The sequence below is a fragment of the Peromyscus leucopus genome, chromosome 22 (assembly GCF_004664715.2).
Source record: "Peromyscus leucopus breed LL Stock chromosome 22, UCI_PerLeu_2.1, whole genome shotgun sequence".
Lineage (NCBI taxonomy): Eukaryota > Metazoa > Chordata > Mammalia > Rodentia > Cricetidae > Peromyscus > Peromyscus leucopus.
The window spans coordinates 35,275,608-35,560,669 of NC_051081.1; the positions used below are offsets into that span (position 1 = coordinate 35,275,608).

General features: G+C 51.1%; 4 protein-coding genes, 1 long non-coding RNA gene and 1 other non-coding gene across 6 annotated transcripts; 3 read left to right on the top strand and 3 right to left on the bottom strand.

Annotated features, from left to right (window-relative positions):
• Nucleotides 1-707: 707 nt before the first annotated feature.
• Nucleotides 708-107,648, bottom strand: Otof (otoferlin). Its single transcript, XM_037198077.1, has 47 exons — nucleotides 107,446-107,648; nucleotides 87,055-87,113; nucleotides 68,687-68,775; nucleotides 62,088-62,187; nucleotides 60,323-60,501; nucleotides 46,544-46,617; nucleotides 45,127-45,253; nucleotides 44,655-44,709; nucleotides 38,589-38,720; nucleotides 28,543-28,605; nucleotides 27,922-28,006; nucleotides 24,401-24,560; nucleotides 22,972-23,158; nucleotides 22,631-22,817; nucleotides 20,503-20,726; nucleotides 19,983-20,091; nucleotides 18,959-19,139; nucleotides 18,734-18,854; nucleotides 18,149-18,249; nucleotides 17,953-18,043; nucleotides 17,707-17,823; nucleotides 17,266-17,418; nucleotides 16,773-16,962; nucleotides 16,525-16,649; nucleotides 15,753-15,887; nucleotides 15,108-15,269; nucleotides 14,815-14,934; nucleotides 13,601-13,762; nucleotides 13,316-13,478; nucleotides 12,662-12,792; nucleotides 11,529-11,558; nucleotides 11,071-11,205; nucleotides 10,624-10,690; nucleotides 9,069-9,199; nucleotides 8,829-8,963; nucleotides 8,473-8,610; nucleotides 8,039-8,166; nucleotides 7,748-7,918; nucleotides 7,040-7,200; nucleotides 6,240-6,382; nucleotides 5,854-5,942; nucleotides 4,257-4,355; nucleotides 3,884-4,125; nucleotides 3,087-3,265; nucleotides 2,869-2,969; nucleotides 2,251-2,457; nucleotides 708-919 (listed from the first exon to the last, which is right to left on the bottom strand). The coding sequence occupies exons 1-46, from the start codon at nucleotides 107,522-107,524 to the stop codon at nucleotides 2,277-2,279; spliced, it is 5,991 nt and encodes a 1,996-aa protein (XP_037053972.1). The 5' UTR covers nucleotides 107,525-107,648; the 3' UTR covers nucleotides 708-919; nucleotides 2,251-2,276.
• A 4,870-nt stretch (nucleotides 107,649-112,518) lies between these two features.
• Nucleotides 112,519-130,703, top strand: Fam166c (family with sequence similarity 166 member C). The gene is made up of 4 exons (XM_028875651.2): nucleotides 112,519-112,648; nucleotides 126,063-126,333; nucleotides 128,040-128,152; nucleotides 130,481-130,703. Exons 1-4 carry the CDS (start codon nucleotides 112,575-112,577, stop codon nucleotides 130,623-130,625), a joined length of 603 nt encoding a protein of 200 aa, XP_028731484.1. The 5' UTR covers nucleotides 112,519-112,574; the 3' UTR covers nucleotides 130,626-130,703.
• A 2,069-nt stretch (nucleotides 130,704-132,772) lies between these two features.
• On the bottom strand, nucleotides 132,773-192,984 carry Cib4 (calcium and integrin binding family member 4). The gene is made up of 7 exons (XM_028875653.2): nucleotides 191,687-192,984; nucleotides 191,197-191,231; nucleotides 180,457-180,553; nucleotides 145,239-145,380; nucleotides 135,669-135,778; nucleotides 134,825-134,913; nucleotides 132,773-132,959 (listed from the first exon to the last, which is right to left on the bottom strand). Exons 1-7 carry the CDS (start codon nucleotides 191,738-191,740, stop codon nucleotides 132,929-132,931), a joined length of 558 nt encoding a protein of 185 aa, XP_028731486.1. The 5' UTR covers nucleotides 191,741-192,984; the 3' UTR covers nucleotides 132,773-132,928.
• On the bottom strand, nucleotides 158,427-158,536 carry LOC114697503. The gene has a single exon (XR_003735189.1). It is a non-coding gene; the product is annotated as a U6 spliceosomal RNA (small nuclear RNA).
• LOC119086467 lies at nucleotides 192,343-194,393 on the top strand. Its single transcript, XR_005089751.1, has 2 exons — nucleotides 192,343-192,990; nucleotides 193,841-194,393. It is a non-coding gene; the product is annotated as an uncharacterized LOC119086467 (long non-coding RNA).
• Nucleotides 194,394-234,256: 39,863 nt separating this feature from the next.
• Kcnk3 (potassium two pore domain channel subfamily K member 3) lies at nucleotides 234,257-271,415 on the top strand. Its single transcript, XM_028874377.2, has 2 exons — nucleotides 234,257-234,707; nucleotides 268,066-271,415. The coding sequence occupies exons 1-2, from the start codon at nucleotides 234,425-234,427 to the stop codon at nucleotides 269,001-269,003; spliced, it is 1,221 nt and encodes a 406-aa protein (XP_028730210.1). The 5' UTR covers nucleotides 234,257-234,424; the 3' UTR covers nucleotides 269,004-271,415.
• The last annotated feature ends 13,647 nt before the right edge of the window (nucleotides 271,416-285,062 follow it).

Consider the following 285,062-nt stretch of genomic DNA (forward strand, 5'->3'; position numbering starts at 1 on the left):
AAAAACCCATCCTCCACTTCAGTCTCAGGGTTTGTTTTATTAAGAGAAAAATCACACTCAAGAAAGGCAAAGCAAGCAGCAGACTCGCGGAGGCAGAGGGGGAGCATTGGTAGTGTAGATTCCTGGCTGTGGCTGCCATCAGGCGCGACAGGGCTGCCTTCAGGGCGGCTAGGACACCGGGTTCGCGCCTGGAGCTTGCACACTGGCTCGCACACACCGGCCAGAGGAAGCACTGGGTAATGGGAAGCCTCAGGCTAAGCTGCAGCCGGTGGGAAGGAGGAGGAGCCAAGGGGGGAGCATGCGCAGGAGCAGCTGGCTACTTTGAAGAGAGGTGCGCGGCTCCTGGTGCTTCCCACTTGTGTTCCTACTTATCAAAGCTCTGAGCACTGCCCCCACGTTCCTTGGTTCATTTCACTGGAGCCTTAACCCAAGGGAGGGTTGGGCCGCTGTCACTCTTGGAGTCGGGCAGAGGAAGCACGACACCTTGGAAGGTGTCTGCTTTTGGACGCCACCGATGCCAGCTGTGCTCCAAACCCCAGGCAGGACTTGGGGCAAGACCAGGCAAGCGGCAGTTTGGGTGTGGGGTGGGGACGGCAGCCCAGCAAGCAGGTGTCTTGCTCAAGGCTGGCAGGGGTAGGAGGGGTCCTCAGGGAGTTGGGAGAGAGTCCAGGCGAGGGAAGGCAAATGCAGCATCCCCTGGAGGGAGGGCGGGGCGGGGTGGGCGGGGCAGGGGATGCTTCATGCCCCTAGGAGCTTCTTGACCATGTAGCCTGGGAGGCTGTAGAGGAAGAGGCCCAGCATCAGCAGCCCCAGCAAGGCCAGCACAATCTTGATGATCAGCCACTTGTACCGGGTGCAGATGAGGTACTTGATAGACTTGAGTGGGTTCAGGAACCAGACGAAGGCTGTGTCAGGCCGGCTAGGGTGGGGAGAAGGTGGGAGGGGCCTGTCAGACGGCAGACATGAGCCACCCACACAGGGCTCCTCTCTCTGTGCTTCTCCAGGCAGAGGGAGGGCTAGAGGCAGGGCGGAGCCCATAGCTAGTATCAGCCTGCCAGCTTTTAAGCTATGTCCTCTCTGTGAGGCCTCTGCAGCCCCCCCCCCCCTCCGCAGCTCTGCCCTGAGCCTAGGAGGCAGTTTTGTCAGGGTCCGCCCACCCAGTCTCAACCTGATTGCTTGCAGTCCAGAACTGACGTAGGGTACTTGGCATTGCAGGCCATGCATGGTGTTCTTGAGATCTTGTACTTAGCATTCCATCATGCAGGCTCCTGTCTCCCCATAGGCTCAGGAAATCAGAATGCTCAGCCTGCCTGCCTGCCTGCCTGCCTGCCTTCTTCCGGGACAAGGTCTCAGTTATCCTAGGCTAGCCTTGTACTATGTAGCCAGGGATGACTTTTGGCTTATCTGCCTGCCTCTACTGAGGGCTGGGATTACAGGCCTGCATCGCTGCCCGTGGTTTATGTATCGCTGGGCATTGAACCCAAGGCTTTCTGCATTACTGAGCAATCATTCCTACAGCTGAGCTACATCCCACCCCTCGCCCTCAGACTCCCCCTCTCTGATGAGCCAACAGAGAATGTCTACAGCAAGCATTCAAGCGGCTGGAGTGCCCTGCCCAACCCTTTCCTGCCTGCCCACCATCAGGGTGCCAACAGGCCCTGCCTTCTGCAGAGTTGCCTTGCCAAGGTCCCCTTGTCAACCTCTACAGTCCGCAACGTGTGCCACAAGACCAGCAGGCTCCATAAAATGTCACAGTATAAAACCAACGTGCTGGATATACGTGTGTGTGCCAGTGGGCACACCTGTGCACACGCATGGAGGCCAGAGGGGGCCACAGTGGGTCCTGCTGTATCACTCTCCTTAAGCGAGGGTCTCTCTGAACTTGGCAGCCAACAAGTCCCAGAAATCCTCCTGTGTTTGCCCCCAGCCGTGCTGGGGTTACAGGCCCAGGCACAGCCAGGTGATCTTGGTCAAGCTATTTCTCCTCTTGGGCCTCAATGATATAAAAATACAAAGTAGCCACTTGTGGCTCTGAGAATGGGATGAGGTTTCCCAAAGTTTGAAAGTTGCAATGCATGTTTATGTGGACGCCAGCGTGTGCTTGTGATCGATCGATCGTCTGTGCGTGCTTATGTGCATGAGTGTGCTTCTGTATGCGTGTGCACGGTGTGCACACATACGAACTTGTGTGCGTCGAGTGTGTCCCGCATGTTGACCAGCCCCTGTCCGGAGGCGGAAGGAGGAAGGTACCGGGTGCAGGAGGGCTCTGGCGGGGCTCAGGCCCCGAGGATCTTCTTGGCTAGGTAGCCAGGCAGAGAGTAGAGAAACAGAGCGAACAGCAGCAGGAAGAGGAGCAACAGCAGGAACTTGAGGAGCAGCCAGCGGTAGGTGTGCCACAGGAAGTAGCGGGCAGACTTGAGAGGGTTCAGGAACCAGATGAAGCTGGTGTCGGGCCGACTGGGGCGTTGGGGAAGAGCAGAGGAGCACAGAGAGAAGTCAGGGGCGGGAACGGGCTTGGCAAGAGGCCTCCGCTGAGGAAGCCCACCGGCACCAGGCTGGGGGTCTGACACCTGTTGGGCCACCGAATCTGGCCACCATTTGTCCTTGTCAAAAACTAGGAAGAACCGAGATCACTGCTGGACTGGGAGTTAGGGAGGGGGGTGCGTGGTCAGGGAGGCATTCTTTTGCAGCCAGCTCTTCCTTTGGTTCAGAGGTGGGAGGTAGACTTCAGGGTTGAAGGAAGGGGCTCCCCCTGTGATGTGGCCCAGGAGTCGGGACAAGAAGACTAGAAGGGTCTGGGTCCTCTTTTCTGCCCCCCTCCTCCCATGACGTAGTGTGTCCGGGAGTCTAGGCAGGTAAGACACTCACTTGGGTTTTTCTAGGGGGTCAGGTTCGTTGCGGGCCAGGCCCACCGGATTCTTCTCAGCCTCCTCTGCTGTTAGTAAGTGTAGCTCCGCCTCCACTTTGCCCTGAAGGAAAGGACAGAAGAGTTCCAGTGTCTAGGCCATGGTGCTAGACCCTCTGTATCCCAGCCTGGCCCAGCCTGGCCCGCGTAGGTCTACACCCGAGCAGGAAGCGGTACCCACCGTGAGCTCAAACTCATCATTCTCATTTCGGGCCAGGAGGGGCCACCAGCCTTTGACGCGCTTCTGTTTAAAGATGGAAACCAGGGGTACATCCACCTCCCCAGTGGCCATCTCCATGGTGCACTGCTTGGCTGTCTTCGCGCCCCTGGGGAACCGGTTCAGGTCCAGCTCAATGGCCCCTGCGGCAACATCAGAGTCAGTTTTGGGTGGGCGGGGACTGCCCTGCCTCCTTCCTTTCCACCCGAACTCCGTTGCCGGGGCTCTTAGCTTAGAGTGTCTCTAGGCACCAGCCACCTTCATCCCGACTGCTGTCCACCTACTGACCATGCTGTACCAAATCCAGGCTTGCAGATGCGGGTAGAGCTTGGTACCCTGAGGCCCAGGGAAATCTGCCTCCTTAGGGATCCTTGCTGGCTTCCACCAGTATTTATCCTGCCTCCCTAGTATACCCAGAGTTCCTGATTGCTCCAGTTATGGCCCTAAAAAGTAGCTGGGGCTGGGCAGTGGTGGCGCACGCCTTTAATCCCAGCACTTGGGAGGCAGAGGCAGGCCGATCTCTGAGTTTGAGGCCAGCCTGGTCTACAGAGCAAGATCCAGGACAGGCACCAAAACTACGCAGAGAAACCCTGTTTTGAAAAAAAACCAAAAACCAAACGAAAAGAAGTAACTGGGCAGATTCTTGGAGAGGCAAGATCCCTGTGTGCTATCTCTGACTCTGGGGACTAGGTGGAACTCCCCTCCCATGGACTCAGCCTGCCCACCCCTGCCCCTACGTTCTGGGCCCTAGGCCTCGGTACCCAGGAAGTCGTCAGCAGAGAAGTGGTCAGCATCCCAGATCTGTAGGGTGAGCCGAGCAGGGATCTTGTATTCCGTCTCATCCCAGGAGAACATTGACTCCTTCTTAGACATAACAATCTTCTCTTCAGCCGCCAGGTAGTCGAAGGGGAACAGGTATCTCCAGTTGAAGTTGCCCTCACCAGTGAGGGAGTGGTAGTGGACGTCTGTGTCCTGCTTGTCTTCCTGTTGGCCCTTCAGCCACCTGCTGGGAGTCACCTGCTCCAGTTCTGTGGCCACACCCCTGGGGCCTTACCCCACCCCAGAACCCCCTTATCCATCTCTCTCAGGAGCATGCCCAACTCAGCCTCTCCCAGGGCCATGACAGTCACCCACCCCCGCACGAAAATGTCACTGGACTTCTCTCCCGTGAAGAAATCGTCGTCCTCTAGGACCACCTCATCTGTGTTCCACACGATGACCCGCAGCTCATACCTGGACAGGAGCAGGGAGGCCCATCGGCAACCTGGGGTAGGGCTTGTCCCAGGTCCTGGGGCCAGATGGGGGGGGGGCTCTTGATATGTTGGCAAGAGAAGCCCTGAGGACTTGAGTAGGCTGGGAGGAGACTAGAAGGGGTTTCTGTCCAGTAGGGCCCTGGTGGCCTGGATCTCAGCCAAGCATAGGCTGAGACAGGGGAGAAGCCATCAGTCCGGAGCAGACACTTAAGCACTGTTGGGCAGTAAAGCTAGGGATGGGAAGTAGGGAGAGGTAGGGAGAGGTGTGTGGGCTCCTGGGGGCGGCTGCAGTGGATCAGGGGGCACAGGCTGTCTGTGCGTCTCTGGGAGGGCCAGGGCTTTGCCCTGTTTCTAAGAAATTCCTAGTTAAGCCCAGTGGCCTGAGGTGGAAGCCCATGGACTCTGGGTTCCTTTACGTCCTTGTCCTCAAAGAGGACTTCCCCTTTGCGTGTTTTACTTGTAATGAGGTCGTTACATTTCAACTGTCATGAGTGAGGCTGAGTCACCCACTTAAACATGGGTGGGAGGTGGCTCTCTGGAACGGCGTGACACTGGAGTCTCTGTCTGTTGGGCTGGGTTACCCCTTTGTGGTAAAGCCTGGAACAGCAGGCCGACAGGCACAGGCCTGGAAGGTTGTTCCCGGTGGGGCTGGCTGCACTATTTGCTGTGGCCGGAGCAAGACGGAAATACAGGCCCGACCCCTGGTTAAAGATCATCAAGGAACAAGGGCTAGGACTGTAACTCAGTGGTAGAGTATTTGCCTAGCTTGCATGAGGCCTTGGGTTCCATCCCCAGAGGTTCAATCCCCAGGATTGCCAGAGAAGAAAATCAAGGAAGAAATGAAAGATGGCCCCATCAGGGCTTGAAAACAAGAGAACAGACAGCTCTGTATGCCCAGACAGTTGGCCCCAAATCCAAGAACTGATGATGTCCAAGCTACAGTGACCATCCTGCCACCTTATTGGGGGACACTGAGTTCCAGGACCAAGACCACCTAGGGGAGGCAGGCGGCTTAGCTCCAGACGGGAGTCCCTTTCCACCCACCACCTCTGGCCTTTTCCAGGCATTCACTTTGTTTACAGTGTCTCAGTCACCTGGAAGAAAAGCTGATAAAATGCATTGATGGTGGTTCGGAACAGGCTCTGATGTGTGTCTCTAGGAACGCATATGGGAGAGAGCCGTGTGAGCGCAGGCAGGTGTGAGCAGAGGACATGTCTTTGTGAGGGGTCAGCATGTGCAGGGGGGTGCTGGGGTGTGGGTCATCTCATTCACTGTGGTCAGAGCAGGTATTGCCCCACCTAGAGCAGGCCCCAAGACTCATAGGTTGGTTTCTGTCTCCTCTAGAAGGACCTGGCCACACCTGAGGCCCTAGAGACAGTGACTGATGGAGGCTACTTTCCACCCTCGGGCAAGTCTAGGCTGTGGCGGGAAGTAGATGAGGTGGGGTCAGGGGGTAGTGCCCATCCCAGGCAACTCACTTCTTGGGTTTCCTGGGGGAGATGTCTAGAGGCGTCCCAGGGGCTGGCATGTCCATGGGGAACATATCCACCCACAGCTCCAGGCGACCCTGAGGAAGAGAGGGGTGTGGCAGATGTCTGAGTGACTTATTCTCTATTCTCTAGGCCTATCCAAAACTGCATGCCATTGGATGTCCTATAATGTCACCAATAGCCAGTGACAGCTTCTCGGGGAGCCAGCTCCCTGATGGGATTCTCAGAACACACACTTGCCATTCAAGTTGGCCTTGGTGGGGAGGCGTGTGGGAATACAGTGGGGACACAGGGAATCTCACGAGCCCCGTTTCTACCCTTACGATCCCAGGTTGAGGATCTCTAACCCCAGATCCCAGCCCTGTGCGCATCACCTGCTCGATGCCTGGCTTGTCAGGGTTGAGCAGCGGCCTGGTCTCCACGTGTTCCGGTACAAGGCGGCAGCCCACGCGGGGGATGTCCTCCCAGTGCCTCAGAGCAGACAGCGCCACGTGCTCATCTGTGGGCTTCTTCTGACCTGTGGGGACACAGCCTCTTCAGGACCGGGGGACCTGTGCTGGGGCCAGGAGCCTAGGAGCACAAAGCTCCGAGTCCTGACCTGTCAACCTCACCTACATCTTATTGCTAGGGAGACAGGTACAGAAGAGAAAGACCAAGGGTCCAGCTGCACCACAGAGCCCAGACAGACCTCCTATGAATTTGGCTTACCAGGCTTCGGGAAAGGAGTGGGGGGGGAGTAGGGGTGGGGTTTTGAGCCAGAGAGACCTAGGCCCACGCCATTACTCAGCCTCAGGAGAGATACATGACCTTGGGCAAGTCACCACACTGGAACTTGCTGGGTCTCAGTTTGCTTATTTGGAGAAGGGGACATTTTCCTGGCCCATGGGGATGAACGAGAGAGAGAGACAGACAGACAGACAGACAGACAGACGGACGGACGGACAGGTGAGAGACAGACGGCATTGTGTGAGTAAGTGTGGTACAGGAGAGGGTGTCAGGGCAGCGGCTGGGCAGAATAGAGAGAGCTCTGGAGTATGGAGCAGAGGGTCACCAGGACTCAGTTTAAGGACATTGTGCACTAGGTCTGGAAGTCCCCCGTGGAGAAGTGTGGCTCGCTGGTGGCCTCTGAAGCCCCTGAGGTGGGGGCCAGTCAGCCGCTTTCGACGCCCCTTACCATTCTCATCCTCTATCTCTGAAGGCCCCGTGAAGACACGGTTGGAGACCTTCACTCTCCCGTGGGGACCAAAGTGGGGGCCGTCCACCTTGCCTTCTTTGCAGAGACGAGTTAGGATCTGGCTGGGCTGCATGGGGTCCCTCCAGATATTGTAGCCGTGTCTGTGGGAGGAGACGCACAGGCGTGATGTCGGGTCATCCCAGGCGGCAGCTCTTTCTGGCCGGTTCTCTGCAGCTGGCCATTGCCTCCGTCAGCAACGGCCTCCTGGGGCTCCAGGACACTGGCGCTGCTGGAGGCTGACCCTTCTATCTTGTCTTTGGCCCTGACATCCACCACCCCATCATCCCTCAAGGACTCTTGTGAGGTATCAGATAGCCAGAGAGGGAAGGGACTTGACCAGGTCGCTCAGCCTGTAAATGGCAGAGGCCTTCCTAGATTCTCAGATGAATTACCCACTGTCCTGTGCCCTTCTGTCTCCGTTGTCCTGGAATCCCCTTCCTACCCTGTCTTGGAGTATTCAGGCCCAGTCCCTGAAGCTGTGCTCAGAGTTCGCAGGGTGAAGGCATCACCCAGAACAGAAATCCCAGCATGTTCACCTTCCCAAATTATCGCTCCCGAGCAGCAGACATCCTGCCCCCTTCCCCATTCCCTGCCCTCAGCCTGGTCCCCAGCCCCCTCCCAGTGACCAGTCCCGCTCTGTCCTCGCACATGGAATAGGTCTGCGCGATACCACAGGTGGCCCGGTGCTTGCTGTAGAAGCGGTTTTCCAAGTCAATCTTGGTTTCTCCGATGAGATCATCGGTGCCCACCAGATCCCAGTCATACACGGCCACGGTCAGCATGGACTCCATCGGGAAGGAGGCCTCGATGTCAAAGGACCTGCCAGGCAGGGTGGGGGGGTGGGGGGGGCGAGGAGGGGGGTTGCAGGTTGAGATTGGTTGACAGGTAGGGACGGGACTGGGGGCTACGGTGGGCAGAGAGGGTACCACAAGGCCTTACTTCCCAAAGACGGGGTTGAGCTGCTTGGAGATGTAGTTCTCCTTGTCCCGGATGTCAGTCTTGCCTAGCTTGATGGCGATATAGGGGTCAGCTTTGCCATTGATGTCAGCCGGATGCAGGTCTGTGGCCTGCACAGGGTAAGTGCTGCCTCAGTAGAATCTTGGGTACCCTCGCCCTGTTCCTGAGGGTCCCACGACGATGTTGAGAAGGGGGGGCAGGGGCGTCGGGTTGGAGACAGAAGTCTCACTGGGCGGCTCTAGGGAAGTTGCTGCTTCTTGTCCCTGGGACTGGACTTCCTCTCTAGAAAGATGAGGACTAGACCCCGCGGGTCCTTCTGATGTCTCGAAGCTACCTCAGTCCCTCCAGCAGGAGGCCCTTGGGCGGTGGCGGGGGGTGGGGAGGCTCCTAGGGAGGGGGTGTGAAGGGAGTCTTACCCGGACCACATAGACTCGGACCAGCACATTAATGGGATCATTGCTTGGGATGCCCTGGAACATTCCATAGGTGGGGTCATAGCCAGCTTCTCGAGATACGTCCTCTGGGAGTGGCACTTTGTACACACAGAGGGAACCCTGGAGCAAGGCGTGGGGGTGGGGGTGTAAGGCTGCAGCTTCCCCTGGAGAGGCCCAACTAGCCAATAGCTTAGGTCCACACCGTGGCAAGGCCTTAACCCCCAGTTGCTGGACCATGGAAGATGCAGGGGTTCTAGAGGGCAGTGGCAGAGATGTAGAGAAATGAGGTTGTGTGTGTGTGGGGGGGATCCACAACTGGGCCATGCTCCTTGCCTGACCTTGAACCGACCCACGATGCGTTCCTCCTCTGTGGGGCCGTCTTCGTCATCCCCCGTCTTGCCCCTCAAGAGGTTGAAGGTGTGTAGCCAGTCCTCAAAGTTGTCAAACTCTGACTCTAGCTCTTTGGGGTACACCTGGACAGGCCAGGGGGTCAGGCCTCGTGCCAGCAGCCTGCCCCATCTGCCCCCCTCACCCCCCTCTGCCCTGCACCCAGGCAGGATCTGCTCCCAGACATTCACCTTAAGCTCGTCGATCTTGGCTTTCTTCTTCTCAGGAGCCTCAGATCCCTGGCCAGGGCTCTGGTTTTTCTTCTTTTTCTCCTCCTTTGCAGCCCTGGACTTCTCCTTGCCCTTCATTGGCCCCTTCAGGCCTGGCCCAAAGTAGAAAAGGAGGCCCTAGTTAGGGCAGCGTGGTGTGGAACAGGCCAGAGCAGGCAGGCCTGAGATCAAGACCCAGCTTCACTACCTCTTCTCCATTTAACTTGGAGTCTTTCTCTCCCATTCTCTTGTTTTTTTTATGTTTGTTTTGTTTTTTGTTTTTGTTTGTTTTTGAGACAGGGTTTCTCTGTGTAGCCCTAGATGTCCTGGAACTCACTCTGTAGACCAGGCTAGCCTTGAACTCAGAGATCCCCCTGCCTCTGCCTCCTGAGTACTGGGATTAAAGGTGTGTGCCACCACTGCCTAACAACGTTACAGTCTCAATGCATTCCACGAGGAGATGCAGACAGCAGGTCATGCCTGGGATAGGGACACAGACTGTTGTCTGCTCTTGGCAAGGTGAGTGGAGAAGGAGTTGGATCTGGAGTCAGGGGCTTGTGTGTGGCCCTGTGCCTGCCCCTTTGTGTATATATATATATATGTCCTAGAACTCGCTTTGTAGACCAGGCTGGCCTCGAACTCACAGAGATCCACCTGCCTCTGCCTCCCGAGTGCTGGGATTAAAGGCGTGCGCCACCACATCTGGCATCGTTTTCTAGGTATATATTAACAAGGTTGCTGCCTATTAGCATTTCCCAAGCTGCATCCCGTGGGGTTCGGGGCATAAGTGCCATTGGCATGCTTAGAAGGAAAGAGGAAATCATTTATATAGCATCTTCCTTTGAAAAACTGATGATACCAGTGCTTGAGGGGATGGCTCGGAGGGTAAAAAATGCTTTGCAAGTGCGACGACCTAAGTGTGAACCCCGGGAATTCATGTAAAGGCTGGGTACACAGCACAAGTGTCTCTAAACCCAGAGCTTCTGTGGGGGAAATGGGAGGTAGAGCCTGGAGAATTCTTGGAAGCTCACAGGCCAGCTAGCCTGATGTACATAGAGGCAGGGAGAGCCCTGTTTCAAACCAGGTGGGAGGTGAGTGACAGCTGAGGTCATCCTCTGAGCTCCACATGCATGTTGGAGCTCACACACACACCTCCACACACACACCTGTGTAATCAATACTAACATAAAGGCTCTGAGAAATCTTGCACACAAAGGAACCTGCTCAAACCAGCATTTCCTAAACAGATCTGACCACAGAAACCCCTTTCTCCTCCAGAATAGCATTCCTGTTGTTCCATGGAAAAGATTACTGAAAACCATGGGTGACACCAGCGAGGAGGTCCCTTCCGGCTCAGATACTCTATGGTTTCTGGGTGTCTGCCTGCTGCTATGGTTGCTGAACTGATCAGAGTGGAAACCGCTGTAGAAGAGGTCCTTGGCTTGATCCTTGGAGCCCAGGCCAGAACCGGGAAGCAGCAGACATTGTTGTGGATGCAGGGATCCAGAGGTCTGGATGCCAGGGGTCCAGGGCTCACCCTCAGTGGTATCCATTTCTTCCTTCTCTTCCAAGTCAATTCCAGAGCCCTCATGTTGTCGAAGTTGCTGCTAAAACATGAAGAGGCATCTCTGACTCTCCACTTATTGTCCCGGAGGCCAATGGCATTTTCACCTTCTGTTGACGTGTGCATTCGGTCCCCAAGCCTGGGGCTGTTCATGGCACCCTATCTTTGACTCCCCACAGCATCTAGTATGATGTTTGGCTCATCATGCAGATGCCAGAGGTCTTTGTGGGACACATGGCTGACAAGAGGGGACTAAGCCAGGAAGGCAAACCATCTACCAGCCCAAAGAGGGAGGGTTCTGAAGGGAGACTCCAAGGAGCGGGTTCTTCGGGTTAGGGTAGGAGCTGGAGAGGTGGATGTGATTTCTAGGTGGGTCACCTGCTGCCCCGGTTCCTCCTTCCAGCCCAACCCAGGCCTCACCTCCTTCATGGTGTCGATGGAGGCAAAGTACTTGGACCACCAATCCAGCATGCTCTCATCCGGTTCCTCCTCCTCTGCCTCATCCGATGTGCCGCCTTTCTTTTTTTTCTTCTTCTTTTCCTTCTCCTCTTCAGCCTGGGGGTTGGCCAGGGCGACCGTCCCATAGGCTCTCCTGCTTTCCACCCTTTCCCGGGACCCTGAATGATCCCTTCCCACTCTGGCCATCTGATCCCCCATAGTACTGTGGGGCCACCAATGCCATGGAGGCAAGGCCTTGGGGAGGAGGATACCACGGCCCCACAAGAACCACAGCCTGCCACTGTGAGCCGCAGGTCAAGGCAGGGCTGGCACTCAGGAAAGGATGGCTAGGTCCATGAAGTTGGCCACCTTCTGACCTGGCACTGGTATCAGTGAACGGTTCTCTTGCCCTAGGGGCCTGGCACAGCTCCCACACTTACCACATCCACCTTGACCACAGCATCAGAAGTCTGTAGGGGGAAGGAACCAAGGAGACAGGACAGGATTAGCCACCAAAAACTGAAGGGGCAGGCCGTAGGCCAGCCCAGGAAGTGAGAAAAGTCAGGAGCCACGAGGGCACACACAGCAACCAATGCTTTCTCTTTGCTGGGAGTCCCCTGATCTTGAGCACAAGGCAAGCTTCACGTTCCCAAGAGCAGGCTGCCTGCTAAGGTGACCAAGGGCCTATTCAAGGCTACTTCCGCTGTTCCCTCTGGCTTGCGAGATCCCTGGCTGTCTGTACCTTGGAGTCATCTGGGGGCTTTTTATGAATCATGATGAGTCTGTATGGGGAAGGGGTGGTAAGCTGGACAGCAGAATATTCAAACCTGAGCACCTGGGCAGCAAGCTCTCCAGGCAGGCACCACCCAGAGCTCCAGGATCCACTGCCTTCTGCTGTCCTTTCTAGAGACCATTGGCAGCCCTGACTCTGCTCGCTGGCCAGGTCAGGGCAAGAGCAGTTTAGACCAGGCCTCAGAAGCTAGGGAATACCCCAGGCTGTGTGAATCGAGTGAGGTAGGGACCCAGGAGGCTGAAAATGGGCCGGGAGGGAGCCCCTTCATGGCTCAGAGCAGAGACTAGGCCTCAGGGAGGCTGGCTCCAGGCTGACCCATCCTGACCTCTCCTACAGGCCTTCCTCTGCTAGGTAGACACCCCTGGTCCTAAAGCCAGAGGAATAGCCCCCTCCCTGTGGAAATCTTTCCCTATCCCAGGCTCCCGGGGCATCACTTGGCATGGAAAATGGCCCCGTACAGGACACACCTCTCTCATAAGCAGTCCAATGCCCGGGGTGGGGTGGGGGGGGATCATGTCTGAAGTATGAAACACTGCGGGTCATCACCTCTGGTACTACTTCTCTTGTACATACCGTCTGTTCATACACACATGTGCGCACACATGTGTGCAATGCTCCCTTCCAGGCAGTGCCATGTGAATCAAGGTTGGCTCTTGACAACTACACTTGAGAGTTAAGTCAGGGTTGTGCTCTCTGGGCAGGTCTGCCTGGCTCTCCAATGTGCCAACTGGGCATGTGTGTCCCGGCCAGTAAAGGGGGTGGGGTGGCCGCTCGCCTTACCGCGTCCAGCTTCACCATGGTCTCCAGCTTCTTGACGGGCACCTCGGGCTCCATGCTCACTACAACCTCCCCTGTGGGGCGAGAAGTGGGGCCCCCATTGCACAGCATGTGGTAGCCCCGGAGAAGCCTGACTGGACAGAGAGACGACAGACAGACAGACAGACAACAGAGAAGGAGCAGAGTCACAGTGAGAAGCCGTAAGGTAGGAAGAACGGAGTACAGCAGATTCTGGAGCTTTCTCAGGGCAGAGGAGGGACAGGGTAGATATCAGAACAAGATGGGCGTGAGGAGGGGAAGTGATCTGGAGAGAAGGGTGGATCCTTGTGCATCCAGACAGGAGAACTGAGGTGAGGCCTGGAGGCGACGCCCGAGGGAAGGCCCGGGTCTCCTCCATCACATGGTAGAAGAGGTCATCTGTTCTCAGACATTTGAGGGCCTGCCCAGTACTGGCTGCGGGCCTCAGACTGAAGGGCGGGCCTGTGCAGCCTTCTCTGGCCCCAAGGATGCCTACCCACCCTGCCCCCGCCCACTAGGCTGCCACGCTGCCCCATAGAGGTGGCCTGGAGTCAACCCTGATGGATACGTGAGCCGCACTGTGAGATGGGGTCCTCCTAGGAGCTGAGTAGAGCCAGGCCCAGTCTTGAGGTGGCCTACCTGTGGTGTTCCAGTTGGGGGCTGAGCGGTCCGGGGGGCGGTAGATGAAGCGCCGCAGCGAGCTGACAGCATGGGAGCCCACCAGGGTGTATCGTCCAAAGGCCCGGCAGTCTACCACGCGGATGTTCAAGGGTGGGTGCAGTAGCTCATTCTCTGGGAGGTCCTGAGAGATGATGGTAACACGTTACCACCTCGGCCTCAGAGAAAGGGGCCGAGGAGGCTGGCTAAGGCAAGCCACACTGGTTGGACCTGGCCCTGCCCGGTTCCACCACCTCCCATACTCACCACTTCAAACCACTTGACCAGGGTGTTGAAATTGGGGTTCTTCTTGTAATTGTGGATCAGGGATGATTGTACCCCCTTCCCCGCACACTCGATGTCCACCCGTGGTCGGTCCACCTGGGCCAGGTTCACCCTCTTCAAGTCCCTCAGGCCCCAGAACAGCACCTGGGAGCAGTGAGGGGCGGGGAGGTGGCTTTGTGAAGGGAGCCAGTGGTGGCTGGGAAAGGCCACCTGAGAGAATCAGTAACAAGGTGGGAGGTGAGGAGAAGCTAGATTGCCATGGGCAGGGACAGTGCCAGGAGGCTGCGCGTGGTGAGTGTCCTCAGAGGACTGAGGTTATAGGGCCTTTGGGGTAAGGGTCGCTATGGAAACAGCCTGAGAAAGGCCCTGGGCACGGTGGTGTGTATCAGAGCCTGGGCTGGGGGCCTGTGCCGTGATGCTGGCTCCGGGGAGTGATCTTGGACAAGTACCCTCCACTCTTGAGCCCGCACTGTCCTTTTCTGAAACGGAGAATGTGGCTAGGGGACCAGGAGCTTGACGGCTCACATGGAATGTTCACTCAAGCTGCTTCATGGGGCAAAAGTCTCAAGGTGACTCGGACAAGGTCACAGGCAGGGCAGGGAGGTGCACAGCATCCTCACACACCTCTGTTGTGGAAATTACTTTAACTGTGTAAAGGTGCGTTACAGTTGTTTATGTTGTGGAATATTTAACTGTGTAAAGGTGTGTTACATTTGGTTATGCTGCATTTGTTTAACAATGTAAGGATGTGTGTTTAACGATGTAAAGATGTGTTGCATCTGTTTCACCTTGCCTGCCTAAGGCACCTGATTGGTCTAATAAAGAGCTGAACGGCCAATAGCTAGGCAGGAGAAAGGATAGGCGGGGCTGGTGGGCAGAGAGAATAAAATAGGCTAGAGAAGAATGAGGAGAGAAGAGGGAGAAGGAGGGAGGGGGAGATGGAGAGATGCCCGAGGGCCAGAAGCCAGGCAGCTACCACCATCCAGACACAAGAAGCATCGAAAGTAAGATCTACAGAAGGAAAGGAAGATAAAAAGCCTCAAGGCAAAAGGTAGATGAGAAACAGCTTAATTTAAGTTAAAAGAGCTAGCCAGAAATGTGCCTAAGCTAGGCCAGGCATCCATAACTAATAAGAAGTCTCCTCGTCACGATTTGGGAGCTGGTTGGTGGCCCAAAAGAAAAATCCTGGTACACACCTCCACTCGATACTTGCTGAGCACTGGCCGGATTCCCACAGGCACAGGCATGATGGGTCCTCGGTCCATGTCTACCGGGCCATTGATGGGTGGCAGGTCAGCCTTCCCTGATGGCCCAATCTGAGGAATGCAGTTATAAATCACAATGGCCGGCCAGGGAGAGGGGCCATATCCCCAATGAGTTGGTGTCATGAGATCAGAAAGGATAGGCAGGCCAGAGAGCCCAGGGGCCCCCGAGATCTTTCTCCCAGCCCTAGCTTTCAAGCCCCCCCTCCCCCCGCTCCGCCACCTACCTGCAGCAGCTCGAAGGCGGCCAGTAGGTCTCCGGCGGTGGCATTACCTCGGTAGATCTGGTAGTACTCAAGCTGGGGTGGGAAGCGAGGCGGGCAGTATGCTTCATCTGCCATCTTCACCAGGGGCTTGGCGAAGGTCCGGCCCATGAAGTCAGCTTTGCCCTAACACAACAAAACTCTATTGGGCACCCCAACAGAGTGAGTTGGCTTATAGGCAGAGTTAGGCCCGCTTGGAAAGGGTACTATCCAGACTGATCTTTCCGCCCTACCCTAGAACGTCCACGCGAGGCTGCTACAGAGCGTGATAAATCTAGGTAGGGATCAGAGCCCTGGAGTGGGCAGTGGGGTGGGACTGTGACTACAGGGCTCCCTGGTACATCTCTGGAAGACACCGGCCTCAGTGTGTTTATTCCAGAAGGTGGGAAACACCATGGTTTGCTCCCAGTCCCCGAGAGGCTCATGGTACTGGAAAAGGATCAGGTTGTGGGTGGGCAGGAGGCACCTGGAAAGCTTGGTCACCAGCCCGCTTCCCAACAAATCCAGCTAAGGAGCAGGGGCGGTACAGGGCTTTAGTGTGTGTGGGGGAGGGGAGGAAGGAGGGGGAGGGGACTGCTAGAGGTCCCTGGTGCCAGTGCCCCCCCTTACCATGGTGTCCTGGTCGTAGATCTCAATGACAATGATGGGGGGATCGTCGCGTAGCTCATGAGCTTCTCCGTACAGCTCCAGGTTGTCGAATACCAGCATCTGGTCCCAAGTGGGGCACAGTGTCTCATTCAGAACCTGCGTCGTGGAGAGAGGATGGAGGACAAATGGCAGACACCATTCGTCGTCGTGGGCGGCAGGGTACCCTGCAGGCAGGAGTGTTGGATTCTCCTACTTTCCCAGAAATCTGAAAGTCAAGGCATTCTAGGAAGTCTGTTCCTAGTACCCTACCAAAGTCATCTTGCTTTGTGGGCGGAGCCCTAGTCCAAGCCGGTGGCTTTTACTAGCCTAGCCGGTTACCTAAAGGGTTTCCCTCCGAGGATCTGGGGAAGTAGCAGACCAGTTGTACTGCCTCCTGGTGCTCCCACAGCCAGCACCCCTCCAGCGCCCCCTCCCCTCCAGAGCCCCTCCCCTCCAGAGCCCCTCTCCTCCAGCGCCCCTCCCCTCCAGCATCCCTTCCCCTTCAGAGCCCCTCCCCTCTAGAGCCCCCTCCCCTCCAGCGTCCCTCCCCTCCAGCGTCCCTCCCCTCCAGAGCCCCCTCCCCTCCAGAGCCCCTCCCCTCCAGCGCCCCCTCCCCTCCCCTCCAGCGTCCCTCCCCTCCAGAGCCCCTCCCCTCCAGAGCCCCTCCCCTCCAGCGCCCCCTCCTCTCCAGAGCCCCTCCCCTCCCCTCCAGCGCCCCCTCCTCTCCAGAGCCCCCTCCCCCTCAGGTCCTTACCTCGGTGCACTGGCTCTGGTTGATGAAGAAGACACGGGCGAAGGGATCAGAGAGGCCACTACTGTCAGCGGCAAAGAGGCTTCGGGCCTGATACATGTGGGCTCGGAGCTGGAAGGCCTGCTTCTCTGTGGGGAAGAGCGGGTTGAGCCAATGCCCTATGCCCCCCCCCGCCCTCCCCGCCGCCCCGTGGCCCTCTGGGGGTTCAAACTGGGAGAGTGGCCCACCCAGGACCAGGAGTCCTCACTCACTGGTGTAGACCAGGCTGATGGGTGGAAAGGAGTGCAGACCCAGGCCTTGGGCGGCCTTGACCTCCTCGAAGCCACAGGGCAGGCCACACAGGAAGTCCTTTCGCTGCTTACTGAGGCCCAGCCACAGGTAGAGCTCCAGCTTGGCCTGTACCGTCCAGCCTGCCGAGCCGAAGCCCCTCTTCCCTGGCAGCTAGGGGCAGGCTTGGGGTCACCAAGAGCCTGATAACTTCCCGGGCTCACAGGGTAAGGGGCGGGGGCGGGGGGGGGAGTGCCCGGGGTGAAGCCTCAGGCAGGGTTAGGCCAAGTTGGGCCTACCCCTTCACTGTACAGATGTAGGGGTGAAAGACTAAGAGGGTGGACAGATGGGGCCGGGTGGGCTCCGGACCTCTGAACACCTGCTAGTTAAGGGCTCTACCTCCTCCTCTTAGGCTTGCCAGACTCGGTGGAGCCTCCACAGGAACCCGCCTCACCCCACCCAAGTCCCCTGCAGCACCTTGAGGAAGAGGGTCTTGACTTTGGCACAGTCCTTGCCCCGTTCCTCTTCCACCATGGAGAAGAGCAGGTCTTTGGAGGGCACCCGGGCATAGGCGATGCGTTTGTTGTTGCTCATCATCCAGATGAACACATCTGGAATGCTGTGCTGGGGCTGCAGCAGAGAGAGAGCCAAGGGCACACGCCAGGGGGACCCGGCCTCAGTATATAATGGTGCCCTGAGCCTGATGCACCACACTCCGGAGAGCGGGAACCTGGCTGAGGAGAAGCTGGGGGGGGGGGGCTTGGAGGGGAAAGACCCTCATTCTTGGGTTTTCCTTTTGCTCCCACTGAACTTGCTCCATCTTGTCCAGAGTGGCTATCTGAGCAACGGGATCCGCCCAGGGTGTGGACTTTCTGGCCAGCCCTTTTCTAGGCTGCCCCTGTCCTCTCGGCCACCCACCTCGTCTGCCAGGAAGCGTAGCTTCTGTAGGAAGTTCTGGCACAGTCTCAGCTTGTCCCGGACAGTGTGCCGCTTCACCTGAGCCCTCAGGTTCTTGGCCTGTTGTCCCATGCTTTCCTGGTGGGAAGAGTGTGTAGGTGGGAGGCGGCACTCAGCATTCCGTGACAGCTTGAGCCGTGACATCAGGAACAGATGTCCCTGCTCATTGGCTTTCTTGATCCCGGGCGGGGTCCAGCAGTAACTCACCAGCTCCCTCATACAGGACTTGAGGCGCTCCCGGTCCAGCCTGGTGCGGGACGAGTGGCCCTGGTCCTTGTCCGAGAGGGAGAGGTAGCGGCTGTAGAGGGACCGGGGTGGGGAAGACCCAGGGCTTAGTCTCCTCTGCCCTGACCTGGCTGTAGGGCCCACTGTCTCACCCTGCCCTCTCCATCCACGCTCTCACTGGCAGCCACAGCTCAGTTCCTCTAGCACACCCCGCAGGCGGCGCTCCGGGTAGGACTTCTCCGTTTTGATCATCTCCTGCACGTCATTCAGACCTTCTTCCTGTGAACCCGGGTTTCAAGTGCACTCTGGGCCCCAGCCCTCCTCATCCCAGATGTCCGTCCCATTCACCCAGGAAAGAGGAACCTAGTAATGAGTGTGTGTGTGGGGCGTGGCGTTCCATATGTATTATGAAGGAGCCAAGTTCCCAGGGCCTGTTTTAGACATTAGGGACTCTTGGTTACTCATGGGTCCTCAGCTCCTCCAGGAAGAAGTATCCTGGGCTGGGACCATGGTGGGCTGAGCAGGACCCCGGGCTGGAGAGAGGCCCTGGGCAGACTTGAAGCATTCCCAGCTGCCTCTGAGAGCCCAGACCTAGAGGGTCAGACCCTTAGACTCTACTCCGGAGCTCTGGGATCCTGTTGCGGGGGGGGGTTCCCCTTTCTCTATTTCAAGACAGCCTCTGGATAGACAGCCTGTGTTTTATAGGTGAGGCCCTCACACATGCCCACAATTCCAGATCCCACCACCCCCGCCTGGCCCTGACCAGCTTATCGGCTATGTGGTCCATGATGTTGGCATTGTAGAGGCGGCGGCGCTGGTCAGGCCACCAGCTCTTGATGTAGATGCAGGGTTTGCGTTCCAGATAGGGCAGGTGAAAGTAGTTCCTGGTGTGGGATGCAAGGGGGGGGGGTCAGGGACGTTGCAGTCTAGGGCCCTGGGAGGTGAGGGCCAAGGCCGCCGCTGGAGGCCGGGTGAGCGACCAGCCCACCTGTCTGTGATCTGGGGCCGCATAGGTGGGGTGGAAGACACTGAGGCCAGGTCCCCCCCTTCGTCACCCTCATCGTCACTGGAGTTCTGGATCAGATCGACTTCTTCTTCATCCCCAGGCTCCTTCCTGGGCCGAGGCCGCGGGGGCCGTGACATGCCATCGACTTCATTGCCATAGTTTCCTAGACAAGGAGTGGCTTGTAAGAGGCCTACATCCCACCCTCCATCCAGTCCATGTATGTCTCTTGGAGAGGTAAAGGGCCCAGACACCATCCAGAGAAAGGTCCCATGTCACCCCTAAGGGAGAGCTCTGATGATAGCTGTGCCCAACTCAGAACATAGCCTGGATTTCTCCTCTCCTCTACTGTGGGGGGTCGGGGGAGTCCCCCTTCTTTCTTATAATGTTCTAGTCCCAGTCTGGATCTTTGGTGGAGTGATGGTTGACCTCTCTTATAGTCAAGTACACTTTCAAGAACCAGATAAGCTTCATGGGCATCTGAGGACAGTCGGGGAGACACATCAGCGTTGTCCACTGTCCTGGCTGGTTTTATGTGTCAACTTGACAGAAGCTAGAGCCATCAGAGGAAGGAGCCTCCGCTGACAAAATGCTACCTTGAGATCCAGCTGTAAGGCATTTTCTCATTTAGTGATCAATGGGGGAGGGCCCAGCTCATGGTGGGTGGGGCCATCCCTGGGCTGGTGGCCCTGGGTTCTATAAGAAGGCAGGCTGAGCAAGCCATGGGGAGCAAGCCAGTAAGCAGCACCCCTCCATGGCCTCTGCATCAGCTCCTGCCTCCAGGTTCCTGCCCTGTTTGAGTTCCTGTCCCGACTTGCTTCAGTAGGAACAGCAATGTGGCAGTGTAAGCCAAATAAACCCTTTCCTCACCAGCTTGCTTTATTATGGTCATGGCATTTTGTCACAGCAACAGAAACCCTAAGACACCCATTCTTTGTAGCCTAGGGCGTGGGGTCAACGGTGACAACCCCGAACCTGAAACCCTCCGCATGATCCCAGCAGCACTCACCAATGGTCACTTCAAAGGTAATTGGTTTGTCCCCGTTTTTCCGGTCAATCATCGAGGCTTCCAGGAAGGCTCCAAATAAAAAAAATTCTTCCATTCTTCCTGTGCAGCTCTGTGGGGGAGCAGTTAAAATAAATCTACATTGAGCTTTAGTGGGGTAACAGGCCTGGGTCAGGTTCCTAATGTCACAGAAAGGCTCTCGGCTGATAGTTGGGGTGTGTCCTATTCAGCTTTGGGGGGTAGGAAGTCTGGACTCAAGCCCCCAGCCTAGTTGTCCTTGAGAGGATGGCTAGCTCTGTAGACACAAGGATGCCCTGGGGGCACCCTCTTGGTTGTTGGCGGCTCTAACGGGATCTCTGGGTAGAGCACAGGCCAACAGTAAGTGAGGACTGAGGGCTTGCAAAAGGACCAGATGAGGGCCTCTGAGTTGACAGGCCAACAAGAGGGAAAAACCAGAACTCGGCTGGCCGGTTGAGGAGAGGACCCAGTGAGGGATCGTGCCGCAGCACAGGCTTGCCCTCACCTCCGAGACAGGCGTGGCCTGTTCCACCTGCACCTCCGTGGAGCTGGTGAGCTCTGGGTTGGAGGTGTCCAGGATCTCCACAGCCAGTCCCAGCATGAGGCGGGCGCGGAAGGACACACCCTCCCCCAGGCCCTCGTTCAGGTCCTGGTGTTCGTCCAGCAGTGTGTAGTTGCGTGTGGAGCCATACATGTTCACCCAGGCTGGGCCGAGCGTGGGCAGGAAGCCTGCGGCCGTGAAGGGAGGGAGAAAGACTCTGTCGCATCCAGGGCTCACTCAGGATGCAGGGATCTTTGTGGCCTGCTGGGTACTGAGCTCAAGGCTATTGGGTCCCAGGCAGGTATGGGGCAGCTTTCTTTTTCGTGCCTGTATAGTGTGCCTTCTGGTGTCTTATTCTCTGCAGGGGCCTTGGTGAGGCGTGTGGGAGAGAAAGCCAGACTCCTGTTTCCCACAGCTGTAGGCACCACTTTTGGACCAGGCGCCACTTCCTGCACGCCACAGCATGGATCCTGTTTTTGTTTCCTTTCTGGGTGTAGGATGTACACATATCCTGCCCCTCCTGCTTAGGAGACCTTCCCTCCTCTCTGTGTTCTCTTGGGTATTCACGGGCCCTCCGCTCCTTCAGGGAGAAGCACCCTGGGCTGTGATCATGGTGGGCTGAACAGGACCTGGGGCTGGAGAGCAGCCTCGTTCTCTGTCACCAGCTACTTCTCTCAGGCTTAGGATTTGTTGGGCCTCATCCGACAAATCTTGCCTTATGTGAATCTAATTCGTCCTTATGTCTTGTCTTTCCTTCCTCTTTCTTTTCTTTCTTTCTTTCTTTCTTTCTTTCTTTCTTTCTTTCTTTCTTTCTTTCTTTCTTTCTTTCTTTCTTTCTCTCTCTCTCTCTCTCTCTCTCTCTCTCTCTCTCTCTCTCTCTCTCTCCTTTTCTTTCTCTCTTTCTCCCCCCACCCTCAGAATCTGAATGTGGGCACACACCTTTAATCCTAGCAGGCAGATATCTGTTAAGTTCAAGGTCAGCCTGGTCTATACAAGACAAATGAACAAACAAAACGTGTGTGTGCATGTGTGTGTGCGTGCGTGCATGTATGATGTGTGTGTATGGATGCGCTGTGTGCACATGGAGGCCAGTCTCTGATGTCATTCCTCAAACACTGTTCTTTTTTCTTCTTCTTGTTTTTGAGACAGGGTTTCTCAATGACCTGGAACTTGACAAGTTGGCCAGGCTAGTTGGGATTCAGGGAGCTCCAGAGATCCACCCGTTTCTGCCTCCTCAGCGCTGGGGTTACAAGCACATGCCATCATGTCCTGCCTTTTTTTTTTTTTTTTTTTTTTTTTTTTTTTTTTTTTTTTAACAATAGATTCTGAGGCTTGAACTTAGATCCTCATGAACCATCTCCCCAGCTCTTATATTTAATTTTTTCTTTGTTTTGTAAACATGGCATTAAAGAATTGAGATACAATTCACTTATAAAATTTGGCATGTAAAGTGCACGTTTGGGTGGCTACAGTATGTTCAGTAGGTGGTGCACCCTTGGTCATGGTCTCTTCTACTCCTGCCCACCCTGAAGAAGCCCCGCATCTCTGAGCAGGTACTTCCGGCCACCTTCTGGGTTTCTCCTGCATGTGGAACTGCACTGTGGCCTTCTGTTTCCTCTGCCTGCTGTCCTGGTCATTTGACATCATGTCTGTCTCTCCAATTCCCCCAGGGGGCATGAGGAGGTACAAGAGTGGCATCTTGTCTCACTGTGTCCTTGTGCCTGGCATTGTTCCTGGATTCTGGGGTACGGTTTACCCCCACGGGTGTCGCTGTTCTCACCAGTTACCAGTGAAAACTCGGAGATTATATATGCAGAGCGCGTGCCCTGTAACGTGTGACGGTTCTTATTTTCATTTGGCCAGTGGGAAACAGGTGGAAAGGCAACATAGCTAATTGCTAAATCCAGTCAGCTCCGACCAGTCTTGAGTTAGTGCGTCCTTTCTTTCCTCCAGGGAGGAGCTACAGATAAGACCCTTAAAAGCTCTGTCTGGCTGAGGTCCGGGGGTGGTGTAAAGGGAAGGGACCTCATTCACTCTTCCCATCATGCCCCATTCTCACCTCCCCCCCATACATCCACGCTCTGCCGCTGACCTTTGTCCCCATCGTTGGAAATCTTGCGCAGGTCAATGAAGTGGGTGCCGATGGCCACGTCATTGACCTTGTCGGAGTCTCGGATCTGCACCTTCATGCGTTTGCAGAGTGGGGGGAACAGATCTGTAAAGACGACCTGCTCGTTCCACAGCGGCTCATAGCTGCTCTTCTGCACCGATGTTTTGCCCTGGTGAGACGAAGTCACGGCTAGTGTGTGCCGAGTTGGCGAATGCCTCCCCGGCTGGAGGTTCCCGACTTCTCCTGCTTTGCCTCTTCCTCCCACCCACCGCCTGTACTTGAAGCCCACCATCCCAATCCTCCGGCATTTCCGTCCTCGGTACCTTCTGGCCAGCGAAGAAGACTTGCACGTAGGGGTCTACCAGGTCCTTGTTCTCGCCGATGAAGGCCTTCTTCACGTTGGCCATGAGGCTTGTGTTCATCCGGGGCAGTCCCTCCGCTCGGTAAATTTTCACGTAGAACCGGGCCCACTGACGTTCCGCGGGCACGCCTTCGGGGAGCAGCAGGTTCCTGTGAGCACAGGCGGCACATCATATCCACCATGGGACCAGGCTTAGAGAATCCTCTTTGCATCTTAAGTCCTTAGCCCGAGAGCTATGCAAGGGGGTATGACAGGTAGAGAGGATGGGGGTCGGGGAGATGAGGGGTATGACAGGTGGAGAGGATGGGGGTCGGGGGAGATGAGGGGTATGACAGGTGGAGAGGATGGGGGTCGGGGAGATGAGGGGTATGACAGGTGGAGAGGATGGGGGTCGGGAGATGAGGGGTATGACAGGTGGAGAGGATGGGGGTCAGGGAGATGAGGGGTATGACAGGTGGAGAGGATGGGGGTCGGGGAGATGAGGGGTATGACAGGTGGAGAGGATGGGGGTCAGGGAGACCAGACAAGCAAGGGCATGCTTGCACATGTTTCTCTCTCTCTCTCTCTCTCTCTCTCTCTCTCTCACACACACACACACACACACACACACACACACCATCTTAGCAGCGATATCCCCCTGGGGCCTGGCATAATCTGTGAAGGACAGCTTTAGAGGGCCCAGACTCAGATTAAAGACACCAATTCATGGTGCCTATCCACTTTTAGGATTCTGGGAAAGGCTTCCCATCTCATCCAGATTCAGTTTCTTCCGCATTAAGGTGGCGATGCCATTAATAGCCGCTTCTCAGAAAAGCAACACATAGGCTACAGTGTGTGAGCACTCTGTAAACTGTTATAGAGGATACTCATCATGGCGTCAACTTTCAAATCTCTGTGCCACCTTTCTCCCTAAGACAAAAACCTCCTCGGAGCTGGTCTCCTCCCCCTGCCCATGGGAGACCAGGCTCACGGGCTCCCAGCACATTTTGAGAGTCCAGACAACGTCCTGAAGTATTTCTTAGCCACCATCTGCTGCCTGAGATTGGCACACTGCATGTCATCTTGCTGCTGTCCTGCGTACATGGCACTGGAACCCTTGGGCCCTGGCACTGGTAGAACCTCCTAGTTGCCAGCATCACTTGCTTCCAGCAGCTTTCTCCATTGGAAGTCTGGATGTCAAAGCACTGCCCTCTATTAACCCCAGCGGCCACACCGCTCTGGGCCCTGGAGGGGAGACTGGCAGGGGCGCGCGCGTGCGCGGGGGGGGGGGGGGATCATGGAAGAAAGGGGGTCATGGCAGGAACTCTGGGTTCAGGCCATTTCAGGAGTTTTTTTTTGGGGGGGGGAGGAGGGGTTGTGTGCAGGTCTCTAGGGAAGATGGGGGGCCTCACCCCTCAATGTCATCCTCGTCTGTCTCGTTGGCCTTGTGGGGTGTCTTGATGTTGTCTCCCTTGCCCACCACAGCGACATCACACTTGACGTAGCCCTTCAGGCCGGCAGAGATGTCATCGGGGTCCGAGAGGATGGCCCACTTGTGATGGAACTGGTGTTCTGCAGTGGTGAGGAGGGGTATCGCACCTGTCATCCCCATCCCAAGCCAGGCCATGGGACATGCCTGCTAGACCTTGCAAGTTCAAGGCTGCGGCAGCGGCGGGCCCAGGAGACTTGGGGCCACAGCTCTCCTTGCATCCACCCGATGAAGACAGAGGGCCTCTGTGGCTAGAGGATTGGGGAGCACCCCACCCAGGAGCATAGTTCAGGACTCCAAATGGCTTCCAAGTCCGTTTCTGAGTTTGCGGTCTCCCCCATGCTCCCTGCTACATACAGTTACTCCCACATAGCTGCCGGACAGGTTTTACTAAAATAGAGGCTCCTTATCCTGTTCCCCTTCCGGCCCTTCTGAGTTCTGCTGTGTCTTGAGGTGAAGCCCAAAGGTTTGGCAAGGGAGTCCTGATACTCTCTTCCTTCTTGGTTCCACCACCCCAGGGCTGTCCAGGCAAAGGGCTAATTGCTTCTTGAGCCCACATCCAGCCAGACTCGAGGCCGCCGTGTCTGTTCCAAATGTTCCCCCCCCCCGCCCCGCCCCGTTTAGCCGGAAAACTACTCATTTTGTCCAAGGGTCTCCTCTTCCATGCAGCCTCCTCTGACTACTTCAGAGGATGGGCTCTGACCCCTGGGTACTCTCAGGGCCCCGGGTCCATGTCCCCCACCTCACTGTACATCTATTCACTGCCTGTCTCCATGTTTAGACGGAAACAGAGATTAGTAGTGTGCCTCCCCCGTGTCCCCAGGACACAGGACAAGTGTCAACCAAGGAGGCATTTTAGGAAGATCTGCCTCAATCTTCCTAAAGATTGAGGTTGAGGAGGAAAGGCTATAAAAAGGCCCGCCGCTCTGGCCCTCTGTGACCACAACCCATCTCCGGCAGAGGGCAGCAGCGAGCAAGTTCCTGCACTTGTGTGGTCAGGCATGCCATGCCTCTGTGAGGGCACCAGGCTCAGAGGCAGACTCCGCAGGAGCAGCAAGTCTGGGAATGGGTTACCCTCATGGAAAAGCTGTGCTTTTCCCCAGGAAGGCCTATCTGCCACCCTGGTAGTTTTGAACTAGGGATTGAAGTTTGAAGAGTCTGTTTCCTTACAGTCAGACGGGAACAACGGCGTCTATACGGATCGGGAAGTTAGACCCGCCGGAATGTGTCTGGCCCAGTGTCTGAACCTACCAACCTCCTCTGTAACAGCAGCATTTCCTCAACCAGAACTCAGTCACCAGGGGTGCATATTAAGATCTCCACCGGAGGGCTGGAGAGATGGCTCAGCGGTTAAGAGCACTAACTGCTCTTCCAGAGGTCCTGAGTTCAATCCCCAGCACCCACATGGTGGCTCACAACCACCTGTAATGAGATCTGGTGCCCTCTTCTGTGTACATAATAAATAAATAAATCTTAAAAAAAAAAAAAAAAAAACCAAACCACAACCACCTGGCGGATCTCTGTGAGTTTGAGGCCAGCTTAGTCTTTGTCTGTCTCTGTCTCTCTCTTTTTGGATTTTAGAGACAGGGTTTCTCTGTGTAGCTTTGCCCCTTCCCTGGAACTCATTCTGTAGCCCAGGTTGGCCTCGAACTCACAGAGATCCGCCTGGCTCTGCCTCCCAAGTGCTGGGATTAAAGGCATGAGCCACCACTGCCTGGCTAGCCTGGTCTCCAAATCGAGTTCCAGGAAAGGAACAAAGCTACACAGAGAAACCCTGTCTCGAAAAACCAACAAAACAAAACACAACAAAACAAACAAACAAAAAAAAAAAAAACGAAAAAACTCCACCGGCTTTCCACCCTTTATCTTGGCTGAGGGCCTGCTGATGCTCAGCCTAGAGAAGAGGTCATCTCCAGAGATGCTGGCAGCAGGCACTCAAACCTGTGGACCATGGCTGGGCATGTTTCCTGGGAAGCAACATAGTCTTGACCTGGAGGCCCCAAGCCTGTGTGGGACAGTGGAGAGGCCTGGGTACCAGGAGATCAAGCACTCCCTCTTACATGGGGTAAGTCCCCTCATCACTTGGGGCCTGTCAACCTACCTTTCTTTCCACGAATCCCAGTTAGAGAACTTGCTATATAGCTAAGGATGACCTTGAACTTCTGATTCTCCAGCCTCTACCTCCCCAGGGCTGGAATTATAGTTGTGCGCCACCACGCCTGGTTTATATACTGCTGAGGATTTAACTCACCCCTTTGGGTATCTCAGGCAAGTACTCCATTAACTGACTTACACCCCCAGTCTACCTGTCTGCCGTCACAGGTAGCCAACTAGATGCTTGAAGGCCTCACACATCTGGAATGTGTTGATCTGTGCGTTCATGTGCGCAGTCTTAGATACTAGATTCACATTTCCTGATGTCAGCCACTGTCACAGTGGGCACCAGCTGAGTGTTATTAGGGCCACAAGAAAGAGCTGACTCTTCCACCTACTTGTTAGCATCACCTCCCAAGGCCCCCCCCCCCATTTCTTCTTGCTCATTGGCGTCTCTGTAAAGTGGGGAGGGATGTTAGTGTGTGTCTGTCTACTTTGTGAGGGTCAAATGTGACATGGTAGAATGAGATGGTATTGTCACCATCAGAGGGTTTCTTCTGAGCGGTTTTGTTTCAGGGACATGTTTCAACTTGGCCACGTAATGGCAAGCCTCCTAGACCATCACTTGAGGTGCCCTTGCCAACTCCACACGGTGCTGGCCACAGGTACCTGTGGGATGATGAATCAGACACAGCCCTTCCCACCATGGCTGTTCCTCAGGGGGCCTGGGTCCCTTGTAAAAAGTGTTTTCAGAGCCCAGAGTCCCCCAAAGTTGCTGTATTCCACTTGCCATCCACTGTCCCATTTAGATTGGACGGTGTGACTTTATGGGTGCCCTGAAACACATGCCCTGGTACCCCCTACCTAGCTGATTGGCTGGGTCAAACCCTGGCACATCTGTGAGCCTCAGACCTCTTAACTACCAGAAGGGGTGACAGGGATTTTGTAAGGATGGCAGGGTTGTTTTTTTTTTTTTCTGCTCAGCAGGTGCCAGCCAGAGGCAGTGGGTGGGCATGGCCCCTCCCAGGCCTCCCAGTGTCCTCGGTATAACTGTTCTCATAGGACACAAAAGTGATGCTCTCTCAGTGCCACACGTATTGAAGCTGCCTCTCTGTACCACTATTCCCAGATCCCTTGTCGCCATAATGACCAAGCAACTATCAGGGTACATATGGCCCATACATCCATGTGTAGAGTACACACCACTTCCCTGCCACCCCCATGGCTGTGTACTAATGGCCAGTGGTCTATGCTCCTTGATGGATGACCTAGGCACCAGTACAGCGGCAAGGACTCCATATGTTGCTTCTGGAAATGCATGCACCAGTCCATTCTCAGGGGGCTACTCACCAGGCTGTGAGTACACGGTCCCCACATCCATTTTGAAGGAGCCCACCAGGGTGCCGCTTCGAAGCAGGTTCTTAGAGTGGATCACCTTCCGGGTAGAACCACCAGCAGCCAGTCAGGCTGGGTGAGGAGAAGTCTTTGGGGGGGGGGGGCGGGGGGGACGGGGGCGGGGGCAGGGCCCACTAGTGATAGTGTTAACGCTGTCTTTCTCAGGACCCACGTTTCATAGTAAAGCGGGAAAGGTATTTGGCAGGGGCCAGGCTGGTTTGTTTATAAGAGCATCAGCCCCTCCCCCAACTGCTGTCATGTATGCGTGAGTAGGTTTTACGCTGTGGCGAGAGGGGGCCAGTATCCATTCCCTGCTACCCTTTGTCCAGGTGTGCGTCCAGCTGTGCGTCCAGGCACAGGACTGCTGTGTTATGAACAGCATGTTACGGGGGCATGTTTCATGTTATGAACCAGCTGAAGGGGGCAAGAGGGGGCCAATAGCCATTCCCATCTACCCTTTGTGCATCCAGCTGTGCATCCAGGCACAGGACTGCTGAGCTATGAACAGCATGTTACGGGGCTGGCTGTGCAGAGATCCACCGTAAGTCCCGCTGACGGCAGCTGCTCTCCACTCACCGAGATCTTGATGATCTTGTCAAACATGACGTCAGGAGAGACGTGGAAGTCGAAGACGAAATACTAGAGGGGAGGAAGGACCCAGAGTGAGGCCACTGCCGGCCCCTCCCTCCGAGCGGTGCCGGCCTGTATCCCACCATGTCCCCCATGAGTCGCAAAGCTCACACGAGCCACTGGGTTCTGAGAGTCTGAATGGGTGAGAAGTAGAGCCCCATCTCCTAGGTTGGGTCCTCTACTCCCAGGGGATGGAACAATCTACTTCTCAACGTGATCCTAGATTCAATTGCTGACAGGCTTGCCCAAAGACATTTGTAGATGATATCGTATGGGCTCGCACGCAATGTCGCCTGAAAAGAAAAAAATGAGTCACCAAGTGCTGGCATCTCGAATGATTGGTGATGACACTCAACCACTGGTGCTATGGTGTGGAAGTAAGTCTCTCGCCCCTCTGGATTCTCCGAGCTGTTTGAGGCTCAGGGTAAATTTCGATAAGAGTACCATCTTAGCACTTATATCTATACCTGACTTGTTTCGAGATGATCAGTCATATTCACTCATTTGATATCTATAGTCTGGCACTATGAAACAGACAGGCTCTCTATGGAATTTGCCAATAATGATGTAAAAAGTTTCTTTACTCAGCTTTGGCTTCTCCATTACTTAGTATGTCTTCACATTCACCAACAGTTCGTCTGTCTTGTTCTTTTTCCCTTTCGTGTGGCTGCTGTACACGTACAGCACGCTACGTGAGGTGTTAGAGATGATTAGTGGGTATATGGAGATAGCTCTGAAACTATGCCTTAACTTGTCTACAAAGTCTAGCATGAAGCGCAGGAGAGCTTCTGAATCCATTGCTATGGGTTTATCTGCTGTGACTCATTTGGTTCCCACTTATCATGACAACTTACAGATAATTAGACTACATATTCATGTTGCTTCCTTGCTAGAACCTAAGCTTTGTTAGCCTCCTAGGGTGCGCAAGTGCATTCACCTCCTTCTGTGTCCTCAGCACCTGAAAGATAAATGGCATCGGTATAGTATTAGATACAGATCTCAATGAATAGTATCAAATCTAAGCTAGTAATAAGGTCTGTAGGAAGATTCGCAACATGTAGGGAGAAGAACACTTGCGCATGAATGCCACTATCATTTTTCGAAGTACATGAGAGAGTGACTTTGGCGAGTAGGCGGATAATATGGTCAGCGGTGGGTTTTTGGTCACTGAGATAGGATGGTTGAAAGCACGAGACACTTGGCAGGAGATACAATTCAGTAGGAGGTTTTTCATCATCATTCAAGACTAGGCTGATGATCTAAGAGTAAATAGTGAAAAGAGCCTGATTATTATTCATCAGTCACATGCAGATGAGCGCACACAGGAGACGCGTAGTATGAATCATCTCGTCAATACATCTGAATTCTGAATACCTTAGACATAACTCTTTGATGAATAGAAGATAGAGACGAGTCGCTAATGGGGGTAATTGTCAGTCACTAATGCAGCCAGCTAGCAATGAGATGATGTAATAGCCGGAGGTCTGTTTGAGGCTACCGTAACTGTTGCTCGGCCCATCTCTGGCAGTGATAGATCTGACTACGGGTGACTCATCGGCCATACAGAGTGGCGCCCATATAGACTACCTTTGTAGCAGAAAGCTGGGTGTCGTGTTGGAGGAGCTGGATGGGAAGCGCGTGTCTCTTTACGAATCCTTCAGCTCCTAACCGGTTGGTTACCGCTGGCCACTGCAAATCTCATTGATAAGATGAAGTAGGTTAATACTACAAGCATAGGGTGTAGACTAGAGAGACACTAGGGGATCTTGTTGCTAGCCAGGCCTCTTGTGAGTAGGAGAGCAGCTTTGATGAACTTGTGGAGGAACCACAACTAGACAAGGTCAGGATATTGGGACCATGAGAACTTAGAGAGCCAGGCGGATCCGACTACTACTAGGAAAATATACCAAGCATTGCCTGAAAAGCCCGATAAGTCGGATTCATCGTCTGCTTCTATGACCACTCTCTAGAAAGACTAGAGTAGCGGCGTAGTAGTGACACAAGTGTAAGTATAAGGCTATGCAAGCACACGATCCGGTATAAGGAAGCTTGGGATAGAGGAGGAACATGTTTTCTCAGCACGAGCACCGTAGGAGATTCTAACTTGGATCGAGCTGTTCAGCTGAGAGCTGGAGCGACAATCTGGACAGTACCACTGTTACCTTCTGACAGTTAACGCAAGGACGGAGAGGCATGCGTAGAGTTGACAAGACCAGGACTTCATGGTATAGTACTAAGCTTGCCTGTCTTTCGTCCGGCAATGTTGCCAGTAGAGAGCCTGCTCTCATCTCCACATTTAACTTAGATGATTGTAGAACGACAGTTTTGTTTACCTGCTTCCCGGGAGACGATCTGATTCTACCGGAATGTCACTCCCAATACTTTAACAGTTGATTAAAGACGTTATGGATACCATGCGCAGAAAAAAATTCACTGGAATAAAAGACCCATAAACCAGGCTCAAGATCAAAGCCGGCCTAGCCTTTACGCAGAACTGGTGGCAAAAGGTTAGCCAGTACCTACACTTCTCCGCAGATCTCAGCCTTTCTTTGTCCGATAAGAAATAAGGTGAATGCTCAGTGAAGTGGAAGGAGGCAGGTGCTCAGTGCTAGAAGTGTGCAGATCCAATACTATAATGAACCTGATAGAATTCTAGTCTGACTTTGTTCACTGGTGTGGTTCCATGATTTCGGCTCGCTGCCCACTCACCCTTCACCTGGATGGGATGAACAGCCTCGTCTCTGTGGTGACCATACTGCATAGCCTTAGGGCTAATGGTATCATATAAAATGTGAATACGCTATTTGTTTCTTTGTTCTTTTTTTTCCTTATAAGTGTTTTTGCCTCTGTGTGTGTGTGTGTGTGTGTGTGTGTTGTGTGTGTGTGTGTGTGTGTGTGTGTCTGTCAACTGAGGAAGCCAGAGGGAGTCAGCATTTCCTGTGACCCTGTGAGCTCCTAGATGTGTTAGTGTAGTGGTTGACCCTTCCCTATTAGAAAAGGAATGGAGAATTGGACTTGGTCTCAGAAGAGAGGGGCTAGCACGGCACGTCAGTCATTACATCAGTGAGGGGGTAAGACATTCTCAGCCCTCCATGACATCTATTTACTTATCAGCGCATGTACTGAAAGCCCCTTGATATCTGTATGCTATAGTCTAGAGTATTACACCGGTCCTTCCATAAGTCTCGGTAATAGGTGTAGGTTGACTAATTTCGTATGACTTCTATACTACTGCACGCTCAGTTTTTAGCTTAATGTACTCAGTGCACAATTCATGCACATTGATGTAAGGTTTCTCGTTATTTTCTTTCGATTTTATTAACTTCTCATTAGCTCATTTATTCTCACCTGCTTCTGGTTTAATTAATTCCACCCTTACATATACAGCCGCAGTTCTTGTCTTTAAGAAACGTTTCTGTGTTCATGTGTGCTGTGTGTGTGTGTGTGTGTGTGGTGTTGTGTGTGTGTACGTGTGTACAAGGATTTGCATGCAGATGTTGGGAAAGAAGAAGAGGAGAGTAAACTATCACAGTTCTTTCGAAGAAAAATGCTGTTCATAAAAAAGAAAACGGTTGTCAGCTGTTGTACTTGGGTTCCTGAAGTCTGTATATACTCACTGGTGCCACACTGTACCTGCTGTCACTCGATGTCTGCCTGCATTAGTTGAGAGAACTGTACAAATACTCCTCTTCTCTGATGTCCTCACTGTGTGTGTATTCCCTGTGGGAAGTGAAAGCAGGTAGCCATCTGTCAGGAGAGCGTGTCCATATCCTAGCCAGTGTGTTTCCCAACCCTTGTCCTCCATGAGAGCAAAGCAGACAAGACAGAATAGTCGGTGCTCTGGAGAAGAGCTCAGTGGAGCGCAAAATGTCATAGCTCAACCACTTCTGCTGGTAGATGCCACCTAGATGCAGTGTCCTTGCACACTTAGAGAAAGAAGCTTTACTTATGACAACCTGAGGACAACCTACAGAGCTTGATCCATTCAAAACCTCCATAGCAAAATATCTTACACTGGTCAATTTACATTCAATAAAATGGTATGTATCATAAGGATTAGAAACCAAGACCAACATGTGAGAAGACTTGGTGTCTAAGAGAACTTGGCTCTCTGCTGTAAAATAGTTGTTGTATACTGTGGTTTCCCTCACGTGGAGGAAGGGAAAAGATCTCTGCCAGTCCTCTTCCAAAGGAGCTTCTCATTCACATGAAGATTGTGTTCTGTGACCCAGTCACCTCCCTTTGGCACCACCTTTTATATATCATCACCTTGAGACTTGGGTTTCAATATAGAAGCTTTAAGAGGACTCACATACACTGGCCATAGCAACAGTCTCAGCTCCAGATCTCCCATCAGACACAAATTGTTGTCACTTTGAGTATTGATTATTACATCTGTACTACTTTCATTTTTGTACTGTTTTAAGGCAAATATCATAGACTATTCATATACACAGTTACTCTTCATTGTCCACTTGATTGGCTTTGGAATCACACATGGAAACATATCATCTGGGGTCGGTGCTTGAGGGTGGTTGCAGAGAGTTTTAGCTGAGAATGGAAGACCCATCTTGAATGCAGATGGAACAATCTCATGGATGGGGTGCTGAAAACTAAAGTGAAAAGAAAGGAAGACTCCACTGAGCACCAGCATCCATCTCTGCATCCCACAGCAGATGGACTGTGAGCAGCTTGCTTCATAATCCTGCTACCTTGCCATGCTTTTCTCAGTAGTGATGGATTTTACCCTCAACCATTAGCCAAAATTAATCCTTGCTTCCTTAACATGCTTTCTGCAAGTATTGGTCACAACAATAAGTAACAATTCATGTATTACAAAATGTAAAAACCATTTTTAAAAAGTAATTTAAAAAAAGCCAAGCATAGTGGCACATGCCTTTAATCCAGCACTGTGGAGGCAGAGGCAGGACAGAGGCAAGTGGATCTCTGTAAGTTTCAGGCCCTTGGGGCTATATAGTGGACTGTTCTCAAAATGAATAAGATGTTATATACACAAATAATCGATGTTTTTATTAATGTTATCTAATGCTCTGCCTATATTCAATTTTCTGAAAACATCTCTTCAAATATTTCTTTTCCAGCTGGTTTTTTAAAATCAGGATCCAAAGAAGATTCTTTTAAGTAATACATTATACCCTTTAACTAAAATACAGGACTGTTAGCATATCTTAACTTATTATTTAGTGTAACTGAAGTTCTTTGAGCCTACTTCCATTGTCCAGAGCAGTAGCTACGCCAATGACTGAGATAGTCAAAGAAAAAGCCACTCATCTCACTAAAGGTTAATATCACTCGAAAGAAAAAAACAGGAAAGGAAAGCTATATGGATGCTGAAAAGTTACTGTCGTTATGACATAGGGGGTAGTGCTGGAGCTTGGGTATGGCCGTATATACATATACTAGAGGCGATTTGTTGGCATGTGGGAGTGTGTGGTTTTTTCGCAGTTCTTTTTAAAATTCAATGGCAGTTCTCGTTGTAGATGAATAGTTGTTTCGGAATTTATAAAAAGCTGCACATTCTCACTCTAAGGCTGTGCCAGTAGCCACAACGAGATGATAATAGGTGTGACACGATATGCTGCCAAGTTTGAAGGTTACTATGGAAGGGACGCAGATTGAATAGACTCTAGTGAGAACTTGAATAGGCAGAAGAACAGTAGCCGTCACTGAATGCAGCTACAGACTATGGTTTGAGACATTCATCTATTATCTCGTGAGGGCCGAGCAGAAAGAGCCCAAATGAGTATGGGTAGACCTCCTGTCTCTCACGTCACATACATTGCGCGCCATCAGGTTCCTGGTGGCTCCACGTAATGCCTTCGCACTTTCACCACACCTAAGCGTCTTTTTGTGTTCCTTCTCCTTCGCGTGAGGTGCTCCTCTTTTGATTGACAGGTGTCCTGTTTGACGTTTCAAGCGAACTCCAAATTCAGGCACAAGGTGTTCTAGATGGGCTTGATTTACTAATTGGCCGTGACGTGCATATCGGCTACTTGCCATAGGCTAGATGAGATGGACCACATGTGAGGCATCCTACTTTATGGGGGACTGGGAAGAGGAAGAGGGCTCTCTGTGTTAGTCATGGCTTTTCAACTTGCGGACTATGACCAGCAGGAGAAACGCTAGACATGATAAACTAATATCGATAATGTATGGCATATCCTTTAAAGAGATGGGCCTTGAAGGGATTCAGACGCACGGTTGGCACAGCTCCCATCATCTACTTAGTGAATGGAGGAGCCTCGGAGTTCGAAGCTGTCTCCGGTCAGAAGGTTGCTTCCAGAAGGCGGCGTTATGCAGCTTGGTTTCATAAGTAACAAGAATGACTTCACACATTTACCAAGTGGTAAGCGTGTTCTAATGACTGTGTAGGCTTCTAGAGACACTTGGACCTATCTCGACTTTTCTTAAAGTTGGGAAGGAAGGCACTTCCTGTCCTTGGGGTTAATTCTGAGGTGTCGCTGGTGTGCTACAACATTCTGCTCGTAAGCATTTATTTATAGAGTGCCACAAAATCAGAGATAGAATAGACACCCTACCAACTGCCGCACGAAGTAAATAGTGATTATGAAGGAAGAGTGCCATCAGAAAAAACGGGGCAATGATGCGTTATAATAGACTGAGTTTCCATGTCAGACCATTTGAACACAAACATAAATATCTGTAATTTAACATTAGAGGAAAAATTCATTGTGAACAAGGTTCCACCTCCTCCAAGGTTCCTATGGTACAAAGATGCTGCACTAGTATCTTTTTGGCTTGAGGTCACATTGAAAATTGAACAGAAATCATGACTTGTAAGTAATTAGCATGTCCTTTGCTTGCACACAGTTGTTTCTCTGGTGGTTCGCTATGTGGAAGTCAGGAAGCAACTAGGGGAGGTGTTGATCCATAGCGAGGTCTACACCACTAAGATGTATTGAGAGGGTTTGGAAGTTTGATGCTTAGTGAAGGAGTATTATTTGTGATGGGGTATGAGGGAATGCAAGAATGATACCAGCGAAAGCTACAAGATGACTTTGTGCATGTTGACATCGGACATAGATATTAGCGTAAAGAATAACGAATAGGTCGTACAAGACACTCAAGTTAGAAACATAAAATGTATAAGAGAAAGTGAGGCTTTGTGTTGGTCAGATGGTCTGCTGGGGGGTGTGTCTGGTTGTCAAGCAGAAAGTTTCTCCTACATGCCTGTCCAAATTCAGCAGACTGCGCCTCGATAAGTGGCGAAGTTGGCGAGAACTTATCATATTATAGGTGTATAAATGACAATCAACAGTCACTCAGAACGCTCTAACGCGGCTTATTACCCTTTCAACTTGGCTGCTTATTAACTTATTGAATACAACGCACTTAATTCTTATCTGTACTGTATTCAAGGGCCTCGACGAGGAGGTTGGTGACATTTTTCTTAGTGCACTCTAGCATTCTGTAATATGCATGTCGCCTCTGCATCATAGGATCATGACTGGCAACCCTGGAGCTCGTGGTAAGTTACCAGCTGAGCCTGGCTAGGAAATATCACAGTATTCTCGCGTGGCAGCTATGTATGTTATTGTCTGGGATTTGCTTAGCGATCTGCTAAGTCAGTTGAGGGTTCCTACCAGCCTCTGCTGTTCTAGTGGAGCTAAAGGAAGATTCCTGCTTCCTAGAGAACTTTCCAGAAGCAATGCATCCCCATGGCTAGAAGGGTATTTGTGGCGGTCTGGATGGAATAACCTCCATAGGTTCATAGGGAGTAGCATTATTTGAAAGAATTAGGGCATGTGGTCTTGTTGGAGTAGGGCGTGGTCTTGGAGGAAGTGTGTAGGCTTAGGGGTTTCAAAAGCCCAAGCCAGGCCCAGTCTCTCTCTCTCTCTCTCTCTCTCTCTCTCTCTCTCTCTCTCTCTCTCTCTCTCTCTCTTCCTTCTGACTGTTGATCCAGGTGTAGAACTCTCAGCTCCTTCTCCAGCACCATGTCTGCCTGCGATCCGTCATGCTTCCCGCCGCCATGATGATAGTGGACTAAACCTCTGAACTGTAAGCCATCCTCAATGAAATGTTTTCCTTTATAAGAGGTGCTATGTCTTGCTCACGGTGTCTCTTCACAGCAATAGAAACCCTACGATAGTGTTTTTCACTGAAGAGGAAAAGAAAGGAAAGAGACCATCCCTGGGGCTGCAAAGAGTCACAGCAACGTAGAGTAGAGAGGGGGGCTTAATTGAGGGTGAGTCTAATTCCCATGGGCATTTGCCAACACCTGCAAATATTTAGTTGCTACGGCTACGAGGCATTTTGTTATTGGCATTTTGTAGCCTCAGTACCCAGAACTTTCAATCCGGAATTTTCCACTCCAAAATATCCAAATGGCTGAGTTTAAGAAACCCTAGTTTAGAGGAAAGAGACAGGAACAAAGGCAGAGCTACTTGGCTTTGTGCAAAAGAGCACACCCATGACCAGGATGAGGCAGAAGATGAGCGGAGGGGAGGGGATGGTTTCTAGCTGTGGCCAGGAAGTGACATGTGAGGGTAGAAGCTGTGCTCTGGTCAGCCCGGAAGTTTCCATGCTGCCCCATGCACCATGGTCTGGCACTTAGCAAATGCTCCCTCATTTCCGTGAGGGTCCACTCAGCAGTGTTATGAGCCTTTCATGAACCTGCAGGTTCTGAGCCGGGAGAGCAATGAGGGAAACCTGCAGCCCCTCAACCACAAGGGGATAAAAACGTGAAAGAGCCACTACAGCTGAGGCACATTAGTGCTCACAGAGAAGGGCTGACCTCTGACTCGGAAGGCAGAGTGGACTGCCCGATGGCAAGGTCATTTGAGCTGGGTCCCTGCAGAGAGAATACGAGTTTGCTAGGGGCCCCGTAGAGCTGGGAAGCCACGTTGGGAGGAGCAAGCAAGTCGGCTGAAACGTGAGGTACGTGGGTCTGATGCAAGGTGAACCTCCAAGTCGGCCACACGCGGCTTCACCACGATCAAATAACCTGAGAGCCGCTGGGACTCCTCTCCATAGGCGTCATAGGAAAGTGGACCCTTATCGAGAGCGGAAGTTTTCCAGTCAGAAATGTCTCCTGGTGGAAGATCCGAGATGTCCAGCTTGGATATCCTGATTCCACCCAGGGCTGGAGGGCCCTTGAGCAGCGATGGCCTGCCCTGGTTGGGGAGGTTTCGGGGGCAGGGGAACACAAGCTTGGAACATTGTAACCCGTGGACACACATGAGTTTGGTCAAGCTTGAGCGGAAATGCGGAAGTGTTCCTGGGTCCCGCACTGTGCTGCTGGGGGGCCCACAGAGGCCCAAGGATACTCTCAGCTCTCCCCACACATGTCCGGGGCATGGATTTGAGCTAGCCTGGCACCCCTTGCTAACTAAAGTAGACAGACCCAGTGTTCCCTCCAAGACAGCGAGTCTGGGACACCCAGCTTCTAGACACTTGAAATGTGCTCAGGCATTAGGAGAAGGCCTGGCCACCTTCTCCAAACCCAATCACAATGGGGTCCCATCTGGAGTCAATGTGGGCTTTATTCCATCAACAGCTCCCTAGGGCTGTTGGGAAGGCTCTTCCTGACCTGAGGCCTCACTTATCTCCTCTGTAAGGTGGGGAGATCAAACTGTTAAGGCTCTGAGACTCATGAGTGTCCCTGCAGGTGCACTGGGCAACGGAATCCATGTATGATGGGTATCGATGTACCTATGGATGTAGGCGAGACATGGTACCTGGAAGGACTCATTCATGCTATCAGTGGTACCCTGGCTAGGCTGGTATGAGCTGCCCTACCCTCAGGTAGGAATGGTTGGCTTGTAGCCACAGCAGGGCTAGACATGGGTCCACATTGGGGGTACAGAGGGTATGGCACCGCATGCCAGTGTGCTGGGTTATAAGAGGGTGGGTCAAGACCTTGGGGCTGGTGGCTCTGTGCTTCCAACTCCCAGCTGTTCCTGTTCCCACGTCAGTACCTTTCCCACCTGGAGGCCATAGGGGTCACTGACCTCATTGTAGTAAGGGCAGTTTGTGGACTCCTTCATCGATGTGTATTTTTTCTCATCGCCCACTTCCACACACACCACAGGGTCCATGTTCAAGCCCACCAGCTGCCGGGCCTCGATCACTGTGATGCTGACCTGCAGAAGGAAGAGAGAGAGACAACATGAAGTACTGTAGGCATCTTAATAGAGTCGAGTCTTACCAGAGCATGGGATCAGGCAGCAGGACTAAGAATTTCAGGAGACAATCCAGCTTGCAGTCAGACCCCAGGCTCTGGGTTGACTATGGCCCCTGATTCACCATATTGGAATGTCTGTACTGAGAGAGGTGTGGGGGCTGGGTGGCCTCTGGGTCAGTGTTACAGAATTGCCTAAGGGAGAAGAATTGCCAAATCCTGGTGCCAGGTTATATTCCCGATCAATCAATCTCACCCATGTGGAAGAAAGGTCAGGCATCTAACCGTTTTCCTAAAGCCAGTCAGGCATGCCCAGCCCACCCCAGGCAGCCATGGACAGCCATGGACAGCCATGGACAGCCATGAATGCAAACAGCAAATTCTACTGAAACATTATAAACTTTTTTGTGTAACGTGATTGTTTCTTTATAAACTTAGGAGTTGACAACATTGTGTCACAAAGCTAAAAAGTTGTACCCACTAAAAGTTCCCGTTGATTCCTGGGCTCCAAGTTCTCCCTCGTGCCCTGGCTCTGGGGGGGGGGGGGAGGCCTGCCCCGCCGGTTTCCCACCCTCAGAAACAGGCCAAGCTGCTCAGCTCTCCCTGAACTTGCTTTGGGTCCTGTCCAGGGTTTCTTGTTTACACAGGAGACCTCTGACATACCCTGGGCTTTCTGAAAGCTGGCCCCTTCCCAATGTCCCCGCCCCTCCCCTGTGTCAAATTTCCTTGAGTGGCTGGGGCCTCACTTTCTGGCGTGGGTTAGAGTATGTGGTGTGCATTCTCTTGTGCCCTTCCGCAGCCTCTAACTCCCTGGGATCTTCTGTCCCGGGGAACCCTGGTGTAGCTGTCTGTTCTGTCAATAACTATTTAGGGGACACCTGCTGGGGCCAGGCACCGGTGAGGCTGGAATAAACGCCTACTCCTCAGGGATCTTACTATAAAGGAATACTGGCTTATAAATTTTAAACTAGTATATACATCATATTTTAGTTTAGAATATACATAAGAGATCCCTTATATCTTTGTATGCCCATACATATGAAGATATGCATAGCTAAAGGATGCATATAAAGATACATATATGTGAAAAGATGTATTTATATGTACCTATATAAAACTGAAAAAAGAGACATATATATGTATATATATATACATATACATATACACACACACACACAGAGAGAAAGGGTAGGGGATAGGAAAGGGAAGGAGAAGGGAGGGGAGAAGGTGGGAAGGGAGGGGAGAGAAGGGGAAGGGAGAGGAAGGAGTGTGATTTTTTTGATGCAACTGCTATTTTTTTCTGAGTCTTCACTTCAAGCCATTAGCTCCGGCCTTGGATTTGGGGGAGGCCAGTCCCCATTAGGGTTGCTATGGCAAAATAGAAACAGGTACAGATTTTGGGTGGCTGGTCTTGGCGCTGAGCCTCAACCTGACATATGGCCAGGAATGGATGCAGAGGACCCCGTGGGCTCACTGAACTGCATATTCTCAGCTCCAGGCTGAGACCCTAGCTAGAGAGGGTTAAATAAGATGACGCACACCTCAAAGCATCACAGTACTGAACACTCCATGAATGGAGAGCCAGCAGCTTAAGTGGCCTCTCAGACAGAAGGTACCTCTGATAGTGGCCATGTAGGTAGCATTGGTGGGATGCTTCAGATTGCTCCACGGGAGACTTGAACTTGCGTTTTAACTCAAAGCCTCGGGTCGCTGTCAGCATTTCCCCGCTAGCTAATTCGACTGTAAGAACAGCTGTTTGTGTCGCTCATCTGGGTCTCTGGCACTTTAGTTGTTATGCTTTTGAAGCAACTTCTAAATACGATTTTACTCAGGAGGATTATTTTCCGTTTTTAGATAAAAAGAATCCTTACTAAAATTACCATCCACTGTGTTCTTCAAGGTCTTATAAATAGCTCGAGGACCGAGAAAAATCCACACAGCAGAAACGATGCTAGGAAAATAGAAACCCTAACACCAATAAGACCACTGCCAAGAAAGTACAGAAATGCTGAAGGAATACTTGAACTATGTGAGCAGCCGCTTCTATTCTGGGGCTTGAGAGGCCAGAGGGGCTGAGGTTTGAAGGCTTTAGAATCCACGCTTGAAAGAGTTGCAACAGTTACCATTTCTTCAGGGAACCAAAGGAAACAAGGCTAATTAACTTAGCTCCAAGAAGTTGATGATGAAGCGACACTAAGAGTCCTTCTGGAATATTCCTTGCACAGTGGTGCATGGAGTTTTAACTTCCAGAAACCTTTTTATGCAAAAGGTTTAGAAATTCTATTAATCTACAGCTAGCACCCCCCCCCCCCCCCCCCCACTCCACCCTCCAAAGAAAAAGGTTTTCTGTAACTTAGGGCTGGAAAACAGACAAGTACGGTTTTGGCCAGATGTGCCAGCTGAGATTAACTGCCCCATTCCAAGAGGGTGGTTGGTTTTCATGTGTGTATGCCATCTTTTGTCCCCTCCTCTGTTTGGTCCCTTTCCCTGTTTGGGGATTCATTTTTCTGTATTCTGCAGCGGAGCTTAGCCAGCTGCAGTGACCCAGGTCAGAAACTGACAGTCAACAGGGCGGGTAAAGTTTGGAGGAGAGCAGAGGGTTGAAAGGAATGGAGATGGGGGAAGGGACATTACTGGATGAGGATGGTCCCAGGGGAAGCCTGGGGGTGTGAGATAGAGGTGAGGGGCCCGGTAGGGTATGGGGCAGATGGGAAGCCCACTCCCATAGCCTCCCCGATCTCTGCTTCAGTTTTGTGTGTGTGTGTGTGTGTGTGTGTGTGTGTGTGTGTGTGTGTGTGCCCGCGTGTGTAACACTTGCAGTGAAAAGCAACAATGTGGCCATCCTCTGTAGTTGTCAGGAGGGGATGGGCCACCCACTCATCAGAATGTTGAGAAAACCAAAACCATGATGCCAATGGGGGAAAAAAAAGAAGATGCAGGAAAGCAAAGAAACTTCTATTTCACACATAGCCTTTCCAGGAAAAACCAGGGAGCAAAGAGAACCACCGGGGGACCACGTGACCAGCTGGCGCCTTTGGCTACCCCACCATCTCCTGTTGAGGTAAGGGCTAGAGTTCCCAAGAGCCCTCTCCAAGCGATCGCAAGGAACAATGCTGGGTTGAGTTAAAAAAAAAAAAGTCTACTCAAACGTCCTGCAGGACCCCAAGAATAATGACCTGCATTGGGGACTTCCGTTCATGCATGCATCAAGAATGTCAGGGGAGGTTATAGAGGGAAGAGGTGACAGGGGTACCCTTTGTGTCCCCTGGTCTCCATGGCCAGAAGTATGCCATGACCAGGTAGGCAGATCACACTAGTGGTGACCGGGAGGCTGGAGTGGAGGGGCAATAGGAAGACATGGAGGCCAAGGGGAAGGGGAGGGGAGAAGTCCAGCAGAGGCTGGGGGCTTGGGGCTGGCCTGGGAGATGGAAGAGGCTGGAAACGGGAGAAGCCTGAGTGTCAGGAAGAGAGACCAGGGGACAGACTAGGCTCATGAGCATCTATGCTATGAGGACAGCTGCCCGCTCTACTGGGCAGAGTGCACACCCTGGGAGGTCATAGTGGTTTGTTGTCCTGGGTCGCTGTTCCAGCTCTGCCCTGGAAGCACTACCCCCATTGAGGCTTCCGGGAACTGTCATGCCTACGAGGTGGGGCCGAGATGGGAGCCCTTAAGACCTGAGATTTGGATGTGCGGGCTCTCTTGGTTCCTGGATCCTGGACACTGGAGGTAGACTGAGCAGAGTTCCCGAGAGAACACCGCCGGACTGCGCCACACCTTTCCTGGACCCTGTAACCTATCCCTTCATTTGTAAGTTACCCCACAAAATAAACCTCCCTTTTAACTACATGGAGTCACCTTAATACTTCCACCAATAGTTTGTCTCTTTTTAGACACTAATAATTAGGAAAGGATTTGGATGTTCCACCTGCCTAAATTATCCACGGTATACAGCACACTGGCGTCTCTTCCCACAGAGCTCCTTTATCCTTCACAATGGTTCTGACTCTCAGGATCCCACCTGGACCTGACTTCTGCCAGGTTCCCCTCTCATCTCTCCAGTGTAGTGTCCTCTGCTCTTACTGATTAATGGCAGCCAAGTTCCCCAGAGGAGAGAAGTCGCGGTGGGGTTTATATTGGGAGTAAAAATATTTTGCATTTGAATCCTCCTCACTCCCTCTCGCACAGTGGATAAATACATGCAGGTGAGCTGTGAATGGACCTGTCGGGAGACACACAGTGCTGCCGGGTGAAATGGGGTAACTGGTTCCACTCAGGTCTAAAAGACTTGGGAGGGAAAACTACCTGGCCTGGGACATAAAAGTCCCTGGCAAGAAGCAGCTTGGGAGGAAGAAGTAAGTGTTGAGCTAAGAGAGACCAGAAGGGGACACTCTCCAGAAGCCTCGCTACAGAGAACAAGGGGCTCTGACTGCTGTCACTCTGAACCCTGGCTCCAGCCTTGATTTACCCGGGACCCATGCCCCCTTAACTTTCTTGGTTCTAGTTCTTACTGTAAAAATGCAGTTTAAAAAAAATTACATTCAGATGGTTGTAAGAAGGGCACCATCTCCATGGAAACACACATTCAGCCCCTAGCACAGTACCTGGCTTAGAATAAGTCTTTATAATAATAAATTGTATGAACAACGAGTTCACATGCTTTTGCACAGCAGGACCCCGGCATGGTATCTCCGTGGATTTCCCTGATGCCAGCACACAGAAGCAAACCCCCCGGTTTCAGTCTCCCCGAGAAATCCACTAATGCCTCAGGACATCGTGATTCGGTTTTGATAGGTCAGGGGAGGCAACGTTCCCAAACCTCCAAGGGACTCTAAAGGCTTGAGGTTGTCTATAATTTCAGGGGAGCACCATGTGACATGCCACGTGGAGCTATTTTTTAAACACCAGAGAAAAACGGTTACTGGATAGAAACAAACCAAAGGAGGCATTAAGGGAGTCAAGGTGAATCCTTGGGAAACGTGACCGGGCATATGAAAAGTAGACGATGCCATTTAACCCTTTGTATTATTACCTGAGGGAGGTGAGGTGGGGTTGCCTATGCATAAGGGTAGTGAGCACGGGGCTTGGGAAATGGGCATCAAAAATAAGGCTGAACTCACATCAGTCTCTGACCTATAACTGGTCCTGTTACTTCTTAGGGGGGAGTCTGGAGTCACGGTGGGTCTCTGGGCCTGTCTTGAGAGATGCTTCCTCTTGCCTTTCTCCTCATTTTGTACATAAGGCCTAGGTGTTTCCAGCTTGTATGTATGTCTATTGTGAGCCATTCTGTTAAACTCTGTATCTCAGGCTGGGAGAAGAGCCAGGGTCTGGGCCTGCAAAGTGGAGGCCACTGAGGTCTGGGTTGGCAACCTCCCCCTCCCCCCCAATGACGCTTAGCCCATGTTCTGCCTGGGCTGTGGCTACACCCACACCCCTCCTGGTCAGGCCTTTTAAAATTTAGAATTAGAAACAAGTAACTACTAATCTAAGGAAGTATAAAGACACAGAAGTGGGGAAATCACTCCTATTCTTACTGTCTGGAGATAATTATTTCCAGCATTAAAATAAACTGGAACAACTTAAAAATATACCCACCATTCTCCAACAGCTCGTCCCTGAACTGTCTGAGCGAGTGTGTGTGTTTCTTTTGGTTTTTCCCAGGCTCCCCTTTCCTTGGAATCTTCAAGAAGCTTTGAGCAGTGCAGAGACCTCCAACTCTTCCTTGTGTTTGCACCTGCCTTGATACTTCTAAGAAAGCCAGGCAGAAGCCGGCTTTGAGAGTCAGCTTATGATGCTCTCTGAACCCCTGGTTATTACATGAGTCTACCATTCACACCTGGCAGGAACATCCCACTCCAGCAGAATCTGTAAGACCCAGACATCTGGGTGTCCACCCACCTGGTAATCCATGGGCCTCCCAGCACTGGGCTCCATTTTAATGTCTGGCTTAGACCTGAGGAGGAGAATGCACTGTCAGGGGTCTATGTGAGGGACGGAAAAGCCAGAGGGACAAGATTGTGGTCTTCAAACACTCAATTCTGCCAACAGAATTGGGGGTGGGGGTGGATGTCCTCATTGGCACTAACGAGAGGACTAAGCAGAGGCAGGAGGGACAGAGAGATGGCCACTGGGTGAACAGAGCCACATGTCAGCTCTATGTTTTCCCTCCACCCTCAGGGGCTTGAGGACTCTGCCTCTACAGGCTTGAAGACAGGCGAGAGGCCACCCAAGGACAGTAGGAAAGGACAGGGTTGGGAGAAGCTGCTCGTGGGCTCTGATTTCTCTGCCCCCAAATCTCAAGCCTGACAAGTCGGTCCTGCCTGGCAGGAAGGACTGTGGCAGGTGGGCTACAGGCCTCTATCCCACTCACCGCTTGTTGGAGACATTGCTGGTGAGAGCGGTGACAGAGGCCAGAGACACCGAGTCGGGATCCAGCCCGTCCCCCAGGCGAATGGCCAAGTGGTCCAGGTCCTCCATCTCCAGCACGGCTGGCTCATCTGGGGAAGAAGAAGGGTAAGTGGGTGGATGCAGGGCTAGGACGGTCTCCTAGGAAGGAGAATCAAATTCAGGCCCTTGCTTAGAATGCTTCTACCCATACAATTCTTGTTCTCTTATTTATTTGTTTGTCTATCTATCTATCTATCTGTCTATCTATCTATCTATCTATCTATCTATCTATCTATCTATCTATCTATCTATCTATCTATCTATCCCTACCTACCTATCTATCTATCATCTATCTATCTATCTATCTATCTATCTATCTATCTATCTATCTATCTATCTATCAAGGCAGAGTCTCACTATGTAGCCTGGGCTGGACCTCTCTGTAGACCAGGCTAGCTTCAAACTCACAGAGACCCAGATGCCTTTGCCTCCTGAGTCTCGGAATTGAAGATGCGCACGGCCATGCCAGGCTCTATCTAACATTACTTCTCACGATGTTTTCATTGTCATTATGTCTAGTCTTCTTACTTTCTTTTGTAATCTTATCCGAATGTAATTCTCTTATTCAAGTCCATTTTCCAAAGCTCCGAATATCCTTTGTGGAAGAAAGTAGAAAATACCCTGAGCTTACTACATCCATCTCAGGACCAGGGCTAACTGTTAACGGAGAGGGCTGCCCTCCTGGGTATGAATCCAGTGGGATGAAGTAATGATTTGGAAAAGCCATCATCCAGAGATGGTAGGTTTGGGGCTTGGCAGGCAGCTGTACCCGCTAAGAAGAGGGCAGCCGAGCCTGCTAAGGAAGAGAGTTCTAGGGCCAGTGGGACACACTGGAAAGCCTCGATGTTGGCGACACATAGCTCCCCTCTCCGCCCACGTACCCCCTATCGTCCACCCGTCCTTGTCTCCTCCCAAACAGCTGTCAGAGACCCTTCCAGCCTCCTTTCTTAGGAGGGACCAAGCACGAGGGTCACTACTATAGCTCTATAGGCCCAGTGCCCTCCCTCTAGAGACAAGCCTGGTGGCAGCTGCCCAGTGCAGCCTAGCATGTTTCCTTGCCACTCTCTAATTAAAAGTCTCTGGGCTCCTGTGAAGTTAAATACTCAATGTAGGGAGGAGCTGATTATCATCATATTCTGCCGCCCCCCCCCCGCAGAAGTTCTACATCCTATGCTTCCTTTTTCCAGGCCAGCCAATGGGAGTCCAAGTCCTGCCCAAATGGCTGTGGGAGTGGCCAATGGGAGGTGGGGAAGGAGGGCCCAGCCTAGGGCGGGTTTAAAAAAGATGATTGCCGTGGCTGATGGAGTTGTGTGAATGGTGGGCAGGGCCACGATGCCTACCTTGTCTTTGGGGCTCCTCTTTGTGGGAGCGAGTCTTGCCAAGTTTCATGGCCGAGAACACACTCCTTCCCGCTCTGTAAAAGGGGGACCACAGAGTGAGGTGGGGGTGGGGTGGGGAGAGATAATGCATGCAGGAAAAGCACAAACACACAAGAGAGAGTCCCCGGGGAACTCGGAGAAAAAGGAGATAGAAGCCCCGGGCCTAACCGACTTTTCCCAAGATACCTTCCAAATTAGGGGACAGGAGCCCTGGAAGACATAGAACACAGGACACTTCCTCCCTGGCACCTTCTTCCGGTTACTGAGGAGCAGGTGGGAATCCCAGCTGACCTGGGAAGTGGCCCGGACTGTGGCTGGGTCTTAAGCTTCCCAGCCTGACCTCAGTCTCCTCGGAGCTCTGAGATCTGCCAGGTTCCTAAGCGTTCTTCCTGTCCATGCACCCCAACTAGAGCTAACCGGGAAAGAGGCCAGGTGCCCAGAGACAGCATCAGAGCAGATAGAGAGGTCTGGGTGACTCGGAGGGACAGACTGAGGTTGAAGATAAGGTGGGAGCCATGGAAGCCAGCTATTCAGGTCTCAAGGGACTTTGGGATGCAGAATCTACTTTGTCTTATTCTATTCTCTGTCTCAGAATTTCTTTAGTTCCCAGGGAAAAAGGCCTTTCTCTGATCTTGATCCCCCGCCCCATGCCTTCCTACTGCCGACCACCACCTCTTACCCAGCCCCTAGAACCCATGGCAGACCCCAAGTTCCTACCTCTTCCTCTGGTGTGGTATGGCTGTGTGCCGAGGCAAAGGGCCTTGCAGTCAGTGAGGCTGAAGGAAGGGGTTAGGGGTCCCCACAGCCCTTCAGTGATGTCCCTGCAGCCGAGCCTGAGGTCCCCCGAGGCAGGAAAGACCGGGAGTAGGATCCGTGGGGGGTAAGTGTAGTATTCCATTACCCCATCCATATTGTATAAGAGGGACACCTGACTCCCCGCATTTCCCATTCTCCTCCTCCTGGGTGTGGCTGCCATGCTGCGGGCTCCCATGGGGGGTAGGCACAGTCGCATTCCTAACCTGCCTCCAGCAAAGCCCCCTGACACAGAGGCTTGGGAACGGTATCTAAGACCCCCAGATTTTTGCTCTACAGGCTCATACACTGTGAGGTTGGAGGAAACCTTTCTGTCTCTACGATGGCCTGGACACCTCGAACCCCCCCTCTACCTGGGATTGGGGGATCAGCCTCATCCCCAAAATCCGGCCCTATCTTAAATCCCGGACACAGAGGGAGCCATGTCTGTGTCCTGTGATGGATGGGTGGGCAGCGGCCATTCCTTTCATGTGTTTGTCAACTCATGGATGTGTTCGTTGATATGCTAGAAACAGATGAAAGGGGGGGGGGCAACCCTGATCTGTCCATTCCCCTGGGATTGTGGGTTTAGAAATGAAGGGAGGGACGCTATGGAGGAAAGCTGCTGTCTTTGGAGTTATGATCATTTAGCTCAAGTTATGGTCTTTGTTCCCTATTCTCTCAACTAGCAATCTCTCTCTCTCTCTCTCTCTCTCTCTCTCTCTCTCTCTCTCTCTCTCTCTCTCCCTCTCTCTCTCTTTTGTTATATGTGGTATGCATGTTCACCTCTGTGTGTGAATCACAGGGGTGCACATACATATGAGGCCAGAGGTTGATACTGGCTGTCTTTCTCAATTGCTCTCCACTTTACCGAGACAGGGTCTCTTGATGAACCTAGAGCTCAATGACCAGGCTAGTCTAGTTGGCCAGCTTGCTCCATGGGACTCCCTGTCTTCTCCTCTGGGGTGTTGGGATTGCAGGTGGGTTGCCAGGCATGACAAGCATATTGTCCACTGAGTTATATCCCTAGGTCCCTCAACTTCCAATGCCATTTCTGTCTTAACTATTGGCTCTAAGCACAAAATAGATATGAAGATGATCGAATTTCAAAGGGTATTTGCCGTGATCCAGGCTTAGCCTATCTGGGACTTTATTTCATTTCTAGATTTTGGTTTTGTTAAAAGTATTTAAGAAGCGCCGGGTGGCGGCGGCGGCGGCAGCGGCGGCGGCGGCGGCGGATGCCTTTAAACCCAGCACTCGGGAGGCAGAGCCAGGCAGACCTCTATGAGTTCGAGGCCAGCCTGGTCTCCAAAGTGAGTTCCAAGAAAGGTGCAAAGCTACACAGAGAAACCCTGTCTCAAAAAAAAAAAAAAAAAAAAAGTATTTAAGAAAAAATTTTAAATTACATTTATTTATTTACTTATTAATTTATTTAGAGAGAGTGTATGGAGACTTGCATGTTCCATGGCTCATGGGTGGAGGTCAGAGGACAACCTTCGGGCATTGACTCTCTTTTTCTACCGTGTGGGACCTAGATATGGAACCTAGGTCGTCAGTTCTGGTGGCCTCTTTTCCTCCTTAGATGTACCCCAACCCCGTCCCCCCATTTTTTTTAAACTTTGAGACAGGGTCTCATATAACCCAGGCTGGCTTGAAGTTTGCTGTATAGCCTAGGCTGGCCTTGAACTCCTGATCTTCCTGCCTCGGCCTCCCAGTGCTGGAATTAAAGGCGTACACCATCATACTCCACTGGTAGGAATTAAACCTGGGCCTTGAATGATGGGCAAGGACTCTATCACTGAGCTACATTAAAGGGAAGTAAATATCTCTCTCTCTCTCTCTCTCTCTCTCTCTCTCTCTCTCTGTCGCACACACGCACGCACGCACGCACACACGGACACACGCACTATATGAAGTGGCCAAAAAAGAGATCCAATTCTTGAATTCTTGAACAAGAATTGTGGGCCCGTGGCTTTCCTCATGTTTCCTCATCGTACCCAGCTAGCAATTGTGAAGGGCGTGCACAGGTATCTCTTCATTCAGCCAGGGGAGAGCTGCAGCACAGAGAGGAGAACATCATCCCAGTGTCCTGTAGTACGTGGAACAGTAGAGGCTGGAGCCTGAAGCTCATGACTCCCAGGCCTGCGGGAGTTCCACTGTCCTGGCTCCACTGCTGCTGTGGTCAGGACCTCTCTGAGCCTGAATCCCAAGGAACACTGGGGAAAGGCACCGGGACCACTGCAGCTGTGGCTTAGGGACCGGTGTCATTTGCAGAACGGGATGTCATTGAGAAAGAGTCCTCCATTCAAAAATGACCCAAGCCTCAACGCCTTTTGCAAGAGACTGTGATGAGTGTTAAGTTGCTGGTGACATGCCATCGAGCAGATCAGTGAGTTCATGAGAACTGGTGATTTGGAGGTGGGAAAGGGGTCATCCTGCCTGGCTCAGCCTGAAACACCCTGGGGGGCTCTCTCCCCAACAAGGGGCTTAAAGGGCAGGGTAGCTATTCCTAGAGTCTGAGTCTTGTGCCTGTGTGACCTACATGATGCCGTCACCATGGCAGCCTGCTCTAGCTAGAATCTCCCCACCCCAGGCGGGGTGGTGGTGGTGGGGGTGGTGGTTCTGAGATAGCAGCACTGAGTGCTATGTGGGTCAGAAGAGGTCCTGCTTACAGAAGCCAGCTGCTCTGCATCTGGGGCTGGAATCTGGGCGGCTGCCAGAAGCCCAGAAGGGCTGCATGACTTTCTAAAGCTGGTCCCATATAGCCACTTAAGTTCGAGACCCGGGGTTCTCTTAGACAGTTATGATCCTTTTAATTAAAGGGTCACTTTATTCTTTAGAATGCCCATTTTGGGGAGTAAAAATTGAGACTTTTAATGACCATACTTAAACCCAACCACCTCTACTTTACCCCGAAAAAAATTCAAAGGAGAAGACCTCCCTCCTAAGACTGCATCATGTGACCACTGAAGCAAGCAGGCTCACTGGCAGCACCACGTGCCTGGGGATGTCTCAAAATGGTGTGTTTGTTTCCTGATGGAAAGCTCAGATGTGCGCAACGATGGGCACCATCCCCACAGTTCTCGGTCCAGGCTCCACACCTCTGGTACCTTCTACACTGATTTTTAGTTGGTCTACAGTGTGGTCATTGCTACTACTACTGTACTTTGTGATTCCCCACTTGACACATCAGGAAATCACTATAGAAAAGGCCCTTTCTACTGTGCCGGTAAGGAAAGCAGCGCATGACTTCTCCAGGCAAAGGGCAAAGAAGGACAATTTAAAAAATAAAGTTAGTCCGGGTGGTGGTGGCGAACACCTTTAATCCCAGCACTCAGAAGGCAGAGGCAGGTGGATCTTTGTGAGTTCAAGGCCAGCCTGGTCTACAGAGCGAGTTCCACAACAGGCTCCAAAGCTACAGAGAAACCCTGTCTCAAAAAACAAAAAAACAAACAACAACAACAATAATAATAAAATAAAGTTAGGTTCATTAGGGCACTTTAAAAATTATCAACTTACACTGGAGACAGATTTTTAACTTGTGATTCAAGTTTCTCTTTTAGAAATTAAAATTCTGCATCTCTTCTAATGGGGTTCTGCAACCATAGAAGGTGGGATGGAGTGAGAAGCCGGCCCTGAAGCAAGCCGGTAGTCAGCTCTGTGAGGAGAAACCCTCAACCAAGTGAGTCTGTACTCATGGGCACAGTGTGCTTGAGAAATAAGAGAATGAGCGCCTTTTCCAAGGGACTCTTCCTAAATGACACCTCATTCTACAAATGACCCTGGCACCTGGGCCATATCCACGCCTGCAATCGCCTGGGCTGAGTGAAACCTATTAACAAAAAAATGAACAAACAATAGCGCAAAAAAAAAAAAAAGGGGGGGGGGCTGGTGAGCTGGCACAGTGGGTAAGAGAGCTTGCCACCAAGCCTGATGACCCGAGTTCAATCCCTCGGACCCACACAGTGGAGGGGGAGAACTGAGGACCACAGACTGTCCTCTGACTTCCATATGCACGCCGTGACAGGGGCACATGCACACATAAACAAACAAACAAATAAATGTAATGAAACAAAAACATCAACAAAACCCTGCATACACAAAAATACAAACAGACAGAAAAGCTTGACAATTGGGGAGGTGAGGATAGAGAATCAGTGGCTGGGTTCACCATGGTCAGAATGATATATCTAGACTGACAGTTCTCTAGAGAGAAGATTTTTAAATCGGCAGGTTCATTATAACCCCTTCCTTCATGTATCTAGCAATTCCCTCACCTTGTTCTGTGGCTCAACTCAGAAGTCTGCAACTGTGACTTTGCCATGTACACAGGACCCAAGGGTGGAAGCTATATATTCATTATGACCTGGGGACATTCAGTGAGGGAAATCGAGTGGCCTGAGTGCTTCATTGGTTTGCTCTATGGATTATTCTGGAAGCTGTGACTTAGAAGGGTGTGACTACAAATGAACTACAGACTGTAGCTCTTACCGTCCATCCAGGGCTTCTACTCCACAAGTACCTTCAGCTGGAAATGTCAAGGTTCATCCACTCATGTCTCAGGTAGTCAGGATACATGAACTATCCATGTATCCATGAGAGGCAGGGTCTATACTGTTTCTTTGCATTGTTTGTATGGCCAGATTTTCTCATCAGTCCTTGCTTGCACAGCCTCTAACTCAATATCAAGCTGGCCTTGAACTCCTAATCTTCCTGCTTCAGATGCTACCTGTCCCCACAGTGACAGGTAATTTTATAATTTTTTTTTTAAAGATTTACTTATTTATTATGTATACAGTGTTCTGCTTGCATGTATCCCTGCAGGCCAGAAGAGGGCACCAGATCTCATTACAGATGGTTGTGAGCCACCCTGTGGGTGCTGGAAATTGAACTCAGGACCTCTGGAAGAACAGCCAGTGTTCTTAACTTCTGAGCCATCTCTCCAGGCCCAAGGGAGTGGCACTATTAAGAGGTGTGGTGTGTCGTGTCGTGTCCGTGTCCCCCCCCCCCCCCCCCCCGCTCATGGCCTTGTGCTAGCTAGGCAAGCACTCTACCACTGAGTTAAATCCCCAACCTGTAATTTTATAATTTTAAAAGTGTTTTCAACTGGGTTGAATTTCAGTTTGTTTTGAATAGCTTCCTGTATGGGTGAAGACAGGCTGACTTAAATTTTTGTGTGTGTATGTATGTGTGAATTTATTAATTTATTATTTATTCTTTTAAAATTATTTTATGAGCATTGGTGTTTTGGCTGCATGTGGTTGCAGGGTGTGGCCAAAAGCACAAAAATCACAGAGAGCCAAAGAGAGGGTGTTGGATCCCTGCGAACTCGAGTTGCAATAGTTGTGAGCTGCCATGTGGGTGCTGGGAATTGAACCTAGGCCCTCTGGAAGAGCAGCCAGTGCTCTTAACCCTTGAGCTATCTATTTCTCCAGTCCTTAATTTATTTATTTACTTATTTATTTTTAGAGCTGGAGAATCAATCCCAGACCTCACACGGGCTGGGCAAGGACACTACTACTAAGTTACATGCCTGGCCCAGACCGATCCAGAGGGAATGTCAGACCCTCGACTGTTCCTCCTGACTCTAGAAACGCCTGGAATCTGGCTCCTCCTTTCTTTCTGGTTGCCAATTCTGTTGCAAAGTCCCAGCAAACAGTATCTCCAGAGTAGATTTCCCATCTTCCCATGGCAGCTATGCCCCAGTCCCACATGCTCCTGGAGAGCACGTTCCTTCTTTCCCGGGTCAAACCTTCCATTTCCTCTCACAGCTTACATCTGTTTCCTCTGATCTCCCTCCAGCACAAGGATAAACCAGCCGTCTTGGCAGCCCGGTTGTCAGAATCCGCAAGTTCTTCTCACAGCGTTCTTTTCTCGGGCTAAAGAGTTTCAATTTGCTTAATCGCATCCTAGAGATTCCATTCCCCATTCCGGTACACATTAAAATAATACTGCATCCGAGCTTATTTAATTTCATCCGGTAATGGGACAGCGGGAAACAAGACAGAGGAGGGCAAGGAGGCAGCGTGTCCTAGGGATCTGCCCTGTGTCTGCATTGTGAGGCCTGGCTACCCCAGTGGAGGGTGGAGGGGGTCTGGGGCCTGGTGATCTCAGAAAGAGCGCCCGAGGGAGAGAATGTAGGTGGCTTATGCCTCCTAGGGAAGCCACAGAGGAACATTTCAGTGGCCACAGAGAAACCTAGAGCCACGAGCCTTCTCACTAAGAAAGGTTCCCAGCTCAACGCCCCCATCACCTCTTACCCACACGAGGATTCGGATCCCTGGCTCTCTCTCTCTCACACACACTGCACCCTTCTCAGAAGCTCTCCATCTCTCTGTGTGGCACCCTCTCCCCCTACAGCATGCTGCGAATGTTGCCCTGGCGTTACGGTTATTATTCGTGCGGTTATTACAAGCATGACTAGAACTCAGTATGACTTGGGCAGCAGAGTGGACGAGGCTCCAAGTTCCCCAGGATCTTTACATAAGCAGACACATCCATGAGTTGCAGCTCAGACTGCTGTAGACACAACTGCAAACTGATGTTTAAAATATTGACTGGGACCACAGTTTTGAGCAAATCTCTTGGTGTCTCGAGTTCAGTTTGTATATGTGGGAACAAAGACTGCATCTCTGGGTTTGCAGATTCACCAGCGCATTTGAAGAACTAACTGGCTTCGAGTACAATCAGGGGCTCCCAACTTCCTGGGGCCACTGTGAACTCTGGGTAGGAAGTTAGATTTCTTGTTTGTGCCCAGCTCTGTCTTGTTCTCTGGAACTGACACTTGCCGCTATACACAAAGGTCAGAGGCTCCTTGTATTGCCCTGGAGACCTGAACTACTGTAATTTCTGTGACAACTTGAGTTTCCAGGTGACATTGTGGCTTTGGGGAACCTAGGAGCCTGTCGCCTTAGGCTGCCGATCTTTGTAGGCCCTTGTGGTCAGCCCATCAGACAGCCCTATGCCTTCCTGCTGTGGAATGCCTGTGATTGTGAGGGCCATAGAGAGTGGCAATCTCTCTTTGGCTCTCTGTGATTTTTGTGCTTTTGGCCACACCCTGCAACCACATGGTGCCCAGAGATTGTCTTCCTGGGACCTCCAAGGCTGTCTGTTCAACTGCCCAGTCCTGCCTAGACTGGAGGGCGGCTCCCCATGTTCCCCACACTTTAGCTATATCCTCCCTCGTCGGGATGCTTAAGGGCCTGATCTATAGGTACAGAGAGCTGGTCAGTGAAGTAGAGGAGGAACAAGACACTCAAAGGAGGGAGCGTCACCTCCAGGAACCCAGAGTGGAAAGCAAAGGTCCGGCCACTTCCCTGGCTCTGACCACCTTCTCCCGTTCTCTCCCCGGTAGTCTGGTGGAAAGACCTCCCTCACCCTGCACGTCCCCTGTTGCTCCACCAGGACAGCCCCTCCTAGGTCCTCTGGGCCCGTCCCTCCCCCCTGCAGCCCCATGGCAGAGTGCCAGCACCACTGGTTTGGCCCTGGCCTGGGACACCTACTTGTACTCATCATCTCTGCCTCTCTTGGTCTTCTCTCTGCCTTTGCTGAGCCGGGGCGAGACATGAGGAGACAAGGGGATTCCAATGAGAGGGTGTGGACCAGAGATGCTCACAGCCTTTGCCCCTGGCCCTGCTGACCCCCTGTCTTCCTCCCCAGGGGTTTCCCTATCCCACGGACCCCCGTCAGTCGTCGGTAGAGGAGTGCCATGGCCCCAGGCTCGGCCGATCTCCTCTATCCCAGGAGGGAGGTCTGGTGATTCCGGAGTGGGAGGGTCCCCAACATCTCTGCCTCCCTCCCTTCCTCCCTTGGTCCCCTCCGAGGACTGTGTAGTGGCCATGCTGTGGGGTGGTGTGCCCAGGGACACAGTGGGCAGAGCCTGTTTGAGAGGAGGGCCATATGGCTACAAGATGGGGCGTCGGGCCACTGAGAGGAAAGATGGGGGTGGGGTGGGGGAATGTGCCGTGACCTAGTCACCACTAAAGGGCTCGGGGCAGGAGAGACATGTTCCCGTCTTCTTTTAGAGAGGTTTCCAGAAACTGGAATGTTCCCTCAAAACCTCTCCAGTGCTGAGTGAATGAGAATGAAGAGAAGGAAGAGAATAAGCATTATGATCCACCCCCCCCCTTCTCACACACCCTCCTGGCTCAGACCTTGCCCAGGTGAGGCCGTACCCTGATACTCAGGCCTGGAAGCCTCCATACACACTCACAGCTGAAGTCCAGATTCAGCTGGCTAGCTTTTGTGTTAGGCAAGTACTTAGTCTATAATTCAAAGAGACCCACGATTGCCAGGTTTCTGGTTGCCCAGATCAGGCAGGACCACTGAGCAGAAAGGGAAAGAGATGGGGAGACTCTTTTTTTTTGCCCTGCTCCAGGCCAGCTCAGTTGATCTTAGGGCCATTGTTAGGAACCCCCAAGGGCTACAAGGGCCTGCTTCCATGGAGCAAGAGTTCCTGTGGGCTATTTGGGAACTACGACTCCATTCAAGATTTCTGGTTTTCATCCTCACATTTGTCTTAGGAGAGTTACCTTTTTCCCCCCCACCTCACTGGACAATCCAGGTTATGAGGGAAGGATTTTCTTTCTGTTTTCATTCTGTGACCCTGAGCAATATGTCAATCACTGCTATGGACTACAAAAGAGAGGTGTGTGGCCTGGGGTTGGTCAAGGGTCAACAGGTGTGTGGAACTGGTACTGAACGGTAACTGGGAACTGGGATGTTCTCTCTCTCTCTCTCTCTCCCTCTCTCCCCCAAGCTTTGTTCTGAAGTCAAGAGGTGTCCTATCTACTAGGATATAGGGAGACTTCTGCTTTCTCCCTTCCTTTTGTACTCCAGACCTCAAGGCTATCACAGGCCCGCACTCTGTGAGTGGACATAAAGGGAGGAAAAGGCTGTTTATGTGAAGAAAGAACCCCATCATGATTTTACTACATCCACTGCTGCTGCTGCACCCATCCTTAGAAATAATCGCGGCAAAGCCAGAGCTTAGCCCTTCAGCAGGCGCCCATGGGATGTAGCTGTCATCCCATGACAGGGGTCATCTTCACCGTCACCTGCTTCTTATGGGAAGTTGTAAAGGCTCAGGCTGCCCTCTGTCACTCAGCCAGCAAGCAGTGACCTCACCTGCCTGCATTGCCCTAGAACCTCCCCGGGAAGCTCCCGATAAGTCTGGGTTTCCTCCTAGCGCCCACACGGTACTTTTGGTTCTTCCTGCCGGTTGCATAAGTCCCACTTCTTAGCATTCTCTTCTGTGGGTGCTTTCAGCCTCATTGAACAATTCCTCGTCCTTAGCTGCGTCCCCACCGCTCCCTGAACTGAAAAAAGCATCCACAGATGAGAACAGTGCCCTCCTGGGACCACAAAGGCCTGCGGAGATCTAGGCACCAGGCCTCACTTGGTTACTCAGCCTTGGGCTGAGGGTAGGAGCCCTAACCTCACGTAGAGTGTCTGGATAGGACAGATAAGGATCACTTCACTCCTAAATCTCAGCATGGCTGACTGGCCCTCCAGCTCCTTGGTAGCCATGGTAGCACTGAATCCCAGCCTGGTGAAGGGAGGCAGGGAAGGGTTGCCTAGCTCTTTGGGGCCCATGAGAACCAACGAAGTAGCATCTGAGGATGAGGCAGTGTGTACTGCACCAGGCACACACTTCTGCACACCCCTAGTGCACACATGCCCCTCCTCAGAGCCCCTACTCTGGTGCCCACCTGGCCAGCTCCTCTCTGCTCCAGCCACAGGAAGCAGCTTCCTGGGTCTACAGATTTCCACTGGAGTGGAAGGATGCCCGTAGGCGGGACAAGAAGAAGGATGTCCATCACAAACTACCCCTAAAGGAATGACACGGTAATTACCTAGACATCCCCAGGGACACCAGAGGGGCCTGGGGAGCAGAAGGTGGGGTGTGTAGAAGCTGGTGAGGCTAGGAGACGTAGAGAAGATGAGATGGCCTCAGAGTACAGAAGATCTTGGGGGAAAGCGGAAGGCTGTATTGTATAGCCACACAACTGAAGCCAATGCTCCTTGGTAAGACGTGATTCCTAGAGACAGTTCAGCAGCAGAGGTTGATGTCTGGTGGCATGGAACTCCTTGGTACCATGCAGAGAATGTGTGTGCATGCAAATGTATGCAAGTGTGTGTGTGTGTGTGTGTGTGTGTGTGTGTGTGTGTACAAATACATGTTTTCAAACACCCCCCCCCCTCTGTCCTGAGACAGAGTTTGGAATATTGATTCTATGTTCTTGAGAGTGGAAATGCTCATGAAGTTAGTAATTCATTCCTTTCTCACAGCAGGGACATCGGTGTGTGTGTGTGTGTGTGTGTGTGTGTGTGTGTGTGTGTGTGTGTGTGTGGCGTGGGGTGGGTATTTCTGTTCTTGCTCAGGATAGCTGAACCTCCAGTGGGCAGCACTGGTGGGACGAGAACCAGATTGGAACAAAGCCCGGAGCAGGTCAGGTAGTGCTTAGAGGAGACACAGTTGGAGTCAAGGTAGCATGGAGTCTGGAGAGACAACGCTGGCTGAGAACCTGGTGGGCGGGGAAACTCAGACGGCATGTGATGGATCAGGGCCCAGGTGAGATTAAGACATGAATAGAGGGAGTCCTGCCGGCCCCAAGGCTAGGTCCAGAGGGGAGGGGAAGTTGGTAACATCCATTTCAAAGGTGATGTCACGCCTAGGCTGGCGGCTCCAGGTGGTAGCTGGGGAAACAGTGTGCCCTCACACGCTCCTTCATCCAGGGTGGTGGCACCCACTGAAAGCTAGGGGCTCTGGTGCCGCTGTTGTGCTTGCCTAATTCCCAGTCCCTAAGATGAAACCCTTCCTCCCACATCTTCTTCTGGCCTGGGAAAGGGTCCAGGGAGGTGGGGAGAGGAGAGAACCCCAGGATGCTGGGCAGTGAGGCTTCGGGTGGTCCTCTTAGCGCCACCTTCCTGGGCCAGGACTCTGGGGGTCTGAGAAGTACCCTTCGCATCTTGTTTTATCGGAGCCACATCATGCTGTCCATCCTCGGCTGCCTCTTTGGGGCAGGCGGCCCCTTAGCCACCAAGGACTCCTGAGGGGAACTGTTCATGGCTGCCCCTGAGTCTTCTGAGCCCCGCTGGAGGTCTGAAAGGAGTGGGGGGGTCAGTGTGTCTACTTTCTGAACTCATTTATTTGTTGCTGGCCCAGAGAAGGTTGCTGACCCAGAGAAGGAAGGATCAGAGTCACCCAGCTGATGAGGGCAGTCGGGGTCAACCTGATGGAGCTAGCTCTCCTGACGCAGATCACCATCCCCTTCTCTACGGTGGGTGGCCCTGCTTCTCAGAACTCCCCCTGAACCAGCTCTACACAGCTCTTTGTACTGGCTGACAGTGACAGGTGGTGGCCATTGAGTCAGGTCTCTTATGCACTATCCAGTCTCTGATTTTCCTCTTACATGTCTAAACCTGTTCCTGACATTTGGCACTGTCCAGGGTAAAGAACTTGCATTCAGCCCTTCTACGTGTAATACATGGCTCTTCATTGATAACCTCTGATATCCCTGTGGATCGTCAGGATGGTGGTTGGGACAGGGCTTGTGGCTATGGCTCCCATTTCACAGACGTGTAGATAGGGTGAGAGAAGTTACGGGACTTGCTGGCACTCAGGCTTGGGCTTTTTTGTGCTAAAGGACCTGCTATTTGTGTGGCGGGGGATGTGGCTGGCCTGAAGCATGCATGCAGTCCTGGGTGTTTATTTAAACTCGTGTTTGGGAGGTGAGCTGGTAATAGGAGGTGGTCGGACAGAAGCCCTTCAATTCCATTTCACTAACTGGGAGCCTGTGTGGTTTCCGTCACAGGCTGAATGTACCTCACCTGGGAAGGAAAGTGGGGGGAGAAGCTTGCAGGGACGTGGGGGACCCTTGTTCTCAAAACACACCCCAGACCTCTAGGCACAGGTCTCAAGCATCTTACATGCTGCTCTCAGCATCCTAGGTGTCTAGGGATATTTTGCTAGCTTCAATTTTTCCCCCTTTGAGATTTGAGTAACGTAATTGCCTTTTCTGTCTGGTAAAAGTACTACGTGTGGGGAGGTGAGGCCTGGCCAAAGCCCTCTGTCATTTGTAAGTGGCAGGGCATTTGTGAGACATGAATCTGAGACGCAGAAAAGCCTGGACAAATGGAGTGGCATTTGCTCCGCCCATGACCTTGGGCTAGAGGGCCCGAAGGAGACGATACTTCTTGCTGTTGTCTCTGACATCTTAAAAGGCAAAGGAGAGGGCTCATGAGGCCCCTTCTCCCTGTTTCCTGCCTCCTGGTGTGATCGAACTGCCAGGTGGATTCACTCCTGGTCAGATCAGAGAACGATGTCAGCTGTCTACTCGGTTCTGTATTCATGAGTGTATTTCCTCAATTTATCCTAATAAATTCCCTAATACTCCTTAAGCAGACTCCCGTGGATTTCTTGCTTTAGACAATTTTTTTTTTCTCAACAGAGGGTGGGCCAGATCCTGACCAGGACTGTTAGCCTCACTCTGGCAACAGAAGGCCTCTCTCTTAGTGATCTTTTCACTGGGCCAAAGAAGGGGTCAGGCTGCCTCTCAGTCTGGTTGGCACTGTTGGGTCTCAGACCAGAGAAGCCAAGGCCTCCCGTGTCTCCTTTTCCCACTTCTCTGATAAAGGCAGGAGCTCCAACCTTCCCCTTATGTTAGAACTCAGTCTCTCAGACCTTTGCTTCCCTCCGGCCGAAGCAGGCCTGGCCTCTCATTCTGACTAGAGCCTCCCGCATGCCCTTGGGTGGGGAGCTGGGTGAGAGATGGTGTGGACATCTTCCCAGCCCTTAAATATTTCTATAGCAACTCAGCCTCACACTCTGAGCCCAGCCAGGCCTGGAGGGCCTTCCAGAGCACCACCTTCCAGAGCGCCAGCTCCTGGTGCCCGCTTCCCAGGCCTTTTGGGGACAGGGAGCAGCCAGAGGGGTCCTCCTCTTACCTGCGAAAACTCTTCTCGCCGGGTGTTCTGGTGCTGGGCCGGGAGCCAGGTAGCAGTCCATCCGTCTCCTGGCTGTCCTTCTCCTCCTGAAGAGATTCATCTCCCAGGAAGTCTCCATCATCCCAGGAGCCCACGGAGCCATCTGCGGCCTGATACCGGACCTCCATGCTTAGGCTGGTCTGAAGGGGAGAGGGAGAGTGAGCAGCTGGGTTGACAGTAGCGGTCCCCTGGTACCTGGGGCAGCCGGGAGGCACACTCCCTCCCTATGAAGACTTCAGTTTGTAGATGGGGAAAAAAAGGATGAGTAAGACTGATACACGAGGTCCTCTTGTCCTTGGCCCTCCTCTTCCCAGGTGTCCCAAGTCAAGTGGCTGTCCTTGATCTCTAGGCCTAAGCCTGGGTGTGAGAGCTTTGGCTCCTCAGTATAGAACCATTCGGTGTCTCCCCCCATATAGGTCACTTCCTCATCCTCTGAACGTGTGTACAGGCACAAGGGGGGCCCCTTGGCAAAGTGATGAAACCAGTTGTGCCTGTCTTCTCAGAGAAGACCCCGTCCCGGGTGTCCCTCAGCCTGGTACAGTCAGCATTTCTTCCAATTCCTCTGACTCCGCCCCTGCCAGCTAGAGAAGGGGGTCTGGGGGAGTTGCCTTGGGCTTTTCTTCTGGAGGAAGTGGAGTGCCACCTCTGGGTCCAGATGCTACACAGAACCTGGGGGGAGGGACCATGTCTGGAAGGTACAGCCCTGATTGGCGTGGAGTAAAACTGAGGTGGGAGATTAAAGCTATTTATACACCATCCAGCAGTCTAAGCACTTTCTTTCTTTACATGCACTTTGACCCCTTAGAGCAATCCAGTGAGGCCAACATGCCTTTGTGCACTTTGCAGATGTTATATAGGCCTAAGCAAGAGTCATACCCAAGGGTCAGGCTCCTTACCCCCATGCCAGCTGCCTGTGAGTGGCTCCGGAGGAGCGTTGGGAGACAGAGCAGAGCCTGGGGGCTGGGCATCAAGGGCTCTCCCATCTCCTTTTGTTGGGACGGACATTGAAGGGTGGACTGGGTAAGACTAGTTCATGCATGCCCACTTGAGCAGAAAAATGAGATCCTGATCCTCGCTGGACCACTGGCCAGGGAGGAGCCACATCATGTACAATGGAGGCTACTGCCTTGAAAGAGTTAGCAAGGCTCAATCCAGCCATTGGATGATAAGAGGCACCCTGAATTCATTCCTGAGCTGGATCCAATGGAAAAAACATATCAGTGGGGAGGAGATGGCATCCTCCTTACCTTACCTAGTACTACCACTGTGGGAAAGACTGGGTATCCACATGGGATAGACCCAGCCATACTGCATACCGGGACTCCAGCACCAGCCTTCCTACCAAACGGCTCAGGCAGCGTCTCCCTGATGTCCTCCTGCTGCCTGCCTTGTCAATCATGGAGCATTCTCTAGACCAGTGGTTCTCATCCTGTGGGTTGTGATCCCTTTGGGGGGTGTTGAATGACTCACAGGACTTGCCTAACTAAGACCATCGGAAAACACAGATATTTGCATTATGATTCATAACTAGCAAAATTACAGTTATGAAGTAGCAACAAAATTTTATAGTCGGAGGTCACCACAGCATGAGGAACTGTATTAAAGGGTCGCAGCATGAAGAAGGTTGAGAAAGAATGCTCTAGACTATCTTCTGTGGTCTAGATATGCAGCAGGCCCTCAGGTGCCTGGGTAATGGGAGACTCCAAGGACTCCTTGGCATACCTACCTTGATGATAGCATTATTGTCATCAATCAGCGTATCAGTCACTTCGACACGGTTCTCCTCCACCACCTTCTGCAGCACCATGCGGAAGGTCCCGACTAGTCTGTGAATTACAGAGAGGACGTTACCAGAATGAGGAGCAAGGCTGATGTCAGTGTCTGGCTGGCAAGGAGACACGGGCAATTGTGAGGACCCCGGGCTGGGACTGGAGTAGCCGGGAAACCATGGCTGGCCTGGCCAGGACAGCATGTCTGTGAGGGTCCCTGACCCCTTACAAGTGTGGATGGTTGGATATATGTGGTCCGCTCCCCCTGGAAAACTTGGGAGAAGAAAGAACTCTAAATGATGTCCACAGATAGAGACAGGGAATTTAGCATTGGGATTGCAGCTGGTCCCCTGCAGTATGGAAGCTTCCAGAACCCATAATGGAAGGTGGTAGGGAGGCACCGAGACTCCTGATGATGATGGCAGTGCGTGCGTGTGCGTGTGCATGTGTGTGTGTGTAGACTGAACCCTAGGTCATGCTAGTTAAGGGAGCAACAGCCTCTGAACTACAGCCCAGCCTCGCAGCTACATAAGCACCCCTTCCCTCCACTTCCTGACTGGGGTAGAGGCCTCTACTCCGATCAACAGCAGTCCTCCATCCATCCCACATTTGCAACTGGAAAGCTCCTGGTGGGCAGGGGCTCCTGTGCCCTCAGAATCCCCTTGCATTGGCTGCACAGGAGGGACAAGCATACAGAATCGGGTGAGAGGCACAGTCTCGGCCTCGGAAAGTCAGCTCTGACGCTCGGGTGCTCTCTGCCCTGGGAAACTCAGCTGCGCTTTCTCGGTCTTGGTTTTCTCCTAAGCTAAGCTAATGATTTCAGCTTCACGAGTGTCACGCGCATCCCGAACACACACTCCCTCCGCCTTATGTTCCCGTCCTCGCTTGTGGAGCCTCACAGGGCAGTCCGCACGTTCTATGCCTAGCCTCCATTTGGTGTGTCCTGTACACCAGAGTCCCCCCCCCCCCGCGGTCTATTGCATTTATGAATGAGCAGCAGTGGGTGTCTGATAGATGCTGAGCTGGATCCCATCTCACCCTGAAGCTGGAAGGCTGTTGCTGGGAGGGGGGCGGCGGGGGTGGGGGTGGGGAACAGGGTGTCAGGAAGATGGCGTCAGGAAGATGCCCTCACGCGGTACTGACCTGGACCCACGGAGAAACACATGCCGTTTCTACAGAAGTGAAAAAAAGGGCATCAAGGCACACACAGTATGTGAAGCCCGGAAGGGATCTGGGGGACACGGGCTGCTGGGAATTTGCAGAGGAGGGAGGTGGGCAGGAAAGGGGACAGGGACATAACCAATGAATGACAGATATGAGTGAGATGAGTTATCAAATGAATTCTGACATAGGTTGGCTGCCTATAATATACTAAGGGCTATGGATTTTTTTTTTTAATTCTGGGGCTAGGGAGATGGGTTCAGTGAGTGGAATGTTTGTCTCTCAAACATGAGGGCCTTGAGTTTGGATCCCCAGTGTCTGTCTTTTAAAGAAACAGTCAGGAGCTGTGGTGCTAGTCTCTAATTCCAGCAATGAAGAGAGTGGAGATAGGTGAGTCCCTAGAGCTCATCTCTCTCTCTCTCTCTCTCTCTCTCTCTCTCTCTCTCTCTCTCTCTCTCTCTCTCTCTCACACACACACACACACACACACAGCGGGGGGGGCATACATTTGTATACCCATGTGCACATATACACGTGGTATGAATGTGTAGCCCAGGCTGGCCTCGAACTCGTGATCCTCCTGCCTCTGCCTCCTTCAGCAAATCCTACCAGCATGCGCCACCACAACCAGCGGAATGTATGTATGTACTCAGACACACACAGTCCCCCCAGCTGTGTGGAGCAAATGGTGGATTCAGCCATAAGAGGGATGAATATGATATGACCCGTTTGCCTCCTAAGCTCAGAGCCTCGGTGAGTTTCCCATCTCTTGGAGGGCAAACTGTCCACCACGCTAAGGCTGAACTGGGCTTTTAGATTCTTCCCAGAGAAGCTCGGTAGAAGAGCCTCGCTCCATCTCGGCTTCTCCTCAGCCTGCGGAGGAGGCACACGGAGGGCCCGAGTGCTGGGCTGGGACCCCGGAGATGCCAAGCCATTGCTGGGGAGTTTCAGTTCTCCCTTTATAAAGAGAAGGGGCAGGGCACTGAGCTTGGAGACATCACCGCGGTCAGCAGTGGACAAGAAATAGTACCCTGGCTTTGTGAAGGCCTCGACTGTTTCGGTTCTAAATCAGTGGCACAGTCTTGGAACCCCTGACTCCTCACAGACCCACGGTCACTGCCAACGTGTAGCACTTACCGAAATCCACAGTGCAAACGCTCACAGAACACCCAGTCTCAATACTCTAATGGTGTAGTCCCTAGAGGATCAGCAGGTCCTAGAGCACCTGCTGGCTGGCGGTGGTGGGAGGGAGGGCCCTGGACATGTGCACTTCCAAGCATCCGAGGGATGCTGTTGCTACTGTTTGGGGCAAACAGCATCTCTGCCCTACTCCGAGCCTTTCTGTCAGGCTCTTCAAATCACTGTCACCCCCCACTAAGCCCCACCAGGCAACTGCTGAGTGCTGGGACTTGGGCACATTTGTTCGCAATCTTAGATGCCCAAGAATAGTCAAGGAAGGTCCCTTGGTAGAATCTACCTGGGTGCTGCAATGTGACAAAATGCCCCCCAGGGGGCAGGAGGGAGCCATATTCCCCCCCACAGCTGTTCAGAGAGCCTCTGATGTCTTCTGGATTTCTTGTGCATTACAGTCTGAGACCCTAGGCTTGCGAGGAGAGCTTGGCCCGCACGAATCCCCGAAATGACCTCTCTGCCAGGTTGTCAAGCCTCTTCCGGACACAAGGGTGCCAGTGACATCAGTACTGTAATCTGTTGCCACCGCTAGCCCATTCATGCCTGCTGGCAACACGTAGCAAACCGACCTTCTGGCAACCCCCTCACCATTTCCTTACTTCCTGGGCCAAGCTCTGTGGACACGCAAACTGTCCTTCCCTAAGGGAGGAGGTCTAGACCGTGGACGAGTTCGGCCCTGGAGTCAGACAGATGTAACTTCACCTAGCAGTCCCTCAGGGGGATTCCAGCACCCGGCAGCTGCGTGATTCTGTCTAGTTCTGCAACCTCTGTAAGTCTTGGGATTTTTTTCCTTCTCCCAAAGGCATCGATGCCACCCAGTTCCCCGGATGCCGTTGGAAAGGTACAGCTCCACCATGCTGTAGCCCTCTGCCTCACTGGCTCTTCTCCCTGCTGTGGCCTGCCTTTGGAGGGTTCAGCCAGGGCTGGTCCTCTCTGTAAGCTGGGCTCTGGGAACAGATCCAGGTTGTTCCCGATCCTTCAAGTTCTGCCTAGAACCAGGGCCTGTTAGTGACTGGAGTGAGGTGGGGCTAGGACACTAGGAGCTTGCAATCTCAGAGAACTTGCCACACACCCAGAGAAGGGTGGTGGTGGTGGTGGTGGTGGTGGTGGTGGTGGTGGTGTGTATGTAACTAACAGCTCCCCTTTCCTCAAATAAATAATAACATAAATAAAACACAGAAATAATAACTTTTGAAATGGACTGTAAAGAATGTTCTGAACCTACACTCTGGGCCTCAGTTTCCCAGGCTGACTCCACATCCTTTATGCAGCCTGAGCAGCTCACCCATTAGAAAGAGGGACCCACAGAGGAGCCTGGGAGAATCCAGGACTCTCAGGTAGGTAGACAGTGGGGAGGTGGCAGCAGGTGCAGATGGGTCCACAGACTGACCACAACAGAGCGGCAATCGGGCACCAGAATCCTGTCAATAATTTATCACCTTCCCCTGGGAGCTGGTGTCAAATGCCCTGGGCTCAGTCCGGCTTCCACTGTACTCCTGGTTTCTGAATTATTCAGGACCTCTGGCATCCTTGGTGGAAGGAGCCGTTGCCCCTTAAAGTCCTGCTTAAAGAGGCTATGTGGGATGCATAACATCTCATCCTAGTGTCCTATTTTCATGGAAGCCCCAGGTTTCTTGGAGGAAACCCTGGTTCTGAACGGCCAAGCACACTTACAGACCTTATGGTCCCTGGCCAGGCGGTTTCCTCCTTTCCACCATATCTCTACTTCCTGGCAGCCCCTAACACCGCTGGGTAGAACCAGGTCGGCCTCTTCTGTGGCCCTAACTCTAAGGTGGGAAGCCCGGAGCCTCACTAAACTCCAGGTACCTTTCTCCCAAGTTGGCCTGCATTGGGATGGCCCTTGTCTCTTTTTCCATCCTAGGTCTTGGTCAACAGTGGCCTGGACAGTCTCTAAGTCCTCCTTCGCTAGGCCTGGGCACCATGTGACTTTCCTGCCTTCTCTTTGGTGGGGAGAAGGAGGGCACAGTTAGGTGAGGGGGTCACATTTTCTTGTCTCCCCTCTTCTTGGCATTTAAGAACACCTGAAATGAGCATTAATGTTTGGTAGATTCACTGTGTGGTTATCCATTGCTCCCTAAAATGTCTAAATCCTTTGATTTGTCTGTGGCAGGAGTCCTGATGGGAACTCTCTGTATTCCCATGTCTGCTCTGGAACCCTCCGCTGTAAACGATTCAGCAACCTCTCCCTCAGTTTCCTCCATCACATAATATGCTCTGGCTGCTGGGAGTGACAGAGGTTTAGAAGAGGAGGTAGAAGACATACGTCCTATCCTAGCTCTTCCAGAGTCTTCTCATATGACCTCCATGTGCCTCTGAGCCTCGGGTTCCCGTTCTGCACGGTAAAGGTGTTACTGCTGAGCTCCAAGGCTCCTGGGGGCTCTGACATCTGTAGACAGGCTCTGGGTAGAGTTATTTGGTACGCTCCCTGGATTCTGATTCTGTCTCTCCTCCATATTCACCCGGTCTGCATTGGGCCCTTCTCTTGTTCCTGCTTCTCCCAGTCTTATTAATCATAGGGGTATCTCACATCAGATATGGTCATGTTTTATCTTTGGGGGTCTCTAGTGGGATGCTTTTCCAAACGTTTTTATTGTGGTACTAGAGGAAGTTGACTGAGTGATGTGGTTGCCCTGGAGACAGAGGGAAGGCCTCTGTGCACTAAACGTATTTTCCATGATCCTGCCAGCAGGCCAGAAACCCCCTCTACAAGGGATCTGTTCAGCTCACTTCTTGCAGTGGTAGGCACTCACTACTTCCTGAGATAGCACAGATGTTGGAGAGTACCGGCTCTTCCAGCTGTTTGCTCTCCTAATAATGCAGCCTGTTCCTCATGTGTCTCTCCTCTTCACATGACAGACAACTTCTTGAGGACAGGGACTGTGCCTTGATCCCCCATTTTAGCAACCGTCATGACTCACACAGTGGAGGAGTAGGTGGGTAGGTGAATGGATGAGTGGATAAATGGGTGAATGGATGGATGGGTTGAATGGATGAATGAGATGAATGGATAGGCAGGATTCATAAATAGGTAGGATGCATGAATGGGATAGGATGAATGGATGAATGAAAAAATGGGTTATTGGATGAATAGAGAGGTTGGTGTGTAGCTAAATGACCCTAGGGCTTCCTCTTGAAGCTTGCATCTACTTGCCATAAGGAGAGCATTGGAGTCCTCACCCCAGACAACCACAGGTGTTGCCTATTAACCTTCTTTACAACTGATACCAGGAGCGTGGACTCCTTGGCCACCTTTTCGAGATTACATTCCTTCTAATGGGACCCAGGATTAGGTTAGCTTTCCTTGTCTACACCTCCTTCTCACTGCCTAGACACTTAGAGCCTTCACTGGACCAGCACTGCCACACCTGTTTGGACACCTGGCAGTTCAGCCGTGATCTCCTGTAGGTCACACAAGAGCAATGGATGTTTTACACCAGAGTGTCTCAGCTTACTTGTCTTTAGCCACCATTCTAGCACCTTCCAAAACCTGTGTGTCACCCACAGAACAGGAAGGGGGCTACTTCGATTGATCAGCTTGTAGGATAATGTTCATGTGGAAGATGCATTTCATTTACAGAACGGAAGCTCCACGAGGGCAGACACCTCTCTCTTTAGTATCTAGTTTAGTTCACGACATACAGTTTGCACTTCATAAATGTTTGTCGCGTGAATGAATGAACAGATCTGTCTCACTTCATTCCCACAGCTGTTTTGAGACAAGTTCTTATCTTTCTCACACATAAGGACGGTGACCTCAGAGGGGTTACTTATCCCACTCAGGGCCACATCTTGAATCACTGCCCAAGGGTCTGAGATCATATTTGCCTCCTACGCCACAGTGCTGAACAGCCTCTGGTAGATAGCTCCACCCTCAAGGCTGCAGGATGTAACAGCTATTCGGCTTTTAGCCTCTCTGATGGGCTGCATCCTCCAGTATGAGTGAGGAGGAGATTGAAGAGAGGGGCATGCGGCTTTAAAGGGGCAGGAGATTGAGGGCTGGATAGGAGAGTGAGCTGCCCTTGGTTGACAATGGTTGACAATAGCCAGGGTACTTTGAGGATCCCACAAAGGAGCAAGATAGGCAGCCCTTGGGCCTTTAAGGATGGGTTCAAAGAGCAGGGCTGTCTTGTAAGCCTGGAGGAGTCCAAGAATCAGGCCGGGCCCCAGCACATCCCTTACTTACTTGTTGCTGAAGACTTTGCTGTAGTTGAAAATCTGAATCTCCAACATTTCATTTCTGTCAATACTGCTGGCCACTGGCCACCGGAATGTCTGGGGAGAGAGGGACAGCTGTGACCTTGGGTGCAAATAGCAGGGAGGTGACGAGTAATGAGATGGGGCCTCCTAGCAGCCAGAGTGACCCCCTCACATGGTCCAGACTCCCCGGGGACAAAGCATCCACACTCCCACTCGGTTACCATAGCTGCCTCATATGGCGGGTATTGTTACCCACTCCTTTTTCAAAGATGGCGCTCAGAGAGGTCTGGCAGGCTGCCAAGGTCACAGGGTAAGTGGGAGGGGGACCCCAGGTCTAAGAAGGACTTCTGACCCTCAACTGCATGCTGCATCCACTGCCTCCCTGCAAGAGCTGAGAACAGTGGTGCAGCCAGGGCGTGGGTGGACTCCAGGGCAAACCCAGCCGGTGGGATGGGAGCTGGGTTCAGCATGAGCTGATCGGAGTCCCGACTTCCTAGCTCTCTCCTAAGTCGTTTGGACCAGTCCAGGCTGGCCATTCTCCCGTGGTGTGGTAGTATGTGCAATAGGGCCTCATTCTGAAGATCTTTCATGTTATGAGGGTTAGACCTATGTATAGTCTGTGCCCACCCTTACTGTTCCAGTCACACCCCTGGAGACGTCCCTACATCAATAATAAGGATGGATTAGAAATTCAGTGTTTTTTTTTTTTTTTTTTTTTTTTTTTTAGTGCCTTAAAAGTGGCAACCCACATAGGACTTAATGCAGCTCATAAAAGGAGTCATCCAAAGGGAAAGCCAATTATGGACGGAGCCAGGATCCCCCCAACCCCACCCCAGGCCCTGTCATCCTGTTCTCACCTAGCTCTCTTCACTTTTGGGACAATGAAGGCAACTGGGGAGGAAATAAAGAAGACAGAATTCCATCCTGTGTATAACATTTGTGGTACTCCCTAGAGAAAATGCTTGTAGCCACCACCTTCAAGAATGTGCAAGTTCCTAGGTACACATGCCTGACAGTGAGTTCTGCTCCCTGATCCCCAGAGACACTGCCCTCTGAGCAGGGAGAGATCTGGCATGTCTCTGTTGGTAGATCTGGAGTTTATCCTTTGTGGGCCAAGCTGGGCAAAGCCAACAAGAGGACACCCTCCAAAGGGCTGACCCCCTCAGTAACAGGAGAAAGGATGAGTTAGAGCCAGGGCTCAAGGTGTATTCCATGACACAGGCCACTCAGGTCCCTCCTAGATCCCACTGTACAGTGTCTGCGAGGCAGCCCATGTTTGTAGACACCACCTGCCGATGGCACCCGGAACAGGTCAGAACTCATCAGAAAAGATGGACACAATCGAGACAGAGGAAAAGGGCAGACTGAACCAGGTGCTGTCTGGAGTCTATAGCCTTCTGGGCTTGGTGTTTGCTTTGCATCCTCGGCTGGCCTCGACTTGAACATCCTCCTGCGTCCACCTTCCGAGTGCTGGGCTGTAGGCGTGCGCCATCCCATCTGTTTTATTTGGGGCTGGGGATTGAACCCACTGTCATGCATGCTAGGTGAGCACCTATCTACTGAGCTACACCTCCAGTGAGACTGGACTTAGGGTTAGTAAAGTGACCAGCAGGCTTCAAGGGCTGCTCAGAGCTGTTGAGACGTGATAACCGTGGATTCTGACAAACTAGATAGAAAGTAGTGACTTTAGCTTTAAATGTCCTCTGTGTTCCCCACCCACTTCAGACCAGTGGGCAGTTCAGGAATAAATAATAACAGTGATAGTAATAATTTTTTTTTGCTGTTTGCAGAAAGCTTTACATTTTGCAGGAGGCTGAAGTCTATATGTATATTAATTCATTTATTCTTTCCAACATCCCAGGAAGCTGATGTCTGCTCTGTTTCATGGATAGGGGAGCCACAGCTCTGAGCAGTGGGGTGAGGCAGAGTTCTGCTGATGGCTGAGTGGACCCCGCAGGATGGAGGCTTCTGAGAGCTGGGCCTGCAAGCCTCCCATTCCACAGTTGGAATTCCTTCTCCCAGACTGAGGACTTTAAGGACTGAGGCTTACAGGGCTATCCTGCTCAGTGTTACCCTGCTTCATGTCATCTCTTTTTAGGATTAGCCAGGTCCCAGGGAAATTGTGCTGGCTAGTTTTGTGTCAACTTGACACAAGCTAGAGTCATCTGAGAAGAGGGAACTTCAATTAAAACGCCTCCAGGTCCTGGGCTCGTTGCATGAGTTAGCTGTTTGAAACCTGGGACTTATGCAGGGACGCTTGGCTCAATCTGGGAGGAGGGGACTGGACCTGCCTGGACTGAGTCTATCAGGTCGATCCCAGTCCTCGGGGGAGACCTTGATCTGGAGGAGGTGGGAATGGGGGGAAGGGGAGGGGGGCAGGAAGGGAGAGAACAAGGGAATCTGTGGCTATTATGTAGAACTGAGTAGTATTGTAAAATAAATACAACAAAACAAAACAAACAAACAAAAATCAATAATAAAACAACAACAACAACAACAAAAACGCCTCCAGAAGATGGGGCTGTAGGCAGGCCTGTAAGTCATTTTCTCAATCAGTGATTGATGGGGGTGGGCCCGGTCTATGGTGGGTGGTGCTATCCCTGGGCTGGTGGTCCTGGGTTCTATAAGAAAGCAGGTTGAGCAAGCCACAAGGAGTAAGCCAATAAGCGGCACCCTCCATGGCCTCTGCAACAGCTCCTGCCTCATGGTGTTTTATAACAGGGATTGTAACTCTGACTTAGACAGAAGCCCTGATGTGAGCATGAGAGTGGGAAGGTCCAGAGGTTGGTGGGGCTCCTGGCAGCCCACAGCTTTGGCTCCTGCTCCCTGATGCCTGCGGCAGCTCAGCCCAGCTCAGCTCCGTGGAGTGTGTAGTTTTCTTAATGAAGTTGCTTAGATGAGACCACAGGGAAAGAAAGACGTTCCACAAGGCCCAGCTCATGAGCTGTGGACCAAGTACAGAGGGCCCACTGAGCCTAGGTTTCCTGGGATGCAGAAGGAAGGGTACTGGTTCCATGGGTGGACTGTGGTGGCTCCTGGCACTGATAAGTGAGAAGGAGCGGGAGAAACAGGTGGCCACCCTGGAAGTGGCCCCCTCGGAGAGGAAGGATTTTAGATGATGGAGGGGGTGATGAGCTGAGATGAGGGAACCACAGAGAGAAACCGCTGGCTTCTGCTTGTCCTCCGCTGGGGTGTAGTTCAGCGGGTCACCAGAGCCGACAGGACATAAAGGGCCACGTCTCTGTCTCTGCCTGTCTTGTCTGTCTGTCTGTCTGTCTGTCCCTCTCTCTATTTTTGCCTGTCCTTGTTTCTGGCTCTCCACCTGTCTGCTTTCCTTTGTCTTTCTCTGCTTCTGCCTCTCTATTTCTCTGTCTTTGTCTCTCTTCCTCACTGGTTCTCACTCCTTGTTGCCCATTAGCCTGATTTCTGGAAACTTTTTGAGCCCCCTTGCTGTGGGATAATGCTCTTATACATTATAAAGATTTGTTACTTCTGTTGGTTTAATAAAACGCTGATTGGCCAGTAGCCAGGGCAGGGGAAGTGTAGGCAGGGTGACCAGAGTAGGAGAATTCTGGGAAGAGGAAGGAGGGATGAGTCGCCAGCCAGATGCAGAAAAAGTAAGATGAGAATGTTGGACTGAGAAGAGGTACCAAGCCACATGGCTAACATAGACAAGAGTTATGGGTTAATTTAAGCATAAGAGCTAGTTAGTTATAAGCCTGAGCAATAGGCCAAGCAGTTTATAGTTAATATAAACCTCTATGTGTTTTTTGGGACTGAACAGTTGCGAGACCAGGTGAGACAAAAACTTCCATCTACATTTGGTGCCCACCATTGGTCATTGATCCACATAGACCTGAAAAGGCTTTAAAAAGGTTCTAAACACAGAAATGGAGCCACATTGGGCTTCCTAGTCTCACAGTCTCATGCCAGCAGCAGCAGCAGCGAGACAGATTCCCCAACAGCTGCCTGCAAGATGGAACTGGCCGCCAGCAGCCACGAGCTAAGGGGCATGGCAGTCTCCTGCAGTCTCTCCCAGAGGCCTTGGTACAGAGAGGATTCTCCCAGCTGCTGCCTGCAGGCTTGAGAGTACAGCCTCGGGCTTAAAAACACAGCTCATGCTCCTTAATGCTGCTTCCCAGAATTGGGGAGGTAAGCGTGACTCCTTGGTACCTGCACCATGTTGGAAAGCCTGAGTGGGGCAGAGCCAGCAGCCAAAGCCACGCTTCTATCCTAGTCACACAGTTTAGCAGTTTAAAAACTCTTCTGGTCCGAAAAGGATTACAGATATGCAATAAAGACAGATTCAGATGGAAACAAACCTCTAAACAGGTTACAGTGTTTATGTAGGCTTGGAGAAAAAAAGAGATAAAATCTTTAAAAAAAGAAATGGAGTAATAAAAAATGCAATAGACAATGTAAAAATGGAAAATACACAGAGAATCTGGATACTGTATATTATTGTGTCGTCTTTGGAAATTTTTTTTTAACTACAGAGAGATATTTGATTATGGGAGCTGCTAAGTTAAATCAGCATATATATTTTAAAGATGTCTTGTCTTCAAAATTTGGGTCTAAGGATATGTTGCTTGGGAAAAGAGGTTCTGCTTTTGTTTCCACAGAAGATGAGAACCTGTGGATCGCTTCCAGGCCGATATGGTTTGATCGACCAAGACTCCCTGAAAGGTCTCTGATGACAGCCCCGGCCCAGATGATTCAACATCTGGAACAGCTTCAAGGAAACTGGCTAAGGTGATACAGCCTCACAGACTACTACAGCCAAGTTTTAACTATAATTCTAAATTTTCTCAGGATCCCCAAAGATTACCAATGCCCCCAATCAGCAGGAAGTAGCCTAGAAAATTATGCCCACATTCCCCAAGAAGTGGATTATGGATGTTTCTTTGTTGGTTTGAAAAGCTAAACAAAGGAGATTAGATTTTGTTTTAAAAAGAAAAAAAAAGGGGGGGGGTGGGGAATGCTGTGGGATAATGCTCTTGTACACTGTAAAGATCTGTCACTCCTATTGGTTTAAAAAAAACGCTGATTGGCCAGTAGCCAGGCAGGAAGTGTAGGCTGGGTGACCAGACTAGAAGACTGGGAAAAGGAAAGGCAGAGATGGAGTCACCAGCCAGAGGCAGAGAGAGTAAGATGAGAATGTTGGACTGAGAAAAGGTACCAAGCCATGAGACTAAACAGAGAAGCCTGAGCAATAGGCCACACAATTTAATAATTAATATAAGTCTCTGTGTGTTTATTTGGGACTGAATGGCTGCAGAACCAAGTGGGGCAGAAACTTCCATCTACAGCCCCTGGTCCCCAGCTTTGATACTGACAGAGCTGGAACCTTAGGTGGGATCCAGGCCAGGCATGGCGCTTGCTTCACTCACCATGTGATGCCCTCTGACACATTGGGATGCAGTAAGGCCTAAGCAGATGCCAAGCAGATGTGGGTGCCATATTATTGGACTTTTCAACCTTCAGAACAGCAAACCAAACAAACTTCTATGCTTTAGAAATGACCTTGTCTTGGCTATTTTGTTATAGACACAGAAGACAGACTAAGACGGATATCTACCTCACAGGGCTGTTGCAGGAACCAAATGAAATCATGTGACACGTGGTAGGATGCGATATGGAAAGAGAACATAGAGCTGCAGAAACGAAAGCCATTATTTGTCCTGGCTTCTTTTTCTACTGTAGGGGCTCTTTGTACATGTTATAACCAATATGTCTCCCCGACCCTTTTCTGCCCTGTCTCTGCCTCTGCTTCCCTCACACTTCGTCTGCCTGGGCCTTTCCATGTCTCATGTCTCTTTTTCCGCTTGTTTTCACCCTGATTTCATTGTCCGTTGTCTCGTTTTGACCGTCATTTTTTTTTTTTAACCAGATGCTGTGATACACACATATGCCAAGAACACAGCCAGATAAGGTGGGAGAGTTCAGGAGTTGGGGGCTCCCAGGAGCCATCGCTCACCATACCCTCCCCGACCAGATGATGCTACTTAACTCCTGAAGTATCTGCCTGGGGGGAATTCTGAGAAGTTTCTATCACAGTAGTAATTTCCAGGGCACTCCTCTAGCAATAGGTGAGGCTCTATCAACATGGCCAAGATGCTCATCCCCTGAAAGGGTTGAGAGAGAAGTGTCCAAGGGCACACACTGATTTGTGGCTGAGGCAGGACTGACACTCTAGTCTCCAAGATTAGCTCAAGACTGACTCCCTGGCACTGGGCTGTCTCTTGAGTTTCAAGAGGTTGCCTGTGGTTCTGATTATCAGTCCAGGTTGTCAGCTGCGAAATCATTTATTTATGGAGTGGGGACCACCTCTCAGGCACCGGCAACCACTTGTCCCACAGTCTATAATTTAACCCCACCTCACAGATGAGGAAACTGAGGTTCAGGATTTGCCTAGCTTCACCAGCCATGGAGCTTGTTAACTAAGAGGTAGACTGACTATTCAGGTTCGACCCCTGGGGCTGAGGTTTAACAACTATGAGATCTTGGAGGAGTTACCTCACTTCCCAGTTCTCTTTTGTGTAGAGAGGAGGTTACACCACCTAACCTCGGCTCAGGTACAAGGCAAACACTGGGGAAGCTGTGACTTCACTGTTATCTAGGGGTGACTGTTACCTCTGTGGCTCCCAGTCCCCACGTCTCCTTTTTCTCTGTGAGTTCATCTCCTTAGTCACAAGATGGAGTCTGTGTTGCCTCTCCTTGTGTCTAGGCTGCCTGAAGGCTGCCTTTCACAATAGAAGGTGGCAGATGTGACGCTGAGTGGCACCTAGACCTGGAAGCTTCTGTTCTTCACTGTCCTAGACATCAGTGGCACATAAGAAGTCCAGGCCATCCGGCCGGAAGAGAGAGGCCCTGGAGGATGTGAGGCCCAGAGGAGGAGACAAAGGACCCAGATGGATGTAGTGACGCCATCACAGCCGCCCAGCAGGTGGCCAGCCTCAGAATCAGAAGCCACAGTAGACTGTGGATTCTGTCAGTCCCTGGGTGGGTTTGTTACACAGCAGTGGACAACCGTGACATTATCCCATGTTGCCTAGGGTTCTCCCTGTCAGGTCTATATGAAGATCATGTCACGTCAGCAGCAGGGCTGGGGTCCATGCCCCTGCCTCGGTATCCACACTCACTAGTTCTCTTGCTCCTCCTCTTCCCATTGGTTCGCAGAACGTCATGATGACCCTTCTCTGGGCGTTCAGAGCAGGAGCAGAGCTGAGGCATGTCAGGGTGTCTGTCTGGTTTGCTGGGTCTTCCCTGCACCCGTTACAGGATCTGGTACACAGCAGATACTCAGCAAACAATTCTCAAACAATAGGAGGGACTATATATAGCGCAGGTACCCATCAGGTGAGAGCAGGAGTGTGTTCTTTGGGGGCAACTATGAGGCTGGCCAGGCTTTTGGCATAGAGCCAGAACACAGGAAGTGTTCAGTTAATGGAGCCATTTATTATAAGTGTTGTTATGGTGCTGTTGTTCCAGGAGCTGGGCAAGACTTGGCTTCATGATGACAGACACTTCAGGGCTGCAGAGGCTTCTGGGGACATAGGGCACATCTCCAGCCTGGGCAGCACTAGCATACGTCTCTTCTTGTGGCCATCGAAGCTGAGAGTGGTGCCTTTTATTTCTGGAAGTGCCCAGAAAAAGTGGTTGCCTGGAGACTGGGCCAATAAAACCCAACTCACCATCTAATAACATCCTGCTCCATTCAATCCCAAACCCAGGACCCTGTCCCTGTTAGGGTAGCAGCTGAGCCAAACATTGCTACCTCAGATGTCACGCGTCATCACACACCATTCAGGGGCACAAGTTTGCTGAGCATCCTTCTGTGTACCAGATCTGTGAACAGCTGGCCTTACGTAGGATGCAGGGATGCAGGGATGCAGGAATGCATAGGTGTAGGGATGCAGTGGTGCAGGGGTGCAAGGATGCAGGGGTGCAGAAATGCAGGGGTGCAGGGTGTGGGGTGTGGGGTGTTTCCCAGGCCTGGGGATTTACCTAGATGGCTCTGAAGATAAACTGACCTGAAACAGTAGCATGCATGAGACTTTACAGGAGCTGGGGGTAGGGGAGTACTAGCAGTGGAGAGAGGAAAGATGATCTCCATCTGGAGGCGTCTTGGGAGCCCCTTGAGTGTCTAGTTGTGACCCAGTTCACCAGCTCCAGGCTTAGGCTAACCTGGCTACCAGTGGCCAGGGTGCAGTGTTCTGTGTCCTGTCAGTCTCAGGGACCTGGGACTCCACAGAGCTCCCTGTTATGTGTAGGAGGATGACCTGGATGATCCCCAGCTTGCTCACTGGCTGGGTGTGCAATGTCCTATCAGCAGGCTAGCATCCTCAAGGCGCAGCCCCACAAGCTGTAGGGGGAGGGGAGTTGAGAGTCGAGATTTTCCGTAAATATTTGGGGTATAATGGAAACAGTTCTGGGAGCTGAGAGATCTGGGTTCTAGTTCTACCCTTGTGTTTCTCTGCAAGTCTCGGGGAGCTCCTTCCCCCATAGACCCTCTCCTACAACTGTAAAATATCGAGGCTCGACTAACTGACCTCTAAGGCGCTTTCAAGTAATTTTATCTGTGCCTTGCCTAAGGCTTATCCTAAAGGCCAAGCTGGGGGCCTGTGCACACCACTAGCTCTGTTGAGCACCCCAGAGCTGGACACAGGCCTGCCTGCCGTAACAGGTGCAAGACTAGCAGATATCCTCTCCGCCCCCCCCTTTTTTTCTCATGTTTTCAGTGCTGTGTGTCAGACCAATGCTGAGAAGACAGTCACATCCCCGTCCCCTTGGAACTCGTAGCCCCTTCCAGATGTAAGCAGAAGTGGGCAGACTGTCTGACTCAGTCATTCCCAGCCTGAAGATGGTTCCATTACCTGAGCTCAGAGGGCCCACAGCTTTGTGTGTACTGAGCACCTGAGGGCAGGGCGGAATTGTTTATCTCCCTTGCAAGTCACCCCGGGGCCCTGGAATCAGACAGACTAGCGTTTAAATCCTGGCATGGCTTCTTGTGACCTGGGACGATGGCCTCTCAGCCAGTTACACTGAGTGGACGCGCAGGCAAAGCTTTCTCCGCTTAGCATTGTTGAAGCAGTGTGGTTACTTGGGGGTGGGAGGGCCCACACAGTGCCCGTGTTAAAGCCAAACCGGGCTGGGATTGAGACAGACTCGGTGTACCCCCCACCCCCCGCCCTGCTCCCCCCACCACTGCCTCCTGCCTTAGTTTCTTCAGAGCTACCAGCTCAATGAGGGATCTCGGGTTCCAGCCCCTAGGAAAGGGGACACCTCCGGGCTCTGTTTCCATTGCTGTTGGAGGAGCATTGTTTTCTTTCCGGTTACCTCCTGTCCACTCAGGTTGCTCAGTCCAAAGAAGTTCATCTACCTGTGTCTGAATCAAGCAGGGGCCCCTCCCTTGCTTGGGTTCCTTACCCTAGTAGAAGCACGTTTACCTTTTTGCCTAACAGGGGAGTGGTTTCATTGTCTTGGCCTTGTGAACCGGCTTACAAGGCAGCGTGCAAGGAAGACCCCCTGTTGTTTATGGAAGAGTCCAAGACCCAGAGACACTGTCTCATGAGGGGTTAGAGGCCAAGCCTCCTGACTCCCAGGCTCCCTAAGCTATGGATCACTCTCTCTCTCTCTCTCTCTCTCTCTCTCTCTCTCTCTCTCTCTCTCTCTCTCTCTCTCTCTAAGCCAGTTCTGGAAGGCCTTAGGCAGAACATTAGGACACAGGAGATAGATCTTTTGCAAATCCACAAGGGTTTCTTTCCCAGGCTTGTTCAGGGACCTCTGGATGGTTCGATCAGGGATAGCCAGAGGAATGTAGGCCTTGTCTACCTGGGGCAGGAATGTATCTCCATGATCTCTTTGGGGGTCGGGGAGTTGCCTCTCCTGCCTTGGGGTATGCTCATGAGGAGTAGCCAGGCTAATGGGCCACTTATTAGAGGGAGGAGAGGGAGGCTGGCTCACTTGGACAAGCCAGCCAGAGTCTGGAAGCATTTGTCCGGCTTTTTATTGCTGCACCCAGGGAGGTCCTCAAATCTTGTGTTGGTGGTGTCCACTTAGAATCCTGGCTTGGCCTCTTCTATTCTGTAACTTTGTAAGGGACATTCTCTGGGCCTGGGTGTCATCATCTATGGGTTAATATGGGGACTAGACAGAAGGGGATGGCTGAGAGACTATTGTACCCCCCCTGCCCTCACACACACAGCTACCAGTGGGTCTCCATTCTGTGATAACCAGGAACTTTCTGGTCAGCACCCCCACCCCCAAAGGCCAGGGAGCATATGAGCAAGCTTCTCTCCATCTGGTGGTGGCTCTTGGATCCTGTCAGTGTCTGCCATAGCTCCCTGGCTGCTGCCTCTTCCCTGTGGTCCCTGGACACTGCCAGAGGCAGCCCAATGTTAAGTTCCTGTATGGAATATCCTTGTCCTTCCCACTAGCTCAGACACCCTTCTGACACTCAGAATATGCCCCTTGTAGATGTCTGGTGGCATCGAGGACATCCTTTACCTGATCCGTGTTGGGCTGCTCTGGAAAGAGGATGGACATGGTGATTAACTTTGAATGTCGTGCATTATCTGTGGCTCAGGTGTCCCGGGGGCAGTGCATGGAAAGGGGTGGCATTGTCCTTGGAAGGGGCATCAGGTTGCTCACTGCCTGGGATCTGGGCCAATAGGGCCCCTAGAAATCTTGGAAGGGGGTAGTTAGATGCTTGCTATAGGCCAGGCAAGGCAGGCCCGTGAGGAAGTGATCTGGAGCCCCTGACTGAAGAGAGGAGGTGGGAAGGGAGCCAGCAGGCTGTGCAGTGGGGCTAGGCTGCAGCCTCACGATAGCTTTGTATGCCCCAGGGTCTCTGTGTCACAGCTGCCCCTCATTTTGCTCATTGTCTCCCAGAGAGACGGCAGATCCATCTCCAGCATGATTTGACAAATGGGCCACTGAGGCTAAGCTGGAGTTGAAAGCCACACAGGGAGGAGACAGAGAAAGCAAGAAGAGACCCCTCCCTCCCCACAGTATTGGTGATGAGTCCAGCTGTCCGAGGGGCAGAGGGACACGCCCAGTGGGTGAGCAATGGACTTGGGGCTCTGGGTCCAAACTCTCAGCTGTACCATACCTGGGCCAAAGGCATTGGCCCGGGAGGAGGAAAAGTAACTGGTTTGGGTGGCCCCTCAGCCTGATGGTTCATTTGGACCTCAAGTCTGCCATGAAGGTCCTTCTCGGGACAAATGAAGTCAGACGTGAGAGACAGACATGAGGAAAAAGGAGATGCTGTTCTGGTGTGTGTGTGTGTGTGTGTGTGTGTGTGTGTGTGTGTGTGTGTGTGTGTGTGACTGAGCTTTTGGTTTAGGCCAAGATGGTGACTCAGACTGTTGGTTCTCACCTCCGAAGTCAACTCTGGAGAACTACCGTAGCAGGAGGGAAAGATGGATTCCAAGCAGACAGACAAAAAGGACACAGACACCTGAATATATCTCGGGCTGTTTAAGCTGGTGGCCATCAGAGGAGGCTGCCAGTGTGGGGTCAGAGGGGAGGGGAGGAGCCGGGCAAGAATGAGACCTAAGGCTGAGGAACAGTTTGCCATGGCCATCTGTATCTCTGATAAAACTGTGACAAGAGCCTTGCTGAGGTGGGCAATAATGCGAGTAGAGAGGCCAGCAGCTCATGCCTCTTGTTGGATGTCAGAGTGACTGCCATTGGCGTTTCTCCTCAGAGGTTCCAGGAGGAAGCCCGGACTCCAGGGAGGGGTCCGAACATTTCTGTGCCCACTTCTTTCAGCCCAAAGTACCTCTCTCTCAACCGGCCCAAACCCAGTGTGGCCCATACAGGGACCTTGCCCAGAGGGAAGCAAAGGCACTTGGGTAGTGCACCTCCTGTGGAAAAAAGACAGCTCACTGACTTCGCACAGTGCGTGGACCCTCTAGAAATGAATTAGCAATCTGGAGGGAAGACGAGGAACCGTAACAGAGAACAGACAGTGTGCTCTGAGGACCCACTGCAAGCGTCTCCTCCAGAGACAGCGAAAAGGGATCAATTCAAACAAGGGGAAAGCCCAGGATGTGGCAACTGACGCTTCAGGTTGCAGAAGAGAGAACAATATTTTTAATAAGGAATTGGGGAAGAGGATGGAAGTGTTTTTTAAAATAGTAAACAAAGGTGGAAAAGGTGTAGATTTGTAAAGGCTCACAAAACCCTGCAACATGGGAGCCACTAAGGGAAATCTACAACCAGACCCATCATAATAAAATTGAAGAATGACCAGGACACCGGGCTGGTGAGAGGGCTCAGTGGATAACGGGGCTTGCAGTCGAGACTGGTGACTGGTGGTCTTCAAACCCACACAGAAGGAGGGAGGAGCTGGCCCTCACGCGTCACTCCCGGAGCTCCACATACGTTTCTTGGTGTGTTGGTGTGTGATGCCCCCACCAACTAACTAGATAAATGTAATATACAAGGAATATTCAGTACAGGTTGGAGTGTAGCTTTAGTGATGGAGCACTTGCTTAATGTGTACAGGGCTCTAGGTTCAACTCCCAGGACACACACACACACACACACACACACACACACACACACACACACGCACACCATATATATCAAATATTGCTGTGGGATGTTCTGTATGGCAAATATGTTAAAAAATAAAACACTGATTGGCCAGTAGCCAGACAGGACGTATAGGCAGGACTAGCAGAGAGGAAAGAACAAAAGGAGAGGAAGATAGAGGAGACACCAGCTGCAGTTCAGGGAGCATCATGTAGAGGCAACAGGTAAAGCCACGGAACACGTGGCAACATGTAGATTAACAGAAATGGGCTTAGTATGAGAGTAAGAGCTAGATAATGGTAGGCCTGAGCTAATGGCCGAGCAGTTTAAATAATATAAGAGTCTGTGTGTTTATTTTATAAGTGAGCTCTGGGACTGGCGGGACTGGCGGAACTTGGCGGGAGCTGGAGAGAAATTCTCCAGCTACAAAATATATATTGTATCAAATATATATGATGTATATATATCATAGACAAAAGAACACAGTGTGTGTATATATATATATATATGGGATTCATGTTTTTTTTGCAAGAGAGAAGATTGCCTTCAGAGCTCTAATCTGTGGCTGTCAGGCTTTTTAACTGTAGCGTAGAATTCTACCTTTTCAACCATGGGGGGAAAAACTTAGAAGTTTCTATCTAGTGGAATATCCAGATATGAATAAGTAAGAAAGATATTCTCTGATGTATAGAGCTTGGGAAGGCGGACTATAAAAAGACCAAATGACTCCTTTGGATAGATTACTCAAATAAGAGGACAGAATCCAAGGGGTCCTTCAAGAGATCTGAGAATTAAAAATGATCAGAGATTTTTATTTTATTTTATTTTAAAATTTTATGTATATGGGTATTTTGCCTGCCTGTAGGTCTGTGCACCACATGCATACAGTACCCACAGAGGCCGAAAGAGGGTGTCAAATCCCCTGGAGCTGGACTTACTGACAGTTGTGAGTTGCCATGTCGGTGCTGGGAACTGAACCCGGGTTCTCTGGAAGAGCAGCCAGTGCTCTTAACCGCTGAGCCATCTGTCCAGCTCAATCAGGGATTTTTATAAAGACTAACTATCTTTATAAAAGAAAAAGAGGGCCCAGGCAAGCAAAAGCCACAGAGACTTCACATCCTCAAAGATAGAACCCAGAATCCAACATAACTCCCAAAGCAGAGGTTGGGACCCCATGTGGGTGCCACACAGTCAGTCGAATGTGGGAGTGGCCAACAATTTGGCGACAGCAAAGGTTTCTAAGCATGCTGTGACCAAAAGCCACTTTAAAAGCAGACATGTAACTAACGTGAGGCATGTCTGGTAGTGCTCATCCATCTGTGCCGCATCCCACAGCTTCACTGCAGCCTTGGCTCTGAACACACCACACTAACTTTGTGTTGCACACTCATCACACCACACAACAGTGTACGAACACTGAAACATTGTGTTTCAGGTTGAGATTCTTGTACCTTATGAGCTGCAGGGTTTTGTTTTGTTTTGAACTGTAGATATGAAGTTTTCTGCTCTCAGAGAAACTTTTTTTTTTTTCTTTGAGACAGGGTTTCTGTGTTTAATTTTGGTGCCCGTCCTGGAGCTCACTCTGTAGACCAGGCTGGCCTTGAACTCACAGAGATCTGCCTGGCTCTGCCTCCTAAGTGCTGGGATTAAAAGCGTGCGCCACCACTGCCTGGCCTTCCAGAAACAATGTTTTAATTATGGAAGCAAAGACTTTTAGTATTTTCCTCAAGTCATTTTTTGGGACATATCAAATTAGCATATTTTTGGATGGTGCTGTGTTAGATCAACAAACACATCCATCTCATTAGCATGTAAGCTTGCTTTAATAAGTAATGCAATTATATGGAAAACAAAGACATTTTTAAAATAAAGTTCTTCATGATTAATTATCAGTGAACGTTTTATTGTACAACTATCCTGTTTTACGGAAATATATGCATGAGGTTGCATAAAAAATTTCCTGGGTGGAAGGAGTCTAGAATGGACTATTGTAGAGTATTAGTTGAAGCTGTGTTACTTTTGTTTATGCTGTGGAATATTTGTTTAATGATGCAAAGATATGTTGCATTCAACTTTGTGAAGCTATTATTTTGCCTGTCTAAAACACCTGATTGGTCTAATAAAGAGCTGAACAGTCAATAGCGAGGCAGGAGAGAGAAATAGGCAGGGCTGCCAGGCAGAGAGAATAAATAGGAGAGAAGAAGGAGGAGCAAGAAGAGGAGAAGGAGAGGAGGACATCAGGGGCTAGCCACCCAGCTACCCAGCCACCCAGCCATATAGCCACACAGCCACACAGCCAGCCATGGAGTAAAAAGGAAAGAAAGATATATAGAATAAAGAAAGGTAAAAGCCCAGAGGCAAGTGGTAGACAGGATAATTTAAGTTAGCAAAGCTGGTTAGAAACGAGCCAAGCTAAGGCCAGGCATTCATAAGTAAGAATAAGTCTCCATGTATTTATTCGGGAGCTGGGTGGTGGGCCCCCAGTGAGTCAACAACAACAACAACAAAAACACGACTCCAGTGGACAAAGTGAAAGAATGGCTGATGTAGACAGTATTAACATGAGAGGTGGAGTGAGATGGAGAAACCAAAGAGGCCTGAGAAAACTATTAAAGTACTCACACTAATGATAAACTACTCTAAGTGATTTCTACGAGTTATCAGTAGGGACTTTGATTTTATAAGGGTAACTGTATAGAAGATTATGAACTTTCACATAAACCTTCTCAAGTCATGATAAGCTGAAAAGAAGCAAAGAAAAAAGGTGGGAAATAGAAAACAAGATGCTGATGGATATAAACCTGACAGTCATAGCCATGGCAATAAGTAGAAATGGGTAACATCATTGATTTATAAACAGAAACATTGGGACTGGATAAATCAGTGATTAAAAGCACTTGCTGCTCTTGCAGAGAACCTAGGTTCTAGTCCCAGCCCCCATATGGAGGCTCACAACACCTGTAACTACACTTCCAGGGGACCCGATGCCCTCTTCTGGTCTCCTTGGGCACTTGTACACATGTGACAAGCATACATATATTCAGGCAAACATTTATACACATATAAAAAATATTTAAAAAACCAGAAACACTCAGATGGGTGAAAAATGAGCTCTAAAAGTTTTATCCTAAGAAGATCCATCTAAACTTAAAAACATAAACAGATTGAAAATAAAGAAATTGAAAAGAGTCTAGAAAAATAACCTGAGATTTGCAGTATGTGTGAGTGTGTGTATGTGGTGTGTGTGAAAAGGAAGTCCACATTGGTTTCAAACTTGTAATCCTCCTGCCTCAGTCTCTCAAATACTAGATTAGAGTCATGTCTCACAGATACCTAGGTAGCAACCTTAGTATCCAATAAGATAGACATCAATGCAAAAAAAATCATGGGGAACAAGAAGAGAAACCTTATGCTAGCAAATGAGAAAAAGGACAAACAGAAGAAGCCATTATATAGCAACTAATAGCACAGCTTCAAAATACAGTAAGCCACAGCTAGCAGAACAGCAGAAAGAAATCAGCAAATCAACGGTTGGACCTTGGACCCAGTTCACAGAGAGTTGATAGACTGAGAAGCAATATCATCCCCCTTCCCCTCCCCGCCCTCCATCTCTTTCATTCTAGACAGGATCCTATCTGGCTGAGGCTGGCCTTGAACTCGATACGTAGTTGAGAACAACCTGAACTTCTTGATCCTCCTAATCTACCTCTTTGGTGCCACCATGTCAGGTTCACACAGTGCTGGGGACCGACCCCAGGGCTTTGTGTATGCTAGGCAAGCACTCTACCAATCGAGTTACATCCCCAGCAGGCATTTCAAACATCTAAAACCAACAGAGATTGACACCCAGGATATACGAAGAAGATCAGTAAGAAAAAAACCAAAACAAAACCAGACATCATAACTGGCAAAAAAGGCAAGGAATATGATAATTTGCAAAAGAGGAAGCTAAAAGACTAAAGACATTGTCAAGAGACATCCAGATCCATTAGTAATCAGGGATCTGCAGAGTAAATAAGAGATCCCTGTTGGACTGTTGAAAACCAGGGGCCTGGGAAATCCCACTGTAGACGTGGATGTGGACACAGGAAGACTCATTCTCTGTTGTATAGGCTGTGGCTGCACTGGGTCCCTTTAAGTGTATGAAAGCTCCATGAGCCACAGGTTTCTGATTCTGTTTCTCTCAGCTTGGGGAGACACTCACACAGATGCAGGAGAGGCATGGAGGCTGTTTTCTGTATCTTCAATGCCATGAGCCAGGGACCCTCCCTGGTAGAGAGGGCAGGTGACCAACTCATCCTGGCTTGCCCAGGACCTCCCCATTTTAGCGCTGAAGGTCTGTTTCTCTGGAATCTTCTCCATCCCAGGCTGACTGAGATGGTTGGTCACCCTGCCTTGGCTGTGTCCCAAGCAGCGCTTTGTAACACAGATGGAACTTAGAAACAGTATATGGTGAAAAAATAGAAAAGAAAATATTTAACACATTGTCATTTAAGTAAACAAACATATGCTTACAGCAGTCCAAATCTCGCAAGAAGGTGTAAGACACCAAAAGGTATTCGCTGCCTACGTTAGAATGGATAAAATTTTTAGATCTCATTTTTCACCCATCTGAGTGTTTCTAGTTTTTTAAATATTTTTTATATGTGTATAAATGTTTGCCTGAATATATGTATACTTATCTACTGTGGGATAGTCTGTATGTTAAATTGCTCTGATTGGTCAATAAATAAAACACTGATTGGCCAGTGGCCAGGCAGGAAGTATAGGCGGGACTAACAGAGAGGAAAATTGAGGGAACAAGAAAGTAGAAGCAGACACTGCCAGCCGTCACCATGACAAGCAGCATGTGAAGATGCCGGTAAGCCATGAGCCACGTGGCAAGGTATAGATTTATGGAAATGGATTAATTTAAGCTATAAGAACAGTTAGCAAGAAGCCTGCCACAGCCATACAGTTTGTAAGCAATGTAAGTCTCTGTGTTTGCTTGGTTGGGTCTGAGCGGCTGTGGGACTGGCGGGTGACAGAGATTTGTCCTGACTGTGGGCAAGGCAGGAAAACTCTAGCTACACTTATCACATGTGTACAAGTGCCCACGGAGACCAGAAGAGGGCATCGGGTCCCTTGGAAGTGTAGTTACAGGTGTTGCGAGTCTGAGAAAAAGAATGGGATCCAGGGAGAAAACACACATGTATACCAAAACACACATACATACCAAAAGACCTAAGTGCGGCCTTACAGGGGCTAATACGATGATATACCACAAACTGAAGTGAATAGTTTAGACATTCAATGATCCTGAGTCTATAGTTCAAAAGATAAACTTTGGGGGGGGGGAACCACTGTGTGTATGTCTTTGGAGGTTCCCACCCAGGAAGCTCTGAGAACCTTAGGGAGGAGAAGAAAATGCCCTGATGCTCTTAGAGAGGGTGACTCCTGTGTGATATGGGCGTCCTTGAAGCCCTGTGGCCTGGTTACTCCAAGGATACCCCGAGACACTGAGGAATGACTAGTGGCAACCTCACGGACCCGCGGAGAGCCTTGCACAGAGTTTAGAACTCTGGTGGGCATTTTCTCTACCAGGAGCCAAGGGGCCCAGATCTGGCAGCAGCTCTGAAGTTGGATCTGGTTGCTCAGCTGTTACTGTGTGGAGGCCTCCATACCCACCCACCCACCTACCACCTCCCAGGAAGTCACTCAGAGGAGGCAAGCTGCAAACAAGCCACCCAGGGTTCAGGGCCAGCACATACCCCGAGGGCAGAGAGGAGTGCTTGCTGGAAGGGCCTGGGGACAGGGCCCCAGACATCCTACCTCATCGAAGTCGGCCACATCCTCACAGTTCTCCAGGACCCGGGAGTAGAAAGACTGCCCTGTGGATGGAGGAGAACTTAAAGTCAGAATTGTCTAGACAGCGGGCTGGGGACACACCTCTCTTGAGAGTGTCAGAACAGCATCTGACACTATGACTATACAACTCTCTCCAAAATGAAGGGAGGCCCCACCCATAGCCTCTTATCAGACCTTCCCGCAGCAAGTGTCATTAACTCAGTTTTATAAATGGGACACTAAAACCCAGGAAGTCCCAGGCTAGTCCGAGTAGAAGAGTGGACCCCAGGGGCTCTTTGGTTGTCTTACCACGTACCTGGGGGACCCCCTTGGTCTTCTGCACTGCCCAGTTCTGCTGCCTCCACAGAGGCCTGGTTGATGGGGTTAGTGAGCCTCTGCATACTAGCGGGACTTTGGGGAGTCTATCCCCCTTCTGTGACCACACCCACACCCACCCCAGGATCTCCTGCCCACACAAAACCTGGGCCAAGGTTTAGGGCCCGACTTCCCTTAAGTCAAGGGATGACTGAGGACAGCTCTGGGAGAATTTGCTTAAATGCCCTGTGGAGTCCCAGGTGACTGATCGTCCAGCTTCTTAGGTGACCTGCTCCTCTGGTGTCCTCATTTGGGTCCTCAAAGCTGCTCAGCCAGAGCAGGCAGGCCCACCATGCCTGGGCAGACTGGCATAGTTATGTAAAAGTCCGCAGTTAGCCAACGGGACTCTGAGCATGCGTGAGCCCCTTTTTCTAAGCAGCACCCCCTCACCCTTAATTGGGGTGGTCTATGTACTGCTTCCCTTATTCCCTGAGGAAGTCCTAGTAGAATTTATTTATTTATTTTTTTAATCTGAGACCTGGACTCGCTGCTTAGTTCTGACGGGCCTGGAACTCAACACGTAGACTTCCAGGCTGGCCTTGAACTCACAGAGATCCACCCGCCCCTGCCTCATGATTAAAGTCGTATGCCACCACACCTGCCCTAATGAAGTTTCTCTCAGATGGTTTTACTTTGCATGCCAGTGATTTCTACTGGCACGCTGAGCTGGCTCTTGGCACCAACAGCTGGTCGCACTAACAGCTGGTCGCACTGAAGACCGCGGGTACTGAGAGCTGCCAGTAGCTGGGGGCTGGTGACTCTGAGGGTAGCTAGCGGTTGGAGAACCGCCGTGCAGTGAAGAGCAATGGGGAGCTTCTAGGAGTTGGGAGCTCTGACTACTGAAGAGTCCTAAAGAGTATGTGCATGTTTGGGGGGATGTGTATTGAGGGGCAGGATATGGTATGGGGGGGTGGAGGGGTGGGATATGGTGTGGGGGGGCATGGAGGGGTGGGATATGGGGGTGGGGGTAGGAACTGACACTGGGAGCTGGGAACTGCTGGTATGGAAAGCACAGAGCTGCCGACAGCTGCCGACGCCATCACTTTGCTTGCTCATGACTTCTGTCTGAATTGAGCAAAAGAACTTTCAACCAACTAGTAACACAACCAGCCAGCTCATTCTTTTTGTTTATTTTCAAGGCGGAGTTTCTCTGTATATAGCCCTGGAACTTTCTGTGTAGATAGACCAGGCTGGCCTCGAACTCACAGAGATCCGCCTGCCTCTGCCTCCCAAGTGCTGAGATTAAAGGCGTGCACCACCACCGCCCAGCAACCAGACAGCTCTTGGGTGGTGGTTCTCCTGACCCATGGCCAATGGCCTTTCTTTTTCTCTGTCGTCTTTCTTCCCACCTCTGTGTTCCCCTCTTAAAGAGAAGACAGGCTCAGCTGGCTTCTTCCCTGTGCCCTGCGCCTGGCCCCTCCCTTCCTGCCGGCACAGGCCATAGAGGGTTTGGATGAACATGTGTGTCTCAGACCACCCTCCACACCCGACCCTGACATCTACACACCTCACTTGGGGATTGTTGGATAGAAAGGGTGAAATCACCTTTTCAGATCTCTCTAGTCTGGGCCAAGCTTCTGGAAGAATCAAATTAGAGAGTGGGGCCAGGCTAAGAGGGGTGGGTGAAGGCACCTACTAGTCCAAACCCCTTTGAGAAACATTCACTCTTGATGTACAGGGCCATGGTGATTCTAGATGAGAAGATGAACAATTTCTACAGGATCCCACCCTCAGGGGACCAGAAAAACGGAAGCCACAGGGTTGGAACAGACTTCGGTCAGTGTCATATAAAACATGCTCAAGATACAAGTGTGCATAAGATGGAGAAATGATACAGATAAGGGAGAGCATATACTGTTGGAGAATGGGATGTGATCCCATGAGAAGGGTTGTCATTTCTATCAGGAAGAAAACAAGTAGATGAAGTTAAAAATTATTATTTATTGCCGGGCGGTGGTGGTGCACGCCTTTAATCCCAGCACTCGGGAGGCAGAGCCAGGCAGATCTCTGTGAGTTCGAGGCCAGCCTGGGTTACCAAGTGAGTTCCAGGAAAGGTGCAAAGCTACACAGAGAAACCCTGTCTCGAAAAAACAAAAAACAAAAAAAAAAAAAAAAAAAATTTACAATTAACTTACTATGCTCTGTCAATTCCATACTAAAAAGAAAAAGGTTGCATTATGATAGGAGCTTCTTTCTTCAGCCAAAACAACTCCCCAGTTGTATACACATATTTCCACATCCACATGGAAAGTCTGTAATCATTAAATGTAATCATCTCTGTGGAGCAAAGAGTACATACTGCAAGCATGTACGTGCTTAACGTTTTTACTACACATTATGTATACTATATATGTTTTTAAAAATTGTTTAGTCTTTTTTTTTTTTTTGATTTTTCGAGACAGGGTTTCTCTGTGTAGCTTTGCGCCTTTCCTGGATCTCGTTCTATAGACCAGGTTGGCCTCGAACTCACAGAGATCCTCCTGCCTCTGCCTCCCGAGTGCTGGGATTAAAGGCATGCGCCACCACTGCCTGGCCAAAAACAACCAGCTTCTCCTTCCTTACTTTTTTTCCCCCAGAGCTGAGGACCGAACCCAGGGCCTTGCACTTGCTAGGCAAGCGCTCTACCACTGAGCTGAATCCCCAACCCCTGTCTAGTCTTTTTATTTGCTCGTTTTGTCTGTTTCTTGGAGACAGTCTTTGGTATGTAGCCCAGGCTAGTCTTTGATATGTAGCCCAGGCTAGTCTTTAACTCTCAAGATTTGACTTAGTCTTCCAAGTATTGGGATGCTAGGCTTGGGCTATCTCATTTGGTTTCATATGTGTGTGCGAGTGCGTGTGCGTGCGCGTGTGTGTGTGTGTGCGTGTGTGTGTGCACGTGTGTGTGCGTGTGCGTGTGCACGTGCGCGCGTGTGTGTGTGCGTGTGTGTGTGTGCACGTGTGTGTGCGTGTGCGTGTGCGTGTGCACGTGTGTGTGTGCGTGTGTGTGTGTGTGCGCACGTGTGTGTGTGCACGTGTGTGTGTGTGTGTGTGTGTGTGGTACTAGAGCTCAAACAAGGGCCTTATATATACTAGACACTCTGTCTCTGATGTGTATCCCTCACTATGTATATATATGATTTTTTTTCTTACAGATCATACTTTTGTAATCAAAGGGGAAATAAGTCTAAGTCCTCACCAACTTAAACCAGGGGTCTATCTCTTGGAAGACTTTTTCCAACTTGAACTCAGTCCTTTCTGGGGTTAGTGTGAGTTGTCACTGGTGGCCATGGCTGGGCAGCCAGGTGATTTGGTATTAGGCAAACATGCTCTTCTCCCAGGAGATCTGAAGACCCTGTCAGGGATGATGCAGGTGAGCATAGAGGCCTGGCCAGGCTTGTTCCCTTTAGGAACTGACTCAGATTTTCTGGGTCTCCGTGGCCTCGTCTGTTGTTTTTGAAACAGTCTCACATTTGTAGCCCAGCCTGGCTTTGAACTCTCAGCTGTCCTCCAGGTGCGAGCCACCCTGCCTGGCCAGCTCAGCCATTCAATTCTGTTTAATAAGAGATTTCTGGGGCCTGAATCGTTTTTTATGACAGGAGGTAGAGCTGGCCCCGTGTGTGTGTGTGTGTGTGTGTGTGTGTGTGTGTGTGTGTTTGTGGCAGGTACACATAGAAATGGTTGCCTGGTTGCATCTGAGATAATGACGCCGATGCTATAAAGCAGAGGAGTCATCTACATAGAAAATGGATGGGAAATAGATGAGATGGGAAAGAGTCTTTAGCACTAGCCAGGGACAAAACAAACGGAGAAAAATGGGAAAGCAAAAGCTAGACCATGCATTTGAAGGCAGCCAGCAGAGGCGGAGGACGTGTGAGCGGGATGCGTGAGCCATGACACCCGAGCTTTGTGCCTCTGTTAATTTTTCCCTCAGGCCACACGCACAATATAACTCGAGAATCAGGTGAGCGCTGGTGTGCATTGGGCTTCCCCAAGGACCCACAGCTCTGAATAATCAAAGGCCTTTTCATCGTTTAAGGTCTTAATGAGCCTTGGCTATGGCTAGGCTCAGGGGTCTCCAGGAATGAAAAGCTGGGGAACTCAGCTGTGGGAGGACAGGTGGGGTCCTGGAAGGTGGTGGTGGGTTTGAATCGCATAAAGCACTCCTCTGTTGTTTCCCACAGCCCCGGGGAGGGGATGCAAACCACAGTGAAATTAGTCACCGCGGACTGTGCACAGCTCAGCTCAGCTCAGCTCAGCTCAGCTCTACCTGGAGATGAACTAAAAACCTCAATGTCTTGGGCACTGGAGAGGAAGCTGGGAAGAACAGTCCAAATGGGGGAGCTGAACTCTCTCTCTCTCCTTCCGTATACAAATAACATATTCCTACAAACATAAATATTTGCTTGAACAGATCATGCAGAAACAGTGGAAAGAGCAATGTATTAAGAAAACAAAGGGCGCCGGCACACTTTGGAAGAGCCACATCTGGGGAGAGCCAGAGACTCTTTACCATTCCGGCTTATCACTGAAGACCGACTGGGAAGCTCATCCTGCTGAAGCTCATTTCCACTTTACCATCCACTTCATCCACCACCCGTCTTAGATAGTGACATTTCAGCTTCCTTTTAAATGGCCTCGGACAAAACCATTAAAAGTCGTAATACCCAATCCCCTTTCTCGCCACGGGGATGATGGAGAATAAAGCTGGAAAGAAAATCACCTCTTCCTTGCGTGGAGAGGGGTCAGGTGAGAAGGAGGTTAGATGGAAAATTGAACCGCACCCTCCCCTCTGAGGGCTGAGCCGTTCGGTTTGGAATGAACGCCTCCCCAGCCAGTCAGTGCAGAGCTGAGCTCAGAGTGTCGTGGGTACCCCACCATCTGATAGTCCCATCACGACTCGGAGGGCTCAGGATCTTAATAGAATGAGAACCTTTCTGTCATTTGCCATTTAAAAACACCCACCCGGCAGCCCGCTTCCTATATGCAGGTGAGCCGTGTGCTTGTATTATGTGCAGGGTGACACGTCCTAGCTTCTCATGGGACGTGATTGCACAGCACGAAAGACGCCCCCTGCACAGACTAAGTTCTCTTTTCCAGTTGGCCCTGCCAGAGACACAGACCTTTGCGAAGACGAGGCAGGCACTGAGGGGCTGCTGGCCCCATAAGCTCTTCCATTTCCACAGGCAGCAAGGGGTCTTGGCTTCCCAGGCCTGTGTCAGCCCTGCCATTCAGCCCTCACAGAGGGAAGTTGAACGGAGATAATTAGCATCTGGATGCTGCCTTTAAGAGCGTTACGAGCCACAGGGAGAGACGTGTCAGCCTGGGAGACGCTTTTATGTAAGGTAGAATTAGACTGCTGGGCTTGAAGCGGGAGCACAGAAGAGGAGGAAATGAGCCTTCGCCTAGCGGGTCAAGACGAGAGTCACCCAGGCATGAACGCAGACACCAGAAGAATAACAGAGTCCAGATTCTCCAGAGGTCCTGGACACTGAGCTGGGAATTCCGGGAGAGAATGTATGCAAATTTTCAAAGAATGCCCGAGCTGAGGGAGGGGTCTGGGTGGGACTGGGAGTGTGGCACACTGAATCCTGATGCTGATGTTAAGAGAGGAGAGGTCTATCCTCAGAAAGTAGAAAGGTTGTGTAGCCATTGTTTGCTCCACGTGGGCCGAGACAGAACATACCACTCTTGGCCCCTCGGCCCTGTCCTAATTCTTCCCTTGCCATACTTAAAGCCAGCAAATCACCACGCATTCCCTGAGAAGGGTCCAGCAAGTTCCTCCGGGCCCCTTCCTGTGCCCTGATGCTGTGGGCTTCCTTGGTCACCCCACAGGAGTTCTCTGAACAGGCCCTGCTGCTCAATCTCTCCGCTTCAGGCCAGCCTGCTTCCTTGCAAGGCCAGCTACCCCCCACAAGCACCAGGAAGCAGGCACCACTGCACTGAGTGCAAGGGAGAGGCCAGACATTGGCAGGGGTGGGTGTGGGTGCTGCCCCTCAGGGCTTAGAGCCTTGGAGCTGGTGGTCCTATCCATGGGGTCTCTGAATCATCACCCGTAACCTGGAAATAGTCATGCTGGACCAGTTTGATGTCTTAGGACCTTGGGACAGTCAGCAAGAGGTTGCTTTGAAGCAAGCCTGGGCCTTAAAATCAAGTCTCCATGAGCGCAGGGCCATTGTGGAGACAGTTCAAAGTTTTTGTTTATGATCACTGTGTATGAAAGCATGGCGGATGTGGGGGGCGGGTGAGGCCCATGAGTACAAGTGGAGGTCAGAAGACACCTCTGTGGAGTGAGTTCTCCCCTAGGGTTCTGGGAAGCAATCTCACATCTCCAGGCTTGCAGCAGAAAGCCGTCACCTGCTCAGCCGTCTCTCTGGTCCTGAATTTGGTAGATGATTTGGCTCCTGGGCCAGCTCTACCGGTTGCTAGCGCGTGCTCTCCCACCAAATTCCTTCTCTTTGCCTTAGTCTCCTCATCCATGAAATGGGGAGAGGAGGGTGTTTAGAACAACATGTGCACAGATTTTATTACTACGCATAATACAGCCACCATTTCGTAGAACGATCCTTTGCTTTAGGCCTTTAAGTTATAGGCTAAATATAAAAATTGTCTCCTCTACTATGAATCACATTTATAGTTTAATTTTAGCAGCGTATAATTAGAAACAATTTTTCACTCACCTGTAATATTCAAGTTTTAGGTATTTTAAGTGTGATTATGACTCTTTTTTTTAACTAGGTAAAATTTACATTTACAGATCTTAAGGGTATATTTTAATGAGTCTTAATAAATGCACATACTTGTTTAATTACCACACAGTCAAGATACAGAACATTTTCAGTTCTTCAAAATATTCCCCTGACCCCTTCCCTGTTAATTTCTACCTGCCGCAGTCAGCCCCTAACGGCTGCTCCAAATTTCTATCATCCAAGATTGCTCTTATCCCATCTTAATCTTTTAATTTTTATTTCATGTTATGGATGAGTGTTCGGCCTGCATGTATGTGTGCCACATGCATGCCTGATGCCCGTGGGGATCAAAGGATAACACCACATCCCCTGGAGCTGGAGTTAGAGATGGGTGTGGTCCACCATGTGGGTGCTGGGAACCAAACCCAGGTCCTCTGCAAGAGCAGCAAGTGTTCCTAACCACTGAGCCGTCTCTCCAGCCCCCAGTCTTTCCCCACCTGGGTTGTGGAATATTATTTTAATGAGGCAAAGATGTGTTACATTTGCTTTCACTGTGGACTATGACTTTAACTGTGTGCAGGTGTGTTACATTTGTCTCTGCTGCCTTTGTTAACAATGTAAAGATGTGTGACTTTTGTCTATGCTGCATGTGTTTAACGATGTAAAGATGTGTTCCATCTGTTCCACCTGGCCTGCCTAAGGCACCTGATTGGTTTAATGAAGAGCTGAATGGCCAATATCTAGGCAGAGAAAGAATGGGTGGGGTTGGCCAAGCAGAGAGAATAAATTGGAGGAGAAATCTAGGCTCAAAAAGAAAAGGAAGGAGAGAAGGAGAGGAGGAGCATGCCCAGGGCAAGACGCCAGCTAGACACGGAGAAGTAGTGAAAGATAAGCAGAAGGGAATAAAAGTAATAAGCCCCAGGGCAAAAGGTAGATAAACAAGTTAATTTATGTTAAAAGAGCTAGCCAGAAATGTGCCTAAGCTAGGCTGAGCATTCAAAACTAATAATAAGTCTCTGTGTGTGATTTGGGAGCTGGTTGGAGGCCTAAAAGGAAAAGCTTGGTATACATCTTGAACATCATTTATATGGTATCTTATAGAAGGTACTTTTGTGTATATGTGTGTGTGCCTGTGTACATGTTCATGTGTGTGCATGCAGGTGCATGTGTGCACATGTTTATGTGAAGGTGCATGTGTGCACATGTTCATGTGAAGATGCATGTGTGTGCATGTTCATGCGAAGGTACATGTGTGTACATGTTCATGTGCGTGCATGCAGGTGCATGTGTGCACATGTTTATGTGAAGGTGCATGTGTGCACATGTTCATGTGAAGATGCATGTGTGTGCATGTTCATGTGCGTGCAGGTGCATGCATGCATGTAGAAGTCAGAAGACATCTTTGGGAGTTGTTCCTCAAATGCCATTCATTGGGACTTGACAAGTAGGCTCCTCTGGCTGGCCTGGAACCCCAGGACCGGCCGTCTTTGCCTCCCAGCACTGGAATTCTAAGTACATGCCTGGTGGGCTCTAAGGATTAAAGCCAGGCTCTGGTGCTTACAGGGCAAGTGCTTTACCAACTGAGCTAGTGCAGCCCCCGGGGTGCTCTGTGTGTGTGTGTGTGTCTGTCAATGTTAATGGTTCTCTTAGTCACGTCTTTCTGATTCATTCATATTATTACAGTATAGCTGTTCTCAGTGTCTGAGGGGCCTGAACCCAACTCCCCATGGATGTCTAAACCTGTGGGTGCTAGAGCCCCTTGTACAAAATCTTGTAACATTTGCATTTAATTCACACACATCTTCCCATATACTTCAAACCATCGCTAGACTACATAGAATACCCACTCATGCAAATGCTTACCAATGTAAATAGTGTTTTACTTAGGAAATCCTGACCAGAGAAAAGTGCATGTTCGATACAGATGCATTTCCCCCTCACTACTTCCAATCCTCACTTACAGATCTCATCCATATGGCGGGGCTAGCCATCCCTTTTCGCTGTAATATTCTGTTGCATGGCTATAACTCAACGTGTTCGGCTGTTCTGCTCATCGACTTTTAGGTTGCTTCTGATACTGTGTTATTGTGCTAGCTGTCTTTGTTTTGTCAACTGAAGCTACCTGGGGAAAGGGATCCTCAACTGAAGAATTGCCTCCATCAAATTTGCCCAAGGGAATGCGTGTGGGGCAGCATTTTCTTGATGGACAATTGTTACGGGAGAGTCCAGCCCACTGTGGATGGTGCCATCCCTGGGCTGGTGGCCCTAGTGTGTATAAGAAAGCGGGCCAAGCAAGCCATGAAGAGCAAGCCAGGAAGCAGCATCCTCTATGGCCTCTGCTTCAGTTCCTGCCTCCAGGTTCCTGCCTTGACTTCCTCGATGATGGACGGCAGTGGGTAAGTCAAAGGAGCCCTTCCCTTTGCCTGCTGCCGTCGGCCAGTGTTTTTGTTGTTTTGTTTGTTTTGTTTTGTGTTTTTCCGAGACAGAGTTTCTCTGGTAGCTTTGAGCCTTTCCTGGATCTCACTCTGTAGCCCAGGCTGGCCTCGAACTCACAGAGCTCCTCCTGCCTCTGCCTCCCCAGTGCTGGGATTAAAGGCGTGCGCCACACTGCCCGGCGGTCAGTGTTTTATCACAGCAACAGAAGGCAAACTGGAACAGTTGTTATGAGTAAATCTGCTGTAAATTTAAAAAAAAAACAAATTCCTCGTGTAGGCATGCAATTTCACTTTTCTTGTGGAAATGCATAAGAGCAGGGTTGCAGGCACAGTGGACAGATATCTGTGTAAGTTTATCAGAAACAGCCAAGGAGTTTCCAAAGTGATGGCTCTATTTCACAAACCAATCAGCAATGTAACAAATGCAGCTGTTTCACAGTCCATAAATATCTGCTGACTGTGAGACTTTTCCTTTCCTAGTTATTGTAGTGCCCGTGAAACTGTATCTCTTGTAACTCTGATGCTCGTCTCGTTAATGATGTTGATCACATTTATGGTTTTGGGCTTTATTCTATGAGACATCTGCTCAAGGCTGATTGCTTTAGAAAGTTTGCTCATTTGTCTTTTTGCTGTTGATTTGCCTCGATGTGAATATTTTCACCTTGTGTGTGCCTTGCTTTCCTGTATTCTTAAATACGTTTTGTGATAAATAGGAATTTTTAATTATTAGAAAATCTAATTCATGCCCGTGGTGGTGGCACACGCCTTTAAACTTGGGGGGGTGGGGGCAGAGGCCGATGGATCTCTGTGAGTTCAAGGCCAGCCTGGTCTACAGAGTGAAATCCAGGACAGCCAGGGCTACACAGAGAAACCCTGTCTCGAAAAACCAAAGGAAAAAGAAAGAAGAAAAAAAGAAAAGGAAAAAATCAAGAAAGAAAACCTAATTCATTAGTTTGGGGAGGTTTATATTTTACAATGCGGATTTTTTTTATTTCCTTTAAGAAATTTTTGTGTAATCCAAAATAGAACAAACACAGTTAAAAATTCTTCTAGAAGTTTATAGTTTTTGTTGTTTAGCTTTATTTTCAACTTTAGTGTGTGTGTGTGTGTGTGTGTGTGTGTGTGTGTGTGTGTTATATGCACATGCTTGTGAGCATGTGCAGAGGCCAGAGAAGAACGTAGTGTGTCCCCCCAATCCCTTCCCCCATCACGTTTCATGTCACTCCTTTGAAGCAGGGTCTCTCAATGAACCTAGAAATCTTATCTTTTTGTTTTTCTCTAGATTGACAGCCAGCAAGTTCCGACAGTCTTCCTGTCTCTGCTCCTCCCTGTCCTGGCCTTACAGGTGCTTGTGCGACCACATTCATCTTATCACACAGGTCGGGGGATCTGAACCCTGGTCCCCATGTTTACACATCCAGCACTCAACTTCTGAACCATCCCTCCTGTTCCCCTACCCCCCTTTTGTGAAACAGGGTCTCACTCGCTGTGTAGACCAGGCTGGCCTCAAACACACAGAGATCCTCCTGCCTCTGCCTCCCGAGTGCTGGGACTAAAGGTGTGCACCACCACACCCAGCTCTGCAGCCCCTTTTAATATTTAGTAACCCATCTTCAGTTCATCTTTGTGGGTGAAATGATGTAGGAGCTTGAAGTTTATTTTTATCCGAATAGCGATCTAGCTCTTTGAGGTACCCGATACCCTGACTTCAAATTAATTGTCTGCCCGTGAGATCTGCTTGCAGACACTGTCTTTTACCCCACTGTCTGTTCTCAGGCTGGTCCACCGACTCAGTTCCCGTGACTTTATAGGCTTTTACTCAAATAGTGAGATTCCCAAACTTCTCTGTTTTCAAGGTGGTTTTGGCTACTCCAGATCCTCTGCATGCCCACACAATTTTAACAGCCTGTCTACAAAACGCCTGTTGTGGCTCCTGCTAGGACTGTGCTTACTCTATATAGCAATTTATGGGGCCCTGGCACTTTTACCAGTATGAACTTTCCTCTCACAGACTTTTTTTTTCTTCTGTATTTGGTGTTCTTTCATTTCTCTTGATGTTTTATTTTTCACGTCAAGGTCTTTGACTAAACTTATTCCTGAATATCTTGTTACATTTTATGCAATTGTAAATGTTATAACTTTTTAATTTCTTCATTTCAGCTGGTTGTTTCTATAGAAACATTTGTGTGTATCAATCCCATACCTTGAAAAGTTGCTAGTTTCCATTCATTGTGGTAGTTTTCACATAGGTTCTACACACACACACACACACACACACACACACACACACACACGTAAGGTTTCCTGTGAAACAAGGCAATTTCACATCTTCTTTCCTAATCTACGTGAGTTTTGTTTTTCTTGTCTTATTGCATTGGCTAGAGCACCACTTTGTAAGGAACAGAGTGGTGATGGAAGACCACTTCGCCTTGCCCGCGACCTTCATGTTCAGGGTTTGTGGAGTAAGTGTGGTGTTAGCTGGATAGTTTTGGGGGTGGTTCTTTATCTGATTGAAGAAGTTTCTCTATTCTTGCTTGGCTGAGAGTTCTCATTGTGAGTGTGTATTGAATTTTGTCAAATGACTTTATGTGACCGTGGGTAGAACCGTGGCAGGTTTTCTCATTTATTCCACTTACATGGTGAAATGCTTTAATTTTGTAATTTTAAAGAGGACTTTGCTTTCCTAAGATAAAACTCATTTGTCGTGATGCACTATATTACTGTTCTGTTGGCTAATATTTTAAGGGGTTTTATGTCTGTGCTTATGGGAGCCATTATGGGAAAACACACACACACACACACACACACACACACACACACACACACACACACCCCAGAGATTGATGGCTTCCTCAGTTGCTCTCTACTTCAAGGATTCAGGCTCTATTCCTAAACTTGAGCTTGCTGATCCCATTCGGCTACCCTGCTGACCTTCCATGGGGATTCCCTGTTTCTACTTCCTGAGCATTGAGATCACAGGTGGTATCCATGGCTGCCTGGCTTTTCTGTGGGTGCTGGGGATCTGAACTCTAGTCCTCACACTTGGGTAGCCTTCAGTGAGTTGCTTCTCCAGCCCCTTCTCTGCCTCTGCAAAATTAGAACTTGTGGGGAGGAGGCAAGGATCAAGCCCGGAGCTTCATGCATACTAGGCAGATGCTCCACCACTGAGTGATAGCCCCACCCATCCTTGTTTCCTAATTGCTAATTTGTGCTCTTTTATGACCACAGAAAGAAGGCTACTCTTTAATTCTCAAATATCTGGAGCTTTAAAAGATATCCTATTGCTATTGATTTTATAATTAATTTCATTATGGCCAAAGAACATACTTTGTGTGGCTGTGTCCAACCTGAGGCCCATGGGCCGGCCGTCTGTGTTCCACTGTAGTTATGAATACAGCCCGACACATTTGTAGATGACAATATCCCACTGTCAAAAAGTTAGACTTCCCTGTGAGTATGCAGAATGCCAGTCTTTCTCATTTCCCCCCTACTAAGTGTGAATGTATGGTATGTGTGTGTGGTTACACATGCCACGGCACACATGTGGAAGTCAGAGGACAACATTATGGAGTCGGTTCTCTCCCTCTACCTCTGTGTTGAGGGTTTGATGGACCAAACTCAGGTTGCCAAGCTTACAGACCCAGAAGTCAGTCTTGTGAAATGTAGTGACCCCTGAGTCCCTCAGCATACGGCCTGTCGTAACGAACATGCCAGACATACTTCAGACAAATGTGCGGTCTTCAGTTTTGAGGCTTAATACCTCAGAAAACCCTGTTAGCGGGACGTTGGCTGAGGGTTCTGTCTGTCAGACCTTCCATCTTGCTAATGATTTTGTCTGCTTGTTGGTAATTTTCTCTGGAAACAACCCATTGTTTCTTCTACAGAGAGCTCTTCACTTTTTTATTGACAGGTGATGGCACAGTGTGACAAAGAAATTCAACTCAAAATAACCCCCACCCCTTCCCTGCCCAAGCATACTCCTCAATCTCCTTAAATAGTGTCCTTTCTGGAAACTGGCTGTTCACAGAGACAGGCCTGGAGACTCCCTGCATCTCCAGCTCTCAGCTAAGCAAAGGCCCCTCAGCCATTAATTCTTTACTGCTCGTTCTTACTCAAGTATCATTTTATCACCCATTTGTTTCCCCTTCCTCACCTTGCTAACACTAAGAGAGTCAGGGTTCATCTGAGAGGCAGGGATAGCGCGAGGATCTTAAGCCATATTTGAACTTATTGACCTTGATTTCTCTAACTCAGCTCAATCTTTCTCCCAGGTGCTGACATCACCGATTCCCACTTTTCATGGAGGCAAAGGAGGAGGAGGAGGTGTTGCCTTGGAGCCTGGGACATAGGGTTAGCAGATGCTGGGTGCTAGGTTCTCCCAATCCAGAGACGGATGGAGGAGTTTGTGACCCCAGCGATGCACCAGCTGGGCAGAGAACTCCTTCTGTGCCTGAGCTGGGAATACAATGAGGCATGATGGGAGAGTGGCTGCTTTTATGTTCTCAAGTGGAGCAGAAATATTGTTACAAGCACAAGGCTGATTTTATTCTCAACTTTCACATAAAAAAGGAGAGGGCTGGAGAGATGGCTCAGTGGTTAAGATCACTAGCTGCTGCTCTCCAGAGGACCTGAGTTCAACACTCACATGGTAGCTTACAATCATCCAGTTCTATGAGATCTGAAACCCTCTTTTGGCCTCAGTGGGTACTATGTACACACGTGGTACACAGACTTACACACAAAATACCCTTACACAAATGCACACACACCAAAAAAAAAATTAAATTTTGTTTTAAAGAAAACTTCTAAAATAGAAAGCCCCTGGGATCTGTTAGGCAGAAAGTAGTTAATGGGTTGAGAGTATCACAGGATATTCTTAGACTTTTCTGGAACTGTGAAACACAGATCCCTGTGAGGACTGCATGTTCCTGAGGGCAATATGGCTATCTTCCCTTGTATAGTATGTGACGCACCTCCTTGCTATAGTGATGGTTGCTGCTTCCTGAGATGGGTGACTTGGCATTGGACCCAGGTTGAGTTGTCTGAGAATGGACCATCCTTATGAATCTAAGGCATCTATCTTTCTCTATGTCGTAGGGAGCGGTGAATCTTTTTGATGAATGGAGTACAGGGGCACCTTGAAGACAGTGAAAGGGTTGGGGAGGCATTGTAGTCTCTTGGGGTGGGGTCATTACCTGTACTCAAGCTGCACAGTGGCCCCTGCTGCTAACAGACCAGCTGTTTCTGGAAGTGGTCAAGGCTCCAGCTCTGGCGATGCCCACATGGATGCCCACAGCGCCAGTCAGGAGAACAGGAGGACCACCCAAAGCAGCCAATCTGTTTCAAGTACCACTCTACCTCCTGTTATTTCCCCATCCTCCCCAGGAATCCGCAGCAGGATTCCTGGGTCATCTGAGAGCCAAGGACAGAGAAGTCAAATAGGAAAACTTATTTGAGCCCATTGATCCTGCTTCCCCAAATCCAAATCCCTGGGTCCACAAGCCACATCTGCCCCCTACCGAGAGGCATCTTTTCCTAACCCCAAGATCACTGTCCTCTGAATTCCAGGCCCCCCTTCCGGTGGATCCCACAGCCTTAGCTGCACCCTGCCCTGGCTTCCTCTTTCCAGTCTTGGAACCAAATGGAACGTTCTTTCCTGAACCAGATCTTAGTTTCCCATTCTCCACATCCACTTAGCAAACTGAGCTCAGGCTTCATGGTGCTACCAAGACCTCCTGCACCCACTGTTTGGTGTTTTCCAGACTCTCAGCCACATTCCCAGCTCCTAGACCCCTGGTTCACCCCCACACCCCTACATTGCACTAATCTTTTTTTTCTCCCATTTCCACATGTGTATGTATATTTTGCATGTGTGTGGGCACACACGTGTGAAGGCCCAAGGTGGATGTCAGGATTCATCCTGTACCACTCGCCCACCTTACTCATTGAGACGGGCTCTCCATCAAGCCCAGAGCTCGCCCACATGGCTACTCTCCTTGTCTAGCTTGCTCTGGGGATCCCTGTCTCTCTGCCGTCCCAGGGTGGAATTATAGGCAAGCCACTGTGCCCACCTTGTATTTACATGGGTTCTGGAATGCCACTTGTTCTCACAATTGTGTGGCAAACTCCTTAACCACCGAGCCACCATCCCAGGCCCATACTAGTCCATTCTGTAGGCTGGTGCCTGCCAAGATTCTCGGACCCCCCTCACGGACAGCTCTCTAGCAGTGGATCCCTCCCAGACCCCACCCACTTTGGAACTTCTCATGGCCTGCAGATGGTTTGGTGCTAACTCTTGCCTCTGCCCTACCTTGTCAGGCTGCCAACTCCTGCTCCCAGTGCACTACCTGGCCAGACTCTGCTCTGGCCCCTCTGCCTCCCTTCCTGCAATCCTTCGCACACCCACAGTGATGGTGCCAGGACTCCCTTCCCGCTCGAAGGCCCCCTTGCTGCCCTCCCAGGGTCTAGAGCAGCGCTTGGCCCGTGCGTGGGTTCTCAAATACCATTTGTGGATGAATGAAAGAATGAGTGAATGAATGATTAATTACTTGATTTACAAGACACATTAAAATGAAGCTTTTAGTGAGCTGGAAAACAATTTACAACATGGAGACAAAGGAAATTGACAGGGACCGAGTACTTGGCAATATTAGAGAATTGTCCATTTTTAAGGAACCATAAAATGTGTGGGTTTTTTTTTTTTAACTTTCCTCTCTTATAGCTATGACTTGAATATTTCTAGATGAAATAATACATGTGTTTTTCAACATAATTAGCATAAAAGAATTACAAGATTGGCCATGAGCTGAGGGTGTTGAAACTGGCTGGGATTATTCTCCCTCTTTGTATTTGAAGCCTTTGATTAATACTTTTTTTTTTTTCTGACCCAGGAATGGGTATAGGTGGGAGAAAGCTTTTTTTTTTTAAGCCAGTAAAGATGGACATGATAAGCAAGCCTTCACACTCTGGGGGACCATTTGCAAGTCGGCTCGCTCTCCCTCCGTACATTTCAAGCAGCTTTCACTGAGTGCTTTTGTAGCAGAAGACAATTTTACAGTCATTTTCATAGCATGAAAATACCTTCTCCTGTCAAAGCAGGGAGGCTGAGGGAATGTTCTGGGTGCGCTATCTGCCCCCTGTCAGGGCTGTGTTTGCTTGGGCTTGCTCAGGGGGAGGAAGAGGAGGGAGAGGAGCCCTCACTACCCTGGCAAGAAGGAGTCCCCCTGGGTCAGGGAAGGAGTCTTTGTGCTGGGGGCGTGGGAGGGTGCTGGGGGTGCATTCCTTGTGTCCATATCAAAGCACAGAGCTGTGCCCATACCTGCCACAGGCTGCAGCTGCTATCCTTGGGGATCCCCTCTGTCTGCTGCCCACAGAAAGAGGAACACCTGCCCCATCCAAGAGCAGAGGTGTCAGAATGGCCTAGGCATCCAGGGCAATACTGAGGATGGGGGCCCTGGATAGTCTGCTTCCTGTATTGGGAATGGCAGAGAAGTTTCCAGAAAAAAAGTCTAGGGGCAGTCTTGTCCTCAGATCACAGTCACCACCGCCCCCACCCCCACCTCCTGCTTCTAGCCAAAGGACTAGCTGTTTTTCTGACTGGGAGTCCACTTTGCTGCCTCTGGTGCAGAGAGCCCCTCATCTAGAATGGCTTTGCCTCCTACAGCCAGCCCATCCTCAGCTCTCCTGGATCTCTACTTAGAAATACAATTCAAGACCCAGCTAGGAGCTGCTGCTCCCAGTCAACCTTGCCTCCCCTTACAGGAAGTGCTCCTTGACTGCTGAGACAATGAATGACATGGTTTCTAGGCTGGACCACCCTGACATTTGGTGGATGGAAAAAGCCAGCTGCCGGGGGCTGACAGGGCCACCGTGGGAGAGTTTAAACCCTTTCAACAGTGAAAAGGGTGGTACGTAGTGCTGCGTCTTTGTAAGCCTGTCATGGCTCAGCTACATAGTGAGTTCAAGGCCAGCCTGGGCTACAGGAGGGTATATCGGGTGTGGAAGGCACATGAGCTGGGCCTTGAAGTATGCATGAAGATGGACATTTGTGAGGCGGAAGACGGGGTCATTCTACAACAAAGAAGTATGTGATGTCAGGCATCTTAGGAACCCGCCGAACGTTCGATGTAGTAGGACAGAAGTTGGGGGTGTGGGGAGGGGTGGAAAGATGAACCCCCATGGGAAGCCTTGCTACAGAGAACCTCCGTATTAGCAAGTAGTCCAGGTGAATATGCGCAAGTGTGGAAAATTCTCGACCTTGTGTTTTGGCTCCAGGGAGGAGTGTAGAGGTGGCGCCCACCGCTAGGATCTTGGCAGCTGGGGGATCGCAGGGGCCGAGCACAAGGCAGAAAGGTAGACAGACAGACAGACGGCTCCCACCCTGTGTTTTGTGGCTCTGATGATGACTCAAGTTGAAGTAAGAGCAGAGAAACCGGAAGCCGACCGACAAGCATCCTCCGGCTGACGTGTACTGCAGACGGCTCCTGCGGGCTGGAGGTCTCTAAGTGCAAATGGGGCTGCCCTATCCTATTCGCTGGGCGGCCCAGGCCAGCCATGGCAGGTGAGGCAGGGTGGAGTCCACGCCCCCCTATTCCCTTGCCCCTCCTCAGGGCAGGGCCTTTCTCTCCTTCACCCTTAGGCCCTCACGCCGGCTCCATACCCTTCTGCCACCTGCTTTGAGAGGTTTGTGGAGGTTGGGGCGGGGAGGGCCTGCCAATAAGCCAGGCCCTGAAGCTACTCCATTTTCTCATTGCTCCCCTACACAGTGTGGCTTGGACGTTGGTTTTAGGTGTCAGGAGAGGATGTGCTGGTCAATTTCCTCAGAAACGGCAGTGTCGGCTGGCGTTTTGGGGTGCCCATAGCTGGGCTATCTGACTGTCTACTTCCATACTCCTACGGCCCAGCCCACCCCTCACCTCTTGCTCCACAGGCTCTACCTCTGACTACCTGCAAATGAGGAGGCGGTGGGCTACAGCCAGCCTCATCCCTGGGGGTTTGGCCTTGCAGCTCAAAAGGAAGAGGTGGAAACCTGGCCTGGTGGGGGCCAGCCTGTAATCTTAGCCATGGGGGAGGCTGAGACAGGAAAGTGTTTGTTCAAGGCCTGCCTGGGCTGTAGAGTTGAGTTCAAGGCTGGAAAAGATTGGGGGGGGGGCGTGTGTGGTTCAGCAGTAGAGAGCTTATCTAGCATGCGGGAAGCCCTGGGTTCAACTCCCCAACATTGTCCCTCCCCTCCCCCCCCAAATGTCTCTGATGGATAGGATGCCCACTCCTTGTGGGTCCTGGAAGAGATAAAAGATGACAAGATTGAGGAGGACAGGATGAGGACCTGACAGTTTGGGACACTGTCCCTACCCCTCCACTAATTCCCTGAAAGGCTCTCTAGACCCTGGTTTCTTTTTCCAGGAGGAAGACCGGTCTGTCACCACTGTGGCCACCAAGCAACCTAGGGCTAAGAAGCCAAGCACAAGGCTGTGTGGTTGGAGCACAGGCCAGGTCCCATAGACTAAAAGATGTACTTGTTTTTCTAAAGCCAGTGTGAGCCGGCAGGTGGCACACGGAGAACTAGGTTGCTTCAGAGAAAACAACCACGAGGGTGGCCTGCAACGCAGTAGGTGGCCCAGCCCACTCTCCGGTCCCTTCTGACTGCCTCTCTACCCCCCAGTAGACATAGATGGGACTTCCGCATGGGCCCAGCTCTATCAACAGCAGCCTGCAGATGGAAAGAAAGCCCATGGCCTGTGCCGGTGATGGTGCCCAGAGGCTCCTACTGGAATGTCAAGTGACTCCCCACATCTCCTGTCTCCTTCCTGGCAGACCTGTAGAGGCAGTGTGCACCCTGAGGCCCCCCTGGGACCCCTCTGGGGGGAAGACGCCACACTGGAGAGGACATTGGCTTTGGCCAAAGGCTGCTGAGACACAGAGGGTTTTACTGTGGCTAGGCAGGTTGAGCTGTATTTTGCAGAGGTGAGTGGGCACAGAGATAAGCCTGGCCCTGTCTTTGGCTCTTCAGGGTGCTGCCAGACACCCTGGATGAAGCCCGGTTTCCACTCCTTGGCTCATGCAGCCCCATCTCTCTCGCTCTCTCTCATCTCCAGCTCTGCTCCTGGCCTCCTCAGGGCACACTGTCCCCTTTACCTCATTCCCTTCGCTCGCTCGCTCCCTCTGCTCGCCCCTCAGCCAGCAGCTGAGCAGTGCCTCCTCCTGAAAGCCCTCCCCAGGCGCGAGCTCCCAGCCTCAGTTACGGTACTCACGCCCCCCACCTGTCTGCATCACACACTGGTCACATCTGTCTGCAAACCGCTTCCCATGAGCCACCAGATGTAGCTCTTTAGACCGGGACCGGCCTCGTGCTCGGCGACACATTTCTAGAGCTGAAGGAGGCCAGGAGGAGTCCGCAGAGGAGAGGCTGGAGTCCTGTCCCTGTCTAGGGACACCAAAGGTCTGAGAAAGGCCGATAGTACCGCCATCACCCTGGAGGGCAGAGTGTCCCCCCTGGCTGCCAGTGTCTACCAGCCACTCGGGTCTTTTCAGGCATAGACTCCTATTCAGCAGACAGAAACCAGTCTGTAGGGGGAGAGAAGAAAGGGGTCCCAGGAAAGCTTTGCTGGAGCCCTTGTCCTGGATCTGTGTGGTCCCAGGAATGGACCCCTCATTTCTGCCTCACTGAGCCAAGGATCTGCACTCTGCCAGGACACTGGTGTGTTGGCCTGGGGGAATCGTAGGAAACCTCAAGGCTAGTCAGGTCAGGGGCATGTGGCCACTCTTAAAAAGCCTATAGCCACGATGCCTGCTAGAACTTTGCCATCCCTCCTCCCAGCCCTCTCCCGTCTCTCCCAACTCACAGAATGCAGGCTGGGTCAGTTTACAGGACTGGGGTCCCCCTGAGACAGGGGCTTCCTTACCTCGGAAAGTCACTTTGGCGATCCGGTCACTTCTGCCTCGCAGCTCCGAGACGGTCTTGAGGTGGACGATCAGGGCCATACTGGTGGGGAGAGCCTGGGCAGCGCCAGGCAGAGCGGCAGGAAGGAGCTGGCTGGTTGAGTGCGGCTCACACACCTCCTGCTTCCCTGGCTGCTGCCGCCGCCTCCTGATGCTGCCCACAGAGACCAAGGCAACCAAAGCGAGCTGCTCCTTCAGCTCAGCAGAGCTGTGCAGCCCTGCCAGCCCCGCCCCTCCGTCAGCCCAGCATGTGTGTAGAGTGTGTGTGTGTGTGTGTGTGTGTGTGTGTGTGTGTGTGTGTGTGTGGTGTTCACCCAGCGTCGGGAATGTACGCTGAATTCATTATTCAGCAGCACCAGCCCCTAGATAAAGCTCTGTCCAGCTTCAGGTGTCTTCTCTCAGCTCCTTGAATGGAAGCTCCTGCCACTTGGAGGATGGACGCTCTAGGCCACTAAGAGCCAACAGACCGCAGAAGGCGTGAGGATGGGGTGGGTGTGGGGTCAGGGCACCTCTTCTCCTGGGGATCAGGAAGTTCATGATCTGAGTTTGGATTGGAGCCCTGGTGTCTTGGGGGGGGGCGCATTTATCCACGATGACTCCTGTTCTCTCTTGCTAATCACAAGGGTTGTGGATGCTCAGAAGGCTTGGGGAACATGGGCAAGCCAGGCCCAGCCGCTCTGGATGGATCGTGCTGTGTCACTTAGAAAGTCTCACTCAGGGACAATGGAGATGCCTCAGTGGGTAGAGAATCTGCCACAAAAGCATAAGGACCTGAGTTTGGATTCTAGCATCTGTGTTAAAGATGGGTGTAGAGGCATGGGCTTCTAACCCAGCTCTGGGTCGAGGGAAGGGTGGAGACAGAATTCCTGGAGTTGAATGACCACCCCAGCCTTATCTGAATGGATAAGCGCCAGGTTCAGGAAAGAGACCTGTCTTTAAATAGTGACTAAAGAAGACAGTGGAGGTTGACCTCAGGCTTCCATGCATAAACACATGCATGCATACATACCACATACACACACACACACACACACACTTCACTCATCTAGAGTCTGGACACACCACACACTCGCCTGGAGTCTAGAAAGCAGCTTCTATAAGGCAGCTTAGAGGATACACCCAAGGGCTGGTCCCTCTGAAATACAAACATTAGAAGTAGCAATGTAGTGACCCCCTGGCCATGCCCCTGGGACGCTACGTATGTGCCCCTGGCATGCTAGGTTCTGGTGCTCTGTGCTGGGATCATGGGTTTGAATTTCAGGTAGCTGGTCCTGAAATGGAAATCATCACCAGAGAGCCCCTTCTGGGAGGCCACAGGGCTGCTTCTGTGTAGGGCAGTGTGTAAGACTCAGGACACCAATGTAGTTTTTTTCTCTTTGGGGGGGGGGCTGCCACCCAGCTTCCAGATAAATCACACGGAGACAAATTCTTACTTATGAATGCCCAGCCTTAGCTTGGCTTAGTTTCTAGCCAGCTTTTCTTAAGTTGAATTATCCCATCTACCTTTTGCCTCTGGGCTTTTCCTGTTCTCTTACTTCTGTAAATCTTACTCTTACTCCATTGCTGGGTGTAGGCAAGTGGCTGGCCCCTGGAGTCCTTCTCCTTCTCTGGCTGCTATCTCTCATTCCTCCCAGATTTCTCCTATATATTCTCTGTGCCTGCCAGGCCCGCCTATCCTTTCTCCTGCCTTGCTATTGGCCATTCAGCTCTTTATTAGACCATCAGGTGTTTTAGACAGGCACGGTAACACAGCTTCACAGAGTTAAACAAACACAACATCAGCAAAAGTAACGCACCTTAAAATAATATTCTACAACACCCCAACCTCCCCATCTCTGACTGGGGACCACGAACTGGGGGAGATGATGCAGTTGATGGGGGGTTTCCAGTGATCGGAGAGCTACCTTGCTTCCCCTAATCAGCTGCTAGAGGTGACAGGAGGGACATCTGTAGAGGAATCCAAGGGACATCAGAAGACGGTCCACCCCCTCTTCCAGGAAGGGCTTGTAGGGAAAGGAGCCCAGGGGGACTGGATCCCCTGATCCTGGAGCCTGCACACCCTTGTTCATGTTGCTCACTCTTGGTGAGATGTCCCCCATCTTGTCCCTGCCTCCTGGCCTGGCTTAGCACAGGTCCATTCTCAGGGCTAACTCTGCACCTGAACTCAGACGGGCTTTGGGACCCCCTTTGTGTGGCTACTGATCCGGGTTATCTCTCACTGCCATGGGGTTTCTGCCTGTCCTCACACCTCCCCTGCGGACCCCAGGGAGATCCTCATACCGGGAAACTTCACAGGGTATCCTGTAATAGTCAGATGTCCAGTTAATGTGAACAGGGCTTGGAAGTTCAGTGGCCTGTCCAAAGGAGTCCACAGGCTTTGGGCTGGCAGAATGGCTCAGCAGGTCAGGGCTCTTTGCTGCCCAACCCCATGACCTGAGTTTGATCCCTGGGACCTCTATGGTTGGCAGGAGAGGATCAGCTGGTCTTCTGGCTTCCAGATGTGAGCTGAAGCACATGTGCATGCGCTCTCGCTCTCTCTCTCTCTCTCTCTCTCTCTCTCTCTCTCTCTCTCTCTCTCTCTCTCTCTCACACACACACACACACACACACACACACTCACACACACACACACACATTCACACACACACACACACACACACACACAGACCATGTGCCCTCTCCACATCGATGATAAATAAATAAATGTAATAAACGGGTTTGAAGGTTTAAGGAGAGAAGTGCTAAACTTTCTCAGCTTGCTAACCAAAGTTACCCCCTCGGAATCCCTCAGGAGAGTAACCTACAAATATCCAAGAGCCTCTTCCCCGTCTAACTATTCCTTGTTTTTGACCCTATTTTTCTTCTCCCTCCCCAATTTCTGCTCGCCTTTCCCACATATATTTAATGACACCAGGTTAGAAAATTCTTGGAAAACGCATATATTGAATGTGAGCAAATATCTAAAAATTTTAAAGACCAAGCTTAATGTCCCTTTAAAATTATACAGATTCATCTTCATTGGTAAGGCTCAGTGGTACTTAGCAGTCCCCCTTCCTGAGGGTCCCTTGGTTGTGTTTTGCTGTAAAGGGTGAATTTTATGGAACCCTTTGCGGCCCTGTGCATGTTGAGCCTGCACAAAGCAGCCCTAGGGACCGTCACCAAACCTCAGTGTCCCTGTCTGTAAGAAGACGGCAATCCCAATGAACATATCTTTTCTCCAGCAGCTGACCATTCCAAAAGCTGACCCCGATACATGAGTCAGAGTTCAGGCAGAAAAAACAGGGCTTAGTGATCCAGAGCAGCTCAGGAGGGGGGGATGTGTCTGTGAGCTGGGCCAACTGGGATGCCGTTAATGAGGAGGAAGTGAGAGTGTCACCTTGTAGAGCTGGGGTCATTGGAAAGTCTTCCTGGTGGATGTCACATCAGAGCTACAGGCCACCTTTTAAAAACTTTATTGGCTGGGCAGTGGTGGCACATGCCTTTAATACTAGCACTCGGGAGGAAGAGGCAGGTGGATCTCAGTGAGGACAGCCTGGCCTACAGAGCAAATTTCAGGACAACCAGGACTGTTACACAGAGAAACTCTGTCTTGAAAAAACAAAAACAAGACTTTACTGAATGTTTTCCTTAGTGCAGCACATGTCTCCCCAGGAGGCTTGGTAAACTATAGATACAACTGGATGGCGTTTTCTCCACTGACTTGGCAACCACTCGCCCACCTTTGGCTTCTCTGCCACACCAGGTTTCAGTTCTGATGCGTGTGCGTGCACACACCCCTCTTCAAGCATGTGGCTCCCCACCTCCCAGACTCGTTTGGCTTCTGTTAGAGGGTATCTTGGGAGTTTTCTGGTTGCAGCGGCATCCTGTGAGTTCATTAATGTCTGTGGTCTTCATCAGCTGCCATTTACAGAGTCCAGTTGTACAGATGACACTTCTCCCAGGCTGATATGGAAGAAGAGACGGACGTCGTGATGGTTAATATGGACAGGCTACTTGATAGGACCCGGATTTGCCTACAAGTGGAAAAGCCTCATGGAGGGTAGGCGGTTTGTGAAAAGCAAATCTTATGCAGACTTCAGGGCTTTGGTGGCTGGAGGGAAACCCACCCCTGAAGACTCCTGTGCAGAATGAACTGTGGCACTTGAGACAAATCTAAACCACACACTTCATTACCTACTTCCACATCACCCTAATAAAATAATGGACTAAAACGACCGACCGGAGCCGGGCTCTATTTTAGACAGCAGTTTCAATCTAGCTCAGTGGAGAGGCATGGAAGAGCAGCCCCGTTCATCTCAGCGATCAGAAAACCGAGTGGGGCCAGAACCAGGGGCCGAGGCATAACTTTCCAAGGGTGGCCCCTAGTAACCCACTCACTCCAGCCAGGGACCGTCTCCTACAGGAATCTTTGTCTAAAAAGTCATACCCACCCGAGGAGCAAGGCTCAAAACAGGAGCCTGTGAGGGACATTCTAGACTCAAACTATAACATGCACACCCTCCTTCCCCTCCCCCTGCCCCACCTCTGCTCCTGGAAGTGTCTCACCAAGTCGCCCAGGCGATCCTCAAAACTAGCAATCCTCCTGCCTCAGCCTCTGAAGGTGAACTTAACAGGTGCAAATCATCAAACACAGCTCACTCTTTCTGAGGAAGGTGGGAAAAGGAAGTTCAACAGGAGAGAGGAGAGGATAATGAAGACATGAAGGAGGGACATCGAAACGACCGGACTGGGAAACCACACATCATGGAGCCCCTTCCGGAGCTCCAAGGATGGAGGAGCTCTGGGCGTCCTAGTGGTCCAAACTGGATCGCCGAGAGCCGCTTCCGCACCCTAAGTGAACTCCATAGATATGAACACGTAGGCTGGAGACCCAGGGAGACTTGGCGGAGCCAACAGAGTACATTGGTAGGGGTGCGGGTAGGGGGCATCTTCTCAGGCCCGCGAGGGAGGCGGTCTAGGGAGCACACTGCAAAGAGGACTCACTGTCCCAGAACGAACTCGGGTTGCCAGGCATGTGGTTGCCGGGTGACCAGCTGGCTGTTTACCATAGGGCTGAGCCGAGCCACAGCGCCGGGCTCACAGCACCCCCACCATGGCCTCCCGTAGCGCGGGCACACTAATGACCGAATTCAATGCCGCCTTCGTGCCCCCCGCTCTCATGCCCGGGTAAGCTGCCAGGCACCCTGGCACACCTGAACCTACAGGTCAGGGCTCTCCTCTTCCCTACTACACACACCTACCAGGATGCCGAGGCCCCTGGCCCTCCCAATCTGGGGGAGACTTCAAGGAAACCCACCTGGCCAATTTTTTTCCTTCTTGGGTTTCACGGCTTTTCTATTATAACGACAGGCAGTGGCAGGTGATGAGGCTGGAGAAGTTGATGGTTGAGAATCAGCCCAGGATGATGCCATCTGCTGTGGATGGGGCCAGAGTGAGGGAGAAGGAGGAGTTTTTTTTTTTTTTTTTTTTTTTTTTTTTTTTTTTTTTGTGTGTGTGTGTGTGTGTGTGTGTGTGTGTGTGTTTGAAGCAGCAGCCTGGCTCACAGAGGAAATAATGTGAGGGGGAGCATGGGAGCACGCTGGATTTTCCAGGAATATGAGTATTTATGGATTGAAGGAGGAACTGGGGCTGGGTGGGCATGGCTGGCAGAATCTGGCAGGGCAGTATTTGACAGTTGGTAGAGTACACTCTCCACCTGATTTTTACACATACTCTCTTCTGCACACTGAACAGACTGCAAAGTGAAAACCACCAGCCTCAACAGAACACAGTATATTTTGCCTAACGTTTGAGGTTTTTTTTTTTTCCAGCAGAAGCCGCAAGGCATGGAGGGGCCGTTGTGTTACCATGATTTTCAGAAACAATACACACTGAAGTAGCTGCAACCGGAGGATGGGGCTTTAGTTTCCATCCGGCCTGTCTGTGGACGGGACCTTCCTCTAGTGTTCAGTCAGCTCAAAAGCTGCTTTGGTCGCCACCAGACAGAGCTGGTTGTACAAAAGCTTCCCAAAGGCAAGCCGGGAGTGTGGGATCAGCTTGCCTGGGGGCTTGCCAATTCACTCATTCTTCACTTGGAAAAGAAGTTGAGTGCTCCTGGGGCATTGCCGGGTGTTAGGGGGTCCTGGGGGAAATAGAGACAAATGGGGAGAGATTGCCCTTGAGGGGCCCCAGTCTTCTATTTAGATTTTGAGACAGGGTCTAAGATTTTGAGCTCCGCGGTAGGCTAGGCTGTCCTTGGACTGCTCCTGCCTCGGCTCCCCCAAGTGCTGGCATTAGAAGTCTGTGGCTCCAGGCCTGGATCTCATGTCAATACTTAAGATTTAGTTCAAATTCATCTCTGTGGCCACGGCTAGCAGTGTTTTCGCCATATTCTGGGGGTCTGTCATGAGGTTTGGCTTGATACACTGATATTTTATTTATATTTATTATATTGGCTTGATACACTGAAGCCCCCACAGGCTTTTTATTGCAAGAGCCTCTGCTGTCAGACCCCTTGGTTCCTTACGGCCTACAGAGCAAGGCCTGGTGTGTCTGCAGCCCTGTCCCACAATTCCCTCACTCTGGAAGCTATGGGAGCTGTGATCTCAGGGCAGCGCCCACAGCGTCTCTCTAAACCTCCCACTTGTCTCCAGTTCCACTGAGTGCCGCATCCTACCCCATGATGCCTTTAGGAATAGTAATGACGAATGGGCCATAAAGGAGGCTTTACTGGCCTGGATTAGGCTGGGCAGCTGGGCCCACGTCTTCTGCTTTCTTGTTAAGATCTTTCTGGGAGAGAGATGCTTTCCTTAAAGGTCCCCATCAACAAGGAATGAATCAAGACATCTGGTGTTTCTACACCTCCCTGGCAATTCCGCTAACTTAATGAAAGAAATCCAGGATTCCCTACCTCGCTTGGATAATTATTATTTTTTTCTGTTCTTTTTCAAACGTTAATCACAGATTCTAAAGAACAGCCAGTCTCTCCTGACACTCAAATCACCTCCTTTGTAGTTTTATCCACAGGCAGAGAATATTGGGTTGGTTAGGACCACACAGCTCTCACAGCCCACCTCCTTGCTCTTTCAGATATGGGCATGGAGGCCACGGGGGTCTATTCATGATCCTTCTGGTGACTGTAAGAGCTGGGATGGAGTCAGGTCTCTGGTGCCTGGCAGTAACACCAAAACTCCCCAAGTAGGTGCCGTGTTCACAGTGTGATATGTCCTTTTCAAGCCCCCTCTGTAAAAAGGTCTCCATGGCCCAATGTGATGGTTCAGCAGGTAGAGGAACTTGACGACCCAAGTTCAATACCTGGGACCCACATGGTGGAAAGAGAAGAGAACCCACTTCTGAAAGTTATCCTCTGACCTCCCCACGCAGGCCATGGCACATACGGCACCGTCCCCCCCCCAAATTAATACATAAAAAAGTCTTCAAAACAACCAAGAGGGGGAATGAGAATCTTGCCCAGGTCCACTCCACATGCCCTCATGGCCTTAATATTCTGCTTTATCCCAGTATCTACCCTGAACCTTCATGGAACCCATCACGGGTCCCCTTTCCTGGGCAGGGAGGGGAACAGAGTAGACGGTGAGAGACAGATGCTGGAGCCAGCCTGCCTGGATTTGAACTGGGGTCTCATCACTTCATTACCTTGGGGAAGCTCTTTAGCCCCACTCTGTTCTACTTACCTTATCTATTGAATGAAGACAACACATGCAAGTTAAAAGAAAGTCAATCAGCCAATATGCACAAAGCCCCCCACTTGGTAGATGTGATCTATTACTGTTAGAATACTACTGTGCTCAAAGCCTGAAGCTCAAAGCAGTGGACAGCACCAGATGAGGAGGATGATAGTGATAGTGATGATGATGGTGGTGGTGGTGGTGGTGGTGGTGGTGATAACAGCGTTCGGATGGCTGCTAAAATGGCCTGTTTTGTTTCTTGCTGTTCCTAAGTGGCACATTGTCCAGACAACTTCTATAGATTGTAGATACTATCTGTCCGTACCTGGCTTAGGTGCCACACTATACTGGGTAAAGAACTCTTGGGTCCAAGGCCCTGGGGATCATAAGCCTGTTTAAGGGATGGATAAGACTAGCTCCTGTGGGAGTCTGCCCTCTGCCTGCAGATCAGGTGTGGGTGACGCCTTCCCTGGCTCTCTACCTCCATTCACACTTCTAGCTCTCTGTACATTCATTCATGCCCAGCCTGCGTCTTGAAGTTCACTCCAGAGGAGAAAGCATGGATTTGTAGCATTCACCTGGATCTGTGTCAGAAACCCTCCAGCGGTAGCTTAGTTTCGAGATGTCAGCATCTTCTAAAGCTAAGAAGGGATGTGGTGATACATCGCTACATAGGTTGTCGGTTTTCAGCAATTTCAGTTACCCAAAGTCAACCTCAGTATGCAAATAAGAATAGAAACTTCCAGAGGCAAGTAATTCATAAGCTTTAAATAATTTTTATTACTATATTATTGTAATTGTCCCATTATACCATTAGTTATTGCTAATCTATGGTTATGCACAATTTATAAGTTAAACTTTATCATAAATACATATGTATAGGAAGAAAGTGAGTAGAGAGAGTTGAATACCTGGTGATTATTTGCACACTTATTATCTTAGTTTTTCATACCATTTGTTTAATTACAACTTTAAGTAACTCAATTTTTTTACACTAGCTATTTATTCATTTGTTTTTTAATACTAGCCTTTTAAACACCTTTTAAACAGATTTCTGAAGTTTTAGCAACCACTCTTTTGAGGCCAGATCAAGCGAGGACCACCAGCAAACCATTCCCTCATCTGAGGAGGTGGGGCAGAGGGGATGGGGTTGGCCAGGGCTCAGGGCAGGCCTAGCACATGGAGGTGCAGCCTCCAAGATGGGCCAGTCCATGGTGGAGTATGAACCAAAGGCTGTCTCAACTGATGTGGGCATCGGTGTTAGATCTCAGAGCTTTGGTTTGTGTCCCTCTGTGGGCCACACCTAGAGGTTCTGACGCTATTGGTTGGGCTAAGCTTGAGGATGAGGTTTTTCAGCCCTCCTGGGTGATTCCAGTGTGGAGGACCTTTGTGATGGAGCAGGCACCAGCCTAAGCATCCTTTAAAAGGATTCTCCCAGGGTGCAACCTTCCTGTCTGTACTTCTGACAGCTCAGCCTTAGGCTGCAGGGTCTGACGAAGGCCAGCGGGCAGCTACCTTCTGCGAGTCTCATCCCAGCTGCCTGAGCAGGGGGCATTCAAGCAGACATCAGACTCTAGAAACCCCGTCTCCTCCTCTAGACTCTGCCCTGCAGGAAGTCCCATCTAGTGCTCTCCTCCTCAGAGGATCCTGTTCTCATTTGCTGGGGTCCTCTGGCAAAGCCATTTACTTTCTTCCCAGTGTGGTTCCCGAACCTCTGCCGCAGGGCTATCTCCTCCTCAGATTTCAGCCCTAAAACTGAGTTGGGGTGGTTCTTAGGTAACTGGTGCCTCTCACACAAGCTGGGGGCACTAAGAAGCCCCTGAGAAGAGAGCGTCAGGAGCCTGGAAACCCAGGCTACATATTAGAGATTCTCCTCCTTTCCTAGAGAAAGATGGGCTCTTCAAAGCCAGCCTCCACTTGTCAACTCAACCCGATAAACACTTAGAGAGCATCTGCTGGGTGGGAACGGTAGGAGCACAGACAGAAGCAGTAGGAAGAATATTCCAAGGGTTCAGATCATTTCAAATACAACAGAATGTGACCAGGTCAATGAAGAGACAACAGGGGGTGAGCAGGGCCTAGGAATTCATCAGTAGAGGCTTCCTGGGAAGGAGAGTACCCGGGTTGGGAATTTAGCTTACTTGCCTAGCATGTATGAGGCCCTAGGTTCAATACACCACACTGTTTAAGAAAAAGAGTATACTTAACATCAACTGGAATGGCAGACAGGATCACAGAGGGAAGGAGGGAGGGAGCCCTCTGGGTGGAGGGAGGGCTTGAGCAGAAGCAAGGGCTGGAGGTTCTGTATTTTCAAAGCAGCAGTCTAATTGGCTGGAGTGAGAAAGCTTCAATAGGAAAGTTAAGAACAAGGTTGATAAGATCCCTCACACAGCCCCACAGGTAGAGACACCCTCCCCCAAAAGCTCACCCTAGGCAGTGGGGAGCCCTCACAGGGTCTGCCAAGGGCTGGGGTGGGGTAGGAGGATGCCATCAGCTCGCTCCGTCCTCAGTGGAAGGTACGGCAGAGAAGAGGCTGTGCGTGGAATGGGAACACGCCGAATGTAGCAAGTTAATTAGTTAATAAGGCTGCTCAAGGGATCCCTGATGCTCATGGTAATTAATTTTAATGTCAGCTATGGGGCCAGCCAGTGCTCTTAAGAGGCAGGGATGGGATTGCTCCCTGCACACACAGTGATCCACAATGGGCCTTTGAATCCATTTGTGGTCTTGGCCCAGGAGCCCGGCTTGGCATCTCCTGGCTTGTGTGTGTGTGCAGGTAGATGGAGAAACATGGGGGCAGATGAATGGACAAGGACAGGAAGAGGGGGTGGGGGAGGAGATGAGCTCGTGCCACCGCTCAACGCTCAGTTTTAAAACCTGCCATTCCCCTGTCACAGGGCCAACAAAAACAGGGCAGCAGAAGGTTCTAGTATGGAGCCCTATGGGGTCCGCCGAAGGCCCACACATCCAGGTGCCGCCAAGGGACCTGCGCCTAGCTTCTTGCTGAGTCCTCTGAGTGCCAAATAATGAGAAAGCGTGTGCACACACATGCACCTGGCAGAGCTGCGAATTCAGCCGGGAAGCCAGGCAGAACTGAACAGTTGCGGAGGAGGGGGCTTCTATTCTATTGGGATGCAAATCCCTTGGCATTCAGAGAGGGTGGGAGGCAGGGAGCAGAGGAGGAGCATGGCAGGAGCTTGGGGGTGGTGAAGAGAAGACTCCCAAGGGCAAGTCTCATCTCCACAGCTCTTCCTTGTGGGTGGGATTCTTCATGCGCCCTGGAAATCTGAACTCCCTTTAAGACGGGCCAGAGACACTGTGCTGCCAGCGATCCGGACTGCTTGCTCCTCCCATGAGCATGTATTAAGTGCTGGGTCTGGGGCTTGGGAAGAACACAGAGTAGACACAGGCTGTCTTCGTTCACTTTCTATTGCTGTGATAAGACACTGACCAGAGCCAGCTTGAGGAGAAAAGGGTTTTTTTGCCTTACATATCTAATCACAGTCCATCATTGAGGCCAAGGTGGGAACTCAAGCAGGGCAGGAACCTGGAGGCAGGGACTGAAGCAAGGACCATGAAGGGAGCTGCTTACTGGCTTGCTCCCTATAGCTTGCTCAGCCTGCATTCTCATATGACCCAGAATGACCTGTCTTGAGTGGCACCTCCCATATCACCCGTTTAAAAAAAAAAATACCCCCATGGACTTGCCTACAGGCAATCTGATGGAGGCGTTTTTCTCAGCTGAAGTTCCCTCTCCCCAGATGACTCTGTGTCAAGTTGACAAAACAAAACACTCCCCAGGATTTGTGTGGACTTGGGTCTGAATGTAAGGATGAAAAATCGCAATAGCAAACACCCGTGTGAGGTACAGGGTGAGGTCAGGGAGGCAACTCAGAGGACCGGCTCTTCCCAAGTGAGTAGAAGGCGAGTCCCCTGAGGGCGGAAGTTCAGGCCTCCAGACCGAGGAGCTACTGAAGACCTCAGAGGCTTAGGGCGCGACACTGTGTGTGCCTCTGCTAGACCCGGGTGTCTAGAGGGGAGTGGGCAATGTGAGGAAGATGACTCTGACCTGGACGCGGGATACGGTGGTGTTGGGGGAAGGGATGGTGGGGGTGAGGGGGTGGGACTCAGTTGAGGAAAGACTCTAGGAGAATGGAGGTTGTCCTGGTGAGCAGAGTTGTGGGAGAGAGGAAGGCAGAGAGGATTTGGGGAGCATATGAAGAGAATTGAGGGAGGTCTGTGTGCAGGGTATTGGGGAAGAAGCGGCAGACCACTGTTGGCTGGGTGGGGCGGTGTTAGCAAGGGCAGCATTATAACACTGGGCAGAAGGGGAAGCGGGCGAGCAGAGTCTGAGCATCTGTAAGCGGAATAGCTGGGGCCGGAGATGGAGCCAGGCATCATCAGGGCATAGGAGATGGAAGTCTTTCATGGTGAGGTCTCCCCAAAGAAGCCAATCTTTGAAGAGAGGACCATGGGTGTAATACCCATGACTAGAGCTGACTCTCCACCAGACCTCTCCAATCCCAAGCCAAGCCCTTCTCTGTCTCCCAGAGGAAACTCTGCCACTACCCACCCACGGAGTGGGCCTTCCCTCCTGGCCTTTCATGAGAACCTTAACGGCGGTCCAGCTTGGTCTGGAGCTGGTCCTTGCTGGTTGCCTACATGGCATGGCAGACAGGACACAACCTCATGTCACTATGACTTCTGCCTGAGAGTCAAAGCTTACGTCTCTGTTCTGTAGCATTGTGCCACCACACAGTGGGGTCCCAGAAAGGCAACTTTCAACCTCTCTCTGTCCTTCTAGCTCTGTCTCTGTCTGTCTATCTGTCTGTCTCTCTCTCTCTGTCTCTCTCTGTCTCTGTCTCTCTCTGTCTCTCTGTCTCTGTCTCTGTCTCTCTCTCTCAGATGCATATACAAAAAAAAATGAAAGCAGTAGGTCTTCCCAAGTCCAACACCCAAAGTTACCATTTGGTGAACCCTACCTTAGGTCTGAAAAAAGGGCCAGATGAAGGACAGATGTGAAGTCACATAAAATCGATGTTGTAAAAAAAAAAAAAACAATCAGACCTTATTTGCTATTTCAAAATGAAAGTTTGAAGTTTAAGTGTGAAATTTAATCTCACTAGGATGGAAGAGAAAGAAACTGAAATAAAAGGGAAGACTAGGCAGACTTTAGATAAATGTCAACTCATCAGAAAAAGATACCCCTCTAAGATCCTTGGGTGCGTGGGGATGGGGGTGGGCAGGAAGAGAGCGACTAAAAGCCAACAAAGGCTGAGAGAGTCATTATGTCGTGTACTTGTGATGGCGTTTCCATTTTTGATGGCATGGGTTGATGTTCGGAGACATTATTAGTACGTTCCCATCTCCCCTCCACCCACTTTTCGATTTTGGGTGCTCAGGTTATTTTTACCTTGACAGGTTTTATAACATTCACCCTTGTTCTGCAAGCAGTGTTCACCTGGCTGCTATTCCTAGTCCTGTTCTTGAATAGGTTGGAAGATCACCAGCCCTCATTCTCACAGAGGCTATGCTTGACTGAATTTAATTTTTCCTTTGAATCACCCCTTGTTTGGCAGGGTTTTGTCGCTGAACACTTCTTTTAGGGAGAGCCTGTGAGGATTTTATTTTCTACATCTTCGTGCTGGGAAAGGACTGACTGGCCTCTTGGCTGGTGTAATAGTCTCAGGTCATGCTTCCTGTAGAATGTTCTCTACAACCCACACTTCTTCCCATCTCCATTCTTTTCTTTTTTAAATTGGCGTGGTGTCTCAGGGTTTCTACTGCTGTGAAGAGACACCATGACCATGACAATTCTTAAAAGGAAAACATTTAATTGGGATTTCTGGCATGGAGAGACAAAACATGCATCTCTCCTTTGAAAGAAAAGGAGAGAAAACTACAAGCAACCCAACATGCCCAGCCAACTCACCTTCAGCTGTCCCCCCCCCACAACATAGCTGCAAGAGAGTCATGGAGCTCTAGCCTCACTAGGACTAAGGAAATGTGAAGCAACACCTCCCTCTCATACCTGTTATGACTTTGCAGCTTATTGAAGCTATATTTTTAGGAGGTTTCCTCTATAGCATGAGACTTCTCAGGAACTCTGTTTCTGCTTTTCAGAGTTGCTTCCTTCCAAACAGGGATTATCATTGGTACAAATGTAGCAGAGAGGCAATGTGAGCTGAAGACATTGGATGGCCCTAGATGGCCTTGATTAAACCAGTAAGAGGTTTATGGTTCAGTGGTAGGGACAGAAGTGGGACTGAGAGAGGTCAAAAGTAGGGTTGAAGGAACAAAGGCAGAAGTTCTATGGCCTTCCTTAGAGAGATGGAGACATAAAGGAAGAGGAAGGGTGGGATGTGAGAGGCAGCAAAGTCTTACAGAGCTTCACAGTTCAGAAAAGACTAGGGCACATCCTTAGGCAGAGGGCAGACATGAGGAGGAAATTAAAAATGGCAGGGAGGAAGGGCAGAGGCTGAGAGAAACATAAGAGACCTGCCAGTGAATTGAGCAAGGTAGACTTCAGACCCAGGAGGTGAGCCATGGTAGAGAGGAGGACTCTGTCTTCTGGAGGTGGCCGAGGTGGCCAAGGTGGCCACACAGGCTCACAGAGAGGGCACCAAAGACTCCTGAGCCCTCAGTTTCTATGTCAGAGGAGGCTATTGGCAGGAAGTCCAGGAGGACCCAGAAGAAAGGTCTCTGAAGTGAATGGAAAAGCATCAAGAGCATATGAAGTCAAAGAATAGAGAGAAGGGGCTGGAGAGAGATCCATGAAGCCAGGGATGGAGTCTCCTAGCTTGGCCACCTCTGTGACTCACTTTACACATAGCCCTGACCCAGGCACATACTTACTACCAGATCCCAGGCAGGCCCACTGATGGGAACAACAGGACCAGAAACTGGAAGGATTTGAAATATTTTGATCACAATGGAAAGCAGCCAGCAGGTCTGTTTGTCACTCTATATATTTTCTGGCCATTTTTTTTCCTGAAGATGCAGGGAAGAAAATCATGCATTACTGCCTAATTCTAGGCCTACACCTGTTGGTAAGGAGGCATCAGCCCAAGGGGGGGTGGGGGCTAGGGAGACAAAGAACCCTTGAGGCAGGATGGGTGTCTGGAATGTAGAAGCAGACAAGCTGCAGTTTCTTGCACCACCAGGGCTTAACTGGGATTGCCCTGGTGTGTGGCTGGACCTCAGTTCTCATGGATGGTGGTTGTCATCTTAGGGCATGTATTGGAAGTCCCTAGAACATGGTCACTGACCTTCTGGTGTTTTTTAATCTAGATTCAACTGTGCCCATCACTACTGCTGTGGATACTCTATCTGCTCATCATTCTATCTGTTTAATAAACAGTTTGGTTCCCCCCTGCCCCCACATACCATGTGCCAGACCAAGTATGAGGAACCAGGCACACAAATATGTAGAACACAAGTCCATCCTGCATCTGAGAAGCTCACTGTCTGGTAGAGCACATGAAGTCTTACTATATAGACTAAGCTGGCCTCAAACTCAGAAAGTTTAAGCAGTGAAGGAATGTATCAACAACAATAGAAGGCTGCTATATATGTAATTGAACAAAGGGACCAAGTTCCAGGCCTACAAGCAAAAGAACTTGGCGTCTTTGATCATGTAGTTCTGGCTTTACCAGGGAATATACGGGAAAGGGGTTGTGGAATCTCCCTCCGCAGCTAAGGAAAGCTGCTGAGGCCAGATGCACATCAGGGCCGTCCCTGCATGGAAGTCCAGAGAGGCCATTGTGTGAAGCTGTGAAGGTAAAGCCTGGATTTTGTTGGAGACCTCAAGATGTTGGAGATGCCAGAGGTGTGGAATGCCTGCCAAGAAGAGCCGTCGATTTGTTGTGGAACCAGCGCAAAAGAAAAAAAAGTGTGTTGCAGTCAACAAAGTTGAAATAGGTTGGAGATCTGGGGAGCACTTTGACATCAGGACATGGAGATGGAGAATTTGGGGTTTGCCCAGATGGTTTTAGGTCTTGCTTTTTGATCCAGTATTTCCTCACTATGCTCCCTTTCCTCCCTTTTGGAATGGTAATGTATATTCTGTGCCATTGTATGTTGGGAGTATGTGATCTGCTTTTTGATTTTAATTTTACAGGAGGTTACAGTTAAGCGATTGCCTTAGTCTCAGAAGAGATTTGGACTTTGGACTTTTAAACGGTGTTGAGACTGTGAAAGTCTATAGGGACTTTTGAAGCTAGATTACATGCATTTTACATTATGGTATGGCTACAAGTCTATGGTGGCCACAGTGGAATGTGGTGGCTTGAAAAAGAATGGCCCCCATAGGTTCATATATCTGAATGCTTAGACACCAGGAAGTGGAACTGTTTGAAAAGATTAGAAGGATTAGGAGGTGTGGCCTTGTTGAAGGAAGTGCATCACTGGGGGTGGGCTTTGAGGTTTCAAAAGCCCAGTGTTTCTCTCTTCCTCTCCGCCTATGAATCAGGATGTAACTCACAGCTACCCCTCCAGGGCTATGCTCTCCACCATGAAGATGATGGATTAAGCCTCTGAAACTCTAAGCAAGCTCCCAATTAAATGTTTTCTTTTATAAGAGATGCCTCATTCATGGTGTCTTTTCACAGCAGTAGAACAAGACTAAGACAGAGGTGGATTGAGGGTCTGAGTCCAGCTGCCCAGCACCTACATAAAAGTTTAAAATCTAAGTGTGGCGGAACACATCAATAACTTGAGCACTGGCAGTCTGGAGAGGTCACAGTGCTCACTAGTGAGCCAGTCCAACCAGGTAAGCTCTGGATTCAGTTGGAGACTCTGTCTCAAAAACTCAGGTGGAGAGCAATGGAAGAACCACCCAACATCGACCTCTGACCTCCATATATGTATGTCTTCTCTCTCTCTTTCTCTCTCTCTATCTACCCACCCATCCACTCACCCATCCATCCACCCACCCACTCACCCACCCACCCACCCATTCATCCATCCATCCATCTATCCATCTATCTATCTAGAGAGTACTGTCTCTCTGTCTGTCTCTCTCTCTCAGATGAATGGAAAATGCTGAAGAGACTCAAAAGAATGATCAGGGAAGTGGGTACAAAGAACAGGGTAAGCAATAACGACATTTCCAGGCGGAGGGGAGGTGCGCTCTGCGCTAACAGCAGGGAGGACAGTCAGATGCTGGAGGATGAGGAATGGAGAGCGACAGTGACTGTGTGGACTGGAAAGCGTTGGTCCATGTCCTACATGTGCTGGGCAGCCTTGCTCTGTGAGCCTCGTGTAGCCAAGGCTCTGTGTCTCAGAAGGGTCCCTAAGTCTTTCACATCTTCTCTTCCTCTTTCTGGGCCTCCTTGGCATCAAAAGAGTTGTTCAAGGGTGTTTAGCAGCACAGAGCCCTGGTCAAGGCCCCCGGGTCACTTGAATAAGCATCTTGAGAAGCCATGGCAATGTCAACCTGAAAACCACAATTATCTTGAGAAGGAGCATGAGGAGTTGGAAGAGGGAGGGATGGAAATGATGGAAATTCAGTACTCTTGTATGCCATCTTCAAAAAGAATTTTTAATTAAAAACAACAGCCCAACTCTCACCTCAAAGGAGAGAAGAGAGTTTATTCTAGAGCCAAAGATGGTTATCCATAGACTGGAACTCAGAGTTCAGTTACCGTGAATTCTGCATTCCAATGTGGTAACAGTTCGATGAAGCTTGTATAATAACAAAACAAAGAGAGTCCTAAATCAAGACACTTTAAAAATACCTCAGTGCGGGGTGCTGGAGAGATGGCTCAGTGGTTAAGAGCACTGGCTGCTATTCCAGAGGACCCTGGCTCAATTTCCAGTGCCCACGTAGCAGCTCACAACTGTTTGTAAGATCTGACACCCTTACACCAATGTACATAAAGTAAAATTAAATAAATTATTAAAAAAAATACACTGGTGGAACCACTGAGTAGGTGCTTGAGGCAAAGTTTCCTGTTATAGTCCCTACATGCTATCTGGTGGCAGTCTTACTTAGCCTCTTGGTTGGTAGAAAACAGGGTTTTAAATTAATGCACTCAAAAGGGTTTTACTTATTAGTGACTGGATATTAGGTCAGACACAAAAGTGGGCAAAGAATGGCTGTTTTGTGGGCCACAGATAGCCCAAGACAGAATGTGATTAGGCTCTGGACCTGCAACATTCCAACTCTCCAATCCCAACCTCTTCAATTAAAACATTGAAGTTTTATTCAGCTACTCAGCCTTGAAGAAAAAAAAAATTAGTTGAAGGTGCAACTCCTTTAGGGGACTTCTGTTTGGAGGAACAAGGCCCAGCTGGGCAGGCCTGTGCTATAGAAAACCAAACACCCGCGGTATTTCACTGCCAAGTTCCACCAACTTCTCTCCTCTCTTCCCTATAACGAGATGACAGTGGAAGATCGGGGCTAGACAGAGCCCAGAGTCTTCTGGCTGGCCCCTGAAGAGCTGGGGGATCTGTGCATGGGTGATTGGCCTGTAAGCTCCCCGAGAGGTTCAGAGGTCTATGGTCTGGAGGACAGCCACCCAGTCAACCCCTCTGTGCCAAGGAAGGGGCCCAGAGGCCTGTTCACGTGATCTTCCCCCAAAGCTCCAAGCAGGCTAGTGCTCTTTAAGAATCCTTTCACGCCGGGCGTTGGTGGCGCACGCCTTTAATCCCAGCACTCGGGAGGCAGAGGCAGGCGGATCTCTGTGAGTTCGAGGCCAGCCTGGGCTACCAAGTGAGCTCCAGGAAAGGCACAAAGCTACACAGAGAAACCCTGTCTCGGAAAAAAAAAAAAAGAAAAAAGAAAAAAGAAAAAAAAATCCTTTCACAGCCAGAGGGACACGGGATCCCTCCATTGCCACGGGCCTGTCTGGGAACTAGCTATGGATGTCGTGTGTCTTCCTCCACCTGTCCCCTCCCTGCTGTCACTGCAGGTATAAAGGCCATGTCCCCAGTGTGGCTTCCTCCTTTGGCTCCTCTTACGGCAACACCACCTTCAAGTACTTCCAGGACCTCCGCAATACAGCCTTGGAGAAGAGCTATGCACTCCTCAGTGGAGGCCGCTTTCCCACCATCTTCTCCCCTAACCCCACCCTGGTGCTGACCAACCAGGCCCAGGACTGGGACCGCTTTCTGCATCTGCCCACCTACACCCGATCCAACCTGGACAGCAGCCGCAACTTCGAGATCAATAACTTTTATCAGGTGAGCTGCCTGCCGGGTTGCAGCCCCAGCCCGGGAAGGCCTGGGTGGCTGGGGAGGGGGTTTGCCTTTTTCAGAGTTTCAGGGCCAGAGGAGATCTCCTATATTCGAGAGGTTTCTATGACTCTGTCTTGCTCAGTCCACAGCCAGTGCAGTTGGGGAACCTTCAGGGATGCCCCTTCCCCTTTCTTCTGCTCCCTCTAATTTTTTGACTCTATGGCTCTATCTTAGTTTCTATTTCTGTGATAAAACACCATTTACACTTCCATATTATACTCCGTTATCGAAGGAAGTCAGGACAGGAACCTAGAGACAGGAACCAGAACAAGAAGCCGTAGGGGAATGTGGCTTACTGGCTTGCTCCCTGTGGCTGCTCAGGACCACCTACCAGAGGTAGTACCCCCCCTCCACAATGTCCTGGGCCCTCCTACATCAATCATCAATCAAGAAAATGCTCCACAAGGCGTGCCTACAGATCAAACTAACTGGTGGCGGCATTTTCTCAATTGAGGTTCCCCTTTCCCAAATGACTCTAGCGTGTATCAAGTTGGCATGAAATTAACCAGCGTGAAGGTACTTGCTTCTTACCTGAAGAAAAGGCTCCCAACAAATCCCAGGGAAAATCATACACAATCAAAGGGTCCACTGAAATTTCTGGGTACCTGCTAACCCTCCACAGTTCCCATTCCCCTAAGAGTGGGCCCCAGGTCATTCTTAGCCCAGATTGTACCAAATTGTCTGGTGAAGAGCTGGAGATGAAGGAGACCTAGCCACACCCCTGGTACTTTTGCTTCTCTGGTTCATCAAGTGTCCACCCCAATGCTGCACAGACTTGTTCCCTTGGTAGGAAAGGGGGTTCGGTTCATGCTAGCTCTAGGAGCCCTGTTCTTCACAGCATCTTTCCCCCACACCCACCCACACACACACACCCTACACACACACCCCAGCCTGGTAGGAGGGACACAGCCATTGTCTGATGCCAGAAAGGACCTGTCTGAGGGAGGGAAGTTCCCCAGGGGCGGGATGAGTAGACAAGCTCAGGATTTGAGAAGCCGTGGGGCCATCTCAGTGTGGCAGTGACAGCCTTTGTCTCCGTTTCGACTCACACAGACACCTGCTCCAGGAGTGAAGGAAAAGCTGAGCTTGTGTGGACAGCGGTGTGCTTAGGGCAATGATTGTGTGGACAGCGGTGTGCTTAGGGCAGTGATTGTGTGGAGGGCGGTGTGCTTAGAGCATGCTTGTATGGGCATGGGTAGGTGTGCTTAGGGCATGCCTGTGTGGACCTGGGTAGGTGTGCTTAGGGCATGCCTGTGTGGACCTGGGTAGGTGTGCTTAGGGCATGCCTGTGTGGACCTGGGTAGGTGTGCTCAGGGCATGCTTATGTGGACCTGGGTAGGTGTGCTTAGGGCATGCCTGTGTGGACAGCGGCTAGGGACACACCTGTTAAGCTGGGCTTTCAGAACTTCTCAGAGTTGCTTGGTCCTCTTTTACTCACCGTAGCAGAACAGCTGTGTGGGCACCAATATACCTGGTAGGCAGAGGAGGAACGAGGGCGTAGAGAGCAACAGCTGGTTAGCCGTTGAGATGAGTCCTCGGGATCCCCGGGGACTCTCCCAGGAGCCTGGGAAAGGAGACTTTCCACTCCTGCCTGGGTCTCGCTGGGTGCGGGTGATGCGGCAACAACCTGTTGTGTGTTCTTTGAGCGGCAGGCAGTACAGCAGCAGCGGAACTACTACCAAGACAAGACTGGCACGGTGCCCCGTGTTCCCTACTTCGTGCTGCCTGTGAAGGAGCGGGACCGGTACCCCCTACCCACCGACCTGTGAGTGTCCCTGTCTCCCTCTCTACCGTGAACACACACACACACAGGCCACTCATTCCTCATCCTGACCCTCGGAACCCATTAGCAACCTAACGTGTGGTGCCTGACGTGCGTGCGGAGGCAGACAGTCGCACTGCAGAGGGGGTCCCAGGCCCAGCCACTTGTGGCGGGAGAATGCCAGGCACCTGCGTGGGCAGAATCAGAAAGTGTTTTTCCTGACCTGATGCATGCTCCACAGCTTTTGCTAGTGGGAACCTGCCCACAGCTTCCTCGGCAATGGCCCCCTTCTTAGAGGTGCACCAGTTCAAACCTGGAGCTGCTGCTGCCCTCTGGTGGTTGAAAAGGACACTACATGGACTAGAGAGGGGCCCACCCGCTTGCCACACCCCCCACCTCCTCGTCCCCTCCTGTGGAACCCAGTCTGGGGTGTTCTAGGAGAACCTAGTCACGCACCAAGGACTTGAAAATACCTTAAAAACCCAACTATCCGAGTTTTTTTTAAAAAAAAATGTAAGAAAGCATGTTACATTCTAGCCCTCACGCCTGGGGCTATCTGGGAGACTTCCTTGGCCCACCTCCAGGGAAGACCTCCTTTGCCCTGCAAGGTGAGTGAGGCAATGTCATACCCTCCTGCCACCCAAGGGATCACAAGCTTATTCCTGGTGCCTGCGGCTGGGGGACCATGGTGACTTGTGCCTGGGCTAGAGACCAGCAAGACTCCAAGCCTGTTCCTCACCCCACTCTTACAACCCACCTCTCTTTGTCTGGAGAGGGAGGGACTCTTGGGAGGTCAGTGGGCAGGTTTGGGGTTTCTAACCCTTCCTAACCCCTGCTCACCTCAAGAGCCCCGGCCTCGGCATTCAGGGAAAGCAACTGTTCCCACATAGTTTGCAGACATTGTCTCGCTGCCTCTAGAAGCGCCTCTCTGTAAGATAGGTGGGTCTGTTGGTAAGTAAGGAAGCTGAGTCCAGGGAGGACTCTGGGAGCCTGAGCCAGGTGACCTGGTAGTTGGCGACGCAGTGTGGGAAGAGACCCGTGTCTGCTGCAGTCAACTCAGACTTTGAGTTGGCCATCTCAGCCAGTGTGTCCTTGGGGACAGGTCTCCTGAGACCTTGCCAGATGTGTTCTTCTTGAATCTTCGGATCCATGTGTCTCTTTCTTCGCCAAATCACCTGGTAGTCTATTCTGTTGACAGTGCCGTGCCTGACACAGACAGTTAATCCTAAGTGCCCAGGGAAGGTCAGCGATCAGTTCTGTAGCCTGGAGAGTCTCAGGCTTTTTGGAATTCCACCACCACCATCACCTTCACCATCATCATCAACACTATCATCACCACCTTCACAATCACCACCATCACCATCATCACCATCATCACCATCATCACCACCATCACCATCATCAACACTATCACCACCACCATCACCATCACCTTCACCATCATCATCAACACTATCATCACCATTACCACCACTGTCACCTTCACCATCATCAATACTATCATCACTACCATCACCATCATCACCACCATCACAATCATCATCTTCACCATCATCAACTTATATCACAATCATCACCTTCACCATCATCATCATCAACACTATCATTACCACCATCACCACCGTCACCTTCACCATCATCAACACTATCATGACCACCTTCACAATCACCACCATCACCATCATCACCATCATCACCACCATCACCATCATCACCATCATCACCATTACCACCACCGTCACCTTCACCATCATCATCATCAACACTATCATCACCTTCACCATCATCACCATCACTACCATCACCATCATCACCACCATCACAATCATCACCTTCACCATCATCATCATCAACACTATCATCACCACCATTATCACCATTCCCATCATCCTTATCGTCACCATCCTCACCTTACCTATCATCATAATTACCGTTACTACCATGACCATCATTACCCCTGTTACCTTCACCATCACCATCACCATCTGTCACCACCATCACCTTCACCGAACCGTCATCCTCAGCCACCGTCTCCTGTAACCGTCGAGGGTTTACTCTTGCCTCGCACTATGTTAAGTGCTCCGTTTGCAGAGTTTCATTGAGAACAAGGCCAAAAGGGTAATAATGACTGCCATTCGTTGTTACATGGGTTTGTTTCCAGCTGGAGACAGGACCAGAATCCACACCCAAGTCCGTGTGACTTAGCAGATGCCACGCTGCTGAGTGACTACAGGGCCACAAAGCCATTGTGGGCACACGCAGCTGTGGTGAACACCCTTTACCCTCCCCACGAGGCACTCTGCCTGACAACGGCCCCGTCCTCACCCCCAGGCCTCCTCTCACCCCGAAGAATAAGTGGCACCTTTTAAGAGTGTCCCCTGACTACCTGAAGCACTCTCAGACTTTCCCGTCGGGGAAGAGAGTCTCCTCACAGGAGCGGCGGAGGAGGGACCTCTACTTCGAGTTCAGAGCCTGAAGCCAGGTGGCTGATGCCAGGGAGCCTTGGCTTGACCAGGCTGGCTGGCTTGCAATAAAATCTTCAGCCACAACCTTCCCATGTGCCTCTCCTTTGGGTCCTGTCACCATGCATGAAGGTATCCTGAGCGCCTGGGGAGAGCTAAGCCTAAGGGATTCAAACTAAGACGCAGTGTCCAGCTGCTGTGGGCCACCTAGCTGCTCCCAAGTTGAGCCAGGTGGGGCCAGGGGGTCTGACAAAGGTCGGGCTCACGTCCGCCCAGGCGGGTCACTTGGGTATGGAGACCTCACATCTGTGTTCACTAGTATAATTGAGAACACCCGCCCTTGTCTCGAAGTGGGTGTCATGGCTCTCTAAACAATTGCCCTGGGTGTTGTCGATGCTCAGCTGACTTTTCCCTTTGCCCTTGACTCAGTCTGGGACTCCCAGCCCATGTGAGATGATGCTGCTCACATTCGGAGTGGGATTTCCACCCTCGGTTAACTGTCTCTGCAAACACCCTCATGGACGCATGCAAAAGCGTGCGGCACTCACTCCCTACGTGCTTCCTAGTCCAATCAAATTGACTCTCACACACGGGAAGGAATTCTCCCTGGAGCCTTGGCGTTATTTAATTGATCCTTACGATAACTTGTGAGGACAGCATTACCCTCCCTCTTCACCGAAGACCTGGAACTTCCAGGATGCTGAGAGAGTTGCCCGGGCAGGCACAGTAAGGAAATGGCACGGACAAGATTTGAACCAGGTCCTTTGGGCTCCCCGGTTCTGGCTTCTCACACACCCATGTGGAGACAGCAGGGGTCTTTATGATCCGGAGGGGCCTGGCAGTGGGGTGGGCGGCTCTTCAGGGAAGAAGCCATTTTGAACATCGTGTATTCAGCATGGACTGGCAGAAGCTGGCTGAGTATCTATCCTTGAATGTATGTCTTCTCTTTTCTTCCTTCCTTCCTTCCTTCCTTCCTTCCTTCCTTCCTTCCTTCCTTCCTTCCTTCCTTCCTTTTTCTTTTCTTTCCTTTTTTTCAAAGGTTTTTTGGGACAGGATTTCTCTACGTAGCCCTGGCTGTCCTGGAACTCACTCTGTAGACCAGGCTGGCCTCGAACTCAGAGATCTACCTGCCTCTGCCTCCCGAGTGCTGAGACTAAAGGCATGCACCACCACCGCCGTGGGGGGGGGGGCTTATTTGTTGAAGAGCTTGAGGGGTGGGCTGGGATTAAACTACTCTTAACATCATGGCCACAGGGAGTGGGTGTCAAGGTCACAAGCCCAGGTGACCTTGGAGGGTCAAAGTCTGCTCTCACAACATGACAGCTTCTGACCCCCTGGGGGACTTTGACAGGGCAGAGGGTAGGATGGAACCACCCCACAGGTGGTGCTGGAGAGGAGATCTCAGCTCAGGAGTGTACTACACCATTGGACTCTCCACACCGTTCCAGCCCCTCCTGGATTAGATCCCGGGGACTTCGCCGAGCATTGGGTGCCTCTTGCCTCTGAACAGGTGAGTCAGGACCTAAAGATGAGATGCAAACGCACGCTATGACAAAAAATGACCCTTTCCTGTGTCATCAGTGATTATCTGCCTCCCTCAGGCCCACATAGCTGAGGAAAACCACGTGCCCAGCAGGTAGCCATCTGGCAGCTCCCACACGTTCCCATGATGAGCTTCTCTCGTGTCCCAGAGTCTCTGGCCAGCTGGACCCCAAAATGTCCCTGGAGTGGCCAAATTCATTGCAGGACTTGGCTGAAGAGCAAAGCAAATAAGCCCTAAATGCTGGTCACACATGGTCCCATCCCCAGAGCCCAAGGGTGGCAAGCAGGGCCAAGATGTCTTCTCCGTGGGAGGAAGACAGAGAAGCCAGGCGCCAGCTGGAATGACAGCTATGTGCACATCCCTGACACTGCTCTGGGAGATGATGGGTCAAGGGTAGGTTCCAGAGGAGGGAAGGTCGAATATTTCCCTTCTGAACTTCGTTCCATTTGGCTCCGTCCCCTCTGACACGGGTTGAGGCTTGAACTCTGTCCTCAAAAGGATTGCCATCCCGGCTTGCCTGGAGTTTTTTGGCAAACCTGATGCCTAGAATGAGCAGTTTCTCAAAACCGACGCCCTGTGTCGGACCCTGCTTTCAAAAAGCAGTGGGTAGGGATGGGCTGAGGAAAACACATTTGTTTTTATTTAGTAAACAGTATTCTAGAGGTGAAGGAGCGACAGACAAATCATACTTCCAATCAACTCTCACTGTGCCTGGGCGCAGGTGGGTTCCAGGGGTCTCCCTTGAGGCTGCTGAACCGGAAGACTGCCTCCATATCAACATCCCCAGAAATGGATCCGAAAGGAACTGAAAGAAAAAGTTCCAGAGTTAGCTAGCTGAGGTCCCCACCTTGTCTTATCAGGCCCGTTTCTGTGGGTAATGGTCCCAGCCAACTCAAACCTTCGTGTGTGTGTGTGTGTGTGTGTGTGTGTGTGTGTGTGTGTGTGTGTGTGTATGAGTGTGTGAGAGTGTGTATATGAGTGTGTGAGTGTGTATGTGTATATGAGTGTGCAAGTGTGTATATGTGTATGTGTGTATGAGTGTCAGTGAGGGTGCATGTGCACATATGTACATGTGTGGAGGCCAGAGAGCAACCTCCAGTATGGTCCCTCAGGAGCAGTATACCATGTTTTTGTTTTTGGACAAAGTCTCTTGCTGGCACCAGGGAGCCCAGTGACCACCCTGTCTCAGACTCCCCAGCCTTGGTATGACAAGCAGGTACCACCATCCTCAGCTTTCACCATGGATGCCAGGGATCAAACTCAAGTCTTCACGATTGCATAGTGGCAAGCAGTTTACCAACTAAGCTATTTCTCCAGTTCCTAAACTTTTTAAGGCTTCTTTCAGCATCACCAGAACACAAAAGGTTTCTGAATTTGGGGGTGCTGGAGCCAGTGGGAAGAAATGGGTGATTTAGACACAGGTGCAAGGCCAACAGGATTCCAGCGCCAATGTTGTGCGGGGCTGTGGTGGAGGAAGAGGAATTTCCTCTGCTAGGACTGATCCCAAGTGAGACCTATGTGGGTTCTGCCCTAGCCACGGCCCCTTGGGAGCAGCCACGATGGAGTCAGGAGCCTTTGTCTCCATCCTTATGGTTGGAAGAGGCGTGGACCGCCTGACCCAGCTGGGCTGACCAGAGTCTCTCTGGGAATTCAGAGCTGAGCTGAGACACCACTTAAGAGTCACTGAAGCTCAATCGAAATCAAACCTATCGGGAGGCCGTGACACACGATGACCCCATGTGTGACACACGACGACGACCCTGTGTCTCACCACTCAGAGGTTGCTGGTGTGCAATGGAAGCTAAGTGTGGGATGAGTGGAGAAGTAGAGCTAATGGAGGTAGAGATGGGTTGGGGAAAGGGAGAGACCGAGACAAGAACACGCAGCTGCCTGGGCTTCTGCCGAGTTTTCTGCTAACCCCACCCTGAACTTTTGTGAGTTGGTTTGTAAACGTCTCAAGAGTCATCCTCCTCATCATCATCATCAAAATCATCTTGCCTATGAGATCAAGGGGCAGCATTAGGGGCAAGTGTGCAAGACAGGTCAACTCAGCGAGAGGAAAGTCCTCTTCTCATGGGGTTCCAGCCACGGCCCGGACCGTCTCTAGAGAGGATGCCTTTGCTTTGAATTGGAAGGGACCAGAAGACTGGCAATTATGACCTTGGAAACACAGAGGGCTGTCATCTGGAGGGAGTCCGGAGCAGAGGTCACCGAGGTCCCTTCTGCTCTCAGGTAGAATTAGTCGCTTCTCTTGTGACATTTCTTTGGCCAGCTTTCCCCTTACAGCACTGAACAATGTCCCCTGCTGCCCCCACCCCAGTTCCCAGTGTATCTGGGTAACAGTGGGCAACACACAGGTCAGATCTGAAGCCCAGGAGGTACTTGGAGATGGGCACAGATGTCCTGGCCATCAGGGGTAATGTCTCTGAGGTTGCACCACACATGGTTTGCAAAGCCTGGAATCCTGCCGTCCCCTGTCTTGGTTCGCCCAAGATGAGCTGATTTCTCAGACGCTTCAGTTTTATGACTTCTGAAAGACTCAGCAGAGCCCAGGACACTCATGACAAGTTCCATGGCAAGACTGAGATGTGCCATCGGTCCAGGGGAGACTCGGGAGCCTTCCCTGCCTCCAACCTTGCTGGACAGCCCCGACCCTCAAGGATGCCTTACTTCATGAAATCTGGAGATTTGGCCATTGCGTGTTCGAACTCGGAGAAGGACAGCATGTTGTCATTGTCCAGATCTGACTCGCTCAGGACCTGGTGGAAGGAAGGAGGCTGAGAGGAGCCTGGGGTCCACAGGAGATGGGTCTCAAGATGGAGGCAGACAGTGTAGAGGGACTATGGCAGGGTGTCTTAGGGTCCCTGCCCCACAGAGAGGCGAAGGTGTGTGCACTAAGGTGGGGTGGAGAAGGCATCATGGGCTGGCCTTCCTTTGGAAGGATTCTCCTCAGTGGCCCCCAGTACCAATGGCAGTGAGGACAATAGACCCCATCCGCCGGACATAGGCACGAACTGCCCCCCCCACCCCATTGTAAGAAGCCTGAGTCAGGTGGGGGGTGCTGCCATCCAGCCCTGAGATCCTCGGGGTCTCACATCCTGAGAGCTCATGGGCCTGTGCCCCATATTAGGTTTTAGGGCTGTGTCCATGCCTTGTTACCAGGATATCTGGGCACTGTGCTCCTAATGAATGACATGGGCAGGGGAACATTGTGATGTGTTCCCCTGATGCTAAGCTGTTATAGGCTCAGCTGCCCTCAGTGACCCACGTAGATGGGAAGCTCTCAGGCGGGAGGGGAATAGAAGATTCTTATTGGAAGAGCAGACAGCTGAGGTATAGTTCTCTCCACTGTGTGCCCACTTCTCAGGGCACCACGTGCTACCCATCCCCATGGTATGCCATGTGCTCCAGGCTTGACTCTGGATCCCTTCCCAAGAAGATGGCCTGATATCCAGGAGTTTTGGGGTGGCCACCTGGACCCTCAGGCCCCACCCTTCCACTTCGGGATACACACATGGTGCGTGACATCCATCAGCAGGTCCTCCGACACATCGTCACTGTTCAGCAATCTTAGCACGATTTTCTGGAGATCTTCCTCGTCAATGAAGCCATTCTCGTTAAAATCTGCAGAGAGGAGATGGAGGCTGAGTCCCTGGCTCTTGGGACCGACTCCCATCTGGGAGGCCACATAGGGTCCACTTGCCCCAAGTAGATCTAGAATCTGGGACGTGGGGGGTGGGTAGCTGGCGGGAGATGCAGCATCAGGGCCAGCTGTAGACAATACTAAGTAAGGCGACAATTATAGCAATAAGCATTGACTGTGCACCTACTGTGTGCTCAGATGAGTCCTCTTTTAAGTCATCCAATCCTCGCCATCCACCTTTTTATCATCTTATTTTTGTCAAGAGGACAGGAAACGGGAGGGCAAAGTTCAAGCCCACCTAGGCCGACCTGGCCCCACATCAAAGTCCATGCTATGGGATGTCCATTTCAGAACTCAGAAGCCAGACTGTGGTGACCGGGAGCCAGGCAGAGCAGAGGAATGAAGGGTGGGCTGGGTTTGGGACCAAAAGCCTTGGGTATCATCTGATGCTTCCGGTCCTGTAGCTGCTGGACATGTGTTCTAGCTTCCCGGGGAAGTGGGACAGCGGTTCTTGCGACTTGTACTAGTGATGGGCTGGCTTCAAGAACTCCAGCTGTTTCCTCAAAGAGTCAGAGGCTGGAGCGATACTCCCTACAGCTTGGCATCCTAACTCTGTGCCCAGCACAAAGCCGAGTCTCAGTGAATAAATGGGCGGATGAATGTCCACTTCCACTTGGTAAGTGATGGGACATGACTAAACTCCGCCATTTAGACATTACAGGAAATCTGTGCTCTTGACCACTCATGACTGTCTTCATTACAGAAAGCCACCAGTGTTTGGCTGGTCAGAGGATCATCCAAACAGAACACAGTGTGTCCTAGCTTCCCTTGCTGCGAGAGGTGGCCAAATGGCTGAGCTCTGCCCAGTGACGTATTAGCAGAAGAGGGCAAGTGACTTATGGGAAGGTCTTTGAGACCATGAGGTAACCATGGGAACAGAAGGCAAAGCAACAAGCCAGAGGAGCCTGGATCCCTAGTGTTAGAGCCTTAGAACCATTGTGGACAACTACTTTTGGCTTCTCCACTATATATATATATAATCTCAGTTCACTATTTGTGCCTCAGTTTCCCTGTCTGTAAAATGGGAATAATAGTTGTACCTCTACAGTGTGAAGGTTAAACAGGAAATACATAGCCATCCCTTGGCATTAGTCTGGAATACAGAAGACTCCTGTTAGCTGTTAGTTCTCCACCAGGTGCTTATTGTTAAGTACTAAAAGTGAAAATCTGAGCGGCTATAACAACACCCCACCTTGAACAACAGCAGCTAGAGCTAATGGACTACTAGGGAAACTGAGGCCCAGAGTCTGCCAGTACCACCGAGTCAGTCCTTTTATGGCAGAGCCAAGAAATATCTGTCCCCAGAAGCAGACTGGGCATGTGGAAGGTACAGTACATCCCTGACTGTGTTTCTCAGCCCGTGACTGGAGCCCTCGTCCGAGCTGCTCTTGGGTGCTCTCCCTACATGACCCCTGAGCACCATAGGAAGTGAATCAGAGGAGCAGGTGAAGGGGGCGGGGGCACGGGGGGGGAGGCACTGCGCAGCCGCAGTGACACCACACCGCACTGCCGGTAAGAAACTCCGCAGCCTCTCCCCAAGCCCCTGCGGCATCTCCAAGCATCCTCCTGGCCTAGCTCCCATATGCGGAGACTACAGAAAATGACATGGCTTTGGTCCCAAGCCATCTGAAAACAGAATAATTTGCTAGAGTAAATGTAGTCCTGGGTGGTTCCTGTCCTTTGGGGGATGCAAGGGCAGAGCAGTCTGGGAAAGGGCTAGGACCAGGGAGTCTGCGCCTTGGCTGGGTCCCAGTCGAGGCTGACCCAGCAGTCTCAGAACTCACAGCCTGTGACTGACCACTCAGGGGTGGGTGTGGGGGCTTACTCTCTCATGTTTCTCAACCCCGTGAGCTTAGAGAACCGGACTGGTTAACGTTTAACCTCCAAGTCCCTCCAAAACACAGTTCCCACAAAGCACTGCTCTCAGCTAAAGCTCACTGCTTGCAGACCAAGGGAAAGCCTTCAATAGTCTCCCTAGGCTTGCTCCACGGCCTCTCCTAGCCACGGACACCTCTGTGCTTGGGTCAGGTCTCAGGAAGGTGTGGCAAGATCTGCTGCTTGCTTTCTGCCTGAGAATCCGTAGCCGGTGCCGACTGGATCAGGAAGATGTGGCTGAGATGTTGGTCTCTGACAAGTGATTAATCTTCCTGGAGGAATGGAGAGATGTTACATTGATCACACGGAGGCCAGAATGTCCCTCAAGGCAGAAACTGGTGCCCAGAAGGTGAGTTCCAGGCCTCAAGGAGCTCCAGCCCTGCTGGATTCTTAACCAGAAGCCATTCTCCAAACAGTTCTTGTTCAAGATGACCCCGGGTTCAGATGAAAATACATGGCTTTTCCCGTCTCCGCGGCAGCCATGGGTGGCTGTATGACATCATTCTGGCCCCTGAAATATAAACTCAAGTGTCTTGGTGACGGGCCAAGAAAGCTTGGGAAGAGCTGACTTATTTGTGCATCTCTGGATGTGAATTTCACCTCTGTTCCTTCCCCCATCCCCCTCTGCATCACTTTCCCTGCCTAGAATAAAGCCGAGAAGTCCGTGGGCACAAAAGCCATTTTGTGACCACAAGAACAGTAGGACAACAGTCTCATACCAAGACTTGACAGTTGAGGAAGCATAAAGAACTCTGGGCCCTTGTTTACTTTCTGGAGCTCTGGACTGCCTGACTCCAGACTTTTTTTTTTTTTTTTTTTTTTTTTTTTTTTAAATCAGGGACACTGCTACACGTAGCTGGATGGAATCCCAACTGATACAGCAAGCTGGAGCAGGGGCCTCCAAACCTACTGCACGTTAGAACTACCCAGGGGGCTTTGCAAAAGCCCGCCAGCCAGAGACGCCATTCCATCAGGTTGGGTTTTGTTTTGCTTTAACTCCCAGGTGATTTGAGGATGCAGTCAGGTTTGGGAAGCCAGGGGCTAAGGCATGGCTTTCTAGAATTTTTCAGGAGCAGAGATTGGTGGGGAGTGGAGGGTGGGCCTTGCTAAAGTGTAGGTTTGATTCGGAGGTGTAAGTGGGGCCAGAGGGTCCGCATCTTTGGTACCCTCCCTTGCAGGGCTGATGTTTCTGGTCGCTGAACCTCACTTGGAGTCATCAAGTCAAGAGCATCGAGAGGTCTTTCGGACTTCTGCAAGATTCGCTACCATGAGCATCACCAACACATTTGTCTTCTCTGTCCATCTCTTTGCCCTTCTTTTTAATTCTCCTTTTCCCTTCCTTATGGGCCATCACCTTCAGACTTACGGAGCAGCTTCCGCAGACCAGGCACTAGATTCAAGGATCCTGGAGTTCCGTCTCACACTGAGCTCACAGCTGCCTACAGTCACAAATCTTCAGAACCCAAAGAGAGTTCTGATTTGTCTGGGTATCCTGGATGCAGGCTGGGGCACGGGTCCCAGGCATCTATTTGCGCTGATGATTTAATTGAGCTTTTGAAAGGTCTTTTGCTTGGGGTCCTTGGGGAAGGGAACTAACTATGTGCTTTAGGGACTTGGAGAGGGGTGGACACTGGGCTGGGATCGAGTGTCTTGTCTCTCACTTGGCCCCATCCACTCAGTCTGACCTCTGAGGACTGAACATTCCCATTTCTAAAGCTAAGCAAAGTTGGCCCTGTGTCTGGAAGATGCTTGTGAGATCTCTTGATGGGGTTTGGGGATTTTGTTTATTGGGTTCCAGAAACCATGGGAAGACAGCAGAGAATCAATCCTTCCTTCCTTCCTTCCTTCTTTCCTTCCTTCCTTCCTTCCTTCCTTCCTTCCTTCCTTCCTTCCTTCCTTCTTTCCTTCCTTCCTTCTTTCCTCCCTCCCTCCCTTCCTTCCTTCCTTCAAATTTTCCCTTTCTCCTTTCCTTCCTTCCTTCAATTTTCCTTTCTCCCTTCCTCCCTCCCTTCCTCTCTCCCTTCCTCCCTCCCTCCTTTCCATCAAGACAAGGTCTCATGTATCTCAGGCTGGCCTTGAACTCACTATGTATGGGAGAATGACCTTGAACTCCTGCTTCTTCCAGCTTTCTCTCCTAAGAGCAGAGATTAGATTACAGGCAAGTGCCACACCACCCAGCCTTTTCTGTCTCTGAGAAGTGTCTTCACACCCAAGTGCTTAACCTCTGGGGCCATGTTTATTCAAGTGACTCTGTTTTTCTTTTGGCTGTAGGTGACTGGGCAAAGCTGATGATCCAACCAAGGTATCAGATCATTGGCTTTGTGGAGTCATTTAGTATCTGCTAAGAAACTGCAAGGGAGAATCAGATGCCTGTGGCCAGATGCTCAGAATAGGCTCTAGAGGCCATGCAGGTAGGTATGAGGGTAGTCATCTTTAGTCCATGGGCACAGATGAATAAACCTTAGATCTGGGAAAGAAGAGATTTCCTCAGCAGCCATGCAGAGAAACTGCTTGGCTTTTCTGACAATTTCCTAACTGTATCCCAGCCCTTCCCTTCTCTCATGGGGTCTTGTACTTCTGTCGGTGGACATGCTTCATACTTGTGAATGGAGAAACCTCCCAGAGACAGATGTCTGGAGCTGGGTTTGGTGGTATTTGCCTATAATCCCAGTACTCTGGAGGTAGAGGCAGGAAGATCAGGAATTCAAGGTATCCTCAGCTACACAGTGAGTTTGGGGCTAGCCTGGGCTACATGAGCACCTGTCTCATGCCTCCCCCTCCACCCCCCTGAATAATCCACACCTCTTGCTGTTTCTGCTTCTGTATAACCTTGGTGCTGTTTGGTGTGAGTGGAGACTGTAACCTGCTTCCAGCCAACATAATTTGGCAAGTGCGATGGGATGGATGTCACTTTCATGGTCAGGTTATGCCATGGAAGACTCCATTCTAACAGTAGATGGGTTGAGGGTTATTCCCTCCTCATTATCTTTGAAGACAAGTGGCCATGTTGGGAAGCTTGTGTGGCCAGGGGCCGAGGGTGGCCTTCAGAGGCCGAGGGCAGCCTCCAGCTCTAGCCAGCGCGAAGCCAGGGGCCAAAGGTCCATGAATACAAGAACTGCATTCTGCCAGCGGCTTGAAGGGTCTCCCCCAGCCAGCCATTCTCCAGATGGGAAGCAGCTTGGCCAGAACTTTGGCTGGCGTTTTGTGAGACTTTAAGAGCGAGGTTCGCGCCGGGCGGTGGTGGCGCACGCCTTTAATCCCAGCACTCGGGAGGCAGAGCCAGGCGGATCTCTGTGAGTTCGAGGCCAGCCTGGGCTACAGAGCGAGATCCAGGAAAGGCTCAAAGCTACACAGAGAAACCCTGTCTCCAAAAACCAAAGAAGAGAGGGGTTCTCTGGGAGTGGTAGTGCTCATTTCCATTCTAGCACTGGGGAGGCGGGGGCAGATAGGTTTCTGTGAGTTCCAGGTCAGCCAGGACTACATAGTGAGACCATGCCACAAAAGAATAGAAAGAAAGAGGAGGAGGAGGAGGAGGAGGAGGAGGAGGAGGAGGAGGAGGAGGAGGAGAAGGCAGGAAAAAGGCAGAGGTGGGGGAGGAGAGGGGAGGAGGGAAAGGGGATCCAATTAAGCCAAGCCTGGACTCTTAACTGGCAGGCACCCTGAAACCATAAAGTGCGGCACCTAAAGCCGCTGAACTTTGGGGGATTTTTTTTAACCCAACCCAGGCAGACATAGAGCCACTGTCCCTTATCTATTGCTTCATGAGCTAAGTTTCTGTGACTTTCAACTGTGTACTGTTGGCTGAGATGAAAGGGTTGAGCCGGGCCAGTGCGCTGCTAGAGGCGTGTCTTGTCCTCGAGAGTGTGACAAGGACTTCAGTCAGCCCAGCTGCCACATCTGACAGAACTGTGGCGGTGACTGGCCGAGCTAGGACTCCTGGGATCCAGGACATACTCCCCGGGGACGCTTGGGGCTGCTTGGGAGAAGGAGGGAGGAAGCTGTAGGAGAAACACACACACACACACACACACACACACACACACACACACACACACACACCACACACCAGGCGGGACTGCTGAGCTAACAATATACGGGTGTGCGATTTCATTTTGGGTTGGGATTCACTATGAATTTGTGTCTTGTGCCAAATTTAAGACATTTAGGGCTGTTAGTTCTTCAGATATCTTTCCTACCCTTTGCTTTCGAGACTCCAATTGGATCACCTGGTTGTACAGTCGACCTTTCTACCTCTGTGTGTCCCAGAGGGCCTCTTCTTTAATTCTTTCAATATTTGCTTTCTCTGTTATTCAGATTTCCGCCCCCCCTGCATCTGTCTTCAGATTTACCCTCCCTCCCGTTACCTCAATTCGCCTGTTAAGCCCATCAGTGAATTTTGATTTCGGATGGGTTTCTGTGTTTGTTCAGCTGTTTCGTAGTGGGGTATGAACCTAAAGGCCATTGCATGCTAAGTGAGTGGTCCATCATTAAGCTACACTCCAGCACTCTCTCTTTTTTTTTTTTTTTTTTTTTTTTAATTTTGTAATATAGACTTGCTAAGTTTCCCAGGTTAGCCTTGAACTCGCTCTAGCCCAGGGAGACTTTGACCATGTGATCCTCCTGCCTCAGTCTCTGGAGCAGTTGGAATTACAGACCAACGCTACGAGGCCCAGCCCCACCTAACTCCTCCTCATAGTTGTATTTTTCTGATGAGCTTTCATATCCTTTCATTTCTGTGTGTGTGTGAGAGAGAGAGCAGATTTCCTTTTACTTTATTGGAAATGGTGGTTGTGATGGTCAGTCCTATGGGTCAGGTTTGACTTGGCTGAGGAATGCCCAGATAAAGGCAGGGAAAAAAAAAAATCATTTCCTGGTGTGTCTGTGAGAGAATTTCTGGAAGAGATTAGCATGTGAATGAGTAAACTGAATAAAGAAGGTCACATTCAGAATGGCAGGAGAGAGTCCCTTCATGGCTGGGGGAGGGCGGCCTCAGGAGGCCTCACTCCTGAGTCAGGAGTGAGTGACCGCTGTGAGGGGGCGGGAGTAATTTTCTTCAGTGGTGTAGCCACCTGCCCGTGCTTCAGTCAATGTCCTTCAGTCATTCTCATGGAAGCAAACCCAGTCAAATGCAATGGATCTCTCTCTCTCTCTCTCTCTCTCTCTCTCTCTCTCTCTCTCTCTCTCTCTCACACACACACACACACACACACACACACACACGAAAGTGGAAGGGGCCTCTTGTTGAAGGGTACGGTAGGAGGGAGCGAAAGAGGGTAAGGAGGTGAAAATGACTGAAATACGTTACATACAGGCGTGAGGTCATCAAAGAATTAAAAAAATAATCAGGGGCTGGAGAGGAGGCTCATCTGTTTGGAGTGTGTACTGTTCTTGCAGAGGACCTGAGTTTGGGTCTCAGCAACCATGTTGGGAGGCTCACAGTCACCTAATCCAGGGGATCCAGCACCCTCTTCTGGCCTACTTGAGTACTGCATTCATGCACTACACACACACACACACACACACACACACACACACACACACACACACACTTTTTTAAGAATTTTAAAAACAAGTAAAGATTAAAAACAAGGCCACATTCATAAAAATGAAAAACAAGACCACATTCATCATTGTGGGTGGGCAACATCCAGTCCAGCAAGGCCCAATAGAGGACGGACGAGCTTTTCTTTCTGCTCTGTCCTTGGTCAATGGTGCTCTTGGTCCTTGTACCTTTGGGCTGAATTAAATCATCGTCTTTCCTGGATGTCCCACTCACAGCAGACTGTGGGTTCGCTGGTCACCAGAGTCATCCAGTCAATCCTATAGTCCCGTCTTTCTCTTTCTCCCTCCCCCTCCCCTCTCCATTCCCGTGCCCCCCCCCCATATCCCCTCTTTCTCTTTCGTTGCTTCTGTTTCTCTGAGGAGCAGGCGACAGTGACGGCGGCTGTTTTAGGACTCTTTATCAGTGAATTTCAGTATCTGGGTCATGTCAGAGCCAGTCTCCATTCTGGAGATGGCAGCAAGATTTAAAAGAATTTTCTTGCATATCAGGTCACTTTTAGATTTCATTTGGGGGTATTGTAGATGTTCCGGTGTCAAGACGTTGAGTCCTGTTACAGTTCTCCCAAACAGTGCTGACACTTTTGGTTTAATTCGGACTGCGATCCTGTTGTCCGGGTTCTCCAGATTAGAGAGGGTTCTGGGGTTCTGTTTGTTTACTTTGAGAATCAAATCTGGAGCCTTGCATGTCCTTCAAGCATTCTACCATTGAGCTCAAACACTAGCCCATGACGTTTTAAGACAAGGTCTCACACTTTGTCTTCAAATTTATGATCCTTCTGCCTCAGCCTCGCGAGTGTGAGGATTACCAGTGTGCGCCACCACACCTAGCAAGTTGAGGTTTTCCTCGGCCTGCATGATTCTGCTCACTGATGTCTGAGGACGGGAGGAACTGGATGACCTTTTTAAACAGAAAGGGTTGCGCTCATCCATGCCGGTCTGCCTGGGCAAGCAAAGGAGTTACCATGATGTACTCAAAGATGTTCATGGTCTGTTGGAAGGTGTGTCAAGATTTCTTTGATTTTTTTTTTCCCTTTCGGTTGCTTTTGGGAGGTCCGAGTATCCCACCGTGCTATGGGGGCAATACAAGGAGAAGGGCAGATACCAAAGACATCAGAGATGATCTCTCTCAAGTCCTTCACTTTTGAGATGATAGAATGGGTTTTGCAGGAAAATAAAGTGACTTGTTCAAGACTACACAGTCGCCACATGCAGAGCTGGCTCCAGTGCCTCATGTCTCTCAAGTTCCCTCTTCCCGCCAGACAAGCCCTAGTCCTTCACACCCATGTGCTGTCTCTTTCTCTCTGGCCTGCCCTCGGCGACCCCAGTGCCCTTGGATGGCGTTATGATTTGAACTTGAAATAGCCCTCCCAGGTTCACGGGTTTGAACATTTGTTTCCCAGCTGCTGGAACTCCATGGCTGGAGACCGTGGGACCTTTGGGAGGAGGAACCTAGCTGGGGAGGGGACAGATTTCTGAAGGGGCAGGCCTGGAGGCTTACAGCACCCCCCAGCAGCCTGTGCTGCTTCTGATTTCTGTTCCATCAACATATAAGGAGGTGAGAAGTCTCAGCCACACATTCCCACTCCTGCGGCCTGCTTGGCACCCTGCTGTCCCTGCCACGATGGACTACATGCCTTCAAATGGAGCCTCCATAAATTCTCCTTTCCCTGAGGTGCTCCTTGCCAGGTATGTTGGTCACAGCAACAATAAAGGCCACTTCTATAGACAACGTGGAGGGAAGGGCCTCTGTCTATCAGAGCTCAGCTTCTCAACCTGCTTTGTTATTTCACAGGACTTAAGAAATACGATAATATACTCATCAAGACCTAATAAATCCCGGTTACACGATCCCATCAATGAGCTAATGTTGGATTTCAGATGCGGCAGGTTCTCTCCTCCTTCTCACTCAGCACTACCCCCCCCTCCCCCAACCAAGGTACCCACCATAGATGCGAAAGGCATATTCAATCTTCAGGCTGGGGCAGGCCTGCTCACTGAACACCGACGCCATGCCCAGCACATCTTCAAAGGAGAACACGTTGTTGTGTGAGAATACCTTGCAGATGCGGTCTCTGAAAGGGTTGACCTGGGATAGGGGTGAGGGAGACAAGGTCTATCAGGGCCAGGGTGTTGCCTCCCCGAACCACTTCCATCTGTCGTCAGCACTGCCTCCTGGGCTGAGACAAAAAGAACAAGGTAGGGTGAAGCGGGATCCTGGGGGTGATGAAGGAACCCAGGGCAAGGGACCCTGCTCGACATCACTCTGCTCACCCACATCTCCTCCTGCGCACACATTCCAATGGCTTATGGGTGTGTGCGTACGTGCGTGTGTTTTTGTGCATTGTCTTATTGAGGGTTTTTTTTATGGCTATTAAATTTCCCTCCATTTTACATTTAAAACTTGGAAAATTAAAAAAATGGATAAAGAAAAAAAGCAAAAGTCATCTATAATCGACTCCCCAGAGTTAACAACTATTAACATATCGATGTAGCAGTCAGCAGACCTAGGTTTAATGCTGTGTCGTCAGTTAGGGAACAACTGCCATATAGATACATTCATTAACTAGCTGTCAGAGTTAAAGACTTGTATAAAGTAGAGAGATAATAATTATGTCTACCATGTGGGACTGCCATGAAGACTAAGATAAATAACTCGGCCAATGAGAGTGTCTGACAAATAACTCGGCCAATGAGAGTGTCTGACAAATAACTCGGCCAATGAGAGTGTCTGACAAATAACTCGGCCAATGAGAGCTGGTAGTTGTTGTTTAACCACCACAGATATCACAATCAACAGAGCAGTTTTCAAATTAGGTGCCCAGGCTGGAAATGAAGCTCAACAGTAGAGCCTTTACTTAGCATGAGTGATGCCCTGGCTTCAGTCCCCATCCCACCCCACCCCTTCCCAAACACACACACACACACACACACACACACACACACACACACACACACACACACAATCAAATCAGAATTCCAAATTACCAAGGGCCGTGTGATCTTAGCAGCTCTGGTTCCCTCAAACTGGCCCTGGCCTTGGCGCGTGAGCCCCCTCCTAGGCTGACGTTCCTCCACGTGGGCTGGTGACATCCCAGTCACCATTTGCCAGTTCAGCCGCAGCTCGCTATTTCAGCTTGCGACGCTCCCTCCAGGCCCCAGGAATGGACAGGGGGTGGGAGGGCTTTCGGGGCAGAGCTCATCAGAGTTTGCTATAGTTCAGATTATAATGGTCTCCCTGAAGACTGTGTGCTGTAGGCTTCATCCCCAGGAAGTAGCAGAAGCTGTAAAAGGTGGGTCCCAGTGAAAGGTCGTAGGACACTGGTGAGATGTGTCCTCAAAGAGGATCATGGGACTCCAGCTCTTATTACTTTTGCTTCCCAGGGACCACGAGGTAAGCACCTTCCTTCTCTACGCCCTCCTGCCATAATGCCTTGCCTCAAAACAGGCCCCAACGCGATGGGGACCGTTGACCAAGGGCTGAAACTGTAAGGCTGTAATCTCTTTCTAACATGATCTCCTCCAGTGTGTTATTATAGTAACAGCTGATTAGCATAGAGCTCAGTAGGGATCCGTGGGCAAGGACGCTTGGCAATCTTTAAAAGTAGCAAGTTCAGCTTTGATACACCCTCTGCTCACTCTCTGGGGCTCCCATCCATTCCCACCTCCTAGAATGCCTTTCCCCAGCTGCTCAGTGTCCCCGCCCAGCAGACCTTATCACACTCTCTCCTGTACTTCAAAACAAACCCTAACAACTCATACCTCCCTCAAATCCCTGTTCTTACGTGTACCCTGACTAAGCTGCCTGACCCTGTAAACCCGCAGAGCAGATGTGCATGTACAGTAGAGCCCCAGCTCCCGAAGTTCTAATCAGCTGAAGTGGCTCTCTGGTTTTTGTCTAGCTCCCTTTGCTATGACAAGGCATCTCTTCAGAAGCGCATGTTTCATGCAGAGGGGCTTGGCTCGGTCTCTCTGCCTCAGCTGTGCAAATGACCTGGCATGGGCCTGCTGCTAAGGATCTACGCCAGTGGTCCTCAGTCTGTGGGTTGGGAACCCTTAGTCGGTCGCCTAAGACCACTGGAAAACACAGACATTCATGTTACAATTCAAAATTACAGTTGCGAAGTAGCAACAAAATGATTTTGTGGTTGGGGGGGGGTCAGCACAACCTGAGGAACTGCATTAAAGGGTCGCAGCATTGGGAAGGCTGAGAACCACTGCTCCATACAGACCCACGCTCTCTGGAGCTGCCCGACCCGGACCAGCCAATGCTTAGCTCTCTCGCTTCAGTTCTCCGGTTTTGACATTTGGGATTTTTTTTTTTCCCCTTTCATTCTCCTAGAACTCAGCCACACACTGAAACGCGTGCTTTTATGTTGTCCATCCTTGTATTTGAGATGAGACATCGTGTGTCACTCCAGGTGGCTCTACAACTCTCAAATTCTACTCAGCATACAGGCCACGTGGGGTCGTTCTTAAAAACGTGAATTCGTGTTGGACAATTGAAGGGCTTCGTCCGTGCAGGATGAAGAACCAGCTATACAACATTATGCTTGGAGTTCCCGGTTTTGTCCTGTGCCCTGGGATATCGAAGAGGGTAGAGCTCATGCTAAGTGTTCTAAAAATTCAAACTCAATATGGTGGTGCACACTACTAACCCTAGCCCTTGGGAAGCTGAGGGAGGAGAATCTGGGAGGCAGAGGCTAGCCTTGGCTACATAAGGGGGTACCAGGCCAGCCAGGGATATATAACAAGACCTTGTCTCAAAAACAGAACAAAACAAAGAACAATGTTGTGAAAACTGTGAAGAGCGTGATTGTCACATTATGGTGTGCGCATGGTATACGCTATATAAATGTCACACAAGCTTTGACCCTCAGAGGTCTTCTGTCAGGGGGTCTAGAGTGGAAGCCAGTGCTATAGGTGAATTGTATCCCCTCCAAAATTCCCGTGTCAAAGTAGTAAAACCACCCCACCTCGGAATATGACTTCATTTGGAAATAGAGTTGTAGGCGTAACTCCCTAGGTTAAAGTGATATCACATAGAGGAGGGATCCTCATAACATACGATGTTGTCCTTATAGAAAGGGAACCTGGACATGGATAAGTGTTCTCAGAGACCGCCACATGGAGATTGAGGCAGACATCATGAAGAAGCTTCTACAAGTCAAAGAAAGTCAAAGATCACCAGCAACCCTTCAGAAGGGAGGGAGAGCCTGGAACTGACCCTTCGTCAAGTCTTCAGAAGGAACCAACCCTGTCTACACCCCGATCTTGGGCTTCTAGCCTTGGCAGTTGTGAGACAATGTTTCTATGGTGCGAGTCAGTGTGTGGTACTTAGTAAATAAACTGCACCAAGCAACATGCTTTGTAAGCTCCTCAAGTCACGAGTGTCTGTTTTATACATAGACACATGCATCATAGGCATATACATACATAGATAATTATTATGGAGAGATATATGCATATATCATATACATGTCCCAGAAGTGGCCATGATGCCAGGGAGTCCAGGCTGACCCACTCAAAAAACCACGCTGGCTTCAGGCTGGAGCCTCCCCTTCTTTTAACATACCCAGAAATACCTAGTTTCCCTATCTCTAATTGACGCTGATAGCTTGAACTCCTATGTCCCAAGTACCTAGCTAAGTGGCTTTATCAATTATGTTACCAAATTTTAACTACATTAACTCTTCTCACAAATGGACATATGGCTTAACAAGACTCCTGCAAGGAAACCACAGTTGGAGATAATGTTTGTAACGCAGATAAAAGCGAACAGCAAGAAAGTGCCAGCGCTGAGGTCTTTTCCTGTTTGAAATGCAGCTTTGCTCCAAACCGAGAAGGCTTGAGAATCCAGACAGACAAAACAACGTGTCCTTGCTTCAATTCTCTGAGCCTGTGCTCAGTCAGGCACAAGGCAGGTCAGCCAGCTCTCCACCACCGCACATTTCCAGCTAGGGAATGACGTGGTGTCTTCCTTCCCCTGGGGCCTCTACTGCAGGCCTTGGCTGGGAGTGAGGGGGTTGATGGTGGCGGTGGTGGTGTTAGTGCTTGGGATGGGGATGGGTGGGTACTGAAAGATCAAGTCACTCTCCCTTTGACCCATCACACACACACACACACACACACACACACACACACACACACACGTGGGGGTGGCAGTGTGCCATCCTCTAGGCAAAACAGCCGCCATCTTCATTAGGCCAGCTGTGCCTGTTTGCAAGCGACCATCATGATAGGGCCTGTTGGCTGCTGATGTTTCCTCAGAGGAGGAGGAAATTGCAAGAGCATGAACCCTCTTCTGAGACTCCAACCACTCTTCCCAGCCCTTTGCAATTCTGTCTTAACTGCAAATGACCTGGGGGGTCTTGGGGTGTTCGAATATAAACGCTGGGGGAGGTTAATGAAAGGGACCCCCATCTGTGTGACTGGAGGGAAGCCATGCTGGGTAAAGACTTTCTGGTATGGCAGGCTCACTCACGGTCCTGTAAGCATCCCCTCACCCATACTCTGAAGTCCACTAAACTCATTGGTTCCTTAGGTGAACTTTTTGTCGTCGGGACCTTATAAGGCTAATGCATATGTTTATATCTTCCCAGAGAAGGAATTCTCGGAATATACACACCCTTCTTAGACTGGAACCCCAGACGTTGGTAGTTGATGACAGTAAGAATAATGGCACATACAATACAACCTCGGAAAATGCAGAGAATTCCTGAAGATGAGGAGAAACGGTTCTCACGCCGCCAAGGCTTTGCGAAGTAGTTAAAAGCACAGAAGTCTCTAACTTGGATTAAATGCTTAGGTTTTGATTTAATAATGAACTACATGAAGCGCCATATGTCTCTGATCCGCTAAAGAGGAAGGTGTTACAGAATAAATCATGAAGACATCACTTCTAGTTGTACGTGGTGGTACAGGCCTGTGATTCCAGCACTTGGGAGGTTGAGGCAGGAGGACCATGAGTTCAAGGCTGACCTGGACTATACAGCAAAACGTTGTCTTAAAAGACAAGAAGCAGGGGTGTGGAGCTGACTTAGTAAAGTGCTTCCCGTGGAATTCCAAGAACCTGAGTCTAGATCCCACATAAGAAGTCAGGCGTGGCAGAGCACATCTGTAATCTAGGGAGCCGGAGACAGGAAGGTCCCTGGAGCTCACTAGCCAGCCAGCCTAGCCGAATTGGTGGGCTCCAAGTTCAGTAAGAGACCGTGTCTCAAAAAAATTAGAGTGAGCCGGGCGGCGGCACACACCTTTAATCCCAGCACTCGGGAGGCAGAGCCAGGCAGATCTCTGTGAGTTCGAGGCCAGCCTGGGCTACTAAGTGAGTTCCAGGAAAGGCGCAAAGCTACACAGAGAAACCCTGTCTCAAAAAACAAAAAAAACAAAAAAAAAAATTAGAGTGGAGAGTAATTGAGGACTCCTGATATGGACCTCTGACCTACACACACACACACACACACACACACACACACAAACATGTACACATATATACCCACCCCCCACACACATACACACACACATGTTCACACATATACCCACCCCCCATACACACACACAAACATGTACACACATATACCCACCCCCCATGAACATGTACACATATATACCCACCCTCATACACACATACACACACACACACAAACATGTTCACACATATACCCATCCCCCATACACACACATCCAAACAAACATGTACACACATATACCCACCCCCTGCCACCCCACATGAACATGTACACACATATACCCCACCACATACACACACACACACACACACACACACACACACACACACACACACACACACTGCACCACTACTTATGGGTGAAATTGAGTGTAATCACTGATGGAAAATTTGTCTATGATGGGGGGAAAAAAAGAGAAGGTGAGTTGATGCTAATTTCCCTGGAGATTTTTCTTCAGGGTGCTGTGACCAGGACAATAAGTCCAGGCATTCAGAAATTGCAGCAGGACTCATTGGTTTGATTAGGTTTACTTTTTAGAGTTTTATAGCAACACATGTACAAGGGTCTGTGATCAGAGACTGGGCATCTTTCCAACCACAGGGAGGCTTGCGGGCCGTCTTGAGACAGGGCTCTCAAAGGAGCCGCCGTACACCCGTAGATGGGTTACACATTTTTTTTCCTGCACAAACAAGTGTTTCACACTTGCTGGCCTGTTACGATGACGAGTGGCAGTTGACATTTTCCACCCATTATTTTGCTAACAATATTTCATACGATTTGTAAGGTATACGCGGCTGTTGCTCAGCAGGGGGGAATTGCAACTTCATTTGGCTCCTGAGAGAACTTAGGTGACTCATTATGACAGGAATGCTTTGCCATTGTTGCCGGGATTTTGGAGAGACTGTGTTGAAGGGCCTTCCTTTGTTGTTGCCGTCGCTAAAACGGTGGTATCACCTATAAAAAGTGTTTACGCGGACATGCCTGTAAATATCAGAAACGGTTTCTTTTTTTCCTAACCTGTTTGAAATTTGCCCTAATAATGTAGGCGGATATTGAGCCTGCTTGTTCAAAAAAATATCAAAAGGTAAAGCTTTCCAATTAGCTTGTAAAACCACTGCCTGACACAAAGGAAGAGGCATGATTCCTCGCTCAGCTCAATAAAAAGCCTTTAATTGGTAGATGGGGATGAAAACTGAGGGCTGTAGATTTAATACATGCATCCCATGATACACTTCTCCTCTTTGAATCAGTTATGACAGCTATTAAAAATAAAACAAACTAGCTGTACCCCATAAATATGCACATTATGTGTCAATTAAAAAATAAAACAACCAAACTAGACCCAGTTCTCTACACAGTGCTGTTTCAAAATATCACAATAAGATTTTAAAGAATAAGCTGGTGTGTGTGTGTGTGTGTGTGTGTGTGTGTGTGTGTGTGTGTGTGTGTAAGACCACTCAGTGTACAAAAGTGCTAGCTGCTAGGCCTCATGACCTGGATTTGATTCCCAGGCCCCACATGTGGAAGGAGAGAAGTACTTTTGTTCTTTTGATCTCCACATGCATACTATAGTGTGCACACCCTCACACATATGCATACAGGATAAAAAAAAAATGTTCTTTAAATTATTTTTAATGTGTGAGAGTCTTGCATGTATGTATGTGTAGCATATGTGTGCATTGCCCTCAGAGGCCAGAAGAGGGCACTGGATCACCCAGACTGTTGTTAGTTGCCATGTGGGTGCTGGGAATGGAACTCTGGACCTCTGCAAAAGCAGCCAGTGCTCTTAACCGCTGAGCCATCTCTCCAGCCTCAAAACTTCTTACTTTTAATAAAATCATTTTTTCAACCAAGTACCAACATGGAAGCTGGACTGACATGGAGTGGCTTGGGAACACTTGGGGGCTGGCCCCGGGAACTGTCTCTGTGAAGGTGAGAATTGCCGGCAGAGGAAGAAACCGGGAGAGAGGGCAGCGATAAACCCATCAGGCAGGCGAGGAGGAGGAACCAGAGCATGGAGCAAAAGACACTGCTCTCGAGAGGACAGTAAGGCAGATGTTAAGCCAATGCCAAGGTAGGATTATATCATCAGAGCAGCCTGTAAGAGTCAGGCGCTGCCAATCCAGTCACCCCTGAAGCCCGATATAGGAAAGAGACACTCAAGAGCCCCCCCTTTTGACTATCAGACTGTTGATGCAATGGACCCCCATGACATTGGAATCTCCCTAAGAAATCTCATGCCGAGAGACAGTAAAGGCTCAAGGTGGATGCCAGCCAGAGGAGGAAGCTATCTCCACGCTAAGATTTTTGGTTCTGACAACTTGTCAGACCACATTTAAGGAGGGACTGGAGTCCAGACAAAATGGCCAACGACGGGCAGGAACACACCTTAGCCAGGACTCCTCACTTGGGCGTATATACCTCCAGCTATGAAACCTGAACCCCATGTCAGGACCCAGAAGGTAAAATAGCTGGTGCTGGATGTCTCTGTCGCTCTTCTCAACGTGACCACGTTGAATTAATCTCCCTTCCCTGCTGTTACCTGCCTCGTTAGCAGGCCTCCTGAGGACAGGTGGTGGAGCCTAGCTCATTAAGGCGGCCAGGGCCCAGGCTCTGACCCTAACAACTCCAGCTTCCTTGTCCCCCAGGCTCCCCCCTTTCTATTTCCCAGAGGGATGGCCAGACACTGTGAGGAGGTATCACTTAGAACCTACACAGCTCCAGATGGAGTCTGGTGGAAATGGCCCTGCAGAGAGGTTTCTCAGTACCTGGGGGATGCAGCTGGCTCTCTACCGTGGGCTGGATGACAGAAGGCTGGGGACCCTCCAGCCCAAGTCCTCTGGGGCAGACAGAAGAACAGCCAGAGAGGCGTGGCAGAAGGGATTCCTTTTCACCACCCCAGGCCCCCACACCATCACCACCCCAGGCCCCCACACCTTCACCACCCCAGGCCCTGTTTAGTTTACCATGTTCCAGATTTTTTTTTAAAAAAAATGCTATTAACGCTAACAATCTGAGATCTGAACCCATAAATTTTGGGATGCGTCCAGAGAGTTATCATCTGCGTTCAATTTCACACTCATTTAAGAACCCTCAATCCTCTAAGGGAGGAAGGAAGTGACAATTGACGAAGCAGTGCTTCCATTTCAGGAAGAGCGTGTACCCGAGCTTGAAGGCGTTCTGAGCAACGGGAATATAAACATGTCAGCGCAGAAATTTATACAGGTAGCTCAGCAGCGACATCTCCCTTTTTCCTTGATGAGACCGACAAAGATGGAAATAAACCCCAATGCTGGCAGATTTTTTTTGAAACGGAAACTACAGTTTGTTGATTAAAAAGATTGCGGTCCCTGCCCCTCCCCAAATTAAACGCGTTGTTGTTATTGTGTTTTGTTCCCTAAAAGATCCCCTCAAAGCTGCTGAATGAGAGATTTGATTTTACGATGGAAGTCAGAGGGAAAATATTTGGATTTAGCTTAAAAATATCTCCTTGCCATTTCTCAAGCTAATGCCTAGTCAGAAAGGGTTTTTTTTTTTTTTTTTTTTTACAGTTGCTGGAAAAAAATGCTCATAAAAATATGTCAGTGACTCAGTAATGGCATCATGGATACACTTGGCCTTTTTTTTCTTTTCTCAAGACAGGGTTTCTCTGTGTAGCCCTGACTGTTCTGGATCTCGCTCTGTAGACCAGGCTGGCCTCGAACTCAGAGATCTGCCTGCCTCTGCCTCCCGAGTGCTGGGATTAAAGGCGTGCGCTACCAACTGCCTGGTTTTTAAGACTTTGTGTTTTTAAAAAGACCTCAAATAATACGATTTCCCTTAAATTTTCTCATTGCTATTTAAATCTTAATATCTGGTGGCTATCTTTAAACACTCTTTAAATTTTGTTTTCTTTTTCTTTTATTTTGTGTGTGTATGTGTGGTGCATGTACATGTTCATGTGGGTGTACACACATGTGCGCACACACACATGTGGAGGTCAGAGGTCAGCAGTGGGCATTTTCTCTTCTTAAAACACATTTGAGATTTATTTTTATTTTGAATTGTGGTGTGTGTGTGTGTGTGTGTGTGTGTGTGTGTGTGTGTGTGTGTTACACATGGGTGCAGGAGCCTTTGGAGCCAGTGGTATCAGATTCTCCCTGGAACTGGGGTTATAGGCAGTTATAAGCTGCCCAACATGGATGCCGGGGATGGATCCCGTGGTCTCTGCAGGAGCAAGTGCACCCTCTTAACCGAAGAGCCATCTCTTCAGCCCTGCCATCAGGCATTTCCTTTCACCTTGTTGTTAAAAGATTCATGTGTTATTTATTTGTTTGATGTGTATGTGCCCCACACATGTGCTTCCCTGTTGATGGGGTGCACCACACGTGCGCAGAAGGCTGGGGAGGCAATGGGTCCCCTGGGACTGAGGCTATGGGTGGTTGTGAGCTACAGGGTGGGTGCAGGGAACCAAACCTGGGTCCCCTGCAAGAGCAGCCGGCGCTCTTAGCTGAGGTGCTAAGCCGTCTCCAGCCTCCTCTTCTTCCTCCTTAGTTTTTGAGACAGAGTCTCTCCCTGAGCCTGGAGCTCACTAATTGGGTAGGCTGGGTAAGCCAGTGAACCCTAGACATCTGCTGTCTCTGCACAGCCCGCCCCAGCTGGGGTTACAGAGGTGCCCCTGACACTGTGCCCTGCTTTGACCTGGGTCCTGGGATCCGAACTCAGGGCCTGATGCTTTTGTGGTGAGTACTTTTAGCAACTGAGGCATCATCCCCTGCTCCTAGTTTTGAATCTTATGTTCTTTTTGATCACCGCTGTCAACTCTTATTAAAAATGATATGATTAAGCCGCGTGATGGTTCATCAGGTAAAGATGCGGCTGAGCCAGATGACCTGAGTTCAGTCCTGAGACAGGGGATGTGATTTCAGTCTCTGGGGCCCACGTGGTGGAAGAAAAGCACTGCCTTCCAAAGGTGTCCTCTAAACTCCACTGATAATCTGCGGCCTGTGCGTGTGCACGCACATTCGCACGAGTGTTCGAACACACACACACACACACACACACACACCAAATATTAAAAGTAAAACAAAAGTATTATTAATGTATAAGCATTTTTTTTTCTCATAGTATTAAAGGTTGAACCTAGGGTCTCATGAAAGTACTTTTACCCATGAGGGCATATCCCAGCCCTCTTTTTTCACTTTGAAAACTTTCGTTTTAAGACATGTTTTCAATAAGTGGTCCAGGTTGACCTTGAACTCACTGTAGCCCAGGCAGGCCTTAACTTATGATCCTCCTGCTTCCATCTTCAGGTAACCGTGATTATGCGCCTACACTCCCAGGTCCAGATAGTATATTTTTAAACATGTGAAACATGTAAAAGGATCTGTTGGGGAAAGGAGTGGCTGACAGGGGGGGCACAGAGCATCACCCCTCAATTTTGAATAGAGGCCTCAGTTTACCTGGAAAAGAAGAAACTCTGCTTATAAGGTCCTACCTGGTCACAGACATTTGAGTGGATAGATCTCAGGTCCTGGAAGAAGGATGAAACTAAACCTCGTCTCAGTGTCTTTAAAGCTTTTTTTTTTCTCATATGTATCTTAGTCACAGATTGAAAGGCTCAATAATAAGATTCCAGTTCTTCCCAAGTTGATCCATAATGTCACTGCAATTCTAGCTGAAGTCTTCCAGCTGCTGGTCTCGTGAAAACTGACAAGCCGATTCTCTAGGTGGAGATTCGAAAAAGAGTTCAGACCAGCAAAGGCAATTCTATGAGCTAGGAAGACCGGGACCAGAGCCCTGGGGACTGAGACCGTGTGAGATTGATGTGATGTAAGAACAAACAAACCAAGACCAGAATAGAGACTCCAATACCAGATGTGCGCAATCGACGGTGCAGAAGGCTCCATAATGCGTTCAGAAGGGGAGTCAGCAAGCCCTGGTGCTGGGTTGGTGGACAGTGACGTGGGGGAATGATGGATCTTATTCCCTGCCTCACACAAAACTCAAAAGCGGTCCAGGATTGAGCCATGGTCTCATATAGAGGACTTAGTAGTCAAACTTCAGAAACATTTTTTTTTTTAAACCCAGAAGATCTTCTTAACCCCGAGGCAAAGATTGTTTAACAATAGACGAAAGCACTAACCATAGGGGCACCGCCATAAATTTGAGCATACTAAAATTGAAAAATTATATTGTTCAAAAGACATCATTACGAGAATAAAAGGGCAAGCGACAGCAGTCAATACCCGCTTCGAGAGATGAATGGATAAACAAGTCGCGACGCAGCTAGGAGATGGAATGCGACTCGGAGAAAGGGAAAGCCATTGATGAACGCCACAAAGCCGAAGATCCTTCAATGGATTTTGCTGAGTGAAGGAAATCAGACTAAAAAGGCTACATATTGAGGCTGGCACAATGCCTGTAACTCTAGTGCTCAGGAGGCGGAAGCAGGAGGATTAAGTGTTCAACCAGGCTAGTCTGCGCTTACTAAGTGAAACCCTGTCTCCAAAACAAACAAACAAACAAAGGGGTGAGGAAGGAAGAAGGGAGGGAGAGAGGCTACATATTGTTAGGAATCTATTCTGGAAAATGCAGAGCTATAGGGATAGGAAAACAGAAGAGTGGTAACGATTGGATGGTGAAGGAGATGCTAACTTTAAGGGGCTTCACAAGGAAAGTTTTAGGGTGAAGGGTCTACTCCAGATGGGGTCATGGCGGATGGAGGGGTTGGATTCAGCCTCTCTGCATTTTTGTCTGTCGGTGTGTGGGTGTGTGCATACTCCTGCAGGCAGGAGGCGTCGGGTGTCGGGTTCCCCTGCAGTCACAGGAAAGCTGCCTAAGGCAGGTGCTGGGTCTGCTGAACTCAGGGCCTCTGCAAGAGCAGTGCTGGCCCCCCACTACTGAGCCTTCTCCCCCCCCCCTTCCCACCCCATCTATGCATTTTTTTCCCCAAAGCCTGGGCACCATCCGCCACAGGAGTGAGCTCTCACTGGGTGCAAATTAAAAGCAGTTAACAGCAGGATAGCAGTGAGCTCGGGAGGGAAGCCAGGTCTCCAGCAGATGAAACCATTGCAGTGTGGCCAAAACCTCACTGAAAGCGTAGAGAGAGGAACACTGATCAAGTAGTAACTTCTGAAAAGAGGGTTTCGGTTGGGCTCTGGGGGAGCAAAGAGAATAAGAAATCCACACTGTACTCTGGGGTCCAGGGAAGTTTGTTTCTCACAGGGCTGTGGGAGTCAATCACTCACCAGAGTTCAAAAGATAAATCACAGGTAGGTGAGTTACGATGCAGATACGTTACAAATAAGCAAGGGAGTAGAGGGGGTGGGTGGGGGTGTGTGGGGGGGGGTGTGAGGTTCAATAGTCAGGACATCAGAATGAACTCCGTGGCATCTTACTATACGTAAATAGAGAATTACAACAGCTAAGCACTGATGGGTGACATCAGGGTGTGTGTGTATGTGTGTGCGCATGCATTTGCAGGGGCACACTGCTCACACATGCATGCGTGTGCCTGTCTGAGAAAGTCAGAGGACAAGCTCAGCTGTTGCTCCCACATACTATCAACCTTGTTTGTTTGAGACAGGGTCTCTCACGGGCCTGGAATATGCCAAGCAGGTGTGGCCTTTAGGCTGGGAGCTCCAGGGATTTGCCGATCTCTGCTTCCCTGGCCCTGGGATGACAAGTTAATATGGAATGCTTCACAAATTTGTGTGTCACCCTTTGCCCAGGGGCCATATGCTAATCTTCCCTGTGGTTTTCCAATGTTAGTATATGTGCTGCCCAAGTGAGTGCCTGGCTTTTCTTTTAATATGGGCTCTGGGCATTGAACTCAGCTTCCTGTAAAGCAGGCACTTGGCTGACTGAACTAACTCCAAAGCTCCAAATTTCTTGGTTTTGATAGGCGTGCCACAGTTCTGTGAAACACAGACATCAGGGAGGGCTGAATAGAATGAAAAGAGACCCTGCCTTCTAAATTCCAGGAGCAAATAGTAGCAGGAAGCAAGCCACATTTGGAAATAAAACTCAAGAAAGGATGAATAACTTCAGCATTGGGTACTTAACAATAGAAAATTTGCAATATTAAGCATTGGGGGGAAAAAGATAGTCATGTAAAAAGGCCAAACATTAAGAGCCACATCGGTAGAAAGAAAATCATGTGATGGAAACAGGGTCCAACTCGTCTCAAACGATAGAGCAGACATGAACAGTAAAACAACTGTAGTCACATTAGCTATGTTTTAGAAGGTGAAGGAAGCTGGGCTCCATAGTGTAAATTCAGCAGCTACTTGGGAGGCAAAAGCAGGAGGGTTGCCTGAGCCTGAGAGTTTGTGGCCAGCCCGGGCAACAGAGTGAGTCCCTATCTCAAAGTGAGCAAGCAAACATTAGAGAAGAAATGATTTATAAACTGTAATCACACACACTCAAGGTGCTCCACGGATAGATGCTCATCAAGACACAGAAAAACCAAATGCTAAAAACTAGTAATAAAATCTAAAAAATAAAAAACAAACAAACAAAAAAAACAGTGATAAGGAAGACCTAGACAGGAACAAAGACAAAATGACACCAGATTCCTTGTCTGAGCAGATCAGATAACAATAAAATAATTGTTTTTTCTGGGGGGAGGTGTGAGATTCTTATCCTGCTATATTCTATACCTAGCAAAGATGTCCTCCAGACATGAAGGCACAGAGTTGTTTCTTCCCAACAAACAAAGCTGAGAGAACTTGGTAGCAACAGACCAGAGCTAGAAAAAGCATTCCAGGAAGTAATAAGAATAAACAGAAAGAAAATACCAGAAAGAACCTTAGATCTATACAATGGAGTAAAGAACACCAGAAATGAGATGTATGTGAGTGGACAGAAAATTCCTTTGAAAAGAAACAATTCACAATTGCAGTTGGAAATGCCAACATTTCTCTGCCAATAATTGATAGAACAAGTAGATCGTCCCCAAAGTCATGAAGAATGTAAAAGACTGTCAACCAACTGGATGTAATGGATGCTTTCTAGAAAGCTCTACCTCTCACAGCAAATAGACATTTTTTTTTCAGAGTACATTTGGAACATTGACCAAAATAGACCAGATTCTGGGTTAAAAAGCAAGTCACTGAATTTAAGAGGACATAAATCATACAAACTATGTTCTTTGACTATAACTAAATTAAATTAGAAATCAATAACAGAGAAAACATCTTGGAAACCCTCAAAAAAATGAGAAAATACTTTGAGCTAAATGAATATCCAAAGTTGTGGGGTTTTAGTGAAAATGTAGTGCATGCAGAGAAATTAGCATTGAGAGTGAAAAATAAAAGGGTAACTGAGGTAAGCATTTGAAAGGTCCTTTGCCCGTTGGTTGGGTGAGAGGGTCACTGGCCGGGGGGGAGGGGGGGTAGTCTACCAGCCAGTGGATGGTGGAGCCCATCACCATGCTGCTTCTGAGCTATCTGCTTCCTGGAATGCAGCTGTCCCAGAGGAATGGAAGAGCTCGTTACGGGCAGCGGTGGCATGGGGACCACAGGCTGATGGAGCTCTGTGCTCCCCAAGAGCAGAGGAGCTAGGTGGCCCTTCTGTGTGAGGTTCCCCTTCCATCGACCTCAGCCTGGGAGGAATTCCTCCTTGCTGAGCTGAATCCGCAATAGTCCTTCCGCACCAAAGCTGTTCTACCAGAAGGTGGCGGTGTTAGGTCAGAACCACACGGTCAGCTCCTAAACCCAGCACAAAGTGAGCGCCTGCTGTATGCAGATGGGGGGCAGATAGACCCTACCACTCCATTTGACAGTGAGAAAGCAGAGCTCACAGGAAGAACTGGCCCCTGGCTATGTGTTGAGGCCCTGAGGAGCCTCTCGGCCGCTGCTTTGTATGGAGCTAAATCCTTCGGTGATTTAATTAAGCCCCAAGAAACTTTCTCAAAATCATGTTCCTACGAACAAGGTAAGTGGGCCCAAGGCATTACCCAGAATCCCAGGCCCTTGTCAGCTGTCAAGGGCTCCAGAGACAGGTCAGTGATAGTGAAAACGTCACTTCATCTGTGGGTGTGAGCGAAGCTCATGATCTGAACTCAGGTCCTTGTAGCAAGTGCATTAAGTGTGAATCAATCACGGAACTAGATCCTGGGGGTCCCAGCATAACAGGGAAGCTACCTCTGCCTTTTCTATGAGGCTCCTGGCACTTACAGAAGTCTCTCCAGAAACTCGAAATGCAGGAGAAAGGTCTAAACCAAACACCCCCCACACACACACACACACATACATCTTCAAGGGACATGCAAAGTTAAGATAGAACTGAAGCCTTGCATACCTCTGTGATAACTCTAAGTTACTCAGATAACTGAGAAGGCTACTGAGTCTTCAGCAGGAGGGTAGCATACACAGTGTGGACACACTGCACATAGGGAGGCTCCATGCCTCCAGCTGTAAAGCGAGATTCCATCAGGCTACTCAGAAACGGCCTGCTCTTTGAAAAGAACCGTTTATTGCTGGGGCTTGGAGAAGACGGCTCAAGGGTTAAGAGCACATGCTGCTTCTGCAGAGGGTCTGAGTCTGGTTCTCGGCCCCCTGTAACTGCCAGGAACTCCACTGACAGGGGGAAATCCAACAACTCCGGCCACTGAGGACAGCTGTACCCATGTGCACATATCCACACCCAGGCAAAAAAAATTAAAAAAAAAATGAAAACAACAACAAAAAAGAACTATTTCTTTCCAGACCAGGAAGTACCACCCTTGGTAGGCCACAGTTGACCGTGGATAATTGAAAGTGTGGAAAGGGAAATGGCGGCAGAGCTGGGACCACTGCATACAGCAATGCGTGATGGCCTGAGCTAGAACAGAGCCGTGTGTCCTGGGAGGGAGGACAGATGGACAAACAGCCTGGAAGGGGAAAGCAGGAAGAAACAGGGTAAGAACAGGATGGAGGCTGGTTCAGGGAGGAGGTGCAGTCAGGTCCCCCAGAGACCCTGTGGCAAAGAGAAGAGGACACAGAGTGAAGCCAAGACTCTCCCCTGCTTCAGGCCCCTCGTGGTGGCCTCTTCTCCCAGATGCCCAGCGTCCACAGGATGAGTGAAACTACAGAGAAGAACAGAAGAGCTGTATGTGAACATGGAAGCCCCCCTCCCTGGAGGCCCTGAGTGTCCCGCATGACCTCGCATGCCCATTTCAGAGGCTGGGGATGGGAACATGGAGCTTCACCCTGTTCATGAGCATGGAGGGTGGGAACAGAGCTTCCAGGAGGGTGGGGGTGGGAACTCAGGGGATGAAGCTGACGCAGGTGACGCCCTTCTCCTACACCCAGCCCCCCCTCCCAGGCCTCATTCCCACTAGTCTCTGCTACAGAAGTTCACCCTTCTTAAAGGTCCTGTGAGAGCTGTCTCTCGGTAACAGATGGGCTGGCAGGGACACGCTGGAGCTACGTCCTGCCGGCAGCTGGAGGCAGATCACTGGTGGAGCAGATACAAGAGCGAGGCAGTAAAAACATTAAATATTATTAAACAACCATGGGCTCACGAGGCCGGAGCCTGGCTCAGGGCCACCAGACCAGTCTCCTCCTAGATTCCAGGCCCATAGATAGGTCACGCTTCCCCGAGGAACCTTCCAGAAGATCCGTCCTTCCCTAAGGTGGAGGTCTAGACCCCTCTGTCTGCAAAGGCTGTCCACAGGAGTTGGGCCTTACATTGTGGAAGGCTTGGGACACAGTGAACCAAGCAGAGGTTCTAGAAGCAAGCAGTCTCTAAAATGCTAATATATATATATATATATATATATATATATATATATATATATATATATATTACTTGAACTCTCTGTATGGCTAAGGATGACCCAAATTCTTGATCCTCTTGCCTTTGTCTCCCAAGGGTTGGTATGTTACCATGCCTAGCATAGTATAACTTTTTATTATATTTATTTTTACACACATGTACACACACACACACACACACACACAAACACACACACACACACACACACGTTCTACTAAACGCATATAAAGGGCAAAGAACAATTCCTCTTCTATTACAGAGATCAAACTCAAGGCATCAGACTTGGCAACAAGCAGTCCCTTTATCCACCGGGCCATCTCGCCAGCCCCATGATAACTTTTAATTTGATGTCTACGAGATTTTGTTATGTTGCAACTTTGGACCAGCTTATATAGTTTTGGTGTTTTATTTGTACAACCTGAACAGGCAAAAGGATTAAAGGAAGAAATCAAACAAGCCAGTGTCCCTTGCCTAGCCTGATTATCAACATCGACCCAAAACAAGACCAGTAAGCCTTCCACATGTTACAGCTAAGTGTCTGTGTGCAGCGTTATCTTTTTCAGAGACCAGCTCTCACCATGTAGCCCAGGCTAGTCTGGAACTTGCAGCCTTCCTACCTCAGCCTCCTGAGTCCTAGGATGATAGGTGTACATTACCACATCTGGCTTCTATTAGCATTTCTAATGAGTCAACCTCACAGTGTCACACAAAATATTAACCAATATTCAAGATTCTGGGTAATAGCATAGCAACAAGCCATGTGACCTCAGTTAGACCACAGGGCCTCTCCATTTCCCCATCTATAAAAGGGGCAGAATCAGAACTTTGCCCACAGGTTTTTGTGCAGTTTGAATGAGACCATCTTTGCATCTGGTACTGACAGTAGCATCATAAGCCCGGCCCACATTGCCTGCCTCCTGTCAGGATCAAGGCCACTCTGTCACAGTCAGAACTATGTGGTGTGAGCTCCAATCAGGCCTGTGACTTGAGCCAAGCATGCCAGGATGCAGCTCATGGATTTCACACCTGCCTGTGCATGGCTTCATTCTGCAGAGGACCACAGAGGCATGCACTTGCTGCAGACAGGTCCGAGCCTAAAGGAAGCTTTCATGGAAATCCCAATCCCTTACCACAGTGGCCCTTCCCAATCAGCCTTCATCCGTTGGTACACATTTCTGATTCTTAAGTTCAGGGATTCTCCATGTGGCCAATGATCCGACAACACAGAAGGCCCCAGTGGCCATCACAAAACCAGGAAATAGCAGGCAAGATCTAGGATACCCTTGGGCTGACTACGCTGGTGGTTCCTGTCCCTACCAGGGCAGAGCCTTCCCCCCAACAAGGAAGGACAGAACTGGGGACAGGGGAAAGTGACTCTGGGCAGAGAGCAGAAACCCAGCCTGAAAACCCTACCCAGGCCCCTTTTACAGTCAGGTCTTACAGAGACCCTGGCCCTGTCACACGGGTACCCTGCTCCCCATGGCTTCTTCCTTGGTGCGCCCTAGCTTGTGATTAACTCCACCTCTGATAGACTGGGTCCCCTTCAGCCATCCCCTGTGACCATCCCTTCCTTCTTTCCAGTGTGTGCCACGTTCAGTTAAGAAATACATAAATGGCTGCCCTCTGACGAAGACACATTTGCCAGAACACCCCATAAAGTGCCGGGATTGTGGGAAGGACTCTCTTAGTCCAATGCGAAGCTTTGCCATTTCATCTAATGACGAAGACTATGGGAAAACAATTGCTATTGACATTCTGAAGCCACTGGTCCTGGGAGGGTGGGTCCTGTGAGTGGGACAGCGACCCTCTGCTCGGAGGACTGTCCTGGGGAGAACAGCTCCTGCCTAAGAGGAAGGAGGGGCAGGGGAGGGGAAGGGCAGATGGAGGAAAGAGAGGGGGCGCGGTTTGGATGGAGGCAAGCCTTTGAGATGGGATACTTCTCTGCAGTCACCCCCCCCCCCTCCTCAGCCCTCTGGGTTTACTACAGGGCCTGTCTGGGGCAACGTTTGTGAATGTCTGTTGAGAGGCCCAGAGTTTGTTTGGGTCAATGTGAAGTGGAGGCTGAAAGGACAGGAGGTCTCTGTCCCTTATGCGCCCCCCCCCGCCACCCCAGGAAGAAGCACAGGAGGCAAGGAGGAGGGAGGGCCGTGCCCCCCCCCCAAAGTGAGGAATTAATGGGAGAGCTGCCGTGTACCCCACAAAGTGAGGAACTGGTGGAAAGGTGGCTCACAGCCACTGCACGGGTCACAGCCACGTCTCACCAGGAGCAGGTGGCCCCTGGTGCCCCACTCGAGACTCTGGGTGCGAGGTCTAGCGCGGCTGCACAGTGAGGTGAATGGGGGCAGTTCCCATGGTACAGCCGGAGAGCTTCATGGCGGTTTCTACGGCTTTCTGGAGAAAACACAACAGAGCTCAGGGCGGCCAATATAAAAATCATTCACGATACACTGCACCTGTAGTTCACAGGCAGTTCATTCAAATCAGGAGACAAAGTCCGGGAGGAAGCCGGCTGCCCAAGGCCAGCCTGGACATAGGACTCCAGTACAGGCCTTTTGCAGCCCAGGGAGTTAGTTATTGGTCTGGGCTAGTCTGCCCCCACCCCACCCCCACTCCCCCAGTCAGAGCGTCTAGATGGCAGCAATATTGCTTTGTGGCTGTCTGGGGTCACCTGGCCCAGGGCACCCTGGGAGCCCTGTCAGCTCTGTAAGATATAAGTCCCTGTATCCCAATAAACTCCTCTTGGTGGTGGAGCTAAGCAAAAGACCTGTGATCCGTTTTGACCTCATTGTGAATCAAGGGATGACAACGGAGTGAGGTAGCCCAGGCGGGCTCAGACCTATAATCCTGACCTCCCCGGGGCAGGAGGACGGGAGGACGGGAGGCTAGCCTGGCCTGCAGAGTGAACCTTGTCTCAAACAAAACAAAACTCAAATTAAAAACACGGAATTACACCCTCGTCCTCAGTGGAAAATACCCCCTCCAGATGCCTTGGTGATTGGTGTGTTTTTGGTTTTTGTGTTTGTTTTTGGTGTTTGGAGACAGAGTCTTGTGAAACCTTGCTGGTCTTGAGCCTAGGTATGTCGTCTCAGACGGTCTTAATGTCTTCCTAGTCTTGCCTGCACCTCCCAAATGCCAGCGTCACAGATGTTTGCCATCACACCTGTCCTTGCTCCGCCCTTCTTCATGCTCCGTGGCTCTCTAAAACCCGTGAAGTATGAACCTAACAAAGGACTTTTTCAGTCCAATATTCAAAGGCCCCGACTTTCTGTCCCCTTTCCTCTCGTCCTGGGGGCATTACCACACTCCCACCAGGCCGTTTTGATCACTGGTGTCATCGTTTTCTACGGCTCTGATAAAACACTCTGACCAGAAGCGACTGCAGGCGGTGGATGGGGAGGGTTAGCTGTCGTTATATAGTGGGTTGTCCATCATCCAGGAAATCAGAAACCTGCAGGCAGGAGCTGATGCAGAGGCCGCCAGGGAGTGCTACTCACCGGCTGGCTCTGTTTGCTTTTGGATACACGCCAGGACCACCTGCCCAGGGCGTGGTCCTACCAAATCAATCACTAATCCATAAAATGTTCCACAGGCCAACCTTTCAAAGGCGTGTTCTTAAGTGAGAGTTTCCCTTCTCAGGTAGCTCTAGCTTGTGCCAAGTTAACAGAAGACTAGCCTGCACACTAAGGGCCTAGCCAGCCGTGAGGTATCACTACCCGGGTATTTATTGGCACCCGCTGTTGACTCAGACCTCTAGGCACCTTGCCCTTTCCACACTCCTGCTTGGCCCAAGAGGACAAGGACAGGAAGAAACTCTCCTTCTAAGTTTACCTCCCAGATGCTGCCGCTGTGTGCGGACCTATCACTGCCTTTACTACAGCCCAGGCAGTCATGGTGGGTAATTTACACGGACTATGAAAATCATGGCGTGATAAGAGGACACATTGGGAACCTGGCCCCAGGTCTGTCTGACCCATACCTTCCCAGCATGTTCTGGAAGCTCGCCAAAACAAGTGCCGGCCCCAGCTCCTGGGGGACCAGGCAAGAAGGGGCAAGTGTCCGGCGGGTGCCAGCGTCGAGTGCGGTGGGCAGTTGAACCAATCGGTCACATGCAGACGCACAGTTCCTGCGTCTTTTCTTGAAGGCAGTGGTACAGGCTCGCTCACAGCAAGAGATGTTGAAGCTGCGGACCCCAGCCCAGTTCTGGGGTCCCCGTTAACACAGCCACGTCTGAGAATGTTCTTGTTCATGACGTCATCACGAGGGATGGAGAAAGTGGGTCAGAGAACAATAAATACACAGCTCTGGGTTAAAAGTCCATGTGCATGTCCATATCCCTTTGCGATGATGGCCGCTTAAAGAGAAGTCTCCAACCACATACCGCAGAGCTCTCTCTCTCCACATTGATTCAAGTTGGGGATATTTAAACACCCCAGTTCTTCATTTTGTGTTTTTCCCTCCCCCCACCAAGGCATAAATGTTTTCCCATGTTGTTTCATAGTCAATGCAATTTTCATTTTAATAGCTACTCCGTTCTGGTTCCTAGAGTGGACAGCCCTGTCTATTCAACGCCTCCAAGGAGAAACTGGATGTCTAGACTCAGAAAATAATTTCAAAAAAATGAAGAAAATAATACACGAGGATGTTTACTGTGATGTTATTTATAGTAGCAGAAAAATAACTAACCCCTTGAAAGAGCGTTACTGCTCAGCCATGAGGGGAGGGTTTGTTTGGTCAATTAGAACCCAATGTAATTATGCAGCCATCAGGACCACAATCATGCGGGCTATTCAGCAACATGAAAAAAGCATTTATGCCTAATGGGGAGAAAAAAACACAAAATAAAATTGCATCCAGGTACATCTACCATGTTGTAAAATAAAGCGTGACCAGGGAAAAAGACGGCAAGAGAAAAATAGAAAATGAAAACTTATGTTGTGGTTAATGGGTGCCAAGGAATTGATTTTTTTTTAAAAAAAAAATTGTGTTTTACTGACACACTACTCTTAACAATAAAAAAAAAAAACAACAGAAAACAACAAGTGTACTAGGAACCTGTTACCTTCCCACGGGTTGCTTCGTTTGCTCATAAGCAGAGGCTGGGCTCAGGCAGGGCTGGACTCCCCACTTCCAGACCCAGTAAGAGGCAGGCGGCCCCTTCTGTTGTCACCATCTTGGCGGGAGCAACGATATTCGGAAGAGAGACACTTGGTCCCCCCCCCCTTTGGCTATCAGACTATTGGAAGAATGGAACCCAAGAAATTAGAATTTCCCCCAGAGGCCTCATGCTGGTGGGGGAGGGGCAGTCCAAAGCCTGGTCCCATACAGAGGGGAGCGTGTCCTTTAGACGGATATTTTACAGTTTTGGCAACCATCTTGCAGAAGAGAGCGGGAGCTGAAACAAGGTCCACCCCTTGCCCAGGCTACCTGGTTAGCCTCACCTCTCGCTCTGGTTAAGCCTAAATCGTAGGAGTTACTGAACCTGTTCGTCCCGCTTCCTAATGTGGCTGCCTTGAATAAATCTCCTTTCCCCACTTTCCGCTATGATTTGTGTCTTTAATTGGTATATTGAGGTGGGGGTGGGGAAGCCCGGGTTGTGAGAGCGGCTAGGACTGATGCCTTTGACCCCGAACATTCTAGAAGCGTTGTCAGGGTGGCAGCTGGAACCGGAGTCCTGCTGAGCGGAGAGCTTGGTGAGCAGGGAAGGTCATTGGAACATGACCCATTTCTGTCATTTGTATCAGAGCATCTGTGTTCTACCTTTCCGGAGACATTCCAAATGGTGAAAGGCAGGGGACCCGTTAGTAGTTCTGATGTTTTCTATAGGATTCCAGGAGCCTTACTGAGCCTTGCGCTGGTCCCCTCCTCGTGGTCTCCACCCAGGAAAACTCAGTCTCTCCCCATTTCCCCATGGCTCTGAAGGAAGAGGACACTCAAGGGAAGAGTATGGACCACATCACCTGCTGCTGTCCTGAGCCTGGGCCGCTCTTCCTGCCCCAGAGGCCGTTTGCCAGGGGAAGAAGAGGCCAGGGCAGATGGCAGGACAGGACTCTGCTTTGTAGAGAGGAAGCCAGTCCACGCCCCACAGCTGCTAGCCAGCTGTTGCCCTAGCTACCCCCTGTGGGTCACAGTTCATGGGAGGTAGAGGACAGGGCAAAGACAGACTTTGTGTGGACAGCAGTTGGGGACAATGCGAAGCAGAAACCTTTAGCCAGCTCCAGAAAGAAGTCATTTGTAACCTAACGGGGAAGGGTTTTTTGTTTTGTTTTGTTTTTATTTTTTTGTTTTTGTTTGTTTGTTTTGTTTTTTTCCCACCTGAGGAGCTGTGTTATAGTCACAGACTCTTTATTCAGTTCTCTTGACACTAGATAGGGCATTTACTTCTGGCACTTGGCCTCAGGCAGAATAAGGAAAAGGGTGACCTCTCTCCCAGAACCTAGCTGGACTAAGGGTGCAGGACTCCCAGAAATCAAAGGACATTCAACATCTTCGCTCTCATCACCAACTACCAGGGCGAGTTCAAGGTGCCCGCCAGGAGCCTGGCCCCTGCAGGACATCAGCCAGCTCATGTGGTTACGGTCCCAAGTCCTTCTTCTGATGGAATACCACGATTTTCCTGTCACCTTCCCACTAGTAGGGGTTTGAGTCCCTCCTCGACTTTTTGGGGGACACATACCTTCTCTCTAGTTCCTTTGTGTGAGATGGGAGACTCCCCCAGTGGGTCTGCCATTCACAGAACACAATCATGCCCTTCCTCTCCCGCCACTGCTCTAGGCCCACTGACCCCCCCCCCCCCCCCGAGTTCCACTCAGTTCCCTGGAGTACCTCTCAGCAGTCAGCATAAAACCCTCTGAGGTGGGCAGAGGTGCTACTGTTTGGTCTATTTTTCAGACACAGCAAAATGAGGTGTGACACCGGCTGCCAGTTAAAGGTCAGGATGCTAAAGGAGGTGCCAGTCCTCAAAAGAGGGCTCCGGCCCTTCTGAAAGGGGCTGAGGCCAGAGTCAAACGTGGGAGAAACTCCCAGAAGGCCCCTTCATAGCTGAGCCTGTCCCTCTACACCTGGGGGATGCCCCCACCTCCATCTTGTGTAGGGGGATGTGGCCAACAGCTCAAGGCAGGTGGTATGGCCTTCCCTCCTAGCATCATGCCCAGGCCACTGGGAAGCCCTTCAAAGCTGCAGGGTGTCTAGTCCCCATGGAGGCGGCAGCAGGCAGAGGGTCAAAAACCCTGGGAACAGAGCCCTGGCGGGCCCAGCCAGCACCTCGTTAGGAAGCCTGAAGGGGAAGGGGGGTGCGTGAGGAACAATGTTGTTTATTTTTTTCTATTTTTAAACCAGTCGAAGGTCTCTGGGGGCACAAATGAAGTTATCAGCAAAGACATAAGGGGAATAGAGCCTCCAGCCAGCGGGCTGAGAAGGCCCTAGGGACCGGCACTCTTGAAAAGCTGAGGAGAGCTTATTTATCTTGTTTTCTGAGGGCAGGACAGGGCCTGGGGTGCTGGACAAGCAAGCTTCCAGGCCCATGGGCCCCCTCCCCAGGCCCTCAGCTCCTCGTTCCCTCAGTACTGCTGGGAATGTGGGTCCAAGTCTTAGAGTCAAGAGAGTTTCAAGTGTGTGTCGTCTGCACCGGGGAAGGAGGGGTCTGCTTTGCCCTCAGTTCACAGACAGTTCACACGCACAGGCAACATCACACCAAAGCACGCAGACACACATACAGAGGCGCGTGTGTGTGCACCCGTGTGCACATGCACACCTACACACACAGGTGTAACACACACAGGCAACATATACACACATGCACACACACACTCACACACACACTCACACATACTCACACTCACACACACACACTCACACAGACACACTCATACGCACATACTACCTGTTTGCACCTGGTCACAGGCTGCCCCTGCCACCTCATACCCTTGGAACGCCCCTTCCTCCATGTGACCTCCTGTTCCGTCAGCCTTCCCACTCGATACTTATCCCAACCTAACTCCGGAACCTCTCACAGGGAGCAGCAAGCACGGCGATGTATATGCAGTGTGACAGGATCCTTACATGAACCGAAAGAGAAGATGCATCACTCCCGTCTTAAAGGCAAGGGCACCAAGAAGTCCGGTGCTTTGCCCAGAAGCTTTTTTTCAGTACCGCCAAATGCCTCTAAGGGCTTCACAGCAGGAGAATCAGTTCCGCCCTTGGGAACTGAGGAATCATGAACCATTAGAGAATCAGTTAAGGGCCCGGCTGCGGGGAAACATCCAGGGAGCGCTAAGTGGTAAGAGGCAAGGATGGTTAGACCCTGGGCGTATAGCCTGCTTGGAATTCTGGTCTTCGCTGGATTCTAGATGGGTGACTGTGGGCAGGTCACTTAGTGACTCCATGGCCCAATCCCCTACTCTCTGGAGGCAGTAAGGGCAGGTAATTTCCCAGGTAGATGAGACACTCCATTAAAAATGTAACATGGGAGGAGACAGAAAACGGCTGAACTCTGCAGATGAAAACATATGTTTCCCTACTCCTACCCCAAGATGGACGAAAGATGGATCCAGTAGCTGCACCAGGTGGGGTGTGGGAAATTCTGTCCATTTTCTGTCTGGCTGTGGGGTACAAAACTCCACCAGAGGGAATGAGGGAAAAGTGGCCCTTGACATTTTTGTGGGCTCCCTGTCTCCGGCTGAGGAAAATCAGAAGAGAAAAGCCAAAACCAGAACCCAGACCTTTCATTCACCGTCTCCAGCTTTCCTGGTAGGAGGTGGGAGGGGATCCACTGGAAAGTTGAGGAACCGGAGACCTGGAGAAAACCAGTGATGTGCCCAAGACGGCTAGGTGCCAGCGGCAGGCCAGGCCTGGACGTCAGGCCGTATCCCTGGGCCGCGGCTCAGCCCAGAACAGAGATGGCCTCTCACAGTACTGAGCTCTTTCTGAAACAAACCCCTTAATTCTTTGGCTGAATGTCTAAATAAGGATTTTTGCCAATTCCAAGCCCTGCTAACTGATGAAGTTGTCAGAAAAAAAAAAAAAAAAAAAAAAAAAAAAAAAAAGAAAGAAAGATCTAATGATGCTTGAAAAGGCCGGGAGTGAACCAGATGCCAAATTACCCTCCCAGCTCTGACTTGACATCAGGGAGCCTGGACCCTCCCACTGGGGCCGGGCGGGGCCTTGGGGAGCAAGACTTGGAGGTTGAGTGGGCTGACTTCAGTCCTGCTTCGGACTGATGAGCTATTAACCCCTTTGGTCAACTCTGCTGCTACCGAGGAGGAGGGTACCACTTCTTCCTCCAAGTTACCTTGTAGATGAAGTGAGGTGATGTGTGAGTTACGCCCTGCTGGGCAGAGCTCAAGTTTCAGCTAGGGGCTGGGCTGGAGCAGCCAGCTGGCCTGAGCTCTGCCTAGTAGACCGATGCCTTACAGCCCTTGAGGGAGGGGAGAAATGGAGGCTGCGGGTTCCATTTGGCGAGGCAATGGGTCTCTGGTCGACCCCTAGCATTTATTTATCTCTGCGATCCAGCTGCTTGTCTTGGATGGGTGAAAAGCTCCAAGTGACCTCAGGCCCCTGGAGGTGGCGCCTCAGGGTGGGAGCCTGGGAGTTCAGCAGGCTCTTTGTTCTCTTTCTCTCTCTCTCTTTTTTTCTCAGTGGAACATTTGTCCCACTCAGGAGTCTGGGTACTAGGGGTGGAGCCCGGTCTGGGGACTTGGGAATCAGACAATTCCCAGGCCTGTCCTAGGAGCCAGAGAGACTGGGTGCTTAGAGAAGGGAGGGCGAACTACCATCATAAGGAGAAGAAGCCCCAACAACACAGACACACGCAAGTGTGACCTTCTGCCCGAGGATGCTTCTTCCTACAGTCAATCATCAACCACTCAGGCCAATAATAACTCGTACCCATCCAGTTTCCTGCTCCTGACATGCGTGTGCACACATACTCACGTTGGTGCCGTTTTTTCCCTAGAAGATGGAGAAGAGCAAACGGAATTCTTGTGTTCAAGTGTATTTGGGGCTTTTGGCCACTCAGTTTCCTTTTCTGTAGGATAACATCCAAGTGCCTCAAAGAGTGTGAGGCTCAAACCAGGCAGCCCGTGAAACAGCTCACAGCCATGTGACCTGGGGCAGCAGGCAGGCATATGGGGCTAGGCACTGGGATTGTTGCACCCATCCAATCTGCTGCGGTTTTAAATTTATTTTTTTTTAAAGCATGCCAGGAAAAACAGCCGAGGATGAGGGGGGCTCAGGACAGTGGCCTAAATACAGTCTAAGGATTATTACCGGGCCCAGCTGTCCCCTCCGGCGGCTGCCGCTGAGGTCACCGGATGACAATAACACTCCCTGGGCTGTCCTGGGTGTTAGGGGCGTTCTGTCAGCTCTTCATCTGGGGACCCTCTGATAATGTGTTTCCTCGGGATGTGGAGGCGTCCTGAAGAGAGAGCATGACACAGCCTAGGCTGGGGAGGAGGGGGGTGGGGTGGGGGTGGGGGCGGCCGTCATCCTGTGTGTCCCTTCTCATCTGCCGACTTTGACTTCTTCCTTGGTGAAGGCCCCTCTGCCTTAGGATGGGCACGGACAGTGTGGCCGCCATACAATGGTTGTGAGCAAGTCGATGGCTAAATGTTCAAGGAGACCCTTGGCGTCCTGGTACTGGCTCCCTCCCACCCACCTTTCCTCAGAGGACTGAAGGAATCACTCATACCTGTGCCATCTCCCATGGAAAAGGAGCCCAGAGATCCAAAGATCCCCTTCCAGCTCAGGACTCAGCAGGATGAAATGAGACCACCATTTACAATAACAGTTTGCACTTTCCAGGGATTCTAGCCTGTCTCAGGGTAGACATCCAGCCGAGCAGGGTGCATTAGGGAAGCCTATGTGCAGGTTCTCTGAGTATCTAGCCATTGCCTTGGCCTAGTCCCAGGACATATTAAGACATATTAAGAAGCTCCTCTGGAGGGGAGGGTGTGTTGCCCTGAGACCTGCCTGGCCCCCAGAAAGCCTTTCCTTTGGCCCTAAGAAGTATGAAAGGACACAGATGGAGAATATCTAAGGTGTGCCTGGCTAGATCTGTCTATGAGGGGCCACGCCCACAAGGGGAGCTGCATAAGACTATTAGGGCACCAAGTTTGGGCACTACGATCTGGAAAGTGAGCCCTGCAAAGAGGAGGTGGCTGATGACACCCTTGCTCTTTGCCCAGAGCACCCCAATGAGAGACAGAGAGAGGCTCTGTAAGGTTGGAGACTGCACACAGTGCATGGCCAGCTGTTGGCGGTAATATCCTGCTTGTAGTGGGTGAGAAGGGTGCATGAGAGTCCCCCACACCAGGCATTCTCCACAAAGGAAAAAAAAAAGTCTGTCATGGTTCCTCCTGTCTGACAACAGAGAAAGCAGCAACACTCCCTAGGAGTCCTTGGGCAAAGCCCTCCTGGAGGTGAGGGAGGATCCCAGCGGCCTGCTGGGTATCTGGTTTGAGGAGGAGTATGAGGACCACGCAGGCATGGGGCTCTGAGGGCACCGACCTAGCGGGGGCACGTGGCAGGTGTGGGGTCGGGAGGAGGAGACGAAAGTGGGTGAGACAGCGTCCACGTGTGGGACATGCTGGGTTGACGGTAGGGCTGACGCGTGGGACGTTTTACTTTACCCGGGAGCCGTGACCTCTTGCACCTAGCTTCACGCCCCCTGGCACTCACTGCATGGAAATAAAGGGCTTTCTCTCTTGGAGCTACAAACAAACACGGAACACAGGAGACGAGCAGACACAGGCGCACAAGTCGTGAGTGACCAGGAGAGAGAGAGACAAGACATCAGGACCTGGGCCCACAGTGGGAAAGGTGACAGCAGCCTGCTGTCTTCTAGGCTCTGGGTCTGCACGCCCCGGCAGTGCTGGAAAACGGGCAACTACGTGGACGGCTGGTGGCAAGGGTCTCAGAGCATCTAGAATGCTGGAACCTTCCGCACTGCGTGCTGAGGGACGACTTGCCCTGTCTCCAGCCTTACCAAAGGTAGGGAAGCTTGTCTCTTGTGAGAGCCAATTAGCGCCTTGGGGGGGGGGGGGCACCAGACACCACTGCGGACTGGGAATTGAACAAATAGGTGGATGTTAAACTCAGACTCATCCAGCCTGTTTCTCAACTTGGCGCCAGGATATGCTGGCTCACAGAACACGCCAGTGTTTCGAGGGAATCCTCAAAACATGGCCCCTTCGGCTCTCTCGCCGCCGTTGGCACTCCAGTTGACAGACACCACCCACGGGCTCAAGCTTTGAAACAAGTTTTTTGGCAACCATCTGCAGTCTTCATTATGAGCAAACGATGACCAGATATCCACGGAAGGCCTCTGGCATGAAAGGCAAGGGTTCACGGCAGCAAATGGCAGAAAAGAAAAAAAAGTGCCTCAAAGGGAAGATCAGAGAAGATAAGTGCATTCAGGAAAACAAAACAAAACAAAAAAAGGGAGGGTATTACTCAAGAAAGGGATACGCAGAGAACACAATAACTCCTGGAGACCAAATGCTGAACGGGGAGAGTGAAAAACTCTTTGTGGTTGAAAGACAAACGTTGAAGAATCGCGAGCCCAGAAAGGAGAGATGGGGGCTGGAGATGGTGGGGGCTGGAAGTGGGGGCTGGAGATGGTGGGGGCTGGAGATGGGGGCTGGAGGTGATGGGGGCTGGAGATGGGGGCTGGAGATGGTGGGGGCTGGAGATGGGGGCTGGAGATGGTGGGGGCTGGAGATGATGGGGGCTGGAGATGATGGGGGCTGGAGATGATGGGGGCTGGAGATGGTGGGGGCTGGAGATGGGGGCTGGAGGTGATGGGGGCTGGAGATGGGGGCTGGAGATGGTGGGGGCTGGAGATGGGGGCTGGAGATGGTGGGGGCTGGAGATGGTGGGGGCTGGAGATGATGGGGGCTGGAGATGGGGGCTGGAGATGGGGGCTGGAGGTGGTGGGGGCTGGAGATGGGGGCTGGAGATGGGGGCTGGAGATGGTGGGGGCTGGAGATGGGGGCTGGAGATGGTGAGGGCTGGAGATGGTGGGGGCTGGAGATGATGGGGGCTGGAGATGGGGGCTGGCACGGTCAGGAAGTGTCTGCAGTTCATGCATGAGAACTTCCGGTCTGAGTCTCCGAGTCCCCCATCCAAAAGCTTGGAATCCCAGCTCCGGGGAGGTGGGGACAGGCAGATTCCTGGCGCTTGCAGGACAAGCAGCCTAGACCTAGGGATAAGCCCCAGACGGATGGAGAGCTCCATCGCAAACAACAGGGAGAGAGCTCAGAGACGGCTCAGTGGGAAAGTGTCTTTTGCTCGGCAAGCATGTCAGCCTGAGTTTGACCCCCCAGCTCTTGTGTTAAAAAGCCAGGCATGGCTGCCTGTGCCTGTAATCCCAACACCACAAGGCCGATAAAATGAGGGCGACATGTTTCCAGAAAGAAAGTGAACATGAACGAAGAAACAAATTAAAAAAAAAAAAAAAAAGCAGGACACACACACACACACAATCAGGAAACAGAAAGGCTTTGGATTTCTCATTAACAAGAGTGAAAGCTAAAATGTCATCAAGTGATACTTTCCAAATCCTGAAGAAAAATGGTTTCCAATCTATAATCCAATTCCATCTAAATGCTCAGTCGAGTGTGAAGGGGAAGTAAGGACATTTTCAGATGTGTAAGGAGTCACAAAAACACTTAGCTCCCGGTAACTCTTCATCAGAAAGCTAATAATGGATGTCTCCCACCAAAGCAAGGGGAGCAAAGAGAGAAGTCGGAGATCCCAGGGAGGTGTGGGATCTGAAGGGATTGGGAAGGGCTGGTATCTAGGATGCTGACATGTTCTGTGTTCAAAGGGCAACCCTCTCCCAACGAAAGCCATTATAAGGCGCCGAGAACAGCTTCCCTAAGAAAATGAAATGTGCAGAAAATCCTCCCTTTTGAATGCTCTTGGAGATTTAGACAATTGGTAGAGCCTTGATGATGAGTTAATGATATGTACAAAGAAAACCAAGCAAAAACAATTATTATAACCAGAAAAAAAAAATGTGCAGAAAAGAAAACTCTCCACATTTTATTTCTCTGCTCAGCTCCGAATAGGGTAAACGGCCATCGTGACAGAAACACCTGCTAATGGTTTGGATACGGTTGTCTCCTTCTCTGCTCACCGAAGGAGTTTAATCCCTGAAGCTTTATGTTAATGGTTTTGAGGAGGTCCCACACCAACCCTAGGGCAGTGCCCAGAGGTGAGGCTTTGGGGAAGTGATTAGGTCAGATAAAATCATTCGGGTGGGGCCCTGGTGAGGGAATTCTAGTGGCTTTAAAAGGAGAGGGAGAGAGACCACACAGACAGAGACACCCATGTGCTCCTGCTGTGGTGTGTCAAGCCAAGGGGAGGTCTGTCTTTGCAGCCTGCAGCTTCCAGAATTGAACTAAATAAACTTCTTGAACTCTCAGTGAAGTAGCCTGCCGCAAGTATTTTATTAAAGATAACAAAGAGCAACAACAAAAAACCTGACTATGCAACACCAACTGTTCCGATCACTATCCCGGGAAGTCATGGGAAGAGGGATGACGCATGGGATGGCATGGGGGAGGGCAGAGAACTAAACACCGACCCCCAGGGGAGTCGAAGGTTGAGATTTCAGAAGAGTCATCCAATGTTCTCTGTAGAGATCCGGGCTGTGGGGAGCAGGGAGAGGCTGCGGATGGCCTGGTGTAAGCCTTTCCCCACCCCTTCCCCTTAAGACCACTCTATCTTCTCTCAGGTTTTGCTACCATCATCCCAGGTGGACCCAAAGACTAGGCCAGGAAACCAGAAACCTGAGTCACGCCATGCCACACTCACGGTGTTTACAGAAAGCAAGATCATTATTTACAGGAAGAGAAACATTGAGCTAATTGACTTTTAAAGACATCAAATACAGCAGACAAACAGAGCATAAAACCCCACGTGGAAAAGGAGCACAGCGTCCCAACCAGTAGGCGTCTTTGTCCACAGGCTTTTCCGGTTATCTCTGCTACCCGGAACCTTCTCGTGCCTTGCTCTCTAAGCCACCAGCCTGCTTTTTCCATGATGAAACCCCAATTAAGAACACAAAACTTCATTCTTCTCGGACCATCCAAGTCCCCTAACCGAGTTATACCAATCCCTAAAGTTCTCTGTCCCCCACCCCCACCCCCTCTTCCTCCCCCCTCCCACCTTCTCCAAGCCTGTCCCGGGAAAGATTCTGGGTAGTGTGAGTCACAAGGCTCCCATCCCTGGGCTGCAAGGTTCTTCCGCTTGCCCAAGATTGGGAAGGTGCAGAAGGCAACAAACGGGAGTCTGGGTTTAAGTCCAGCCTGAGGCCAGGGACATGGTGGTTGACCACCTAGGACGGAGGGCGAAAGATAAAGATAAATAGCGAGGCAATGATAGCGGCGGCAGCAACAACAACAAAAAACCAAAGTTCTTGCTTCTGGGATGAGTGTGTGTGTGTGTGTGTGTGTGTGTGTGTGTGTGTGTGTGTGTGCAACCAACTGATTTTTGGTGCATTGCTGTTGTTTTGAGCCAGGGTCTCATGTAACCCAGGCTGGCCTTGAGCTCCTGACTCGCCTGCTTCTAGCTCCCAAGTGCTGGGATTACAGCATACACTATCAGGTCTGGCTAACAAGAACATATTTTAAAAGTGAATTGGTGGTGATTATGGGTGACATATTTTTTTTTTTAAATGTCCTTACTTGGAAAAAATTGGAGGTTGGTGTCTCTAGTCCCTGCTGAAAATAAACTTCAGTTTTGGAAGAAAACGTCTGGGATACACTGTGGAGGATGATCCCGTAGAGAATAAGAACCACCCCAGAGACAGAACTACAGACTCTGAGGAGGCATCTAGTCCAGGCTCCCTTTGGTACCAAGTATATGCCAGAATAACCCCTGCCAAGGGCCTCCTGGCATGCCCTGCTTGGCTCCTTTTGGTGGTGGGGAGCTCATTCCCTGTGCAGCCTGGACTATTAGAAGGTATTTCCTTGTACTGTTGAAAATGTACCTAGTCCTTGGGCAGCTCTACTCCTGCCCACACTTCCTCATTCTTGGACCTCTCCATACTTGTATTTCAAACCCATCTGTGCTGGGTCCCCACCCACCTCTGCACCTGAGGACCACGACCCGCCTCCTAGGAGGAATCGTGCAGCCTTTGTTGAATGACTACAAAACTCCTCACTCAATAGCCAGCTTCTCCTCCTAGGTCCCTGGGCCTCATCTCGGAAGCAGCCTTACCCTCAGAGCCCATCCTGTTCCAGACAGAGAGACGATGTGCCCTCACTGCGTAATGACAGTTCAGATCACTATTCCGCCAAGATCCAAATGACATATGAGGAAGTCTGAGTGTTGTGATTTGTCAGCCCAACACCGCCTCCCACAAACCATGGGCAAATTTTAATTCAAATCTCAGAGTGACTGGGGAGTCCTTTTCTTGTGTACCTCTGGGCCTGGTCAGGCTGCCCTGGGCAAGGGCGGGGCCTCTTCCTAACAGAGGAAGTCTCAAGCCACTGTCCCTCAGGAACTGAGAGATGGGGGGGGGGTAGTTCTGAGAGCTGCAGACTTCCGGGAGCCAGGGGCCTCCAGGTCACCTCACCACTCCTCCCAATTTACATAGGAGGAATCTGAAGACTCACCCCAAGAGCAGAGTGTGCAGATGCACATGCATACCCTGTCTGTCTGTCTGTCGGTCGGTCGTGGGAATATGGAGTGTAGGCTTCAGGCTCGGTAAAGCAGAGAAAGCCAGAGGGAGACGGGGCGTGTTCCTCCTGTAGGTGTGTCCCGCCTTTGATAGTGTGAAACGACGTAGTCATCTAGAAGCTTCGTACTCAAGAACCGCATGCATTCCAAAACCAAAACGGAAACATACCAACAAACCAAACTAACCAACCAAACAAACAAACAAACAAAACAAAACTCATACTGTTTCAGGAAAGGTGAGGGTTTTGTGAGGGACTTCATTCAAAGCTTTCATTGGTTGCACATGGCTCAGCAGGCTGCAGGCTGGATATACCTGAGGGGGTTCCAGGCTTGGGGAGGTTGACAACATTGCTGGATGGATGGATGGATGGATGGATGGATGGATGGATGGATGGATGGATGGATGGGTGGATGGATGGATGGGTGGGTAGATGGATGGATGGATGGATGGGTGGATGAGTGGATGGATGGATGGGTGGGTGGGTGGATGGATGGATGGGTGGGTGGGTGGGTGGACGGATGAAGAATTAATGGAAGAGCTGGAACCAGAGTATTCTTCTCTTTAAAAACATGGGAATGGACAAAGACAGGCTAGGGGACAGTCTCCAGGCTCCCCGCATCTCTCCTCCCAGCTTCTCACAAGAGAACCTGAAGAAACTCTCAGTCCCTCTATAAGAGCCCTAGTCTCCTGACACAGTGTGAGCAAAAGACAAAAAAGGCAGAAGGAGGCTGGGCAGAAGTCTGAAGGAGCCCTTGGCTTCCTCAAGGCCCCTGGTGGCCCTGTGTGGGATCCCCCCACCTTTCTACTCACCCCAGTTGGGGTATAAAGGACACAGAAGAAATGATATGGTACACGGTTCTCTGGAGTCAGTGAGGGGTGGAGTAACTCCAAAGAGTGGATCACAAGCTGAGGCTCAGAAGGGACCTACAGGCCTCGGAACAGGAGGCCTGTGAATGGGGCCTGTGAGGGCTCCCAGCTGGGCCACCACCTTCCACCCGGGAGGCCTGGGGCGACCCTCACGGCCCTGGCTGGGTTGTCCTCACCTGAGAGAGGGCAATGGTGAGTACACCTCTCTGACCAGGCCTGGTGGGGGTGGAGGGAAGACAGACATGTGTGAGAAGTACTTGAAGGCCTCGCCCTGATGACCCCTCTGCCTGGAAACACCGGAGCCCCTCAGAATGACGGTGTCAGCCGAGACTCTTCAACCCTCGACATGGAGGGCCCGCTCTGCCCTTGCCATACCTTCAGCCCCTCCCCATCCTGGACTCACCCTCAGAGCAGGAAGGGAGCTGACCTGCTCCATGGTCAGTGTGGCCTCCTTATAGTGCTTGCCTGAGGGGCAGAGCTTCAGGAAGGTGTCGTGGATACTGAGGAGAAAGAAGAGAGGCATGGTGGCCACATGGGAACGAAAGGGGGCCGGGGAGTCCCCTGCTCGCGTGTGTTGGGATATCTTAGTGAAAAAAAGGGGGACTAAGTGTGGACTGACCCGGAACAAGAAACATCCCCCATCCTCCCACATTCCATGGGGGAGTATAACCATGAACGGGGAGCGAGGCAAGGCGAGGGGCTGTAATATGCTCTGTCACACGGACCACACTCCACACAGTGTTCATTCTTGACTATCAGAGCTGGCAGGAACTTCTGTCGCGGCTCCGTCCAGTCCCGCAGGTAGCGATGGAGACATCCAGGTCCCCTCCTGGACATCCAGGTGCCCTCATCCTCAGCATGTAGAAAAGAGGTCACTTGGTGAACACAGGAGCCAGGTTCAAATATCCATGTACTGGCAGCTGGTACACCTGACAGCCAAGCTGGACAGCTGGCTGCAGATGGTCCCCACAGACTGACAGCCGGAACAGTCTACCTCTCTCCTTTATCATGACCCTCTCCATCTGTAGGCAGCCGGGAAACTTTGTAAAGGACAAGCAGGGCCTGGTGCGGCTGTATGGCCACTGAGCAGATAGTCATAAGGAACCCTACCCCAGGCCAAGAGAAGATGCTCTCTCCACCTCTGTTCCTGTCTCCCCATCCTGGACTGCAGGCTCGGTCCACTAGCAGGCTCTTGGGACCACAAGGCCAGTGAGTGTGGCAGCCCATGGAGGAGAAGGTAGGCAGCAGGCTGGGCAGAGCTGTGTGATCCTGGGCAACTTACTTAATGCTTCTGAGCCTTGGCTTCATCGTTTGAATAAAGACCCATCAATACCTCTCTGGAGGCTGCAAGTTCAACGTAAGTGAAAGGAAGTGTGTGTGTGCTTGCGTGAAAGTGTGCATGCGTGTTAAGGTGTAAATACGGTTTAAAATATGTCTTTTATATCCAGATAGACCTAAGTCCCATCTCCACTCTGGGCTCTCCTCCGGTGCATCTGGCACACGCTTCCTGCTGGCTGTCGTACGTATAACTCCGGCTAAATCAAGATGGAGGGAGCCCTCTCACCTCACTCAGACTTTCTTTCCAGCCTTGTTTTTAATTATTATTATTGCATCTTTATTGTGTGTGCGCGCGGGTGCCTGTGTATACACACCTGCGCGTGCGCGCGCGCACACACACACACACACACACGCACGCACGCATGCACGCATGCACGCACGCTTGCACACACCACTGCATGCACGTGGAGGTCAGCAGACAACTTTCGGAAGCTAGTTTTTCCTTCTCCCGGGTGTGTCCAGTTATCGAACTCAGGTCTCCAGGCTTGGTAGGAAGTACTTCTTGCTAAGTCAGCCCTCCAGCCCTCCAGCCTCTTTTTTGATCCCCTTATCCTTCAGACTTAGCCTTCTCTCCTCCACTCCTTTTCTAGTCTGCTTTTCTCTTGCATGGAACCCCTAATCTCAGCCGAGAGCCAGGAGCGAGCAACCTAATTCACATCCTGGAGTAATAAATACCTCACAGTCCCTCCGTTGACCTCCCCAGATAAACTCAGATGAATTTGAGTCAGTGGGGATTTAGGGACACGTGGACTTAGTAAGGAATTCGGGGGTGATCCTATGACCAGAGAATCGGGGGTAGAGGGGGAGGCCGTGGCAGAGCCCAACAACAGAGAACGTGGAGCCATCGTTGGCTCCCTTTTTAGACACTCATTCCCGTCACGGCTCACTGACTAGGAGAGCATCCTGTACGTCTGTCTCAGCCATGGACAAGTGGAGGAAAAAAACAATAAACCCAAATTCTGTTTGTCCACCATGCTGCCCAGTTCTGCACTCTGAGAGGCTGGTCTCCACCCATTGCCACCGGCTCCCTGGCCTTCAACCTTCCAAAGGGCTTGGGCCCCGGGGGTGGGGGTGGGGGGGAGCCCCAGCAGGAAGTTGGAGGCCGCAAGAGAGAACAGTTAGGGATCCTCCCCTCTGACCTCACAACGTCGGCGCAGCTCTTAACCGAGTCTGTCCTTCAGCCGTGGCAGCTCTGACCGGCACCTGGCCACCTCAAGCCCTGGGCAGGGATGGTTGGTGTTTAGACGTCTCCCACCAGCCTCTGCAGAGTTTCTCCATCCTCTATCACCTCCCAGGAGTACAGCTGAGGATACTGTCTTTGTCCTCCTGGGATGCCGGCTAATGAGGCAGATGAACCCATGTGAATCCCTTTCCTTCCCTACTGGATGGGTGACCAGAGACCATAGACGTGGGTTCTATTCCTGCTTGTCCAGTGGGAGGCAGGCCCTTTCCAGGCAGGCTTTGTGCTGATTTGGGAAGGCCTGGCATATGGGAGGTGGACCAGGGCTTGGAGATGCATGGAGAGGGCCACGACACTGCCGATCTAGTAAGGGACCCTTGAACTGTCCTCAGAGGCTCTGTGTTAAATATAAGAGGGAGCCAAAAAAGCAGGGTGTGGGGGAGGTTGGGAGAGAATTCTAAAAGGTGTTGGGATGGGAGAAGGGTCATCTCAGGTCAACAGGAAGAAAGAAAATCTGTTCCTATTGGAGGTTCCCTGCTGATCTCTAAGGGGTAAGGGTGGTCACAGGCAAAAGGAGCATTATATCACTGTCAGTGTCCTTCCTTCCTTCCTTCCTTCCTTTCTTCTTTTTTCAAACAGGTCTCACTCTGTAGCCCTGGTTAACCTGGGACTCACTTTATAGATCAAGTTGGCCTTGAACTCATAGAGAACTGCCCGCCTCTGCCTCCAGAGTGTTGACATTAAGGATATGCACCAACTATCATGTCCAGACCAAAGACAGACTTTCACTAGGTGTGTGTTGGTGTGTGTGTGTGTGTGTGTGTGTGTGTGTGTGTGTGTGTGTGTGCTAAGAATACATGTACTTGTACCTACTGAGTCCAGATGTGGCTGTCCACTGCCTTATTCTTCCACCCTTCATCCTATTTCGGGGGGCAGGATCTCTCACTGAACCCAGATCTCACCAATTCAGTTAGCCGATTGGCCGGGGAGCTGCAGGAATTCTGTCTCTCTCTTCCCACCTCAAAAGCAGTGCTCAGCATTTTCACACGGACTGAATTCCAGGTCTCATGCTTGTGTGGCCAGCATGCTACCAACTGGGCCATCGTCCCAGCTCTTCACTCGGTTTAAGCCCTCCTGGAAACACATGCTTGTGGTGTGTGTACCTAGAGTGACTGTTCCTCTGTCCACCCTATAGGGAGGACCCAGCAAGGCAGGGACCACTCCTCTACAGAAGAGAACACAGGAGGTGGATGACTTGCCCAAAGTCATGTGGGGCGTGGATGTTAAAGTGTGAGTCGCAGACACCAGGGCTCTCACCCAGAAGCACAGAGAGGGGAGGCTGGGAAGGCCCTGGGGTTGTCAGGACCCCTCTTCTGACCACATACTGTGGTCTGGGCATGCTCAGACATGTCACCTCCTGGCGTCTTCCCAATAGTGCCTGTGGGAGAGGTGTAAGTGACCACTTTTGTGGATGGGTAAACTGAGGCTTGTGAAGTTTACCTAACATGTCCAGGGTCAGGCCCCTGGGAAGAAACAGGAGTAGATGACTGAAGCCTGAAATGGATTATTTGAGTTGTGCTATCTCCCCTTGAAGGGTCCACTCTACCCCTGCTCCCAGGTGAAAGACCCTGGGTACCCAATCCCTGTTGAACGGAGCCCTGCCCAGACGACTCCATGCCTTCCCAGACGGCCACAGGGACCAGCTGTCCACAGATGAATCACGGCTGCATCTCGGCTGCCACAGAATGTTCTCCTCCTCCAAATATGGATCAGCCAGCTCGAAATGGAGCTCTGAATTAATCACTAATGGACTCAAAAGTCAAAGCCATTTGAGAAACTCACACATTCACCCTGCCAACAGCCAGGCAGCCTGGGTGGGGCTCGCTTCCACGCTTGGCTCCCAGAGGAGAGAAAGGCTCAGAATCTACTTTGCTGGGAGGTACCCTCTCCAAGTGACCTTGGACCTGCCTCTCCCCTCCCTTCCCCTCCCCTCCCCTCTGCTCCCATCCTCCCCGCCTTTCTCACAGCCTCAGTTTCTCATGAGAAATGAGTGTCATGGTGACTGCCCTGCTTGGATCCCCCTAGTCAGGCATCTGTGACTCCAAAAGTCTGTTGTACCCCCCCTCTCTGCCATGCCTACCATAGCTGCCCCTGAGACTCTTTAGTTCAGTGGGTCTCAAACGGGGCTCTGTTAAACCCTGTAGGGAATCTGTGAATGGGTCTGTACTCCACTAGGCCCTGGGGTTCTTATTCAAACCCAGAACGCTGTGCAGGTTCTACAAGCTTCTGGGTGCCCCTCCCAGACCTGCAAGACCTAGATCAGAGATTTAACGTAAGCCGCTGGTCCCTGATTGGGCTCAGGGTCCCAAACATGCAGATTTTTACTTCCAGGCTGTGTGACCCTGGGAGAATCAGTGTGTCTCTCTGGGCCAATTTCCTGCTTTGCAAAGGGGACATAATAGCATGGTAGCAAACAGCTGTGTGCGCTCAGCCCTGAGCTGGGTGTGCATTGCTCACACAATGACATGTCATCTCCTGGGCCTATGATGGCTTTGTGAGGTTGGGGGCCCGAATCCCCTGACATTGTTTCACAGTCTGGAAACTGAGGCACAGTCACATAGCTGGAAAGCGGCAGAGCTGAGCCTCAAACCCCGGCTCCCGGGAAGAAAACTTGTAACATTCCATGTGCTGGAGCTTCAGCTGCTCCAGGGAGCTCTGGGGGCCAAGAGGTGGAACACGGGCCGGAGACGGGAAAGTCTGGGGAGTCTCCGAGATGCTAAGAAGAAAAAGTGGTTCCCTAAGGGGCTTGGCAGAGCGTTTGCCTAGCATGTGTGACACCCTATGATCAGTCCCCAACATGGAAGGAAGGAAGAGGGAAGGGAGGGAGGGAGGGAAGGAGGGAGGGGGAGGGAGGGAGGGGGAGGGAGGGAGGGGGGAGGGAGAGGGGAGGGAGGAAGGGAGGAAGGGAGAGGGAAGGGAGGGAGGGAGGGAGGGAGGGGGAGGGAGGGAGGGAGGGGGAGGGAAAGGGGGGAGGGGGAGGGGGAGGGAGGAAGGAAGAAAGGGGGGAGGGGGAGGGGGGAGGGAGGAAGGAAGAAAGGGGGGAGGGAGGGAGGGAAGGAGGGAGGGAGGGAGGGGAAGGGAGGAAGGAAGAAAGGGGAGGAGGGGGGAGGGAGGAAGAAAGAAAGGGAGGAGGGAGGGAGGGGAGGAGGGAGGGAGGAAGAAGGAAAGAAGGAGGGAGGGAGGGAGGGAGGACCTGGCTGAGCAGGGTCTAGGAACAAATGCTTCCGTAGATCCAACCTTAACCCAGAGATTCCAAAGTGTCACCGATTCAACCAAAGCGCTCAGCCTGGGCCAGGCTGACCCGGATCGGTCACAGTACATTTGGATCTGGTGACTTGGCCTTCTCGTGCTTACTCATATGGATAAGAAGGTGAGACGTCTTACACAGACGTGCTCACCGCCTTCCCACCTGGTATTGATGTTTTCATGGTTTTTTTTATCAGTGGATCACCACTGTTCCACTGGGCCATCATTGAGGCCACTTAAGAACTGTTCAAAAGTGACTGGGGCTTGGTCTGGTCCAACTTGACCTTAGCAGCTCATGATGACCCTTTCTCCCCAGCACACTGTGAGCCAAGAACTTTCTGAGCCCACACCGTGCATCCATAATCTAAGCTGTTTCTTTCCTTTACCCGTGATGTACCCCTAACTCAGACATGCTCAAGTCCCTGGGTGTCTCTGAGGAGCTGGGCTGTTTTCTGTTTGCCCTTCTGCATCCATGTGTGGCAACAGCCCTCACTTCAGAAACCGGGAGTGTCTCGTCTCTCTCAGTCTAGTTTGCCAACGCAACACACTGCAACAGGCGAAAAACATAAGCACTGCAAAGCCTACCGTCAGGATGACTTATATTCCGTACCCCACACTCATCTACCCTGTTCTCCAGAGGCATTTTACAAACAGCTTTCTGTTTCTCTTGGTTTTGTTTTTTTCTTAATATTTATATAACACTTCTAAGCACTGCACTAATGCTGCTACCACCGTCAGTACCATTTCATTATGGATATTATCTTGCGACAGGCCCCTATTAAGAAGAGGATTTATTTCCCTATGGAAGTCCCTTTCCCGATGTCCCAATTTAAAACAATTTGCCCGAATCGATATTCTGTATTTACTGTATCACTATTATATTTTATTTATTATTCAAGCATTGCTCACAGCCGATTTCCCTTGTGTAGCGTGATTACATTTCCTTTCTTACAACGCCTTTTGTTTTTCCCGGAGTTAACTGTTGCTTTGCTTTCTTTTTCTCAGATTGCAGTGCACCTATCGTGAGCTCATCCGCCAAACTTCCGAGAGCGCTGTAAAGAACTGATTGCTTTCCAGGCCTGTGGCCATCGTCCTGCTCAAGCTTTCCTCCTTGTCTCCATCCTTGTAGTTAATTTCCCCATCCTTTATGGTAAAATCCTTTCTTCCATGGGTCCTGTATCTTTCTTTGAGTTTGATGACTAAGTTTAGTGTAGCAAATCCTCAAAAAGCTGTCTCAAATATTTTTTAATTGCATGTAAAAAAAAATATTGTTACCCCACTTACATTTCTGATCGATAGTTTATCCAGGAACTTCGTTCTAGATTGAAATTTTTCCCCTAAGAATTTTGAAGGACTTGTGTCTTCCAGTGCAAGCCCCAAGCTGTTCTGACTCCATACCCACTATTATGGAAGTCTTCTTTTCCTCCCCATTATCTCAGCGTTCTGAAATGTCATGATGGCAGGATGCTACATGCAGGCTCTTTTGTTCACTCTTGACACGTAGAGGTCCTTGGCCTTCAAGTCAGACTTCCAGCAAGGCTTTGAAGGTTGAGTGGAAGATCCTCTTGCTCTTCACCACTTCTGGTGGCCCCAACCTGGCTACAGCTCTTATCCAGATGGTGAGCTCATCCTCCATTGCAGTGGGGCAGGACTACCAAGTGGATCATAGAGCCAGAGGTAGACTGGCCTGATACCCTCAGTTTCCCTTCCTGCTCTCACCTGACTCTGCACCAGGGCTTTCCGAGCTCCCTCGGTCTTTCTGGGATTCGATTCCCTTACTCCAGGCCCTGCGGATCAGCTTCTTTCAGCTGAATCTGTTTGGGGGGCTATCTACTTGGTACTTCTCATATTTCTGTTGGCCTTCTTTGTCTATGTTTTTTTCTTTTTGTGCTTACAGGTTTACTCCTTCTTCTAAAAACAAGCCTTCACTCTCCCTTTGGTAGAGGGAATGGACTTGGGTGATACTCTGTTTTCCATGTTAACTGGAAGTTCCATGCCCTTTGCTTTCCTAATTTAATCTTATCGTCTTGAACATTAAACTTCTATGATTCTCCGTGAAAGTTCCCACACTCAAGACAGCATCTCACCGGTGAGTGAATCAGCACCTGTGTTTCCTGGGCCGTCTGTCGTGATGCAAGTAGGAATACCAAGTCAAAGTCTCTCTTTCAGTTTGACCCACAGCAGTTGAGCACCTTGATCAGTTGAGGCCCTTGTCCATGTCTTCAACTGCTCCTCAGGCTGTGGTACCCTTGAGCTGGGGTGTCACCTTTATGGAAGGAGCAGGACTCTCTGCAGCAGCATCCCGCCATCTTGGAGTTCCCGTCCCCTAGCGCTTGTGCATCTTGAAGGTGTGCAATGTGGAGACAGATGTAGAGTAGGGGTCGAGCACCACATCCTCCACTGTATCTTCATCAGGCAGGACGTCCCCTATCCGACACTGACCCACGCCTCTGCTCCAGGGCCCCAAAGGTAGAAGCTTCCTTGCAAGAGCTACCCAGTGAGGCATGGGTGCCTTGTGCTCCGGAATCTGAAGCCATCAGCCAGGGTGAGCCGGGAAGAGCTTCCAGAGAAGTTTGCGGGGCAGGTTTGGGCACCTGCAGAGCTTTCCCTCGCAACATCTGGACAGTTAAAGCTGCACCTTTTCCAGGGGAAGTGTTATCAGACTTGGAGGAGGAGGGGGTCACACAGACTGTGTGTGTCCCAAGCTAGGTTTGGCCACCTGTCCTTCATAAGTCAATTAAAAGAGCCACATTAATATCGGACAGCAGAAAACGATTTATTCAACGTGGCCACATTGGGAAGAGGGACAGAGGGGAGCCAGAGATTCTCCAAGCCATCTTCAGCAAAGAGAGCCAAGGATGTGCACATAAAAACACCTAAGCAGTACAGGTCAAGGTGTGGTCCCATCCACAACTGATCCATCATTATCTGAGCTCCAGTCTCATTCTGGAAGGTGAATTGACAAGTGGGTAGAACTGTGTGAAACCTCTTTCAGGGGCACAAGTCCCCCCTGTGGCTGGCACCTTTTCCTTCTCCCGGCATGAGATTCCTGGGGAAATTCCCATTTCTTTGGGATCCATTGTTTGAATCATCTGATAGATTGAGAGATACAGTGTCTCATTAGAATATCTTCATTTCTGCCAGGGCTGTTACATAAGGACACGGTATTAGTTACTTTTCTGGTTGCTCTGATAGAATACCTAGCAGAAATAACCTCTGGGGGTTTATTTGGTTCATGGTTGGAAGGGATACAGCCCTTCACGGTGGAGAAAAGTATGGCGGCTGGGGCTGGCAGCTGGGATGCTGGGTCTGTAGCTCTGAGGACGTAGGGACTGGGGCTGGCCTATTAAATCCTAGTGGAACAAGAAGCAAACGGTCTGGGAGCAGAAGTTTCCATAACCCTCGGGATCGGCTTCTGCAGCCCTACATTTGTCAGCCAGGCCCCGCATCCTAAAGGTTCCATAACCTCCCAAAATAGCGCCACCAGCGGGAGATGAAGTGTTCAAACACACGAGCCTGCTGGCACATTTACATTCAAACCATAATAGCTGCCTTTGATGGGGATGGGAGCAGGCTGGAAAGAGGATGTGAGCAGGGGCCACCTGAAGACCTGGGTGGTCAGGTCAGATGGGAAGGGACCCTTGAGGACGGCTTCCTTCCAAAGGACCTCATTCCCAGGAGGCCAACAAAGAACAGAGGAAAACAGGGGGGAAGAATCTTCAAGAAGGAAAACAAGGGTGCCCTCCATATTCTCTCTCCCCAGGTCCTCACCACCACCATCACAAACCACCCCACAGGCTAAGTCTCCATAACGGGGTCTGGTATTGAATTACAGTCCATCAAAGCAAGGGAAAGATCCAGAGCCATTGAGGAAGGATGGGTGGTTCTATATGCTTCCTGTAAAACTGTCGAAGAGGACAACTTCAAAAAAAAAAAAAAAAAAGACAAAGGTACAGAACAAAGGGGGTGAGGGGATGATTCATGCATAGGAAGCAATAATGTGAATGGCTGAGAGATTCGCAAAGGTCTGTGCGTGGACAATGCTCTTGGGATGTCTGGATGATAAACTGACAGTGAGCAGGGCCTGAGTCAAGAGGAAGAGCCCACAGGAGAGAATGGAGACCTTCGCGTCTCACTTAGAACGTGGGTCCTATTTGAATTTTCTAGCCATATTTAACCGGTGTTCCATTTCCTCTTGTTTTAGTTTTTATGCATACATCGCTTCTTAGAAAATATCAATGGGGATCAGGTGAGTAGTAGGATACAGCTCATCTGGAGTTTTGCCATTTTTTTCTTCTCTATGTTAAAAAAGTGAGTTCACAGAGTGACTCAGTCGTGACGTGCATGTATCAAACCCTAGCTTTGATTCTCAGTATAGAAAAAAAAAGTAAGTCAATAGTATTTTGAAAAGGAAAAGTAACACAGCCTCAAGATTGTCCCTGATATCCACAGCTCTTTGTCACTTGGTTATCCTATTGTGCCTGGAGAGTCTAATGTTTGTGGCCTTCAGGCTGGGTGTGGTGCTTCGGGAGGGTCAGTCCAAGAAGAGCCAATGAGGTTAAGCGGTGTGTATGTGTGTGTCCCGGACAGTGTCTAAACGGTCTCCTCATTCCCATCTTCATTGACTTCCCCTGAGAGAGTCCTGGAAAGCTCATTTGCACACCACACAGACTTGCACACCACACAGGCTTGCACACCACACAGGCTTGCACACCACACAAGTTTGTTGAGCACCTGGCTCTAACCAAACATATCTACCCCTGGTCATGGCACTCATGCCCTATGAAGCCATTTGTCACATCTCCATTCTGGATGATGAGGTCTTTGGCCAAGAGCTTTCCCACAGGGCAGGGTCCTGCTTGAGAGCACATTGCTTCTTCCCTTGTATCTGGCACAGAGAAGGCCCTGGAAGGAGTCTTGGGGGGTGGAGGGCAAGAAGGGGAGGGGACAGGTAGCAGACTGAGTGTCCACGGTGCTTCCAAGTTCATCGAACCAGCGAATAGCCCGACTAAGCTCACCCTACACTGTCTAAGCCTGTCTTCATTTTCCTCACTACCCAAGGACTCCCAGCAGCTATGAAGAATCTCTGCCTTAGGTGGTAGTAACCACATTGCAGCTCAGATTTGGTATGTGTGTCTTTCTACTCTAGGGGAATCTCACAATTTCCTGTCCATCCCAGATGCTGCCTCATGGCTGTGTGGTTCTGAGCAGGGGGTCACACCCTAGGGCCAGAGGGAAGCCATAACAGAAAAAGAACCCCCCACCCCCCTCACCCCTGCTCAAGAGAAGGGGAAGGAGGACCCGGGCCTCTCTACTCACCACAGAATCTCATTTCTCGTCAGGAAGGTCAGAGCCTGCAACAAATCAGAGAGATGACCTGCCACTCAATCTGGTCCCACCCTGGCCCCTGGAAGAGCATGGAGCCTCAGGAGAGGGGAGGCATTCTCTCATTGTACTGTTGAAGAAATGAAGTCACTGTAGGCCCCAGGAGCAGGCCCATGGTGGTAGCCAAGGCAAAGTGGTACCATATCCTCCTTGCCATGTCACGGGAGGGGGGGGGGAGGCAAAGTAACCCCAACTGGGAGAGCCAATCAGAACCAAGCAAAGCCCTGGGCTCTAGGACAGGGGATGGGGGTGAGGAGGTCGAAAGTGCCGATCCGAATCACAAGGCTACAAGTTCAGCAGAGGCAAGGACAACATTGCCAGCCCAGGACGCTCCAGAGCTTTAGCTAAGAGTTCTTCTCCTCTTTGTCCCACCTGCCCCGGGAAGCCCCTAGTTCTGTCCCAAATCTGTGACCTGACGACCCACCTGGTACTCTTCCAGATCCTCCCACTGCATCTGGTGCCTCAGACACTGCCCCATGCCAACCCAGCCTCCTCGCGCCAGCAGCAGAAACTTCTGCCCCAAGGGATCAGCAGCTGGTGCGGCCCGTTGATTCAGTTACCATGGTGACCAGCATTCCACCTTCTGCCCCTTGAGTTGGCAAGCAGGTTCTTTTGGTGCCCTGGCTAAGAAACATCACCTCCAGAACAACACATGGAAAGGCGGGCCAAGAAGCAGTCCTAAGACTGTTGACTCAGGGAGTCACGATGCCTGGGATGGAATCCCAGACCTGCCACGTGCTGACTGTGTGACCCAGGGCAAGCTATGCAACCTCTGTGATGCGCTGCGCCCTTACGTCTCCAAGGGGATAATAATCACAGGACCGTCATGGGGGTTCACGGAGTTGATGCAAGTAGCGATTACTGACACGTAGAAAGTGCCCCCTAAGTGTCAGAGTCAGATCCTGAGTACTGTGCAGGGGGTGGGATACATACTGAGGTGGAGAAACATAGACCCTGACTTCAGGGGATGGCCTACAGGATACAGAAGGGTACTTGACACCATCTGACTGAGTCCCCGGAGGAACAGAAGGTGCATTCAAATTTGGACGACAGGAAGGAACCCTGCACAAAGATGAGGTCAAAAGCTTCTACCAAGATGGGGCCGAAGTCAGGGCTCCTATCACAGAAGCTGCTCTGGTTCTGCCCAAGGGCAAATGGACCGAGCATCACTCCAGTATCACTCTTTGATTTTTCTGGGGGACAGAAAGCTGGATAGAATGGGCAGACCGTGGATCAGAAAAACAAAAGAAAACAAAAAACAAGCAAACAAACAAAAAACAGACAAAGAGCAGCACAGCATTGACGCTAAAGTTCTGGGGTCCCCCTGAAATCTTCTCCCTGCTTTCCTCCCGGGTATTCTGCATACCCACCCTCATAGGACACCTGAGTAGTCCCTTCAGCCCCCAACATATCCGACCACAGATTGTCCCGGGAGGAGCCTGCGACTCTGATGTGGTGAATTCTCTGGAAACGGAACGGCATGCTGCTGCCTATTTGACTCCATGGAAGTAGAGGCTGACAGGGAGCCTAGGCTTTGTCCCTTCCTTACTGAAGAGGCGCCAGCACCAGGCATGTCACTGGACCCTGGAGGGGAACAAGTCTTAGAGTTAGCAACAAGTTCTGAGAAGTATCTGCCCTCCGTACACACACCCTGTGCACACGCCTGGCCCCATACACACACACCGTGTACGCGCACATCCCTGGAGTTGGAAGCTGATGTCACTAGAGGTAACATTACAGGGTCATGAATATATAAAAACTGCTAAGCAAGAAGACAGGCACATCCAACCCCTTGATATTTTATCATCCATGAAGTTCAGGCTCGAAATCTGCGGAACCAAGTTACAAGAGAGATGGAGAGAGAGAGAGAGAGAGAGAGAGAGAGAGAGAGAGAGAGAGAGAGAGAGAGAGAGAGAGGAAGAGAGAGAACACCCATCATGTTTTAAGTAAGTTCATAACTTTGTGGGCCTTGGAGTGCGTGTAGCCTTTGAACTGTAGGCCACACTTGCCTGTTTGTAGACAGTGACGTTTAATAGTTGTTACATGTGATGACCCAAGAACCTAGACTTTGAAGTGCTAAAAGCTAGATTTTTGTCACTTTAAGCAAATCATCAAACTACCGTAAGCCTCAGTTCCCATCTCTAAAATGGGACTTGTAAATTCCTACTTCCTAAAATCGCAAGGTTGAAAAAACATGACAAAGGTGTGGTTTCTTTGGCTGCTGTTTTTTAATCAAGATGTCTGGTGCAAACTGGGTACTTGAGACAGGGGAAACAGTATTGCTTTAAAAGTTGAGCCTGGGAGGAAGCGGAGGCACCCAGCAAGTAGGCAGTTCACTAAACCCCATCCAGACTTGACCACTTCTAACTACCAGGTATATCCGCCAGAAGCCGGCTTGGTCCACGCTCAGAGTTGCTCATGGGATTCTTGCTCCCTTACTCTGCGTTGGTGAGGTTAAGGGATGCTCTGGGGATAGGCAAGTTGTAGGTCTGGGACACCCAGGGGAGCCTGGGGAACTTTGAGATGCTATCCTTGCAGGCTGTATCCTTCTCCAATCCAGTCTTTTTTCTTTTTTCAGACATCTTGATTATACAAGGTGCAGCAGCTTGGCACCAGCCTGTTGTGTCTTTACACTCTGCTGACCCTTGCTAAAAGAGAGCAACAAAAAGCAAAGGAGAGAACCACCCAGCAGCTCGGAGCTCTTAGCTCCTCATGCAGCCGCTACAGAGCGAGGCCGGGAGGCTGGTGAAGAACGCGGACCGGACAGACGGATGACACCCTGCCCAGACACACTCCAGGAATGTGAACCCACAGCCCTCAGGAAGCTACAGTGCAATAAGAGACAGATAACAAGGACCAGGCCGGAGGCCAACACTGGAGCCGTTAGAGCCTCCAAGGGAGAAGCCATTGGAACAGCAGCCGCCTGAGTGACAGATAGAGCTGAGCCAGGTTGAGGCGGCGGGGACAGTGTTCCAGGCCCAGGAGGCAAAGGAATCCAAGCCAGAACTGCATAACACCGTACGGATTTTCACATTTGTTTTTATGGGGTACCTTCCCTTCTGAAAACGATGCGGGGGGTTTGTCATTTACAACTGGTGTATAAAGTTACCTTTGTAAACACAGCCCTTTAATGAAAAGAAATAGGAGCCCTTTTAAAGAAAAATATTAAGTGGATCATTTTACAGGTGGTAGAGGAATGCACCAGAAATTACAAGGTGCTCTGTGTGCTCACGCGCTCCCTCTCTCTCTCCCTCCCTCCCTCCCTCATACACACACACAAAGCCAAGGTATGCCAGCCCTGCTCCCCTCTGTCTCCTCAGCTCTCACCCTCCCCACCCCTATCTGCCCCCAGCTCACTCCTTCCCCCACCCCATCCCCAAAGCTCTGGGACCTCATTCTAGACAGGCCTTTTATTGGTTCTCACCAATAACAATAGTAGCACTAAGAACGTCACCTTACATTTGCATATTCCCTTTACAATCCCAAACGCTTTCATAAGTACCAACCATCTCATTTGCCCAAGGAATAAAAGACCATGCATTTAAAAAGAAAAGAATGAAAGAAAGAAAGAAAAAAAATCCCCACAGGAGGTTCCACCTTCAATGTGTTAGCCAACCTGTGCCCCTCCCCCAGCCCATGGCACTCCTGGATGCCCGCGGTGCCACCGTGATTTCAGAAGAGGTGTGTAATGGAGCAGTGACATCTCTAGGAAGGCCAGTTAGTTCCACATCCTGCCTTTCTAGGGTCTGCCTGAGGTAGGTTTCTGTCACCTGGCACAGATTCTTAAAATTCCAACCCCTTCCCGAACTTAATTTATTTTTACTTGCCTTGTCAAATTCACCAGTCTTTGAAAAATGATTGGTATCCAGGCTATGTAAAAGGTTCTTACAACTTAACAATACAAAGAAATAAAGCCAACTGAAAAAAAAAAAAAAAAAAAAAAAAAAGAGAGAGAGGTGGGGGTGGGTGACTGAGTTGAGAGCTGGCCAGCACCTGGAAACTGACTGCTCTCAAAAAGGCTCTGAGTTCTGTTCCCAGCACCCACATTAAGTGGCTCAGAACTGCCTGTAACCCCAGCTTTTAGAGGATTTGATGTCCTCTTCTGGATGCCATGGGCACCTGCCTTTATGTAGACACACACACTCTAAAATAAAGTAAGCCTTCAAAAATTAAATTAAATGTAAAATGGGCCAAGGATATGAATCGGCATTTCTCCAAGAAGATAAGTGAATGCCTTGGCAATCCATGAAAAGTGCCTCCACATCATTAGCCATCAGGGTAGTCTTGCAAATCAAAACTACACTGAGACGCCTCTTCACACCCACCAGGACGGCTGCTTTAAACAGAAGAATAACTGTGTTCACAGCAGCGTTATCCACAAGAGCCGGAAGTGAAAGCAAGCCCCAAAGCCCATTAACTGTGAGTACCTATAAAGTAGAATATTACTTGGCACTACGAAGGATGAACTATGGTCTCAGGAAACAGCATGCAATAAACACAGTCACCAAAGGCTCCCCCCTGCTTAAAGTATCTCGGGTGGACAAACCCTTACAGTCGGAAAGTAGGCAGGTTGTTTACAGAGGCTAAGGGGCAGGGAGATCTGAGTGACTGACTGCAGATGAGGACCAGTTCTCTTTATGGGCAGATGAATATGTTCTAAAATTAAATGGCGGTACAGCTCAGAATAGCCTGAAAACTGTGAACTTACATACTTTAGCGGAGTGAATTGTATGGTGCGTCAATTATACCTTAAAGCTGTTATTTTAAAAATGACAAGGTGTGTTTAAGTGCTAACTCAGTGCCTAGAATGTAAGTAAGCCACCGTAAATATTATTGAAGAATGTATAAATGAGAGAATTCAGATCTATTTCCTCAGTCCAGTCGTCTAACCCAAGGGGCTCCACCCACAGCCCACCCCTCCCTGCTGGTGATTTGGAAGTTAGTGATGTCCTCCTTGGCAAGTAGCAGGCTTGCAGGAACCCATCCTGGAGAGGGGCTGGTCTTGGAGACAAACATACCCAAAGATGGAGACCAGGATGCTTGGGAACATCCCCAGAGCCCTGGGAATCTGAAGCTGCAGCCCCTGCTTTTCCACGGCGGAGACATTTAGACTCCCGCCCTAACATCTGCTTAAACATTGGTCCAGCCTGGGGCAGAGCACAGGGGCTCAGCCCACGAAACTGGCGCCCAAGGCAGGGCTCCTGGCTTCTGCAGTCTGATGGCATTGTGCAGGGATCTAGAAGTTTCCTGACGCCCCGGAGACAGAGTGTAGAGGGCACCTGATACCGTGCTTTCCCAGAGCCAAAAGGAACGCAAGGCCTCAGCGCACTACACACATTACCCAGAAGGCTAAGCGTGGACAATGCGGATAGATAATACCCTGAAATTTAAACTTTTCGTGTTCTGTCCGGCCCTCACCTTCCTCCAGGACACTATTTTTCTATTAGTCTTTCCCATTCCATTGCCGGGGGAAAATAGAATTACGAGGGGTGGGGAACTGGAATAAGTGGCCCATGTTTGGGTCCCCACCTCCCTTTTTTAATAAATAAATAAATAAATAAATAAATAAATAAATAAATAAATCAGACATTTGACAATCAGAAGGGAAGGCTAAAGGAAGCGGAGGCTAGAGTTTATGAAAAGGCGAATAGAGGCTGGTGAGATGGCTGAGCGGTGAGGAGGCCCTTGCTCTGTGAGCCTGGGCACACGAGTTCAATCCTCAGAACTCACATAAAGGCAGAAACAGAGAACCAACCCCGCAAAGCTGTGCTCTGACCTCTACATTGGCACAGTAGCCCATGCCTTCCAACACATTGCACATGCGCGCGCGCGCGCACACACACGCACACACACACGCACACACACACAAATAAGCAAGTAGGCTTAAACATTTTTTTAAGGCAAATGAAGGGGACAGGGGATATGGCTCAGTCAGCAGAGTGCCTGCCATGAAAACACAAGGACCTGAGTTCTAATCCCCAGTATCTAAGGAGTTCAGGAAATAAATAAATAAATAAATAAAAAGGCGAGGGGTAGTCACGAGCGTGCATCTGACCCTAGCACAGGAAGGGTCATGAATGAAGAGTGTAGTTTCCTTCTGAGCTGCTGGCCAGCTAGTCTAGCCGGTCTGTGAGCATTAGATTCAGTGAGAGACCTCTGACTCAAAAGAAAAAAAAAAAAGCAATAGAGGATGCGGCATCTGCCAATCTCTAGCACACTACACATTGTACACACACACACACACACACACACACACACACACACACACACACACACACGGGGCAGATGAAGACGGAGGAGATGGACCACCCCACCACAAAGGCTGCCAAGGCTCTCCCACACAGAGACGCTTCCACTGCCTTGCCTGGTGCAGGCCACTCCATCCCAATATCCAGCCTGCTGTCACTCAGGGACTGCCCGGAGAACCACAGCTGTGTGCTTCCCAATGCTTTTCTTAGCCTGGATGACAGACACCCCTGTCTTCAATGGCCCTGGATACTGAAAATCTCCTCAGAAAAGAAGAGTGAGTATCCTTGGCATTCAAAAAGCATGAAAGGCTGGGCCCAGGGGATAGGGGACATGTGCTTGGGCCCTGGACAAGGCTGACCTTGTCCTTTTGCAACTCACACGTCACACTCTGGTTTCGGGCACTGTCCATGTGACAGTGAACAGGTCCACGTGAGCTTAAGCCTTCTCCCGGCGACTGAGCATTGCCTCGCAAACTCTTCAACCTTCAATTTCTGCCCTCGAACCTTCCCTTAAAAGAGGAATCTTGAGGAGCTAGAGGTGATGACTTGGCCGGAAACGGCACCAGCTGCTCTTGTGGAGGACCTGGGATCCATTCCTGGCACCTGCCCGGCGGCGGCGGTGGCGGCTCACCACTGTCTGTGACTCTGTTTCCAGGGCATCTGACACCACTGCACACACGTGGAGCACAGATACACATGCAGGCACATGCACACATTCTAACTGGTAATTAATTAACTAATTAATTAATCTCCTTGAACTGTGTGTAGAGAATCACAGTGTGATGGTTCTGGGTGACCTTCAGCCGGTAGGGGTTGGAGCTTCGCAGAGACAGTTCTATGACTTTGGCAGGTCTAGGTGGAGGACCAAGCTCTTCCGGGTGGGGATGGGAGGCTGGACATACCTGGGTTGACGGTGGCATCCTCTCTCCTGCCTGTCTCAGTTCTGGGATCATCGAGTCTCAAAGGACCTACAGAAAAAGTTCTACAGCAGTTTGCTTTCATATGACACCACACTAGACGGTGCCGAGAAAGCAGGGGAGCAGCGACTTCCAAAGAAAGGGGACCCCAAAAACTTGCTCTCTCATTGGAACAGTTTGAGCTTTTAATTTGGAAATGTCGTAGACACACCTTAGCCATCAGCCTTTGAGGACTTACGCTTTACAGAGAAGCAGGCTGCGGCCCAAGGTGGGGCTTCCCTAAGACCCAGGAAAAACAGCCCAAGTGGCCCTGGAAGTCCGCTGTCTCCTTTTCCTTGAAAAGCGACTTGCTGGATGTCACAGCATCGGTCTGATAATGATCCTATCTGTGGTGATACCTTGTGAACCATGCAGCATAATAAAAAATAATGTGTCGGGCAGTGGTGGCGCACGTCTTTAATCCCAGCACTCGGGAGGCAGAGGCAGGTGGATCTGTGTGAGTTCGAGGCCAGCCTGGTCTACAGAGTGAGATCCAGGACAGGCACCAAAACTACACAGAGAAACCCTGTCTCGAAAAACAAAACAAACAAAAAATACTGTTTGTCATGATATGTACCAGGCCTGCTGTGGACTCCTGTCCCATGTTACACCCTCAACATTAGGACTGTCTTAGCTAGTGAATTCCTCACCTCTCCCCCTCCTTCACCACCACCACCCCCACCCCCCACCCCTGCCACTGCCCACCCCTACCCCCGCTGCCGCCGCCAGTGTGTGTCTGTGTAGGCCAGAGGACAACCTCAGAAATCATTACCAACTGAGCTGGCTCCCTGTGTACTCACTCTGATGCTTGTTAGCTTCAATCTTCCCAGTTACCCTTTCTACTGGGGGTTTACTACCCTACTTCCGCTAGGTGGCTCGGGCTTGGGGGTAGTGACTACTTGTCCTTGCCTAGTATTAAATTTATTCATAAGGTTATTTTCGACTCTTTTAAGGTGTTCCGGGTACTTTACTAGTGTTGGAGGTAGTGGTGACCAAGACAGACCCAGTTGTTGGCCTCGGGAAATTAGACTTCGGTGAGGGAAAAACGGAATCAACGATCACTGAATTATCTATGGAGTCACACCCGTGCTGTGGCCAAAGAGCAGGGAACAGAATGGCAGGGATACAACCGTGAGATAACTCACCCAGGGCTCAGGGAGGCTCCCCTGAGGAGGGGACATTGAGCTGGAACTGAGAGAAGAGTAGCAGAGGCGGACATGTGGGAAAGAGCTCCCTGATGATAGAGGGGCATGTGGAAAGGATCCCCCAAGTGAAAGGAGGTTCTGGAAGAACAAAGGCTGTGGAGTTGATGAGTCCAGGGAGGAGCCAGGAGAGAGGGGCAGAAAGGCCCTCAGTGCTTTCTGTGAAAAGCCATGGGAACTCATTGTAGGGAGTCACGGTGAGAAATGACATAATCTTGTTTCTGTTTTCAAGGGCTCACTTCCTCAGAGGGTGGCCGGCCACTGTGCTGGAAAGAGGCCATGAGGCTGGGGAGAAGTGTGAGGAGACTACCGAGGAAGCCACAGCATGGTTGGGACAAGGTTGTCCATGTCGGACGGGACTTGGTGACGGCATATGACAACTCAAGAGGGATGGACTTTGGGGAGGGGAGGGGAGGGAGAGTGAACTGCGTGTGACCCTCAGGATTCCGGCCCTGATAGCAGCCAGGAGGGAATGCTGAAGAGTTGGGCGGGAAAACAAGATTTTAAATGTGTTGTTCAAGATGTCTATGGGGCGGATATGTGGCGACGAGAAGAGATATTAGGATTTAGGTCATTACGGAGCTCCAGGCTATAGACAGACATTAGGGAATGTCTGGGCATAGGTGACATTGAAAGTTATGGGTAAGATCAGCGATGGATCCCAGGGTGAAAAAGACAGTGTTCCTGCTCACCTGTAGTTCTAAGGGTCAAGTACCCTAGTTTCTGGAATCGCAGAATAGCTCATCAAAGGCCAGCCTTCCCGCTGCAAGTAAAATCCAAAGCCATCTACTTAAAGGTTGTCAGTACTGGAGGGGGTCAGTCTTCCAAAGGGGAAGCATGCAGAGGTGACGCTCAGTCCTGTTCATTCTTGAGCAGCCGGAGATCAAGGAGTTATAGAGCCCCAGAGCAAGCAGAAAGCGAGAGGCTCGTGGGAGGGTTCTGCCATCCCCTAAGACAGGGAAGTAACTGTGAAGGTCAGACTACAAGACGATCTGAGGGCCAGGATCTCTGGGAGAAAAGAAGCACACCAGAGTTAGTGCTCGGGGCAGCCTCCTAGCACGGAGTGGCCCGAGACTGAGAGGTGGGGAACCCGGAACAAGAATCATCAACAGCTGCGTGAGCCTCGGAAGACACTCTTGGACTTGGTAACCCACCTAAGTGGAAGGGCCTTAACGAACAAGCAGGCTTGCACCTAGAACCCCAGAGAGGTTAGGCCGTGGGAGGGAGGGTGAGCCAAAAATAGAACGGCCCCCACAGGCTGACCGCCAGCATCATAACAGCCCCATCCCAGGCTGGATTAGGGTGACCTTCCACTTTTCCTGACGGACAGGATGGCCTTCAGGAAGGCAAAAATAAATCCTCTGTGATGAGAGGTAACATCAGTCAGAGCCCAGAGCATCTCCATAATAGAAACGCCCCACGGGGGATCCAGATCTTGGGCTTTTCTGATCTAGACTTTTAAAATAGCTGTGGTTAATACGGTTAAGAAAATAGATGACGAGGTGCAGAATTTCACAGGGAACTGGAATCAAAAGGAGCAGGTGGAAACGATGATATAATCCATAGAATTTGGAAACTTGTATCTTTTTCAAACGGCTAGCAAGGGCTGAGGGTATGGCTCCATGTCAGAGGGCTGGCCTAGCATGCATGAGGTCCTGGGATCGAAACCCAGCACCCCGTTCCCCACCCCCACAAAAAGCTAACAGTTTTTCTCTGTAGTTAGGAGGAAGGGCATCCCAGGGGGAAAGTAGGTAACTATGATGCCCAACAGGTCCAGCCTGCAAACAGAATGGATGGCAGATGGGGAGGCAGGGCCAGTGACAGGATCTTGTATCGAAAACTCCAGGCAGATCCCCTGCCATGCCAGAACTCGGATGTCAGATGAAGAGATCAGAATTTTCTTCCTCAGACTGAGGGTATACAATAGAGATGTTTCTCTGCTTTGTTTTAGTTTGTTTCAAGGTCGACTTAAAGCAAGTTTTAAAAACTGATAATTTTCATTAAAAAAAAAAATCAAAACTGTTCTAAAATATCAGGAGCTGCAGGTATCCACTCAAGTACGTCAGTCACTTTTGTTTTTAAGAGAGATTTTTAGGATTTATTTTTGCATTTTTAAGTGCGTGTGTCTCTGTGTGTGTGTGTGTGTGTGTGTGTGTGTGTGAGTGTGCACACACACACACACACACACACACACACACTTGCAGACACACGAGACCACATGCACATGGACATGGATGAAGGTGCCCATGGAGGCTGGAAAAGAGAGCTGGGTCCCCGAAACTGGGTTTAACGGGTGTTTTATTTTTCTGGGAACCAAACCTGGTTCCTCTGCAAAAGCAGCTAACCCTCTTAGGCACTGCGCCATCTCTTCAGCCCTCACCCACTCCGGTCACTTCCAACTGTTTCTCCATCCCTGCAGAGATTTGTCTTTGGGTTTGTTTTTTTTTTGTTGTTGTTGTTGTTTTAAACCAAACTATAGAAAGAGCCCATGTTACGGTTTGAGAGCATACCGTTGAACTTTCAAACAATTTTTTTTTTCTTGTTGAGCAAGACCTTTTGGCTGCTTTATTTTCTCCTTCCTTTACTGACCTTGTAAACGACTTAATTGCGAAATGTGATTTGTCTCAGAGTGCCTCTTAACACTGTATTCTTTAAAACAGGAGATTTTTTCCATTGCATGGGAGACCGACAGCAACATCTTCAACTTGCGCGTGCACCGAGCAGGGCTCCTCGTCACTTACTCGGGGACATATGGTTTTCATCAGCTACCTCTCTCTTCTTGGCAGCCACCAGATCAAGGATTTACATTTCGTTTAACAAACGTCCCCTCAAACCCCTTGCACCAAGCTCTTATTTGTTACTCTACCCCTTTCTCTGTCTCTCATGATCCCATCTCTGCCTCATCTGCCAAAGAATGCCAATCCCTAGCCAGGCAAACCCAACTAAAGGAAGTACCAGACCTGGCCAGTAAAGCCTGGAAGCAGAAGTTGGCCCAAAGGCCTCTGGGAGTTGGAGCAGTCGAGGTGAGTGGGAAATACTTCTAAGAGAGAAGGTTCCTGAAGCTTGTATTGGTGGGTGAATGAGAAGCTTTTCTCAGCCACGAAAACCTCCTCATGATTTCTGTCGTCCTTAGAATAAACACTGACGTCTCAAAATGGCCTTTGAGGCTTCTCTCCACATCTCTTCAGCCTCATCCTGAGTAATTCTTCCTCACCCACTGCATCCTGGCTTCAATAGTCTCTCCAGTTCCTCAAACTCCAGCATGTTGAAGTTCCTGGGGCAACAGACCCCTCCGTAGTTGGGAGGGTTAGAGAGGAAAGCGGCTCAGGGTCGCCTCTGTCCTCACAGGATCCCTGACGTTCCAGGCACCTTGTACATTCCTGTCAGGGATAGCATCATCTCATTCCCGGGAGCAGGATTAGCTCTGGCCCTCATCTAGTCCACTATCTTGGTTTTCAGAAAGGGGACAGAGGCCTAGATTGGGCGCCTGGTGTCTCGCCCATTGGTCAGGGACCTGGAGGCAGAGGAACCAAGTCTTCCATCTCTACACCACCTGGCATTCCAAACTCCAGTCCGACTCCTTCCCAGGACATAACAGAGCTCCGGGTAAACCAAGGGAACGCTTCCCCAGATCTTCCCAACAGCTGGTGTTCCATCAGATGCTAAGGCTGATGACCATGGGTCTGGATTGCTGACTGTGACACCCTTAGCCACACAGAGTGGTATGAGAGAGACTGACCGGGATGAGTCGAGGGCTCTGGGATCTTGAGGAGGAAGAAAAGCAGCTCCCCTGTGGCTCAAGGCCATGGCTCTTCCTTCAGCTTGGGAGTCAGCAGGAACTGGGAGATGAGAACATGGCTGTTGTGGAAGGCTCTGGAACTGGAGAGACAGAGTGGGACTAGGGGCATGCTGACAAGTGAGATGATGGGGACAGGGTGGGACATGTGTCACCTGGCCAGGTGGGGCTGGGGAAATAGCTCCAGGCTACAGTCAACCTTGAGCAGCAAGAAAGAAACAGGTACCACTTAAGCAACCGTCAGGACTGTTGTAGCTAATTCTGCCCTCCAAGAAGCCGTGGCTGGCTGCACTCTAAGTTCATTTCAAGTAATGGACAACCCTTCCCCAATCTGGGCTTCTGTCCCTCATCTGGAAGTAACTCACGCCAAAGAGACAACTGACCTCAACATGCATGTAGGAGAAGGAGCTGAGATTAATGATAATAATGATTACATTAAAGGAAAAAGTAATTTCAAAGCTGGTCCTATCTGGGTTTCTGAACATGGCCCAGAGGCAAGCTGAGGCAAGGCTGAAGTACTCCATGGGGGGAATCATAGAGAGGAGAGGGAGTTTGTAGTGGGGGGGAGACAGAAACCTATTGGAGGCTGGGGCTCAAAGACGTGAGCTGGCTAGTGAGGAGATGCAGACGTGACCTATATGCAAGGGATGGCTGGTATTCGATGTATTTTTCTGCTAAGATGCCACACGATTTCCCCAGTTATATGCGGAGAAAATATGTTCCAGATGCCTTCTGCTGCTACCGTGAAGGAAATCAGTGACAGAGATCTACACTTTACATTTGTCTTGATACCAAACAAAGAGAAAATAGTCCCAGCAAGGAGAGAGCAAAGAGAAGGAGAGGAGAAGGGAAGGAAAGGAGGGAGGTGGGGAGAGAGAGAGGGAGGGAGGGGGAAGTGTGATATCAGAGAAGATGGGATTGGAATCAAATCCCCAGAGGTACTGCAGGCAGCCCTAGATTTCCTGTGGGTTGAGGGCTTGATCTATTTTCTCTCACACACAGAAAGGCAGGATGGTCCTGCCAGGCATTCAGGTTTTAATTTTGTGTGTAATTCGCTGACTGGCCAGGAAGAAGACAGACAAAGCAGAACTCATGAAATCCCATTGCAGGCATCATGGGGCCTTGAGGAGGTCCATCCTTTAGGGGTCTAAATTCAGGTCTGCTGGGAAGGCTTTGACTGTAGTCATGTTACCCAAGACAACTACAGGAACCTTTGAAGAATAGAGAAGGGAGTGGGATTGACATTCTCTGTTACACACGCACGCACGCACGCACGCACGCATATGTGCCCACATACCTCTTCCTATATGATATAGATAGACCCAGCTCCATGTTTCCCCACTTCCCTCTGCTCTTTCTTAAAACTACTTTTAAATTATGGATTGGCTCATTAACCACCAATTAAGATGACTGAGTGGCTTCATCTGTATTTCAGGGCAGGCAGTCCTGGGAACTTCTTGACTATACAGAAGGACGCGTTCCTTTCTCTCCCACCTAGAAACCGAGACTGGTTCAGGTGCTGACCTTAGTGCCCGCTGTGGCCAAATCAAAGTGTGTTGTTCTCCATGGAAGTGTGAGTACTTTTACTCGTACAGAACCCGTGATGGAGGCCCTTCAACAGACTGCCGGGTTAACAGTCTTCGGCATCGCGTTCTTCCTCGTACTCCGTGCTGAGGAATGCTTCCCCAGGAAGCTAGTATCCCCAGAGGAGGATGGCCTGGATAGAGAAGCTCTGGAAACCAGTTTACATATAAGATGAACCAGGGCTATCCAGTCTGGAGAAGGACAGAGGAAGACGGCCTCACAACTGTTGCTGAGGACTTTCGCTGTCACAGGAGGAAATGAGACAAAGTAAATTCGGCAAGAAAAATGCTGTTGACTCATGTTAAGGGGCGGCTTGAATTAGCCTCGAGAATGGCTGAATCCAGCATTTTACCGGCATCATCGAGGTTCTCTTCTCCAGTGGCCTGCCTCCACTTATGTGATCCATAGCTGTACCCCAAACTACATCCTCGGGGCTCTGACTCATACCATCTCTCAAATATTTTCTCCTCACGTGGCAGGAAGCCTTCTTAGTCATCAGGAGCCCTGGATTCATAGTCTATTTAGAGACCCCATCAGAAAAAGATAGTCTTCCCTAACCCGTCTGTTGGGAGAGTTGTAGGCCCAATCAGTTGTGACTCAAACTTGAAAACTAGTCCTGTCTCCCAAACAGATCCCATAGCCAAGTCAGGTGCCGCATTGGCCTGGACTGGGTATGAGCACACCCCCTGATCCACCTACAGCACGTTCATTAGATGCCTTCTAGAAGGTTGTATCAACACAGGGAGGGCAGAAGCAGAGCCAGGCAGACAGAACCAGCAGATGCTCCCCACAGCCATCTATCTACGAATCTTGAGAGAATCTGTTGTTTTCTTTCTGGGTAGCGCAAGTTTAATCACACCATCCTCCTTCTTGGTATCTTTCCATAGCTGCCGATGGCCCAGGAGATAAGGGCTAGTTCCATACAATGCCCTGCAGAGAAGTCTGTGCTCTGGCCTGCTCCCTGCTCAGCCTTACCCACCATTCTTACTTACTCTCTCCTGAGTCCTTTCCACCAGAGCTGGTCAGTCCCCGACTTCCTCCTCTGAAAGCAGGGACCCGATTTCCCCCTAATCCTCAGCAACAAAGCCAGAAACAACATAACTGCCTGAAAACCCACGGGAACAGAGGAAATGCCCATTCAGCACCGCTAACCGCTGCTCCCAGAGGTGGCCCAGAGCTGATTTTGAAATCCTTCCCAAGCTCTATCCTACCTCAGGGGTGTTATTCCTCCTATCACTGGGCCTGTCCCAGCCTCCTGTCACTCGAGTCCAGGGCTAAGCAAGCCTAATCTCATGGCAGCCTCAAGAACTGTTTCCCCCCTCCCAGATCCAAGACCTGTCCCAGAAATGGCCTCCTCCCTGAATTACCAATAATAGACATATCAAAAAGATACCCACGGGGGACTCCCCGGGAGCTAGGGAGCCAGGTTAAAGGATCTCCTCAGGTGCGACACCTACTCCCAGGTCTAGGATGTACTGCCCTGGGCAGCTTCCCCCTCATCTGAAACAGTGAACATTTCCTTCTACATTCTGTCCTACCCCAGCCCCTCAATCTTGTGTAAACAACTCTGGTTCACAGAGTATTATCTATAACACACGAACCACAAGCATAAGATAATGTGACTCCAAATTAGGACATTGGTGGTGTTCTAAGTAAACCGTCCCCAGAGGCATAATTTAAGTCATTCCAAACGTCTTTTTGCTAAAGGGTATTCACATCTCAGAGTTAGAAATCTCTCTAGGGCTCCCTCGGTGTTTTCCCATACTCACCAGGACTGGCACTGGGGGCTGGGGGTGGGGGTTGTTTCCTATTGAGGGAACATGGGGTCAAGTGGTGAATTCCAAAACAAAAGGGTATCTCCTGCAAGCAAAGTTTAGACTCCACCAGGGAGGCAATGCCATTTCTTCTCCCAGTTAAAAAAAGAACAACTTATTATAATGTTATAGTTCCAGGGCAAGCAGAGAGGTAGGGTGAAGGTTGACGTCAAGGTTGTGTTGTGGGAGACCTATTAAGATGTCTAATCAAAACCTAAATCAAATCAGACACGGGAATCTCTCAGACTGTTCCCGAACAGCAAAATGTTATATAACGGAAGCTCAAAAGCAAGGAATAGAAAATTTCTAGGTAGCCAAAAATGAAGCAAATGCAGGAACTGTTAGAAAGCCGATCCCTTCCAAACAGAGTCGAGGTCGGCAGTAGTGAAATCACCTAAGGAGGCCCTGATAACTCAAGGCACTCACTGGTTCCCAAGGAAAGGAACTCCTGCTGCCGATGAGCTCACAGACAAAAGTGAAGTCCAATGTCAACGCAGACATCCTACCGTCTCACATCAGAGAAACTAGAGATGAAGGACTAGTCTTAAAGGAACCTCTGGTTCGTTCGGCACTTAAAGGAGTCGATGAAAAGGCCACATAATAAGAACAGGAAATTATGACCTAAGGACAAGATGATTAAGTCTCAACTCTGATGACCTGTTTGTCTATTTCTCTTTTGGCTTCATGTCATTCGAAGCCTCCTTAGACACACGTGCCTTGGGTGCCACCCAGCCCCCTTGAACTGATTCTGGGAAATGAATTCCTTTATCCTTCGAAATACTCCTTGCTTGGAGTCTGCTTCAAATGATGTTACTAAACCCATTCCCAATACTGTAATAAAAAATTAAACACGGTAGCCGGGCAGTGGTGGCGCACGCCTTTAATCCCAGCACTCGGGAGGCAGAGCCAGGCGGATCTCTGTGAGTTCGAGGCCAGCCTGGGCTACCAAGTGAGTTCCAGGAAAGGCGCAAAGTTACACAGAGAAACCCTGTCTCGAAAAAAAAAAAAAAAAAAAACCAAAAAAATTAAACACGGAATTATTTAAACACTCCAGTTAAAAGGCATGGATGGTCAAGATGGAATTTATTTTCTTTAAACCACAGTCCAACTAAACACTTCCTACAAGAAATCCACTTTAAATATAGTTTAAATAGTCTAAAAGTGCACCTTATTCCTGTAAACTGCTGCTGTTCTGCTGAATTATTTCTTCTACTGCTTTACAGGTATTATTTCTCAATAATAGCCCTTTGTCTATGGTGACCATGTAAATCATTATCCACTTACTATACTTTAAGAGTGACAAATACTAGTCCAGATGGGACACTGAGAAAATAAGCCTGATCTAGAAGTATCCTAAGAAAGCTGGGAAGTTACATCACCACTGCCTATTACATTTGCTTCCAATTTTTCTTCAAATATATTAATTATTTAAATGTCAATAGACAGCTGGGCATGGTAGCACACACCTCTAATCCCAGCACTTGGGAGATACATGTGGTCCCAAGCACAGGCAGATCTCTTTGAGTTTAAGGCTAGCCTGGTCTACACAGTGAATTCCAGGACAGCCATGGATATACAGAGAAACCTTGTCTAAAACAAAAACAAAACAACCTTTGATCTTAAATCAGAGATTAGAGTACATGGCATATGGGAAGTTGCAAAAGAAAGTGCAGTTCCCCTATATCCTCTGAGCCCGCAGCCCTGAACGTCCAGGGTTTTTTTACAGTAATGTCTTGTATTAGTATAGTACATTTATTACTAACTGATTGTCAAGTATTACTGAAACATCGTTATTAAGTAAAATCCATAGTTTACATGAAGGTTTTGTCTCTGGGTTGTATAATTCTATGGCTGTTGACAAATAGATAATGCCATTTATCCACTACTTGTAGTATCAAGTGGAATCATTTTGTCACCTTAAAAAAATGCCCTGAATTTGTTTATTCATCTCCCCCATTCTCCCCTGAACCATTAGAACCCATCAATCTTTTTTTTTTAAAAGCATATCTATAATTCTACCCTTGGCACAATTTCATATGTGGTCAGAATACAGACATTCAGACTGACTTCCTTCAACTGAACAATATACACTTGAATTCCCTCCGTGGCTTCTTGGGGTTTGATAGCTCTTTTATTTTTCCATTGATGAAAATATCCCATTGTTCTTAGATACCGCAGTTTGCCATTCACCTACTGAAGAACGTCTTGGTTGCTTCCAGTTGCTAGCAATTATGAACAAAGCTGCTATAAACATTTGCATACAGGTTTTTTTTTTTTGTGTGTGTGTGTGTATGTGTGGACAACGTTTTTCAGCTCATTTTGGCAAATACCTAAGAGCATAATTGTTGGAGCATATGGTGGGACTGTGTTTAGGTTTGTAAGAAAAGTGCCAAACTGCCTTAGAGAGTGGCTGTCCCATTTGGATCCTCCCCGGCTACGGAGGAGAGCTCTTGTTCCACTTCCTCGCCAGCATTTGATGCTGTCAGTGCTGAGGGTTTCAGCCATGTCCGGTGACGTGTGCAGTGGCGTCCCATAGTTGCTCTGGTTTGTAATTCCTCCCCGGAGATGTCATTGCCTAACTTTCTACACCCTTCCTTGTCCTGTGCGTTTCCTTTCGTTACAGGTTTGCTCAGATCTATTGACTATTTTTAAATTGGATTTCAAGACTCAGTTGTGTGTTTTGGATGGAAGTGTTTCATTTTTATAATCATGCATGAGTTTCACCTTTTCTCCCACCCATGCCTTGCATTGTCGTTTTTACAACAATGTCCTTCACAGGGTAGACAATTTTGATTTGTTTTTGTTGTTGTTGTTGTTTCGAGACAGGGTTTCTCTGTGAAACTTTGTGCCTGTCCTGGAACTCACTCTGTAGCCCGGGTTGGCCTCGAACTCACAGAAATCCGCCTGCCTCTGCCTCCCGAGTGCTGGGATTAAAGGCGTGTGCCACCACCACCCGGCTCAATTTTAATTTTGATGGAGTTCATCTTAGCAACTTTTCCTTTTCTGGATTATCTTTGGAAATGTTATATCTAGAATGTCATCATCAAACCCAAGATTGCCTAAATTTTTCTCTATGTCCTTCTTCTATGTTCATCCTGAACAGCTTTGGGATGGCTTTAGGGCCAATGACTGAGCATGCAGAGGGGGCTAGAGCTTGGCCACTCCTTCCTAGATGGAGTTCCTCTATGAGCAACCTTTGCAGTGGCCCAGACTCTCTCTACAGCCTCACCAGTTTGCAGCTTTATTCTAGCAACTTCTCTTCCTTTCTCCTTTTTCTTTTTGCCCAGTCAGAACTTGGTCAACCTCGGAAAGCGTTCCCTGCTGTTACTGCTTCCTCTTCTCTTTATCCTGAAAATCATATGCCTCCTGGCTCTCTTTCTCTCTTGGTATCTGCTTCCTACACCCCTCGGCAGATGCATCACCTGAAGCTTTGAGTTATGAGGGAATGAAAGCAATAGAGCATCCGTTTGCCTAGCCTGGATCCTCAAAGAGATGCAGTTATAGAACAGAGTCCACGACCCAAACTTCGTACTTTCTGAAAGCTTCCAGACCATGGCAGAGACACCATCTTCTGTAGTGGCTTGGTTCTGTACCGCGGCTGTGGAAATTGTTCTGTAAGCTCAACCTAAACACTTTCTTTTCAACACTCTCTATAATTCTTGCATGCATCTTCATTTCCCATTGCTGTAACAGAATACCTGCGGTGGTGATTTGTACAAAAAGAAGAGGTGTCTTTAGTTTGTGGTTCTGGAGACTGGCAAGTCCTAGCTCGTGGTGCCAGCATCCAGAGGGGGCCCCATGACACTTCATTCTATAGTAGAATTCAAAAAGGGAAGCAGGTGCATACAGGGAAGGGAAATCACACAGGGCAGTCTTGCTTTGTAACAGCCCTCTTGGTAGCTGAGTCAGTTCCTGGAGAGTGAGAACTCACTCCCTTGAGTAAGACATCAATCTCTCCTAATGACCTCATTTTCTTTCAAAAACCTCACCTTCAACCTCTGCCACAATGGCAGTCATATTTCAATATGACTTTCAGAGGGGACAAACAATATTCAAGCCATAGCACATACCTCTCTCAAATCCCTTGCTGGTTGAAATAGCTAGAATGAATTCTCTTTGCAGATGCATAAAGTAAAGGCACCACCAATCGTAACTTGGTTTTTCCCGAATGGGAACTCTGTTGTCCCTGAATGTTTCATGAACAGTGTTTTCTTACTGATTTAGGCCAGATGTGGTGCTGCACATCTGTAATCCCAGTCAGTACTCAAGAGACTGAGGCAGAGGGATCCTCACTGGATCCTCACTAGATCAAGGTCATTTTGGGCCACATCGCAAGATCCTATCTCAAAAATAACAAGATAAAAATGCCCCTTTAGCACACACCACACTTCCATGAATCAGTCTCTCTCTTGGTCCCATTGAGTAGATCACCTGTTCATAAACAAAGACCAATCTGTATTAATCACTTCATAGTAAATGTTTTAAAAGAGCCATTTCATCCTCATTGTTCTGTGTCAAAACTTGCTTGGCTATTCTTATCCATTCCCCCCCCCCCAGATGACTTTTAGTATTAGCTTATAAAATTACATTTTTAGAACTCTTGTTAAGTTTTTTATTGTTTTTTTTTTTTACTGAATTTATAGATAAATTTGGAAAAATTTATGCCTCTACAATATTGGATCTTTACCAGGATCCATTTGCATTGAGAGTTAGCTAAATGACTTGGGAGCAGGCTCATCAGCAGGCAGTTCCAGCACAGTAGGAATGTTGTCTCCATCACCAATCCAGGGGCTGTGGGAGAGAGGCCCCGGGGCATCCTGGGAGAACCCCAGTCCTCGGGGACAAAGATGCAGCCCTCAGAGGAGACTTGAAGAATGATTAATAATTTCCCAGAGAAGCCGGGCGCTGGTGGCGCATGCCTTTAATCCCAGCACTCGGGAGGCAGAGCCAGGTGGATCTCTGTGAGTTCAAGGCCAGCCTGGTCTACAGAGCGAGATTCAGGACAGGCACCAAAACAACACAGAGAAACCCTGTCTCGAAACAAACAAACAAACAAACAAATAAGTAAATCATTTCCTAGAGAAAACAGTGAAGAGAATATATTCCAGGAAGGGACAGTGTGGACAAAGGCATGAGAGGACATGAGTGACAAGGGGGCAGAAATGGAGACAGATTTGGCTAGAAGGGAATTCATTTGACAGACGGTATATGGGGTCCTGGGAGTCGCCTAAGTGCTACACTAATTCATTCAATCTTTACAACACTCTAAGCACAAAACGACATAAATACTGGTAGTTTTCCTTCACAAAAGAAGCCACTTCAGAAGCCCTGAGGAGGTGGGGAATCTTCTGGAAATTGACAACATGGGATTGGGTTTTAAAGCCTGCGCTTTGGTTTACAGACACAGGGAAGCGGGTAAGTGCAGTCTGTGGCGGCCTGGACACATTGTTAAATGTCTTTGAAAATGCTTCTGTCTTAATTACTTTTTTTGTTGCCGAGACAAAAACCCTCTGACAAAAGCAACTGAGGATCCAGGGCTTTATCTGGGCTCATTGGAGGTCTAGTCTCCCAGGATGGAGACGTCAAGTCAGCAAGAGTTTGAGGTAGACAGACACTCGCGTCTGCAGTCAGGAAGAGGCGAGCAATGGGGAACGGAGAGATGGCTCCAAGGTTAAGAGCACTGGCTGCTCTTCCAGAGATCCTGAGTTCAATTCCCGGCAACCACATGGTGGCTCACAACCATCTGTAATGAGATTTGATGCCCTCTTCTGGTATGTAGGCATACATGTAGGCAGAATGATGCATATAATAAACAAACAAACAAACAAACAAATCTTTTTTAAAAAGGAAGAAAGAAGTGAGCAATGAATGCCTGTACTCAGCCAGTTTTCTCCTTTAGCCCAGGGAATGGTGCCACCCATAGAGGGCGAGTCTTTCCACCTCAATTAACCCAATCAAAATGACTCCCCCTCCCCGACAGGCATTCCAGAGGCCTGCTCCCAGGTGATTCCAGGTCTCACCAAGTCAACAGTTGAGATTAACCGTCACGGCTTCTTTGTAGATAAACAGGGGTGGCCATTTTTCTTCACAGCCTCGTGGTGAGACTGAGGAAGCCCCTTCAACCAAATACCTTTTTGAGTACCTACTACCATGAGGCAGACGCCTCTCTGGACACGGGAGAGCAGGGGAGCATAAAGCAGATCGAGATGCTGCTTCGGGAGCTTGTATTCTAGCGGAGACCCACAGAAAACAGAGACATCGTCGTCATCATTTCAAGCAATGGTAAATGGCTGAAAAATAATAAAGCCCGTGTGTTGGCTTGGGTTCCCTAGGAGTCGTCCCAGAAATAAGGACTCGTAAATGAAGTGCTTCCCAGAAGCCACAGAGGTGGCGGGGAGAGCAGGGGCTCAAACAAGGGACTTCTGACATAAAGTCACAGCCGAAGGCTTCAAATCCTGCAGGATGCTGGAGGTGACCCAGCGTTCCACATGTCCCCACGTATCCAGATCCCCAGTTCCTGGCTAAAGAACACCACGGGTGGAAATTCCCAGGTGTTTCTGATACCTGCACCAAAGCGGGCTCCAGTGCCCAGGGAGGAATATCTAGAATTGAGTTACAGAGAGGGAAAAAAAAGGGAAGGAGGAAGGGGGGCAGATCGGGACCATAGGGGTGGTTATGAGCCTGGGTCCAGCCCTGGTTCAACAGCCCCACTGCTCTATTACTCACAGAGACTCAAGGATTTGCCCAGGGAGACTGCGCTCTGCGGCATCTTCTAACTGACGTGGTGCCAGAGACTCGAATGTGTGAAGGTTTCTGTGTGGACAAAGACAATTGCACATAATTAGATGATGCAGGCAGGGTGGGTCACATGATCTCATGTGCTTTCTCCTGGGAAAAATACACATGGGGTTTGGGCATTTAGCTCAGTGGTAGAGCACTTGCCTAGCAAGCGCAAGGCCCTGGGTTCGATCCTCAGCTCAAAAAAAAAAGAAAAGAAAGAAAGAAAGGAAGGAAGGAGGGAGGGAGGGAGGGAAGAGAGAGAGAGAGAGAGAGAGAGAGAGAGAGAGAGGAAGGAAGGAAGGAAGGAAGGAAGGAAGGAAGGAAGGAAGGAAGGAAGAAAGAAAGAAAGAAAGAAAGAAAGAAAGAAAGAAAGAAAGAAAGAAAGAAAGAAAGAGAGAAAATACACACGGTCTTTCCCATAGACATCCCCTTCCCTACACCCTGGGCAGGAGCTGTGCTCTCGGGGTTGGACAGCCTACCCCAATTCAGGAGCTGAAGGCAGTCTGGTCCATTGGGGACAGACGCCCACGTGGAACACAGAGATCTGGAACCTGAGTCTAGCTTGGCCGTCACCAGTTAAGTGACTTTGGTCATGGATCTTCCTCTCCTGGCTGCTCAAACGGTTGCCATGGTCTCTGAGGTTCTCTATGGTTCCTCAGATGTCTGAGACTCTAAGGCAGTGTGAGCAGAGTCCATGAAGAGGGCAAAGATTCTGACTCCTACTGACCACCTCTACGCCCAGTCGCACGGACCCTCAGGACCTAGACATTTACAGCCATATGACGGAAGAAAGCAATCCCTGCCCAGCTAACTCTCGCCAGTGAATAAAGGGATAGAGCATGCTAAGGCGTCACGGCAGTCACTGGTGAGGTTCTCCAATCTAGCCACATCCTAAGAACTTCATGCATTTTGCCTGTTAGTACTCAGTCAGAGTGGGTGAGAACCATACCCAGGGCTATGCTGGTGAACAGTCGACCTACCAGGGAGAAAAATCCTGCTGGCAGGGATTGCCCATTTCCAAGGTCCGCCATGGTGCCCCAACCCTTTTGGAGCTAGCCACCTCCTGCGGTTGAGGAGTTGGATTTCAGGAGCCAGAACAGCCAGCCCCAGAGTGTCACTGAATGTGTCCACTGTGTTTATGAGAACACTGAGATGCGCTCAGCTCATCCCAACAGCGACAGGGCCTGGAACAAAGCCTGCCTGCTTCCAGGCTCCATGACCTCCTTGAAACCGAGCAGTGCTCGCTGTGACCTGGGGAGACCAAACTTCACAACGGAAGAAATGGATCTTAAGCCTGACTCGACCACGTTCTAGCTGTAAGACCCTTGGGTGAATTCCTTAATGCCTGTGTCTGCTCAATGACACAGTGAGGGACCAGCACACGCGTCTCTCTCTCTCCGACTCTGACAAACATGGCTGAACTTTGTGACAAAAAGCAGGACTCCCATCCCGCCCACCCTTTGCTGAAGGGTCTGTAGCCAAAGATAGATGGAAGCATCCTCTCCCACCAGACCCCACCCCGCCCTGTCCCTGACTCCCAACATTCCAGCATAGTCCCTTGATTCTTCTGCCTTTTCCCATGAGTTCCAGCACTGAAGAAGAAGAAAAAAACAAAAAACAGAGCCCTTCTTGGAGCTGCTGGAGTCTTGTGCCCTATAAATCAGAGTATGTCTTGAGCTGTGAGACCAAAGGAACATCCTGGAAAAGTCAATGATTAGATGATTGTTTTTAAACATCATTCCACCAAGCCCAGGCCTATCTGTGAGATTAAGCTGCCTTCCAACTCTGCCTTCAGCAAAGACTCTCAGGGCTCAGTCTCCTTTTTGGTTCTTTATCCTTTGGGGCAGTGGTTCTCAACCTTCCTGATGCTGTGACCCTTTAATATAGTTCTTCATGTTATAGTAACCACTACCACCCACCATAAAATGATTCCATTGCTACTTCATAACTGTAATTTTGCTACTGTTATGAATCATAATGTAAATATCTGATATGCAGGATATCTACTATGAAACCTCTCAAAGGGGCTGCAAGCCACAGGTTGAGAACCACTGCTTTGGGACTTTTTAGAGACCTGGTCTCATGTAACCCAGGCTGGCCTCGGACTTGCTAAGTAACCAAGGCTGGGCTTGAACTCCTGATCCTGCTGCCTCTACCTCCCAAGTGCTAGGATTATCAACATCCCTTTCTTGGTATTCAAGAAGCAAGGGGGAGAAGAGCCCTCCCACATGGCCCAGGGTTCCTGGAAGCCATGCCCCATTCTCCGACATGACTTGGGCCCTCACCCACTCCATCTGGGTAGCTTTGCTGGAAGGCCAGGGATCTCTAAGGACTTTTATAAGAAGACTGCATTTAGTTACCTTTTCTTATTACTGTGACAAAATACCTGACCAAAACAAAAACCCAAAACAAACAAACAAAAAAACCAGCATAAGAAAGGAAAGTTTTCTTTTGGCTTATAGTCTGAATGTTCAATACATCGCCTCAGGAGAAGGTGCAGAGGGGAGAGGGAGTTGGCTCTAGCTATGGCAGTGGGGGTGGGAAGCTGATGGTCACGTCACATCTACAGTCAGGAAGAAGAAAGAAAGGACCGCGGGGTGCTTGCCAGGCTCTTTGCCATTTTTCCCTTTTTATTCAGTTCAAAGAGGTGTGTCTCCTAGGTGATTCCAAATCCGGTCAAGTGGATGATGAAGTTGAAGTTATCACAGAGACACTGGGCTTTCCTAGGATGGGCCTGTCTCTAAGTCACATGACACAACCCCCCCATGCACGCACACACAAAATCTTACAACTGTGTTCCCACTTCCACCTTATTCATCCAGGATACCCTGGGGTCTCAAAGATACAGAGTGTGACATGGACTGTTTTTTCAGGAGAGGTAAGAAAGATGTCTAGATTTCTTGACTCCTGGGAGAGCCCTGTAAGCACACAGAACTGGAAAAAGCACAGACTGGGAGCCAAAGAGAAGAGATGGGTTGAATGCTGGCCTCGGGAGGGCAGTTTGTCTGGAGTTCACTCACTGGACAGCTGGGGCTCTCCAGAGTGTTTGACCTGGAGCCAGGAAGTACAGACTTGGGGGTTGGCAGGGGGTCTTCCCTTCAGAATGACCGGGAGACCGTAAGAAAGAGATCTAACCGTTGAAGGAGGAAGGTATGGGAGGTTGAGAGTCTGGAAATCCCTATGAATGGGTTCACAGAAGGCCCAACAAGAGTGAGCCCTGGGGCTAGGGTTTGTCTTTGCCCTGGCTTGTACGTGACAAAGTCCAGAGCTTTCCTTAAATATATTCCTGGGAAGTGCTCTGAACAACCTAAAGACACAAGGTACCAGCCCTGAAGGGAGGAGGGTTTGGGAGCCTGGTGGCCTGGGGGTTTGTCTTCTTGCTGTTAAGCTGGGTGCCAATTGTCTCTGAGAGTCTCCCTGTGGAAACCTGGCCTCAGAACAGGTGATCCAGTGGTATGGGGTGGGAATCTAGTCAGACAGTTCCCGGGTTCATCAAGAGGCTTCCCACATGCATAAGCATGGGAGATTGACTATTGTTGCAAACTGGACCTTGTCAGAATCCCAGTTCAGTCAAACTGACAAGAGATGAGTATTGACATCATGAGTAAAAATATGTCCATCTTGACCAATGTGTTCAACCCCAATGCAGGGTGTGTGTGTGTGTGTGTGTGTGTGTGTGTGTGTGTGAATGTATGTAGTATACATACAAGTGAATGTGTAAATATGTGCATGTGGAGGCCAGAAGATGTCTTTTCCTATCACCCTCTGCCTTATTTTTTTTGAGATGGGGTCTCTCCATGAATCTGTAACACATTGATTCGCCCAGGCTGTTAATGATGTCTCCTAATTCCCTAGCTGCCCCTAGGCCACCTCTGCTTAGCTCTGGTCCCCAAACAGAAAGAGCCAGGAGTATAAAAGAACTGTGCAGAATCTAAGGGACCCTCCACCCTGGCTGTTGTCAGGCTCGGCGATTTGTTGAGAGCCCACATCACAGAATGCAGCGTGGTCCCTGGAGCATCCGTAGACTCAAAGATATGGAATTTAGGAATGCTTCTGGGAAAGTACTATACCCCGAGACTCAAGGGTCCTGCCAGACCCAGAGAATCCCACCTGGAAACTTCCCTCAATACCTGTCGGTTAAAGATCTTGGCCTCTCCCAACACTAATGAGGAATCCCCCAAGAGATTGTAGCTTCATTCCAGCAGGACACTGGGCTGGTAAGGACCCTATCTGTGGCTGTTCCTGGGTCACAGAAGGTGTTCAGTGCAGACCTGGGACTGGCCTGAGCCTGCCACTGCCTGCTCTTCCTATCAATGCTCTCTCCCACACACAGATCGAGCTCTAGAACCGGAGCCTTAGGTCACTTGCCTGAACTCAGACAAGCACTCCAGCCTAGCCCACCCCACAAGAGAGGCCTTGGTGAGGGTCAGGGGGAACTCTAGCTGGGGCAGGAAAGTGCTATCTAAACACGTCCTGGGGCCTGTGTGTCTGGCTGGCTGTCACCCGGCCCAGGTGGGCCTCTGACACACAGCAGGAATTTTCCACTGGCGCATCCTCTATCTGGTTGGGATCCAACGCATTTTCATATTCCCCACCCCCACCACCCCTTCCTTTGCACTCCAGTTGCCTCGTGGATATACACCCCAGGGCCCAGAGCATGAGGACCTGCGGTCCTCAGGGAGGCCTCAGGAGCCCCCACTTTCTACCACCCAAGGACCACCTGTCAGAACCTAAAATACAGAATCCTGGAGTGTAGAAAAGAAGAGGTGCTTTTAAAAAATCTACAGACAATGAAAGTGAGGTTCAGAGAGAAAAGTAACATGTCCAAAGTCGATCAAACGCAGCTTCGGTTTAACTCTGACGCAATTCTACTCTCACGGTGCCCGTTTCCAAGGTTAAGGACTAAGAGACACACAAAAGACATCCAAAAACACAAGCCAGGGCCGAGCCATCCATGTAAGGAAACGTCCAAGTCACAGAAATCTCCAGAATGGACAACGGAACATTTGGGGACGCGTACTTCAGGCCACGCTGGGCTGAGAGGGGCAACTCCAATGCTCCTTCTCAAAGGCAAGGCCTGTGGGGGTGTCCCACTCTTCCGAGGCCTGTACACCCCTCATCGCAGTGGAAGGGGGTGTTTTCTATGCTGGAGCCTACGTGCTTGACCCTGACACTAGAAATACTCCTTGAGTAGTAATAAGAGCCTTGCCTAGTGTAAAATACAGACAAGGAGGTCAGGCCTTCATATGGGGCTGAGGTGTGAGCTTTGTAGGTTCTCTGTGGCTGCGTGCGGGGGGGGGGGGGGAGCCCCACAGGGGACAGCCGTGAGCAGGCAGCTTGTTTCCAGGGCTACATTCTTGGTAGTCAGAGCAATGTGTGTGCCTGCAGGGCAAGTTCACAACCAAAAGGAAAAGAATAGCCTCCAAGCTGAATGGCATTCTACGGCCTCCTCCTTCAGTCCCTGGGTACGCTTCCCCATCATAACCAACTCCCTGGAGCTTGGGTGTTCACAAAACTGGACTCCCCGGGAGACTCCAAGCTATGCATGCAGGGAGAGGGCAGGTGGAGAAGGGGGTGACAGGAAGACACGGGGTGCCATTTGGTATGTGCAGCCTCCCACTCCCATGAAAACCAGAGCCAAGGCCCCAGCTGCCAGCCAGCGTTTCCTAAAGTAACTTCTATGAAACAAAGTCAGAGTGTTAGAGGAAAAAAGGTTGAGAAAAGGAGAAAAATCAGAGAAAAGCAACCCTGGTTCCTCAAATACATTGCAAGTTCCCTGCAGATTTCATAAATGGCAGTTCTCGGGAATCTAATTTGTTGATGGGTTTAGACATTTTCAGCTGTCACAATGATAAGATGCTATGACACTGGTACCTAGCTAGTACAGGACCGGAAGGAAGCTGCTAACCTCACGAAGTGTAGGACAGCCTACAACCCAGAAATACCCAGAACATCAACAGTGCTGAGGTCAAAAAAGCCATGTCCCACAGCACTGTGAGTTCCCAAAGAAGGTGTCTAGGGTCCCGGCACAGTAAATACGTGTTCTTTGTGTGTGTACAAGTGTGTGTGGAGGTCAGGGGGACAACCTCAAATGTCATTCTTCAGATGCCATCCGTCCGTTGTTTTTCTTTTAATACATTGGGGTCTCTTATGGGCCTAAAGTGCTAAAAAAAAAAAAAAAAAAAAAAAGGCTGCCTGTGAGCCTCAGGGGTCCAGCTGCTTCTATCCTCCCAGGAGTATGTTTGCAAACATGTGCTACTGTGCCTTCCGTGGAACTGGGGTTGACCTCAGGTCCTCATTCTTGCAAGGCAAGTGCTTTGCCAACTGAGCCATTTCCCCGGTCCTGTTCTTCATCCTCTTAGACCACCCAGCACACGCTCTCGTTGCCCACATAGTTGGTTGTTTTTATTGCTATGATAAAACACCACAGCCAAGGCAAATTATAGAAGGAAGAGTTTATTTGGGGTAGACAGCTCCGGAGGGTTAGAGTCCAAGACAGCAGAGCCGAGGCAAGCAGGAAAGGAGGCAGCTGGAGCAATAGCTGAGAGATCGTCTCAATCTGCAAGCGGGAAGCGGAGAGCTCAACTGGTATGGCATGCACATGGCTTTTGAAACCCACCCCAGTGACACGCCTCTTCCAACCAGGTCACACCCCCTGGTCCCTCCCAAATAGTTCCACCGATTGGGAGCCAAATATTCAAACACAGGAGCCCAGGTGAACCATTCTCATTCAAACTACCACACTCATGCCTGAAGATGTCTCCTGTGTTTGGAGGCAGAGGTTGCCTTCAGGTACGGGAGCTGAAGATATCAATTCATCGCCCCAGCTTCTCTGGCATGTAGCAGGCAGGTCCATGACTTCTCTCCACCAATTAGTTGCATTCTCCCAAAAGAATCCAGAAGGGAGTCTGCAGAATGAATTGCCCAGAAGTGGGGGTGGTGGCGGTAATGACAACCTATCGTCAGACATGGTGCCAGGAATGGTGGGGATAGGGGCAGTACTGGTGCTGACAGAGCCGGTAGCCCAAAGCTAAAGTGTCTATACCGCAGTGGGGCCTTCCTGGAATCCGTCCTACCGCGTGACGTTGAGGGTTGCGGCTAGCTGCTTCCCTTCCGACCTTGGCTTTCTGGTCCTACAGAAAGTTCTTTGAACTATCCACGGTCTTTGGAATAAATCATTTCTGAGCTCAAATTAGGAGAGTTGACTTCTGCAGCTTGCAATCAAAGGCTGAGAGCAGCTGAGTTCCCCCAAATGAATCCGAGCCCGGGCTTCTTTCTTCCACAGAACACCTCAAGAGACTCTGGCTCTCTGAGCATGCTTTGAGGAAGGCTGACTAAAAGGAAAGCTGATCTTTGACCCAACCAGAACCCGCCCCCTTGCAAGGAGCCCCACCCCTACCCCAGCCCCAGAACCATGGAGGCTCCTGTCTCCTCATCTCCACCGAGGCAGGGCTCCCCCGTAAGGACCCTCCTCTCCACTGCCACCCAGAGTTGAGCAAAACCGCAGCTGGCTGCAGCCTCCAACCAAAACATAATCAAGGGATGGGGATGATTGGACTTGTCAGATGAAGGTGGGAAGCAGAGCCGAAAACGTGCGTGGAAAATCTGCTGCTTGATTGGGGTGACGCCGACGCCGACGCCGGCGAGTCGAAGGAAGGTTTTTCAAAAGAAACGAGGCCTTGAGAATCTCTCAGAAGTCAGGAGGGAGTAGAGAGGACTTTCCAGAAAGGCCAGGTGTTTCCTCAACCCAAGAGGAGAGTGACCCTATTTCAAGATCTGGGTCCAGATTTCATGCAAGATGCTGAGCCCCATCCCAGGTGTGCTTAAAGAGCAATTTCCAGAACTGTCCACGCGTTTGCTCATCAATACCTGTAGAGCACCTGTCGTTAAGCAGGTACAGGGGACCCTGGCAGCTTGTCCCCACTTTTCTGGAGCCTGTGCTCTAGAAAGGAGAGTAGCATCCAGTGCTGGGGACGGAGTGAACCTCTTAGTTGGTGTGGTGTGTCACCATGGGTGTGGGTGGGAGCTGGCTCCCTGATAGTGTAGAGGACCTCGGGAGAAGGGACCATCAGAGGACACAGAGTCCTCAGAAAGGCCGAGATGGAAGTATCAGCTAACTACTCCCGTTACAGAGGAGGAAAGTGGACTCCAGAAATAAATCCTGGCTCTTCGGCATCTCATGCACTGTTCTTTTCCCCTGCTCCAGGTTTTGTGTGTGTGTGTGTGTGTGTGTGTGTGTGTGTGTGTGTGTGTGTGTGTATCTGAGACAAGTTCATTCACTCACCTCTACCTCCATCTGTAATCCAAGCTGGCTGTGATGTCGGCATGAATTAAGATGTTTATAGAAATGAAAAAGAAAAAAAAAACAGCTTGGGGGAAGAAGTTAATCTCTGTGTGGGGGTGAGGGGGTCTGGTTTCACAAGGTTAATGTCTTGATTTTTATTAATCCCTTTTCTGTTTTATTCAAAGAGGATTTGGTGTTCCTAGTTCCAGCTGGGAGCTTAAGAAACAGAGCAATGATTCTCGGCCTGCTGCCTACCCCTGCAGCTTTCCAGCGAGCTCACTTGCAGACCTGAGAACGGGGATGCCCAGAATCTGGTCTAGGCTCAGGTCAGCTCCATGCCTCAGGTCCCTTTCTGTCTTCTCCTTGCTGTTGGAAAGATAACTGGCCTGACTCAAGAGACAAAGGGCTTAGACCCCTTTGTCTAAACCCGGTGGCAAGACAAGCTTGATAAGGGAAATCTTTAGGGGGACCTGTCCCGGCAGCTGAGAGACAACCACAACCTTTTATGGGGACCCTGGGGTGTACAGAGAGAAGAGACGCCACAGAGTATTGTGAGGTCGGTACCAAAGTGCTTAGCCACTCCCATCTGCTGGTCTGAGTAAGCTACCTTTCCTCCGTGGAGAAGTAAGTCTGCACGTTTCCGTCAATCCCATTGGCAAACCGACAGGTGCCTTGGTGTGGCCATTTGTCTGCCCGAATCAACCACTGGAGATCAGCTACCTTTGGCAGTTCCACTGCCTCAAACCTACAGGCTCCTTTATCCCCCAAATGCCAGGTGATAACCCCCCTATGAAGATGTTGAACTTCTTCGCAGGGCACTGGGAGAATCGAGGGAGCCCCAATCCATGGTAATCAAAAGACCAGAAATCGTGACTCCAACAAAGACGGGTGCTCTAGCTTCTCCAGACTGCCAAAGTCAACACAGGTCTCGGCTCTAACCGGGCACTCTGGCCATCATGGGAAGCCTTTTCTCTGCCATGCAAAGGTTTTTCTTTCTAGAAAACAACAGTGAGACCTGAGCGCAATGAAATCCACATGCCGAGATATTAACCCAGCCCTGGCCCTGGGCCTCTCTAGACCTCTGTTTCTTCATCATTTGTTAGGGAAGCCTTCGGATCAGCTCTGCTTCACCACACACCTCCACTCACCACTCATAATAGAGTCTAAACTTCTCCGGCTCAGGCCTTCCACAGCCCACCACTCCCAGACAGACCCAAGGAGACCCTCTCCCAACCGGATCTCCTCAGCCTCGGGCCAGCTTCCCTTTTGGGCTATGGGGTTGGATTGTTTTTTTTTGTTTTGTTTTGTTTTTGTTTGTTTGGTTTTTTTTGTTTGTTTGTTTGTTTGTTTGTTTGTTTTTGGTTTTGTTTTTGTTTTTTGTTTTTCCCAGCTCTTATCCAAGTAGAGAGCAGAGGCTGGAGTCGGTGGCTTCCTTGTCTTATTCTCTGTGGAAGGATTCCCCTTTTGGAAGCTGAGGCAGAAGGAGGACTCAGACCACCTTGCAGAACCAAGAACGCATACCCGTTAGCCTCCTGCTGACTTTTTGGGTCTTCTCTGGAGAATCAGGGCCATGCACTCTGGACAGGAGGTCTGTTGACACTTGCCTTACCATGCATTGATTAACTGACCAAGAGGCACAGGGCCTGGTATTAGGAGCAGAGAAGGACCATGGGGCCTGTTGGGTAACTTCCATCTAAGCCTCGGGGCTGAGGCTCAGTCCCTTCCCTGAGGTAGTGGCAGGCCATCATCAGACACCCATGGGCGTCTGGCAGCCGCTTTCCCTCTTGTCCCTTCAGATCCGGCCAGTTACAGCGCATTCCTTTGGCTCACATTGTTCCTTAACGACATCACTTTTTCCATCTCCCTGATGGTGTTGTGCCCTTCTGCCTGAGCCCTGCCTCCCAGCTGACCTCCATCTCCCTGACACGCTGTGGTTTCCATGCCTCACTGGACCACACCATCTCTGGACAAGAACTATGCAACTCATGGCCTGGATCTTCCACCCCCACCCCCACCTCATGCCTCCCTCCCACCCCGTGGCAACCTTGGTCCCTATGGGTGGCATGGTCCCATCCCCTTCAGGTCACCGAGGGCCCTGGATACACCGCTCTTTCTCCAGGCACCCGCTCAAAGCCCCGACAATATCCTTTGGCTTGTGTACAGACACAGAGACCTTCTGAGTCCCTGCCTGGGCTGGGTGCCCGAACACTGAGCCAGGAGAGCTCTGCTTCCCTTTCTCGTCTCTACTTTCAATGGGTCTAGAACTCTCGTCTCTGATCGTCTTCTCTCCACGCCCCTATGTGAGCTGGAGTCACCAGGCCTTACTCCCATCTCGGACCTGTTTCCCACCTGGAGTTGAGCATCTGTCCACCCATGGTAAATCCAGATGCTAAGTCTCTGGACCCGCCCGGCGCCTTCCATTCAGAGCTCCTCATTCATTCATGTGACAGCATTTTTCTGAGCTCTAGCTGTATGCCAGCCCAGCGTTAACAGCACCTTCTGTTCTGATTCCCCTGTCGTTGCCTGGCTTTGCCCTCAGTCATTTTCTAGTGAGGGAGCATGGCCGAGAAGGAAAAAGCAGGAGCCAGACTCATCAAGGATTGAATCCTGGTTCCCTGTAAGAACTAAGAAGTTGCTCCAGGAGGAGCCTCTGTTTCCTCCTTTACAGAGCACAGGGAGGGCCAGGGGGGGTCCCATTCCTATATTGTCAGGAGCACTAAGCATACGCCTAAATACATGTACCTAGTATCATGTGTTTCTGGTATAAAGACAAGAAAGAGACCCCATACATTTAGCAGAATGGCAAACGATATGCATGGCCGAGCAAATAGCCTTCAGAGAGATGGGGTAAGGTGAATGGGACAAGGTGTGAGGTCACTCTGGGGACTAGGCAGAGCCAACGAAGGCCATGATCTCAATGTGTGACGCCCTGTCAGGTACCTGGCGTTCTCCTCTCTCTGTCCCTCCGGCCTCGAGGCAGCAGTCAGGATTGCTCTAGCTGTACTGGAGGTACCACCCGCCTCCCGGGCTGGCCTTCGTGTCTGTCACCAGTGGAAGCAGATGGGGACAAAGTGGGATCCTCTTCACAGCCACTCTCTTGGAAAGTGCTGAGCAGCTGCCAAAGAGCAGGAAGCCCAAACCTGATTCCGCCTGCCACCTTCTCCCTCTTCTCCCTTCAATCCCACCCAAGAGAACCAGCTTTCCCCAGGCCCGTTCCCCAGCCACGGTCACCTTTCACCACTGTCCCCGCTGTGAATGTTCAAGGGCCACTTGTGGCCTCACAAGGACACTGGCTGCTGATAAGCCAGAGAGTTCCTCTCAGAGGGCAGACCAAGGCCCTTGTCTAATTGCATGGGCACCAGTCATCTGAGATCACCAAGGCCAGAAGAAACAGGAAGCCAGGTGTCCCCGTGGCCTGCTCCTGCAAGGCCATCCTGCTCCCAAAGCCATAATTATGACCGTCAGGGCAGAGAAAATAATGCAGGAGAGCAGCCCCAGGCCCCATTGCTAACAGCGTCTTCACCATAGATGCACCACAGAGATTGCTTGCCTCCTGTGCCCCACCCCCCAGCCTCTGCCCGTCAGCCCATCTGTTGAGTTTGGGTCACACCAACACCAGCCCAGAGTCCCAGAGCTTCAATGCCAGAAGGGACAGATGTTTCAAAAACGCCCTCCTCCTCATCCTGATAACACCTAAATTCTCTCAAAGGGAATTTTTTTCCTTAGGGAAAGGAAAGCATTGTGTGAGCCAGCGGACCAATAGCCATTGGCTGGCCAGCATCTCCTCTGCCCCCATCCTGCTTACCATTCATTTCTAGAACCCTCTCTCACCACTTCTTCATACTTGAACTTGACCCTACTTCCTTGGTAAATCTGGGACCCAGATGTCACCAAATTGTGGCTTAAAAAAAAGAGTCATGGGTGTTTGGGGAAAAACTCATTTTCTAAAATTTCTAGATAAAACTATGAATACAAATAGAATATCTATGTCTTCTAAATATTTAATATTCCATATCTTTTTAAAAAATATGATCTGGAGGCAGAGCCAGGCGGATCTCTGTGAGTTCGAGGCCAGCCTGGGCTACCAAGTGAGTCCCAGGAAAGGCGCAAAGCTACACAGAGAAACCCTGTCTTGAAAAACCACAAAATAAAAAATAAAAAATAAAAATAAAAAATATGATCTGATGGGATTGGAGAAATGGCTCATGGGTTAAAAGTGTGTGCTGCTCTTGTAGAATACCCAGGTTTGGTTCCCAGCACCCACATGGCAGCTCACAACCATTTAAACACCAGTTCAAGGGGACCTAACACTTTCTTCTGCATCAAGCACAGACACATGTGGTGTACCATACATACATGTAGACAAACGCTCATACACATAGAATAAAAATAAATAAAATCTTAAAGCACAGCCTAAATAACTTGATCTTGAAAATGCATTCCCATGTTTGGATATTTTTTTTAAAAAAAAAAAAAGTGCATGTAGAGGCCAAAGGACAACTTTTATTGACATTCATTTTCACAATACTGTCCATCTTATTTTATTTTATTTTTTGTTTTTGTTTGAGACAGGGTCTCTCACTGGCTGGACCTCACTAAACCTCACTAAGTACAGACGGGGTCTCTCACTGGCTGGACCTCATCAAGTACAGACAGGGTCTCTCACTGGCTTGAATCTCACCAAATAAAGACAGGGTCTCTCACCGGCTTGAATCTCACCAAGTAGGCTAAATTAGCTGACCAGTGAAGCCCAAGGATCCATTTGTCTCCACCCTTCCCAGCACTGGGATTATAAATATGCACTGTCCTGTCTGGTTTTTGTTAATGTAGACTGTGGGGTTGAACTCAGGTCCTTGCATCTGCAAAGCAAGAGACTGAACTGTCTCTCTAGCTCAGCAAATGGGTTTCTTTCGACTAACTTTAATCTAGATGAGAATCTAACCAACTAGCGATTCAGGCTTGGAATGGGTCCTCTCTAGTCTGAGACGTGTTCTCTCCAGTGAAGTTCAGCTCCTCCATAGCAGAGCTCAGTCTTCGCTCAGGGGTTTGAGTCACCCCCCACCACCACCACCACCACGGTGCTGTTTCCACAGTGCTGGGACCTCAAGGTAGCCTGAGACGACTTTGGGAGCATCCCTGGCCTCAGAAGATCCTGCCAGGCCTGTTCCCAGGCTGCTTTGGTGTCCCTGCTCACACATGTGTCTGGCTCACACGGCTGTCCCATTGGGCTGCTGCAAGGGGCTGATTAGGTGTAATTGCTTTGCTGGGAGCGAGCTATCTACTTAATAGAATCAGCTCCCAGTAATTAGCCTGCCCAGGCCCATTTCCTTTGCTGAAGCCCCAGGGCTACTGGGCATATTGCATGTTGGACCTCCGCAGGGGGCAGCATGTGGGGTAGATGTGGGTGGGCTTTAGGGCTGGTTTGGGGGTAGTCAAGAGAAAGCGTCACTGAGGAGATTCAGCAGCAAGATGCCCAGAGCAGCCCCTCTGGAGGCTGGGAGCCAGGGAGTTACAACATTCCAGGCTGGAGGGATAAAGTGCCTGACGTAGACAGACTGCTCCAGAAATGTTAGACTGAACCCACTTGAATCATAGAGGGCATCTAGTCTAGCCCCTGAACCCAATACACTCATTTCTTATAGACATACTATGTGCCAGGCATGAGACTAACTCCAAGAATCTTTCTAAAATGGATCCATTAGAGTATGCTTGCATGCCCTCTTAACCATGAGGTCACTGTCATGCCCGGCAGTTTGTCCCTTCCTGGGAGACGTGGAGAACAGTCCATCTTCCGCTGCTTGCTGGTTGCATCATTCCGCACATCACTGGTCCCTGCTTGGCCCCACAGGACAAAGCTAATCCCTCCTCGGGCGACAGCTCCCATGGCCCCCATGTCTTTCTCCGGGCTGAACATCCCAAGTTCTCTCACTTGTACCATGAACATCATCCTGGCGAGGCCCCTCATTAATCTGGTTGACAGGCCTGGAACCTGTTCTTGTTTGTCAATGCTTTGCTTTCGATGCAGTCTGGAGCTCGGCGGCTAGCCCTGTGAAACTCCGGATCCTGCCTGAGCCAGAACATCATCCGCAGTTTTGGACAGCCCCAGATCCCCTAAATATGACACTTCCAAGAAGGGCTGCGGTGCCACTTTACCCTCTTCCATTAAGGAGTTTGTGGGAGTGGAGTCACCACTTTTGCCTGTCCCCCTGTCCCAACACACACACACACACACACACACACACACACACACACACACACACACACACACACGAACGCCCTGCCGTGCCTGCCCAGCACCACTCAATACGCGCTGGCTGATTAATCATTGCGAGTGCTATTATAATTATTGTGTTTGGTGCTGAGAACAGGCTGCCTCTGCTTCTCAGAAGCCATAAACCTGCAAAGGAGGATTTCAAGATTTGTGAGCTGTTGACGACACGTCCGGCCTTTCTTTTCTTCAGTGGCTGTGTGTTTGTCCGGAAAGATTGGCCATGGCCACTCTAGAATCTCTCCAAAAGACAATCTGGGAACTTGATTCTTGCGATGAAAATGGCAAGTACAGGGACTCATCTCGTGGTTATAGACGGGACAGCCGGGGGAGCTGGGCATGAGTTCCAGCTCTGGCCCTGTGTGCTCCAAAGCCTGGAGGTAGGCATGCCCCTTGTCAAGACTGTTTCTTCATAGGTACTAGAGGTCTAAGGATTTCTCTGGCTTTAATTATGTAATTTAATGACAGAAAAGAGAAGGGTAGAGTAGAAAATGTGAAGGCTTAGAAGATAGAGGATGGTGAGGAGACCAAGACAGAAGCTGAAACAGTAAGGCTCACACACTCCTGTACACACAGATATGCACACACAGCCTGCTCATGCCCACATATGACAGGCTGGAGAAGAGTTACTGGGTCTTACCTGTTGGTCTGTAAGAGATCTCGGTCATGGCTGAGTCCACCCTCTGTCCCTGCTTCCAGTGCGAGGATGCAGAGGTTCTAAAGAAGAGAGGAGAAAAGAGAGACAAGGAGGAGGCTACGGAGAAAATAGGGAGGCCTGGAAACGACATCGAAATCAGAAAGTGAGTAATAGCAACGCTGGGGAGGAAGTGGGCAATCTCCCACACTGCCGGGGAGAATAAAAACCAAGATAGCCTGCTGAGGACAAGCGGCAGGATTTAGGAACACACGGGGGGGGGGGGCGGGGGGGAGAGTGTTGTAGATACACTGTGGCCACTTCTGGGTATGGGTCCTAGCCACAGCTCCCAGCACATCCTCAAGCACTCATGGATGAGGATGCTCACTGCGAGTAGCATTTACAGCCAGAGAAAGGAAGGCTGTCTGGCCAGGGGGTGGAGAGCGTGGGGGGAGGGGGATGTACAATCAGACATGGGGCAGGCCGTTTAGGGTGAGGATTTTATGTTTATGCCAATGGTAGTCAGGAGCAAACCAGAGCTCCCCGACAGTGTTTCTGAGACCAATTGGTCCTCACTCCTGTTAGGAGCTGGGATTCTGCACCCTTTGAGTCTGAGCCCTCCTTTGCCCCAGATCGAAACAGCCTTTCTCCCTGGGCCACACAGCCCAACTAGAGCAGGACTAAGAGGACCAGGTGTCCAGCTTCCCAGCCCAGCTCTCCCCCAAGAGCTCACAGAGCCCGGCTTTCCTAACAGTTGCCTTTGGTGTTTGACTTGGGCTTGAGATGTTAAACAAACAGCAGCTCTTGACAAACGCAAGCCGTTGCTGTGGGACCAGTTATGCTCTGCAAAGCCGAGCTAATCCCCAACTTCACTGCCTCCGGAGATACACCAAGAAACCCCTCTGCCACACCCACAACCTGCTGTCCAGGGCTGTGACTTCGGTCCAGCGGCCTGTAGCAGCGGCGTGACACGACCCCTGTTTTCCTGTCTTTATCCTGAGCCCTGGTCCAAGACTACTCAGGCTTTCCCTGGCTGATACTGAGATGGCTCTGGGCCCCTTCCCCTGCCTCTGCTGGCTTCTCTGAAGTCCCAAGGCACACCAACCCACCCAGGTGTCTGGAGCCAGCAGGAAGGGCTCAAGGAAGGTTTTGAAATGACGTTCTCTGTCTTGACTGTTGTGCTAAAGCTAAAAGTGAGGTTTAAAAAAAAAAAAAAAGGCTTGTCTCTGTCCTGTGGGAGCTCATAGTCTACTCTAGACAGATGGACCAGAACTTGCCCAACTTCCCCAAGGCTCTCTGCTAGCTCATAACTGATGTGTCAGGCCTTGAACCAGGTTTGTCTGACTCCAGGTCAGCTTCTCTACTCCCTCACGGGCCCTGCCCTAGCCTGCCCTGGTCTTCAGCCAAACTGTCCATGCAGCGGGGATCAGAAGTAACAGAATGGAACATCTCTGTGCCTCCATTCCTCAGGCTCACACACTTGGTTACTGTAAAATGAACAAGAGTGTCATCGGGACACAGCTGATGCTTTTATCTCTCAGAAATAGAAACTGAGGCAGAGAGGCCAAAACTTCCCCCAGTTCACCCAGCCACATCGGCACCGAAGCCCAAGCCTCTGTCTGGACCATCAGTTCAATACCTCATGCTGCACAACATGCTTCCTTAGCCCTTTGAGACACTTGACTCTGTCTCTGCCTTTCTCCTCCCTGGCAGCACTTGCTCCGGTTTGAGAAGTATATTGTCTGTAGGCATGGAAAGCAGGAGGCCGAGGTTTTTCTGCCCCAAACTCAACTGTCTGAATCCCTTTACCACTCGACCTGGTTGCAAAATCCAGCAGAACCAGGACCGTTCCTGGCCTTGGCTTGTGTCCCAAGGACCTAAGGAAATGTGTAGTGTGACTTTGATATACAAAGCATTATGGGAAGAATAGTATTGTAAAAGGATCTCTACCCAAGAAGAGACCAAGCCAGCGGGGTAGTCCTAAGAGCAAATAATCTACTTGGTAAGAAGAATTGAAGCTCAGATGTCCATAGAGGCACAAGGGCGGGGGGGGGGGGGCCGGAAACTGGGAAGTGTTTCATGGAGACAATAGCCTTTGAGTTGGGTCTTGAAGCCTGAGCTGGTTGGCAGAAGGAGGTCCCAGCATCCCTCCTGATGGGAGCCCTGGAGCCCTTAGAGTCTCATGAAACATGAGAGATCACAGATGTGCCCAGGACTTACGGATGGATGGGTGGAGTGGTGTGTTACGCTGGAAATGGCTGTGTCTAGTGTTTAGTGTACAGTAAACTATGGCAGCTAGTGATAAATTCCAAACAATTTACCCTAACCTTGCTGCTGCGTCTTTCCCCACAAACTAGTCTTCAAAGAAGTGGCTATTCCCTTTTTGCCTAGTTCTCAAGAGGACTGGCGTAAACAGATGCAATCAGGCCAGGAAGGTCATGGGATGTTATAAGTGAAAGGCGTGTTGATGTTTTCTGGTCCAAGCCCTCTACTTAGGGATGTGGGACTCAAGGAGCAGGCAAGGCAGTGGCTGACCTCCAAAGCTACAGCAAACACAGACAAAGAGATAGGCTGACTTTGGGCAGGCACGGACTGGTCCAAGGGTCCTGTACAGAAGGAACCAAGGAATGCTGTTAAGTCTTGATACAGCCCACCCAGGTCACCAGGAAGAAGATGGATGAGATCATGCCCGCAGTCCCAGGGGCCAATCAAAAACCTTGACTGTGCCAGCATGCTCCTCCATTGCCACCCTCCCACCACAGGGGACAGGATGGATGGACAAGATGGACAGGACAGCTGTCCTCCGGAACCCAGAACATGCAATGGTGCTCTGGTCCCATCTATAATGGATGCTGCATAAGCGCCCATCATACTCACTGTAAGATCTTCATTATTCTTCTCCTTACTGTCCAGGCCTCAGTTTCCTAATCTGGAACACAGGAAGGCTGAGTGAGATGGTCTCTAAGAGTCCTTCTAGTTCTTAAGAGCTTCGAGAACAAGTTCCATCAAAATTAATAATAAATGTTCTGCCCCAAAGACAGCTTTTTCCCGTTCCTAAAGCTCTTTCACTTAATAATATCGCCTTTCATTTGTATAGCAGTCTGGGGTTGGCAGCCAGAAGTGGGAAAACCCTGACAGCGCTCCCCCCAAAGCCCGGCTCTAGGGAATCCACTTGCGCGTTCAGACAGACCGAGGCACAACTAGCTTCTGGGCTAATTTTGACCAGGAACCAGCACATCAGAAACACACTGAGCCCAACTTGTACCCCACCCACGGGGAGCTCAGAAGGGCATGACTCTTCTTCCTGCAGCCAAAGAATGCCAGGGACAGAAATACCCACAGGCTGCGTCCAAGGCCGAGGGAAAACAGTTTGTTTCTTCAAAAAGTTGAAGACCTTCCTTTGTGGGGAGAGAAGACACGGGTGCCATGAATTCAAGGTCCTCTCATCAGGCTGTGGTCCAGACACCCGGGTCTTAAGAGAGTAAAGGTCACCAGAGAGGCTCATGTCCTTTCCATACACATATGGCTCCCTTTGGTTCCTTGAAGCCAGCTGCTCAGGAGACTAATGCATAATGATCAAACCCATTTTAGAGACGGGAAAAGAAATGAGGCTCAAGGTGAAGAGCGTGGGCTTGAGACACAAACAGGCAGAAATCTCCTCTCAGCTCAGAGACCTTAGGTGATTATATCTCCTTCAGCCTCGGTTTCTCCACCTATAAAACAGTCCTAAGTATGAGCAGACTTACCTTTGAGGATCGAGGCCAAGGTTAAGATTGTGAGTGTGGAGTACCCCGAAGGATACAAGGATGCGTCCTGGTGGAGTGAATGGGCTGGTAGCTCTTCTGAGGTGCTTTTGGATACAGAGTGGTGTCTGGCAGTGACAGCCCAGCCCAGAATGTGGCAGATGGTACCCTCCCTTGCTTGCTACCTCCAGAACCACGGGGTTTGGGCCTCTTCCATGGCTCTCTATGTGGCCTATGCCAGGGTCCCGTGAAGGGCTGTTTGACCCTCCTTGGCACTGGGATTTGCATTCCGATCATTCTGCTCTCTCAGCCCATCCATGTCCGGAGCCGTTTGGAGCTGAGTAAGGCCCCGGGGATCATCTGCCATGACAACTCACGGAAGAGATAAGGACACACGGCTCCAAGAGGAGCTCTAGCACTTTGCCTGAGTGCCCACTGCCCGTCGGGTTCCCCTCTTCATCACCACAGCCCCCGCCCCACGTTGGCAAATGAAGAAACTGAGGCAGGGAGACCCCTGTTTCAGTTTCTCCCGTCTGTCAGTTAGTCATTAGGTCTGGACTCCTCCTACCCCCACCCCGGGTTTCAGCTAGATCCCCACCCACCCCTGGTCCGTGCCTCAAGGTGGTCTCCTGTGATTTCTCTGCAGCTCCAAGTCCTGCTTGTCACCCTGGTGTAGGACAAGGGCCATCGATATAAAGATGTGGCAGGTGGCCTCAGCTACCAGCCTTGGCTTTCTCAGCCGGTCGCCAGTGCCTGGTGCTAACCTGGGAAGGAACTCTGTGTCAGGAGAGAAGGCTTTCCCTGGAGTATTGGCTCACAATGTACCCCCCCCCGGGGGGGGCACAGCAAATCCCTGCCAGTTTCTAAGATAAGCCAGGGGCTGGGGGACAGGCAAGGAAGTGTGCCCTGGGTGGGGAGGGGGTTGACAGAGTGTGTCCCATATGTCACTTCACCTCCTATGCCTCAGTTTCCCCATCCGTGTGCTACGGAGTGGGCCATCAGAGCCCAAGGTCCCCTCCACCCTCAGCACCGTGACTAGAGCCAAGGGTAGACAGAGAAGGGGGATCTCTCTGTCTTGCTCCTCTCCCTCCCGTGGCTGCCCCTTTTCAGGATAGTTGTGTTTTCTCCAGCTCTCCAAGTTTCCCTGGCTCAGTCTGTCCCTCTGTTTGCATCTTTTGCACCACATTTTCCTGCCAGATCCCCCTTTTCCTGGGTCTGTGTGGACCTCTGGCTTGTCTCCTCCATCACACACACACACACACACACACACACACACACACACACACACACACACACACACACAGAACCCCCTTGCTGAGTTCTCTCCCTTCCCTGTAGTTATCTGTTTCCTTGCCTAGTTTTCTCTGGGGCTGGCGGGCTGGATCTCTGTCTCCCTCTCTCTCTCTCTCTCTCCCTCCTTCTCCCATCTTGTTCCCCCCCCTCCGCTCTCGCTCTCCCTCTCTCCCTCTCTCTCTCTCTCCCGCCTCTGTCCTGCCCGGGTTCTCCCGCTCGCTCCCCTTCCCTCCCCGCCCTCGGCGCGGCTCCCCAGTCCTTATTTGGCTGGGCGGGAGGGCAGGCGGGAGGTGGCGGCCGGCGGCCGGGGGGCGGGCGCGGGGGCGGGCGGAGGAGGGCGGTGGGTGGTGCTGAAGGGACAGCTCCGCGGCGGCCGGCAGCGGCGGCGGCGGCGGCGGCGGCGGCGGCAGCGGCCCCGGGGTGCGGAGCTGGTACCCGGCGTGGAGATCGGCGAGCGCAGCCATGCCCCAGGCCGCCTCCGGGGCAGCAGCAGCGGCGGCGGCCGGGGCCGGGGCGCGGGCCGGAGACGCCGGAGGGCCGGCGACACCCGGGGAGGGACGATGAAGCGGCAGAATGTGCGCACGTTGGCGCTCATCGTGTGCACCTTCACCTACCTGCTGGTGGGCGCCGCCGTGTTCGACGCGCTGGAGTCGGAGCCGGAGATGATCGAGCGGCAGCGGCTGGAGCTGCGGCAGCTGGAGCTGCGGGCGCGCTACAACCTCAGCGAGGGCGGCTACGAGGAGCTGGAGCGCGTCGTGCTGCGCCTCAAGCCGCACAAGGCCGGCGTGCAGTGGCGCTTCGCCGGCTCCTTCTACTTCGCCATCACCGTCATCACCACCATCGGTAACTACACTCGCCGCGCCGGAGGGGACGGGGGCGGGGACCTGGGATGCTGGGGAGCCGCCCGCCGCTGAGGGGGTCCCTGCGGAGCTGGGCGGGCCGCCGAACCCGCGCGCTCCCAGCGGCTGGGGCTCAGCCCCGCGTGTCTGCTCTGCCGGGGGGACCCCTGACTCCCGATCTGTCTCCAGCCCGGGCCAGCCCTAACTTGGCCTTGGCCGGGTTGTGCGAGGACCCCAGGGGACTCAAGTGTGTGAGAGGGACAGGAGCAGCCCCGGCAGAGGCTCGGGAGGAGGGGTGTGGCCGGGCTAGGCCCTGGGGCTGGGTGCCCGGAGTGAGCAGCCCCGGGAGCGTGCCACTCCTCCGTGTCCCTGACGCTGGGCTTGGGCACCCGGGTGTCCACACCTGCTGGGCTGTGGGGAGGCCCGTACATGCCGGAACGCTGCACTCCGCGACACACGGGCCACTCTCTAACTGCGACTGAGTGCTGCTGGGGAGGGGGGGGTGGGGTGCGTGTGTCCGCGTGGGTGTGGGTGTGGGTGTGTGAGTGTGTGTCCATCTCCATGAGTTTGGGCTGCACCAGACAGGGCCTGTAATTCTCTGAGGGCAGCAGAGCAGGGGCTGGCGGCCAGATTCGGTCCTGTTAGCTTTTCTTTCCCAGTGTCCCAGCAAAACAGTCACCTCACAGGAATGGCTCCACTTCTCTTCCAAGGCCAGGGCAGATCACGCTGTAGGAGGCCACACGCACACCCAGATCCTCTGAGAACATGGCACACAGGTACACACACACACACAGAGAGAGAGAGAGAGAGAGAGAGAGAGAGAGAGAGAGAGAGAGAGAGAGAGAGAGAACACAAACAGATGTCCGGCAGGAAAGGCATCTCCAGCCAGGCCCTTCACCAAGCTACTGAAGTGTCAGTGTCCAGCCAGGATCACACACCTTAACCATTCCCAGGACCCCGGGATTGCAACCCAGCTCCATCACTAGCCATGACCGACCTTGGGCAAGTCCCTTCTCCTGCCTGGATCTTGGGCTCATGTCCCAACATGTAGAGGTTGGCCAAAATGATGTCAAGGGCTCTTCCCAGCCCTGACGTGCTTGGACTCTGAGATTGGGAACCCACCTTCCCCCAAAGCCATTGGGACGCCTCCAGGAGCTGTTTCCTCTATCTTCCCCCACTCCTTCTCATCCTGACCCCCACCCCCTGCCTTGGCCGAAGTCCCAGGGGCTCATTGCCATTTGGCAAAGCCCATAAGAAGATGGCAGTGTTTTCCTGGGAGTCAACAGGAGTGGAAGCAGGTTAAAGGCAGAGCTGGACACAGTCTACCCACTGCAGAATTCTGTCCTGGGGCTCTGTTGCTCTCCAGCCGTAGGAAAAGGAACACCCAGACACTACCCAAAGAGTAGGTTTGCTCCAGGGCCCCCTTCCCTCCACATCTCACTGCCGCTTGCCCGGAGTTTCACGGTAGGTTAGCTGTCTGTAGATCAGTGTGGCCTGTGTACACCTCTCTCCCTCTTCCCACACGAGTTCCCCAATTAGTACAACTTTCCTCCTGCTTCACGGAAACCTCCCAGCTGACCTTCTTGCTTCCAGCCTCATCGCCACAGCAAATAGCATCCCCGGGACAAATGCTTCCAGAGAAAAAACCAAAAACAAAACTCCCAAAGCACAGCTGTCCTAGCCTGCTTCTCCAAAGCCCACCTGGCTGCCCACTGCCCCGTGCTCCTTACCCCGCCTCCCCCTCCATGCCTGACTTTACTTCTTACTTGTTAGTTGGATGATTTCTCTCCATAGCCTCCAAATCATCCCTCAGAGAATACTTAACATGTTTCTAGCCAACAGCATGTTTCTTCTGTCTTCCCTTTGCTCTCTAGGTCCAGTCTAACACAACCCTCCCCGCCCCCCCCCCAACTCCCCCCCAAACACACATGCACCCCTGCTAAGCCTCACAGGGCCACTGTCCTTGAGGACTGCAGCAGGATTTATTGGCGAGATGACCTAGGTGACCCAGTATGGGCTCTTTTAAACGCTTATTTACATCCTAAGGAGTGTGTTTGTCTTTTGACCACACACAGTCCTGTTAATGTCCATGAAGGCAAAGCCCATCTCTGTGGATTTTGAGAGCTAGCAAGGTGCCCCACAGCCATGGGCACTGGAGAACGCTATTGATGGGTTTAAGGTGTGCAGACATGACAGGCGGCACCCTTCCCCTCCAACCCTGCTGTTGCTTTTCAAATTGCCCGTGGTTCTTACCTAGAGAGACGCTAGAGGCTGGGGCTAGAAGCCGAACACGGCTGATATTTATACAGGGCTGGCCAAAAAGAAAGTCACCACCCTAGACGGGCAGTGCCTACTCCCTACCGCACCCAACCATACCTGGCTTCTCTGTCGCCTCTCACTTTGCCTCTGCCACCTGGCTGGAAGCTGTCCTTGGGGTAGTGATGGGATGCCTGGAAGGGCTGTGTGTGAGAATGTTGTTAGCCTGTTCCCGACCCATCTGCCTACTTGGGAACATCTTGTGGCCAATCCCACTGGCTAAGTCTGGTTAAATGACGGAGCCTCCCATTCAGTCAGCATCTAGTGACCACAACGGTGTTATCGCTTGGTTGGATCTCAGCCCTCACAACTCAGTGTGGGATTATTAGCTCTGTTACTGCAAGCAGTGGGTACAGGTCAGGGAAGGGAAGGGATCTCCTGCCCAGCGCCACCAGGCTGATGGGCAGCGGATTCAGAGGGGAAGCTGGCGCTTCTGACTCCACACCCACCCGGGGCTGTGTCCCTGCTGGCCTCTTGGCCACTTCCTTTGCCTCCATATGCTACGAAGCCCAGGCCCAGCCTGGCAGAGCTACCAGGTGCCCAGTGATGCCAGCTTGCAGGATGCTCACGCGTAGCCCTGATTGGTTGGAGGTCAGCAGGGTCCGACTTAGTCATTCACCTGGTTAGTCACCTTGTTCGTTCCCACCCCCTCAATCCCTGGCCTCACTGCTAGGGAACCCTTCCTTCCCTGCTCCTCAAGTTCACCAGACACAAATGGAAACTCTTTCCTTGGGAAACCTCGCCCTCCCCTAGATGTTGAGTCATCCAGACTCCTCCAGGCCCCAGCCCCCTCTATTCATAGCCTAGAGCTGTCAGAGGAGGAAGGGGCCTGGGGATCAGCTGGTGCCATCACCTCCTCCTCCAGAGAAGGCACCGGGCCGCGGGGGTGGGGGTGGGGCCGGGCGGGGGGGGGGGGAGACAGGAGTCACATAGAAGGGGACAAAATCCGACTTGCAACCCCCCCCTGCTGCCCCATGCCTCTTTACCTGTTACTTGTTTAGTTCTATTTATTTGTTTGTTTTGTGATGCTGGGGATGGAACTCAGGAACTCCTGTGTGCTAGGCAAGCGCTCTACCAACTGAACGCCCATCGCGCTATTTTTTTTTTTTTTTTTTTTTTTTTTATTGCCACAGTAGCCACAATAGTAAGGGCAGCCTCCCTTTATGATCTCCCCTCTGGCAGGCTCTATCCGGACACTTCGTTTGTATCCCCTTGTTAAGCTCTGCCAGTCCTCCAACGCTGACCTTATTACCCCCACTTTCCAGCTAAGCATTGGAAGGCTTTAAGTCAGCCACTCACCCATGGCCTCGGAGCTTCAGGGTAAAGCACCTGTGTGGCCTCAACTGACCTATCCGCCTCTCGCTGGCAGGTTCTTTCTCCATCTCAAACCCAGCCCAGACCCTTGGGTTACCAGGCACCAAGATAGCCAAGCTGGTTCATCCCTAGCCCGGCGTCCCGGAAGAAGGGAGTCTCTTGTAGCCAGGCTGCTGTTCTCCCAACAGATAGAGCTGTGCCTGGCACCTGGTTGTCCCCGAGGCTGTGTGGGACTCACAGGTGCTGGTTCTCTCACAGCAGGCCTGGGAATCTTTCCGGCTCTAAGGCAACAAGAGAGAGGCCAGGTGATAGATCTGTTGATGGAGCCCAGGCAGGAAGCCTGGGCTGCTGCTCTCTGGCTCCTCGCCCGCCCGACCTCCCGCTGAGCACAGCCTCCTGTGGCTCACGATGCAGCACGGTGTGACCCGGGGACTGAATTCAAGCAGGTGGCCCAAAAGGGAAATGGTGCCTTTTTATATCTTTCCCAGAAGTGACCTGCCACTTCCCAAATCACAGAGCCCTATAATAAGAGAATGAGAGGTGATGTTAGGGAACACCCAACCGCTCAGAGAGGTCAATAACTTGCCCAAGGCTACACGGCAAGTTGAGCACTTGATGAAACCCATGATCGGCCATTATCTTCGCACTGTGCATCCCCCAGCATTACCCCGCTCTTTGCCTACAGGCCGGCCCCTCTACCTTGACGCCCCAAGCCCTACCTTGGAAACCAGAGCCCTCGACTTCATTTCAACCCACCTTCTATCCCCTCCCGTGTCCTGCCCAAGCCATTAAATCTCTCAGATCTCATTCTGTCAGTTATAAAATGGGAATGAAATTATCAGCAGGAAATAATACTTTCATGCAAAGGACGCGCCTGGTGGAGTCGCTATTTAATGGTGTCTGTAATGTTTACTATCAATAATGTTACCGTTCATGGAGTGTGCCTTCCCCCATGGAGGGGCCCACTCTGTCTCTTCAGGGTTACCGTGGCACAGCTACTTTCTTAAGTGGGGTGAGGGGGGGTGAGGGGAGGAGTGGGGGGGGCAAGATCAAGAAGCTACCACATCCCTTTGTCTTACCCTCCCAAGATCCTAGCCCAGGGTCCCCTTTTCCTTCTGCATGCCTGGAGCCCGCCTGACATGCAGGTTCGGGAGCTGGGCTACCTCTTCTGAGCAGGCAGACCCTCGGAAGATTTAGAGTGAATTTAGGCCCCTGTGCTAGGAAAACTTGTTGTGTCTCAGAGCAAGGCAGAAAAAAAAATCTAGTTCTTAGCCGGGCAGTGGTGGCGCACGCCTTTAATCCCAGCACTCGGGAGGCAGAGCCAGGTGGATCTCTGTGAGTTCGAGGCCAGCCTGGACTACCAAGTGAGTCCCAGGAAAGGTGCAAAGCTACACAGAGAAACCTTGTCTCGAAAAACCAAAAAAAAAAAAAATCTAGTTCCACCCGGTTCAGCTACTGGTCCTCTCTGGCCCTCAGTTTCCTTACCCAGAAGTGGGTAGATTTGGCCAGAGGTCCTGCTTCTTGCCCATCCAGTGCCCACGCATTCCAGTGGGGAGCTGGAGGTGTCAGGAGTGAGCCGAGGCGAGAACAGGACAGAAATAGTCAGACACACGACTGGCCGCCGCAGCAAGAAGAGGACAAACACAATAAGTATTTTCCAAGGCAAACACAAACAAGCACAGATGACTGTAATGTACGTCCCTGCCATAAACAGCTTTCAGCTGGCAGTGCCAACCATGGGTCTGCGAGTCGATTTTATAATAATTTTTAAAAAACCGAAAATGATTTCCCCGTAGCCAGCCAGCAGCCAGGGGGAGAGAGAACAAACTCTAACCACCGAGGCCATGGTCTTGCCCGTCTAGGCCAACCTCTGCTGGGACGACCGGGGTGGACCCAGCGCCTCTTCCCCCCTGCATCCAGGCCCGTGGGCTCAGGAAATTGACATGTGTCTGCAGCAGGCCAGGCACTTTCCTGCATGCTGTTCACCACCACTGTTCCCACACTACCCTGCTCAGAGAGGTTTGGAAATCTGCCTAAGACACCACAGAAATAAATGTCAGCCCCAGGGCTCACCCCCCCCCACCCCTCCCCGCCTCCCAGGCCTGTGTGCGCATGGGCATCTTTTCCGAGAGCCTTTCTTCCCACGGAGTCTCTGCGGTTTCTTCGGTGTGACCCTGTGTATGATAGGGAACGGGTGCCCGGGTGAATGCAGGACTGTCGCCATGGAGCAGTTTGCCCAGAGAAGAGTGAGCTCCAACCTCTCTTGTGTTGTGTCCACAGGACTTGAGAAGGGGCTTGTTCAAGGTCACACGGAGCTGGGCTTGGAGCCCTGTTTTCTGACCCCTCTGATAGCCTCTGGTCCTCAGAGAGCCACATGACAAATGCCTGTCGTGGCAGCACAGAGACCGGGTTGAGCACCCAGCTGCCGCCGCCGCCGCCGCTGCCTCCCAGGCCACGCATGCTCTCTGGCTGTTCAGAAACTGCCTGTGCTTGGACAGCTGCCAGGGGTCTCCGGGGACCTGCCCCTCACCTGGAGCTGCCCAGGCCCTGGCAACTGCCACCAGCCAATTCTTCACTTCCTCGTTGGCTAGTGTGCCTTAGCCGTGGCTGAGAGCAGGCAATGCCTCCGGGTCTGGTGGCCTCTTGGTAGCGGAGCCAAGCCAAAGCTGGCCTTCTATTCTCACTCTTCACAAAAGGGTAGCCTGCTGTTTGTTTGTTTTTGTTCGTTCCACACAGGGTCTCACTATGTAGCTTTGGCTGTCCTGGAACTCACTGTGTAGACCAGGCTGCTGCCCTCGAAATCACAGATATTAAAAGAGTACACCACTACGCCTGCCTGGCACAAAAGGGGTTTCTTACCACTCCTGCACCCAGTTCAGCTTCTTGTAGTGACAAAGCAAAGCCCCTTAAAAAGGGAATGGAAAGTCGGAGCATGGCCTTGGTGCCCAGAACAAGAGATCCGTCTCTCTGCGTGTGTTTCTGTCTTTATCTCTCCTTGTGTCTCTCTGTCTCTATCCCCCCCCACACCACCACCACCTTCTCTTCTGCCCACAGAGGAGCAGATGTCTCCCTCAGGAGTTAGTGATTGCCTAGCTTCCCATCTCCATTGAGTCAGGCTTCACCTCGGGCTTCCCTAACTCAGTGCTTCGCCCGTGAAGGGCGGGCCCTGGGTGCCCTGATTTAAATGTGGATTCTGAATCAGTAGCTGTGAAACGCAGCCTGAGAGTCTGCATTTAAAACAAGCCCCAAGGGACATTGATGCTAGAGATCTATGAGCCACACTGCTTAAAATTCAATTAATCGTAAGTCATACAAAGATTCCGAAAATACACACCGATGTGGAGTGACACCCTTCAGTCTCAAGGTTTTGAATACAACACGTTTCTGAAATCACGAGGAAGGTCATCAGAATCCCACACCAGGGTCAGATCTCCTCCTTCCGATGGCATTTTTGTCTTGGAGCAGGAGGCGTAAGAAGGACTGAGTCAAGTTGGAAGGGATTTACAAGTGAAGAAGGTCCTGGGCCCTAAGAGGAGGGTCTGCTCCAAGGGCAGCCTCCACACTGAAGGAACAGAACCCTCCTCTCCCAAAGCCAAATGTGCGTGCCAGCTGGCATTCTAATGAAGAGAAAGGGTAGGGATGTAGCTGGAGAGTAGAGCACTTGCCTTGTGTGCCCAGGGCCCTGGGTTTGATCTCCGGCACCCACAAATAAAGAGGGCAACAACGAAAATTGTCCCCAAACTTGTTCTCTAGGAAGGTATCGGGGGACAGCAGTGTTACGCTGGGGGGCTAGAGGCTCGCGCCCCTGCACTTGGCAGAACTCACATCTGGGGCAGCAAAGAAAGCCTAGCTTCTGGACCACCTGTGCAGTGGGCACGACTGTGCTAATAAAAAGAAGCTGACGAGCCCATAGGATGGGACTTGAAGGCTGTACCCCCTCCTTGGGGCTCAGAGAAGCTGGGCCTCATGCCACTGGGACCAACTATGGAGCCTGGGTACCACATGATGTTTTGGGGTGGGGGGAATGGGGAGCACGGGGTTGGGGGACAGAGAAGTAATGAAGGGCCTACCCCATGGGGTCAGTGGCAACTAGAAGTCTGCTGGCCCTTGGTTGCTGCACTTCCCCTACCTACCCTACATGCACGCGCGCGCGCGCACACACACACACACACACGCACACGCACACACACAAACTCCTTAGATCTATGGAGATGTAAACACCAATGAGAAACTGGCTCCTCCCTCCTGGCTTGTCTTGGTCTTGGTCTGTGCCAGGGCTGTTAGAACTTTGTGTGGCTGAGTGGCTTAAACACTGAGTGGCTCAGTTATTTCTCACGGGGTTGGTGTCTGTGCGAACCCAAGTCCAGGAGCTCACAGATTGGGTGTCTGGTAGGGAATGGTCTGCTTCCTGCTGGCTGGCTTTTCAGCTGACCTCTCCACTGCCTGTCCAACCCAGGGACGGAGTGTAAGGAGGAGCTCACACATGCAAGGCAAGCGTTCTGCTGAGGTGCTACACCCCGGCACTATTTTTGCTTTTGAAGCAGGTTTAACCAAATTACCCACGATAGTCTTGAATTCGCTCTGCAGCCCAGGCAGACCTCAGGTCCTCCTTCCTCAGAGTAACTGGGATCACAGGCCTGACCCTACCTTCTCCACCTCAGAAAGAGGGAGACAGGCCTGTCTCTTTTTGCAAAGCGACTAATCCCACTGAGAAGGACTCCATCCTCATTGCCCAACACCCCTCCTCCAAACATCAACACACTGGGGTCGGGTTTGAACATGTGGATTTGGGACTCCGTAGCACTGCCCAGTGTCCCCAAGGACAGAATAGCACCCTCTCTCCTTAGAAGCTGGGAAATCATTTCCTCAGTCAAGAAGGAGCTGTGCCTCCCATGGGCTGGGTCCAGGCAGGAAAAGCCTGGAGAAGTCCCGTCCCGTAGCTCCCCAAAACACTCAGCCTGTTGCGTCAATATGGTGTGGAAAGTGGGTGACAGATAAAGCTGCTTTACTCCTGGGTCCAGCAGGACCCCAGTGTTTGCAAACTGAAAGGGACGTCGTTGATAACCTGGGGGATCAGTCAGGGGGAAAGCAGTGTGTTAAATGAGGGTGCATCTCCTGCTGTGGCGCACACCATGATCACAAGCGTTTATTTGGTTTACAGGTTATAATCTATTTCTGAGGGAAGCTCAAGACAGGCAGGCAAGGCAGGAACCAGGAGGCAGGAGTTGAAGCAGAGACCATGGAGAAATGCTGCTTGCTGGCTTGCATCTCCTGGCTTGTTCAGTTCGCTTTCTTCTACACCCCAGGACTGCCTGCCTAGGAGTGGTACCACTGCATTCTGTGCTGGGCCCCCCCACATCAGTCATTAATCAAGAAAATGCCCCACAGACATGATTATGGGCAATCTGATGGAGACATTTTCTCAACTAAGGTTCCTCTTCCAAGATAACTCTAGCTTGTGTCAAGTTGGCCAAAAACACCCTCCAGGACAGAGGGTCATAGAGAAAAGAAATCCCCCTTCAGATCCCTACGGTGAGGGGAAAGGACCAGACTTGTTCTGAGTAGATCTGTGGGGTTGAACCCACACCAACAGGAAGGCCATAGGAAGATAATTCTGTCCAGTGTAAGGTGGGTCTTGTTAAAGTTGAAGCTGGCCAAAGACAACTTGTGCCACCTCAAGAGGTGGTGAGCTCCCATCCCAGGGAGCAGATAAGCAGACACTGCATAAAGATAGAAGCCCCCTCCCCCGCCCCGTGACATACCCACCCACACACTCACCCTCTCCCCCCCACCCCATCCTCACCCTACCCTACCTACCCACTCACCCACCTACTCACCCCACCCTACCTACCCATCTACCCACTCACCTACTCCCGCCCCATCCCCCACCCTACCTACCCACTCCATCCCATCCCCTACCGCCTCTGCTACCCACCGCCACTACCACGACCACCACCATGCATCCATTAGGCTTCAGCCAGGGAAGAAGGAACCAACAGAAGACACACATGAAGTTTAAAGAAGCAGACTGCCAGGAATTAGCTCACAGGGTGGAAGGGCAGGCTGGTAAAGCCAAATTCCTTCACAAAAGGCAGGCGGGAACTGTCCCCAATTTGTGTGGTTGCTCCTGTCCGTAGGTAGAATTTCATCTTCAGAGACAAATTCCTTCTCAGCTAATCCGTAAGGATTTTCAGGTGATCGTGTCAGACCCAGACAGTCTATCTGGGAGAAGAGATTGTCCTACATCATAACCTAGGGCTAGCTTGCGCTCCTTCACTCAAAGTCAACTGACTATGAACTGTAGTCCCATTTACAAAACGCCATCCTAGCAACCCCTAGACTGGCATTAGAACAACTAGGGAGTTTGGCCATAGGACCATCACACTGCACATGTGGTGTGCTTGTGGATACAATGGCCAGCTTTTAAGCTTCATCCCTATCCAGAAATGTTTTGAGTGAGTCCTTCATCTTCTCGGGGCAGGCTGGGGAGTTTGGGTACCCAAAGTTAGAGACCCCTTCCAGGTAGAACTGGCTTTATCTTTCCCTCCTTGGTTTATCAAAAGCCATTGAAATCTTCTGAGGTTGTCTGTATGCCAGGCTATATATGAGGCACCACAAGATCAGACAGCTAAAACCCAGAACCTTCCCCAAAGAGCTGGGGTCTAGTAGAGTCCTGGGAAGTCCAAGTTGATGGGTATGCATGCTGACTCCAAACGAAGGCCCTCAGACAGGTCTGAGGTTTTCTGGAGTGGCAGGACATTAAATGTTGAGTAGGGCCAGGTGGCAGCAGCGGCGACACCTGCCTTTAATCCCAGCACTCGGGAGGCAGAGGCAGGCGGATCTCTGTGAGTTCAAGGCCAGCCTGGTCTACAGACTGAGATCCAGGACAGGCACCAAAAACTACACAGAGAAACCCTGTCTCGAAAAAAAAAAAAAAAATGTTGAATAAGGCTTTGGGGGTGAAGACTGACAGTGACCTTCAGAGAGCAAGGTGGAAGGGCCAGGAACAAGCCACACAAGGATCTTAAACAGTGGTTCTCACCCTTCCTAATGCTTTCGACCCTTTAATACAGTTCCTCAGGTTGTGCTGACCCCCAACCATACAATTACTTTCATCGCTACATCATAACTCTAATTGTTCTACTGTTATGAATCATGATGTAAATATCTGTGTTTTCCAATGGTCTTAGGCGATCCCTGGGAAAGGGTTGTTGGTGCCCCCAAAGGGGTCACGACCCACAGGTTGAGAACTACTGCCCTCGTGGCGGGTGGGTAGGCTTGATGAGCGTGGCGAGCAGCACAGGCAAGGGCCGGCTAACCTGTGTCTCTTGCCTGGGTCTTGACCAGTGGGTGCCTATGGACCCCAGCTAAACCTGTGGGTGAGAGTCCAGACTCTTGGGCCTGGTTACCCAGAAGCCCTCAGCCTGTCTCTGGAGAGCCCTTGTGCCCCTTTCTCCTGCACACTCCCTTTTCTCAACCAAAAGTCCACTCTGGAGGTGAGATCAGGCTCAGGCTCACTGAGGTGTGCAGGAGCTCATGGGAACGCACTGAACCACGGCGCCTGATGTCACCCAACAGGGTGTGGATGTTTTCTTCAGGGTCCCGGGTGGCTGCTATGAGATTCCCCCGTCCTCTCCTATGTGTGTCCCCTCCCTCACCCACATGCATGGCCCAACTGGGTGAGGCCCATGTTTTAAGACTCCCAGGTAATGGGAGGCTGCAGCTGGGGCGAGTAGAGAGCTTATTAGGACCAGCCTTCTATCCCTGGGTGGCTGGGCACCCCCACCGGCCACAGTTAGCTTTCTTGGTTCCCTCAGCATCTAGGAAACACTGAAGAGTAGCTAAGGAGGAACTCTTAGCTCCGTGAACCCCAAGGCAATGTTTCTAGGGTGAGCTGGATGGCAGAATGGGAGGAGTTGGTGAATGGAGAACAGCATGTTCGTCCTCCCCAGAGGAGAAGGGGACTTAAGTGGGTCTCAGAGGACCCCTGGGGACAGCCTGTGTCTATCCCTTCATGGTCATTGCTCTTAGCCTGATCTAAAACAACCCCAGAGGTTGGGGTTCGACACAGGACCGGTCCCCTCAACAGAAAACAAATGGCTGAGCCTAAGTCATGGTCTTTCCACTGCACAGGTCAGAGGAAACCCAGGGCTCTGGAGCAGGAGCCCTTCTTCTGGTCCTCCTTCCGGGCAGGCCAGGGAGAACGTATCCAAACCTCAGGTGTGGGCCCCCTTCCCTCCGCTCAGTGTCCTCAGAGTCCCAAGAGCTCGATTTTCCTGCTGTCTCCTTCCTGTCCCCACGGGTTACTCAGTGGGCACACAGGCAGGCATGTCTCCTCTGTGAACTGTGAGGAAGAATTTGGCTTAGAGCAGCAGAGCTAAGGCATGTAGGGACCCATGGGATGATAGGGTCATCTCAAATGACAGACCTTGAGAGTGAAAGCGGTCCCCTCCACTGAGTCTCTGCTTCTTGCTGACCGAAATACTTGGAGCAAGTCTCATATGACCCTGGCTTTGTCTGTGACGTCTAGGGCTGGGAGAACTTCAAGAGTCTTAAGAGTTCAGTCTTGCTGAATGTACCTGGCCTCCCTTCCCAGCATCCTCCAGGATTAAGCCCTTGTCCTCACTTCACCCCATGGGGCCCAAGCCCTGGAAGGATTTTTCTCTGTAGTCTGTCCCAAGAATAGAGTTCTACACAGGACCTCCAAGTCACCCCTTTCTGGAAAGAGAGTGATTCTGGTTGTGGCCAAGGTCCAGCTTATCAGCAGAGTGAGGCCACTGCTCCAGCCCATGGGACTGCTGGAATGCAGGCACCTCCCACCGGAAAGGGAAGGGGAGGATCTCTAGGCTGTCAGCTCCTACAGTAGCCCAGACACGGAGCTCAGGAGACAGTATGGTGCCAGGAATTGGCTGACCCCAGCTAGTGCCTTCTGACGAGGTGGCCCGGAAGAAAGCTGCAAACAGCGTCTCCTCAGCTACAGCCAACCCAGGGTGTCGTCCAGACCCTGGGATGACTCCAAGGCTTCCAAGGCCCTAGCAACTGACATTTTACTGACAGATCATTCTTCACAATCCCACCGAGAGAGCCCGGTCCCTTGAGCCCTCCGGGTGGTTTATGATGTCGGAATGCTTTGTGAAGCATTGTGAGGACCTATGGAGCCGACCCTAACACCTCACTCCACCTCATGCTGAGACATGTTGACTCTGACTTTATTGAAAAATAAAGGCTCAGATGAGCATTAGAGCATAGCAAATTTGCCGGGCGATGGTGGCGCACGCCTTTAATCCCAGAACTCGGGAGGCAGAGGCAGGCAGATCTCTGTGAGTTCAAGGCCAGCCTGGACTATAGAGTGAGCTCCAGGAAAGGTGCAAAGCTACACAGAGAAACCCTGTCTCGAAAAACCAAAGGGGGGTGGGGCGGGCGGGAAGACATAGTAAATTCTAGAAACCTCCGGGGTCCTTCAGATCCCTTGAGAACTAGTATTACCACCCAACTTCTCCCTATTCCAGACGAGAGAAGATAGAGCTGGAGAACAGGAGGGGATACACGTGCAAAGCCAGCCCCCCCCCCCACTCATCTCACACTCCAGGCAGTCATTTCTCCATCTGCCTGGCTGTTACAAGTGTCTTCTGTGAATCAGGCACTGTCCTGGACCCCAGAGACTCAGCACAGGAAAAGGTGGCCCCTGGACTCCTGATGTCTACTCGTTAGGGGAAGCAGCACCTGGAAACTAAATCATGTGAATAAAGCAGTGTAATCTTGGGCTGGCTCAGCAGGGGAAGGTGACCGCCACAAAGCCTGATGACCCACCTGCGTGATAGAAGGAGAGAATCAACTCCCAGAAGCTGCCCTTTGACCTCCACCCATGAACCATGGCATACACATCTGTGTATGTGTGGCTGCATGCACACAAACACACACACACGCACGCACTCATGTGCACATGCAAGTGTGCTCACACAAATGCGTGTGTGTGTGTGTGTGTGTGTGTGTGTGTGTGTGTGTGTGTGTGTGAAAAATAAAATTTAAATTAAAAAAAATCACTCAGTACAAGAAGGGAGGTGGGTTACATGACTATAGTTCATAACTTACAAGGAAGAACTGTGATTGGACCAGGTGACATCAGGTGAGGTGGTGGCCATGGGCAGATTGAGGCAGTTTGGAAAGTAGAGTGGATGGGACTTGCTGATGGGAAGGATGTCTGTGTCGGGGAAAGGGAGCAGTCTGTGGGAGTTAGAGGGAAATGGAGCAGGCAGGCATAGCCCCGGTCTTCGATGTGAGTCACAATGGAGGCTGATCCCTTACCAGATGCAAAACGAAGCTGGAACGTAACAGGTTCTGTGAAAGAGATTCAAGGCTGCTGTTGGAGACATCCTGATTAATCTCGAGACAAGCCTGTGAAGGCAAGGCTGCCACGAAAGGGAGAAATCAAAGCTAAGACAGAAACCCGGGAGATAGGAATAACACTGAAAGCCGGGTGCCAGTGCGCGTGAGACCAGCTGGGGACCGCAGAATGCCCCCCAGCCTTCCTATGACGGTGGAAGGTCAAGCAGGAAAGGCCAGAGGGCAGAGGGTGTACTGGTGCACATGCCTGGAATCTTCCAGCAACGGGAGGTGGAGGCAGCAGAATTGACTGCTGGGGTCCAGCCTGGACTCCACGGGCCAGGGAAGAGGCTTGGGGATAAAGGGCTCGCCAAGGGTGGACAAGGCGCTGTCTGTGAGCTGGGGGAAGGGAAGGAAGGACTCCAGTACAGTGGTTTCCCAAAGGCCGGGAGGAGCGTTCTGATAGAGAGAGCCGTCAATCTTGTCCACAGCTGCCGGAAGGTCAAATCAGGAGACCACAAAGGAAGAGTCAGTGGATCTGTCACCATCGTGGTCAAAGGGACATTGGCCACGGAGTGTCATGTTTTACAGCTCCTTCCAGGCACAAAGGAAGGGAAGGGCTTATGGGGGGGGGGGGCGGGGGACACGACACGGTAATCCTCTGTACGTGTAGATTCTGAACTGGAACAGGGGCTATAACTGGAGAGAAGCAGGGCTGGGACAGAGGAAGCAGCATGGCAGCCCTCCTGTTTGCAGGGGAAGTGATCCTTAGGTCCGTGATGATCAATTATGCAAATGATGCCAACGCCCAACAACTTTATGGGCTGGGACACCAGCCGGGGCTGGCCGCTCATCCCTCCCTCCCTTACAACCCTGAAAGCTCTGTACCCTTCTACCTCCTCCGTCATTTCTGCCCTCTGACCCCTCCTGTCAGCTCCCAGCAGTCTAGGCCTCTGGCTCCTGCCTCTGAGAACGCTGGGGTTTTTTTTTTTGTTGTTTTGTTTTGCTTTTCTCTTTGATCCCTGCATGCCTGTCATCTTTGGTCAGCTGCATCTTCAACTGGGCCCCATGTCCTTCCCTCAGAGCTATTGTAAGGTGTCCTTGTACCCTATGCCTCAGGTTGTTAGGGGTTGGGGTGGGGGCAGGGGCGGGGTGGGGGGCTGGAAGAGGATCACAGAGCCGTAGGGTGCTATCGCCATGCAGGACAGGAGTGTGGTCCTGCCTGGATTGCCTGCTGCAATAGAGAAAGCCTGGCTGGGACTTAGTCTAGCCCCTGCCCAGCACTGGGGACCCAAGGATGTCTCTGGGGGCGATCAGGAATGGACAGCCAGAAGGACCCTCTACTCTTCCCTGAGGTGGAAAAATGAAATCGATGAGAGATGATTATCAGAAGTCCTGAATAGGGAGTCACTAGTAAAGCCCGGCTGCCCGGCTACCACTACCACACCCACCTCAGAGAAGGGAGGGGCTCAGGACAGCAGAGCTCTTTCCAGTTGAAAGTCACAGGTGTTGCCCAAAGACAAAGTGGGATCAAGGGAGAGATCCTGGCCACAGCTAGAGCCGTGTGCCCTCCTTCGCCCTAACCCTGAGTGCCAGGTTTGGGTACATCCTCCATGCTGATCTGATCCCTGAAATAAGAGACATCATCCACAATATCCCAAAAGTGACCCATGCCTGACCCTCCAGGATTCTGTGCCCGTCTGCCCCAGGCTGCTTTAGCAAGGCCTGGCCTGATTCACAAACCAAAAGATATGAGCAGAGGGGACCCAGCACCCAGACATCATGGAGGCCCAGCTCACTCCCCGCATCCCTGACAGGGGGCTGCAGTAGTAATTAACTGCTCACACATCCCCAGGGTTATTTTAAGTCTCGTTCTTCCCGGGTTTATTTTTAAAGTAACATTGGCACGTGGCTGGCCGGCTGCCCTTCCCAGGTGCCTGTGCCAATTTGGGCCAGGAATGGAGTCGGGCAAGACGAGACCCTTCCCCCTAGAGTCTCCCACTGAGAGCCAGGGTTATCTGACCCCTCATTTGGATGGTTTCTGTTCTATGAAAACCTAGACTCCAGCATAGGGCAGCAGCAGCAGGCAGGCAGGCAGGCAGGCAGGCACCAGACCCTGGGAAGTTTCCACGCCAGGCATCGTGTGACCTTGACCAAGCTGCATCGCATCAGCACTCAGCCTCCGTGACTCTCAGTGGGATGAGCGGTAGTGACACGCCTCTCCCCTGCTGTCAAAACACTCCAGAGTGATCCACACATGAGGAGGGATGCAGTGGTTGACTCCCATGGGAGCTGGCTGCCCACCACTCTACCCCTAGAGATCTCTCAGCCCCTTCCCCCAGGAGGAGCGCGCTCCGGGTCTCCCCTCATCCACCTGCTCCGAGACTTTCCCTCTCCGTCCCCACTGCCAGACACTGGGAGACGGTATAAAGAGAGGGTCCGGCTCCACACTGCACTGGCTGTGTGACCTTGAGTGAGTACTTGACCACTCTGTGTGGCTCAGTCGCTCCATCTTTAAATGGGGATAATAATAGTCCCTACTGAATAGGATTGCTCGAAGATTAAATGAGGCACATAGATCAGCTTCCTCGGAGCAGCGCCTGGCACGTAGTAAGCGCTGTGTAAATGTTAGCTAGTATTGTTTTGAACTGGGGAGGAGGAATGGTGACGGCGGTATTTAATCATTTGAAGAAAGTCAAGTGCAGAGAAAGTCAGCTTGCCTCTATTCCACCCTGGGGCTCAGGAGAGGGAAGGAAGGAGCCAGATAGACTATAAGCAGCAGTTAGAGAAGGCTTGGTCCTGGGGAGGCCGCCTGATCCTGGGGAGACCGCCTGGTCCTGGGGGTGGGGGGCGCCTGGTTCTGGAGGGGCCACCTGGTCCTGGAAAGGCCGCCTGGTCCTGGGGAGACCGCCTGGTCCTGGGGAGGCCGCCTGATCCTGGGGAGACCGCCTGGTTCTGGGGAGGCCGCCTGGTCCTGGGGAGACCGCCTGGTCCTGGGGAGGCCGCCTGGTCCTGGAGGGGCCACCTGGTCCTGGGGAGACCGCCTGGTCCTGGGGAGGCCGCCTGGTCCTGAGGAGGCTGCCTGGTTCTGGGGAGACTGCCTGGTCCTGGGGAGGCCGCCTGGTCCTGAGGAGGCTGCCTGGTTCTGGGGAGACCGCCTGGTCCTGGGGAGGCCGCCTGGTCCTGGAGGGGCCACCTGGTCCTGGGGAGACCGCCTGGTCCTGGGGGGGCCGCCTGGTCCTGGGGAGGCCGCCTGGTCCTGGGGAGGCTGCCTGGGTTGGAGTTCTTGGCACCATAAAAAGCAAGCTTGGGACACATGGGTGTAACTAGGCTGTGTGAATAGACCATGGAAGCCAAGAAGTCACTCCTGTGAGATGCTGGCTAGGCCCATGTCATCTGTTCTGGGCTGTGAACAGGATGTAGATGGATGGCCAGGAAGACAGGTGGCTGGCAGAGGTCATTGGGAAGGCCAGGAAAGCAGGGGGTCAGAGAGAGTGGTAAGCCTGGGTGAGACGGGCTGGGGAATGAATGTCTGCCTCTGGGCTCTTTGTGGAAGGCAACGTCTCCAAGCAGGGACGGAGAAAGAAAAGCCCTGTCATCATCCCGGGCTTCACAGGAGCATTTCCATCGGGGCAGAGGGGTGAGCGAAGGGCGTTTCCACAGAGTGGAGCCTCTAAGTAGAGTCTGTGTCTCCCTGGACAGGAAGGGAGGACTTAGAGGAGGAAGAAGCCCCAACTCCTCATGGCCTTCAAGTAGAGATAACGCCCCCCCCCGGGGGGGGGGACAGACGCGCGGAGCTGGAGCAGCAGTGGTTCTAAAACAACGACCCCTCCCCCTTATTGCTGCATAGTGTCTCCCGAGAGGGCTCGCCCTGCAGCTCATCTGGTCCTTTGCACTCTGCCCTGGATGTGGATAGAGTCATGCTACGAGGTCACGTGGAAGCAGCAGGCAATGGGCTGCAGGGTGTGTGTGCATGTGCTCATATGTGCACGTGTGTGTGTGTGTGTGTGTGTGTGTGTGTGTGTGTGTGTGTGTGTGTGCATGTGTGCGTGCACGCATGGCATGCATGGATGAATGTTGAGGGTGAGGCCCCCACATCTGCAGACTGGCTCAGGGGAAAGAAGGTTCCAGCAGCTGCTGCAGGCCGAAGTCCCTGTTGCCTAGAGTCCCTCTTCTCACAGGCGCGATGCCAGCCTCCACCATCTGAGCTCCTGAGCCCTGGGGAGGGTGCTGAGCCTAAGAAAAGCCTCCCTTCGCAGCTCCTGGCATCTGCTCCCAAATTCCCTGCCAGCCCAATACTGTCTGGGCCACTAGCCATGACCAGGAAGGAAAGGAGGGATCAGGTGATGGAGAAAGGATGCCCCAAGGCCTCTCCCCATACCCAGGCCATCCATCAAGACTGGCCTCCATACATCTGCTGGGCTTCAGCCATGGACTCTGGGTGCAGTGGGCCAGCAGGAGAAGGACCTGCTTCCACGCACATTGCAATGCCTGGCAGAGGGCGGAGAAGACAGAAGGTGCCCTTCTATCAGCTAAGGGACAGGGAAAGGTGTGCCAGAAGAAGCAGCCCCGTATCTAATCCGGGAGGACAGAGGCGGTCCGGGAGGGAACTCCGGGCTGTAGCCACACCGGGAGGAAGTGCCCGGGGGAAGAGCCGTGCTCAGAGGCGAAGTTGGCAGGGAACCCTTGGTACAGACTGGCCTGGAGTTTTATGCAATTCAGGAAGTAGCAGGTCTGGATAGGGGCGTGCTGGATCCTAGATTTACAGCCTGGGCGCTGGACCTGGAACCCTTTCCCCGTGTTGTGTAAATTCAAAGGATAAGGAAGGTTTCTGAGTGGGGAGTGGGTAACTCAGAGCTGTGTTGAGAAAAAAAAAAATACGGGACATACTAATAAATATCCTGTCTTAAGATTCTCCAACCTGCACATCCCAGGCCTTGAACTAGATACTTTCCACTTAGCCTTTCCAGCCCCAAGGTCACTCAGTTGCCTCATCAGATTGGACCAAAGATGGGGTACATGTAGCAGGAGAAGCAGCTGCCTCCCATGGGGGAGAGGCTGACCTTTCCAAAACCCCTGTCCCTAGCTAGAGAATTGATACGGTCCCAGCCCAGGAGTTTCACGGGGCTGCAGTGCAGTGGGACTAGAATGTTCCCACTGTAGTGTGCTACATACACCCTATATGGATCTCCAGAAATCTGGCCAGGACCTTCTGCTGTGTTGTTCATCATGCAGGGCATCCTGGATGTAGTGTGTAGGGCCGGGCCTCCCGTACACAGGACCTGGGACCCAGCCAGTGCCTCTTTGGAGCCGGGCGAGTAATAAGACTTCTGCAAAGAACTACTAACCTTCTTTAGCCAGGGTCAAAGGGCAGCAGCCAGAGCCAGGCCCCTCCCTCCAGTCTCCAGGCTGAGCTACCCCATCTCTAATTTGTTCAGCCAAGCTCTGGCTTCTCTCAGCACCCTTCTGACTTGCTTACGCTTTTCCCTCACCATGGTCTCAGCCGGGACTCAAATCATCATGATCCTGTAGCTCAGCTCCCCAGGGCTTATCCAGCCCCTCAGTCCAGTTCTTGGGTGAGCCTAAGCCTTAGCAATAGTTCATATAGGTTATGCATATCCTCTTGGATTTAGTGTTCCATCCTGCATCAATTCACTGTGGCCTGGACCAGGATGATGATAGATAAAAAAGAGAGACTGTCTACACTGAGGCTGCTGCAGGAAGGACCAAAGAGGTAGGAGAGCACAGAAGCCCCGCCAAGTCCTCCACGGTTGGCCTCTTCTAGCTCTGGCACCTACCCTCGACCTCCCTACCCTAACCTCCAGCTCTGTCTACCTCAGGACCATAATGAAACCTCTCGGGGTTTCCATAGAGAACTTCCAGGAACTGCTCTCTGGGAGGAAGGGCCTGGTGGCCTCCAAGTTGTGAGCTCTTCAGAGGCAGAGAGCAGGGACCAGGCTTAGGAGGTCAATTTCTTTGAGCATCATGACTTGAGCACCTACTGTACACAGTGTTCTAAGACTTTTGGACCAAGTATTTTACGTATTGAGCTCTGCTGTGAGGGCTTTATGGTCAAAGATCTGCTGGACATGATATCCACATTCTATTGATGAGATAAATAGCCCATGGGGGAGGGGGTACTCTGGGTGGTCAGACCCCTGAGAGTGCCTGAACTTTGAAGAGCCCAAGGACTAGGCTGAATCCTAATCTTGGCCACTTTTTATATGATGACCTTGGACCAGTGGTATTTCACCTCTCTGAGCCTTCTGTAGTTGCCTCATCAGAACAGAGCTGGTACTGGCCAGTCAGAGAGTCATGGTGAGAAGCAGAGGTGTTAACAAAGGCTAGCTTCCACGAGGCTGTTGCCCACCACCGTCAAGGGCCCCGAGAGCAGAAAAGCCTGGAGTTTTAGCTTCATGTCTGTTGCCCTGGAAACAACAACAACAACACAACTTAAGGGACAAAGGGTTTATTTTAGTTCACAGTTAGGTGACAGTCCGTCACTACGGGGTCTTGGAGCAGCTGGCCACACCACACCCACAGTCAAGAACAGAGAGAAATGAATGCATGTATGCTTGCTTGTTCTCGGCCCATTCTCTGTATGTGTAGAGTCTGGGATCAGCCCAGGGAATGGTGCCGCCCACAGTGGGTGAGTCTTCCTACCCCCACAGGAGGAATCAAGACAATCCCCCAAAGACACACCCACAAGCCAACTTGATCTAGTCAGTCCCTCAGTTAGACTCTCTTCCCAGGAGATGCTAGATTGTGTCGTGTTGACAGTTAAAAGGAACCATCACTCTTAGGCTGTGCTCTGGCCAGTGGGCTTCCTTCCTTCCTCCCTTCCTGCCTTCCTTCCTGCCTTCCTGCCTTCCTTCCTGCCTGCCTTCTTACACTTCACCCTCCACATTCCCAGCTGCAGCCCCAGACTCCACACAGAGGGGAAGGGGAGAAAGCAGAATTCAGGCCATCCCTGGGCCCTAACCCCCTCTCCCAGCCCTTAAGTGTCCACAATACACTAGCGGCCCACTTGCCTCCCACAAGACAGACAGAATGAAGTAAAAGCAGCTTTACTTACTCATGGTGACACTGCTCGCGGTGAGGAGTGAACATGTCAGCCACTGTCACCAAGAAAGGCCAAGTGTATAGGGGGGGGGGGTGTGGGAGGATTCTCAGGGGCTGAGAGCAGGAGGAAGGCTTCTTAGAAGAAGACAGTATAGGAGAGGTGGGATTCACACAACCATCCCCACATCAACACAGGAGGGTTGCTGAGCAAGGGCAAAGCAGGAGAGTGGTCTTCGTGGACATTCTGTTCACCCAAAACTGTTCTACAGTTACATTTATTGGTTGTTTTTTTAAATGATCAGTGGCAAAGTAAACGAACCAAAATAGCAAGAAAAGAAGCAGAGGCAGAGACATTGACCTTGAGCCAATATATAATGACATCCAAGACCAAGCTACTATACACATGGGCTAGATTTCACCCTGACCTGGGAACTGCTTACATGTGTCCAGGGCCACCTCCAGAGGGCACAAGAGCAGGAGATACTGCATTCCCAGCCATTAGAGGTTGGCAAAGGTGCTGTGCCATCCAACTCCCTGTCCTGGCTTCCTGGTCCCACCCCACCTTCAGTGGATGGGGTCCCCATCCCTGGCACAGACTCGGAACTTCCTAGGGCATCTCTCCGCTTTTTGGTCCCTTTCACCTGCACCCTGGCTAGTCTGTTCTCAAAAAGCACGACTTGGTTGTTCCATTTCTGCATCCTACCTCAGCACTTAGCCAAGTGCCTGGTACAAAAGTCAGAGGTGCTAGAGAAATGTTGGCTCAGCTAATCAATTATAGCAAGCGAAGAGGATGAAGCCATGCCTGTCACACCCATTTTCCACCTGATCTTCCTGAGACTGACAAAGTGTCACAGCCTTCTGGGGTGCCTGCTTCCTGCCCAGCCTCCCCAGGTGCCCAGGTTTCCTCTGCCAGAGGTCAGTGTCTTCTTCCAAGACTGACCCTGAGCTCCCCAACAATATCAGCCTCCTGCTCTCTGGCTCAGGCTGGTGGTGGAGTCCTTGTTAGCGACCCAGTGCAGGTGGGGAAGCTGGAGAGGGAGGAAGAGCTGTTGTTAGAGGTAATGCCCGGGGCTTGTCCATCCCTTGATGCTGCTTCCTCAGAAACCCTAAGAGGGGAGTTCATGAAGTTCCCATTCATATGTCCCATGGACCCTGATCGTTGACCTCAGAAGCCCAGGGGGTCATCGATATGAGAAACAAAAAGAATAGTGTGTGGCCTGGGAAGAACTGGCTCTGTCACTGACCTGGATGGCCTTGACAAATTATCCAACCCTTCAGCTTAGTTTCCTTCCCTAGAAATCCTGACCAACTGCCTTCCAGAATTCACCATCCATGACGCATCAGCTAGGCAGGCCACTGTGCCAGGCCTGAATGCAACCCTTGACTGCCATTCACTGGCGGTGCATGCGGGGGAACAACAGGGGAGTGGGGGAGGTGTTACGAAAATCTTCTCTGCCTCCTCCACCACCTCCACCTCCTCCACCTCCCCTACCACCACCTCCTCCGTCTCCACCTCCTCCACCTCCACCTCCACCTCCTCCATCTCCACCTCCTCCACCTCCACCACCTCCACCACCTCCACCACCACCTCCACCACCACTACCACCTCCACCACCTCCACCTCCACCTCCACCTCCACCACCACCTCCACTACTACCACCTCCACCACCACCACCTCCTCTACCTCCTCCACCTCCTCCATCTCCACCACCTACACCTCCTCCACCTCCACCTACACCACCTACACCTCCACCTCCACCTCCACCTCCACCACCACCACCTCCTCCACCCCACCTCCTCCATCTCCTCCTACACCTCCTCCACCTCCACCTCCACCACCTCCACCTCCCCCACCTCCACCTCCACCACCTCCTCCACCTCCACCTCCTCCACCTCCACCTCCACCACTTCCACCTCCACCTCTCACTCCACCACCTCCACCTCCACCACTTCCACCTCCACCTCCTCACCTCCACCACTCACCTCCACCTCCACCACCTCCACCTCCACCACCTCCACCTCCACCACCTCCACCTCCACCACCAACCACCTCCACCACCTCCACCACTACCTCCACCTCCTCCTCCTCCACCACCTCCACTACCTTCTCCACATCCTCCAACAACAACAACAACAACACCTCCACTTCCACCACCGAGCCCCACAATTGGGTAATATCTGGAGGCAAAGGAGCAAAAGGACAGAAGACTCAAGGGCCCTGAAGACAGGTTTCTAAGACTAGGAGTAGGGATGGAGATCTGGGTACCTTGGGGCTTGGCAAGCAGTCAGAGACCTGGGACCAACAAGACTTTTCCTTGGCAGCTGCCTCCCTGCAACCTTGAGAAGCTGCTGTGAAGGGAGGCTGTCTAGGGGAGCTGGGATTTGAACCTCTGGCTGCCCCCCACCTGCTTCAGCTGAGGCACTGTTACTACTCAAAGCGAGCCAGAAGGCTCATCCATACTCTTCCTCTCCCACACATTTGAACAGTGCCGACCAAGACTGTGATCTGATCGTGCAGCCAGAGACCCAGTCCTTACTTTGGGCACCCAAGAATCCCCTTGGCCCTTGGGTAACTGCCACTGAGACCACTGCTGTGTCTTTGGTTTGGGGCTTGAGGTTGTGGCTCCTATGTGAGTCTAGCACCCCAGATTCCAAGGGGCCTAAGAACATCTCCCTTAGCCTAGCCTCTTCATATCCCATAAAAGGCACTCGGAGCCCAGGGAAGATCAGGTCTTGCCTATGGCCATGCAGCATAGCTGTCCATCTGGTCATAAAGACACAGGCCACAGGTCTATATCATGACACCTGGTACAGTGGGTGGCCTAAGACAGATGCCACAGGCCTGAGGTCAGTTAGCCTTCCCAGGATCCCCAGCTGTCCTTCCATGTAGCAGAGTCCCCCAGAGCCTCACACTACATCCAGCCTCCCTGTCTTCAACCTGTTCCAACCTCAGAGGCACCTCTGTGCCAAGCTGCTTCCCAGGTGTGAGGAGGGCATAAGACACAAAAGACACAAAGGCACCTGCCCTGGAGTAGCTCATAGTTTAGTCCTGAACACAAAGGCATCACACACACTGTATCCATTCCATCTCCTCCCTCCTCACTTCCTCCTTTCCCTTCCCCATCTCTTCCTGAATCCCTGAGTTCTCTGCTCCCCTCTAGCTCAGGCCTGAGCACTTGCCAACAAAGCTATGCTGAGGACCCCCAGTGAAGCCCTTTGCTCCCAATCTCCCACAGCCACGCCCACTCCTCCTCTACCCAGGGGTGTGAGGAAATTTACAATGGTATCTCTTTGGGCATTTGTCCCTTTCCTAACTCGGAGCTGCCAAGGGCTCCACATTGTCTTCCAGGTAAGAGTCTTGCTCTGCACATGTTAACCCTTGCCCACCAAAACAATTCTCACTTTTCAATCAAACTTCCTGCTGCAGGAACATCAGGAAGATTTTGTTGTTGCTGCTGTTATTGTTAGATGTTATTATTTTTGGCATTCTGACTAGGCCCACACAATGGTGCATGCTGGTAATCTGAGCACTCAGGAGGCTGAGGCAGAAGAATCACTTGAGCTTTAGGTGTCCCAAGCCAGCAATGTGGTAAGACCCTGCCTAATAATATAAATTGTTATTGTTACTATTATTAATGCATTTCTACCTCTAAAAGTAGTAGAGTGTTGGGTATATAGCTCAATGGTAGAGCATTTGCTCAGCATGTGCAAGGCCCTTAGATCAACCCTCAGTACTATAAAAAAAATAATAATGGATGTTTTGTAGAACATGTAAAACAGTGTGAAAAGCAAATTAAAATCAATAATAAGCTCATTATTTATGGATAAACTCTGTGAGCTCTCTGTTACATCTCTAGCTCTTTCCCTGTGTGTATGCATATGCACCTTTTGTCTTTATACATTTAGGATAGGATCCCACTATACAGAAAGCATTGTGCCTACTGTTTTTTGTCATAATACAGTGGTTTTCTATGTAATTAAGAGACTCCTCAGGAATAGCACTTTAATGGCTGCGCAGTATTCCACCCCATAAATATACCTTAATATGTTTAACTAAACCCTATTGGTGAACATTTGGAGTGTTTACAATTTTTCACAATGAAAATGCTGCTATAAACATCCGTGTTCATAAATCTTTGCTCCGATCTCTGGTTATTTTCCCAGCAGAGATTCCTAGAAGTGGTACCACCGGGTCCTGGGTAGATGCATTTCTAAGGATCTTGCTGTGTATATGAATCTACTTTCCTGGGAGACTCTGCCGGTCCCTACACAATGGTGACAGTGCCACCCGGGCCATTTTCTCTGCCCCTTAACTTCATTCTGTACATCTTAACTTCAACAGCTCCCCCTATGGGAACCCTGTATCTTCCTTCAACCCTTCAGAGATCAGGACAAATACCACCTCTTTGTTGTTCTCCCTGACATCCCAGCTGGGGTTCTTCACCTCCATCCCTCCTTCTGCTCATTTATCTTAATCACTCCCCAAATTAGCCAACTCTGTCATATCTCTCAATAGCTAGTGCTGTAATTACCTTTGCTTTGGGGAAAACAAGGAACCTTTAAAGTGTTCCACCACAGGGTTTCATCTGATGTACTTGCATGTGGAAAGTGTCTTGAGATCAAGGACCCAGGTTTGGTCATCTGGTCTACCTCTCCTGGCCATATTTCCCAAGCTTAAGTGTAGCCCAACTGCAAGCTAGCCTTGAGTTGAAGGGCACTTTTAACCTTGCTTTACTGTTCCTTGGCCTGGTGGGATGGACAAGGCTGCACCCCTCTGTAGCACTGGAGAAGGCAGAGAGGATAGACCAGGATAATTAATTCCTCACTCTGCCAGTGACTTGTGTTATGTATCTGGTCCTCTGCTTCTCTCTAGGCCTTAGTTTACTCCTCTGAAAAATGGGTAAGTTGAACCACCCAAACCCCCACACTGCAGCATGAACCCCTCTTGAGGACCTGCTTGAAGCTTCTGCTCTAAACCTATGAGGCCCCTGGACAAAGCCAGCCCTGGGGGGTGGATGGCCCAAAGGAGCTGGGCCCTGAGGCAGGCCTGGCTGCAGGCCAGACTGTGTCTGCAAACACTGACCTTGGCTGCTGCAGGGATTTTCCATGACACCAGCACCCTCCCTCTCAACTCCCCCATTCCACATGGGCCTGGGAGGTTGGGGGCGGGGCACTGGAGCTCTTCTGCATAAGAGGTCCCAGTCAGTCACAGGGACAGACACCTGTGGGTGGGAGACAGCTCGAGAGTGAGGGGAAAGCTAGGGAGTCGGGAAGGGTCAGTGAGAAAGAGCTGCTGCTATAGAGTGAGGGGCAGGCGTTGAAAACGGAGATGCTGAGATGGGACGAAGAGGCCCTGGGAAGGGGCAGGGCGGAGAGACGATGAGATGGGCGCCTTGTTGCAGAACTGTCCTTCCAGGAGTCCTGGCCTGGAGGGTGACAAACCCCAGACCCAGTTCTGCATGCTCATCTCCACCCCCGCCCAAGTCCTTGGAGCCCTGGTGGCTTCTCAGACCTAGCTTTTGGCTGAGCTGGGCCTACAGCAGTGGGATGCCTTTGAAGCCTAGAGTTGGCTTCCGTTTTGAGGGGAAGGGGTTAGAGCAAGGGCCAGGGCTGTGAGTCAACAAAAGGTGGCTGACCCTCCTGGAAATTAAGAATTTGCGGGGAGGCATTTGGGGGTCACCATCACAGACCACACAGACTCCAGAGCCTTTGCCTTCTAGAACTTTGACTTTCTGGATAGAACAGCAATTTCTGACCAGCTGCCCACCCCCTTCCTCACCCCCTGCCAGGCCCTGTGCACAGCACCAAAGGGACTTTCCACTCTGCGGACTCCACCATGGAAAGAGGGCGCCAAAAAGGGGGCATGATCAAGGCCCTCCTGGTACTTTGAGGAAGTCCTAGAAGCTTCTTAGACAGCATGGTGTCCGAGGGCATCTTCCAGAGGAGAGGAGAGCACCCACCCACACTCTCTGCAATGTCCACTAGGCCAGCTGCTCCTCCCGTTGCCCTCAGAGTAGGGCCTGGGTACCAATACCACACACCTTTCTCCTCATCTCCTTTCACGCACCCATTCAGCTCCACATTGCTGCTGTCCCCAGACCCCCAGCCCTTCCGGAGGCACAGCCCCCCAAAGTCACCTTTTCCCGGTGCCCGTGGCTCAAGCCTGACTGCCCCTTTCCACCCACAGGCGAGCGGCCCTTGAGGTATCCATCCCTTCTCCAACCTGCTGGAGTAGGCCCTCCCCCAGAACCCCACACTGCCTGCCCTACTTCTGCTCAACAAGCCCAGGCCGCACCCCCTGCCAGGCGATCCTCTCTTCCCCGACCCCTCATTTCCGGCCTCACTCCAGTGTGCAAAGCCTTCGGGTGTCTACACCCCAGGTCACCCCATTCATCTTCCCCCTTGGGACAGACATTAGCCCTAGCCAGGGCCGTATTTACTCAAGATAAGCGAGTCTGCTAAGAGACAGAGTACAGCCAGGAACTACCAAGGTTCTAATCAGCCCAGGGATGGGGATCAGAGGCTCAGAGGCAGAGAATGGCCTGGAAGAAGGACCCCAGAAGTTCTTGATGTAACAGAGGAGTGCTTCCCAAACTATGCTCAGAAGAACCCTTGTTTATCAGTACGCACTGTGAGGAAAAAATGTTCCACGGTCAAATATGTGAGAAACATATAACACGTTCTCCACCTCTGCACAGGAACACAGACTAGTATGACCCTGTGACAATGAAGTCACATGATGAAAAATCCTGCTTAGTCCCTATTTTCCCCAATTAATTGATCCAAGCAACCCTTTTTCTTATCCGACCCTTAACAACCATGGCACTGGTATTTGAGGAAATGAACCTTTAAGAAATATTGATCAGACAGCGCTAGTGTTGAGGGGAACGTCAATGGCTGTGCAGTCTTGGGGGACCAAATATATTCACAGTCACGTCTCAAGTCTACTAGTTCACCAAATCTCCACAACAACTATATGAGGTCCATACTTCACTGTACCCATTTCATAGACGAGGAAGTTGAGGCTCCGTGGCTCACGGAACCTGACCAAGGTGAAGAGCTGTCCAGCGGCAGAGCCTGTGCTCTTTGTGTGTCCCTGAACTGCAGATTCCCTGCCTATCTGCAGCATTTCCAACATACAAGGATAACTTCATCCTGTCTCACAGAATCAATTATCTCATGCTCATCTGAAGTTCTGATTGACAGGTGGGTTCTTAATTGATTTCGATGGGGGAAATAAACTAATTAGAGTCTTAACAATCATCTACGTGGCGCCTGTTCCGCGCAGTAAAACAGCGCATTTGATCAACACTTCACAAATGGAATCTTTGATCCTATGAGTGGGTGGGTGAACAGAGAAAACACTAAATGACATTCAGAACAGAAAAAAAAAAAAAAAAAATAGGTAGGGTAGGAACCAGAGACGGGAAGGGACAGGCCAGGACACAAAGCTAGTGCTCGCCAAGCTCAGGGCAGACCCTCGCCTCCTGCCTTCCAGCTCCCCACCCTTTGCTCTACTGAAGCTGTGGCCAGGGGCCCACCTTGGGGCCAGCTAGGCCAAGGGTAGGAGGCGGGCAGCAAGCTCACACACTCCCAAGGCCAGTGGGGAGCAGGTGGCCAAGACCAGGCTATTACCAAGTGTTTCGAGTTCTGCTTTGAGTACAGGGAGCCAGGCCGCTGGGAGAAGAGACCAGTCAGGGGGGAGGAGCGGGGACAACCCCTCCAGGCCCTACAGGTCTCTAGAAGCCAGAGCTACAACCAACGTCTGAGTCCTTAACACCGGGAAGAAAAGAAAACAGAGGCCTGAGGCTTCCAATGGCATCTTTTACCTTCCTGCTGCCCTAAAATATTTATACTAATAATTAACATTTATGTCCAGCCATGGCTTCCTTAGTCGAATTCTTTTTTAAAAGAGTTTTATTTTTTTTAATTACATCTACTGTGTGTGTGTGTGTGTGTGTGTGTGTGTGTGTGTGTGTGTGTGTGTGTTCTATGGTGTATGTGTAGAACTCAGAGGAACTTGTGGGGGTTGGTTCTTCTTTCTACCACGTGGGTCCTAGGAATCAAGCTCAGGTCACTGGGGTCGGCAGCAAATGCCTTTCCCCACTGAGCCATCTTGCTGATCCCGGTGGTTTCTGTGCCTCTAGTCAGTCCCAGACCCACCTCTCAGTGAAGTTGCTTCCTCTGATGACTGACTCGCCAGCCCTGGCTGTGAATGAGTGGGTAGAGCTCCGGCCACACCTGTTCATGTTCAGCAGCAGCCAGAACGCAGTTTTAGAAGCGAGTGTCCTGGGCTACAGCCTGGTCCCGGCGCTTACCAACTGTAGGTCTGGAGCATGTTGCTTTCTCTTTCTGCTCCTCTGTGGCTTATCCATACAACACCAGGACCGGACCAAATGACCACTGAGAGCCTTTACTTACATCTGTGGTGGATTCAGGATGGGAGACGGGAGAGGAGGAGAGGCCTGGAGAGTGCTCAGAGAGACCGCCACCAGAGTCTGTTCAAGATATGATGAGCTCTGGCTGTTTGGGCCCAACAGGTACTGGGAGAAGGTACCCAAAGCATCAGCCTCAGAGAGTAGCCCCTGTGTGTGTTGGTACCCAGAGGAACTGGCAGAGCCCCTCCCAACCAGAGGCTTGAGGAGGCAGCAATGGGTAATTCTTTTTACCTTCTCCCTTAACCAAACTAGGCACCATGCTGCCCCGCTGAAGGGGGACAGGGTTGGCCAAACTCCCGGTGACTTCCCAGAAGTCCAGGGTCCCCTGGGACTGACTCCACCCTAGCTGGCAGTCCTCCAAGCAAGGCACCCACGTCAGCAGGTCCTCGTGGCTCCTTTGCCCTTTCACCCAGTGACAATAAGGCAGACAAAGGGATGGGCATGCTCACGCTCGGCCTCAAGATGAATAGCGTCTGTCTCCAGGGCATCTCCCGGGCAGCACCCTCCCATTTCTACTGTGCCTCGTCTGGCTTGAGACAGGGCCTCGGGCTGAGGCTTCCCATGGAATGCGCTTCCCTCTGGGCCTCAGTTTCCCTTCCTGACATGCAGTGGCGAGAATACGGAGTCAGAAATGCCTAGTGGCCACAGCCACCTCCAAAGGCCCCTCCCCACTTCTCAATCCCAGCTGTAAAACAGAAGTCAGTCACCGGAGTGACCTTGGGGGATGTTAGTGAGGGCAAAGGTAAATTTTTATCCTAAGGGTGAGAGTTTTTTCATTAGTGACCCTGACTTGTGGTAGCGAGTGAGGGCCAGCCTGGCCATCTGCCCCAAAGGCCAGGCACTGGCTCTGCCCCTGGTAGGAACCTCTGGTCAGGCCTGGATGAGTCACTCGATTTGAGAGTCACCAAGTTGGGGGTGTACTTATGGTTCAAAGTAAGCTCTGAGCACCGCCCTCTCTTGGGGGTTGGGAGCTGGGCAGAAGCAGAAGGATGAAGGGGGAGGAAGCACCGTGAGGGAGGGGCGGCTAGCTGCACCTCTGGGTGCCAGGTGCAGCTCCAGGGCAGTGCCTGAGGGCCATAGCCAGCAGGGTGGAGCAGAGAATGCCAGGCAGGTGGGCACTGGGTTTTCCTGAAGCGCTGTGGTCTTTGACGGAACCCAGGGCAAGTTGGTAAGCGGTAGAGGGGCCATATAAAAGGGTTCCTTCATCTGGTGGTGGTTATGGATGGCTCCCCCACAGGGCCCTGCTTCTTGGCCTGTGTTCTCAGGCGCTTTCCCAAGGGCTCCTGCTAGTTGTGCACTCTACAGGTTCCAGAAGACACCCCCCCCCCAAGCATTTGTCTCCTTTACTCCCTGGGGCAGATCTGATAGGTCCCCAGGGCATGGAATAGCAGTTTTAGGTCCCTACCCAGCCCCCAAGTGCAGACAAGGCAAATGAGCCCAGAGACAGAAAGAGATTGCCCCGTGTCACAAAGCTGGGGTCGGTATCCACGATCTGCCCTGCCTGTGGAAATCTGCCCCCAGTGTCCTGTCTGGGGTGGGGGTCCACATAGTGCGTGCTGCTGGCCTGGGGGACAGGGAAGAATAGGGCAAGAAGCCACTCTAGCTGATGGTTGTCTAGCTGCCCGGCTGTCGAGGTGAGTTGTGGTCTGGCTGTGGGGCCAAGCTGGCGGGCACAATCTGTTCTCACACTGCCAGGGTGCGGACAGGCCAGGCGCAGGCCCCGTGGCTCAACCACTCAACTGCGCAGCCTCTGGCAGATGAAGCGACACACAGCCACTGGCTAGATGCCGCACCGGGGGGGTGGGGAGGGTGGGGGGTGGGGGGCAGCCATTCTAAGGAGTCCTGAAGCCTTCACACCCCAAACATCTGTTCCTAGACCTCTCTGAGCTTTAGGATTCTGATGGCCCTAGGCTGGCAGAGATGGTCCTACTGGAATGCAGCTGCTCCCAAGCCTGGAGATCTCCTGGAAACGTGAGAGTTCTCTGCCACCTCCTTCATTATTAATCAGGGAACTATTGTTGGACATTTGAGATGTGCCAGGCTCTAGGCTAAGTGCATCACATACATCATCTCACTTATTCCCCCAAAGCTCTTGCTGCGTGTGACATATTTAGCCCCATTTTACAGATGGGAAAACTTGCAAAACTCATAACATCCCGGCTTGAAATGTAGTCGTGAAGTGTATTTGGGACTCCCTTGGAAGGCAGAAGTTAGAGGGGACCATTATAGTTTCACCAGGGCTCCCTCCCAAGTTGATGTTTAGTTTTATATAGTTGGAGGCCCTAGAGGTCACAGATGAGCCTTCTCTGAACCACCCAAATAAAGCACTAGGAGGAATTCAGGAAGACTGCTTGGAAGAAGCAGTGTTTGGTTGAGATTCCCTACGAGTCAGAAAAGAGGAAAACTTGGAAACCCTGCCCACATTCTTTCAATCTCATAATTATCTTAATAAAAGCTGAAGTGTTTATGCTCTCTGGTCTGATTGGAGAAGCGAGTGCCCAGAACAGAAGATTTCATTTTCAAATAAAGAGACATGATCAAAGACAGAAAGTCGTTAGTTCAAGGTCACAAAGCCACAAGTAACGAGGCCAGAACTTGTGCCCACGGCTTCTGGTTCCCATTCAGGCTCCTTTCTGCACCTCTCCCAGGCAGCCAGGAAGATTTTGTTGTTATTGTTTTGAGAAGGGTTTACTCTGCAGCCCGGACTGCCTCTCCACCTCTCACTCTCCTGCCTCAGCTTCGCACACGCTGAGGCTACAGGCATGCACCACTACACCCAGCTCAGGGCAGAATTTCTGATAGTCATTTGATGATCAGCTCAGAGGGGGTGGATTTGACTCTGCCTGGCGCACAGGTGGGGAGAGTCCATAGAGGGTAGACACGGCAGAGGAGAGGACCATAGAGATGGTCTAGCTGGTGACAGGACACTCAGGACTCCTGCCTTGCCCAGGGCAATGTCCCACCCTCACACAGACAGAGCCGACTTTTGGACCAAGTCCCATGGGCAGATCCCAGTCCCAGGCAGGGTGGAAAACCTGGAGTATGGGTTCATGCTACCGTGGTGAGGGAGGGCACTGTAGGCCAGCTGCTCAGGGAAACTGCAAGGTCCCAGTGGCCATCACCCACCCCACCCTACCCTACCCTGCCCCAATGAGCTTTGACTACAGCAAGGAAACCGTCAAGAAGCAAGAAGCCATGCATGCCTCAGTTTCTCTCCCTCCACACTGCATCACCATATCAGAAGCCATTCCATTTCACCATCTCCCCTTATAGCCATGGGCACCGAAGCCCACAGAGGACAGGGAGCATGGCAGAGCCCACAAGTATTAGACAGGAAGCCAGCTCTCGACTGCCTGCCTGCCATCCCCACACATCAGCTGCGGGTGGACAAACTTCCCAGCAAGTACCAGCAGCCAGCTCCCCTCTCCCAGGGGCATGAGACATCCCGTGTTTTCAAGAAAACAGATTCAAGTTCAAACTCCGACTGCTAAAACTTCTCGACAGTGTGACCTGGAAAGTCGCTAACTCCTCTCTGCCTTCGGGGATTATCATCCAAGTGCTTCTGGGTGATACAAAGGGTTTGGAGCCCAAAGCGCGACAGGACGCGGATGTGCCTGTTGTGTTGAAAGGCAGGCTCAGTAGCCAGCTGCGGAGGCAGACATGGCGGTACATGTCTGTAACCCTAGCACTTGGAAGGCGGAGGCAGGAAGATCATTGTGAGTTCAAAACCAGCCTAGTCTACATATTCAGAGATGCAAGCTAACCACGGCTCCATATCTAGCAAAGAAAGAAGGGGGGGGGCAGGTCAAACACCTGCAAGGTGGGGAGGGAAGGGGGCAGGCAGAGGAGGAGGAGGGACCCCCGCCAGGCCAGTCCCACAGTGTACGCTTTCTCTCTTCTCTCTCACAGGCTATGGTCACGCAGCGCCCAGCACGGACGGTGGCAAGGTATTCTGCATGTTCTACGCGCTGCTGGGTATCCCGCTCACACTCGTCATGTTCCAGAGCCTAGGTGAGCGCATCAATACCATGGTGAAGTATCTGCTGCATCGTGCCAAGAAGGGGCTGGGCATGCGGCACCCCGAAGTGTCCATGGCCAACATGGTGCTCATCGGCTTCGTGTCGTGCATCAGCACGCTGTGCATTGGCGCCGCCGCCTTCTCCTACTATGAACGCTGGACCTTCTTCCAGGCCTATTACTACTGCTTCATCACGCTCACCACCATCGGCTTCGGCGACTACGTGGCGCTGCAGAAGGACCAGGCGCTGCAGACGCAGCCGCAGTACGTGGCCTTCAGCTTCGTGTACATCCTCACGGGCCTCACGGTCATCGGCGCCTTCCTCAACCTCGTGGTGCTGCGGTTCATGACCATGAACGCCGAGGACGAGAAGCGTGACAAGGAGCACCGCGCACTGCTCACGCACAACGGCCAGGCGGGTGGCCTGGGGGGCCTGAGCTGCCTGAGCGGTAGCCTGAGCGACAGCATGCATCCCCGCGACCCGATCATGTGCCCGGCGGCCGCGGGCGTGGGCGTGGGTGGCAGCGGCTTCCGCAATGTCTACGCCGAGGTGCTGCACTTACAATCCATGTGCTCGTGCCTGTGGTACAAGAGCCGCGAGAAGCTGCAGTACTCCATCCCTATGATCATCCCGCGGGACCTCTCCACGTCCGACACGTGCGTGGAGCACAGCTTCTCGTCGCCGGGATGCGGTGGCCGCTACAGCGACACGCCCTCGCACCCCTGCCTGTGCAGCGGGACGCAGCGCTCGGCCATCAGCTCGGTGTCCACGGGCCTGCACAGCCTGGTTACCTTCCGCAGCCTCATGAAGCGCAGGAGTTCGGTGTGAACCACACGGCCAGGCCTGCAGCACCTGTGAGCCAGCGGGGTGGGGGTCCTGCCTGCAGAAGCCGCAGGAGTTGACCAGGAGGCCCCACCCAAAGACGCCTTCGGGCCCAGTGGGACGTCCCCAGCCCACCACCTCTATTCTTCCCTAGCCCCTAATCTCCAACTGTGCAGGCTTGCACTAGCCAGCAGGAGACCGGGCTCTGAGGACCCCTGGAGCCCCGATCAGAGCCCGATCCATTCCGAGAAATGTGAAACTTGGGAGGTGGGGAGGTGGGGACCGCAGCCACTAGGAGCCTTTCGGAAATCTGAGAAGCTCCGTAGTCCTCAGAGGCCCTGCTGGGACCCAGAACCCTTACCTCCCGAGGGGACTTCTGTTCTCGGGTTTTTTGTTTGTTTGTTTGTTTTTTGTTTTCTGGTTTTGTTCTGGTTTTTTTTTTTTTTCATCTCTACTTATACCTCCCCTGGGTTCTCCAAAGCCCACGGTGTCTTTGTCCAGGTCACCCCCCACTCAATCCCACCTTGCTCTCTCATCTCCAGTCACGTCTCCACTACCTTCTGTGTCTTTTCTTTTTTTTTTTTTTTTTGCATGGCTATGCAGTTATGGAAGAAAAAAAAAGGAAATCCCAGCGGTCCCTAAAGCTAGTCCCCAGAGGGCAGGACAGGGAAAAAAAAAAAAGTGGCAGGCCACAGGAGTTAGAGCAAAGTGAGCGCAGAAACTGTGGCTTCCAACTCTGCAAGGTGGCAACATCTGTAGGTGAGCTACCTGGAGTCTGATGTCATGCTCAGGGCTCCAGGGGGGCTCCAGCCTTCAGGATTGCCCTTGGAATCTGAAACACAGACTCCCGCTTGCTGTCTGTCCCTGGCTGCTGTTACGGCTGCTCACCTACTCTTCCATTTATAGTGATTTTTTAGCACCGGAAACCCTGTCCTCCCTACATTCATTTGAGTGTACTAACACTCGGGTTAGGTCACCTGGGCAGTTCTTATGGCCATTTTTTTTGTTTTTTTTCAGAAGAGGAAAACAGGTAAAAATTACTTGCCCCAGGTGATGCAAGTCTTGAAGGGGAACAAGAACCTGCAAGCTTGTTCCCAGCCCAAGTGCTCTTCTTTCTGGCCCAGCCTCCTCTCAGAAGCAACGGGCAGCACCCTGGCCTTGTGTAGGCAGCTGGGGCTTAAACTAGAATCAGAACCCCCACGTCAGAGCCCTTTTGCCATGGCTCTGACTCTGCTACTCTTAGCCCAGAGACCGCGGCTCTAAATGGACCCTTGTCTCTGTTCACAAGCAGGGAAGTCCTTGGGACTGAGGTGAGCAGGACTAAAAGTCTCACGGACTAAAAGCCAGGAGTTGCAACACTCTGAGAGTTCAGGGATTGGGCCGAGCAGCCCAGACAGCTGGCAGGTGTATCCTGGGACATTATCCCTGGACTAGAAGCCAGAATGGGTGCCTGCATCCTAAGTTGCTAGACCTAAGGCTTCCACTATAGCCAGGAATGCCCCTCTAGGGGAGAGAATGTATTGGACTTGGTATGCCCTCTACCTCCTCCACCTGCCACCCAGGTTGGGGGCGGCAGACTGTTGGCTTGCTACTGGGGACAAGCTAGAGGTGGGGTAGGCCCAGGGCAGCAGAAGGGTATGTGTGGGGCTGTGGGTATGGCTCAGAGGTAAAGCACTTTCCTAGTGTGCTTGAGACCCTGAGTTTCATCCCTGGTACCAGGAAAAGGGGGAAGGGAACACCCCTCTCCCCCCCCCCAGCTGCCTTCCACTCCCTGTTCCCAGGCCTAGCTCCATATTGCTGAGTAGGGCCAGCCCGACCATTTGGCAAGCTAGAGAGAGAGCCCCACCATGTCCTCCAGGCCCTGGCGGTCCCTAGGTGGAAGGAATCTGACCTATGTGTATCCCCTGTCCTTTGTGGAAGAGCTGGCCCGTGTGCCAAGGGGAGTGGGACCCCGGAGCTGGAGAGGTGCCGTCTGTGTTTATGTTGGGGCAGGGGTAGTGCTCACTGCCTCTGTCCTGTGTGTGACCCCGCCCTCGAGGGGTCAAGTCCCGTCAGATCCGAGGGAGCCACAACCAAAGTTACAGAGAGGGTGGGGGAAGGCAGCAGAGCGGCCCTAGGGTTCTGAGCTTGGGGGACTGCTTGTCTCCTGTAGGGTCTTGCCTAGGGAACTCGAAAGCCACTGTCACTTCCTGTCTCACCCCCTCCCACTGCAGGCAGCCTTTCTGCTTCCCCAATGCCTTATGCCTGGGCACACTGCCACAGAATATGCAATATGTGTGGGTGACACGCCCCACACCCACCCGGGCAGCCCCTAAGTCCCCCCAGGCTGTGGCTGCCCTGGCCCCCCCTCAGCAGCTCCTGCCCATCTGTCTTCACATTGAGAATGGCGCCTAATAAATGCTGTCCATGGAGACCAGGCTCTGGTTCCCGCTCCTCTGTCATTGGTCGCCTCAGTTGCTCAAGCCTAGCCATTCACTCACCCTGCCCCACCGGGGTCTACAAACGTGGCTGGTGGATTCCCCTCAGGCTGATCAAAAGTGCTTTGGGAGCCTTGTGGAAAAAACCTGGGAGTCAACCCTGGCTTCCCTTGGTAGTTTCTCAAGAGATCCGATCTCTTCGATCTCATCCGGGAACAGACTATGAGAACAGGACCTTAGAAATGACTGGGTCCTGTCCCCCTTCTGTACATAAGTAACCTGAGGCTAACAAGGACAAGTCACTTGCCCAGAGTCACACAGCCTGTGAATGGCAACCTAGGATTAGAAGCAAAGCTCGGGATTCCCCTACTTTCCCTCCTGCAGAATCTAACAGGACTTCAGGGAGTAACATGACCTCCTTCAGCATAGGCTCCTGCCCCCAGTGGCCTGATGGACACCGATACACACACACCCACACCCACACACACACACACACACACACACACACACACACACTTCACTTTCAACAGGGACACATCACAAGTACTTTTCCTTAGGGTATGTTTTTCAGCACCCTCAGGCTTGGGACTGGGCCTCGGAGTACAAGACAGATACGTAGGAAGCAGATAGAGCCCACCCATTTGGAGCCAGCACCTGAATCACCCAGCCAATGGGCTTCCAGGCTTCCCTGAGCATGAACCATAGTGATACCTTCGGCACCACAATCTCGCTACACATCCTGACTCACAACCACCCCGCCACACTCAGTACGCGCATATCCATTCCGTGTATAAATGCCAGCTGTGGCCCACTCCGATGATTTTCTCTACCCATCCCGTAGCTTGCTATTTTCAGATCGACACACACACTAGAGAATCAAGGGGCTGGGGCTGGGGGGCGCACCTCCCTAACCTTCCCTTCTACCTCCGCAGACCAACTGAAGAGAGAAGGGGACATATTTGTGGGGAGGGAGGTTCTGGGTTCAAAGAAAAAAAAGGGGTAAAAGCCTGTGACCTCTCCAAGACACAGCCAGCCTCCCTGTGATGCACCTCTGACCATGCCAAGGTTTTAGGGCACGTTCATTGGTAATCTGCTGCCCTCGGGGTGGGCACAGCAGAACCCTGGCTCACCTACTCCTAAAACTGCTTCAATCACAATCAAGGCTCAAAGGCTCCTGCTTCTCTTAGCTCTCAGAAATGCAGCGTCAGCCAAGGTGGGTCCTTCTGGCGGTCAGTGGTGGTCAGCACAAGGTCACCTGTACTTTCTCGAGCAGTGTTTTCAGGACACAAGCATGATGATTCCTGCCCTCCTTTCAACATCGCCTGGGCAAAGCGACCGCAAACCGATGTTGCAGGGATTCCCAGCGGGGACCCGCACCCCCAGCCCCACCCACAGCTCCCGGGAGCTCAGCACTAATGCGGGATCTTCACGTCCAGACACTGCCAACCCCCGTCCTCTTTACCCCTGAGGCTACCTGAACTGAAGGACCCAGGAGTAACGGAAGTTGCTAACCTGCACCCCAGAGAGGGGGTGGGAAACAAATATATGGTGATTTGGGTGAGCATCAGTGGGAACAAGCTTCCTAGGAGCCAAGAGAAAAAGAGGGATGCCATGACAGCGCCTCTCTAAGTATGCAGCAGGTGACTCATACATAGGAAAGGTGCTTAGCCCAGCTGGGTGACTCACACCTATAATCCCCAATGCGTGAGACTAAGGCAGGAAGATTGACGTGAGTTTGGGGTCAGCCTGCCTCTAGCCTGTCTCAAAACACCAGAAGGGAAGAGAAGGGTTGTCCTGGGTCAAAGGAATTTGAGAGAAAGCTGCGCGCGTGCGCCAGTCACCCACTGTTGGAGCCCCACAAGCTTCTTAATGCGGTAAAGGTTCTGAGAGGTCCCACGGCCAAAGCACTGCTTGTTTTTTACTTACACTGGGGCCACTCAAACTCATCGCACACCAGCTCCTCTGTTTGCCTGACACTTGTTCACATCCTGGATCCCCCAGCGCGCTCTGGGACCTACCTGCTCCGCTGTCGCCATCTCGCTGAGAGAGAAGTAGGTCTCATCCATCCCTCTTGCCCGCCATTACAGTCTAAAGGATGTAGGGGCTGTGGATGTAGCTCAGTTGGCAGCGTGCTTGCCTCGTATACACAGAGCCCTGTGTCTGCTCCCCCTGCACCGCATACAGGTGGCAGCTTACACCTCGAATCCCAGCACTCCAGAGGTAAAGGCAGGATGATCAGGAGTTCAAGGTCATCCTTGGCTACCTAGTGAGTTTAAGGCCAACCTGGGGCACACAAGATCCTCAATGAATGGGTGGATGAGTGAATAAACAAACAAACCAGTAAATTGAAGCCTCAAAAAGCTGTAGCCCATCTGTAACTGACAGCTGTAGCAATAAGAAATACACAAGCAAAGCTCACTATGTACCAAGTCACAAAAGGTGCAGAGCGGCACACTGGTCCAAAACCAGGCAGTGTGTTGGTAACACAGCTGAGCCTGGGACCCAGGCTAATGGCTACATGGATGAAGCCTGTGTCCTCCCTCATCCTACTGGACACTGCCTGGCAGTGGTCACTGTCTTCAGAAAAGGTTTGGCCATTGAGGAGTATGAGACCAAGGCTCCCTCTCCACCTCAGCTCACAAGGCCAGTTGACTCAGGTGGATTCAGGGTCTCCTGTGATGCTGTGACAACAGACCTCCAGCTGCCCTTACTCTCGTGTGTGTGTATGTGTGTGTGTGTACAGGTCCCCAGATCAGAGGGCCAACTCCTATCTGTCTGGGTTCACAGTAAAGAAATGATAGGTTCAAGGTCATGAAGCAAGACAATGGTAAAGCCAGAGCTAGTAGCCATAGATCCCGGCTTGTACACACACACACACACACACACACACACACACACACACAGACCCTGGGTCCTCGGCTTCTGACTGGAAGAAAGTGCTAATCCTGGAGTTGAGTCACTCTGGTGCTGGAAATTTACCTCACATCTGAACAAACTGGGAGACTCACGCCCCCTTGTCTCCCAGCTGCATGGAGGACTCGTGGGTGGGACTGTGATGACATGGGTCTCTTTGATCCCTTCTAGCCAGTGACACACACAAAACACCTGGAGAGTCCACATCGGAAAGCATTTGACCACCAGGACAACACTGTAAGTTAAACATGAATTAACACCCTTATCAGGAAGACCAAGGTCTTGTCATGAGACTGAGGTCACAGAACTTGGTATCAGAGGCACTGGGCATAGCCTAAAGAGTCTCCTCAGGGACTGCTGTGCTGGGCCAGGACAGCAGTCAGGTCCTGAGAGATCTGAGACGGCCAGTGCCCTGTTGTTTACAGCCTCTCAGAGGGCTGGACAGGTCCCAGGCTTTGGGAGAATCCAGGTGGACACAGTTCCAGAAGTCATTGGTAAACAGGGACAGAGAGTAAGGGACTCTTCACCCACTTCACCCTGTGCCCCGGACTTTGGGCCAAGGCCAGTAGAATGTCCAGCCAACAATCCTTGCCCTCGACAGGAGGGGGCAAAAGTCCTGCCTTTGACCCGGGCCACCTCTACACATCTTCACAGTTCTTGTTCCCGGGAAGAGGGCACCTGTGGCCGGGTCATCCACAGCCACAGAATGTTAGAGTCTCGCTTCAGGAGCAGACTGGGGTTCTAGGAGGCCTGAGATCTTAACCTCTCCAGCATCAGGGCTGGAGAGAGACACTGTGAGGGTTAAACCCTGAAGAGCAGGGCTGCCCCCCAGCACAGGGGGTCTGCCAGGCCCTGCAACCCTCTGGACCTCACCCCTTCTTTAAGTGAAGAGTTGAGTTCTGCCTTAACATGAGGAACCATGAAGCTCTAGACCTTTGCCTGCCAGGGGCCGTGTAGAGATGTCCTTCTGGTCCTTCCCAAAGGAGGTCCCAGAGGTTGGAGGATGGGCCCTCTAGGACCTGGAACTGAATTCCACACTCCCACTGTACGACACCCAACTTTGCCACTCAGGCCCTCCCTAGGCCAAGAATCTGGTGAACAGACCCAGCCCACAGCACCCCATGCTCTGGGTGGCTCCTCCCCCACTACATGGCAGTTCTAAGGACCATCATGTCTTCCTCCCACTGAGACAAGAACTGCTTTGAGGTTCTCACCGGAGGGCAGATGATGTCACCCAAACAAGTCAAGATGGCCCTCCAGATGAACAGGAACTCCTAGGCCTTCTCAGGTTAAATCCCCAGCTGTTCTGCCCCCTTTCCTGTAAATGTACATCTGGATGCCCCACCAGCCTGGCCCCTTCTCAAGGCCAGCTTCAGCCTTTCTCTGGCCCGGGGCTTTGATGTGCCACGTAGACATGCCACGTAGACCCAGCCAACACGGAGGTGGCGCTCGTCCCCTCCTCCGCTCTGAATGCCGTTCCCCTGGGAACACAAGCCAAGCATTCATCGGCTGCCTCCTCTGAGCTCACCAAGCCTCCAAGACCTCACTGGAGAGCCATGGCGGCAGATTCGGTGAACTACCAAAGCGAGAGCCGTTCCAGCAACCTTCTGCTTGATAACAGAGCGCTGACATTTCTCAGAGGCTCATCCTTCCCCAACCCCAAGCCCTGGGACTCAGCTGATCCTAGGGACGTCAACATTAGGCTCTGTCTCGGTTTGGAGCTCTCCAGGTATGGCTTCAGTGGGACTACCCGGAAAGGCTCTCTTCCTGTAAAGGCGTCAGAGGAGAGGAGATGCCCCTATGCTTTGACTAGATAGGCCTCTCTATGGACCCGTCAGAACTATGGCAGCCATCTTGTGACCTTGAGGGAAACACTGTAGACCCGATGAAGATGGCAGAGGAAGAAGGACAAAGGGCTTTGCTGGCTTACTGAGAACACCCAGGAGCCCCCAACTGGAGGAGCTCTTGTCATGGGAAATGGAAGGTGAGGGACCCAAATGGATTTTCTGCTACTGTCTACTGAGGACCCACCCCATGGCCCTCAGACTCCTGGAACGGGACATGCACAGTCTTAAACCTGGAGGGCCACAAGGAAGAAGAACCGGGGTTGGCTGGATGGTTTGCTCACCTTCCCTTCAGAGTCTAGCACTAGCCCGGGTTGCACTTCTTATTCCCGACTCTTAAAAGATATTGAGGGCCAGTCGCAAAGACGTGTGGCCACCCTAGGCTATAAAGAGGCCCCCAGTCCAATCTAGCTCAACTGGAAACTTCCATCAGATGCCCTGAACACTGGTATTTTCCCTGCTCCCAGGACAGACCGAGCCTCCAGCTCGGGCAAGGAACTTAGACATGGGAGAGACGCAACCTCCTCCTCCACTCTCTCCTTCTATTTCTGGCTGTTCCACAGCCAGCTGGGAAGGATGACAAAAGGATGTCGGTGGAAGCCTCTCCGAGGCCAGGACGCAGGTGCCAGCCCTCACTGGGGTCCAGAGTCCTTTCAGGAGCCGTGGAGAGGCAAACTGATTTTTCCAAAGTGCTGCCCCTGGAGAGCCCCACAGCATCCTTTGGTCCCCAAACCAGCCCTCTGCTGTATCATTCATTGCTCAGTCAGCACATGGGATACTCATGCATGCTGACCATGCCTGCAAGTGCCCATGAGAGCCTGCCACTCCTGCCCCTGTTCTACCCTCTCTGTCATAGGAACAGAGGAGGAGGAGTCAAGGCCAGGTCCCCGAGAAGAGATGCCCTCTCCTTGCAGGGTCTTTGAGCCAGTCCTGCTGGCCGCCATGACTGGGTTACATGCCCAGGCTTTCTTTTTTCTTTTTGGCTTTTTTTTTTTTTCGAGACAGGTTTTCTCTCTGTAGCTTTGGGACCTGTCCTGGAACTCACTCTGTAGACCAGGCTGGGCTCGAACTCACAGAGACCCGCCTGCCTCTGCCCACCCCCCCAAGTGCTGGGATTAAAGGTGTGCGCCACCACCGCCCGGCATGCCCAGGTTTTCAACCCGCAACCACAGCCATCCTCTCTCTCCCTCCTGCTAATTGTCTGGACTGGGGTGAACAGAGAACATCTCTTTGCCCTTGGCAGATTCTAGGGTGAGAGAAAATATTGGGGTCACACACCTTGGGGCCAGCTTCTCCTGTGCTGGGACTGACTTACGGCTCCATTCTGTGCTGATACAAGACTGAACACTTAGACCATACCGGCATCCCAGGTTTTCCATGATGTTCCAGGGTCAAAGCCCTGTCCCATATCACATCGATTCCTCCCTTCTCCCCAGCTCCACATCTCCCCCTGATTTGATAATCCAGCCTTCGGGGCCATTATTCAAGCCTTTGATAAAAATATCAAAGAGGACAGAACCAGATAGCAGGCTCCTAATTCCAGATGACATTTATTCCAGCATGTTCTCTGTGAACTGTTGCTGGCCCAGCTCCTCACCTCTTTCTTTTATGTATACTCTAAAACAGTCCGCTTAATCAAAGCTGGCAGGTGGCTGGGTTCCAGTCACGCTCACCACACCCTAGTCTCTGGGATGTCACAACCTGGGCTGGGGGACTTGAACTTTCTGAAAATAGCAGGCTGTGGATGTAGCTCGGTTAGTAGAGTGTTCGCCTAGCATGCACAAATCCCTGAGTTTGGTCCTCGGCACGGCAGAAACCCAGGCGCGAAGGGCACACGCCTGTGATCCTGGCACTCGAAGGGTGGAGACAAGGTGGTCAGGAGTTTAAAGTCACAAAGTCACCCTCAGCTGCCTAGCAAATGTGTCTCAAAAGAAGAGAACCAAGGCCGGGCGGTGGTGGCGCACGCCTTTAATCCCAGCACTCGGGAGGCAGAGGCAGGCGGATCTCTGTGAGTTCGAGGTCAGCCTGGTCTACCAAGTGAGTCCCAGGAAAGGCGCAAAGCTACACAGAGAAACCCTGTCTCGAAAAACCAAAAAAAAAAAAAAAAAAAAAAAAAAAAAAAAAAAAAAAAAAAAAAAGGATTCCATCACAATTCACACTGAAACAATATTCTTTTCACGGGGAGCTGTTTCAAATGATTCTGTTTTAAAATACAACAATGAGCCCCACTTAAGACTTAAGCACAGAGAACCTTTGAGTATGGCCTGTCTCCCTTCCCAGCAGCAAACCTACAATTTCCTGGAAATCTCACAGGGACTCCTTATGCAACCCTTGAGACCCACAGCTTATCAGACTGCAATCCTATCCTATCCTAGGCACCTGAGGAACCACAGCATGATCTCGTTCACCAGAAAGGGGGGGGGATTTCACAATCCTTTCAGAGGTAACCTGAAAGGTACCAAAATCATATGTATGGCTACTGTTAAGACCCTTAGGTATGACTCTATTGAGAAGTCCACATCTCAATTGACTTGGAAGTGTCAATCCTTCTGAGTGGCTCTCCTCGTAACCTCTGTTCTTAAATTTGTGTTAAAAATTGTTTCCTAATAAACCCTAACTCTGTGGCTCACTGAGTCATCCTGAAATTCTTTTTTGAGGCAAAGTCAAGAATCCTGGTTTGGCGGGAAGGTAGGAGAGGAACACCTTTAATCCCAGCACTCGGGAGGCAGAGGCAGGCGGATCTCTGTCTACAGTTGAGGCCGACTTGGTCTACAGGTCTACAGAGTAAGTTCCAGGACAGCCAGAGCTACACAGAGAAACCCTGTCTTGAAAATCTAAAAAAAAAAAAAAGAAAGAAAGAAAGAAAGAAAGAAAGAAAGAAAGAAAGAAAGAGAAAAGAAAGAAGGAAGGAGAGAGAGAGAGAGAGAGAGAGAGAGAGAGAGAAGGAATCCTGGTTGTTCCACCTGAGTAGAGATCTCTGAAAATAACTCAGCAGAGGCCTAGAGGGATGGTTCATCACGTTGTAGTTTCTATAGCTAAGCCTGATGACCTGGGTTCCATTTCCAGTACCCACATGGAGGAGGAGAGAACCAAATATACAGAGTGTCCCCTGACCTCTACACACAGGCTGTGCGTCACACATGCGCACAGACAGTAAATAAGTAAACTGTGATTTAAGAACTCCTGGCACTGCCATGGGCCACAGTACAGGGCCATATCTCTGACCTAAGCCCCAATGGCATTGGCGGACCTTCCCCATGAGCCGCTCCCTGGTTTTCATGCTTTTCAGGCTTGTCCCCCCACCACACACACCCCAGACACTAGTGACCCTAGGCAGGGCAGCCACCTCAGAAAGAGGTGAGCCTGAAGCCAGCCCTGCCTGACTCCAGGAGGGTGTGACAGGCTGATAGGGTGACATCAGGCCATGAGAAAACCACTCCAGGGTTCCTAAGAGCCGTGTGACTCGGGATTGATCTTGGGTCTAGCATCAGAGACAGCGTGAGAACGTGCTCTTGTCTGACCCCAACCTCTGCCATAGCGAACAGATGGACAGCCCCTCTCTGGGATGTAACTAGGGCATGCTGAAGTTGCTGAGAGGAAAGAGGGAGGTGAGCCAGCTGTGGAGTGGGGGCTTATGGGAGGGAGCAAGGATGGGCATACCCAGCTTCACAAACTCCACCATCCACAGCGCAAGTCTGCTACAGGAGGCAGCTGCATCTGTTCCTAGGAGTATGCAAGCACAGAAGCCTAGAACCCCCAAGTCGTGATCTGGTGCACTGGGTTTGGGGGTGGGGGTGCATGGGGTATGGTTAACAAGAGGGAATTCCAATGGTAGCCAGAGGGACCCTTAGGAAAAGGATGGGAGCCCATGGCTTCATGTTTCAGAAGGAAAGGAAGGTTCAGAGAATGGAGGGGTAGACACATAGGAAGGGAGACAGAGTCAAGGGTGACAGAGCCAGGGCCCTGGGGCTCCCTGGCTACTGCTACGGAGCCTCATCTGAAACAACCTCCGGTTCCATCAGCAGGCAAAGGCCAAGCAGACCATGCGGGTCAAGGAATGCCACGGAGCCATGCCCAGGATGGTGCTGCCAAGACACCTGAGAAAATGCACCAGTGTGCAAGCTGCCATCCTGAGTGAGGGACACCAAGTAGAAAAGAGCACAGAGCCTGGGGAGCAGCTCTGTGGTGAAATACATGAGCCCTGCATTCGGTCGTCAGCACCAAATGATAACAGCAGAGGCTTTGAGAGGGTGCACGCTGCGGCCAGAGAGGTGACTTATTAGGTCAATGTACCTGATGCCAAGCCTGATGACCTTGAGTCCCGGGACACATATAGTAGAAGGTCTCTATATACAGCCGTGGTGCATGCACCACCAACCTACATACACACATACAGAATACAGTTTTCAAAAGAGCATGTACTCTATGGTTCCATTTACATAATGTTTTAGCAAACAAACAAAACCTCAGGGGACAGAAAGCAGATCAGCGGCTGTACATAGCCTCCAGAACAGGGAAAAAGAGCAGACTCCTTTAGAAGTGTGCTGAGGCTGGGGAGGGGTGGGGATTAGCTGTATTCTGGGCTCCCTCCAGCACCACCATGAAGCTAGAAGACCCAAGTCTCTCTCTACAGGATGCCATCTCACTTGGAGGGAGCCCCTGGGTGGGGTGAGACTAGACATGTGAAGATGCTCCCAGGACACTGGGACCAGATTTCTGCCTGGACTACCCTGCTACCAGGCCATCTGCACCTCATGTATCAAAATCCAGCAGCATCTAGAGGCTGGGGTGTCGCTTAAAGCTTGCCTGGCAAGTGTAAGGCCCTGGATCTGATCCCCAGCACTAGATAGATGATGGATGGATGATAGGTAGATAGATGATAGTCGGATAGATAGATGATAGATAGATAGATAGATAGACAGATATATAGATGATAGATGAAAATAGGTATATGGTAGATAGATGATAGATATAGATAATGAATGGATAGTTAGAAAGATGGTAGGTAAACAGAAAATGGATGGATGTATAGGTGACAGATGGATAGGTAGATAGATAGACAGACAATAGATAGATGGATGGATGATGGATGGATGGATGATTATAGGTAGATGGTAGATAGATAGATAGATAGATAGATAGATAGATAGATAGATAGATGACAGATGATTAAATAGATGATAGACAGAGAGGCAAGCAGGCAGTCAGTTATATAGGAATAAAACTTGACAGAGAAGGCAGGGTGATAATTTGGTTAGTAAAGCACTTGTGTAAGCGTGAGAACCCACACTGAAAAAGCCAAGCATGTGCTACAAGATTGTAACCATAGCGTTGTGTGGACAGAGACAGGAGCCAGCATAGTCTACTCGGCAAGACTGAGGCCAGTCTCAAAGTGGACAGCTTCTGAGGAATGACACCCAAGGTCGACCCCTGGCTTGCGCGCGCACACACACACACACACACACACACACACACACACACACACACACACACACACGTTACCTGAAGCTACCCCCCTTCTCTCTCTCCATTCTCCCAATCTATCCATCTATCCTGATCTGAGGAAAGACGGGCCTTGTAATTTACCACACCCAGTCCCTGGCTCAGGACTCTACAGTAGATTTTTTTCATTCCCCCTGAACCCATAAAGCCAGCAGGGAAGTAAACCTGTGCCCACGGCAGAGCGGAGCCTCCACATGGGTCAGATAGATGGGTGTGTGTGGCTGTCTAAGGGTCCACAGCTGAAATGTGTACGACGAAGGAGCTTAGCTTCCTGGTCAGCATCAAAGGGTCCAAGAAGCACGAGGAAATCCTTGGAGGAATTTACAGAGGACTCAAAGAAGGGCCTTTTTTTTTTTTTTCAACGCCTCCCTGGGTCTGCCATTACTGAAAGGCAGTTCAGGGACCATCTTGTCCCAACCATCTACTGGGAATGAGGGTCGGTCCTCAGCATAGAAAGCTGAAGCAATGTGTCCCAAAGCCCTGAGAGAGAGAGAGGGAGAGACAGAGAGAGACAGACAGAGAGACAGAGAGACAGAGAGAGACAGAGAGACAGAGAGAGAGAGAGACAGAGACAGAAAGAGAGAGAGAGAGACAGAGACAGAGACAGAGACAGAGACAGAGACAGAGAGAGAACCAGCCACGCTGGAGCCAGAATACCAGACTGATGTCAGTTATGAAGGGAACTTCTTCTCCCCTTCTTCCTGTCAGTTTATGGTCAGAATCTGACCAGTACATCCACATGTAGGTAGGGATGCCCACAGCTGTCTGGAAGTCAGGCACACCCCAGGGAACTCCACAGCAGGGTGTGAAGACAGGGTAGCTCGCACTGTTCGCACCTTTGGTTACGTCGACAAAACTTCACAAGGTTTGACCAGAGTTAGAAGGAGACCTCTCCACCCACCTGTCCCATCCCTCCATCAGGAAGCAGGGCCTCAAGTGGATCGAGAATGAGGTCACAAGTCCATAGTCTATGCTCTGAACATCGGGAGAGAGGCCTGGTCAGGCCGGCCCCAGGGATCCTGCGGGTACTGTCAGAGAGATTCAGGCTTAGCATCCCATTTTCCTGCCCTCACAGCACTGAAGACTTCCTGAAGCCTGTGCCCCAGGGACTTACAGAGCTCAAGGACAAGGGCCATAACACAGACAAGACAACCGCTTTGACTGTTGCTGTTGCAGGCCAGACATCTTGCCAGCAAGAACTGTTGTGCCCATCTTACAGGTGAGAGAGCTCAGGGAAGCTGAGTGGTTCCCCTAGGTCACCCAAGTGACACAGAGAAGAGCCTGGAGTGCAGTGTTCTCTTACTATTCCCGCCAGCCTGGGCTATCTGCTGCTGTTGGCTTCCGGATGTCTGCCAACCTCACCAACACAGCCAGCACCCTCAAGGGTCCTCAGCTGACTGCCTTTCTCCCCTCACACAAGGCTGGTCCTCATCTGATGGTGTCATGCCAGCTCAAACTGTCCCCTCCACCTGCCAGGGTGAGCTAGGCAACCCCTTCCCGGGAGAAATCCTGGGTGGTGGGCACTGGGAAGCTCCATTTTTAACAAAAGCACTGATTTGGGGAAATGAATACTTCAGGTCTATTTTCAAGAAAGGAAACCTGATTTCCCGTCCACACTACCATGACCAAAGCAAGCGGATGTAGCGCCTTGGGGAAAAGGCTCCCTTCTGGGAGGTACAGCGTCCATAGGGAACAAACAGCCTCTCTGTCTAGAAAAAAAAAAGAAGCACCCTTTCCTCAAGGCACACAGCCCAGAAGGAAGCTGTGCTCAGCTGAGAGAAGAGGAAGAACTGAGCAGAGGCCCGGCCTCCGCGGTCACTAGCACCTCGCTCAGCCAAGAGCATCCTGTGGCGTCTTGCCTGCTCATCATCTCCCCTCCAACATCTGCTGTGGAGGTCATTTTGCCCCAAGTCACTAAACATCCAACAGTCCCAGCCCCTAGTGGTTTCCGGTGATTTTTTAAATGAGGCTCTGACCAAAGACTCCTTTAAAAGGCCATCCTCTTTCCTTGGGCCATAGTGTTTACATTCGATGGCCCTTAAACAGAACTGCTTTTAAGCAAAGACATTCACTACTTTCCTCACATGTCCCCATAAAAAGAAAAATCTGGAGAACGTCTGCGTCTGCCAGCCAGAAACTTTCTTGAGAACCCGACTGCGGTGTGGGAAGTCGCTACCCGGCCATGCTCCTTCCTCCCAGAGATCCGTGGACATCAAGCCCTCTGAAGAAGGTCCATCCTTTGATTGAGAGGGGTGATGGCTACGTATACGCATTCTTTAACGTGTCCAGGACACAAGCTACCTGAGGGACTGCACACAGCCCCCTCCTTGACAGTAACCCCCATGCGGGAGCTATGATTATCGCACCCATTGTACAGATGGGAATCTAAGTCTCAGAGAGGCCAACAGACTGGCTCAGCCCTGATTACACACCTGAGGCTCTTCGGGGCTCTTCCTCAGCCACGAAAGGCATAGAAGGAAGCCTGTCAAACCCCAGGTCTCTGACCGGCTTTGGCTATGCCATTTTGCCTTCCTGGTTGAGGAGGCTTGGCTGTGTTCTCCCTGACCCTTGGCGAGACTGAAACCCTCAAAACTTCTTGTTTTTCTGAACTCCTCTGAATTAGCTAATCGCCCCCATAATGTCCAAGATATCACCTCTCCTGGGGGGGGGGGTTGCTTCTGGTGCCAAAATTGCCTCAGGTGACCCCCAACCGGCTTTAAAGGCTGGCTAGCCCAGCAGCATCTATCCTCCAGCGGCAGGGTCAGCACGCCATCTAGTGGCCAGACTGGACAGCTTGTGATCTGGGAAAAAAAAAAAAACCTGCAGATGGGGTGGGGGGGCAGTTGAAAGGTTCAGAGAGAGGAAGTGACCAGTCTTAAGTTGCACAGCAAGTTGGAATCCAGTCTCCTGAACCATCACCCGGTTCCTGAGCAGCAAGCTACGCTTCCCTAATTTGCTGCAAGCTGTGTGTCTGGGAGCAGGGAGCAGCCTTCGATTCTAGTAGACGTGAATTAAAGGAAGTGTCCCTTTTGCAGGATGCCCTCACTTTCTGTTCCTGTCATTTTTTTTTAATTCTGTTACCTTCCTGAATAGGTAAGTTTGCACACGTGCAAAGATGCATTGCCTTTCATCCCAGGACACCACCACCCAATTATCAGTTCCCACATGTCCCCCCTGACTTCCCATAGAGTTACAAGTATATACAGATTCTTGCATTTCTGCATGGGGCACCAAACATGCACAGTGCTCTCAACACCGCATTGACCCAACACCACTGCGCACTAGCACACAAGGAACGTCTTGACTCATAGAGTGACCCTGTCCCGTCTCATGTGGCAGTACATGGAGCTTACATCATTTATTTAACCCTTTCCTAGCAGACATTAAGT

Coding starts and splice junctions, on each gene's coding strand:
- Otof (XM_037198077.1), bottom strand. CDS start 107,524: ATGGCCCTGATCGTCCACCTCAAGACCGTCTCGGAGCTGCGAGGCAGA. Junction 17,824..17,952: donor AGTCCTGTATGAGGGAGCTG/GTGAGTTACTGC, acceptor TCTTCCCACCAG/GAAAGCATGGGACAACAGGC. Junction 2,970..3,086: donor ATGATGAGTTTGAGCTCACG/GTGGGTACCGCT, acceptor CCTTTCCTTCAG/GGCAAAGTGGAGGCGGAGCT.
- Fam166c (XM_028875651.2), top strand. CDS start 112,575: ATGGCCTCCCGTAGCGCGGGCACACTAATGACCGAATTCAATGCCGCC. Junction 112,649..126,062: donor CCCCCCGCTCTCATGCCCGG/GTAAGCTGCCAG, acceptor CTGTCACTGCAG/GTATAAAGGCCATGTCCCCA. Junction 128,153..130,480: donor TACCCCCTACCCACCGACCT/GTGAGTGTCCCT, acceptor CCTCACCCCCAG/GCCTCCTCTCACCCCGAAGA.
- Kcnk3 (XM_028874377.2), top strand. CDS start 234,425: ATGAAGCGGCAGAATGTGCGCACGTTGGCGCTCATCGTGTGCACCTTC. Junction 234,708..268,065: donor CACCGTCATCACCACCATCG/GTAACTACACTC, acceptor TCTCTCTCACAG/GCTATGGTCACGCAGCGCCC.
- Cib4 (XM_028875653.2), bottom strand. CDS start 191,740: ATGGGGCAGTGTCTGAGGCACCAGATGCAGTGGGAGGATCTGGAAGAG. Junction 191,232..191,686: donor AGGATCTGGAAGAGTACCAG/GTGGGTCGTCAG, acceptor GATTTGTTGCAG/GCTCTGACCTTCCTGACGAG. Junction 135,779..145,238: donor ATATGCCTTTCGCATCTATG/GTGGGTACCTTG, acceptor TCCTCTCTGCAG/ATTTTAACGAGAATGGCTTC.